General features: G+C 38.9%; 2 protein-coding genes and 2 long non-coding RNA genes across 5 annotated transcripts; 2 read left to right on the top strand and 2 right to left on the bottom strand.

Moving 5' to 3' along the window:
* Positions 1-12,387: 12,387 nt before the first annotated feature.
* LOC5578384 (protein ovarian tumor locus) lies at positions 12,388-162,021 on the bottom strand. 2 transcript variants are annotated; one of them, XM_021851695.1, is made up of 13 exons: positions 161,865-162,021; positions 161,566-161,815; positions 136,637-136,734; positions 120,857-121,011; positions 120,606-120,794; positions 120,172-120,539; positions 103,145-103,364; positions 102,702-103,069; positions 102,497-102,635; positions 49,587-49,670; positions 28,341-28,807; positions 27,983-28,273; positions 12,388-12,690 (listed from the first exon to the last, which is right to left on the bottom strand). In XM_021851695.1, the coding sequence occupies exons 1-13, from the start codon at positions 161,894-161,896 to the stop codon at positions 12,589-12,591; spliced, it is 2,763 nt and encodes a 920-aa protein (XP_021707387.1). In that variant the 5' UTR covers positions 161,897-162,021; the 3' UTR covers positions 12,388-12,588. The 2 variants fall into 2 exon arrangements, with proteins under 2 accessions (XP_021707387.1, XP_021707393.1); XM_021851701.1 differs by lacking the exon at positions 49,587-49,670.
* Positions 162,022-163,808: 1,787 nt separating this feature from the next.
* LOC110678603 lies at positions 163,809-164,413 on the bottom strand. Its single transcript, XR_002501773.1, has 2 exons — positions 164,070-164,413; positions 163,809-163,982 (listed from the first exon to the last, which is right to left on the bottom strand). It is a non-coding gene; the product is annotated as an uncharacterized LOC110678603 (long non-coding RNA).
* A 1,472-nt stretch (positions 164,414-165,885) lies between these two features.
* Positions 165,886-228,921, top strand: LOC5575469 (zinc finger protein hangover). The gene is made up of 10 exons (XM_021851715.1): positions 165,886-166,303; positions 177,963-178,295; positions 178,360-178,407; positions 198,732-198,893; positions 198,953-199,648; positions 204,306-204,689; positions 205,493-206,460; positions 220,113-220,795; positions 227,587-228,091; positions 228,281-228,921. The coding sequence occupies exons 1-10, from the start codon at positions 166,172-166,174 to the stop codon at positions 228,675-228,677; spliced, it is 4,308 nt and encodes a 1,435-aa protein (XP_021707407.1). The 5' UTR covers positions 165,886-166,171; the 3' UTR covers positions 228,678-228,921.
* LOC110678609 lies at positions 202,366-203,581 on the top strand. Its single transcript, XR_002501777.1, has 2 exons — positions 202,366-202,505; positions 202,557-203,581. It is a non-coding gene; the product is annotated as an uncharacterized LOC110678609 (long non-coding RNA).
* Positions 228,922-243,424: the final 14,503 nt, after the last annotated feature.

The raw sequence follows: 243,424 nt of genomic DNA on the forward strand, positions 1-243,424 counted from the left end.
GAGAATAAATAAAGTTGTGTACCTGTGAAAACAGGAGGTAAACAATGAATGTTTACGGGATGTGCCTGCTTGGGAGGAGGTGAACTAGCGTTCACGGGTTCTGAGATTAACAACACAATATCAATAGTTTAAAAGTATGTACCGTAAATCGGGGTAACTTTGATAATGCGGGTAACTTTGATAGTGCGAGACCCCCAACATGCTAAACGAAATAACGAAGTTTCTGTCAATTAGTTAAGAAAAACGAGTGCAAAAGTAAAGAGTATTAATATGACACTTCATGTCAAAGCTATTTTCGTTGGAATCAAGTGCATTTGACGATTTTTATGCAAATATTAAAAATTTACAAGATTTTAGCATTTTTGCAACGCTTACAAACAATCTGTTCTACGACCACTATTTGATAAAGTCATAATGAGTTCGTCACTTACCCATGATAGCCTAGTTATAGTAGAACATGAATTCGGTCTCAATTCTCTTAGCGAAACCCATTTTTATAAACTGGGACCATTTTTGTAATCTAAGTCAGAAATTTCCATATAGCGTTAAACGCCTAGAGGTATGCAACGCCCTATAAATGTTCCGTAATTCATTCAATCTTGTTCGATATATACTCCATTATCAAAGTTACCCCAAAACAGAAAACCGACTTTCGATTATATGAAAAATTATATATCCATTCAGAATAAATCTTTTGGCAATCTATCAAGTGCAATCGATAGCTAGGATGTCAGTACTTGTTTTAAAAATATAAATTGTAATTCTTTGAAACAGCATGCATACATACTGAAGTTTTCTTCGAAAAAACTATCAAAGTTACCCCGCTTTACGGTACCTGCCGAATTAGGGTAGGAGGTGAAATAATAATTCACGGGCAATCGATTGTACCTGATAACAGGAGGTGAAATTTTATTTCACGGGTATCTACGAGAGTTTAAATAGAGAAAGTAATCAAGACATTAGACACGAAAAACAGGTGATAACTATATAAATTCTTATATAGCCAATGTATGTTATAGTGAGTTATTGCATAGTGGGAATCGATGTTGTTTTACTTTTCAGATGGAAGACAGCCGACCAGTACCCCCTTTCCGGTGTGATGACATCGAAAAGCAAAAGTTGTGTAAGGAGTGGAGAATCTGGAAGGGCGCTCTGGAGTGTTATTTCGACGCATATGACATTACAGACCAACGGAAAAAAACGAGCAAAACTGCTGCATTTGGGCGGACCTCAACTACAGCGTATTTTCCAAAATTTGCCTGATCGTGAAAATTTCCCACTGGTAGCTATACAGAAGCCATGGTATGACGTGGCAATCAATGCTTTGGATTCATTTTTCGAACCATGTCGACAAGATTGTTTTTTTTTTTTTGTTTTTTACAAGGGGGAAATCTGCAAACAGATCCCCTGAGAAGATAACTCAGGGAATGCGGGGATGACGCACCAACGACGACCCGCTAAAACCAGCCTATGCATTGTGCATGAGCAATTCATTTAGAATTGCTCAAGTGGTGAACAGTGCATCGACATGACCCTTGGACTCAGACCCTCATCTCCCCGGAACCACCTTACGGTATTTCTTCGGGAAGGGACCAGTGCATATAGCACAACACGTGTAGCAGAAGTAGCCTAGGCAAACTGCTTCTCCTAGCCGACTTAAACAATGTTACAAGGGACCAGCCTCGGCAGGGCTAATCCTCTGCAGCCAACTCTTGGTCGGCGCGCCATAGACGCTGCAATTCTAACATAATGTGAGTGACAGCCGTAGTTACTGCATTCCAGCACTCGGCATCCGCACACATTCTCTCTATAATATTGTCGGGGGACGTGTCCCCTCCGCATGTAGTGAGCATGCGACCTCTCACAACAATGAAACGGGGGCAATCGAACACGACATGCTCCGCTGTTTCCTCTACACCAGCACAATTGGGGCACGCAGGAGATTCTGAGTGCCCGAACCTATGCAGGTACTGTCTATAGCAACCATGTCCTGACAGAAACTGCGTCAGGTGGAAGTTCACTTCCCCATGGCTTCTACCATACCAATCTGACACATTTGGTATAAGTCGATGGGTCCATCTACCCTTAGTGGAGTTATCCCATTCCTGCTGCCAGCTTCTGAGCGTTTCCTCTTTACACGTGTCGCGGACTCCTCTGGTACCCCTTTGGTTGAAGCATTGAACATCTTCCTTGATGATGAGCCCGATGGGCGTCATCCCGGCTATGATGCACACGGCCTCTTTAGATACCGTCCGGTATGCACTTGCTACTCTTAAGCACATTATCCTGTACGTGCTTTCCAACCGCTTTAGGTTTCTGTTCGTTCTAAGCGCTTTTGACCAGATTGGTCCTCCATACCTTAGTATGGATAGCGCCACGCTTGCCAGCAGCTTGCGTTTGCTGGCAATTACAGCAGAGCTATTAGACATCATCCTCGAAAGCGCCGCTATAGCCGTAGATGCCCTTTTACAGGCATATTCAACGTGGCTAGCGAAGCTCAGCTTGTCATCGATCATTACCCCAAGATGCCTAAGGGATCGCTTGGACTCTATGGTGCAATCACCTACCGAGATAAGCGCCCGTTGCTCGGACTTGCGGTTGTTGACCACCACCACCTCAGTCTTGTGACGGGCCAGTCCTAGTTTCCTAGACTTCATCCATTCCTCAACCAGGGAAATAGAGTGCGCTGCTGTCAACTCTACTTCCTTCATCGATTCACCATAGACCACTAGGGTGATATCGTCGGCGAAGCCAACAATCTTAACACCCGTCGGAAGGGGCAGCCTCAGTACGTCATCGTACATCGCATTCCATAACAGCGGGCCCAGGATTGAACCTTGAGGTACTCCCGCGGTAATTCGAACGCTTTTCTGCCCCTCCTCTGTGTCATACAGTAGAATCCTACCATCAAAATAGCTTTCTAGAAGCTTACACAACTGCACCGGTACCTTGAGGCGGTGAAGCGCGTGTGCTATTGCTTCCCAGCTTGCGCTGTTGAACGCATTCTTCACATCCAGAGTGACAACCGCGCAGTAACGGATGCCGCTCCTTTTATGCTCGATTGCCACCTCAGCTGTTTGAACGACCGACTGGATGGCGTCCAGAGTAGATTTACCTTTTCTGAATCCAAACTGGTTGTTGGACAGGCCGTCCGCACTCTCCGTATACGGTACTAGTCTGTTGAGAATCAACCTCTCCAATAACTTGCCCGTCGTATCTAGTAGACAGATAGGTCTATACGCCGACGGGTCACCTGGTGGTTTCCCCGCCTTTGGTAGTAGCACCAATTTCTGTCGCTTCCATACATCCGGGAAGATTCCTTGATCAATGCAGCGTTGCATCGTGGTTCTGAACATGTCCGGATCCGTGTTCACTGCCGCTTTTAAGGCAACATTCGGGATACCATCGGGTCCCGGTGCCTTGTTTGACGCGAATGATTTCACGACTTCTGCCAGCTCTTCGTTCGTCACTCTCGCCACTTCTTCTCCTTCATCTGCCGCATACGGCGCTGGGGGCCATGGGCTTATGGGATGGTGCGGGAAGAGTACATCGATTATCGATCGCAGCAACTCGGGCGATTTCTCTTGGGGCGCTATGGCTCCTTTGGTCTTAGCCATTACCACTCTGTAGGCGTCACCCCATGGACTAGAATTGGCACTCTCGCATAGACTTTCAAAGCATGCCCGTTTTCGACTCTTGATTTCCTTTTTGAGAGCCAACTTTGCCTCTCTGAATGCTACACCGCGTTCCTCTCTTTGTGCTTCTGTGCGTGCGCGTTGCATTCTTCGTCTAGCCCGAAGGCAGATTGCTCGAAGATTTGCAATTGATTCGCACCACCAATACACTGGCGGCCTGTTCTCTCTAGGAGGGGCTTTTCTTGGCATGGAAGCATCACACGCTCGTGATATCATAGCAACTAGCTCTTCACCGTTTAGGTCCAGAGTGTTTCGTTCGCGCCTCAGGGCTTCAGTGAATACTTCGCCGTCGAAGCGCGCTGTTTTCCATCCTCGGGCTTGGGTCGAGTTACATCGCGCTGCCTTCTGCCCGCCTGGTATTATACTATAGCGAATCGATTGATGATCGCTATGAGTATAACCGTCATCAACGCGCCAGTTCATGGTACCTAAAAGGTTAGGACTACAAAACGTCACGTCGATGATCGATTCTGCACCATTTCTGCGGAAGGTACTCACTGTACCCACATTTGCCAGCTCTACATTTAATGCGGCCAGGGATTCCAACAATAGCTGGCCTCTTTGATTGGTGCAGCGGCTACCCCACTCCACTGCCCATGCAGTGGACAAGATTGTTTAGAGCGACACAAACTTCGGCAAATGAAACAGAACGAAGGGGAGAGGTTTGCTGATTTTGTGCTCCGTTTGAGGCAACAAGTTTCCGATTGTGGGTTTGAAAAGTACACTACTGAAATTCGTGATGTGTTGACTGAAATTTTCCTCATTGATGTTATTATCGAAGGATGCTTGTCATCGGAATTACGCCGTCGCATTCTTCAGCAGGATCGTACAATCGCAGAGGTTGAGGCTCTCGGTATTGCTCTGGAGGGTGTTGAACATCAAGTCAAAGATTTTGCTAAGAAACCGCCAAACCAGGTCATGAAAATCACCTGTAAGCCGGCGATGAAATTCCAGAATCGTCAGTTGGCATTCAAACCGTCCTTTAAACCTTATCGTTAGGCAGATACTCGCTCAGGTATTAATTGCTTCAACTGTGGACGGCGTGACCACATTTCTACTGCAGAGAATTGTCCAGCTAGAGGAAAAGTTTGCCATTCATGTAATCGGGTGGGACATTTCGAATCTTGTTGTCGATTACGGAAATCGAAAGCAAAGTCACCAATTCCACTGAAGCAGATACGTACAGTTGAGGAGAAAAGAGGTTCGTTTGATGGCTCGGTTCCGGAAGAGATCGGCAAGACATATTATGCTTTTCATACAGGCAATGATTCAAATGTGGTTCAGTGTGAGGTAGGAGGAATTCCTCTAGATCTTCTCATCGATTCAGGCTCGGATGCAAACTTGATCTCTGATAAAGCGTGGAAAACTCTGAAACAGCAGAAAGTTAAAGTATCTGAATGTGTCAAGGGAAGCAACAGAGTTTTGCAAGGATATGCTAGTCATATTCCTTTGACGATTTTGGGAACATTTGTTGCAGAAGTACAGGTTGGAGAAAGGGTTACTCGGGCAGAATTTTATGTCATCAAAGATGGACAAAGGTGCCTGTTGGGGGATAGAACAGCGAAGACCCTAGGAATCTTGCGGGTAGGATTGGACATACAACATGTCGAACAATGTGATATACCATTTTCCAAAATCCGAGATGTACAAGTTCAAATCCACATGGATCCGACAGCGAAACCCGTATTTCAACCACTTAGGCGAATCCCAATGCCTTTGGAGAATGCAGTAAATCGCAAATTGGAACAATTGTTGAGCAGAGACATCATTGAAAGGAAAGAAGGACCTGCGTCTTGGGTGTCTCCGTTAGTAGTGGTTGGAAAGTTCAACGGTGACCCTAGAATTTGCCTCGATCTGCGTCGTGTCAATGAGGCCGTCCTGCGTGAGCGTCACCCGATGCCAACAGTTGATGACTATTTGGCCAGACTAGGAGAAGGGAAATACTGGAGCAAGCTTGACATTAAGGAAGCATTTATGCAGGTTGAGTTGGCTCCTGAATCCAGGGACATCACAACATTCATCACAAACACAGGACTCTTTCGGTTCAAAAGACTTCCATTTGGACTCGTTACGGCCCCGGAGATGTTCCAAAAGGTCATGGACCAAATCTTGGCAGGATGTGAGGGAACGATGTGGTACCTGGACGATGTAATTATCGAAGGAGTTGATCTTGCGCAACACGACGACCGATTGAATGAGGTAGATTGAAAGAAATGTACATGTAAACGTTTTTATGGCTTTAAATAAATTATTTTTTACGATTCTTTCTGAAATTAGGTATTGAAAAGATTTAAAGAACGCGGTATTGAACTTAATTGGAATAAGTGTGTGTTTCGTGCAAAAGAAATGGATTTTTTGGGACATCGGATTACCGAATCAGGAATTGCTCCATCTCCGAACAAAGTCAACGCAATTTTATCATTTCGTCCACCTAAAAATGAAGGCGAAATACGCAGTTTTCTAGGGCTGGCTAATTATTTGAACAAATTTGTTCCCAATTTAGCCACTATTGATGCCCCATTAAGAGAGTTGATGAAAAAAGGAGTTCAGTTTGACTGGACGGAGCGCCACCAGAAATCGTTTGACAAAATCAAACATGAAATGTCAAAAGCACTGGAGCTTGGATTTTTCAACAAAAACGATAGTACTTCAGTGATGGCAGATGCAAGCCCATATGGGCTTGGTGCTGTTTTAATTCAAACCAGTGAGGATGGCAATAGTCGAGTCATTTGCTGTGCTTCAAAATCACTAACCGAGACCGAGAAAAAATATTGTCAAACGGAAAAGGAAGCTCTTCCTGGAGTGTTGAGCGATTTCAAACATATTTATATGGGAATGAGTTCAAAATTTTGACCGACTGTAAGGCGTTGGAATATCTTTTCACTCATCGTTCACGACCCTGTGCTAGGATTGAGCGATGGGTGCTCCGACTTCAGGCGTTTGACTATCAAGTAGTTCACATCCCTGGTGAAAGGAATTTGGCAGATGTATTATCGCGTTTGAGTACACTCCCTGTTTTCCCATTCGACCCAGCTGAAGAACTGATGATCAGAAATATTGCCATGAGTGCTGCTACGGCAGCTGCATTGAAGTGGGAAGATATAGCAGAGAAATCACGTACAGATCCGGAGATTCAACTGGTACTGAAATGTCTCGACGAAGATAACGCGAAAGAGCTTCCTCTTGCGTTCCGAATTGTTGCGAATGAGCTCTGCCGATTTGGAGACATACTGTTACGAGTAGATAGAATAGTAGTCCCCGAGTTATTGCGAGATCAAGTTCTTCGTATTGCGCATGAAGGGCACATTGGCGTCAGAATGATGAAACTACATCTACGTGGAGTAGTATGGTGGCCAAAAATGGATTTTGCAGTTGAAGCTTTCATTAAAAAATGTCGTGGATGTATATTAGTTGCAGCTCCAGAACCACCGGAGCCCATGGTCCGCAAGGATATACCAAATGGTCCGTGGGAGGATATTGCCATCGATTTTTTGGGACCGCTTCCGAATGGACAGACGTTGCTAGTTGCAGTGGACTACTATAGTCGATACATAGAAGTTTGCGATATGAAACAGATATCGGCTAAAGAAACGATTGATCAGTTATCAACTATCTTTAGTCGGTTTGGCATTCCTCTCTCCCTTCGGGCAGATAACGGACCCCAACTTAATTCGTCCTGTGAAGAATTCAAAGCGTTTTGTGAAGAGTTGGGTATAAAACTGGTCAATACTATTCCTTATTGGCCTCAGCAAAATGGGGAGGTTGAGCGCCAGAACCGCTCCATTTTAAAAAGGTTACGAATAGCGCAGGAACTTGGACACGATTGGAAAAAGATTTTGTCTCAGTACATCTTGACCTATCATGCTACGATTCATCCAACTACAGGACGATCACCTTCTGAATTAATGTTTGGTCGAAGAATTCGAAGCAAGCTTCCGGTTTGATCATACTCGATCAGAAGTATATGATCATGATCGATTGGAAAAAGCAAAGGGTAAAGAATACACTGATACAAAACGCAAAGCTCGATATAGCGAAATCGTGATTGGAGATCATGTCATTGCCAAGCGTATGCGGAAGAATAACAAGCTAACCACTGATTACTCACCGGAAGAGTACATAGTCATTCATAAAGCTGGCGGAGATGTCACCATCAAGTCTATGGAGAGCAATAAAGAGTATCGACGACACGTGTCACACCTCAAAAAACTTGATCAGTCAGGTGAAAGCTCATTGGGTGGTGAGAAACTACAAAATGTCCCACGGCTCGACGAAGAACCAGCAAAACAAGATGATAGTTCTGGAAATGCTACGTTGTCCACTAAACGTAGCCGCAAGGAGCCAGCAAAGTATAAGGATTATTTACCGCATTGAAATGACATAAAAATATTGTTTGGGGGAGATTGTAGGGTTGTCCCCTGAATACGGACCTGATGAAGATTGGTGCGATGATGGGAGAGGAGATAACTCAGAGAAGGGAGAAGAAAAAGGGAAACGAACGCGACTGGATGTGCCTCTTGTAAGCGGTGGTTTAGACAGTGAATAAAGGATAAGTTTGCGTATAATTAAAAGTGATTCCGTGAGTTTTATTCCCTACAATATTCATAGAGGTGTTCAAATCGGTTTGTTCAGCCATTATCCATGAATGAAATATTTAAGCAGCAATGCAAGGTATCAAAACTAAAACTCAAAAACATTAATCAAACATAGCTACAGTGCTACAATACAACAGATGAATCAGTTTTTTTTTGTAATAATACGTAAAGATCAACTTAAATCGATCATTGCATTACAACCCTAATGAAAAATCAATGTGGATTCTTGTCAATCGACTTTTTTTTAAATATAGTACTAGAGATTCTGTGATCCCAGTTCAAAATATGAGATCTTACAACTCCAGCCGCTGCTGATTCTATTTTGTTGACACTCATGTTTTTTGTTGGTGGCTATGCGCAAATTTCGGAAAATTTGACTTAAATAAAATGTTTTTAATGTAATACTTACTGGTATACATGTAATCCAAATATCTGAAAGAAGAATTCAATTTTCTGACATAAGCTGCCAAAGTTCATACTGATAGGACATACTCATTAGAGATGGGCGACTCACTCACGAATCGATCGAAAGAGTCGACTCTCAAAAGTGAGTGAACGAATAACGATTCTTTTCAAAAGAGTCACGATTCACAGGAAATGCAATTTCCGGAAGAGAGTACCAGGAATAAGCAACATTTTTAAAGCTGGTTTATCATGATCAAGTGCACTAGACATGTAAACATATTTGAAGTAGCTTCATATATTAAATATGATATCATTCAGAAATAGTCATGTTATGTTTTTTTTTATGTTCATGAATCACTGAATCGATCAAAAGAATCGATTCACTTTTGTGAGTGAGTCACCAACGATTCGCTCGCAAAATCGGACCAAATTGCCCATCTCTAATACTCATACATATTAGTATCCCTTATTATACATATACAATCTATACTCATTGAAGTTTTTGTATTATTTATAAATGCTTAGAATAATTCATATTTAACTGAATAAAAATATTCAATTCTGAAATAATTCCATTTTATCCACGCAGTCGAAAATGAGCACAAATGAAGCATCTTGTTTGTTCGTTACCTAAAACAATCAAAACAAGGATGCCACTGACAGCTGAGAACCATATGTATTGGTAAAAAGAGTGCATTACCTGCTACACTCATCTCGATCAGGGTGTAGGATTGCACCGGGGGCGATCGAGTGTAAAAACGGTGTGCTACCTGCGGAATAAAAGAACGGTTTGGGTGCAACTTTTGCTACACCGGTGGGAAAACAGTGCAGGCGGTGCAAATAAAGAAAAACGACATAAGATAACCGAAAACTTTATCACTTCTTGATAGTGACAAAGTAACACGACATGCACTACACAAAGGATACGGGATATACTATAATAGATCAAATATTGGTCGCAGTAATTAATGTTCCGGACAGAAAAAATGCCAGTCGAAATCCCAAGGATTCCAGTCGGAATCCCAAGAATTCCAGCCGGAATTTCAAAAACCCAAAGTTCTCCGAAATCGATAAATTCATACGAGGAATAGAATGTTTCAAGAACTTCTATCGGATTTTTAACAATTACATCATATTTCTAGTATACTTATCAAAATCTTGAAGTTTCACCCGAATTCCCAAAATCTCGTAATTTCCATTCAGATTTACAAAACTTCCACCAGAATCTCAGATCTCCCACCTTATGCTTGAATTCAAATCGAATAGCAACGCAACCACAGACAAACAGACGTAACATTTAGAAAAAAACGCGATCAAAATCATGTGTTTATTCTGCGCGGAAGTGAGTCGAGACGTACTATATATTTGAATCTGTCGTTAAAAAGCTGGTCGATGAACATCGATGAGAATGTAACGTCTGTTTGTCTGTGGCGCAACTATCGTGCTGCTTACCCGATACTTTCCGAAAGCAGCGACAAGGCGGCTACAGAGTACAATGAACTTGAGCAGCGCTGTCTTTTTGCTACCCCGGTTAGCAACGCCGGATACGGATCAGCGTAAGTATACAGCGCAATGTCGAAAGTCACCCATGATCAAAATGGGCTAAAAATATCAGTGTTCAGGCAATCTTGCAACCATCGGACCTCATCGGGCCGGTACTCATCGCCACCGATTCAGCTAGTACCATCGCAGCAATATTATCGGACACCAACAAGCACCCTTGGATTCAGGAGATACAAGAGGTGCTTGACGATAACGAAAACATCACGCTTATGTGGGTACCCGGTCACAGCGGAATTGCAGGCAACGAGGAAGCGGATAGGTGTGCCAACACCGGTCGAGACAGCGCGCGTCTGACTGACACCGTCCCGAGCGACGACCTCAAATTGTGGCTACGAGAAAAAATCAATAACGCATGGAGGAGAAAGTGGCACAGCGAAAGGAGTCTCTTCACCAGGAAAATTAAGGGGGATGTTAGAAAATGGGAAGATCGCCCAGACAGAAGGGAACAAGTTATCCTCTCCCGACTTCGAACGGGGCATACGCGAGTCTCCCACTCGATGAGTGGCGGACCCAATTTCCGAAGAATCTGCGAGACCTGCCAGGTGCATAACTCTGTTGAACACTTTTTGTACACCTGTCCCACTCTGGAACTCTTGAGAAAGCAGTACGATATGGGAAGCATTCGAACGATCTTACAGGATGATAGAAGCAGCGAGGCTACGCTTTTCTGTTTCCTTAAAGATGCCAAACTTTTTGACGAAATTTAAAAACAGAATCTGTTCATCTAACCGACGGAACTTTAGAGTTTTCGGATAACCTAAGCGCAACTGGGGTCCCCAAGCACCTAAACTTGGGTGGTAAGTCCCACGTCTACGCCAGTGAAAACGTTGACCTACCATTAGGCAACGAAACCCGTAACTGGGCACCCTGAGCACCCAAAACTCAGGTGGTAAGTCCCACGTCTGCGGCCGTATCAACATACTGAACAACACACAACAAGAAAGAAATCTGGATCCTGAAAAGAAACAAAAATCAATAAGTTAGGCACAATTGTGCTACTTTGTAGCCAACTCACCCAGGCTGTCAGTCGATCTCCCCTCCGTCACGATACGATACGATGTTTTGGAGGAGAGAAACAGCCTCCTACATAAGGCATATCGTCTTGAATCAGGGATGCTGCCAGGATCAACCTTTTACTGAATCCTCACCGCTGCTACCGGTCGCTCATCGGTCCAATAGCTGGTGGGTGGTCTTTCTCCGCACCCGTCATAGCCTCTTTCGCTGGGCACATCTTCGTAGGAGGAACAGAATGCTGGCGACCAACACCCACGAGTCCATCACTGGTACTGACCAGTCCACGGCGGTTTTGGACAGACCCGGAGTTTGCCCGAAATTGGTGGAAACAAGAGAGAAAGAAGAAGCGTATAAACGTTAAACGTTAAAAAATACGTTGTAGTGATTTCTTTTTTATTCAATTCAAATTTTAACTTGTAGTATTGTTCCTTTCGTCTTACCTGTTTGTTTGAATGTGTTAACTGTAAAGTAATTAGTATCGTGAAATCTGTGAAAATCTTCAATGTAAGCTGCCTAGGCTAGCCCACCTGGCCAGATTTTTTGCCGTTTTAAAGTGGCGAACTCGCCAAGGGCGAAAAGCCACTCAAATAAAGATAAATAATAATAATCCAAATTACATCACATTACGTTGGTCCATTTGGCGTCGTTTCTTTCAAATTTTATCTCAATCCTGTCTCCTCACTTCACCAATACGAATAATGACGAATCACGATAATCTAAAGATCATCGGAGTAGAATTTATCACTAGGGATCAACCACCTTCTTCGTCTTTCTGGCGTTACGTCCCAACTGGGACAAAGCCTGCTTCTCAGATTAGTGTTCTTATGAGCACTTCCACAGTTATTAACTGAGAGCTTTCTTTGCCGATTGACCATTGTATATCGTGTGGCAGGTACGAAGATACTATATGCCCTGGGAATCTAGAAAATTTCCTTTACGAAAAGATCCTCGACCAGCGGGATTCAAACCCACGACCCTCAGCATGGTCATGCTGAATAGCTGAACAGGGATCAACCACCACCCAACAAAAAATAACATTCTTTTGTTACTACAAAGTAATTCAATTTATTTTCTTTTTTTATAGCGGATAATTTAAGATACTCTATAAAGTTTAAAACATTTTCAAAATATAGGAATGCATATAAATGTAGGTTATGTGAATTGAAATCTAATTATTAGTGAACATTAACATTAGAAAGGATGCTTAACTTCAGACATGACATCTTACATCTACAATTGTGTTATATTTTTGATAAGCTACTGGCGATGGAAGAAAACTGACATTGAGTTTAAAAATTAAAAACCGATCCAAAAACCTATTGGGTGACATTACCAGAATCATTATCTCTCTCCTCGTTGTTGCTGCTCGTGCTGCTGAAGATTGGTTGTGGTTGTGGATATCCCCAAATGGTATAACCCTGAAAGATGTAAATATATAGTCAATGAATATTTGATAACCATAATGAATTGCCATTAAAAAGAGTAACTTGTAATACATTTTATGTTATATAGATGAAAAATTTAAGGATTCTGATGAACCAAAATGCACCGCTAAAGCGTCAAATAGTGAACTCGTGCATTGGTTCAGTTATTTTTTGCTATTCGATTGCATATCAACCTACTTTTTATCAAGGGAATAACCAACATAACGGCCTACTTTTTCTACCGATACAAACAGTGCTGAAAAGTGTTACTTTTCGGCACTAATAATAGTATCTAAAAGTAGAACTTTTCAGTACTGTTTTAGAAGTTACCGTATCAGCATCAGATCACCGTATGGATAACGTATGGATCATTTATTGAATTGCTTTGATTTTCTCAATGACTTAAGTTCTGATTCTACATCCATTTGACGAAGCAAATTGAATCGAATTCGGATCCTAGAATCAGAAGCTGGTTGACCGTGAGGGATTCTGAGTCTTGCGCAAGTAGAGGAGGCAGTAGAATTTGTGAGTTCACTATAAAAAATACGGGAACGTTATGTGGCGGTTCGTGTATATTTATGTGTAGGCAATTCAGCACGTACAATATGGTAGAAAATTGTAAGCGGGCGTCTTACCTGGCCTGTCTTTAAAAGTAGAATCAACAATGAAAATGTGAAAATTTCTGAGCCATTTCACAGCCTACCTGATTGAGAAATACTGAGTTGCTACAACGCATGGATGCATTCCTAGTCGTGCACTCTTAAGGTGAAGATGAATCGAAGCCAAAGTTCAAATTTTCAAGAGCACGGATCTAGAGAACCGAACATCCGTTCAATCTGAAAACTTGATCGATTGATCACTAGCTGGTGGTGACCAATCGATTAGGTTTTCAGCTAAAACGGAAGTTTGGTACTCCTGATCCGTGCTCTTGAAAATTTGAACTTTGGTTTCGATTCATCTTCACCTTAACGGCAACAACACTATTTTGTTGCTCCGTTCATCGCGAAATTTTTGGATTTTTTCACCACAAAGTTAGTTTTTTTCCAGTCGTCGCGTGTGTCCCGCAGTGTACCACGGGAAGTAGTTAACCGCCAGCCTAGTCTGACGTGTTAACTATTCATCAAATTGGGACGTTCTTTTCCAAACGCCAACGGAGAAGATTAAAAATCAAGGCCACCATCGAACCTGATCGCCGTTGGCTGGTGCCTCTATAGGTAGCCAACCGGCATAAACAACATCGTCATCATCATCGTCATCAACGTTGACTACGACCACACATCTCGTCGGAGTGCGAAAAACACGTTGCCTAGGCAAGGCACTCGGTCGATGCATTGTTCTGCTGTGCTGTGGACCAAAAGCACATGGTGTGATAATCTCGGCAAAGATCACCAATCATCATCGCATCGTTGCTGTGGGTAAACAAACGTCGATTCTATTCTCTTCGCTTACCCCCTTCTCTCTATCGCTACACTACAACCAAATCACAGTGGTTCATAGCTCATTAGTTTTTGGTTTTTATTAAATACTTTGTAAATATTTTTTTTTAATATTTTTTGTAAATATTTTTTTGATATTTTTTGTAAATATTTTTTTTGTAAGCATCTATTTTTTCTCGTATTTTTTCTTTTTTTTTTTTTCTCAAAAGCAAAAATTTTGCTCACCGTTCTGTTATTGGTGGAGATTATTCCTCTTTATAGTTAAAATTATTAAGGTTTTGTTTTTGATACCTTTTCTATTGCCTTTGCTACCGTTTTTATTTTTTGTTTCTTATTTATTTTTGCGGCGAAATAAACATAATCCGTTCGCAATGGAACCGGATGATACTGGCGGGGGTTCGCCGGAATACATTTTTTCTTCGGATGATGAATCAGTTCCGGTTCAGGCAACTGTCCTAACAGACCAAACCCATGATATGGAGGTAATGGAAATTACCGAAAACGACAAAGCTCCTCCCTTGCTTACCGGAGTTGGAATCGAGGCGCAAACGAGTTCTGCTCCACTCGAAGATAATCCAATTCGCCCAATCGCTCAAAATACACTGCACCTATCCCAAAAGCCAATGGATACCAATTTTGGTTCACAAGCCAGTCTGAATCAATCTCCTGCTTGTTCCTCATCCTCTAGGTTTTCTGCTAACCCGGCGACTCCCCGTGCAAAAGCTTATCCACCCGGATCTAAGGGCCCCTTTCTGGTTTTCTTTCGGCCCAAAGCTAATGGAAAACTGCTAAACAAGTTACAAATCGAAAAAGATCTGTCAAAGTCGTTTCGAGGCATCCTCGAGGTAGACTCACATAGCCGGGACAAGTTCCGTGTCACTGTTAATGATCGCGACCAGGCGAACAAGATTGCTGCCTTTGAGCTCTTTTCTATGGAGTACAAAGTCTATATTCCTAGTCACGAGGTCGAGTGCTACGGAGTGGTCACCGAACATAACTTATCTCGAGCTGATATCATGTCTGGAGCTGGTGGATTCAAAAATCGTGCCGTTCCACTAGTTCCAGTGCTTGACGCCAGCCAAATGAACAAAGCCTATCCAGATGGCTCCAAAAAGCCGTCAAATTCTTTTCGAATGACCTTCTCTGGATCCGCTCTACCAAGTGCACTGGTGATTGGTCGTCTTCGGTTACCTGTTCGTCTCTATGTACCAACGGTAATGCACTGCGAAAAATGCCGGCAGTTGGGCTACACTGCACTCTACTGCAGCAATAAACCTCGCTGTAGCAAGTGCGGTGATCAACGCGCCGAGGGTTCCTGCAAGACGGAACCAAAATGTACAATTTGTGGTCAAGCTCTTCACGAGCTTACCGCTTGCCCGAAGTACATAGAGCGGGAGAAACATACCATTAACTCGCTAAAACAACGGTTTAGGCGATCGTATGCAGATATGCTGAAAAAGATTGCTCCATCGGCCCATTCTAACACTAGTAATAATATCTTCACGTCCCTGCCGGATAATGATCAAGGATCTGACTCTGAGGGTGGAGAAGAATATACCGTAATTGAGACAGGAACGAAGAGGAAGCGAGCGGTTGCAAAACGGCACTCGCAAAAGCACGCTTTACATAACGTTCATGCTCAACAAACTCTTCAAAATTAAGAAGTGACGGAAAAAGCAAAAAAGCTCCTCCTCTAGGCTTTAAATTCTCAGCTGGAGACTTTCCGGCACTTCCAGGAACATCTAAAACCCCAGTTATTCCAATTTCTCACCCAGAAAATCATCAAACTCGTCAGCAGGAACAAAATGATGTTTCCGGAAAACTGACTCTTTCTGGGATAGTGGATATCATCTTCGAAACGTTGGAAATCTCACCCGCTACAATACAGCTGATTACCATGGCACTTTCTTTGGTGAAACCTTTTTTGAAGCAACTGGGCCGATTCTTGAATGTTTCATATCTTTCGATGGATAATTTAGCCAATGAGGTCGGAGATATGATCGAAGTGCTACAGTGGAATTGTAGAAGCATTCTTAAAAATATTGATGCGTTTAAATTTTTAATTCATAGCACACACTGTGATGTATTTGCCCTTTGTGAAACATGGCTTACTTCGGATAAAGATGTTACTTTCCATGACTTTAATACTATTCGTCTGAATCGAGGGGATGGTTATGGAGGGGTGCTCTTGGGAATCAACAAGCTCCACTCCTTTTATAGAATCGACCTTCCCCCGATGACAGGTATTGAAATAGTTGCATGTCATATTACTGCCCGAGGTAAAGGCTTCAGTGTAGCTAGCATATACATTCCGCCAAATGCTAGAATGACACGAAGAGACCTTGCAGTGATATGCGAAGCAATGCCTGCGCCATGGTTGATCCTAGGAGATTTCAATTCTCACGGTACAGCCTGGGGGTCACCGAGAGACGACAACCGCGCAACTCTTATTTATGACCTCTGCGACTACTTCAATTTGGCAATTTTAAACACTGGGGAAGCAACGCGAATAAAACCTCCAGATCCTCCGAGCATGTTAGACCTCTCAATCTGTTCGAATTCACTATCATTGGATTGCACGTGGAAAGTAATCCAAGATCCCCATGGTAGTGATCACCTGCCTATCAAAATCTCAGTCACCAATAACTTGCGACAGACACATCAGATCGATGTCGCGTATGACCTTACGAAACATATCGACTGGAAACTATACGCTGAGAAGATCTCCGTAGGTGAGCAATCGGTATGTACACTTCCTCCGCGGGAAGAATACCAGTTTTGGTCCGCGTTGATCATCAACAGTGCTTTACAAGCTCAGCGTAAACCGGTCCCGGGATCTTCGGTACGAAGACGATCTCCCACTCCGTGGTGGGATAACGAATGCACCAGAGTCTATCGTGAACGATCCGTCGTGTTTAAAGAATACATAAAACGTGGCACTCGGGATAATTTCGATCGGTATTCTTCTCTTGATCACAAATTCAAGAACCTCGTGAAAGCGAAGAAACGCGGTTACTGGAGAAACTTCGTCAACGGGCTAACAAGAGAAACGTCGATGCGAACTCTCTGGACGGTCGGTAGAAGAATGCGCAACGCGGAATCGGTGAATGAGGATCGAGAAAGCTCTTCTCGATGGATTCTCGATTTCGCGAAGAAAGTTTGCCCGGACTCCGTACAAGTGCAAACGATAATTCGTGACCATCCACTCGAACGAAACGAAATGGACCTACCCTTTTCGATGGTGGAATTCTCACTTGCTCTTCTCTCGTGTAATAATTCTGCCCCAGGAATGGACAGGATTAAGTTCAACTTGCTCAAAAACCTCCTAGACGCCGCGAAGAGGCGCTTGCTGCACTTATGCAATGCCTTCTTGGAGAGCAACATTGTTCCGGATGATTGGAGACAAGTGAGAGTTATTGCTATCCAAAAGCCAGGAAAGCCTGCATCGGACCACAACTCGTACCGTCCTATTGCGATGTTGTCATGTCTTCGAAAGTTGTTAGAGAAGATGATTCTCTTTCGACTGGAAAAATGGGTTGAATCGAATGGCCTCCTCTCAGATACTCAATTTGGTTTCCGCAGAGGCAAGGGAACGAGCGACTGTCTTGCGCTGCTTTCTACAGAAATTCAACTGGCCAATGCTCAAAAGGAACAAATGGGTTCAGTTTTCTTGGACATTAAGGGGGCTTTTGATGCAGTTTGCATAGATGTCCTTTCAGACAAACTCCACCAATGTGGATTTTCTCCTATCCTAAATAACTACTTGTATAATTTGTTGTCTGAGAAGCAAATGAATTTCGCTCATGGATCCTCAACAACTTCAAGAATTAGCTTCATGGGTCTCCCCCAGGGCTCGTGCTTAAGCCCTCTTCTTTACAACTTTTACGTAAGAGATATTGACGATTGTCTCATGGGAAATTGCATGCTAAGACAGCTTGCGGATGACGCCGTTGTTTCTGTTACAGGACCAGAGGCGGACGATCTGCAACGACCATTGCAAGATACTCTGGACAATTTATCCACTTGGGCTGCGAAGCTGGGTATCGAATTCTCTCCGGAGAAAACTGAGTTGGTTGTCTTTTCTAGGAAGCGTAATCCAGCAGAGATTGAGCTTCAAATTTTGGGTAAGGAAATCACTCAAGGCCTTTCACATATGTACTTAGGGGTCTGGTTCGACTCTAAATGCACCTGGGGAAAGCATATTAAGTATCTGTACCAGAAATGCCAGCAACGAATCAACTTCATGCGTACGCTCACAGGAACGTGGTGGGGAGCCCATCCGGAAGATCTGATAAAGCTATATCGCACAACAATTCTCTCGGTCCTCGAATATGGTAGTTTTTGTTTTCAATCCGCCGCGAGAACACACATCATCAAACTCCAGCGTATCCAATAGGCGGCATCCACTAATTACGTAACGCTCGAAGGGGGGGGGGGAGGGGGTAAGCTCGAGCGTTACGACTCATACAAAATTTTAAAAAAATCCATACAAAAAGCGTTACGGGGGGAGGGGGTCGAAAATTTCAAATTTTAGCGTTACGTAATAAATGGATGCCGCCATATCGTTGTATTCGGATTGCGCTAGGCAGCATGAGCTCGACTCATACTATGAGTTTAGAGGTATTAGCAGGAGTACTGCCTTTATCAGATCGTTTCGCGGAATTGTCGTTGAAGCTTCTCATCCGCTGTGAAGTGTCAAATTCATTGGTGATTGAGAATTTTGAAAAGCTAATCGAACGTTATCCTCAAACAAGATTCATGACTCTGTACTACACGTACATGACTCTGGAGGTTAACCCTTCTTCGAATATTTCCAATCGTAGTTGCTTCCCAGTCTTATCCAATAACACTGTAGTTTTTGATCTGTCCATGAGGCAAGATATCCGTGGAATTCCAGATCTGCTTCGCTCGGAGCACATACCAAAAATGTTTGCGAATTCGGTCATGTCAGTTGCGACAAAAAGTTTTACACCGACGGGTCAAAAATAAATGATTCTACTGGTTTTGGTGTATTTAATGAGGTTCATAGCGTCGCCCATAAACTTCAAAGCCCTTGCTCCGTATATGTCGCAGAATTGGCGGCTATACATTACGCATTAGAGCGAATTGCCTCTCTTCCCTCTGATCAATACTTCATTTTTACAGATAGCTTCAGTTCTATAGAGGCTATTCGTTCAATGAGGCCGGTAAAGCACTCTCCGTATTTCCTTAGTGAAATACGATCTACTCTGAGTGCTTTATCGAATCAATTATATACTATCACCTTGGTATGGGTCCCTTCCCATTGTTCAATTCCGGGCAATGAGAAAGCGGACTCGCTCGCCAAGGTGGGCGTTATGGAAGGCAATATTTACGACCGACAAATCGCCTTCAACGAATTTTTTACAATTGCTCGTCAGCACGCCTTGATCAGTTGGCAACAAAAATGGGATGCAGGAGACATGGGCAGGTGGTTACATTCCATTCTCCCGCAGGTATCGAAGAAACCTTGGTTTAAGGGTTTGGACATAAGTCGAGACTTTATTAAAGTAATGTGTCGCCTCATGCCCAACCACTATTCTTTAGGCTCGTATTTCTATAGAATAGGGCTCTCAGACAGGGGTCCAAATAGCCGTAGCGGTAAACGCGCAGCTATTCAGCAAGACCAAGCTGAGGGTCGTGGGTTCGAATCCCACCGGTCGAGGATCTTTTCGGGTTGGAAATTTTCTCGACTTCCCAGGGCATAGAGTATCTTCGTACCTGCCACACGATATACGCATGCAAAAATGGTCATTGGCATAGTAAGCTCTCAATTTAATAACTGTGGAAGTGCTCATAAGAACACTAAGCTGAGAAGCAGGCTCTGTCCCAGTGGGGACGGTAACGCCAGAAAAGAAGAAGAAGAAGGGCTCTCAGACAGCAATCGCTGCAGCTGTAGTGAAGGCTATCAAGACGCCAATCATGTGGTTTGGGATTGCCCCGAATACGGTGTTGCCAGATCTGATTTATATGTATCCCTCAGGGCCCAAGGGATGTGTTGGGTAAACTTGACTTGGAATACATGAAGCTTGGGTATGATTTCATTAAGCAAGCCGCAATTGCCGTTTGATTCCCCCGTCTTGTTGTTCCACTCGTCCACCTCGTGTCCCCTCGAAATCTGTTTTTTCTTGTTTCGTTACAGGTTGTTCAGTCCTCTCTACGTTAGTCCGGCAGCAAATACGCAAAAACTTCACGCTGCTGGCTGTTAACGTCACGTCCCGTTATCCTATCCCTTCCTGTATATTATTGTTACCCCTAACCTCGACCAAACCGCGAGTCTTACGGTTCCCCAAAGCTAACACTATAATTAAGAAGAAAACATGAAATTGTCGAAATAAATTTCAAAGAATACGGCTCCGTAATGCCTGAAGGCGCATGAGCCTTGTAAATAAATGATGAAAAAAATAAAGCATAGATGCAAATATGACTTTTCTTGAAATATCCCCTTTAACAGCATTTTTAGTTATTGCAAAAATGTTGTAAGCAACTCGTTCAGGGTGTCCATTCAAAATCAGTTTTTCAATTCCCGGATTTTTCCCGGATGCCTAAAAGTTTAAAACCGGATGACATCATGTTTCTGCAATCTTAGAAGGATTTGATGATTCTCAAGCTGTTTGTTTTTGGATGTCAAATAGTAAGTAAAACAGAACTAAACAAAAAATTTGAAACTTTTTTGTTTTGTCATATAAATGTTAAAATGTTTAGGACTGTATTTAAATACTATATACTATATACTTTAAATTTTCACGATCATGTAACATTCAAGCATCTTTAGTAGAAAATTAATTGTGATACTGCATCACAATAGATGAATTAGATTTACTTTTACTATACTCTTCTGGCCACATCTTTCTTGGTAAATGGCTGGGCATGGCGTACCATTGGTACCTCGCGTACCTGAAGGAATAAAATAGACCCCTCTGTGCGGTCCTTAGCCTCTTGCCCAGCAACTCCTATCCCTACCTCCTCGCGGTAGTGGCCGGGGTACGAATAACCTTAGGGAAGATCGGGTAACCAACCCCCGGTGGGAACTTTGGTCGTATGCTGACAGGGAAGGGGGGGTTTGCTTTTGCTTTTGCTTCTGCAAACCTTGAGCGTCTGTACTCCATGTTAGGAGCGGCTCACAACAGCGTCTGTTCCCCATGTCAGGAGCGGCTGATCATCGTCCGAGTGCCAGAGAAGGACTCTAAGCTAAACTGTGCACTATGGTCCTCCGAACATTTAGGGGGAATGGTCCTCCGGAAATCTAGGGGGTTGGTGTCAGGCCCTGCAAGCCAGCCGTAAAAAAAAAATCAAGCAACGAATAATCAACGAGAGAATATGAACCGGGACAATCGGCGAAGACCACAGCGACGTAAAAGGACTAGCGATTGGAAGCTCGGTACGTGGAACTGCAAATCTCTCAACTTCATCGGGAGCACACGCATACTCGCCGACGTGCTGAAGGACCGCGGATTCGGCATCGTAGCGTTGCAGTAAGTGTGTTGGAAGGGATCAATGGTGCGAACGTTTAGAGGTAACCATGCCATCTACCAGAGCTGCGGCAACACACACGAGCTGGGAACAGCTTTTATAGTGATGGGTGATATGCAGAGGCGCGTGATCGGGTGGTGGCCGATCAATGAGAGATTGTGCAAGTTGAGGATCAAAGGCCGGTTCTTCAACTTCAGCATAATAAACGTGCACAGCCCTCACTCCGGAAGTACTGATGATGATAAAGACGCTTTTTACGCGCAGCTCGAACGCGAGTACGACAGCTGCCCAAGCCACGACGTCAAAATCATCATAGGAGATCTAAACGCTCAGGTTGGCCAAGAGGAGGAATTCAGACCGACGATTGGAAAGTTCAGCGCCCACCGGCTGACGAACGAAAACGGCCTACGACTAATTGATTTCGCCGCCTTCAAGAATATGGCCATTCGTAGCACCTACTTCCAGCACAGCCTGCCATACCGATACACCTGGAGATCACCACAGCAGACAGAATCGCAAATCGACCACGTTCTGATTGATGATCGGCACTTCTCCGACATTATCGACGTCAGGACCTATCGTGGCGCTAACATCGACTCTGACCACTATCTGGTGATGGTCAAACTGCGCCCAAAACTCTCCGTCGTTAACAACGTACGGTACCGACGGCCGCCCCGGTATGACCTAGAGCGGCTCAAGCAACCGGATGTCGCAGCGGCATACGCGCAGCACCTCAAGGCTGCATTACCGGAAGAGGGTGAGCTGGACGAAGCCCCTCTTGAGGACTGCTAGAGAATAGTAAAATCAGCCATCAACGATGCAGTTGAGAGCAACGTCGGGTACGTGGGACGGAGTCGACGGAACGATTGGTTCGACGAGGAGTGCCAGGGGGTTTTGGAGGAGAAGAATGCAGCGCGGGCGGTCATGCTGCAGCAAGGGACCTGGCAGAACGTGGAGCGCTATAAACGGAAACGGCAACAGCAGACCCGCCTCTTTCGGGAGAAAAAACGCCGCCTGGAGGAGACGGAGTGCGAGGAGATGGAGCAGCTGTGCCGGTCTCAAGAAACGCGTAAGTTCTATCAGAAGCTCAACGCATCCCGCAACGTCTTCGTGCCGCGAGCCGAGATGTGCAGGGATAAGGATGGGAGCATTCTGACGGACGAGCGTGAGGTGATCGAAAGGTGGAAGCAGCACTTCGACGAGCACCTGAATGCCGCTGAGAGCACAGGCAATGAAGGACGGGACAACGGAAGAAATGTCTTCGTCGGTACTGCGGAAGATGGAAACCAACCAGCCCCCACTTTGAGGGAGGTTAAGGATGCCATTTACCAGCTCAAGAACAATAAAGCTGCTGGTAAGGATGGTATCGGAGCTGAACTCACAAAGATGGGTCCGGAGAGGCTGGCCATTTGTCTGCACCAGCTGATAGGCACAATCAGGGAAACAGAACAGCTACCGGAGGAGTGGAAGGAAGGGGTAATATGCCCCATCTACAAGAAAGGCGACAAGTTAGATTGTGAGAACTTTCGAGCGATCACCATTCTAAATGCGGCTTACAAAGTATTATCCCAGATCATCTTCCGTCGTCTGTCACCTGTAGTAAACGAGTTCGTGGGAAGTTATCAAGCCGGCTTCGTTGACGGCCGATCGACAACGGAGCAGATCTTTACTGTACGGCAAATCCTCCAAAAATGCCGTGAATACCAGGTCCCAACGCCGGACGAGAACAGCTTTCCCGGGAAGCTCACGAGACTGATAAGAGCGACGATGGAAGGTGTGCAAAATTGTGTGAAGGTTTCAGGCGAACACTCCAGTTCGTTTGGATTCCACCGGGGACTACGACAAGGTGATGGACTTTCGTGCCTGTTGTTCAACATTGCGCTAGAAGGTGTTATGCGGAGAGCCGGGCTTAACAGCCGGGGTACGATTTTTACGAGATCCAGTCATTTTTTTTGCTTCGCGGATGATATGGACATCGTCGGCCGAACATTTGAAAAAGTGGCAGACCTGTACACCCGCCTGAAACGCGAGGCAGCTAAAGTTGGACTGGTGGTGAATGCGGCCAAGACAAAGTACATGCTAGCTGGTGGGGCCGAGCGCGACAGGGCTCGCCTAGGTAGCAGTGTTACTTGGATCCTTGCTGACGGCTGACAATAACGTTAGCCGTGAAATACGGAGGCGCATCATCAGTGGAAGTCGGGCCTACTATGGCCTCCAGAAGAAGCTGCGGTCAAAAAAGATTCACGCCCGCACCAAATGTACCATGTACAAAACGCTCATAAGGCCGGTAGTCCTCTACGGGCATGAAACGTGGACGATGCTAGAGGAGGACCTGCAAGCACTTGGAGTTTTCGAACGTCGGGTGCTTAGGACGATCTTCGGCGGTGTGCAGGGGAACGGTGTGTGGCGGCGAAGGATGAACCACGAACTCGCCCAACTCTACGGCGAACCCAGTATCCAGAAGGTGGCCAAAGCTGGAAGGATACGATGGGCAGGGCATGTTGCAAGAATGCCGGACAGCAACCCTGCAAAGATGGTGTTCGCCTCGGATCCGGTTGGTACAAGAAGGCGTGGAGCGCAGCCAGCTAGGTGGACGGATCAAGTGCGTATCGATTTGGCGAGCGTGGGGCAGAACCGAGGATGGAGAGATGCGGCCACGAACCGAGTATTGTGGCGTGAAATTGTTGATTCAGTGTTATCTGTGTAGATGTTAACTAAATAAATGAATACTCTTCTGTTTACGCTACATTGCCATTTAAATATTTTTATCTATGTGGGATTTATTTGTTTAGATGTCAACATTTTTTGTTTGGAAATTTCATTGAACTCTTGAATTTGCACAAGTAAATAACTGACATGTTAAAAATAACCGACTATTTTCATTCGAAAAGGCTACAATACTGAGAATGACGTGCACCCAATAGAATTCATAAGATATTCGGAGAGATTTTGGAATTATTTGTATTTGAATTCAGATCATTGTTCCACAAATCAATAATGTTTGTAATGGCCAACCCATCTTTACTAAGAAGGCCTAAATTATGCGTTAGACATAGTCCATAGCTGGTTCCTGGAGAAATTCTTGATCTGGTGTAACTCTTGTTGGATCCAAGAGATCTTCATGGCATGAACGATACCCGCAAAAAAAACATTTGACTGATTGCTTGCAAAAAATAATGACATAACTCCAAACAAGCATCTTAGGAATCCACCAAATATTTTGCCAAGAATGTCTTCAAGAAATAAACAAAATCTGCCCAAGAATTCTTAAACGACTCTGCCATTTATTCAACCATCAAAAAGCTCTCTATGAGTTCATTAGGGGTCTCAAAAGGAATACGCTGATTATGTCAGGAAGAATTCACTATAAATCTGCAGAAACTCATACAAAATCTCGTCACGAACCTCACTAGGACTTTGTCATAAATAACGGATTAGTCAAGTTATTAGTCAAAACAAAGCTTCTTAATGAATGTGTCCAGATTATCACTAGGAAGTCACTGCAATCTCCAAAAAAAAAAAAATCCCATGAATCTTCTAGCTCAGTTTTCTCTAATCGCTAGTAATGCGCGCAAAATATTAAGAAACTAATTTAAAGAATCCACTAAAAATCTTTTACGTAAAGCACATATCCGTTTTAGTGATTTTTTAAAGTAAAGTAACTGATCAATTATCGCCTTGATTCCATTTAATCAAAAATGTGCTATGAATCATCTCATCAAGACACTTCCCGGGAATCCTTACGTTCTCTTCTAAACACTTCCCTAGGATATTAATTATTTTTCCTAGAAACTCCTTGGATTGTGCTTCACATTTTTAGTCAGAAATTCGCCAAACATTTCAAAAGAAATCGGTAACAATTTTGAAAGAATCTGCCACAGATCTCTTCTTGAAACCAATGATTTTTTTTGGCTTAACACATTAATAACACGTTAACAATTTCTCTAGTATTCAGTCGTGCATCCCTTGGCAAACTTTTCTAGTGCTTTTTCCCGGCGTGTCCTAAAATTTCCCGGGTATTTCCCGTATTTCTCCCGGACATTTGTAATTCCCGGGTTTTTCCCTCGATTTTTTCTGCACTCGTCGTATTTATCCAACTCTGCGAGCTTCGTGCTGATAAAAACATCATTTTGCAACTTGTTACCAAAATAACTTTTTTGGTGGTTCAGAAAAGTATTGTATTTTGTCATATAAGACAAACGAAGAATTTTGTATGAAGACTGCACTGCCCATAATCGCATAACAGTCCCATGTCGACTTTTGACCGTTTTGCGTTTTTTGCATAAATTAACTCAAAATCGTCAGAGGAACGATAAAAACTGCTAAAAAAGTAGCCTTTGTTCCTAACTTGTACAAAAACAAACCCCACTTGTGTTGTCCCATCTTGAAAATATTCGCATAACAGTCACATCAAAGCCCGTATAGTGGCCGGGCTCAGAAGGGAGCACCACTTCTACTACTATATACGGTCTCTCGGTACTACTAGTTATTCACTTATGTGTAACGAAGTAAAGGGAAATCAATCGATGGATATGTCTTAACATTGACTCATGGAACCATACTTAAACAAAATTTCATGGTAACTATGATGATTCGCTCAAACAGCATTTCAAAGCATTTTTCTTCCTTGACTCGATGTTTCCATGAGTCTATGGTCCCTTCAGATATCGACTCATGGAGGTTTGACTGTATTTAATACACACATGCTTGCGGCATTTGTAAATGTCATGTATTCACGTCGTTTCGAAAATATTTTTAAATTAGTGGATATCACACATAATTATGTATTTTCAATTACGATGCATTACAGATTTTCATTTTAGATAAGACTTATACAAATATTAATCTTATTTTATGTCCGTACTTAACCATTTGGGTGGTACGAGGGGAATAAAAATAAATGAGGAACAAAAAAAAATAAAATAAAGTTCATTCTACATTTTTAATTTAAATTTTATAATGATTCTTTGCTGGATTAGCTAGGTTCGTCCTGAATCAGGTTGTTCTGGAACATCTCGAATCATTTCCATCGGATTCCATTTCCGCATTATCCAAAAGATGATCATCTGGGTCTCTCATGACTGGGACTCATGACTGTAAGAGCATTCCACATAAGACGTGTGTTTTGAGAAAGTATTCAATCCTATGTTTTTTTTATCTGGTGATTCATCCATGGACATACAGTAAACTATTCGTAACTCGCTATTCCGTATCTCGATATCGAGTTATAGAACGTGTAGTAAATGTGGGTTTTCATGGATACCTCGATGGTCCCTTTAACCAAAGTTACCCTGATTTTGTGTTATTTAACACGATGTTTCCCTAACTCGATAGTCGCCTTAACATCGAGTTGCGGAGAGTTGACTGTACTATAATAACTATTTTTTACGGCCAAAGAACATAAATAGCAAATGAAACATCCAGTGCATTAATAACAATGAGTGTTTCAGTAGCTGTCGAACGAGCCGATGAACATGATGGGACTGATATGCAAATACATTGTCATATTATATTGTATATAATCGCATAACAGTCTCGCTACGATTTTTCTGCATTTTAAGGCAAATTTTCAACTTGAATTCAAAAGAAATTTATTAGGTTTGTTTGTGTACTCAACAAACAGTGATATGTAGAAATTTAATACATTTTAGGCCAAATAGAGACTCAAAATGGAAGGAAATTGTTTCCACATTTCAATCGTCTTTTTCTCAGTTTGTCGTTTTCCAACATGGGACTGTTGTGCAAAGAGGGGCAGTGCAAGCATGTTGAAAAAAAAAATATAATAATTCTAAATTTAATCGTGCAACTTCAACTAAATGATATCTAAATCAAAAGTTTGAATTCTACTTTGCATGCTTGGTGGATTAGATCACAAAATTAGATAACAAAATGTTCAAAATAGCTTAATTTAGTTTTACCACATTAGAATGATAGAGTAGCCTAACACAGTAGGGGCTCAGATAGCCGTAGCGGTAAACGCGCAGCTATTCAGCAAGACCAAGCTGAGGGTCGTGGGTTCGAATCCCACCGGTCGAGGATCTCTTCGGGTTGGAAAATTTTCTCGACTTCCCAGGGCATAAAGTATCATCGTACCTGCCACACGATATACGCATGCAAAAATGGTCATTGGCATAGTAAGCTCTCAGTTAATAACTGTGGAAGTGCTCATTAGAACACTAAGCTGAGATGCAGGCTCTGTCCCAGTGGGGACGTTACGCCAGGAAGAAGAAGAAGAAGCCTAACACAGAGCACATAGATATAAGAAATAAATGTAATGTTTGAAATGATACTAATTAAAGAAATAAGGAAGGAAAAGAAAAACGCCACCACGTTCGCGGACGTTTACTCCTATCACTTACCTGTGGATGTTGTGGTTGGCCATATATCATAGATGGATAATGGGTGCCAAATTGAGATCCGTGAGGTTCAGAAATATCGTCAGCAGGACTGGTTGGTAAATGTTCATGCATAACCATTTCTGGTGGAGGGGGTGCAACTATTCCTCCTTGAGTCATAATAGTTCCATAGGGATGTACTACGTAAGTCGGTACGTAGCATGTTCCTTGTGGTGTCAAGGTATCCATGTTGGTGTACAGTGGTACTCCAATCGGATAAGGGTTTATAGCAGGATGCGTAGGACCGTAATATATCTGTAATTATAATAAATAAAATATTTTGTTGTTTTTTTTTGTATACGTTTTTTTTGTGTAACCATACCTGTGCGGGATCATTACTATTATCCACAGCAGTTGATTGAGTTGACTGCTTATTACTCAACAAAGGAGATACTCTAGAGGGGTTATTTTCAGCATTTGCTCTGGATCGAGAAGTTTTCTGGTCGGACATTTTTTTATTGGTGCTCTTAGCCATATACGTGTATTTTTGCTGTGCTGAAGAATTATTTTCATTTTTCGTTGTTCCAATACTCGTTCCTCGTTGTCTTGATGGTTGATTGTTTCCGTTATTTTCAATGCTACTCGAAGTAACATTTAATTTTTTTTCGAAATCATTTTCTAGCTTTCTTCCATCGTCTTCTTCATTGGTAAAAGACTCTCCTATGCTTGGAAGAGCATGTGCCATTTCAAAGGACACAGGAACTGGTGGCGGAAGCATGCGGAATTGATTTTGACGAAAGTATTCAATACCAAGATTGTAAAAATATCTCAAGGTAATCAAATCATCCACTGAAATATAAATTAAACATGAAATTTGGGGTTAGTATACAAGGCTTAACGAGCAAATATACAAATACACAGCATACAAAAATTTTTATGATATTCCATAAAACTCAATTTATTGTATTACATCATCTATTATTTGACAGGTATTGGCACCGTTGCTTGCAAATTCTCTGAAAGCGAAAGAGAAATGAATTATTCTCTTTCAAATTATAGTAGGGTAGGTGTATTCGCCACCCTAAGAGAAACTATTTTTTATATACACTACCCGTCATAAATACGGACTCACTAATATAAGTATTGCAACACTCACCTGAATAATGAATCACCCCCAAAAAGTTTAGCATCACCCCAAAACAGGTTAATTCACATTGCTATATCTCGAGATCCTTACGACTTCCAAAGAAGCGATCTTCAGCAAAGTTGTTCAGGGAATCAAGGACATCCGGAAAGCAAACAGTTTGGTTCGCGATTTTGCCGCTAGTTAGCGCTAGTGAGCATGTAAAATTGAGCATTTTGAACTAATTCTAGCTTCTGATCCACAAGAGATAGAAAGTTTGAGTCTTCAGCAAAGTTGTTCAGAAGGTCAAGGACATCCGGAAGACGAACAGTTTTGTTGTAGATTTCGCCGCTAGGTGGCACTAGTGAGCATGTAATATTGAGCATTTTAAACAAGTTCTAGCTTGTGATCCACAAGAGATAGAAAGTTCGAGTCTTCGGCAAGTAAAGAACAGAAATAGAGTAAAGGACATTCAAATATCAAATTTTTTGGTTCCTAGTTTTGCCACTAGGTTGCACTAGTACGCTTATTTAATTATATCAGAAATCCTTTGGCATTTGGAAGTTGAAGTGATTAGGGACGGAATCATATTAAAATAAAGTAATTCAGGTCTGATCAAATGTATATTCAAGTGTATCATATCTGATTCATATTCTAGTGATTCTGGTATGACTTACTCCATGTGCGAGTGACTCAGTCAGGACTCATATTCATCATATTCAAATTTTTCAAGTCAGAATATCTTCATATACAAGTGGTTCATGTTTGATTGACTTCATATCCAAGTGATTGATGTCTGATTCTCTTTATATTTATGTTTTTTGGGTTTGATTCACTCTATATTCAAGAAATTCAGGTTTGACTTGAATATGGACTAAATAAAAATCATGTCAAATTCACTCCATGTTCAAGTGACTCAGGATTGATTCATTTTATATTCAATAAATTCATTTTCAAGTGATTCATGCTTGAATCACTTTATGTACGTGTTTCAAGTTTGATTAGTTCAATATCCAAGTGATTGATGTTTGATTTAGAGCATTCAGGTCTCATTCACTTTATATTCAACTGTTTCAGATTTGATTAGCTCCATATCCAAGAGACTCATGTCCAATTCACTTCATATTCAAGTGTTTCAGGTGAGAATCACTTCATGTGATTCATGTCTGATTCACTTCATAGTCAAGTGTTTAAGGTAATATTCACTTCATATACAAGTTATTCAGGACCGATTAACTTCTTGTTCAATTTATTCAGATATGATTCGCTTTTATATCCAAATGATTCATGTCACGTGACACATTTCTGAAGAATGCAGTACTGATTAATTTTATATTCAAATGATTCAGGTGCGATTCACTTCATTTTCAAATGTTTCAGTTTTGATAAGCTCATATTCAAGTGATTCACATCTATCAGTCCATTCATATTCATCTGATATCAAAATTCATCTTTATATTCAAGCGAATCGTGTCTGAGTTACTTCATATTCAATTGATTCAGATGTCATACACCCAGACTACAATTATTCTGGTTTGTTTCGTCTCGTTATTCAATTATTAAGGTTTATTTTAATTCACGTCTCAGTACTTCTGAGCTTATTTACTCATTTTAAAGTGGTTCATGTCTGATTCATTTCATATTCAAGTATTTCAGGTTTGGTTCACTTAATATTCAAGTGATTCAGGTCTGATTCACTTAATGTTAAACTAGTTTGAAATGCTCACTAGCGCCAAACCAAACTGTTTGTCTTCCGGATGACCTTGACCTTCTAAACAACTTTGCTGAAGACTCGAACTTTCTATCTCTTGTAGAGCTAGTACTAGTACTAATCATAAACTAGTACTAGTTTGAAATGCTCAATTTTACATGCTCACTAGCGCCAACTAACGGCAAAATTGCGAATTAAACTGTTTGTCTAACTCTTTAAACGGGATGTCCTTGAACCCATGAGAAATTTTGTCGAAGACCCGAACTTTCTATCTCTTATGGATCACAAGCTAGAACTAGTTTGAAATGCTCAGCTTTACATGCTCACTAGCGCCACCTAGCGGCAAAATCGCGAACTAAACTGTTCCCTTTCCGGTTGTCCTTGATTCCCTGAGCAACTTTGCCGAAGACTCGAACTTTCTATCTCTTATGGATCACAAGCTAGAACTAGTTTGAAATGCTCAGCTTTACATGCTCACTAGCGCCACCTAGCGGCAAAATCGCGAACTAAACTGTTTCCTTTCCGGATGACCTTGAACCCCTGAGAAACTTTGCCGAAGACCCGAACATTCTATCTCTTATGGATCACAAGCTAGAACTAGTTTGAAATGCTCAGCTTTACATGCTCACTAGCGCCTCCTAGCGGCAAAATCGCGATCTAAACTGGTCGCTTTCCGGATGTCCTTGATCCCCTGAACAACTTTGCTGAAGATCGCTTCTTTGCAAGTCGTGAGGATCTCGGGATATAGCAATGTGAAATTATCTGTTTTGAGGTGATGCTAAACTTTTCAGGGTGATTCAACATTCAGCTGAGTGTTGCAATACTTATTTTAGTGAGTCCGTATTTATGACGGGTAGTGTATAAAACTAAGGTGACGAATACTCGATCACTTGTACCATTTTTCGTCAAGTTTTTGATTTCGTAGCATTATTTTTGTTAGCTTTTTTCTGGTATCTAAAAATTTTGTCACGTAATTTTGAAGTGGTTCAATAAACATTTATGCCTATTTGGATCGTAATACAGTTTATAATCTGGGGTGGCGAATACTAGTACTATAGTACTATGTGCTTAAGGTGTCGTCCAGGGTAGACGCTCACCCGGAGCGTATCAAAAGTCCTTTGGAGTTTAATATTTCATATTTCATTATTAATAATTAGTATTCCTTCTTCTTCTTCTTTCTGGCGTTACGTCCCAACTGGGACAAAGCCTGCTTCTCAAATTAGTGTTCTTATGAGCACTTCCACAGTTATTAACTGAGAGCTTTCTTTGCAATTAACCATTTTTGCATGTGTATATCGTGTGGCAGGTACGAAGATACTCTTATGCCCTGGGAATCGAGAAAATTTCCTTTAGATCCTCGACCAGCGGGATTCGAACCCACGACCCTCAGCATGGTCATGCTGAATAGCTGCGCGTTTACCGCTACGGCTATCTGGGCCCCTCTCTCCTCTCCATGCAATTTCGCTTCGCTTCGCGTGACGCGTCTACTCTGGCCGCACTCTAAGAGTAGCAAGCTCATACACGTACTGATAAAAATCCACACGTTTGATCTATGTGTTCAAAATTGTGGATCATTCCATGAACATATCAATTTGTTGTGATTTTTTTGCAAACTTCGTGTGTGTCACACATTCAATTCTTAAGTTTTGCTTTATGAACAACCGACAACAGAGATTCCATAATTTTTCACATTTTTTTTTTTCAGAAGCTTTCCCGTTCAGATTCGTATGCGTCAAGCCATGGGTGCATATATCATCACTTAACACGGGTTCAGTGTGTTTTGCTTATGATTAGCTTGTGTAATGATCATCATGTTCAAGTTGGTCGATTCATTGATTTGCGCAATGAGTTTGTTATGATGAAATCGATGAGCTTTGTTGTCGATTTCCGTGTTCAAAATTTCTAAATTGTCTGTGATCAACCCCAAGAGAAGATGCAAATTCTGAAGCTGAAAGCATTAGAGGAAAATTTGCGGATTCGATTTTTCTTCTGAAGATGTTTGAAACAAGAGGAGTTCATTCTACCTTTCTATGAAAACAATGCATTACTTTCAGCATTGAGTATAATGTATGGTTTAGGAGAAAAACCGGATTCCACAAATAGATTTTCCTATTTTCAGCTTTGAGTAAAATCCCTGGCTTCCCAAATTATGGATTTGCGGCGCTCCGCTTGTTGCTGGCTCACTTGTTTGTGAAAAAAAAGTGAGCTTGCGACAAGCAGATGTGCCTCGAATCCATATTTTTGGGAGCAAGTTTCAATCTTACGATATGGCTATCTTAAGCCACTACATTCGTATTCCATAAGTAAAACAGTCAGTTTTCATTATTTAAACTTTAGACATTCATGTTTTGATTCACACGACAATCTAATGTTGATGCCGTGAAGTCAATGACGAAATTCATATGGCTACCACACTCGAATCATGTTCTTTTTTATTGCGCAAATCTGTAAGTAAAACACACGACCTTGACGAGTGGATTTTTTTTAGTCTAACCGAGCGGTTTCGAAAGAGGTTTGTGTGCAACATACTTATTGAACAACATGTTCAATGCTCATGCCAAACAGGTACAGTATTGGACAAAACATTAGCAACTTTTTTTTTGTATGGTATTTAGTTGGAGCTGCCTGACAGCTTAACTTGTCAAGGCTGAACCCTCGGTCTGGCTTTTACCAAGTTTCTCCTCTACCAGGACCAATACTCAGACGGACTAGGCTATGGTGCCCACATGAACACTGTTTTATATTCGTATTGTGACGTGGTAGTTTTTGAGAAATACCCATATTACCTTGCTTCTGAGAAAAGGAAGCATTGTGAAAATCAGCAGCTCCACCAGAATTTGTTTGAAATAGTAGTGTAGTAGTGTCATCATTAATACTGTCTAGTCGAAATGGTTTTGAATAATTTGTCATTTAAGTGCTATTCTGATTACTCCTGTCTTCTACGTAAGATTAGGGTCTTAAATGTCAATTGTCGTCAAGTCTTAACAAAATTAGGCTGTTTAGTAGTAGTTCAAGTTAATTTCATGTTTTGTTGTTAAACGTATTTATTGGTCATTACGTTCATATATCCTACAAGTCCAAGGAAAGTGACTGTTCAATTTCTCGAAACTAGTAAGCGTACCCTAATGATCGATCTCAGCGTCTTACTTTCCATAGTCATTTTTATAGTGAATATTTAACGCCTACTTTCTACTTGTAAATTTTGCGAAAATGAATCTGGAATTAGATTATTTATACCGTTGTTACAAAAGAGGTATTTCTTATTATGGAAATGTAAAGACCATATTAAAATAAGATTGTCGCCACTTATTTCTACTCAGTGATTCTACTAGTCATTTTCCTCAGAGTAATATTCCCTACGTCGCATATGATAACGATGTATCTAGCTAGCTAATAGTAAGAGTGACTACGGATCATTCTGGTTAGCAAAAGGCAAACTGATCGTCACCAATAGTATTAATGTCCACTTCGAATAGATTAATTATTTGAAATGGGCATCAATTCTATCAATGACGCAGAATGTCCGTTGGATCACATCCGAGATATTATTGCGTCTATGCCATATGAATTATGACGCGGCTTTAAGCTAAAAATGCCAAAATATGATACCACCACTACAGGTTACGCCTTTGGTTTCCATCATATGGGCTAATGGATTATGCCCTCCCTTCGCGGCAAGGTCGCATAACCGAGGGGAGGGATTTGCAACTTTTTCGATTTTCCATACAAAATGGTCAACTTTAGAGGGTTAGAATCGGTCCATAAATAACTGAGATTTTGATCACTTTGTATGGAAAATCGAAAATGTTTTGTCGAATACTGTATCAGAGGAGTCGACAACGCGTGTAAAGAGACAATCTTTAGAGGGTAGCAGGAGTGGTATATTTGCACACAATGAAAAAATTGTCACCCAACACGCAACAAAGACATTGTCATCTCATATTCACTACTCAATTTATCACTACTTGAATAAAATATGACAATGATCGATCACCACGTGTGCCGCGATTTTCTGGGCTTCGCATTGCAATTTTCGAGAACTTTCTCTGTGGTGGTAAACTTTGCACATTATCGAACAGCATCCAAAAACTAAATTTGGTTATGTTATTTAAAATATTTGATTAATCGCGAGTTGAAAAGGTTGCAACAATGCCCTGTATTGATCATGACAATTTTGCTTTTGATTGTATCCCAATCCGCAACAGTTGGGATAAACGGTTGTGAGCGAGCATGCTTTGTTGTTTGTTTTTCGTCTCCTTTGATGATAATTTGATTCACTGGTTGCACCAAAGGTTGATGGACCCATCGGTTACAGTCATGCTACAAGTACATATTTATCTGGAAAGGTACAGATTTTCTGAGTTTTTGACGTTGGATAACGTCTAACGCCAACATACTGGGGTACAATTTCGAAAAACGAAAATCGCTCGCGTCACGAAAAGTGGTTAGATTTTGACTGTTAATAACATACTAACGCCCGGATACATTTTCGAGATTCTTGTACCAATCAATTGTAGAACAGAGTAAACTACGGTGGACAGGTCACGCAGCGGAACACTACCGACGAGGGAAATACAGGGGGCAATCCGGGTAACTTTCGGTAATTTAACGCGATAGTGGTAAACAACGAACGTACGTTTGAACGTCTTTATTCCACGGACATTAACAGTGAACTGATATTGGTTACTTCTCTTCTCTCACACATTGCCGCACATAGATATGGGGACAGATGTCGCACATCCCGACACTCCTCCTCGACATTGTCAGCGGCTATACAGTCTATTACACAAAATTACTTACATATAATATAGATTCCTTACGTACTCGCTCAGAACATCGGACTTTCTTCAACGACTATACCCACATCGACTATATAGTCGTCAAACCTCCGTGGACGAACGCCTCTAGTTGCTCGTTTTTCAGCTCGTTGCTCAGGTTCTGGCTCATCTTCAAATCCGTAGAACTCATCTTCGGATTCCACATCTTCTTCTTGATCCGTTTGCTCCTTCCGCAATAAATTTTCACGATCGATTCGCTCCTCCTGAACTGGCTCCTCATGCAACAGCTCTGCTTCTGTTGACTCCTTCTGAAGCGAAGCTGGTATCAAACCTTCGTCACCAATGTTTTCGGTTGAATCCGATCCCTTTTGAGTCACATCATGGTATCCAACCTGCTGTTCGAAGAACTGTACATCTTGGCTGAACGTTATTCTGTTTGTCTTCGTATCCAACAATCGATAGGTTTCCTTCTCTTCATTGTATCCGACGAAAACAAGCTGTTGAACTTCAATGCCCGGTATGTGGGCATTCGCCAAGCTTCCAAATACACGAATATGTCCCACAGCAGATACTCTTCCGAACCATTTCTCATATGGAGTTCTGTCAACCACACGGGAAGGTAATCGATTCTGTACATAAGCTGCTGTTATCACAGCTTCTCCCCAATATCGTTTGGGAAGATTCGCATCGATCAGCATACAGGTAGCCATTTCTTGTAGCGTGCGGTTTTTGCGCTCCGCCACGCCATTCTGCTGGGGCGAGTAAGCTACAGTGTACTGCGCCTGGATGCCTTCTTGCTTGTAGAATTTCCGCAACTCGTTGTTCACATACTCGCCACCTCCATCCGACCTGATGACACAAGGAGCTCTTCCAAACAGAGATTTAACATAGGAAACGTACTGTTTAACACAACCGACGACATCTGACTTCCGCTTTAACAGGCGAACAACAGTGTACCGGCTGAAGTCATCGATTAGCGTCATAAGATACCGGTTTCCTCCAGGGGTGACATTCGCCATCGGTCCACAAACGTCAGTGTGCACTAGATCAAGCACACGGTTAGCTCTGCTCTGTGAAGCTTTTGGAAACGGTTTACGAGGGAGCTTACCTTCCAAACAGATTTCACAAGTCTGTCTCAATCCGCAATCCTGCATCTCGAATTCTCTTACGAAACTTTCAGCTTTCATACGATCAAGCACCGCAGGATCTCTGTGTCCAAAGCGCCTGTGCCAAATGTGTTGGCAGTTCTTGAAATGCCTTACCTTACTCAGTTTGGAAAACTCGACGGTCTTCAACACAAATAAACTCCCGTAAACTTCACCCATAACTACCGTTTCTCCTGTTTCACATTTGATCACACAACCTGATTCGTTAAAATCCACTTCAAATCCTCTCAGCGTGAGCTTCTGCACAGAAAGCAGTCCACTGTCCAAAGACGGTATATACAACACTTCTGTGAGCTTTATATCAACAATGTGTCCTTTGGCGTTAATGCACTTCACTAGGCCTTCGCCCACTCCTTGGGACTTCGTGGAAGACCCATCTGCCAAAACAACATTGACGCACTTGCTGCCATCCAGCTTAGTAAAGAAAGAGCGGTTGTTCGTCATGTGACATGAACAACCACTATCAATATACCACAAACTCTTCAATCGACGCTCAGCAATCGAAAAACATATAGGTTTTCCATTCGAACAGTCCTTCACTTTCACTTTATCTGCTTTTCTTCTCCTAGAATCATCTTCACTTTTCTTCTGTAACAGCTCTACGCAATTTCGACGAAAATGACCTGGTTTTCCGCAATGAAAGCAGACTTTCTGCTTCTGGAACACTTTTCGCTCTGATTTCATGGCGGTTTCGCCGGAATCGGCCCATCGATCCTTTCGTCGCTGGTGTTCATCCAACAACTTTTGTTTCACTAGCGCCATCGTTAAGGGGGCAGGATCCGTCATTAATTTCGGAATTTTTAATAGCAGTTTTTTCGTTCAAAATCAAGAAAATTTACAGGAAAATAGGTTCACTGTATTCTGTTCCCCTACCGAAACACAATGAACACATTTTCATCGAATAATTTTTAGTTTTGAACAGAAAAACTGCTTTTCAAGTTCCGATGATGACGATGATTACGATGACGGAGCGTTGATCGTTAAATCCGCCTCCGGCCGACTCTCCAGTGCCGTGACAAGATCTCCATACGATTCCGGCAAACTCCTTAAGAGCATAGCAATTTTCAATGGATCTTCCAATGACTGGCCAGCTTACGCTAGTCGGTCATACAGCTCTTCCAGTTCGAATAAATGCTTCTCAACATCAGAACCTTCCGACATATTCAGGCTACACAGTTTCTTTAACAGTGACACGCGCGAGGTCATGGACGTCTTCTCGTGATACTGTTTTAATTGATCCCAAACCGCCTTGGCACTTCTGGCATCTTTCACTACATTCAACTGATTGTCATCTATATACAAGACAATCGTTGCATGACACTTCTGATCACTTTTAGTCCATGTGTCCGTCACTGGTTCTGGTCTTGCAGAGTCAATAACACTCCTCAGTTCTTCTCTCTTCAGCAACATTTCCATTCGGGTCTTCCACACCGAATAATTTTGGTTGCTAAGCCGAGCAAACAAGTATTTCTCTGCCATATTTAGTCACAATCCGTACACAATCGCACCAAAGCACGGTATCCAGTCTGCCGAACAACAGCAACAACTGTGACAACGCCAGCAGCAGCAACAACAACAGAAACTTTCTCGTCCCACCAAAATACAAGTGCAGAGATTGTTTACTTCTCTCTCGATGCTGCACTGGCACTACTATACAGGCTTCCGACTGAGCAAAACAAATTTTTCGAGCAGTTTATGCTCCCGGACACCCAGTGAGTGGTTGATACACACTACACTCAAACCGTTTTGCGTTCACTTCGGTCCCACTCTCAGAGCATTGCAAAGAACTCTTCACACAACTGCTCAAGCCCAGCGCGACAGCAACGATTACTAATTAGCCCGAGGACGCCAATGGAAACAATATCCGCGTTCCGGAATCACTTCGCGCTTTACCACTTTTCTGGGCCGATAACCTGTAGAACAGAGTAAACTACGGTGGACAGGTCACGCAGCGGAACACTACCAACGAGGGAAATACAGAAATACAGGTTACTTCCCTTCTCTCACACATTGCCGCACATAGATATGGGGACAGATGTCGCACATCCCGACATCAATTGGAAATCTTTCTACGAATCGACTCCAATAATGAAAACTATTGATTTTCATGACTAAACTATCGATAAATGGGTAAATATCGAGGCATGTATTATTCTCCATAGAAAATCAAATTTTTCTTGCTGTTATAAGGTTTTGAAGTTTTGAAGTTTACATGTACCGTAATTTCGGGTAAAATTGATCATTCTTCATGGTTTTTCTTGTCTGTTTTCAATAATGTTGAAATTGCTAAACAACTGAATGCAGGAAAACAAGTACGACGGTCAGCCACTTTGGCTCATGTGCCAAAATTTTCTAACAAATATGTTTTTAGTGCTAAAAATCATCCCTTAAAAAAAATCGAGGAATCCCATTTCGGGGTGAAATTGATTACTTGTCAATGCGATTATTGTTATTTTTTGAAACGACTCTACATAATGAATATGAGCTCCCTGAATCCTTATAATGCAATATTTAAAGAAAAAATGAATAGTTAATTTCAAGAATTGTAATGAAAATGCCTAAATGAGGCGATTTCCTAAGGAAATCCGTGATATATTAACAGCAATTTAATTATTTCAACCGTAGGTATGAGCTAATTGGTACGAGTTTAGAAGATAAAATCAGGCTCGGCCGCTCGGGGATATATTTTAAGCATCCTCACAAACTTTACTTTGAATAATGCCGTTGTCGTCGTCGCTACCTACATGTAAATGCATGCTAGAGCGATCAGAGTATCAACTTGTCAAACAAAGAGCTAAAACCTAGGGGGTGCGAACTAGAACATTTTGGCCTTTCAATTTGAACAAAACTTTTTCCACCAGTGCTAACCGTTGCTTGTTTGCTTGTCTCGCAGGAAACCATTTTCAAGGTGCACACTTAACATACTTCACACAAAACTATTGCAGGTTGATGCTAGCACAGACAAACAGACGTCACACTCTCACCATTGTCCATCGACCACCTTTTTAACGGTCGATATAAAATTATGGTAGGTGGCCAATCCGCCACCCGCAGCGCTCGCATCGTTTTTGTTCGCATTTGACGTTTACACACTACCGCCATCTGTTGGCCCGTCGGCCAAACATACTAATTTTAGCATTGGGCGTACATGTCCTCGTGACTATGATTTTGATCGAGATTTGTTCTAAGTGTTACGTCTGTTTGTCTGTGATGCTAGTATTAAGTCCAATAAATCGACCGAATCAGATTGTTTCTGACCGTACCTTAGTAACAAATATATTTTACCAGACTTTGGATGAACTTATACATAAATAAGACCATTTTTAACGTTTTTCAAAAGTTGGAAGTTTTATTTTATTTTTTTATTTATTTCAGCAACAGCTTTGTTGATGTTTTGATTTGGTAAGAAGTTGTCGATCGAATCGAAATACGCAAACAGAGAAGACTGCAAAAATGCCACCGCCGCCCGACCCGGGCGACGGGAACCTAGGTAAAACTTTGTTTGCCATTTATCTCCGTTGAAAACTAATCAATAAAAATTATAATTGATAAATAAATAAATCAATTAATAGTAAAAGATGAAATGTCTCTGGTTGTAACTCTTTTACGTCGAATGCATTGTTGTGACCCTGAAAAGGGCCATTTTGTTTGAAATTGATGTCCAGCTGGATGTCCTTCGGCATGATGCTATGATGCTAACACGTTGGCGTGGATCACGCATAGGTTGGTATCCTCAAACAAACCGACCAGTTAGGCACCTCGCTTCCTGCAGTACCATGAGGGCCGAGCTCTGGGATCGCAGAATTGCCTTAACATTTCCTCGGATATCACGACGAAGCAGAAGAAGTTCTTCATGGTGCGGAACTTCTTCGAGTATCAAAAGGAGATCATGCCAATCATCGTGACTGGCAACTTTAACATCAATTTGAGCAAAGAGGAGAACATGGAGTTCGCGGACTTCATGGAGAAGTACCTCAACCTCAAACTGGCTTCGGAACCCACTAAAGCAATCAATTTTAGTGGATCATTCGTGGACCTAACATTCAACATTTACCGCTCATGTATCTCCTTCCATCGACCGATTCTATCGGTGTTGAAGTGTTAACCGAAGCAATAGTATGAAAATAGATTGGATGTTTATCAGTAGAAATCTTTCATAAGTTCGTGACGATCTCAAGCCAGGAAATAAAAGAAGCTAACGTTATCCAATGTCAACTTGGCGGTTGTATCTCCGAAACAACCTCTTACTTTTTTTTTTGCACAGATTATGAACGGTACAGATTGTGGGCTTCGTGGCCGTGCGGTTAGCGGCGTCAGTCGTTTGGGCGTATTGTGCCACGAGGTGTGGGTTCGATTCCCGCTCCAGTCGGTGGAAACTTCTCGTCAAACGAAAAATAAATCACTGGGCTACTGAGCGTTACGTGTTGTCCGTTGCCTAATGGAAGATTCAAATATGACGTCCATCGTTTTTCAGGATTTCTAGACCCCCTCTGTCACGCTTTTTTCAATACCTTATACATGCGCTTCACACTTTCTTAGACCGCCCCCTCCTCCAAATGATGGACGTCGTTTTTGGATGACCCCTAATGTAAGTGATCGTTCAGTCTGTGCAGCCTTTAGCTGAAGACGGTGCAAATTGTCTTTTTAAGGCTCTAGTTAGAATCGATCATGCGTTGCGTTGCCGTTTAAAAGTGGCGAACTCGCCAAGGGCGAAAAGCCACTCAAATAAAGATAAATAATAATAATAATAATAACTATGAAACGGAGTTATTTATTTCCACTGATGGAGGGAGATTACTTACATTATCGTTACAATACATGTAACAAGATAGGCCCCAAAGAGCAATTATTTTGTTACATCATCGTATCACACCGTAACTTAAACCGTAGCAATATTTTTATTTTATTTCGTCACGATACAATACTTCTCTCGCCCCAAAATGTGTTTGTTTATTTTGCTCGAGTCAAGAATAGATTTGACGTCTGAGCGCCGTCGCATTAGGCATTTCACGGCGAAATTCTTTCTCTTTCGCTCTTAAACAAAACTTGAAAACAATGGTGCCAGTACCTGTCAACTTTGACAGGTACTGGCACCGTTGTTTTCAGATTTCCCGAAGGAGGGAAAGAGAGCAATTTTCTGATGACGTCATGCAATGGGCAATTGATGTCTCCATATATAATCTGCCCATACTTGCATAACAGTCCCATTTGAATTTTCATCATTTTTGAGTTTTCTTCATGAATCTGTTTATTTCAGTGTATTTCTTGGTATCATACTTAAAATTGTGCAGTGCGCATCGTACCTTCGTGCTGTGCGTACACGAATTCTCTCTGCTCTTGGAAGTTTTCTTCTTCACCTGAAGAGATCAAAAATGGAATAAATGATTTACTTGGTTTTTTCCCAGTCCAAGTAATCATTATGAAAAAGAGAACCCAATCTGGCATTGTTCGGAAAGGGCTTTCTCAAGAATATTATTTAGTTCACTTCAACAAAAAATAATTAAATAATATTAAAGCTTTAGAAAAAGCAAAACTTATGTTCGATGTCCGTGTGACATGGGAACATTTCCAGAAACCTGGAGGAAATTACCAGAACCCCACTCAGTGCCGTCGGTGCCAAAAGTGGGGTCATGGTACAAAAAATTGTCGCATGGATGCTAAATGCATGATTTGCGGAGGTTCTTCTCACGCTAAGGAGTGAAGGAAGATACCACCAAATTCATATGCTGTAATTGCGGGGCTAACCATAAGTCCAATTTTTGGAATTGTCCTTCACGCAAAAGGGTCATTGAGGCTCGTGCCAGGCAGATGAAAGATAATATCCGTTACGATAACGGTCGTTTCCGGAATTTGCCTGGTAGAGTATCGAACAATGCTCATTTTTCAGTTAACGATCGCTTGATCATGAATCATACCCATCAGGAAGATCATAATCATGCTCATTCACAAACTAATTTTAATCCGACGGGTAGCCGTTCGAATCTTTCAATTTCGAATGTATCTACCCACGGTAAATACTTTGCCGATATCGTAGCAGGAAATTCGAACTCCTCCCCTGTTCGATCCATGGGTACCCATTCTACTTGTTTCAAATCAAATGGAAAAAACCCTACCGCCACAGGTAATTCCGCTTCTTCGTCTACCGGAAATTCCAATGGGAAATCACATGACATGTCTGCCTCTGATTTTAATTTTCTAACTGAACAATTGAATCTAATGATTGATGCAATGTTCAAAGCCACCACTATGACTGAAGCAGTCCAAGTAGGTGTAAAATTTACAAATCAAATTGTTATTGGATTACGTTTTTCTAATGGATCCAAATAATAATTTAAATATTTTAAATTGGAATGCTCGTTCTCTGAATGGTAAAGAGGACGAGCTGTTTAATTTTCTTACAATTAATAACGTGCATATAGCAGTTATTACCGAAACGTATTTAAAACCTGGATCTAAACTCAAAAGAGATCCTAACTTTTATGTTTATCGTAATGATCGACTTGATGGGGCATGTGGGGGAGTTGCAATCATCATTCATAGGCGTATAAAACATCAACTGTTTTCATCATTTGAAACTAAAGTTTTTGAAACTTTAGGTGTTTCTGTTGAAACACAGTTTGGTAAATATACTTTCATAGCTGCCTATTTGCCGTTTCAATGCTCTGGGCAGCAAGTTAATTTGCTCCAAACTGACTTGCAAAAATTGACTCGCAATAAGTCAAAATTTTTTGTCATTGGTGACTTTAATGCCAAACATCGGTCATGGAATAATTCTCAAAGTAATTCCAACGGCAGAATTTTATTTGATGAGTGCTCTTCAGGATATTTCTCAATTCAATACCCTGATAGCCCCACATGTTTTTCCTCTTCTAGAAATCCATCTACGATTGATTTGGTCTTAACCGACTCTAGTCATCTTTGTAGCCAACTGATTACTCATGCTGATTTTGATTCTGATCATGTCCCTGTTACATTTCAAATATCCCAAGAAGCGATTCTCAATCCTATCAGCTCCACTTTCAATTATTTACGAGCCGACTGGAATATATATAAAACGTATGTTGACTCTAATCTTGATGTTAACATTTCTTTAGAAACTAAACTTGATATTGACAATGCTCTTGAAACTTTAACAAATTCCATTGTTGAAGCCAGGAGCATTTCAATTCCAAAATGTGAAGTAAAATTTGAATCCGTGATTATAGACGATGATCTTAAACTCTTGATCCGTCTTAAAAACGTGAGGAGAAGGCAATTTCAACGCACTCGCGATCCTGCTATGAAAATTATATGGCAGGATTTGCAGAAAGAAATTAAGAAACGTTTTGCTCAATTAAGAAACAAAAATTTTGAAAATAAAATTTCTCAATTGGACCCTGGCTCTAAGCCCTTTTGGAAATTAAGGTACCGCGGGGCAAGTGGGTAAATGGGGTAAGTGAAAACAATTGATATATTTTACTGAATATGGGAATTAACGTTTTAAACTCATGCGTAAACATTCGAGGCAATTGAGAACATTACGATAGGTAAGAGATATCTGAAAATTTTCAGTCATTATTGCATAATAGAGCGAAAAATTGTTAACCTGTCAACTGTTACTCCGTAACAAGTTGGCGGCGTACAATCTTATTTTAAAATTTTCAGTGGAAAAAAGATACGGAAAATAATTTCCTGTACCACTTCTTAGTTGTCCTCTGTGACAGTTTCAAACCGCAATAAAAAAAAGTTTTCGAATTAATTCGACGTAGACCTAAAATAACTAAATTTAAACACCGTCAATTTTCTTATCAGGTGGGGCAAGTGAAAAGTTTATCATTAGAGATTGAATTTGTGTTTTCTCTTTAAGTAGCCATAAGTAAACATGGTTCGCAATTATCATAGAAAAACATAACGTGCTGATAATTCAAGAAACACTATACTCAAGCTTTAAAAGCTATTAGAAATCATGGAACTTCTCTAAAATATGTTGCCAAACATTACAATATTAATATGTCTACTTCGGGCAGCCAATTAAAAGGAAGATTTTGACTGAAAAGTTGCAATAATAGAGAACGCACGGAAATCTCGTGGAATGTCTATGTAAAGCTAGTTCAAAACATAAAAATGAGGTATAGGTCTATCCACATAAAAAAGATTCTAAATATGTTATTTAAGGATTCCGTTTGGTTTCTCCCGAAGAGTTATCCGACGTCATATCCGACTTTCTCAAAAAAAGGAGCGGTGGAAATTCTACAGAGCAGAAAAGCTATTGCTGTCCTATAATGTAAGAAGTAACAATAGAAATGTTGCAGTTATAATGTTGTCAAATCATTTCAACTAACATAACTGAACAGAAGAAAATTCAAGTGAAAAGAATAACATTTTCTTTGTTTACATGTTACTTATGTTATTGTTCATTGGGAAGTCTTAACAAATGTTGAAGCTAATAGAAATCGTGAATATAACTGATTGTTTTTGAATTTATTGTTCAAAACGGTAAACTTTTCACTTGCCCCACTTTTGGGGCAAGTGAAAAGTAAGGAGACATTTTTCAAAAACTTTTTTTGTATTTTTTTCTTCAATTTTTCATAAAAATGAATTTCAGCATGCTGCTGAGTCAAACTAAAAAATATACACGACCTCATTTGTTTCAATTTAAAGTCTCTAGAATTTGAAGAATCTCAACTATGCGAATTCCATTACCCACTTGCCCCACGGTACCTTATCTAAAATCTTGAAAAAACCTCAGAAGCCAATACCGGCATTGAAAGAGGTAAACAAACTATTGCTAACTAATTGCGAAAAAGCTCAAAAACTTGCTATGCAGTTTGAAAGCGCGCACAATTTTAATTTAGGACTTACTAGTCCAATTGAAAATCAAGTTACTCAGGACTTCAAAAATATTCTCAATCAAGAAAACGTTTTCGAAAATGCCTGGGAGACTGATTTGGAAGAAGTGAGAACTATTATTAAAAAATTCAAAAACATGAAAGCTCCTGGCGATGATGGAATTTTCTACATCCTCATCAAGAAACTTCCAGAAAGTAGCTTATCATTTTTAGTTGATATATTTAACAAATGTTTTCAATTAGCATATTTTCCTGACAAATGGAAAAATGCTAAGGTTGTTCCAATTTTAAAACCAGACAAAAATCCTGCAGAAGCTTCTAGCTATCGTCCAATCAGTTTGCTTTCCTCCATCAGTAAACTTTTTGAAAAGGTTATTTTGAACAGAATGATGGCCCACATCAACAAAAATTCAATTTTTGCCAATGAACAGTTCGGATTCCGCCATGGACATTCGACCACTCATCAACTTTTACGTGTAACAAATTTGATCCGTTCCAACAAATCTGAAGGTTATTCTACTGGTCTTGCTCTTCTAGACATAGAAAAAGCATTCGACAGTGTTTGGCATGAAGGTTTGATTGTAAAATTAAAAAACTTTAATTTTCCAACATACATTGTTAGAATAATTCAAAGTTATCTGTCAAATCGTACACTTCAGGTTAATTATCAGAACTCCAGATCTGAAAGACTTCCTGTAAGAGCTGGTGTTCCTCAAGGCAGCATTTTGGGACCAATATTATACAATATTTTCACATCTGACTTACCTGAGCTACCTCAGGGATGTCAAAAATCTTTATTTGCGGATGACACAGGCCTCTCCGCCAAAGGACGAAGCCTGCGTGTCATCTGTAGTCGATTGCAAAAAAGTTTGGATATTTTTTCTTCATACTTGCAAAAATGGAAGATTTCTCCTAATGCTTCCAAAACTCAACTAATAATATTCCCACATAAACCAAAAGCTCTTTATTTGAAACCTTCAAGTAGACATGTTGTCACTATGAGAGGGGTTCCAATAAATTGGTCAGATGAAGTTAAGTATCTAGGGCTCATGCTAGATAAGAATTTAACTTTCAAAAATCACATTGAGGGCATTCAAGCCAAATGTAATAAATATGTAAAATGTCTCTATCCCCTTATTAATAGAAAATCAAAACTTTGTCTTAAGAACAAGCTTTTGATATTCAAACAAATTTTCAGGCCAGCCATGTTGTATGCTGTACTAATATGGACTAGCTGTTGTAATACCAGGAAGAAAGCTCTGCAGAGAATTCAAAATAAAATTTTGAAAATGATTCTGAGGCTTCCTCCCTGGTATAGTACCAATGAGTTACATAGAATATCCAATGTTGAAACATTGGAACAAATGTCAAATACAATCATTAATAATTTCAGGCAAAAATCGTTACAATCTTCTATTGCCACGATTAATGCGTTATATGTTTAGGTTAAGTTAGGTTAAGTATATTAAAAACGTTTTTTTTTTCTCTTATTAGTGTAGTGAATGAGCTGAATGTCTAGTCCAACTCTCGACCGCAAGCCATCCCGATCAACTCTTTCTCTTTCTCGCACCTATCATTTGGATTCTCTTTCATTCCATCTACCATTCCCTCATGCCGTTCGCAGGCATCATTCGTATGCAGAACGATATGTTAACACACACAACCACAGTCCCTCATCGTCATCATTCATTTCATTCCTGTCGAAGAGCTTTTCTGACACTCCTGTAAACTTTCGGCTACCAAATTGTACACGCTCAATGAATTTTAACAACTCATTCAGCTCATTCACTACAATTAGCAGGTGAAATCAACTCACCTGTAAAAAAAAACTGAACTGCTACGGCAAATGAAATGTAATATGTTATTAACAAAATGTTAATTAAATCTTAAATTTGTTTTACCAAATTAGGATGATAGTGTTGTCTAATAACACAGAACACCTAGATATAAGAAATGAATGTAATGTTTGGAATGATACTAATAAAGAAAAAAATAAAAAAAAAAAATACTTAAAATTGTATCTTTGTAAAAACAAAACGCGAAAATATACCAAATCATGTGCGTCCCGTAAGTACCCGCATAACAGTCCCGATGAAATTCAAGCCAACCTTTCCTGTTATGATTCCTGTAATCTTACATCGTAGTTTTCATTTCAAAAGAAAAAAGAAATATGTGGTGACCATCCTATCGATTTATGCTGGCTGCTGGCTCAGCCATAGCTGAGCGAAATAAAACTATTCAGTTTATTACTGACTACGAACGCGCGCGTACCGTTTACTATACTCGATCAAATCACACACCCGTCTATTGTGTAGTCCCTATGCCTGTGTGTCTGGCCGGTCTCTACCGTTGGGTCCGGTCATAACAAATTTGAGTATTTTTATTTTAAGCCATCATTATTCCATAAAAAATGTTGTTACTTGACAAGACTTTTTTCCTGAATGCTTCTGGTGCTATTGGTGGTAGAAACATACATAGTTTTTAATACTGTTAAGAAGAAAGTCTATACAAAACATAACATAAATGGCTTTCCTCCAAGTGAAAGCTACAGCCGTTATTGCCATCGCCCACTGGCGAATTCATCTTCCAACGACATGGAGGGGCTTTTTAGGCCAACATGGGCATACGCACATCACTGGTATCGTCGACTGGTTAAACTGTGTTTTAGCGATATCTAATGCAGGTAAATAGGAAGACATAAAAAGAAGGCAGCATTGGGATATCTAAGAATTTTTCTAGAACTTCGCTGAAATCAGGCCTACCAAAACTTGCCTGATTTTACGCTTGGATACCTATGTTCCAACATAAACGTGCTGCTGGCGAATCCAGAGTACTATCCATATTGGTCGGCCACAACGCTTCCATCAAGCCCAGGAATGTCTTCAACACTGTCACTATCCTCACCGTATAGTTTAATATTTTTAGGGCCCAACAATTAAAAGATGATAGCACTAATTTTAGCATAAGGAAAAATGCTTTGGAATCTATAGTAAACTTGGCAACAAATATGTCAAGGTGCACGATAACAAAGTAAGCGAGTCCCAAGTAATGGGACTGGTATGTGGGTATATTTGCATTTGGTGAAAAAAGTACTCGGATAACTAGTCCCATCTACAATCATATTTGATTTGTACATTCAAATCAACTGCATTGACTATGTTTTAGTTGTGGAGTTTTATATTATTCTGTAACGATAATGTGTTGAGTAATGCCACCAGAATTTTCTGTTGCCACCAACGGCATTACACAAACTTTTGTAGTGAGTCTTGAGCATTTTCACCTGCTGTCAGTCGTTCCAACCAACGGGTCGGATTCGCTAATTGGAAGGCAATCTTGTTCCAATCAGCGGCTTCTCACTGTAAATAGAGAGGATCAACAACAGGGTGGCAACGACGACTGCACAAACCAATGTTGAAACGTTGCACACCATTCGCGTTGTGCGCGAACAATGGTCCCGGGGAGATAAGGGTCTGACGGTGCGGCTATAGAAACGCGTTCGCGGACAAAGGATTTCCTGTTGTTGATATTCTGCTTTGCGGGCTCGCACACGCGCACGCATCGCAAGACGCGTTTATTATGGTAGCTCCCTGAGGCTAAGGGTAATGTATGTGCACTCTATACACCACTTGAGCAATTCAGTGAGAATTGCTCATGTACAGTGAATGGGCTGTTTTAGTGGGTCGTTGTTGGTGCAGCATCCCCTCACTCTCTAGATTGCTAGATTGCTGCCTTGTGAAAAAACACGATATACGAATGCGAAAATGGCAACATTGGCAATAAAAGCTCTCAATTAATGACTTTGGAAGTGATCGACCACTAAGCTAAGAAGCAGCCTCTGTCCCAGTGAGAATGTAATGCCAAGAAGAAGAATGTTCAGTGTTTTGGTTAGAAAATACAATTGATTTTGAATGAAAAAACTGCTTTTGAAAATAAATTATAAAATTGATGACGGCTCCTGCCCACTCCCTACAGCAAATATTTTTACGGGTAGGTATGAGAATATTAAGTTCATTGATACTCACATGGCATGTCGCTTCCATTTGGAACAATACTTTGAGGAGCATTGAAATTCGGTATTCCTTCGCTGTACCTTACTGTTGGTAGAACTGTAACGAAAGAAGAAAATTTTCGTGTGTATAGCGAAATAATGTGGAGCAAAAATTTCTTTAATAAATGTCTAGTTCAATCAAAAACAAATGCAATATAGGCCATGACGGTTCGAATGCTATTCAAGTAGAAACTCATTAGCATTAAGCAATCCGCACAAATTCGTAGGTGGTACAGTCCTTGACCGTTGTGTAAGAATTGCTTACTGTCCGTTACCAAAGCCTAATATTTGGGACTAACCTATAACTTTTAGGCAAGATTGACGCATCCTCCAACAATCGTATGGCCACGTCCCTACGAAGGCTGAGGAATGGTAAAGAGTGATTGGTTGAACACCTACTTTAGGAAAGGTGTAGAGAAATCAGTTTCGACTGTTTAGATGGCTTCACAGAAGAACAGACAGACTGGCGTTTGTTTTGAAATGACCGATTCTTATTATTATTCCACTATTGGGTTGTGTTCTACGGTTTGGTTTATGTAAAAGTTTATTTTAAAAGCAGATTCACATATTTTGAAACATACAGAAGTAGACTACAAAACTAATTTAATTGAATTGAATTCAAATTAGTACATAACAGGGAGAGGATGTTTACGCTGGTTGTGTATAACAAAAATATTCCATAACTTGAAATAATGCTCGTTTTTAGTTCATTTCGATGGGTTAACATGTTCTGCTTAACAAATTTAATTTTAAATTTCGAATAACTAATTACGAAATTTAACAAGTATGTAATTACTATAGACTTATAATATTTTTTATTTCTATATCACTGCGAAAAAATATTATTATTTATAGAGAATCAAATTCTACCGGCGAGGTGTGCAGATTCTAATTAAATTGTTCGTTCAATTATGGGGATAAATTAGAATTGTTATTGTTCCATACACATCTCTTCTTCTTTTTGGTATTACATCCTCACTGGGACAGAGCCTGCTTCTCAGCTTAGTGTTCAATGAGCACTTCCGTAGATATTAACTGAGAGCTTTCTTTGCTTAGGTTGCCATTTTCGCATTCGTATATCGTGTGGCAGGCAAGCATAAGGAACACTCACTCAGTTATTGCGTTTCCCACACTCGCTTCCACGCACAGTCGGGAGCGAGAAAGCCGTTTCTTTAACCCTTTCTTTCCCACGAGGTTTTTCGTAGTTTAAAAATAGAAAATGTCATATCTGGATAAATCACCAGAACAAAAGATGTAAAGTTTTACTCGAAAATATGAATAGAAATGAAAAAAATATTTTTCGTGGTGGATCACCTGTGATCCATTGGGAAGATGACTGCAACTAGGGTAAGAAAGAAGTATCAATATTTTTCTATTTCATTGTTTTTACTCATACAATTTATTTGAACAGTGTGTTCGGCACACCTCTCGTCAATTCTGGAATAAAATAAAAAGCTGGGAAATAGTTTTTTTTATTTTTTGAGACACAAGCAAACATCACACTTAATGTATTTAAATGAACTGAATGATTATTGATATTTGCACAGAACGGTATTCAACGGGCCAATGTTCTACTTCGTCATACCGTGCTTATAGCTACTGCTGAGTATTTTGGTTTGTTGATCGCCCACAGCGTCTTACAATTTTCTTTCCAACTAAAAATCACTTTCCAAGACATGATGATAGTTTTGTTTTCGAAAAGAGAGGTTAGAACAGAATTGACGAAAATATCGTTTTATTCCCAATGGATCACTAGTGATCCACCTAATTTTCCGCAAAATCAATAGTTTTGTGTAATGAATATTCTAAAAACTCAACTGAATCTTGGAAAAGTTATTCAATTTAGCTTGTTTTTATTTTTGTTTGGTGAAAATCATGTTTATATTTCTAAATATAGAAGTTTGAAAATCCACTTTATTTAAATTAGAAAAAATGCTGACTTTACTTCGGTTATTATGCTTTAACTGAAAATCCAAGTGATTATTTTTATGAAACTGTGTACATTATTTCATGAAACATATGTGAACATGTGGTGTAAAAATGGATATGATCTAACTTGTACAGTTTATATACGACATACGCAAAGTGGTGGATCACCTGTGCTACCATTGGAAGGAAAGGGTTAACCAAGCCGAACATTTCAATTTCCAGTGCCCATTCTGCTTTTTCAGCGAGCACTAAGCGAAACAAAAAACGTCAACTGATCGAGTCGCTACCGATTCTGAAAGCCGAAAGCAACCGAAAACAATACAGTCAACTTTCGTTCGTTGCACTAAACCCGTGGCCCGATTAGTGAAAGACTTTCACTAATCGGGCTAAGTTTTGAGCTGTCAAAACACCGATTACAATAGAAATTCAGGGCTACCAACATTGACAAATTGCGGTTTATGTCAGAAAGTGACGCTTGCCTTCGTTTTAGGTGGGCTATAGCCCACTTAACGGGAGCCCAATTAAAACGAAGTGCAATTAAACGTAGTGCAACGAACGAAATTCGACAGTACCGAATTATTTTTACATTCTGATTCCGTTCGAGTGGCATTCGGGTTGGAGTGCTGATGAGCGTTCACTGACTGGCAATCCACACCACGGAATGATTCAGTGAGTGGGAATCCGCTCAGTCAGATCAATGCATTCAGCGAATGGATGCTAAATGCGTTCACTCGTGCCTCGCAGATACGGGATTATCACAGAAGGCCGACTCACAAAAGGCCGAATCACAGAAGGCCGAATCACACAAGGCCGAATCACACAAGGCCGAATCACACAAGGCCGAATCACACAAGGCCGAATCACACAAGGCCGAATCACACAAGGCCGAATCACACAAGGCCGAATCACAAAAATCCAAATCACAAAATAAAGCTTGGATATGAAACGAACAAGTCCATGCTTTGTTAAATGCAGTCATGTCAGTAAACAGTGCAAAACTTACATGCGGCGAAGCCACATTGAGGAGAGAGGAACTGAAGCGGCAGAAGGCCGCCGAAGTCTCCGATATCCGATGGTTGTGTATAGCATCTATTCGGTGTCATGCAAATAGCAAATCCAGGCGTTTGCCCGGTACAATGCAAGCAGAGGATGTTTTTTTTTTCTTTTAAGTTCGGACAGCAAGCGTTTGCCCGGTATAATGCCAACATAGTCTTTTACGCAACAAGCAGGAGAATGATTGCTGAAATAGGGTATAACAAGTGTTTAAGTGATCATAAGAATACTAAGTTTACTAAGAATGGGGCTCTGTACAAAAATCATTCGCTCTCTTTCATTCCTTCATGAATTCAGTAAACAACAAGGCCAGTAAACGTCAAAACCCAGTACAAAATCAAAACAATGCAGAGCCCCATACTTTTCATCGTACAGTGCCCGTTCGATTTTGACTCGGTTTGAATTTGGCAACACGGAAATCCATGTACACAAAAATGGATCATGGTCAGTCACAAATCATGTCAATCTCAATGTTTCTGTGGGCCTTCTTAAGGCTTACCATATTCAAAATAGGTAAATTTAATTTGTGGTCATAATTACTGTGATACAAGTTTTAATAAAAACAACCATTAAATTTTGGAATGGTTCAATTCTGGCAACATGAAAATTTTTGGCATGTTGCCAAAATCGAACAGGCACTGTATACCCTTCCGAGGTTTTTTACACTTATGTTGTACAAAATACAACAGCGCGACTACTTAAGCTTCAATTATAAAATTTAATTTGGGTGTGTCAGCTAAGAATAGACCAGCTGACACACCCGAAAAAAACACTAACCATACACTTTTATTCAGCTAGTAATGTTACTTGTGCGTCTTGTCCCGCTAACCCTACTTTAAAAATGTCCATAATATTGTAGAAAAATGTGCTGAATGTTTGTGGCTTTCACTAAAATTTATTTTAAAATTTCGGCCTTTTGTATGTTTCGGCCTTTTGTGATTCGGCCTTATGTGATTCGGCCTTTTGTGGTAGACCCGCAGATACAAGTGTATTGGTATTCACTACTCTTCATGTTCCTTCCGATTCTCACTTTTACACAATTTGAAACAGTGAATTTACCCATGCTTGGTGGCTGGTACGATGATACTCTATGCCCAGGGAAGTCAAGGAAATTTCCATTACGAAAAGATCCTGGACCGACCAGGAATCGAACCCAGACACTTTCAATGAGACTTTGCTTCGTATCCGTGGACTCTAACCACTCGGCTAATGAAGGCCCCCATATACACATATTATTTATAATTAAATTGTAAATTTTGATGCAGTGTAATGTTCGCAACTATAGCTGCGAAAATTACCCGGGTCTGTGAATTTAACCCTGTCTCCCAACGCTCACTTTCCACCCGTCTTATGTTACTGCCCATACTCACATAACAGTCCCATTTGAATTTTCCTCATTTTTGAGTTCTCTCCATGAATCGTGTTTATTATTAGAGTACTTCTTGGTATCATACTTGAAATTGTGTCTGTGTATGGACAAAATGCGAAAACAATACCAAACCATGTGCGTCCCATATTGAAAGTACCCGCATAACAGTCTCACTAGTAGATTACGATGAAAATCAAGCCAACCTTTCCAACCTGTTATGATTTCTGCAAGCTTGCGTCGTAATTTTCATTTCAAAAGAAAAAGAAATACTACAAATTTCAGTATTTTAAGCCATTATTATTTCATAAAAATGTTGTTTTTGCTTCACTTGACTCCATTTTTTCCGGAATGCTTCTAACGATAATAGAGGTAGAAACATATTTAGTTTTTAATCCTTGCTAAAGTCTAAAACAAAATAAGATAAATTGCTTTCCTTGAAGTCAAAGCTACAGCTGGCAGAGGACGAGAGTCTGGATAATTATCAACTAAATCTCCTGTTGGTTCATTATCCAACGACGTGAATGGGAGAGCTTTATGGGCCAACATGGGCATACGCACATCACTGATATCGTCGACTGGTCAAACTGTGTTTAGCGATATCGATGCTGAGAAATAAAAAGGCATAACAAGAAGGCAGCATTGTGTCTTAGAAATTTATAGCAGCATTGTATCTTAGAAATTTATAACAGCTTTGCCGAAATCAGGCTCACCAAAACTTGCCCGATTTCACGCCTTGATACCTATGTTGCAAACCCAACATAAACGTGCTGCTAGTGAATCCATAGTATGATTCATATTGGCCGGTCGCAACGCTTCCATCACCACCGTATAGTTTAATATTTTTGAAGAACTAGTGCAATTAGAAGATAATAGCAAAAGGAAAAGTACTTTGGAATCTATGATAAAATTTGCCAAAAAATGTGTCAAGGTGCGCGATAACAAAGTAAGCGAGCCCTATGTATTGGGAGTGGTATGCGGATGAATTTGCATTTGGTGAGAATAGTAATCGGATAACAAGTCCCACCTTCTATTATCTTGGATTTGTACATTAAAATCAACTGCATTTATCATATTTCAGTTGATGGGCATTTTCTTAAACTGTAATGATAATATTGTGAATAATGCCTATAGAATTTTCTGTTACCACCCAGCGGCGTTACGAAAACTTTTCCAATAAGGTTCAGATGCGTTTTTCTCACCATGATGGTTTTCCAAATGGGACTGTATTGCGATTATGGGCAGTGTATGTATTCGCAATGTCTAAACCGGTTGTGCTACTTTTCCCCGAATGTCGGTTCCCCGAAAGTCGTTTCTTCGAACGCCAGTTCCCCGAATATCCCGTTTCCCCGAATTACCCCACTTCCCCAAAAAGTTTTTGGAGCTCATAAAGGTCATATATTTATACATTTCAGGGTGGTGAACGTACTGGTACTGATATGCACCCTTCTTTATTTGGTTGGCGGTTCTTTCGAGTTTTACCGTCCTCAGCATTTTTGGCAACATGTGTATAGCCCCAAGAATGACCAAATACCTCCTTCTTTTGATTGTTTATCGTTCTTTCTATTCACCACCTTGCTACTGAAAACTATTCTAGCACCTATTTGAACTACTCCACTTTTAGGGGAAACGGGTCATTCGGGGAACCGACATTCGGGAAAAAGTAGCACAATCGCGTGTTGCGACATCAAAACTTCCAGAACATCCTCGCCGAACCAAAGCAATCATTGTCATCATCATCGCGCTAAGCTGACTATCCCACCACTGGATTACAAAGAACATTCTAGATCTTTGAATTTTGCTATAAATATAGACATGTTGCGCAACTTTCAGTTCCTCATCATCATCATTCTGCGTCCAAAAGTCATACTGTTCTGTTCCGAAGTTTTCGTTGCGCGATTAAAATCTTTGAATTTTGTGTTGTGCACAGTAGTGCAAAGTCCTTCCGTGCGATCTGTCCCCCTCGCTTGTCCACCTCATCGGTGTATACTGCTTCGCGTTAGAATATGGGTTAACCAAGGTGCGAAGTTTGATTTTTGACCAACCTCGCTGCGTCGCAACTCGATTCTCAATAGTGCGCATGATGCACACGGCGGAGGGCATAGATGCGCACTATAGCGAAGTGACTCGCGACGCGGCAAAGTTGATCAAAAATCGAACTTCGCACGTTGGTTCATCCATTTTTAGTCGCGAAGCAGTAAAGCAAATCGTCGAGCGTTGTTGCACCAACCGACAGCCAGCAACCAGGGACCCATAGTAGTTATCACGCCCAATGGTATGGGTGCCCTAGTGTAGATGTAGTTGTGAACCTTAGAGGAAAACAATATGCACGCTGTCTCGAAAAACACCCAAAATCCGGGTGTAAATTTTTCAAATTGGGTAATATTTCCATATGCATTTTGATGAGTCTGGAAAGCGTGTGCAAGTTTCTTTGAGGAAAACAAAAACAAACTGTATGACGAGCGTATGCTAGTCTACGTGTGTTCAAATGTCACTAAGCTCTATAGCATGTTGCTGCAATTGGTCGCAACCACCAGCAGAAGGCCCTGTCCGTCTTCAACCAACATGGCTCACCGCCCATCGAGAACCAGCAACCCAGTGGCTCCAAACGACCGCGTAAGGACGAAGCGGATTTAACCGATCCAAATGCCAGACTGTTGGCGCGAAACAAGTTTGCTGCGCTGCCAGTGGACCCGAACCCGCGCTGCGAAAGTCCCGCCGATTTTTGCAGTGGGAAAGAATGTTGCCGTGCTCCGGAGCGAGCTTGCAGCCAAGCAAAGCTCTGTAGCACTGGCATGAAAATCATCTGCACCACTATCGACTAGGAGGTGGGCCAGCACCTATCGGAATGGTGTCGGGAGTATTACACCCACGATGCTCCTGACAGCAAGCCTTTCAAGGCGCTCCTTCGCGGCTTGCCGGAACACGCATCGGAAGCAGTGGCGTAACCTCACTTTATACCTGTTCTACGACTCTAAAATTTACTATTTTGACAAATTTAGATTATAAATCAAAACGTTTATGATTAAAATCGTCCTTTCTAACAAATCTCTACTCATTAGATGCAAATTTGTTGCTGAAGTTCAAAAATTTCTAATCGTGGAACAGGTAGATTTGAGGTTAGGGAATCGCCACTGATCGGAAGAAATCATCAGCGAGCTGAGGCTGGCCAAGCTGAAGCCCTAGAAGGCGTTCCCTATCAGGAGGGAACCAGGAAGCACTCAGCTGTACCTGGTGCATCTCGTAAAGGGCCGGAATTTAACGTCTTCATCTCCGACTTCCGGCTTGTAAGTCTTGACCGGTGCGACGGTGCAACCAAACGAGGAGACTTTGCTATTGCTTTGCGGAGCAACATAAACTGCACCCTGCCTCCAAGATTCCAGCTGCAAGTCATCGAGGCCGTTGGTGTTCTGGTGGAAACCTCCATCGGCCCAATCATCGCGCTTACTGCCCGGAACATCGGTAACCCTAAAACAAGACCTCATCAAGCTGACTCAGCGGCAGGGGCAGTTCATCCTGGCTGGCGACCTGAACGCAAGGCACGAAGCATGGGGAAACACCCGGCGGGACAGAAATGGCCTCATCCTACAACAGGACCTGGAGGAAGGCCACTACACCATCCTGAGCCCGGATTCACACACCCACCTGAGCCGGTCTGGGGCCCACTCAACCATCGATGTCTTCCTGACCAACATGGACGGCTAAATTTTCCAGCCGGTTCATCAGGGCCTCAGGTCGGACCACTACCCGGTGGTATCATGGTAAAATTTGTTATTTGTGCAAAAATACTACAAACATTAAATATCTAAAGAATAACAAACAACGCCATCATAGTAATGTATATCATTATTTTAATATTTGGAAACTTTATTTAGATAATTCATGAAAATAAACCAATATCAAATTTTGCCATAATAGCTCATTTTACTGTTTGTATGATATTCAGTAAAGATTCAAAAAGCATGTTTTTAAGCAGGAAAGCTAAAATTTTATTTTTCAATCATGCTAAATTCAGATATTAAAGTCAAAAAATTGAAATTACCGTTATTTTGATCTACTCGTGAATAGCTTATTCAGTTATTATGTTGTTATCAATATCAAAATAATAACATAGTTTGTTATTTACGGTTGCCTATATTTTTGCTATTATTTTGTTATTACAATGACAAAATATGTTATGATTTAGTTTTATGCCATACAAACTCAGTTATTATTTTCGTTATTTTATCTCTTATTTCAAACAAACAAAGAACACATTTTGCTATTCATAGATTCTATTTTAATGGATTAATTTTTATTCTTTTGCTATTCTCCTCTACCCGGGTTTCTATCGATCGAGTTGCCAAAGACCTCATTCGTTTGCGCAATACCAAACGTAGGTAGTACCAACGGTCTGCCTACGTTAAAAAGCGAATATTATATCAAGTAATTATAGATTATCAAGTCTAGAAAGGTGGATCTTAGGAACGAAGATTTTTCAAACAAGATCCGCTCTCTCCCAGATAGTGCTACCCGGGTAGAGGTGAATAACAAAATAATGGTAAAATAAGAACAAATTTTGCAATCATATCTAGTTTACCCATTATTATGTTCAGAGGCGTCGCGTGGCCTCATTGTCAACCTGTGCACTTCTAAATTAGTATCATTATATTTTTGTCATCATTAGGAATACCTTGGATTAAATTGGAACATAAAAATAATTCTAATTATGCGGGTCATCAGTGACGATTTCAGCAGCACTGACGAATAGAATTACTGTTCACTTTTTTTTTTCTTAACTCGTTTATTTGGAAGGCTCAGGTGCCGTAGGGCATAACAGAGCCGAAATCTTTTCTTTTTTTTACATTGTTTACATTTTAAATATTGTATTTATTTTAAAAACTATGTTAGTATGGGGAAGTTTTAAGGTTAGTGAATACATTTATACAACAGGAAAGGAAAGGATTTTTCGGGATTTCTTAAGCTATTTAGATATCTATGTTGGGGCCCAGATAGCCGTAGCGGTAAACGCGCAGCTATTCAGCAAGACCATGCTGAGGGTCGTGGGTTCGAATCCCGCTGGTCGAGGATCTTTTCGTAAAGGAAATTTTCTCGATTCCCAGGGCATAGAGTATCTTCGTACCTGCCACACGATATATACATGCAAAAATGGTCAATCGGCAAAGAAAGCTCTCAGTTAATAACTGTGGAAGTGCTCATAAGAACACTAATCTGAGAAGCAGGCTCTGTCCCAGTGGGGACGTAACGCCAGAAAGAAGAAGAAGATATCTATGTTGATGGGACAGGATATCCAGATCTGTAACGAAACTAAACAGAAACGGTTTGTGCGAGACACGACGAGAAGAGGACAATTTGAAGGGAAATACGAAAGACAGGGAACGAACGACAATCAAACTCGGATATTTATACGCTTCAAAAACAGGTTAATAAAATTCATATATTCCAAATCAAGGCCCGCCAACACTTCCCTAACAGGTTTCTGCTGTCTTCCTCGGATCCGGAGAGTTTCAGTCAGATCAGATCTGATGCTACGATGCTCACCGCATCCCCATACGACATGTTCGATATCCTGGTAAGCCACGCCGCAAACACAGAGATTGCTTTCTGAGAGCCCAATACGGTGGGTATGCGCGCTTAACGAATTGTGATTGGACATAAGCCGACACATGACACGAATGAAATCACGGCTCATGCCCAACCCCTTAAACCATGGTTTTTTCGACACCTGTGGAAATATGGAATGCAGCCATCTACCCATTTCTCCGTCTCTCCATTTCTGTTGCCAGCTGATCAAGGTCTCCCGACGGGCCAATGCAAAAAATTCATCGAAGGCGATTTGACGCTCGTAAACATCGCCTTCTTTAGCGCCTACCTTAGCCAGAGAGTCCGCTTTCTAATTGCCCGGAATGGAGCAATGGGAAGGGACCCAAGCTAGGGTAATAGTGTAAGAGCGATTTGACAAAGCACTCAATGTTTGGCGTATTCTATTCAGGAAGTACGCTGAGTGCTTCACCGGCTTCATTGATCGAACAGCCTCCAGAGAGCTTAGACTGTCGGAAAAAATGAAGAAGTGCTCGGGTGGGAGAGAACTGATGTACTCTAAGGTGTAATGTATAGCTGCTAGCTCAGCAACATATACAGAACATGGCTTTTGAAGCATGAAGGAGGCGCTATGAAAAACGTTGTAAACACCGAAACCAGTGATATCATCCATTTTTGACCCATCAGTGAAGAACTGACGGTTCTCGCTGACATGCCCGAATTTACTTGCAAACATGGGAGGGATAAACTTTGAACGAAAGTGATCTGGTATACCATGGATATCTTGCTTCATGGACAAATCAAATACTACAGTGGAACAGTCGAAGTCTAGGAAGTTGTCACGATTGGTGTTAACCGAAGATGAGCTGACCTCCAGCGTCATATACCAGTAGTACACACTCATGAATCGAGTTTGAGGATTATGTTCAAGCAGCTTTTCGAAGTTTTCAATAACCAATGGATTGAGAACTTCACAACGGATGAGGAACCTGAGTGTTAACTCCGCGAAACGATCTGTCAGGGGCTGTACTCCTGCAAGTACCTCTAAACTCATTGTGTGAGTCGAGTTCATGCAGCCTAGCGCGATGCGAAGACAACGATACTGAATCCGCTGTATCTTCAGCATATGTGTTTTCGCCGCGGATTGAAAACAAAAGCTACCATACTCTAAGACCGACAAGATGGTTGTTTGGTACAGCTTGATCAGATCTTCCGGATGGGCTCCCCACCATGTTCCGGTTATAGTTCGCATGAAGTTGATTCGTTTTTGGCATTTCTGTGTCAGATACGCAATGTGTTTACCCCAGGTGCATTTGGCGTCGAACCAGACCCCGAGATATTTAGAAGACATGCTATGAGTGATTGTCTTACCCATGAGTGTAAGCGGAAACTTGGCAGGTTTGTGTTTCTTTGAAAAGACAACCATCTCAGTTTTCTCCGCAGAGAATTCGATACCCAGCTTTAAGGCCCAAGTAGACAAATTGTCCAGAGTATCTTGTAAGGGTCCTTGTAGTTCAGCTGCTGTTGATCCTGTGACAGAAACAACACAGTCGTCTGCAAGCTGTCTCAACGAGCAATTTCCCATGAGACAATCATCAATGTCTCTCACATAAAAATTATAAAGAAGGGGACTCAGACATGATCCCTGGGGGAGACCCATGTAGCTAATTCGTGAAACTGACAAGTTGCCATGAGTAAAACTCATATGCTTCTCGGACAACAAATTGTACAAAAAATTGTTCAAAATTGATGAAAGGCCACTTGCGTGGAGTTTGTCTGAAAGGACATCAACACAAACTGAGTCAAAAGCACCCTTAATATCCAAAAACACTGAACCCATCTGCTCCTTTTGGGCAAAGGCAAGTTGAATTTCTGAAGAAAGCAGCGCAAGACAGTCGTTCGTTCCTTTGGCTTTGCGAAAACCAAACTGCGTATCTGACAGCATGCCATTCGATTCAACCCATTTATCCAGTCGAAAGAGAATCATCTTCTCTAACAACTTGCGAATACACGACAACATCGCAATTGGACGGTACGAATTATAGTTCGACGCGGGTTTCCCGGGTTTTTGGATGGCTATTACTCTCACCTGCCTCCAGTCATCCGGAACAATGTTACACTCCAGAAAGTGATTAAACAAGTTCAATAGGCGCCTCTTTGCGACGTCAGGGAGGCCCTTAAGCAAATTGAACTTGATTCGATCCATTCCTGGAGCGGAATTGTTACATGAAAGGAGAGCAAGTGAGAATTCAACCATCGAAAACGGTCTATCCATGGCGTCCCTATCCACCGGAATATCTCGACGCACGCGATCAACAGGAACAGAATCCGGACAAACTTTCTTAGCGAAATCGATAATCCACCGAGGAGAGCTCTCTCGATCCTCATTAACTGACGATGTATTACGCATTCTTCTTCCGACGGTCCAAAGCGTTCTTAACGAGGTCTCACGCGATAATCCTTCCACAAAATGACGCCAATAACCGCTTTTCTTCGCCTTAACCAAGCTTTTGAACTTGCGTTCAAGGGAAGAATAGCGCTCATAGTTGTCAATTGAACCACGTTTCCGAAAGTCTTTAAGGTGATTATAAAACAAAGCCAAATTTTAAATTTTCAAGTGCACAAGACGAGAGTATCTGACAACAGTTCGCGTTGAAAACCAATCAACTTGCTTGCTTGCTGGTGGTGACCAATGGGATAGATTTTTAACGCGGAGCGCTGTTTGGTTCTTATGTCTTGTGCTCTTGAAAATTTGAAGTGTGGCTTCGTTCTATAATCACCTTAAACGCGGCGGATTTCTCGCGATAGAGTTCCTTACACTCGTCATCCCACCACGGATTGGGAGGCTTTTTACGAACCGACGGACTTGGCACAGGACGGCGTTGTGCTTGAATCGCGCTGTTGAGAATCAACTCGGATAAAAATCGATACTTTTCCAACGGAGGAAGTACTTCTACCGCTTGTTCTCCATCAATGATCGTTTCCGCGTATTTTCCCCAGTCAATGTGTTTCGTGAGGTCGTAGGCGAGATCGATGGATGGAGACTGTTGTGTTCCATTGGAAATTGAAACTACGATCGGCAAGTGATCGCTACCATGGGGATCCTGGATTACCCTCCATGAACAATCCAGCGATAACGAGCTTGAACATATTGAGAGGTCTAAACGGCTATCCCTAGGACTTCCATCTTGAGCTGGAGGTGCCACTCGTGTAACTTCCCCAGTGTTGAGAATTGTCATATTGAAGTCGTCGCAGAGGTCATATATCAACGATGATCGGTGGTCGTCATACAGTTCCCCCCAGCCTGTTCCGTGGGAGTTGAAATCCCCAATGAACAACCGTGGTTCAGGCATAACTGAGCAGATGTGAGAGAGATCTCTGCGAGATATCGCCGTTCTCGGAGGAAGATATATGGAGGCGACACTGAGGCTTTTGCCTCGGATAGTCACCTGACATGCAACGACTTCAATGCCTGACATCGGCGGCAGATCGACTCTGTAGAACGAATGATGCTTTCTGATCCCCAAAAGCACTCCTCCATATGAGTCGGATCGATCCAGGCGAATAATATTAAAATCATGGAAAGGAAGGGTCACATCAGGTGTTAGCCATGTTTCTGATAACGCAAAAACATCGCACTGTAAATTATTAACTAAAAATTTAAAACTATCTAATTTAGGCATAATACTACGACAGTTCCAGTGTAGAACAGAAATCATATCTTCGACCTCTGTGGATAATTTATCCATCAAAAGATATGATCGTTGCAAGGAGGGGCATTGTAGAAGCCAGCTGCTTCAAAAGAGGAGTCACACATGGAAGCAATCCTTTGACAATGTTCTTCACTGGGTCGGAAGCATTGAAGAAGTTAAGGATGATATCCATGATGCCAGAAAGCGTAAACATAGGAACGCCCTGAGGTTGTCCTAAGGGCTCCGAATGCGAACTTTCTTTTGGCTGAGCAGTCTGAAATTTTGGAATATTTGGGATTTTAGAGTTTCCCGGTAACGGCGGAAAGTCTCTTTCCTCTTGGAGTTTGAATCCAGGAGGTGAAAGCTTAGAGACTTTCGCGACAGGCTTAGTATTTTTCATGGTTGGTGGGTCATCACTGCTAGACAGATTCCGAGGCTTTTTTGTGGGTCTCTGGAGTCTCACACGCTTCCTCGATGAACCCTTGAAAACGAAGGAAATTCCTTCACCAACCTCAGAGTCGGAGCCCTGATCATCAAGAGTAGATATTTTGTGATTCAGCAGACGGAGCAGCCTTTTTCAACATCTCGGCAAAACTACGCCGAGAGCGCTGCTCTAAAGATCGTCGCTGATGTTGCTGCCGACGTACGTACGTCGGGCAGTTTTCGAGGGCATGTGGTGGACTTTCGTTGCAATAAACGCATTTTGGTGGTATACTACATGCACCATCCACATGTCTCTTCCCGCAAGAAGCACAGCGAGGTTTATTGCAGCAATACTGGGCAGTATGGCCCAGCTGCTTGCAATTGGTGCAATTCATTACCTTCGGTACGTACAGCCGCACAGGTAAACGAAGTTTGCCGATTACAAGAAAATTCGGCAAAGCAGATCCGGAAAAGGTCACACAGAAGGAGTCTGAATGCGAATAGATCTTCTTATCTCCCACCAGGGATACGGAATGCAATTGCTTGCATTCCAGTATGGGGACAGATGGGAGAAAAGGGTTTTTGAAGCGACCACAACCCTGCATCAATTCTTCGCAGGTCATACTGCCTTCGGTGACCACTCCCGCAATCTCAACCCGATGGCTTGGTAGATAAGTTTGGTACTCACGAGTAAAGAGCTCACAGGCCACAATCTCATTGGCCTGTTTACGGTCACTGACGGTGACGCGCAGCTTACCAGAACCCACTGTGTCAATGGCGACAACGGAAGAGAATCGCTTAGTCAGATCCTTACTGGTCTGAATAGTGTTCAACCGTTTGCCTTTGGATCGAAAGAAAACAACAAAAGGCCAATCAGAGTCGGGCGGGTAGGCCTTGAGGCGGGGGGACGTCGGAGATGATAGAATATTTGTGTCCATTTGAGACACATCAGATTGAGGGGACACACATTGATTGGGCATAGAGGTGTTTGTGTTTTGTTGGTTCAACACATTCGAAGACTCAGTGAGGAGATACGACGTTCCCCCGCCATCATCATCTACACCCATTGCGGTAGCTTAACACCGCAAAGGGCGAATAACTTAAACTAACACTAGTCACAGAAATGGAAATTGAATCAAACTGAAAAAACACACATACAAAGCGGAATGGGAAGAGGGAAAACTTTCACACGCTGTAAAAACTAATCAAAAGAGACGTGAAGAGGAGAAGAACAACGAGAGGTACTTATCTTGTACTCTATCCACGCAGACGTCGTCGTAGATGATGCTGTAACCGATGGGCGTCTACGCTTGGGGAGAGGTAGCAAATGGCGGACGACCGTTCGCTGGCGCGTCTCCGCTGTCGCACACTACAGACGATGATCACTGCGTTGCACTCAGGTAGCACACGGGACGAGGTACGGGCTGTCATCGACAGTACACGTGATCCGAAGAACCGCTCGCTGGACTTGTGGATGTGTGATTGGTCTCTCACTCTCTCTGCTCTTACGCTATACACACACTATAGCCGATGATCACACTGCTGCACTGCACACAGGTAGCACACGGGTCGGGGTGCGGGCTGCTTTCGACGACGCACGTGATCGGAAAAATCCACGCGTTGGCGAAAACGTTCAACAGTTTTGCGCAAAACTCGATTTAACGGCAACACAATGGCTTCGCCGAAAGTGTTCCGCTTCCAAGCCGAACTAAGGCTTTTCACTGCAATAAACACACTTTGCACTAACGAACAACCAAATATTTGGGAAGAACGGGGGTGAACCCGGACACACGAGAACTATCGACTGTCTCGCACGGTAGCTCAACAAGGAATGATTACTGTTCACTAACGATCAGTATTTTTTTTTCATTTCAATTAAAAAATAGATCGCTTTGTTTCTATTCGCCCTACATCTTCTGTTCACCCCGTTTTACGATATCTTTAAAAAACAAGATCGGTTTCATCGTGTAGGGTCCATAGGGGCAGTGTGGTCCACCTAGATAAAAGTTCTTGAAAAGCATAGAAACACAATATAATTTAATCGTTCCATAAGCTTAATTTGTAGTTCGAAGTATCTCTACAGTTGTATTTTGAAAAAAGATTACTTAAAATTTCGTTAAGAATATTTTGAAAAACACTATTTTGTGTGTGATTTTACACTATATGGAGCAAAACGGTCCTCAATACGGGGCAATATGAGCCACAATACTAAATCTTATTATTTTAATTGGAAAACCGTTTGCAAGGCTTCATTTAGAAGAAGGCAATATGTATGGAAGAGTTTTATACAGAAACTCGGTTAAAACCTGATTTTAATCATGCAATTGTATGTTTTGCTGACAGTCCAATAAATCATGGTTCTAAGAGCTTAATTTGTCAGCAACATTGTCATTGAAATAAGTTCAACTAGTTAAAAATAATAGTTATAATTTAAATCACGTGCGGCAACGTTATTGAAATGAAACTGCAAAAATTGTCTTTTTTTTAGCTTTGACCGGTCATAACCATATTGCCCCGTTCCTAAATGTTACATATAAATTCTGTTGTATTGAAAATTTGTTTCAGAATCTATACAATTTCGTGCATATAATGCCTATAGACAGTGGAAGAACGATCTGCTGTGAAAAATTAGAAACAATAAACAAAACTTATTTATAGGAGTGATTGGGGCAATATGGGCCGCCTAAGGAAAACGTCATGAAATGCATAGAAAAACAGCAAAAAATATGGTTTAAATGCAAGTGACTTGTACTACAAAATGTTATCTTCCATGTTACGTCGATAATTAATGTTAACTTCAACTTGCAAATTATTTCAGGAACTTTTTGGAAAACCATGTTTTTCGACGTGGTCACCAACCATATGGGGCATTGTGAGCCACCCTACGGGGCAGTATGAGCCACCTCATTCAATCGAATGATTTTTATTTAAAACAGTATAGAGAAGAGTTAGTGGTGAAGAGTACATAATTGGAAAGGAAATTGTATTAGCTTTGCTTGAAATTATTGATTCTAGCGGCTTATTTTTTAAAGATACATAATACATAGTTAACAGATCATGTTATACTAGTACTAAATTGCGATACTTGGTTCAACATATTTTCTAGCAAAGTGATCCACTTGTAATGGTGCATAAAGATGACTATGCAGTAAAAAAATAATCTGGTATATTAAGGCAATGCATTTTTATGTTCAAAACATCGTTTGTTTTGCTTAAATCTAGGTGGCTCATTTTGCCCCGCACCTTAATCTTGAAAATAATATATTGTTTTTCAATAATTTTGTTTACGAACAAATCTAATTTCGCTCACGAACTGTTCATTATGATCAGAAGTTTCAATGGATTGGTAAAATTTACCAGGATTATAAATATAATTGTTTTATAGGCTAAATTAAAAACTGCCAAAATTATAAGCTTTTCATGACGAAGGACGAATTTGTACATTTTTGTAAGTATCTTGAGTGTTGAAACGAATATTCTTACGGTTTTTATTGTGGTGGCTATTTGAGGCATCCTTTAGCAGATCATAATGACACTAGACAATAAAACACTGTTTTTGAGGTCAAAACCGGGGTGGCTCATATTGCCCCGTATGTTCATATTGCCCCTACATACAAAATCATATAAGATTTTCGTAGTAGCATCAACGCTTCAGATTTTCATGAATATATAAAGTACAAAATCAGATTTTCGCACGGTTTTTACGTTGGTGGCTAATTGAAGCATACTTTATGAGGTCCTAAGGTTATCAGGATCAAAATCGGGTTTTTAAGTTCAAATGAAAGGTGGCTCATATTACCCCGTTAGACCATACTGCCCCTCCTTACCCTACTTAGTGGACGCATCATGAAATATGCTCACTTTTAAATCATACTACAAGCGTGATGATGCTGGGGTTGACGAAGGACGGGACCGCTCTTGAGTTAGTTTTCTGGTTAACATCTGATTGGCCACCGTAAGTACCATCATGCTAATGCTGCATGTTATAAGCGCGGGTTTTAACCAGTAAACAACAAAAAGCAACAGCGTGAGTACTGAATGCCAACTAGCAAAAATTTCCTACCGCCAGAAAAATCACGCTTGCACTTCACACCACAAGCGTGAGAGCAAGCAAAATGGATATCTCTCGTGGACTGATTTCTCTCTTGTTTCGCCATCCGCACGCTCGAACTGATCAAATTTGTTGATGTAGCAAAACTGTGCACCAGCCAGAGTTGACGCTTTGGCTACTAACACACTGGCATTTGTAGTTCAAAAAGCTTCCTACAACATATAGGGCAAATGTATCATTAGTGGTGCACCTAAGGGAAAACTGCTAAAACACAATGATAAAATAATAAAATATATGATTTTAATGCATCAGTCGATAGATTTCAAATCCTTCTATCATTCATATGTATAAAAATCACGATTCATTTGAATTTTCCCTGCCTTGCACCAATAATAGGAACACTGTTCCTTTAGTGGAGGTATGTTTTAAGAATGGTTCCTTTAGTGGCGCAATCCATTGATTTCTTATGGGACCCTCCACTATGGGTACTTATACACCACTATAGGTGCAAAGGAGCAAAAATCTTAAGCAAAATAATTGTTTTAAATAGTTTTACGGTTAAATTCCATGAATATTATTCGATTATTTATATTATTTTCGCATCTTACATCACAGAAAAATATCACATAATCATTTATTACTGCGTAACATGCCAAAACACAGTACCTCCACTATTGGAGCTACCTCCACTAAGGGAGCGTTTGCCCTACAGGATTGCGTGTACGATGAGAGTGCACGCGTTGGTTTGCATTGTCACAGCAGCAAAGTGTAGCATGGAACAAAATGCCACGGAGCATACATCGCGCGAAGCGCGTTAGGAAATTCAGGTCTCAGATCGCGCATCGCATGAACCAGCTATTGCATTTCATTTGCTTAGCAAAAATTTAATAATTTGTAGGTGAAAATTGTGTTGCAACCTATCAGCAATAGAAATTTTGTTTAACCCATATCCGCCCAGCGTCCTAAAAATAGGACAGAAGCCCCGAACGCCCAGCGTCCTATAAATAGGACAGTACTTGTAGTGCAAATATCTTAAAAATAAAGAGATTTAGGAGAAAACTGTCTTCTGCAAAGTTGATCACAGGACTGCTGACTTCCACTTGGTAACTATTTTAATTCAGAATTAACTCACCAGGTGGCGCACAGACGCCAACAAATGTCGCATTTATAAACAACATATGAAACAACTTTCCAGCGTACAAATATTTGCTTCGTTGATATCTCAGTCCAGCGATGAGATACAAAATTGGTGTCTTCGACAAAGTTGAACAACTAAATAATACCTATTCGCATAGAACCTTATAAATTCGGAAAACACTACCAAGATGGCGCTAGTGAGCCAAAACTTTATTTGCTTATATCTTAGCCCGGTTATGAGATACAAAAATGGTGTCTTCGACAAAGCTCAACAACTAAATAATACCTATTCGCATAGAACCTTACAAATTCGGAAAACACTCCCAAAATGGCGCTAGTGAGCTAAAGCTTTATTTGCTTATATCTTAGCCCAGTTATGAGATACAAAAATGGTGTCTTCGACAAAGTTGAACAACTAAATAAAACCTATTCGCATAGAACCTTATAAATTTGGAAAACACTCCCAAGATGGCGCTAGTGAGCTAAAGCTTTATTTGCTTATATCTTAGCCCAGTTATGAGATACAAAAATGGTGTCTTCGACAAAGTTGAACAACTAAATAACACCTATTCGCATAGAACATTATAAATTCGGAAAACACTCCCAAGATGGCGCTAGTGAGCCAAAACTTTATTTGCTTATATCTTAGTTCAGTTATGAGATACAAAATTGGTGTCTTCGATGAAGTTGATCAACTGAATGAGAACTATTCGCCTTAAACCTTATTTGCACGGAAAACACTAAAAAGATGGCGCTAATGGTCGAGCATTTTGATTGTTTATATCTCAGTTCAGTGATGATATACAACGTTGGTGTCTTCGACAAATGTGTTTAACTGAATGAGATCTAGTCACCCGAAAGCTTATTAGTTGGGAAAACACTCACTAGATGGCGCTAGTGAGCAGATATTTTATTTGCTTGTATCTCAGTCCAGTTATTAGATACAAAATTGATGTATTCGACAAAGTTGATCAACTTAATGAGACATATTCGCCTTAAACTTTTTAGTTCGTAATACACTCAAAAGATGACGCTAGCGATCGAACATTTGGATTGTTTATATCTCAGTTCAGTGATGACATACAACATTGGTGTCTTCGACAAATGTGTTCAACTGAATGAGATCTATTCGCCCGAAAACATTCACTAGATTGAGCTAGTGGGCAAATATTGTATTTGCTTGCATCTAAGTTCTGTTATGAGATACAAAATTGTTGTCTTCGACAATGTTGAACAACTAAATGATACTTAGTCACATAAAACCTTATAACACTTACAAGATGGCGCTAGTGGGCAAAGATTTTATTTGCTAATATCTCAGTCAAGTAATTAGATACAAAGTTTGTATCATGGACAATGTTGAACAACTAAATGAATCCTATTCGCCTAAAACCATATTAGTTCGAAAAACACTCACAAGGTGGCGCTAGTGGTCAAATATTTTATTTTTTCTATATCAGTCCAGCGATGAGACTAAAAAAAATCGAACTCTCGAAATTGGTATCTTCGACAAAAGTGTTCAACTAAATGGGATCTATTCGCCCAGAAACATAGTAGTTTGGAAAATTCTCCCAAGGTGGCGCTAGTAGACAGACATATTATTTGCTTTTATCTCAATCTAGAGATTGGATACGAAGTTAGTGTTTTTGACAAAGTTGGAGATCTGAATGAGACCTATTCGTCTGGAAACTTCGGAAATCACCTAAATGGCACTACTGGGCACACATTTTATTCGCTTATATATCAGTCCACTGATTAAATAAAAAAAAACCATTCGCCTAAAACCTTCTTAGTTCGGAAGTCATTCTCATGATTGATGTCCAGTGATGAAAAATTTGGTATCTGGAAAACGATGATACACTAAAGGAGATATTTTCGCAAAAAAAAAACATATTAGCTGGGAATTGCTATTATGTGCGAAACATCAAGAAAATAACCAATAAGAAATTGGTCTGCCTAGATCAAAATAATGGATACTTACTATCGATTCGAGCAACAATCGCTTATTTTGGATGCAATGCTCCTTACATTTTTAGATAAACCTTGACACCATTTAGATCTTTTGATCATTTGAAGGGAGTAAAGAACGAAAAAACCGACAAATTGACTTATCCATCCATGAACTGAACTCCAAGGGTGAAGGGCGGCTGTCAAATGAGAGTAAAATTGAATAGCCGCCAACCTAAGTCCAGAACCAGTTTTATGACTTAAAGGTGGAAAAGTAAAAATTATTATTCGCAAAATTACAGGTAATAAATGCGCTTGAAAGATATTGTTTCAAGCAGTTATTTACTACGCGCTACTGCAGTGTGTTGTTGCCAATTTAATCAGAAAATTCTACTTAATTCCCAAAATGAATGTTTTCGAGAAAATTGATTACGCCTTCACCATTGTTTGGTCGTAGTTTTGTATGGTTGTTTACTTTTTAGAACCAGCGACGCGTTGAGGTAGCAGTAAAGAGCCTTCCTTGCTGAACTCACTCGGACCAAGAATTGTGACCTTTGAGCGGGCACGCTTCAGTATGCTCCCCAGGTATTCTGGCCAGCTCTAGTGTCAAAAATGTTGGACCGCGTGGATTCGGTTCTATCGGTGAATAAGACTATATGCATCAGTGTTGCAGTAACTTCAACGTTATAGCCGAATAATGTTAGCTTCAAATATTCACATCTGTAAAGCATGTAATAGTTGGAGTCCAATATTTGACTGTCATTGGACTGAGCGACAAACTTTTGATTAGCACTAACGAAATTTTGATATCTATATAAATAAAAATGGAGTGGTGTTTGTATGTCACGAAATGGCTCACGAACGGGTCAACGTATTTGAATGATAATTGCTCCGTTTGGTTCCTCAAGGGTTCCGACGTGTTTGCATGTATAAAAATCCCAGAATATTTACCGGAAAAGTAGGGAAAACGAGAGTGCACGGAACTGTCATTTTGTATGGGACGATCCGAAGCGTTTTGCAACAGCCTACTTGATGGCAAGACGAAGTTTGCCGGGACCACTAGTTTTCAAATATAAAGGATTTGGATCGCTGTCAGATCTGAGCCACATTGTATACTAATAACTTGACTGAGAAAAAATATTTCGATAGTTATGTTTCCATTATCAGCTGGCAAGTTTTATATAATCTTTTTGAAGACTATTCTGAAACATCTTTAGGTTTTTTGTTAAATCAAAATATTTGATGTAAGATTTTATTTTGTTTTGGGTATAAATGGTTTAAGTGTGCATAATTGTACATGTACATGAATGGAAATGTATGTATGTCTGTATCTTACTTACGTGGTAGAGCAGAAAATTGAATTGAAGTCACTAAATGATTTTATTCTGGTATACACCTTTCGCCTCTGAAATTTTTATTCTTTATGTTGCAAATTTCTTTATCAGGGTACGTCCATTAATTACGTCACGCAAAGTTTTGCCATATTCATCCTCCTCAATTTTCGTCTGTTTCACACTTTTTTAATGGATTCCAATTTTTATATGGGTAGTCACGTTTCATTGTAACTCCTTCCTTCCTCTTCTGTACGTGACGTAATTTATGAATTACCCCTCACCAGCAGTTTTTCCCAACTTGTTTACATTGTAATGGGTCGAACTGCATGAAAATATATTTGATTAATTTCGAAAATAAACTTATAGAACAGCTAGATATGGACGACACACTTTCAAGAATTTTTTTGGATCCCTACCATAGACTTGATTTTTTTTGGTGAAATAAGGTTTAATTTATGGGAATACGACTATGAATAACAAAAACGGAGCTGAATTCCAATTGTGAGATACCTTGGGCGTTAACGGGTTAAAGAGTTATTATATTGAACTTCAAAAGCAGTACATATTGTAGGTGGTTTGGATGAAGATACAAACAAAGAACAAATTTTGCTATTCAAACATTCTATTTTAATGGTAAATTTTGTTATTCTTTTGCTATTTTCCTCTACCCGGGTAAGCCATTCTGAAAGATGAGCGGTTCCACAGAAAATGACGACTTTTTTCCCAAATTTCATTTCTATATTTTTTGATTTGGATGAAATTTTGCACATGCTTTCTTTATGCCCAAAAATGCCTTTTTGCATCATCGGTTCGCCATTTTGACTCTAGCCTTACTTTTGAGAAGGGCCTAAGAAAAAAATCCTTAATAATTCTCAAAAAATTATAACTTAGAAACGGTTTGTCCGATCAGTTTGGTGCCTTCCGCAAAGTTTAAGGTTATTGTTCGGACTATCTGAAAAAAAAAATATACACTGTAAAAAAAATGTTGTATTTTTATATTTCGAAAATAAAGCTTAAAAATCAATTTTCTCAAAAATCGTATTTTTGATTTTTTTTATTTTTTTATATTTTAAAGTAGATAAAAAATGAAGTCTTTTGCACAGTGGGTCATGATGGAGAAATCATGGACAAAAAAGTTATGATTTTTTGAAAAAGGTGAATTTTTGAAAATGGTCATAATAAACTTTTTATATATTTTTAAACTCGATTTTATGAAAGTACCCAAAATTTACAACAAAAAAGGTATACGGAAAAATCAGGCTAACTTTTACCGTTTTAAAGATACAGCGATTTTAATACAAAATTATGGTATAATTTTCAATTTTCGGTCATTATAATATAACTTAGAAACGGTTTGTCCGATCAGTTTGGTGTTTTCCGCAAAGTTTTAGGTTATTGTTGGGACTATCTGGAAAAAAAATATACACTGTAAAAAAAATGTTGTATTTTTTTATATATCGAAAATAAAGCTTAAAAATCAATTTTCTCAAAAATCGTATTTTTGATTTTTTTTTTATTTTTTTATATGTTAAAGTAGACAAAAAATGAAGTCTTTTGCACAGTGGGTCAAGATGGAGAAATCATGGACAAAAAAGTTATGATTTTTTAAAAAAAGGTTGCGATTTTAATACAATCGCTGTATCTTTAAGGTGAAGATAAATCGAAGCCAAAGATCAAATTTTCAAGAGCACGGATCTGGAGAACCAAACATCCGTTCAAGCTGAAAACTTAATCGATTGGTCCCTAGCTGGTGGTGACCAATCGATTAGGTTTTCAGCTCAAACGGATGTTTGGTTCTCCAGATCCGTGCTCTTGAAAATTTGAACTTTGGCTTCGATTCATCTTCACCTTAAAACGGTAAAAGTTAGCCTGATTTTTCCGTATACCTTTTTTGTTGTAAATTTTGCGTACTTTCATAAAATCGAGTTGAAAAATATTTAAAAAGTTTATTATGACCATTTTCAAAAATTCACCTTTATTCAAAAAATCATAACTTTTTTGTCCATGATTTCTCCATCTTGACCCACTGTGCAAAGGACTCCGTTTTTTGTCTACTTTAAAATATAAAAAAATAAAAAAAATCAAGAAAACGATTTGTGTGAAAATGGATTTTTAAGCTTTATTTTCGAAATAAAAAAAAATTACAACATTTTTTTTACTGTGTATATTTTTTCCAGATAGTTCCAACAATAACCTAAAACTTTGCGGAAGACACCAAACCGATCAGACAAATAATTTCTGAGTTTTAATTTTTTGAAAATTTTTAAGGCTTTTTTTCTTAGGCCCTTCTCAAAAGTAACGCTACGGTAAAACTGGCGAACCGATGATGCAAATAGGCATTTTTGGGTATAAAGAAAGCATATGCCAAATTTCAGCCAAATCAAAAAATACAAAAGTAAACCGACATTCGAATCCAAATGGAACCGCTCAGATGGTAGAACATTCTGGACATGCCCCAACTTCGAACAAGTTATGGGGAAGTTATGTGTTCAAATGATCATTATAAAATAACTATTGAGTCGATCAATATAGCTTAGTGACATTTGAACACACGTAGACTAGCATACGCTCGTCATACACAGTTTGTTTTTGTTTTCCTCAGACTCATCAAAATGCAAATGGAAATATTACCCAACTAGCTTACCCGACGTGGCTAGCCACTTTCCAACGAAATTTTAAGGGTGTGCGCCGTTTCACCGATTCGTTTAACTTTTATTTAAAACTTGACAGCTCAATAGTTATTTCTCCTCCGGTTGAAAGAAACCCTGCTCTGAAGCATGATTAAACTTGACAGTTCGAAAGTTATTTTCCGCTCCCGAGAATTTGAGAATAACTAACCCTCTGTCAACTTTGTTCAGAAATAACTGCTCGACTGCCAAAACTCAAATGGGCTGACCGCGAAGTTCAATTTAACCATTTGAGGGAAAATAACTATCGAAATGTCAAATTTTAATTAATAGTTAAACGAATTGGTGAAACGGTTCACAGCCTAAAGCGAAAAGCTACCTATAATCTTTCAAATCGCATGATACTGATAACCTCAAAATCGCCTAAATTTATGCGCAGACAATACTCCATCGAGCACGTGGCCTCAATACTGCTGTAGTGTTCTAATCTGAAATATTTCAAAAGTTCCAGAAGATTCTATGAATTGGAGAGTACAGTCATACCAAAAAATCTAGCATATCCTCCCAAATAGCTGCTGTAGTGTAGTATGATTCATTGTCATTTTTCAAAATTACAGTTGTGAAAAGACCATCGACTCAGAGAAATACTATGTCATGGAACAGGAATGCGTTAAGTATACATTTTGTATTAAGTTTGCATCCATGAGTCGATATCGAGTCATTGCGTATCGACTCTTGGAGGTTTCAATGTAAATTAATAAAACTCGAATATTTGGCGCACATTCATCTCATTTATGTTTATTTTGCTTTTACAAATGTCCAACTCGTTTTTGAACCTGAGATGGAACTGGAGAAACCGTTTACGTTTTCAACTCACACCCGATTCAAGTTCGACTGAACTGCAATTTGCTTGAAGTTGATTTATTGACGTTTTGATCACCAACCAAATTTCATATCAGACGACAATTATGAAATGTTCGAGAATATTCTATGAATTGGAATGAACAAAGTTCCAGAAAACTCCAGAATATTTTGCCAAAGAGCTGTTGTAGTACTCCATAAATTTGCAATTGTAATGTTCTAATATTAAAATGTACCGTTGTAGTGCTCTAAAATTGCTGTTGTAGTGCTCAACGAAACTTTTTAATGAAACATTTCAAAGCGTTACTGACAGACAGACAACTCTGGGATTTTATATATATGTATGATTTGAAAAACTTATACCCGGTTTCTGGGTGTTTTTCGAGACTGAGTGCATATTGTTTTCCTCTAAGGTTCACAAGGGGGTCAAGCCAAACGGGACAAGTCTTACAAAATTTTCGAAGGACTTATACAAAAAACGTGACAAAGGGGGGGGGGGGGTCGAAAAAGTCGAAATTTAGCGTGACATAATTTGTGTACCATCCCTTATCCGGAATTTGTTTTTTGATCTTCTTGTTTTTCAATTTGTATGCATAAATCTGTGATAATTTGGTATTGCAATAAGGTACCCCGGGGCAAGTGAGAATCCGGGGTAAGTGGGACATTCCGTCATAGCTCGTTTAGGAAAAGTTTTACAAGGGAGTATTCTTCTAGTAAGTTCAAGATACAATGATAAGGAAAGTATTTAGTACAAAAATTATTGTTATTTTTAATACCATGTGCTCCATGTAACAGTTGTCAGCTTAGCACCATTTTCAACTTGCATGGTAAATTGTGACACGTTTCACGTTCTGCATTGGCTCGCTAAAAATAATTGTGCTGTAAATCGAATTACCACCGATAAGCTACACCTTCAAGTATTGTAACAAGCTGTTTACGATAAACAGGTATTTCGTATTCATTTCATATGAGAATTTCAATAGTCTAACTTACCCCAAAATATCTTTATTCCCGGGGTAAGTGGGACCTATCGAAACAAGCACCAGAATCAAAACTTTTCCTACACGTTTCAAACATTTTCCTAGAGAGTAGCACTAAAACATTCAAACGAATGATTTTTATCAAAAAAAATCAATCTTACATTACATAATTGTTGAATAGGGAGAAAAAATGACTAATTTTTCTAAATATTTTTTCCTATTTTCATTTTTGACATATGAATTTAGAATTGAACGAAGACAGAGGTCGCTCATCGGTTCAATAGCTGATTGGTGGTCTTTTCCCGCACCCGTCGTACCCGGATTTGCCGCATACTCCAACCTTGGGAAAAAGGAGTCTCAAACTTTCCTTCCTCACACGACGGCACATCGAGGATTTTCCGCTGAAAGGCTGGTGGGTGCTCCTTCTAGCACCCGTTGTACTCCTTTACGCGGCTCATCACAGAGACGAAGGGGAAAAATCCTTTTTTCCCGTATACGGTGTTCCCACGACGAAATCGGGTTCCACAAGTCCATCACGGGGCTCACCAGTCCTCGGCGGTTTTTGGACAGACCCAGAATTGGCCGAAACAAGAGAAAAATTACGGACATTACAACACAAGAAGAGGAAGCGCGTGAATGTCAAACGTTGGGACATCACAAAAGAGTGATTCCAAGCAACAGCACCAAAATTTGGCAAATTTTTTAATTCATTTTTTTCTATTGAGCTGAAACTTTGCACAGTTTTCCAGTTCCATCTAAATCGTCATTTTCCGATATCAAATCTTCAAGTTGAGTCACGACTAACTTTTCAAAAGGGTGTATGTGAAAATGGTTCAAAAATATTCAAAAAGCTGCACAGCAAAAACGGTTCGTTCGATTGTTAGACAACTAAAGAAACAAAGTTAGACAACTAAATAAAGATTCCAAAAAAAATACACACAGTAAAAAAAAATTTTTTTTTGCGTTAAAAAACATAATTTTTGACACAAATATCTCAAAACCCTATCGGAATACCAACGTAATTTTTTGAGGGAAAACGGTCCATTATATAAGCTATCTACCATAAAAATTTGGTGATGGTAAACCAATAAACAAAAAAGTTATGACATTTCAAACATGTCACAATTTTCACATTTAGTAGAAAAAAAAAAATTTTTTTTTCGGTGTAAATTATTACGGGAACCGCAGTTTGTTGCTGATTTTATTGTTAAGGGCCTTGCGTGAATTAAACAAGTCGTTTTCATGTATTCATTAGTATTATGTATATTATATGTATAAATATTATGTATATGTATAAATATTATATGTATATGTATATATGTATAAATTAAAATGAATTAACAGATTACACGAAAATAATTTTTTTTTACCAGGATATTTATTTTTAGAGTATGATCGATGAGTTTCTAAATGTTATATATAAACTTTAAAAGTTTTGGATTTGGGTATGCGTTATGAGATCATGAAAACATTTTATTAATACTTATTTATTTATTTATTGTTATTCAATTTTTTTACAATATCGAACACTTTTGCATCATTATCAGTACAGTTCGAGTATAGTTTTGCTTTAATTTTATTTTCTGACAATGGAATGAAACAGTGAAATTTTTGGGTTCCTTGGATCGTTTTCGCGTTATTATATTGCTCGCTGAGCTCTGATGCCGTTAATTCGTACTCTTCAGTAGTAGTAAAACAAAATGATAATTTTGTTAAATCTTCTTCTTTTCTGCGATTCGCCCAATCAAATAGTTCTTTTGCAGTTTTAATTGGATGCTCACGTTCTTTGGCTAAACTTGCTCTTGTGGCCATGCGCTTTATGGTTCCTCCAATAGCATCACAAGGACCTTTGCCATGTGACGTAGCAAAGAAATGGCATTCTGCATCAATTCCGTACTTTGATTTAAATTGACATAGGCTCGAAAAATTCTTACGGTTTTTGTACTGCGATGCTGCTCCATCAGACATGACATATATCTTTCTGATTTCTTTATCCTTATCAACGCGTAAAAAGTTAATCATTTTGGCTATGAACAAATTTACAGATACTGAGTCGTGTCTTAAATCTTCGGAAATTACAATAAAACTAAAATGTTCAATTTGCGTACTTCCATTGAAATAAATAACGAATGGATGAATTGTAGCTTGTTGTACGTTCCAGTGATGGGACTGCACTTCATCTTGTAATACAAAGCTATAGTTTTCAGAAAAATCACAAATGACTAAAAATTCACCATCTTGTAATGTATTTTTCGTATTTTTTAAAAAGCGGGATTGCTCTGTTTTAATAAAGTCGTGAGGAATTAAACTTTCTAATTTCAAGCAAAAAAATGACACAAACTCATCTACAGGTTTTACAATAGTTTCTAGGTCACACCTATCCGTGGTCACCCATTGCTCAAATGATAACTGATCAATATAATTTTCTTCAAACTCAGCGAATAAAGTATTTTCCAATGATGAAGAATCTGGACAATCCGAACAAGATCGTAGATAGCAATTTGATGTTGTATTTTCACACAAAAGACTACCAGTTAACATTTTAATATCCTTTGATAAATTGATTAGGATTAATATTTTCGTGTGTTGTGCACACACAAACATTATGTGTTCCTGAATTGGATAGAAGCTTGCATTGCCTTGGACGAAGGCTTGCAAATGAGGAAAAACCTACCTTAATATTTTCGTTAATTTCCTTGAAGCGTGTATACGCTTCTTTCAAAGTAGTCATCATTAATCGTTTTTGGATTGCTTGACGCTTTCCATCTTTTTTTACAGATACATAATCTTTTTGGCCAGGCATAGCTCTACTTACTTCATCGTCTTCAAAATATTGAATTATTTTTTCTTTTGTCTCATCTGTTAATGAAGTACTCGACCTAGCATTTTTGGTTGCAAGACAGTTATTTTTGAATTGTTTTGCCTCTTTTGCTGTATTTCTATTGGTTTTGAACTCATCAATGGCGTCTTGAATAGACCACGAGCTTGGCAGCATCGACAAAATCAATAATTTTTCTTTCCTTGTCGTGGCTAGATTCGAGACCCTTTCCTTCATATTCATAATTACCTCATCGTAGTCTGTATTTTCCACATCCTCAGGTCCTTATTTGAAGAGGTTTCTTCGTACAGCTTCGTTGATTTCACGGTATTTTTTCTCGGGATAATAGACGTAACCCATCTTCGTCCATTTAATCGGAGTCTCTTTTATTCCAGCTATCCCTTCGTTGAAGCGTTCGATGTTGACCTTCTGGATGCACTCATTTTCTGATTGATTTGTTGAAACAGATGTCGCTGATGGTGGCACGACTATCTGCACTTGGTACTTCTGGTAACTCCTCAGTTGTTGTCGGTGCATCTAGTAATTTCTCAGTTGTTGTTGTTTTCGAACTTCCTGCAACCTGATCCACCGATGATGTACAGATTGCCCGTTTGTCAACGTTTAAACGGCAGGACGTACAAATGCGTAAATTTGTATTCAATGTAGACATTGGAGCATAACCAGCCGCTTTCAGTTTATCTATGGTGCTTTCGGTGAGATTTCGTAGCTCTTTCGAACACTTTTTTTCTGCAAACGGCCTGCAACAATTGAGAAAGCGACTACTCATGTTGCTCGTTAGATTTTAATAAACAAAATCACTTTTAAGTTTTTACTGACTAGTTTGGTGTCGTTTGCTTGACTGAAGAAAAATTTTACAATTAAATATTTTATAACCATAGTGGTAGTATATTTTTAGCTTTTTCGTGAGTATGTTCATGGTATGTACCTATCATGTTTTTGATGTTGTTGAAGTTACTCGCTTTCTCCCAAATATGATTAACAAAGTCTATTCTCTACCAAGGCGGGTCTATACCCACACTCTTAAAAATAATGAAAATTACTCTGGACGTAATTCTGGTTATGACTGAATGACACATGATGTAAGTGATGGAACGACACAAAAACGTGTCCTTGAAGATGTATTGAAAAAAATATGTAATTTTACATGTTAAAGGACACGAAAACTATTGAACTGTGATCGACATTTCCCGAATCAGACACTAACGTATTTTAAAATGGACACAAATTTACGTCATTCGGCTCGCTTCTTTTATGTGCATCCCAAAAGACGTAAATCACATTATTTTTTGGTACTGTGCAGGTGTAATCAGATTTTAACTTTGTGGAGAAAACCAGCGCCGAGAAAACCGACCTGCTTTACGTATACTAGATCACCTGGGTATAGACCCGCCTTGTTCTCTACGAGGTAAACTTTTTGCAGGTAAACTAGTCGTATACCTGTATAGAAAACTTTTTTTGTAGCTTTTGTCTTCAATATTAGATTTCTTATAGGTTTCTTTTATCAAAAGGTTTCAACACTATTGAGAGAATTTTTCTTCAGTTACGTACAATAAAATATATGACACTATCAAGACTTTAGATCACAACACTGGATCGCGTCTAACTTTCTAATAGATGCTATAATAGTTATGAATAATTAAATAAAATATCATGAAAACAACTTGTTAACCTCATGTGGTACCCTTAACAAAAAATTCAGCAACAAACTGCGGTTGTAAAAAAAATTAACAATGAAAAAAAAAAAAAAATTTCACTAAGTGTCAAATTTGTGAAATATTTGAAATGTCATAACTTTTTTGTTTATTGGCTTACCATCACCAAATTTTTATGGTAGATAGCTAATATAATGGACCGTTTTCCCTCAAAAAATTACGTTGGTATTCCGATAGGGTTTTGAGATATTTGAGTTTTTGTGACAAAAATGATGTTTTTTAATGCAAAAATTTTTTTTTCTTTACTGTGTGTATTTTTTTTTGGAATCTTTATTTAGTTGTCTAACTTTGTTTCTTTAGTTGTCTAACAATCGAACGAACCGTTTTTGCTGTGCAGCTTATTGAATATTTTTGAACCATTTTCACATACACCCTTTTGAAAAGTTAGTCGTGACTCAACTTGAAGATTTGATATCGGAAAATGACGATTTAGATGGAACTGAAAAACTGTGCAAAGTTTCAGATATTTTTGAAATGGTCGATCAGAATCGACTTGCATGCCTCCGTGGAATCCCTCAAAACGGAACGCAAGTTCCATGCAAGATGCAAAAAGCCTCCTCATTAGCTAGGAAAATATGTTGTTTCTTTGTTTGTTCAATTCCAATCTTAACTTGTAGTATTGTTCCTTTCATTTTACTTGTTTTTTTTTTTTTTTTTTTTTTTTTTTTTTTTTTTTTTTTTTTTTTTTTTTTTTAATTTATTTATTAGTATCATTCCAAACATTACATTCATTTCTTATATCTAGGTGTTCTGTGTTATTTGACAACACTATCATCCTAATTTGGTAAAACAAATTTAAGATTTAATTAACATTTTGTTAACAACATATTACATTTCATTTGCCGTAGCAGTTCAGTTTTTTTACAGGTGAGTTGATTTCACCTGCTTATAAGAGAAAAAAAAAAGTTTTTAATATACTTAACCTAACTTAACCTAAACATATAACGCATTAATCGTGGCAATAGAAGATTGTAACGATTTTTGCCTGAAATTATTAATGATTGTATTTGACATTTGTTCCAATGTTTCAACATTGGATATTCTATGTAACTCATTGGTACTATACCAGGGAGGAAGCCTCAGAATCATTTTCAAAATTTTATTTTGAATTCTCTGCAGAGCTTTCTTCCTGGTATTACAACAGCTAGTCCATATAGGTACAGCATACAACATGGCTGGCCTGAAAATTTGTTTGAATATCAACAGCTTGTTCTTAAGACAAAGTTTTGATTTTCTATTAATAAGGGGATAGAGACATTTTACATATTTATTACATTTGGCTTGAATGCCCTCAATGTGATTTTTGAAAGTTAAATTCTTATCTAGCATGAGCCCTAGATACTTAACTTCATCTGACCAATTTATTGGAACCCCTCTCATCGTGACAACATGTCTACTTGAAGGTTTCAAATAAAGAGCTTTTGGTTTATGTGGGAATATTATTAGTTGAGTTTTGGAAGCATTAGGAGAAATCTTCCATTTTTGCAAGTATGAAGAAAAAATATCCAAACTTTTTTGCAATCGACTACAGATGACACGCAGGCTTCGTCCTTTGGCGGAGAGGCCTGTGTCATCCGCAAACAAAGATTTTTGACATCCCTGAGGTAGCTCAGGTAAGTCAGATGTGAAAATATTGTATAATATTGGTCCCAAAATGCTGCCTTGAGGAACACCAGCTCTTACAGGAAGTCTTTCAGATCTGGAGTTCTGATAATTAACCTGGAGTGTACGATTTGACAGATAACTTTGAATTATTCTAACAATGTATGTTGGAAAATTAAAGTTTTTTAATTTTACAATCAAACCTTCATGCCAAACACTGTCGAATGCTTTTTCTATGTCTAGAAGAGCAAGACCAGTAGAATAGCCTTCAGATTTGTTGGAACGGATCAAATTTGTTACACGTAAAAGTTGATGAGTGGTCGAATGTCCATGGCGGAATCCGAACTGTTCATTGGCAAAAATTGAATTTTCGTTGATGTGGGCCATCATTCTGTTCAAAATAACCTTTTCAAAAAGTTTACTGATGGAGGAAAGCAAACTGATTGGACGATAGCTAGAAGCTTCTGCAGGATTTTTGTCTGGTTTTAAAATTGGAACAACCTTAGCATTTTTCCATTTGTCAGGAAAATATGATAATTGAAAACATTTGTTAAATATATCAACTAAAAATGATAAGCTACTTTCTGGAAGTTTCTTGATGAGGATGTAGAAAATTCCATCATCACCAGGAGCTTTCATATTTTTGAATTTTTTAATAATAGTTCTCACTTCTTCCAAATCAGTCTCCCAGGCATTTTCGAAAACGTTCTCTTGATTGAGAATATTTTCGAACTCCTGAGTAACTTCATTTTCAATTGGACTAGTAAGTCCTAAATTAAAATTGTGCGCACTTTCAAACTGCATAGCAAGTTTTTGAGCTTTTTCGCAATTAGTTAGTAATAATTTGTTTACCTCTTTCAATGCCGGTATTGGCTTCTGAGGTTTTTTCAAGATTTTCGATAATTTCCAAAAGGGCTTAGAGCCAGGGTCCAATTGAGAAATTTTATTTTCAAAATTTTTGTTTCTTAATTGAGCAAAACGTTTCTTGATTTCTTTCTGCAAATCCTGCCATATAATTTTCATAGCAGGATCGCGAGTGCGTTGAAATTGCCTTCTCCTCACGTTTTTAAGACGGATCAAGAGTTTAAGATCATCGTCTATAATCACGGATTCAAATTTTACTTCACATTTTGGAATTGCAATGCTCCGGGCTTCAACAATGGAATTTGTTAAAGTTTCAAGAGCATTGTCAATATCAAGTTTAGTTTCTAAAGAAATGTTAACATCAAGATTGGAGTCAACATACGTTTTATATATATTCCAGTCGGCTCGTAAATAATTGAAAGTGGAGCTGATAGGATTGAGAATCGCTTCTTGGGATATTTGAAATGTAACAGGGACATGATCAGAATCAAAATCAGCATGAGTAATCAGTTGGCTACAAAGATGACTGGAGTCGGTTAAGACCAAATCAATCGTAGATGGATTTCTAGAAGAGGAAAAACATGTGGGGCTATCAGGGTATTGAATTGAGAAATATCCTGAAGAGCACTCATCAAATAAAATTCTGCCGTTGGAATTACTTTGAGAATTATTCCATGACCGATGTTTGGCATTAAAGTCACCAATGACAAAAAATTTTGACTTATTGCGAGTCAATTTACGCAAGTCAGTTTGGAGCAAATTAACTTGCTGCCCAGAGCATTGAAAAGGCAAATAGGCAGCTATGAAAGTATATTTACCAAACTGTGTTTCAACAGAAACACCTAAAGTTTCAAAAACTTTAGTTTCAAATGATGAAAAAAGGTGATGTTTTATACGCCTATGAATGATGATTGCAACTCCCCCACATGCCCCATCAAGTCGATCATTACGATAAACAAAAAAGTTAGGATCTCTTTTGAGTTTAGATCCAGGTTTTAAATACGTTTCGGTAATAACTGCTATATGCACGTTATTAACCGTAAGAAAATTAAACAGCTCGTCCTCTTTACCATTCAGAGAACGAGCATTCCAATTTAAAATATTTAAATTATTATTTGGATCCATTAGAAAAACGTAATCCAATAACAATTTGATTTGTAAATTTTACACCTACTTGGACTGCTTCAGTCATAGTGGTGGCTTTGAACATTGCATCAATCATTAGATTCAATTGTTCAGTTAGAAAATTAAAATCAGAGGCAGACATGTCATGTGATTTCCCATTGGAATTTCCGGTAGACGAAGAAGCGGAGTTACCTGTGGCGGTAGGGTTTTTTCCATTTGATTTGAAACAAGTAGAATGGGTACCCATGGATCGAACAGGGGAGGAATTCAAATTTCCTGCTACGATATCGGCAAAGGATTTACCGTGGGTAGATACATTCGAAATTGAAAGATTCGAACGGCTACCCGACGGATTAAAATTAGTTTGTGAATGAGCATGATTATGATCTTCCTGATGGGTATGATTCATGATCAAGCGATCGTTAACTGAAAAATGAACATTGTTCGATACTCTACCAGGCAAATTCCGGAAACGACCGTTATCGTAACGGATATTATCTTTCATCTGCCTGGTACGAGCCTCAATGACCTTTTTGCGTGAAGGACAATTCCAAAAATTGGACTTATGGTTAGCCCCGCAATTACAACATATGAATTTGGTGGTATCTTCCTTCACTGGACAGACGTCTTTGGCGTGAGAAGAACCTCCGCAAATCATGCATTTAGCATCCATGCGACAATTTTTTGTACCATGACCCCACTTTTGGCACCGACGGCACTGAGTGGGGTTCTGGTAATTTCCTCCAGGTTTCTGGAAATGTTCCCATGTCACACGGACATCAAACAAAAGTTTCGCTTTTTCTAAAGCTTTAATATTATTTAGTTCTTTTTTGTTAAAGTGAACTAAATAAAATTCTTGAGAAAGCCCTTTCCGAACAATGCCAGATTGGGTTCTCTTTTTCATAATGATTACTTGGACTGGGAAAAATCCAAGTAAATCATATATTCCATTTTTGATCTCTTCAGGTGATTTATAGTCACTTGAGAGACCTTTCAAGACAACTTTGAACAAACGTTCAGTTTTGTCGTCATAAGTAAAAAATTTGTGCTTCTTCTCTTCAAGATGTTTGAGAAGAAGCTCACGATCTTTAAGAGTTTCCGGCAAAACGCGACAGTCTCCTTTCTTTGCGATTTGGAAGGAAACCTTGATTCCCCTAATGGAGTTCAAGATCTCCTGCCTAAATCCCCCAAATTCGGAACAACTGACCACGATAGGCGGCACTCTTTGCTTCCTCACTTGAATCAAAGAGCCTGGGCTAGAGGCTGCTTCGATTTGGTGTTCGGAAAATTTGTCTAGAGCATCGAACTGATTGCTCATTTCGATACAATTATTCATTTCACCCTTGGAAGAAAGTTCGCATTCCGGGGAAGCGTCCTTTCTTCCATTCTTGCCACGTGTAGTGACAGTTTTAAAACCCACTTTTTTGGAAGGAAGTAGTGAATTCAGAGATTCACCCTTCCTTTTGTTTGTTGTTGATACCATGTTTAATTAATAAACGAAAGAAGACGTGACCTTCGAAAGGTTTTTTCCCAAGACGGTGTCCAAGAAGGATTACCACCGCTAGCTTTCGCCAACGGGTCCAACGAAAAATCGAAGGCACGGGTCCAAACAAGGATCGTAAAGGGATCAATAGTAGAAAAAATAGTACTGAAAAGTACTGTTTTAGTAGCACTGAAAAGTACCGTTTTTAATTTTAGCACTGAAAAGTACTGTTTTTGTAGCACTGAAAAGTACTGTTTTATTGCTTTAGGTAGTTTTTAAGAAAACTTCCAAGAGCAGAGAGAATTCGTGTACGCACAGCACGAAGGTACGATGCGCACTGTTCATTTTACTTGTTTGTTTGAATGTGTTAACTGTAACTAGTAACGTTAAATATGTGAAAACTTTCTATTTTTTCCGTCTAGGCTAGCCCATCTGGCTAGTATTTTAGTCGTTAAAAGTGGTGAACTCGCCAAGGGCGAAAAGCCACTCTAATAAAGATAAATAATAATAATATAATAACGAAGACAGAGATAAAATTTAAAATACATCATAAGAACGATTAATATATCATTTTTATTGAACTTTATTTGATATTTCTTCCAAATTCAGGAGTTGCAGAATACAGCTCCATCTCATTAAGTTATTTTCCGCCATGCATAACAGTAATAACAAATAATAATAAAATATTTGACAATTCGTCAATTATTGAAAGTTTACGTGCTGTATTTCGATTAATAACTTATAAAAGATATATTTTGAACATGTTTTATTAACCTCTTTACGCTTCAAGTGAGGAATTTCCAGTTAAAATTAAATGCGATGTGACATAACCTTACATTTACGATTTCTTCCTAAAACGTTACGTATTTTATGGTTGATCCCTTATTTACATCAAATATGTACTCAAAATTGAAAATCTATGATTTATCAATCCTATTATTGCAATGGTTGACTTACTGATGTGGTTTGACGCATGAAACTGGATGTGTCCCACTTGCTCCGTTTAACGAGGTAACTGCGTCTTATGGCTCATTGTACATCTTTCTTCTAAGGTTTTCACAATTTCGAAATTATTCGAACAAATTCATGCACACATAAGCAAATATGTTGCCAAAATGTGACCGTTTTGTTTGATTTGCAAAATATTGACATTTTTAAATTATCTTGAACAATCTGTTTGAACTATCGTTTTTTTATGTCCCACTTGCCCCAGGGTACCTTATACAATATGAATGGTTTTGCAGTTTTGCACGTATTTAAGAAAAGGGGGGGTTTGAAAAAGTGTTTTTTTGTGCATGCTGGCCGAAATTTATTTTTGTTTTGCTTGTGTTACAGTTTACTGTTACTTTACTGTTCCTAGAAATAATTTCTGGCTACGCCGCCGCATCATATTAATAAAACAACAAAAAAAGATGATATTTAAGTTCTTTTATCGAAGATTTAATATTTTCCTTAGTGATTCGATTATCCGGAGGATTCGATTATGCGGAGTGAAAAAAAATCGATACTCCGGATCTCTCCGGATAATCGAGTCCGTCCTGAAATAGGTTAGTCAATATTCTATTTTGAATATCAACAAACGTTTCTGTGTGCTCTTACGACTGCAGTCAATCAATTGACTGGAGTCAATCAATTCTATAAAATAATGGGCTTAGCATTAGCATTACCCGGGTAGAGGTGAATAGCAAAATAATGGTAATATTTGAACTCAAATTTAAAAAGCAACCCGGGTAGAGGAAAATAGCAAAAGAATAACAAAATTTACCATTAAAATAGAATGTTTGAATAGCAAAATTTGTTCTTTGTTTGTTTGAAACAAGAGATAAAATAACAAAAATAATAACTGAGTTTGTATGGCATAAAAACTAAATCATAACATATTTTGCCATTGTAATAACAAAATACAGTCGACTCTCCATAACTCGATATTCAAGGGACCATCGACTTATAGTATTATCGAGTTATAGAACATACCGATACCCAAAAATTTTAAATTCAAAGGTTCAAATTTCTACATTTCCAATACTTTTATGATCACTTCTGCAAGCAAACAATATCATTTTGTTGATAGCATTTTGGAAAAAATATCTTTGGACAATTTTTTTTTCAAAATGTTCGAAAAACCCCTTTTTTTACTACAAATTATTTTTTTTATTTCTATGTTTTTAAACTTATATTACAACTTGCCATTCCTTAATTGACTGCCAAACCGGAAATGGTCCATGTCTGCCTGTATAAAAAGGGTTTTTTGATGGATATCGAGTTATAGAGGGAAATTTTCCTCCCACGTGGCATCGACTAGTGGAGACATCGAGTTATATAAATATCGACTTTTGGAGAGCATGATGTATGGGAATTTGAAGGGACCCCAAAATCTATCGAGTTATAGAATATATCGAGTTATAGAACATCGAGTTGTGGAGAGTCGACTGTAATAGCAAAAATATAGGCAACCGTAAATAACAAAATATGTTATTATTTTGATATTGATAACAAAATAATAACTAAATAAGCTATTCACGAGTAGATTAAAATAACGGCAATTTTAGTTCTTTTACTTTAATATCTAAATTTAGCATGATTAAAAAATAAACTTTTAGCTATCCTACTAAAAAACTTGCTTTTTGAATCTAACATACAAATAGTAGAATGAGCTATTATGACAAAATTTGATATTGGTTTGTTCTCATGAATTATTTGAATAAAATTTTCAAATATTAAAATAATGATATATATTACTATGATGGCGATGTTTGTTATTCTTTATATATTTATTGTTTTTAGTATTTTTGCACAAGTAACAATTTTTACCACGATAGTATATTTTGTTATTGATTAGTTATTACATTAATATCAAGTATAACATATCAATGACAGATTTTGCTATGATAGTATGTTTTACTATTGATGAGATATTTAATGTCATCATATATATAAAATCCCAGAGTTGTCTTTCTGTCAGTAACGCTTTGAAAAGTTTCACCGAAATGTTTCATTTCAGAGCACTACAACAGCCTATTTTACTTTTAGAACATTACAATGGCAAATTGTGAAGCACTGCAATAGCTCTTTGACAGAATATTTTGGAGTTTTCAGGGATATTGTTCATTCCAATTCGTGGAATATTCTCGAACCCTTCATCAGAGACGACTACTTTAGGAATCAACTTCATACAAATTGTAATTCGGCCGAACTTGAATCGGGCTGGAAATGTGAAACGGGTTTCTCCAGTTCCAGCTCTGGTTCAAAAACGGGTTCGATAAATGTAAAAGCAAGATAAACATGAATGAGATGAATGTGCGCCAAATATTCGAGTTTTATTAATTTATAGTGAAACCTCTCTGAGTCGATGTTCAATGACTCAATATAGATTCATGTTTGCATACTTAAAACAAAATATTAAGATTTCTGTGATGATCCCTTGAAACAGATATTTCCCTGTGTCGATGGTCTTTTTACCAAAACTGAGATTTTGAAAAATGGCAATAACTTCAGCTATTCGGGAGATTATGCTAGAATTTTTGGTAAGATTCTACTCTAATTCATATAATTTTCTGGTACTTTTGAAACATTTCACAACAGAAGGAACACTACAACAGCATATAAGGCTATAATTATATCAAATAAAAACACTACAACAGTGTTGAGGCCACGTGCTCGATGGAGTATGGCCAGAGCATAAATTTAGGCGATTTTGCGGTTATCAGTATCCAGCGATTTGAAAGATTATACGTAACTTTTCACTATAAAAATTCGTTGGAACGTGGCTAGCCACGTCGGGTAAGCTAGTATATTAATAAAATAACATAATAATGGTTAAACTAGATATGATTGCGAAATTTGTTCTCATTTTACCATTATATTGTTATTCACATCTACCCGGGAAATGCTTTTTGCAGGAAAGCAAAAAGTTTATATTTCACTCTTGCTAAATTTAGATATTAAAGTCAAAGAACTAAACTTACCATTATTTTGATCTACTCGTGAATAGCTTATTAAGTTATTATTTTGTTATCGATATCTAAATAATAACATATTTTGTTGATTACGTTTGCCTATATTTTTGCTATTAATTTGTTATTACAATGGCAAAATATGATATTATTTAGTTTTTATGCCATATAAACTTAGTTATTATTTTTGTTATTTTATCTCTTATTTCAAACAAACAAAAAACAAATTTCGCTATTCAAACATTATATTTTAATGATAAGTTTTGTTATTCTTTTGCAATTCTCCTCTACCCGGGTAGTATTAAACAATTCGCACAAATTCGAAGGTGGTACAGTCCTGAACCGTTGTATGAGGGTTACTTCCTCCTCGTCCGTTACCAAAGTCAAAGATTTGGAACTAACCCTTGACTAACTAACAGTTGAGAGCTGTCCTGGCCACGTCCTTGCGAATGCTGAGGGATGAGAAGGAATGATTAATTGAACACCTACTTAAGGCTCAAGAATCCATCATTCAATCATTAGCGATGATCGAAAATGAAAAACCAGTTTTTTCGTTCAATTTTAAAGAGATCCTCAAGAAAATCTATCACTTCGGATCAGGTAGCAAGTGCAATGCAGTGATTTTCATGAGCATTGCTTCAATTTTGAGCAGAAAAACTGGGTTTGAAAAATAGTAAAACGATGATGGTTATTTTCCTCTTAAGAAAGATGCAGAGAACTCTACGACCTATAATAATTGTTGCGGGATATTGTGGAATGTTAATGGGATGGGAAAGGACATAAGATACGTTTGGCAGATGTTCTGGCATCTATGAATAATATTTTGGCATTTGTTCATATTGGAACAAACTCACCATTCTGCATTTGAAACCTCTCTGCAATCTACCTTAACCACTGTACAGCAAAATGCGTGGATGAAAAAAATAAATGCAAAAAAAAACGCATGTTTGGTCTTCCGAATCGCACTGCACAGCAAAACGCGCAAACCGAAAACTCACTCCGGCGGAGAAAAAAAACCATTCGATAAAAGCATGGGCTTGGGTTCAAAAGTTAAACTAATATTTTAGCATAGCATAGCATAGACTGACTGTACATGTCAATGGTTGCTACTCCGTGATTGATCGGAACTGGTAAGAATTGCACAACGATCCAAATGAATAAGAGACGGGAGTTTCCGCTTACTCTCGAAGTGCAATTTCAGCAGATCTAATATTATTGATCAATAACGGCGCCGACCAAGTCCTTACAGTCAGTTAGGATGGGGAAGGAATGTTAGGGTGTAATGATTGTTGCTTCTAGAGACCGAGAATAACTCTGCATCTCCACAATCACCACGGGAAGGGTGTTTATTAGTGAGGGAGGAAAAGATCTGGGAGTCACCTTTGGTCGGTAATGCGATCCATGGACAAATATACGACTTATATTTAAAGCTAGTTTTCTATTTTTGTCTTGAAAAGTTTTTGGTAGAAGATTAAAAAAATACGTCAACATCTATAATGTCGAACAAATTTGTTTGTTTGAAAATTACATATGAGTATCACTGTGCATTTTTGCCTCGAGATGGTAGAAGTTTTGAAAAAAACGTCAACATTCCCAATGTCAAACAATTCAAAAGATATTTTAATAATGTCAAAAAGAGAAAAATATATGTATATTGAAATTGTATAGAACGTTTTAATATTACATAAAAGTTACGCTTTCAAGAAAAAATGTGTTATCATAAGCATGAAACGAACTCACCAGTTGGTAATCCATCCTCGACTGAACACAAATATCTCTTCGTACTCGCACAGTGCGAACAGCAAAACTTCTTGGCGTCCCAAAACAAACCGTCTTGCTTGGGCTTTCCCAAACACCTACCCAGCAAGACGCTCGAAAACAGGGAAGAAAGAAGTTCTCCGGCGACGAAAACACGCGCGAAACCGAGAGCTAAACCTCTCCGACAACGCAAAAATCGAACCGTCCCGCTTGGGCTTCACGAAGGTCGAAGGATCAAACAATACTAACACTCGCGGCACTTTTTCACTTCTTCCCGAACGACGCACGACATGTTTGATCCTGCTCCCGTCGCTCGCCCCCGCAAGAGCAAGCAACCAGGTCGAAGGATCAAACAATACTCTCAAAAGTTAAACTAATATTTTAATCATTAAATAAAAAAAAACATTCAGTTTTGTAACCCTTAACTTGTTTTACAAAGTCTTTTCTAATTGATGTATTCTTACACTATTTTGATGAATTGTCCAGTTATTTAATAAAAGTCACGTAGTATACCATTGTTTTTTTTACGTCCCATGCATACACATAGTATACCTAAGGCTTATAAAACATAATTGAAAATTGCATTTGCAGCATTTTTACTTGCACCTTAACCCTTTCTTTCCCACAGCTTTGTTCGACAATTTAACTGTCAAAATGGGGTTTCTAAAAAAAGTGCTTGAACAAAAGTTGTTGCAAATGAGCTATATTATTCAAAATCATCATCAATTTTTTTGATTGTTTTTCAATAGTTAGTTGATTGTTTTTCAATAGTTTGATACTTAGGTCACTTATTTCGATGTTTGATGAGACAAATGAGCGTATAAGTTTATTCCAATCATTATTAACCCGTATAGGCCTGAGTGAAAGCAAAAATCCTAAAACCCTCACCGCTCAGCGAATTGTCAATTGATTCAAATGATTATTTGTCAGTATACTGGCACACATATCTAGTTTCTAGAAGTGGACAGAGGAATGCGGAAATATTCCTGTGGTCAGAGTTATTCCGGTGGATCACTGGGTCAGGTCGGGTGAGAAGGGTACTGTGCTTTTGTGCCCCTGGAGGTAGGCAAATTTCAAGTCACAGATAATTTCCGGAATCGGTTATAATGTGGCCACTACATGACGGAATTTTAAGAAAATTGCATCAGTGTAAACCTTTTGAGAAACGATTTAATTGGATAACTATGAGTTTTGCATTTGATTAATTTTACAAATGACCATTTTCGGGTCCCGGGACGCCTCGAACTCACGATAAAGTGGCCAATTTGTATCTTAACACCTGTGTCAAGCTTATAGGAATGCATTTTAGTGCACAATTATGTTTGATTTCTACCTTTCAAGAATTGAAACGGATTAGTATCCAATAGAACTATAGCCTGTTCTGCCTGGCATAACGTCCGAATGGCCACATCTGGTACATTTCAAACGGTGCAAAACTCTTCATTTATAATGTTGAATATCAGATCTTAATGATTTATGCAAATTAAAATGATTGTCGTAGCAAATAAATAAAGGTACTTGGCATGTCCCAAAAAATAGTCCTTTTTTACCCGACTTGACCCAGTGACCCACCGGAATAACTCCGGCCACAGGAATATTTCCGAGTTTCTCTGGTCACTTTTAGAAACTAGATATGTGGGCCAGTGAACTGACAAAAAATCATTTGAATCCGTTAAGAATTCTCTGAGCGGCGAGGGTTTCAGTGTTTTTGCTTTCACTCAGGCCTATACGGGTTAAGCTAATCGTAGCAATTCGCTTTAGTTAGCGTTCGTCGAAAATCGGTGGATCACCTGTGCTACCATGGGAAAGAGAGGGTTTAAGGCCCAAGTAAAAATGGTGCAAAAGTCAAAACTCAAAAAGCAGTTTTCTCCTTTTAAACCAATAAATCGAAGAAAACAAAAACACACAGCTGTTTTATTTGGAAAATGTTCTTAGATTTGTCTATTCAAAAGAGAAAACTGCTTTTTCAGCACCATTTTTACTTGGGCCTTAAGCAACGGGTCTATATATTTATAGAATAATCCTAACATACGGAAAACTGCTTAGAAGTTGATCATTCTGAAGTCTGGCCATCATTTGATTCCATAGTGGAGCAATTCTCGCTGAAACCAGGCCGCCATCGGCACCCATCGTTAGAATTCCAATTTTATGTCACTGATCGCTAGTTTTCGATAAAACTTAAGGGTGGTCCTTTCTGTTTTCTCAAATTGGTGGACCCCTCGTACGCCAGCTAGCTGAACAGTTTGCGAAAAAGTCCATTTTTTGATAAATCTTGGGTGTTTCTTCACGGTATATGTCTCATATTTCACTTGGAACACATAGCAAACTTAGTGGCATCGTATAGAGAAAGGATATAGCTTTCATTTAAACTTGAAAAAAATTTGGCGGCCATTTTGAATTTAGCCGCCATCTTGAATTTTGTTAGAAAAATCGATTTTTCACCATTAGCGCACCGCTAGTTTTGAATTCTGAGATCACCATCAGAAAGCTGAGGAAAAATTGCGTAAGATAGGCTACAGAAACTAGGTGTGCAAAGGTATTTACCCTATGATATGAACGATTTTCTAAATCATATTCTACTATTTTGACGTATATGGCGAGTGCAATCAATACAAACATCATTTTTTGTACAACAAAGAAACAAGTTTTCAACCTTTGGTGTTTTATTCGAGTCGAGTAAAGAATAAGAATATTATTTTTAGTGAAAAAATCTGGCGGCCATCTTGGATTTTGACGCCATCTTGATTTTAGGTAGTAGAATTATTGTTTTTACCTTGATAGCACTCAGCATGTCGAATTTAGAGGCTACCATTAAAAAAAGATTACGTATACTCTTCTTCTTATCATTCTTCATTTTACTGACGTTACGTCCCTACTGGAACCGAGCCTGATACTCAGCTATAAATAGTTATAAATCCAGGTTATTAAACAGGAATTTTCTTTTTTAATGCGATTTCTGACAACAGGATAATTCTTCGACATATCTTTGAATTCAGTAATAATGAATAAATAAATTCAATAATTGAAAACCGTCAAAAAACATTGATTGTAGGTATTAAACAAACATTTTTTTACCCTATGCATTGTTGTTCATTGTATGCAGTTTATAGATTGCGTGTCGGGACATTAGTAAGCCTTGTGGTAATATCTGTAGTTCTAACGTAAAATATTGCAAAAGTGCATTAAGTTATAATGAAAGTCTTAAATTTTGAAGCAAAAAACATCCTTGATTTTCTAAGTCATAAGGTATCGTTTTTAGTACCGCCCAACATGCATGTGAAAAATAGCAAAATTGAATGATGAGAAGCAGGTTTTGTTCTAATGTGGATGTAATGCCGAAAGGCAGGTGTATAATTTCGAGGTTAGAAAAACTGGCGGCAATCTTGGTTTTTGACGCCATCTTGGTATTTAGCAGTTGCATGATATTTTACCATCTCAGTTCTCATCATGTTGAATTATAATTGAAATTATATTGAATTATAATTGAAATTATAATTGAATTATAAGGCCTCCGGTAAAAAAATCAATCAGATTCTATCTTTCTTATCTTATCTCAGCTGTTCAACTGATTGTTCATTTGTATCAATGGCTTTAGACCAAATAAATGAAAGAAATAATGCTATTTTACAACTCGAAGATATGCAGAAGAATCATTCAGGTAGCAAATAAGCGTTAAAAAATCCTATTTGTATAATTGTAATTGTAATTTGTAATTGTAATTGCTCAATCCACACCCTGGCAGACAATTATCCGCCCATCTAGACACGGGCTGGGTGAGGACCTACCAAGCCTCCCCCGTTAACATGTCCTATACCGTTTAGCACACCGGGATCTTCCACAAGCAGGCGCCGGAATTAAAGCGGTCCCACAAGCTTCAGATACATTAAATAGATATAGTCCCTCTGGCACTAAACCGAATAGCGGACTTCATATCATCACTAGCACTGCCTATCCCGCACGCCAAACAAAATGCCGGAAGTAGCGTGCCGTGTAGAACATCCGATGTTCTACACAGCACATCACCTCCGACACGATGCTCAACGTACAGCAAAGACATCGCTAATAAAAAGCGGAATGCGTCATTCGATTCAGTGCCAGAGGGACTATAAATGTAACGAAGAGGAAATGAAAAGATAGTAGAGATGGTTTGGTTGTTGGATTGCTGAAACGAGAAGAAATAAAGTCATTACGTTAAAACGTGGTTTTTATAGTTGAATAAATGTATCGATAGTTTCTCATCTGTTTCTTTTCCGTGTCGTAGTTGCGTCGATTCTATCCACCTCGAGTTTTGTCGTCTCCGCTCGAGCAATGAGGACCGCGATGAAATGAAAATATAAAAATATGACCATTAGTGTTTATCTATTATTTAATGTGGTTCTCATTTGCTTTTAAATACCTAAGTAACATGTAAACTCTGCCTCTATCAGAAAATTCTAATGAATTATATTTTATTCTCCTGCACTTTCCCTAACACAAAGTATTCCTATTTAGTAAGACATTTACAAGTGCAAAAGCGCAAATAAAAGTGTGGGACCTCATCGAATCATGTTGATGCCCTCAGAGCACTCATTCTTCGATTTGCGAAAAATGAGTCCGCTGAAAACACCGACCCGACTCGACGCAATCGCGCACCTCTACCAACGCCTCCGCACATGTAAAAACTTCTGCGATAAACCTGTGGTGTGAAAGAAATGCGCAATATTATTTTAATTTCAATCCTAACTGCATGACCCGTAGGCTCTATGCGTATGATTGTTCATTATTTTAGCTAAATATACCAGTTATTCCTGTACATCAGAAGAAAAGAAAAACGATTAAGAATATCTTGCAGCGTAAAGTTTAAGTGATCAAATATTAATCCTTTCTTCGAACCTAATTTCATTATACATTGGGTTATGCTATGCTTCGCGTGTGATACGAACAATTAGATTTATCAATATAATGCATTAGCATCCAAACAAATACCCTAGAAAATTTTCTTATTGTCCGACAAACATTTCAAAACAATTACGAACTGCAAAAAAATCAACGGTAACTTTACTTAACAAAGCTTTCATTCGATCACCCTTAAAATACACAGTCATCAGTAGACCATGCACTATAATATCCTCCTAATATAACGCAGAGCTAAAAATCCTCTCTTGCGTTACCCAATCTGAACAAGAAAACATTTTCAAATACTTCCCATAATTTGTGCACGGCAAAACAGATTCCACTTTCTACGTAATGTAACCTAGTATGAACAGCTGCCCAACTCTCCAGACCTGCGCCCTCCAAGATCCAAGGTGCTGCTGCCTTACGTTCAAAACTTCTTTCCTCAAAGTCTGTCTATCAATTCCGAACTCTACTGCACACTACCATACCAATCAGACCCCATTCCTGACAAGATGGATTTACCCAGTAAATCCACAACCTTGTCCTAACCCCTCTTACGTTTCGCTATCCTCGAAAGTCACCCATATTGATGCTTGGCAAAAAATATCAGTATTCAATCCACAAATCCCAAATTACACCACATTACGTTGGTCCGTTTGGCGTCGCCGGTGGATACCTGTTCTGACATTCGTTTCTTTTAAACTCCATTTCAGCCATGTCCCTCCACTTTATCAATACGAATGTTGACGAATCACGATAATCTGAAGATCGTGACCAGAACGGAGGTAGGATAAATCACTAGGGACCAACTACCACCAGCGTTAAAAAATCCTATTTGTATAATTATCCTATAATTTGTTTTTAAAACTAGTTAAGCTGAAGGGCTGGCTCTGTTCCAGTAGGGACGTAACGTGAGGAAAAAGAAGAACAAGAAGAAGAATAAGTGTAACGGTAGCATTGAAATTCAACATGTTGAGTGCTAACAAGGTGAAAACACATTCTACTACTTAAAACCAAGATGGCGTCAAAATCCAAGATGGCCGCCAGATTTTTTCACTCAATTTAATACTCCTATTCTTCATCTGTCTCAAATAATACACCAACGATTGAAAACTTGTTTCTTTATGTTTGCATTGATTGCACTCGCCATATACGTCAAAATAGTAGAACATGATTTAGAAAATCGTTCATATCATAGCACACCTAGTTTCTGTAGCCTATCTTACGCAATTTTTCCTCAGCTTTCTGATGGTGATCTCAGAATTCAAAACTAGCGGTGCGCTAATGGTGAAATATCGATTTTTCTAACAAAATTCAAGATGGCGGTCAAATTCAAAATGGCCGCCAAAATTTTTTCAAGTTTAAATGAAAGCTATATCCTTTCTCTATACAATGCCACTAAGTTTGCTATGTGTTCCAAGTGAAATATGAGACATATTCCATGAAGAAATACCCAAGATTTATCAAAAAATGGGCGTTTTCGCAAACTGTTCAGCTAGCTGGCGTACGAGGGGTCTACCAATTTGAGAAAACAGAAAGGACCACCCTTAAGTTTTATCGAAAACTAGCGATCAGTGACATAAAATTGGAATTCTAACGATGGGTGCCGATGGCGGCCTGGTTTCAGCGAGAATTGCTCAGTGATGATGTAAGAACATCCTAATGATATTCTTAAAATTATAAAAAAGGGTTCAGTTTTTTCGCAACTAAACATTTAGGCTTTGTTGTCGAAAACGGAATCCCACTGTACTTATACAAGAGCTTTCCCGAATACGTAATTTTTCTAAGTTGAGATATATGCGAAATATAAAAAAACATGCTCACTAGCGCCACCTGGTGCCGGAATTCCATATCTCATGGTGTTCGGGCTCACCGCAACGACTCTCCCAGTCACTGCAAGGCGCAGTAAGGTAGTGCAGCAACGCGTTCGTTGATTCGTCTGCCCCTTCGGGACCATAAAATTACACAACGTAAGGCCTGGTCGACCCTGGACGAAACATTGGTGCCGTGACCAGGATAACGGACACCCCGGAGGACCGATCGACGATTGACGGACTACAGCAACGGACAACTCATCCCGGGCCGTAGTGTCGCCCATCGAACCCTGTATGACTCTTGTGTCCACCCGTCGGACCATCGCCGCCCATGCATCGGATCCCTGCGTCCATCTGTGGAACCCTAGCCGTTTATCCGGACCGTAGCGTCCACTTGCAAGGCCGAAGCGTCGTCTTGCGAAGCGAAACGATGTTTCCCGACCCCTGCGTCCCTTCGTCGGACCACTGCGTCTACCAGTGCAAAGCCGAAGCGTTGATTTGCCGAAACGAAGTGTTCATCCCTTGGACCCCTGTGTCCACCCGTTGGATTCCCGCATCCAATCATCTGTCAATCAACACGTCATCAATGGACCCAAGCGTTATCAGAATCAAACCACCAGAAGCCAAACCATCATTCCGTTCAAGTGTGCTACGTATCATTAAATTCCAATCAAACTAACGATCCGACGATGTAGCCGAACAAACTACCTAGCCTAGTTGGACTGACTGCGCATCACCGTCGAAAGCGTTCATCTCACTATGCCAACAGCAAGCTGTCGTCGTTTGCGCCATGCCGAGTAGCAAGTAGAAAACACATGGTTTAAATAATGCTAGCCATTGAGCTACTAAATAACTTTACCGCAGACGCGATCAAGTGATCAGGATCCTGAAATATTCTCAAAATAAAAGTTTCATGCTCACTAGCGCCACCTGATGGCAAAATCTCGAATTTCGAATCTCTTGGCTCAAACAATGATATGGGTTGTATCATCGCTCTCTCTTTGGTGCTCTCCTTTGCTGCTGCGATTTAGCAGACTTGTTACAACTTGCGAATCATTGCCGATCATGGACCGACACAGATTCGCTTGCTTTGTTAGTGCTTCGAATTCAATTGAGAACGAATTCTGCAATGCCTGTTACCCGACCAGAACCACATAACAAGATTATAACAAATTCCTATCAACAGCAGTTAAAAATAACAGAAGTTGATAAAATTTTGCTATCAAGATGGCTTTGTGCTCAACTTGTTATATTTTAAGTAACACATTCATAACAACATTTGTTATATTTTTGACATCGCATTTATAAGTTTGTTGTAAATAACATCCGATGTCATGAACAGTAACATAGTTTGCAATAATTTTGTTATTGTGTAACATCCTTGCAACACATTCTGTAATAATTTTGATATAATTGTAACAACGTTTGTTATATTTTAGTTTAATTTGGTGCAAATTTTGTTAGAATTTTTGTTATTTTAACTACTAACGGTACATGATTTGTAAGAACTGTAGGCGAATTCCGGCGCGTATTTTCTTCGATGAAAAGATAATTTTCTTGCTGGTGAGCTATGGAAGAAAATGTTCGCCGGAATTCACCTACTGGTGATATAAAAAAAAATCATATCAGGGGAACACATTCTGTTATAATCTTGTTTCATTCGTCTGGTCGGGTAGTGATTCATTCTGTTGCCGTTTTTGCTTAACTTTACGCTCGGCGAAGAAGAAGAATGCGCATTGGAAATTGAAACACTCATCCTGGTTGGAGAAACGGCAACTTCGCTCTGGACTGCGTAAGTGAAGTGTTTCCCATGCTTTTGTTCAGCTTGAGAATATCAAGGGTGGAGAGCGGCTGTCAACTGGGAGTAAAATTGAAAAGGCAGCGTCCATTTATTACGTAACGCTAAAATTGGAAATTTTTGACCCCCTCCCCCACCCTCCGTAACGCTTTTTGTATGAAAAATTTAAAATTTTTGTATGAGCCGTAACGCTTGAGCCTACTCCCCCCTCCCCCTAGAGCGTTACGTAATTTGTGGATGCCGCCAAAGCCGCCAACCTAAGTCCAGAACAAGTTTTAAGGCTTAACGTGAAAAAGTAAAAATTATTATTTGGAAAATTACAAGTAATCAACGCGCTTGAAAGATATTGTTTGCAAGCAGTTATTTGCTACAGTGCTGCACTGCCCATAAATACATACCAGTCCCACTAGCAAAACAGCGCACCTAAGAAAAACGCGATAGAAGTCGTGAACACTTTTATGCTTTATTTACTCCAATGGAATTGAAAATGCGATGTTCACACCCAAATTTGCACTCAAACGGTTCAATGAACTATTAATTACAGTATTACATACATTTTTTTTTTCATTATTTTCTCAAATATTTGGTTAACATACGGGAAAATGTACGCGTGACTGATATGCGTTTATTTGCTCTTGAATGTACCAGAATAAACGCATAATAGTATCAGTGCTTACTATGATGTATCGGTCTTCACATGTGAATTATTGTTGTTTTGACAGTTTAGTGTCCGCATTCAAAATCGCGAAAATTTCTGCTCTCGATTATTTGAAAAGTTATGGTACTTCTGATAGTTCCGAGGATGAGTGCAGGAATTTGATCGATGGCGACCCGTTGGATAATGACGCGGGCTCTGAAGACCACTTCACTGGTTTCGACGATAAGGACGGCAATGCTGGCGGCGACGGCAGATTTCAGTTTCCACCGAAGACGTAGCATTGGGTAAGCTATTTGAAATCGTTGGAGGACACTGAATATGGCCGGGGACTGATGAAATGGACTCAGACGGAAATTATACGGCCGTTGATGAATTCATCAAAAAACACAAGGGAACAAAACAAGAATTGAAAGCGAGATACAACGCCAAGAAGCGCCGTTTATCGCACCAAGTAAAGGTTGTCGATTGTGGGTGTATAATAAATCGCGGGCTTAAAATATCGAAGGAAGACCGTATTCGTCTTAACACGGTGCTCTGGGCATCGGATTCACGAGAGCAAACCAGCTATATTCGCCAGAGCGTGGAACAAGTGGATGTTCAAAGACAAGTAGAGGAAGATGATCCAAGGACATCCAATAGCTTTGTATTTCATCTGGCTGAATTGAACGGTACTTCCGTCAAAGTATGTCGGAGATTTCTTCTGAACACTGTAGGTTACAACAACAATTGTGAATAAGTATATTCCCCTTACTTGACTTCACTATCAACACATTTTGTTCGCAAATCCTTATCACACGCGAGACTGACATGCGTTTATTAGTAACTTGGGACAGACCAAGTTCGATGTTGTTTTCTACATTTCTAGAACAAACGTATTATTTTCTTATAATACCATGAAAGTGCATTCAATTTAATGACGTTTCCCGTGATTATCTTAAAATTGACGAAAACTCACGTGGGACTGTTATGCAATTATGGGCAGTGCAGTGCGCTGTTGGCAATTTATTCAGTAAATTCTGCTGAATTCCCAAAATGGATGTTTTCGAGAAAATTGATTACGCCTAAACCATTGATTGGTCACAGTTTTCTATGGTTGTTTACTTTTTAGAACCAGCGACACGTTGGGGTAGCAGTAAAGAGCCGTCAGTACCTCCCTTGGAGCATATAAGCTTTCATCATCGTCAATAATATCCACAGAAAATAGAGTTTTGGATTAATAATGAGAATTTAATTCTAATTAATAGGAATACCACAATAATGAATAAATTATTCGACTGCCAGATTCCTTGAATATTAAAAGCTGCGCGGCAATTGGTTTGGTATTCATAGGATATTTTCTTGCAAAATTTCAAGGATGATCGCGTGATTTTTCAGCAAATACCCCAATATATAAACTTTGTGAATTAACTCTTACCAAAATATCTAAACGGAAGTGGTGTATTGAACAAGAAAATGAACTTACCCGTATTTGAAGTTACAGCAGCTAATGGGCCCAATGATCCATAAAAAGGACAAGAAAATGGACCAGGAGCAGCATAAGCACAAGGTTGTGTAGAGTATGGTTGTGGATAAACATTCGTTGCGGTTGCATCGTATGGAAACTGTTGGTACATACAACTTGGCTTGATTGATTTGATTAAGTGGAAACAGATCATGTGTGTACTTACGGTATCGGAATACGAGTAACAGAACAGTGGATGGTTACCAGGTACGCTTGTAGTTGAATAGGTATCGTAGAATCCAGATGATGAACAATCCGTGGTATCAATTTCCGTTTGAGTATCAGTTTCATCGCTTTTGTTAACATCTCTGTTTCCATTTGTTTGGATTTTTTTATTGTTCTCATCTATTGCAAATGGCATAACAACCATCTCAATTGGGGGGGCATGGAAATTGTGCATTTCATTATAACGACTTAATGTGTAGCAACACGATTTGTCTGTCCCGCAGCAAGTCATGTAGCCTTTTAAGTCATCATCTATCTGCTTAGCTTTTGGTACATCATAAAATTTAGCATGAAATTTCCGCTTCGTGGCTGTGCAAAAATAAAAAAAATAAATAATTGAACTCATTGTGCATGCATTGAACTGATAGAAAGAATAATAAATACTTTTATCTTCCAAAATTTTTCGAGTTTTGTGTGCATAGTTCCATGGTTTAGAATGATCTGTAGCCATTGGTCGCAGTTTTTCATATGGTACCGAACGACATTCGGCAAGTTCCTCTAGGTAAACGACACAGGGTCCATTACTAGGTTTCATCTCTTGGATGTAACCATGTAAAAGACGTTCATCATGATCGTTCAATTTCACCAAACATCGCACACCAACCTGAATGAAATAGATAAAATAAAAATTAAAATAATACATCGCCAACTCTCCATTGAAGGGACCATCGAGGTAGGGGGACACGGGGCAGTATGGACACCCTAAGGAATTTGCCTATTTTGACTGTAAAGACATGAATATTATTTTGTTTTTCATGTGCAGCATTTTAAAATTCTTAAGCATTTGTTAAACATTATTGCAAAGTTTAAAAAAAATATTTTGTTTAAAAAATAAATAAAAAATAAGCTTATATTTGGTAGTCACCATCAAGCTGGCGGGGCAAAGTGGACACCCCCATGGGGCAGTATGGACACCTTAACGTTTACAGAAATATTGTCCCGCGATCATTCCCAGAACCTCAAAAAATGAAGTACATATTCGGGAAACCATAGTGATAGGTCACTGTGCCACTGAAAACATGATTAAAACCTGGGAGGGAGAAACCAATACGAAATTTATGTACGTCAAGGTGAGCCGAGGTTATGCTGTCACGAACTGTCACGATCTAAAACAATGGACAAACATGATAAAAGCGCGTAATTGACTAAAACGTATTTTTGCATTTTATCTAATGTGACACAGAATCGATTGAAAAGCTATTCATGCTTATTCAAAAGTAATGTCACAATAGCACCTTTTATCCTGATTAAATATAAAGTGTTATCTACGCATTATTTTCACTTTTTTCAATAAAAATGAAAATTAAATGCACAGAAAACTTTGGCCCTTTTTCCATGTTTGTCCAGAACGATCGAAGGAACACAACAAAAGAAAACTAGCGATTTTCATCAAGTCTGCCTTGAGTGTCGTTGGCAAGCTGGAGTTTTCTTGCAATTCTAAATAACTTTGTGTCATATTTCGTGTGTAATATCGGTGCCTCCCTCCCAAATTAAAACCAGTTTACGACATTTTTAATAGTGATGCTTTGACGATTTTCAACCGATTTGTGGTTCCCCATCTTAATCAATGCATTAAACGCTAAATTTGTTTGGATAGTTTTGTGTATGAAATTACATTTCTTTCTCTAAAAAGTGTCAGCTCTACTTTGTCACCCGGTTTTCATATTGCCCCAACAGTATAAGAAATTTTTATATAAGTATTTTAATGTCTTAAAGTAGCCTGGCAAAAATCTACTATATTTTTTATTTTAGCATAAATATTTGAAGATTCAATCAAGAGCTACATTATCGGCCAACTTGCAGTCATTCGCCTCTGAAACCTTATTTGGTGAGGTGTGAATGTTTATTTCATTCATTTCATTTATTTAGTTGACATCTACACAGATAACACTGAATCAACAATTTCACGCCACAATACTCGGTTCGTGGCCGCATCTCTCCATCTTCGGTTCTGCCCCACGCCCGCCAAATCGATACGCACTTGATCCGCCTACCTAGCTCGCTGCGCTCCACGCCTTCTTGTACCAACCGGATCCGAAGCGAATACCATCTTTGCAGGGTTGCTGTCCGGCATTCTTGCAACATGCCCTGCCCATCGTATCCTTCCAGCTTTGGCCACCTTCTGGATACTGGGTTCGCCGTAGAGTTGGGCGAGCTCGTGGTTCATCCTTCGCCGCCACACACCGTTCTCCTGCACACCGCCGAAGATCGTCCTAAGCATCCGACGTTCGAAGACTCCAAGTGCTTGCAGGTCCTCCTCGAGCATCGTCCACGTTTCATGCCCGTAGAGGACTACCGGCCTTATGTAGAAAAACATGGTACATTTGGTGCGGGCGTGAATTTTTTTTTTGACCGCAGCTTCTTCTGGAGGCCATAGTAGGCGCGACTTCCACTGATGATGCGCCTCCGTATTTCACGGCTAACGTTATTGTCAGCCGTCAGCAAGGATCCAAGGTAGACGAACTCGTCGATCACCTCGAACGTATCCCCGTCTATCGTAACACTGCTACCTAGGCGAGCCCTGTCGCGCTCGGCTCCACCAGCTAGCATGTACTTTGTCTTGGACGCATTCACCACCAGTCCAATTTTTGCTGCCTCGCGTTTCAGGCGGGTGTACAGGTCTGCCACCTTTTCAAATGTTTGGCCGACGATGTCCATATCATCCGCGAAGCAAACAAATTGACTGGATCTCGTAAAAATCGTACCCCGGCTGTTAAGCCCGGCTCTCCGCATAACACCTTCTAGCGCAATATTGAACAACAGGCACGAAAGTCCATCACCTTGTCGTAGTCCCCGGTGGGATCCAAACGAACTGGAGTGTTCGCCTGAAACCTTCACACAATTTTGCACACCTTCCATCGTCGCTCTTATCAGTCTCGTGAGCTTCCCGGGAAAGCTGTTCTTGTCCATGATTTTCCATAGCTCTACGCGGTCGATACTGTCCTATGCCGCCTTGAAATCAATGAAAAGGTGATGCGTTGGGACCTGGTATTCACAACATTTTTGGAGGATTTGCCGTACAGTAAAGATCAGGTCCGTTGTCGATCGGCTGTCAACGAAGCCGGCTTGATTAGTTCCCACGAACTCGTTTACTACAGGTGACAGGAAGATGGTCTGGGATAATACTTTGTAGGCCGCATTTAGAATGGTGATCGCTCGAAAGTTATCACAATCTAACTTGTCGCCTTTCTTAGGTGTGAATGTTATAATTTTCGAATCCAATAAAATCATGCTCAATTTTTTGGTGTAAAATCAATTTTTAAAATATTTTTTTCTGAAATTTTAGTGGATAACTTACTTTTTCGACAGGCAACTGAAATATTGTTGCTCAAATGGTCACTGTATACCCTAGCAGCAATCAACCCTTGCGGTAGTTTTGCAGTCTAGTATTCCAGACTAGTATAAAACTATGATAAGACTATGAATGCTACTAAAGTGGTTGAAGTGAAGAACGAAATAGTTTTATTGAAAGGTCCTCATTCCCCATTTCATTTCATCAGTCACTGTCACATAATTACCACACTTTTGCTATCGTCACTTTTGTTTTCAACACTATCACTAATATAACCCATTATCACTCATTAACTTTCGTAATACACATCATATATGTATACTTTCCATTATACCCCTTCACTATGACAGGTACAATTTTTATCAAAATTACATCTTACTACTTCATAACAATTCATTTTTGTTACTATTTACCATCTGTTATCATAACTAAATAATTAAAAAATAATCAAACTACGATCAAGAAAGTTAGAGTAGAAAAATAAAATCACCTTGATAAATTTTACTGCACTCGCTGTCATTATGCACACTTTTATCATGAATGTGTTAAGAACTAGGCAACAGTTTTTATATTCAGAGAAATGATTGCAGAATGTATTATAACCATCATTAAACTAGTAGCATAGACAAACAGACGTACCACTGAGGGTTCATATTAGTATTGTTATGTATGTGTTTTTAACAAAACTATCACAATCACATTCAATGCAATTTTCAAATATTTTCATAACCACAAATTTCTTCAGTTCCACCAAACATCCATTATTTGTTTCCTCATCTGTAGAGCCTTTTAACCACTGTTTATATTGCATTATAAAACGATTGATCACACGTTAGCTTGGAAACTTAACCGCCATTACTGATTAGTACAAAGGATGCTGCAGCTCGTTTAAACGAACTGAACCATCAACAACCAGCACTGGTTTATAAGTAGCTACTGAACCCTGGCGATCCTTCCATTCGAAGAGGACCTGATAATATGCCGAAACATATTAACAGATCCTCCGCCTGAATGCAGCCGTTTCATGAAAATCATGAACCGTTAGAGGTGTGCCAAAGTATTGGGAAGGTGATATGTTTCACAGACGAATATTAGTATGGTGCACCTTCTACTTCGGCACCGTCAAACCCTGTGATCGATATGCTAACTCACAGTGCACATTGTGCTCATAACCACCACCCTCAGTTTGTAATCTACTCACCACCTTGAAATTATATTTCCCCGAAGTATACCGTAAAGTGCCGTAATTCAGCGCAGTTAAAGAATAAAGCATTTCAAATCTATCTATATAAATAAAAATGGAATGGTGTTTGTATGTCACGAAATGGCTTAAGAACTTAAGAAGGATTTTGAAAATTCTTTCAAAATTATGTTCCTGAAGTGCTCCGACGTGTTTGTGTGTATAACAACCTCAGGATATTCACTGGGAAAGTAAGAAAAAACGGGAGTGTACAGAACTGTAATTTTGTATTGGACGTTTCATGGCGTTTTTCGACAGCCTACTTGATGGCAAGACAAAGTTTGCCGGGGCCACTAGTGGCTAATTAAAAATTAGTATTGCATCAACAAAAAAGCTTTATGAGTGGATCGCAAGCAAATCTGCTTTAGATTATGGGAAAAATATGAACTTGACTATATTCATAATTTACAATTGTGATTTTTTGAAATAGTTCACTCGTTGAAATTGTCTAATTCCACTCATTTTTTAAACACTTTTTCATACTCCGCGCAGAAGAATGCCTAATTCCTAATTCTCGCGAAACTATCAAATTAACATTAATTTTAATGTAAGGAGGAATCCACTAATTACGTAATGCTGAAATTGAACATTTTCAAACCTCCCCCTCCATAATACTTTTTGTATGAAGAAAAATAAAGTTTTGTATGAGCCGTAACGCTTTAGTCTACGTTTTTATAATTTTTTGACTATCACATGAAATAAAGATAATATTTGTTATAGTATTTTCATTATCGTGGCATTGGTACGTGTGTATTTCGTATAGGGGAAAGTGGGGCAGTTTGGCCACCTTAAGGAAATGTCGATAGAAGTGCAGAACATATTATGGAATTTTTGGATCTTTGTATAATTTACAACAAATTTTAGATCAATACACTAGATCCGCACGATTCCCGTTGTCTTAGAAAGTTCACGAATGAATGAATGAATTTTCAAGATTTGACATTTTTCGTGTCACTCTATTTTAGGTTGTAAAATTATCTCATACAATCTAATAAATTAATTAGGGTAATTCGCCAATTGTTGAACGATCAAAATGTTCGCTAATTGTTGAACACGCCATAAGGAATACATGGACCTTTCAACAATAGGCGACGTTTTTAGCCGTTCAACATTAGGCGAATCGCCCTACAGTGGGATTCCGTTTTTGGCAACAAACTCGAAATTTTCAGTTGCCAAAAACGGAACCGTGCCAATATCGGAACCCAGTTTTTTTTAATTTAATTTTTCAATTATTGGTTTTCAATACATCATTAAAATATTGTTAAATCATCCTCATGGAATCAAGAAGATACAAGTAGAATACTCAATCTCGATCCTATTAACCAGATCGTCATGAAAATTTTTGATATTTTCATGATTGAAAATCTTGTAGGGTCGATGTACCAATAGCCGCATAGCTAAGAACAAAAATTCGTATAAAATCGAAAAATAACGCTAGCGTCATTATTTTTACATCATCAGAAAGCTTTTTATCTTGGTTTTGTGGGAAAAATATGAAAACTACGAAAACTCAAATGTTTGTATTTATTATCGCGTGTGCCACTATAGGAATACATGTGCTTATAGTAGCACTATTTCTAATTTCTGTTCCTATAGTAGCACTAGCATCACGGCGTTGACAAAATACTTATCAAAACTGTATTTTTACAAAACTTTTATATTTTCCCTACAAAGTGTGGATCAAAAGCTTTCGTTTGATGCAAAAAAAGTTCTTGATTCATCAATTATTTCGTATAATAAAAAATAGTTTCTCTCAGTAGTGCTACTATAGGAACAATAGGTTTACTATAGGCTCAAGGGAGGTCAAATTTTAAGCAAAACTAATTATTTCGATCATTTTTTGAATTAAATCAAGCTGTGTATCAATGGTAGAATGTTGGATCGTTTCTTCAAAAATCTCTAGCAAAGAGGGAACATAGCTCTAATTAATTATGAAACTGTAAGAATAATAATTAAACACTTTCAATCGTATGTATCGCTCGCTTCAATGATATTATTGAGAATAAAGTGTAGTTTGGACATTGGGCGGTAGTAAATGGCGCATTGGAATTCTTAAAAATAATATAAACTATAGTGAAATATGCACACTTTTTATGGATTATATGTTTACACTCCTGCAATTCCCTAGAATAATGCAATTTATTTTATGAAATTACTTAAAAGTTAAGGCAAAGTAGGCTGTCATTGAAATTTTTACGCGTCATCGATGATTGTGGCTTATTTATCCCATAATAGCAAATAGATGAAAATCAGTTGATTTCACACTGACAAAGTTGAAAAAGTATTAGCATACTATCTGCATGCAAGCACACATAGTAATACTTTCCTAAACCAACAATAGCTATGACGACTGAGTTTTATTACATTTAAATTGCGAGCTGCTCAGTCAGCATAGCTGCCAAAACGGATGATGAGCTACCTAGCCTTAAGACACACGACTTTTTGCTTTATTTGTTTCTATAACTGCTGTGTATTTTTACATAAGCAATGTATGTAATTCCATTATAATAAGAACTGTGAGTTGAAAAGGCGAGACAAATTTGATGATTGAAACTCTGTGTAAGTCAGAGATTTTTTATCGCTAGTGTCCGATCTACAAAGTATACGTTACTACGCTAACGCTCCTGTGTCAGTGCTTGTGCTCTGTTGGAACAAGCTGTTCCAAATCTGTACAAAAGTGTTCTGTTTTATACTGGCAGACTCCAGTGGGCTGGTCACACAGTACAAATTCCTGAGAAATGGGTTGGTCTTTAGTTGAGCTACTGTTGGATATTATTGACCTCATGAAACGTTTGGGATACAAGACCAATGACCGTTCCGAAGTAAATAAGCGCATACGATAGTCCTTCGTAGTTGGTGGTATTAAGGGGAGTATCGATGTAGATGGAGCTCTGGAATGCAGTCGATGTGTTTCTGACCTGTTGTTGAAATGACTAAAGCAACAGACACGATGACATTTACAAAAACTTACAAATTTTAATGATATTCAAAACTGTTGCCAAAAACGGATCCATTTTGTTGCCAAAATCGGGGGGTGCTAAAACCGGAGCATGCCAAAAACGGAGCATGCCGAAAACGGAATCCCACTGTATTTTATTCACTAAGCTTGAAATTTATTAGAATTTAAAAACATTCTGTACAAAAAGATTTAAAAAAAAAATGGCAGTCAAACATATGAGCAGTTTTTCGAATATAATTTATTCATTTTTTTTTGAGTTCAGAATACTCACTATTAACATGCCTATTGCTTCATTTGCATGTCAGCTTTGGGGTTGCATGTTATTTCAGGAGAAATTTATGCAGTTTTCAAGGTGTGCTCATTCCACCCCATTTGCGAAACCGCCCCGACTACCCCCGATTGTATGCTCCACTGTTCATAGAAAACAAGATCCAGTTCGCATTATTGCTTGGAATCGATATGTTTTAAACAATTCAATTAATGATAGCCGCTAATGCCACGGGTAACTGAAACTTAAATTTCTTACGTCACACAACATATGGCTATTTTCATTCCCTCTCCCCTATATCACATACTTTTTGTATCGAGGCTTCGTAAATTATTTATAGATCGTCACGTTTCCGTGAATCATTCCCCGAGAGTGTGTCGTAATTTATAGAAGACCATTATTTGTTGCTATCTCAATATGTCTCAATAAGGATTGTATAATATAAATAAGAATCGCAATCAAGTGAACATTGGCAATGTTATTTGTGGTTCACAATGTTAAGTTAATTTCGTACCAACAGATGTACCGTAAAGTGCCGTAATTCAGCGCAGTTAACGGATAAAACATTTCAAATGCTTAATTAAAAATTAGTATTGCACCTACAAAAAAGCTTTCTGGGTGGATCGCTAGCAAATCTGTTTTAGATTATGGGAAAAATATAAACTAGACTGTATTCAAAGCTTACAATTGTGTTTTTTTTTTAAATAGTTCACTCGTTGAAATTGCCTAATTCCGCGCATTTTTTACACGCTTTTCCATATTCCGCGCAGAAGAATGCCTAATTCTGCGCACTCGCGAAACAATCAAATTAACATTAATTTTGTATAAGGCAGCATCCATTCATTACGTAACGCTGAAATTGAACATTTTCAACACCCTATCCCCCTCCATAACACTTTTTTTTTATGAAAAAAGTAAAGTTTTGTATGAGCCGTAACGTAGACTTTTTTTTATATTTTTTTGACTATCACATGATATAAGCACAGACAAACAGACGTAACACTTAGAACAAATCTCGATCAAAATCATAGTCACGAAGACATATACGCCCAATGCTATAATCGGTGTGTTTGGCCGACAAGCCAACAGATGGCGGTAGTGTGTAAACGTCAAACACGAACAAAAATGACGCGAGCGCTGCAGGTGGCGGATTAGCCACCTACAATATTTTTGAATCGACCGTTTAAAAGGTGGTCGATGGACAATGATGCGAGTGTGACGTCTGTTTGTCTGTGATATAAGGATAAACGTTTTATATATTCTTTTTCTGAGACGAAACTCGCGAAGACGGTCTTCTTTTCCTGTCATTGCTAATTGAAATTCCCGTATATTTCCCGGTTTTCTCCCGGTGATTCGAAATTCCCGGCTTTTTCCCGGTTTTCCCGATTTCCCGGTACGCTGGTCACCCTGATAGAAGCATCAAGAAACATATCTGTAGCAAGTAATTCCATAGAATATTGCATGAAAAAAAAAACATTTTCAATAAAGAAATCACGTTTGTTTGTGTTCTACAGTCTTAGCACGGACGCTAAAGAAATAGAAAAAAAGGCTTCTACTTAGACGGGCCTCACCTGATTTTTTTACGCCGCAAAAAAACTGCTTCATTTGCTTATATTTGTGATTCAAACTTATTCTAAATCAAAGTAGCATCGAATGGCGTTAAAAGTTCCTGCAGTATTAATGTGTATTTCTATATATAAATAATTTTGTATGAAATGCGCGGAATTAGGCAATGCGCTGAATTAGGGCACTTTACGGTATAGAATAATCCTTTGGGCACAGACAAACAGACGTCACACTCTCATCGCTGTCCAACGACCAACTTTTTAACGATCGATTCGAATATCTGGTAGGTGGTCAATCGACCACCCGCAGCGCTCGCGTCGTTTTTGTTCGCGTTTGACGTTTACACACTACCGCCACCTGTTGGTCCATCGGCCAATTACAGTGTTTTTAGCATTGGGCGTACATGTTTTCGCGACTATGATATTGATCGCAATTTGTTCTAAGTGTTACGTCTGTTCCTCTGTGCTTTGGGGCTGTCTATAAACCAAGTGGTGTTGTTTTTTTTTTGATTTTCAGAACTACCTTCTTCTCCCCTTGTGGTCTATTGTTCACACAATTTTGAATTTTTTTGGACCTTGGTGTTTGGACAAACTTTTCCTTCCTTCCTTCGCTTTAAATTGGCATATAAGCAAGGCGATGGGAAAATCTAATTTTTGAGCAAAATATCGAATCCAGAAAGGTTCTTTTTAGCTCTAATGATAGAGGGAGAGCGCTTTTACCCATCGGAACGTCTGACAGACATTAAATATTTATGAATCATTAAATTTCATACAAGTGTTCATTTAGCCCCGATACCTTTTTACTAGCCTTGTTTTGGACCTAATTTTCTATCTCACTTTTCTGGCATATGATATGATTTTTATTACCATGAATGAATGTAGCACGTCGTACTAACATAAAACTTGAAAACTATCCGGGAGTGATTTGATAAAAATGTCATGGTGTGGTCTTAAAACAAGCATTTGCTTGATGTGTCCATTATGCCCCGAATTCCCCTAACAATACTAGCTGAATAAGAGTGTATGGTTAGTGGTTTTTGGGTGTGTCAGCTGGTCTATTCTTAGCTGAAACACCCAAAAAAAGTTCTATAATTGGAGCTTAAGTAGTCGTGCTGTTGTATTTTGTACAACATAAGTGTAAAAAACCTCGCGAAAACTGGAAGGATATACAGTATCTGTTCGATTTTAGCAACAAGCAAACATTTTTATGTTGCCCAAATTGAACCGTTCCAAAATTTAATGGTTGTTTTTATTAAAACTTGTATCGCCGTAATATTGTTTTTTATTAAGGTACCGCGGGGCAAGTGGGTAAATGGGGTAAGTGAAAATAATTTGCATATTTTACTAAATATGTGAATTATCGTTTTAAACTCATGCGTAAACCTTCGAGGCCATTCAGAACATTACGATAGGTAAGAGATTCCTGAGATTTTTTAACCATTACTGCATAATAGAGCGAAAGATTGTTAACCTGTCAAATATAACTCCGTAACAAATTGGCGACGTGCAATCTTATTTTAATATTTTCAGCGGAAAAAAGTTGCGGAAAACAATTTTCTGTACCACTTCTAAGTTGTCTCCTCTGACAGTGTTAAACTGCAATGAAAAAAGTTTTAGAATTGATTCGACATAGACCTAAAAATAACTAAATTGAAACACCGTGAATTTTTTTCTAATCACGTGGGGCGTTCTTTTTTACCCCGATGAACCTCTTGCAGGGTGCCAGGGGAATGGCCGGTAGGATCATCGAGAGCGAGGGATAGCCGTATGGAATCGACCGCCCTGATGATCAGCCGATACTGGTACGGACAAACTAGATCGCCTGCTTTCCTAAAAAAGCTTGACGCGCTTGGCTTCCTCTCCTGGTGTATGGATCCGACGACATTGGTGATGCTTATCCTGCTGGAACACATGCGAGGCCGCAATGAGAAGCTTCTTCGAAGTTCTTCCAACTGTGAGAACGGAAACCGTATCACCACGTGAAAACTCAATTATACTACCAAGTGGAAAGGGAAAGAGGAAACATTCAGCTGTCAAAATTGGAACGGAACGGAAAGAATATCTGAACTTGCATTCAACTTTCAGCGACCATCGAAGGCCAGATAGGAGAAACTAATTATTTCAAAATCTTCACTGGAAAAACAGTTTTGATTCGAAAACTTTATAGTTGTATTGATTCTGTGGTTTTAATTTGTCCTTCTTTTTTGTGTTTTAATTGTAATTTTTTTTTCTTTCAAATTTGTTAACGGCACTTGAAGAATCAAAAATTGGCGAGACCCCTTGGTTGGGCTCGAAGGTAGGCCCTTCTGGCTTAGCTTATAAACTCTTTATGAGGAGCCCATCTGGTCCTCTTGAACGAGTGAAGAACTAGCCATATGTGTTAAAATTCACGTTAATAAAGAAGAAAAAAAAAAAAAAAATAATCACGTGGGGCAAGTGAAAAGTTTCTCATTAGAGATTGAATTTGTGTTTTCTCTTTAGGTAGCTATAGGTATACAAGGTTCGCGATTATCATAGAATAACAGAACGTGCTGATAATTCAAGAAAAACTATACTCAAAGCGTTAAAAGTCATTATTATGGCATTTCTCTAAAAAAGGTTGCCAAATATTACGCTATTAATATGTGTACTTCGGACAGCCGATTAAAAGTAAGACGTTGATTGAAAAGTTCCAATATAAGAGAACGCACGGTAATCTCATGGAATGTCTATGTAAAGCTAGTTCAAAAAATATTAAATTAGGTATATGTCTACCCAAATAGGAAAGTTTCGAAATACTTCATTGGAGGAGTCCGTTTGATTTCCCCCGAAGAGTTATCCGGCGTCATATGCTATTTTCATAAAAACAAATAACGAGCGGTGAAAATTCTACAGAGCAGAAACGCAATTGCTGTCCCATGATGTAAGAACTACCATTGAAAATGTTGCAGTTATAATGTTGTCGAATCATTTCAACAAACATAACTGAATAGTAGAAAATTCAAGTAACAAGAATAAAATGTTCTTTGTTTACATGTTATTTATGTTATTGTTCATTGGTACGCCTTAACCAATGTTATAGGTAATAAGAATCGTGAATATAACTGTTAGTTTTTGAATTTATTGCTCAAAACGATAAACTTTTCACTTGCCCCACTTGTGGGACAAGTGAAAAGTAAAAAGACGTTTTTCAAAAACTTTTTCTGTATTTTTTTCTTCAATTTTACATAAAAACCAATTTCAGCATACTGTTTATATTTGGTGGGAGTCAAGCTAAAAAATATACATGACTCCATATGTTTTAATTAAAAGTCTCTAGAATTTGAAGAATCCCACCTATGCGAAATCCATTACCCACTTGCCCCACGGTACCTTATTTTATCTTTATTAGAGAGATTTTCAGCCAAACGCTGGTTCATCTCTGTCGCCGTAATAATGACCACGAATTAAATTTACCTATTTTGAATATGGTAAGCTTTAAGAAGGCCCACAGAATCATCGAGATTTAGTGGATTTGTGACTGACCATGATCCATTTTTGTGTACATGGATTTCCGTGTTGTAAAATTCAAACCGAGTCAAAATCGAACAGGCACTGTAAAATGAAAAGTATTCTTAGTAAACATAGTATTCTTATGATCACTTAAGGTGATTATAAAACGAAGCCAAACTTTGAATTTTCAAGTGTATAAGACTGGAGAAACTGACAAGAGTTCGCGTTGAACATCAATCAAGTTGCTTGCTTGCTGGTGGTGACAAATGGGATAAAATTCGCGGAGCGCTATTTGGTTCTCAAGTCTTGTGCTCTTGAAAATTTGAGGTGTGGCTTCGTTCTATAATCACCTTAAACACTTGTTATGTCCTATCTCAGCAATCATTCTCCTGCTTGTTGCGTAAAAGACTATGTTGGCATTATACCGGGCAAACGCTTGCTGTCTGAACTCGCTGTCGCTCGTCGGACCTAAAAATGAAAAAAAAAAACATCCTCTGCTTGCATTATACCGGGCAAACGCCTGGATTTGCTATTTGCATGACACCGAATAGATGTTATACACAACCTTCGGATATCGGTGACTTCTGCGGCCTTTTGCCGCCTCAGTTCCTCTATCCTCAATGCGGCTTCGCCGCATGTAAATTTTGCACTGTTTCCTGACATGACTGCATTTAACAAAGCATGGACTTGTTCTTTTCATATCCAAGCTTTATTCTTTAGGTTTGTAACTCTAATTCGGCCTTCTGTGATAACGCTCTCTCGTACGGAGATGAACCAGCCATAGGGATGAAAATCTCCTTAGTAAAGATGATAATAATAATAAGAAGAAGAAATAGTCATGTGAAGCCGAACTTAGCATGTTTTACTTGATTGTTGTTCTGCGAAGAACAGTGCGCGGAATTAGGGCATTATGAAGAAAGACGTGTCTTAATTCCGCACGATACTTTTTGGGATAAAACTCAATTACTATGCTAATATTTGATTAGATTTCATAGAAGCATCATGAAACATATCTGTAGCAAGTAGTTCCATAGAAAATTGCATAAAAAATTAAACATTTTCAATAAAGAAATCGTGTTTGTTTGTGTACCTACAGTCTTAGCACGGATGCTAAGAAAATTAGAAAAAATTGCGTCAACTTAGACGGGCCTGCACTAATTATTTTTTTACGCCGCGAAAAAATGCCTTATTTGCTTTTATTTGTGATTCAAACTTATACTAAATCATAGTAGCATCTAACGGCATTAAAAGTTGCTGCAATATTAATGTGCATTCCCATATATAAACAATTTTGTATGAAATGCGCGGAATAAGGCGATGCGCTGAATTAGGGCACTCTACGGTAGATGACTTAGATGAATTATCATTGTATTATGCAGTAGTTTGACCAGATTATTGTAATTATTATTATTATTATAAAACCTTTGCCATTGTTTTGAACCTCTAGTCAACGCTATAAAATACAGTGAACAAATATCTAAAACAATCGCTCTTTGTAAAATATAATCCCCAAGCCCAGGTAGTACTTTTTAGCAACATAAGTTTTGAGTGTAATACAGAATTTCATTTTTACTCAAACATGTTCATTGGACTCGTACAGTCTAATTTATGCCGAAAAAACTACATGTCGAAATCAATGAATTGTTCAAATTTGCCACATTAGAGATGCTCGAAATATTTGTCTTGCAATCAGGGCTGGGAAAAAATCTGAATTTCATTCTACAGTAGCCAAACAAAGCCAATTGCAGTCAGTGAAGCCAGTGAAACTCACGCCTATCGCTGCTGAACCAAAGAACCTTGAAAATTGCAAAAACCCCGTTGCTAAGGGCAACTAGCGTTGGGCGATTTTGAATCGATGTTCCAAATATCGATGTTTTTATTCCGATTAATCGATTTTTTGAATCGATGTTTGGGGCACCTAAAATCGGGTGAATCGATTCTCTTCATTCGATTTTTTGATTCGATTCATTTTGTTAAAATCGATAAATATTTCTTATTGAGTTGGTGGAAAAGAAATCAAATTTTGAATTAGTTTTGAAGTAGTAAATTTGCTCGATTGGTTTTCATACCTAATTTGAGTGAAAGACGATGAAATCGAATGCAATTGCTTTTGGTCTAATTAAAATCTTAATACAGTGGGATTCCGTTTTTGGCAACAAAGTTGAAATTTTCAGTTGCCAAAAACGGAACCGTGCCAAAATCGGAACCCATATTTCAAATTTTATTTTTCAACTATTGGTTTTGAAAGCATCATTACAATGTTTATACATCATTTTTATGGAATCATAAGGCGTTGAGACTTCGAAAAGGTTCACTTCGAAGCATTTTCCCGAAGGGTTATACTATGCTATGAATCTATAGCTCCGTAATATTAAATCTGGCAAACGATATTCTGGTCGCGTTTTTACGCCTCAACGTCTTCAATTATTTTTTTAGAAGCTTTATGTATAATTTTTGTATAAGAGGGCCTTGTAAAACCAATAATCGCATAAGTGACTTTTATTGAAGAACTGGACATTTTCTTAAAATTATGAGAGAAAACGAAAGCAAAAATGTTTTCTTTTAAAGACGTATTTGCGAATCAAAAGCGCTGGGTATTGCAAAACGGCATGACCTTTTTTTCTTATTAAATGAACATTTAAAATCAGTTTAACTTTTGGACTTTAGCATAAAATCTGAAAAATTCGGTAAGTTTAGAATTGCTCCTTCAATTTATGTTTCTGATAAAGTAAAGCATTTTATAATGAATGGTTGACTGTATCAAAAGGGCAAACATAAACATGAGAAAATGCATAAATGGCATGTAATTGTGAAGAATTTAATTTTTAATTGAAATTTTTTTATTTCAGCTTGATATATTTTTTACACCTGCCTTATGAAATCAACTGAAATTTACAAGATCCTGTTATGAAACCTCAAGAACCTTATAGGACTCTTCAGGTTCTCATAAGAAATCTACAGAAAAAACGCTTGAGCTTTGAAGCATCTTGCCAAGCATCCGTAGGATCTCGCATAGAGTTCTCAAGATCTTGCTAAGGATTTTGCTATGAGTTAACATCTTGGAATTCCGCTGCGATGTTACCGTAAATTGTCAAGTCTCCGATGAAAGTTTATTATTATTAGGCTACCACTAGCACACCTCAAATTCCTCTGGGAACCTTTTCAAAATCCTCAAGCTTTCGCCGAAAATATTAAAACTACTACTATAAATTCACATTATCCCGCTTAAAATTTACAAGACGCCCTAGAGTTTATTAGGAATCACCAGATTTTGGACAAAATCCTCCATAACCAGTTATACACTCTAACGATCCCTCAAGAAGCTCTCAGTGTTCACTTGGAATCTGCAGATATCCTCATGAATTCGTTAAAATTTCTGAAAAGTCCCACAAGAACGAAGAATCCCATAAGGATTCTCCAGGGTACAGTTAGGAAACTCATAGACTCAGCTTGTAAGGAACATTTTGATGATGTTGAGACCCGTATCTTTGATTAACAATCTTGTACAGAATTCTGGATTGTCTCTTAACAAATCTAACGCCTCATAGAGTCTATAGAAAAGAGAGAACGTAGCTTTAAATAGTTGACGCAAAAAGCTCAATATACACACCAATACCACAGACAAAAAATAAAAACACTCTCAGTCTTATTTATCGCACGCTTCAATGGTATTATTGAAAATAAATTATAATTTGGACTGTATTCGCATTTGTCATGTTATTTAATGAAATTTAAAAAAAGTTATGATACACGACATTTTGCTGTACATGTGTGTGTATAAATTCATAATAATAAAGACAGCGAGACAAAATTTATGATTGTAACTCTGTTTGAGTCATAGATTTTTCGTTGCTCTTATGTCGGTGCTGGTGCATTGTTCGAACAAGCTGTTCCAAATCTGAAGAACAGTGTTTTTTTTATTGTATCACCTACTGGCCGACTCAAGTGGGCTGGTCACTCAATATGAATGCCTATGAAAAAAAAATGATCTTAAGTTGAGATACTGGCGGAGATTATGAAACGTTGCCTATGTATGACCGATGACCATTCTGAAGTAAATAAGCGCGTACGCGAGTCCTTAGTAGTTGGTGAGATTTGGGGAAACATCGACGAAAATGGAGATCTGGAATGTAATCGGTGTGAAGTTGACATGCTTTTCAAGTGACTAAAGCAACAGACACGATCATATTTACAAAAATTTACAAATTTTAATGGTATTGAAAAATGTTGCCAAAAACGGATCCATTTTGTTGCCAAAATCGGGGGGTGCCAAAATCGGAGCATGCCAAAAACGGAGCATGCCAAAAACGGAATCCCACTGTACCGATTTTTCTCGAATTCAGCAGGTTCTAGTTATTTTAAAACCCGTGTTTGAATCCAAAAATTTCTTAACTGCGTCAAACATGAATAAGTTTCCAGAATATTTCAGTCGCTACGCTATTAACTGCAAAATCTTCAAATCATAAACGGAAGAAATTTATCAACTGCTCCGCTACCTAATGGACGTTCCAAAATATAGTTGCATTCAATCTTATTATGGTGTTCAGTACATTTTTTAAATGATGGTTCACATTAACGACTATTTTAAAATATGAATGTGACTAGACTGCTATTACCTGCAAATCATTGCTGCTAAAGTACCAACTCCTGTATTTGAGCTCCCTGCGAATGTCACTCCACGAATCGAATTCGATGTTGCGATAAATGTTTGGATCCAATGCCTTCGCCACCTTATAGGGGAAAGGAGTTATGCCTTCCTTCAACAGCTGACGCACACATGAAATTTTCTTTTCACATAACATAGGATTCACAAGAACAAGTTCTCGCGAAATAGGACCCCGTGAACCGTTGTGATTAACATTTCGAATCTCTTTAACTATTTTATCCGAACGTTTGGTTCGATAGACATCAACGATATGTGCGAAATTTTCTCTATTATGGAAGTGGCATAGTCGATAGTTGTCTAATACGCATTCTGTCGCTTCTAGAAACATAAAAAATAATATAATTTAAATGAGGTACAGTTTATGCATTACAACTATATGTTTACCCGGAGTGTCAAGAATGAACTCGCTTCCTTCAGAGGTAAGGATCTTTTCTTCTACTATGTCGCCATTTTTATCCGCGCCTTGTACGATTTTCATGGCTTTACCTTCGGGATCATGTAACATGCGTTCAACGGAATACATAACATCTGGAAGTTTGAATACTCGAACATAAAGTAGTTCGTACACTAAAGCTGAAAATAAAAATAAATGTGATAATTAAAAGAACATACCTATTTTTGGTTTAATAACCTACCCTGGCAATAAGCTGCTTGTTCAATAAATGTCGTAGGGAATATTGAATCAAAATGCTTTTCCGGCGAGAAAAACACCAATAAGGTGTCTTCATAGGATTCGCATTTGACGAACCACGTGCCGCAATTATATGGTTCGAAAAGTAACACATTACGCCTGAAAAAAAAAACAAGTCGGAGTAACTTTTCAAACATTTTTTTATATATATTTAGTTTTCAATCCTTGTTATTTTTCCATTGAACACTTTCTTGTCCTAGAAATAAGGCTGCCTTGTACCTAAAGGATTTCGTCGATAAAATTACATTACATTAAAACTAGATTTAGTAAAAAACCAGAATAAGGTTCCGCGGGGCAAGCGGGTAAATGGTTTAAGTGAAAATAATTGGTATATTTTTTTAATGTTTTAAACTCATGCGCAGGCATTGCAGTATTCGCTCTCATTTGAGTATGAAGCACGATCAAAGCAAACAAAGAAAAACATCCCATCTGTTGCGGTCCACGATCGTCATTGTATCGCAATTGGTGATGAACTAGCCGTATGCGCTAAAAATCACCTTAATAAAGAACAAAAAAAAACATTGTATCGCAAGATGTAACAAGTCTGATAAATGGAAGCAGCGAGCGAGAGCCCCAAAGAGAGAGCGATGATAAAATCCATTTTTCTCGCTTGTTTACCGTTGGGGATAGGTGGTTTTCTTTACTGGCACGATAAACAATCCACGAACTTCCAATAGCAATAGTGTCCCCCAGGTTTGGAGTATGTTTAGAGAGGTTTTATCATGCACTACTATCCCCCCAATCTGATCAAAGTTGTAGCGAAAATCATCGAAATTTGGTTTTTCTCGGTAAAAGGCACGGTGTTCATTTTACCACCACTTCCCCTACGATAAACAGTCTCTCATAATGTGCAGCATATTATGATAGTTACAGAGAGCGATACGTGAGAGATTCTCTCAATTTTCACAGGATTCAATCCCTGCGTCATGCGTAAACCTTCGAGACCATTGAGAACATTACGATGCGTAAGAGATTTCTGAGATTTTTCAGACATAATTGCATAATAGAGCGAAAGATTGTTAACCTGACAACTATCACTCCGTAACAAGTTGGCGACGTGCAATCTTATTTCAATATTTTCAGCGGAAAAAAGTTGCGGAAAATAATTTTCTGTACCACTTCTAAGTTGTCCCCTCTGACAGTTTTAACCCCTCTACCGGCAGCTTCATTTTATACCTCAAAACAAATATTCAAATCGTTATAACTTTTTTGTTTTTCAATATTTTTGCACAATTTTTTCACAAGTTCTCAAACAACTCTTCTAGTTTAGGAATCCGTGTCGATATTAATTATTGGTGATCTGGTTTTAAAGATATTCCGATGTTCCTTGGGGGACCGACATTTTCCATATAAAATGTCTTTGACGGCCATTTTGTTTTTGATCAATTTATCAAAAAAATAATATGTGGGCTATATGACGCCAGGTAATAAGAAGCTACTCTGAAAAAATCATACTAATCGTTTCAGTATTCTTGGAGATATCTGAAAATTACGATATGATGTTTTTTGAAGTTTTTAAGATCTTTATTTGGCCAGCGTGGTTCCAGAAACCTAAATGCTGATTACTTAAAGACGGCTGCACCAAATTGCTTCATTTTTTCACAACATACTCGCATTAATGAATTGTTCCGAAGAGTGAATATCCGAATACGATTGAAATTCTATAGCCTGAGAAATTAACGGGGGGTTCTAGTAACGAGTAGGTCCCCCAAGGAATTTTGGAATATCTTCAACACCAGATGACCGATGATCAATAACGACACAGATCCTAAAACTAGAAGAGTTTTTTTAGAACTTGTGAAAAAATGGTGCAAAAATATTGAAAAACAAAAAAGTTATAACGATTTGAATTTGAATTTTGCGGTAAAAAATGAAGCTGCCGGTAGAGGGGTTAAACTGCATTAAAAAAAGTTTTAGAAATTATTCGACATAGACCTAAAAATAACTAAATATAAACACCATCAATTTTTTAATCACGTGGGGCAAGTGAAAAGTTTCTCATTAGAGATTGAATTTGTGTTTTCTCTTTAGGTAGCTATAAGTATACAAGGTTCGCAATTATCATAGAACAACAGAACGTGCTGATAATTCAAGAAACACTATATATATAAAAGTGTTAAAAGCTATTATTATGGCCAAATCATGGAACTTCTCTGCCAAATATTACGATCTTAATATGTTTACTTCGGACAGCCGATTAAAAGGAAGACGTTGATTGAAAAGTTTCAACATAAGAGAACGCACGGAAATCTCGTGGAATGTCTATGTAAAGCTAGTTCAAAACAAAGAAATGGGGTATAGCCAAAGACAAATTATATATATTAATTATAGCTCTATCCACATAAAACTGTTAGTTTTTGAATTTATTGTTCAAAACGCCAAGTGAAAAATAAAGAGACGTTTTTCATAAACTTTTTCTGTACTTTTGAAGCGCTTTCCGTTTGTGCTTCTTTTTTTTCCTTACTTTTATTTGTTAGGCACTCCGTGCACTTGGCCACTACTATGCCGATTATCATACACCCGATTCTGTTTTTGCACGGGGGATGCGTACCATGCAAAAAAAGTTTTCAGTTCAAAATTTCAAAAACCGTGCAAAAAAAAAACAAAACACCGTTTCTCGACGTTTCATGCAAAAATAAGGTTTTAGCGGAAAAATATGTACCGTGGACGTACCATATTTGACGCGGTTAAGAAAATTCTAAATTCAAACACTTGTCAAATCGTCTAAATCTATCCGATTTTGTTGAAATTTGAATCTATGCTAGCTCAACTATTATAGAATTAGGGAAAAATCAGTAAAAAAATATTAAACGATTTTTTCTTCATGTTTGATTGACTTTTTGTGGAACACATTAGGTTCCTTAATTGACGCATCAATTCTTCAATGTGCCTAATTTGACGCATTATGTTCCTTATTTGACGCACTTACAAATAATTGCTAAAGTTTAAAATGTACAACAGTTTCAGTATTCAATAGTTCAATTAATTGAAAAAAAGCGTTTTAGAGAGGACATAAAAGTTAGAACCTTTGGAAAAAGTTTTGAATGACGTCATCCGGTAGTCACTTTAGCTATGTGTTTAGTTAGTGTAGAAAGTAAAACCGGCGATTGAGTTCAATCCATAGTTAAGCATTATTGTTTAGTTTAATGTATCTTCGTCGTGATATTAAACAAGGGAAAGATTTGAAAACTATGTTGCGCTGGAACGGGGAAGGTAGTTGCTAAAATAAGGACAAATTGGTCAAAAACTAGAACGAAAACAATCGGTTCCAAAAATGGCCGTTTGATAATCTTCGTTACTTATAACACGTGAACTACGCCTACTTGTCCCATGTTCTATGTCACCCTTATGGACCGCGGGACAAATATGCGTAGAACCAACGGCAGTATGGGCCTCGAAATAGATCGAGAACCATATATGGGTCATACATTAAGTACGTCATGTTATTAGGGGGAAGGAGGTGTTCTGCAAGATGTGACGAATCATACAAGTTTTTTGAAGGCTCCATATAAAAAGTGTGAAGTAGGGCGAATGGGCGGGGTTTTTGTAGAAAATGGTATGTTTTTGTGACACGTATCTCATGGACACACCCCCTATTGTATAAATTATACGAAACAAATCATTGAAGCTACACCTCACCTCCTGACGCATTTATTGAAGCTTCCTTGAAACATTAGGGGACGTCCATAAACCGCGATAAATTGTACAATTTTCAACCCCTCTCAACCTTGGCCACATTTATTTTATGAAAAGTGCGAATATTTTGTATGAATCGTTGCGTTTCCTTGAACCTCCTCCTCTTCCTAAAAACGTGACGTAATCTATGGATGACCCTTTACATCCGATTACATAAAGCCTCGGATTGTTCTGTGGACGGATTTTTTGAATGCAAGCACCATAAATATTTATTTTCCTATTTTCGATTCAACAAAACATGCTGAACAAAATAGCAAATAATTAGGAACATTGTGTGCCTAACTTGACGCACAAGATTTTCATACAACAATATGTCTTAAAGCTTAAAAGTAGAAAACTTTCGACGTCAATTCATGAATAAAATAATATTACTGACTGTTGTTGATTATATTGCTGTCAAACAGCACAATAATTTCACGAAAATTGATCAACAATAGTTAGCACATTCACTAAGGAATGAAAAAATTGACGCACTTGTCGGATGCATTTTCAAATAAATTTTATTTTTTAACTATTATCAATCAAATATAAACTTTTTTCGATTGGAATCCTTCAATAACATGTAAATAAAGATTAAGCAATACATTTTTGAGTGCTAGTCTGATCTAGAATTAATTTATGATAACATTAATTAGAAAATGCGTCAAGTTTGGACCCGCGTCAAATATGGTACGTTTACGGTATGGAAACTTTTTTTGCACGGCCGTGTAAAAAAAAATCCGTGCAAAAACAGAATCGGGTGTATACAGAATCTATTTATATCCTAGTTCTTATTGCTATTTCTCTCATACCGAGCAGGTAGAGAATAGTGCTGCCGTTGTGGACCATATCCATATCCATATCAAAGTCCATTGGTATGCGGTGGTTCATTTTGCCATGTTTATGTGCCGTGTGAGGCAACAGCCTACAAAGAGGGTCAGTGGGCCGTATGAATAAAATGTAGTAAAGTTGAGTTTACTACATTGTCGGTAGTAAACGCTACATGTGACACAGAGTGGAACATGTTTGTGTCATTTTCCTTTCTACACCTTTCGAACATACTACAAACTACGCGTTGCTATGAATAAAAGTAGCATTTACTACAGAGCTACTGGTAGTTAGCTTCAGAGGTTGCTACTCAAGCTTTGAAATTGCGGAATTGAATGGAATAATTTCCTTTTGCGTGAAAATCATGGGAAAACGATATGAGTTTTGATATTTCGGATGGTATTTTGAGTTTTGTTTAGGAATTCTGAGATTACGCCCGCCAATTAATATCCGTGTGAATTCTGGCATTACGATAATTATGTTATTTTCTAGGAATTTTGGGATGTCGGTGGGAATTCAGATATTTATAAAGTAATTTTACATGTAAATTCTGATATCTCAGATTTCCATTGGAATTCCGGAATTCCTGTAGGAACTTTGGGATTCCGATAGGGATATCGGATTTTTAATAACATTTAATGATATTTTAATGATAATTCTGGAATTTTAAAAGAAATATTGCGGAAATTTTAGAAATCTGGTAAGAACTCTAGAATTCGGGTGGGAATGGGATTCCGGTTATTAATCCCTTGGAATTCTGTGGGTATCTTTGAGACGTTATTTCTGTAAGAATCTGTGAGATTTCGGTGGGATTCCTGCTAACTATTGTGTGAATATTTGGAATTCTGGAAACCAATCTTTGGAATTATTGTAAAAACCTTTAAGATTCCGTTGATCTCCAGTTCCGTTGGAATTTCAAAGCAAAGCTTTAATATAAACCTTTCGAATGTCGGTAAATATTTTCTAGATTTCAATGGGATTTTTTGTGAAAGCGATAAGAATTTTAATAATTTCAAAGGGAGTCCTGGTGTTTTAGAGGAGATCCTCATTGAATTCTAACGACTACCATCACTACATTCCCATAAAAATCAATGCATTCTAAATTCCAAGGATACTATCAGAAACTCAACCGAAATATCGAGAATATCACAGAAACACTTAGAATTTCCGGAATTCAACATGCTGTTAAGAAAACACACGGAGAGCATAAAAATTCTTCCGCAATTTCACCAGAATCTCAGTACTGGTGCTAGGAAATATGTGGTTCCTAGTTTGATAGCTGTAATCTCAAAACCTCTTCAAAGATTTTAAGCTAAAATTCTAAAATTCGTCAATCACTGGCGTTGGCGAAGACCGAAAACCACCCAGAAAATACTTTGTTGTGCCATCAGCATAAAATCATAAACGTAAAGAGAATACAAGACTAATCGCAAAATTACGCTACAAATCTTGTCAAATTTCAGCACCTTCGTGATTTTGTACAAATTGTCGCGTAATCGATTGCATTCCATGCATTTGTATTAATTTTAAGCGTCACTCTAAACAAATTTGCCTTTACGTGCAGAATCACTCTGCACTCTGAATGCACATTTCTTAACGTGCAGCATCAGTCACTTCTACCCGTATGTAGTAAAAGCTCATGTTCGAAAGCAGTACGTACTGCATGTTCGAAAGGTTTTTTATTCATTCCAAAAGTATAGTAAACTTTGGGGATTTTGTTTTTGAGTAAATGCTACATGTAGTAAAGTTCAACGCTTTTTATTCATACCACCCAATGATCGTAATGCCAGATTGAACATAATTATCGTAATGAGTACCTTCGTACCTGCCACACGATATTACCATGCCAAATGGTCAATTGACATTGAAAGCTCTCAGTTAATAACCCGTCCTCCTTTGGGCTGAAAATGTCCTACTTTTCAAATTAATCGTATATTCAATTTTATCCCCATTAATTTTCTGATTACTTATTCTCGAGCTTATTGGAAGGAATTCAATTTTGATCAAAGGTTGAGTCATGTCAAGAAAAACTTCAAAACCAAAACTTAGATTCGGGAGAGATAGATCTTGAGCTATTGCATTAGCATCAATCAACAATCAATCAATGCAAATCACTACCAAATTCTTTGAATAATGTTTTTTTCTACAAAGTAAACAAAATTTTCTACGGTTTTTTGTATTACAGTTTTTTTACAGAAAGACGGAACCCAAAGGGATGTTTAGGGCTAAAATATCGAAAAAAAAAACGTCGAAACCCAAAACGTCGAAAAATACAAAACGTCGAAAGGACAAAACATCGAAATGACAAAACATCGGAAGTACAAAACGTCGAAAGCATTCATTTTTCAATACCGATTTGGAAATGTTTTTCAGATAACTTTTTCACATTGTGGTCGATTGGACAATTCTTCTGGAAGAAAATCATTCTTCTCGTTTTCTTACAATTTTCTCCTTTCGACGTTTTGTCCCTTCGACGTTTTGTTCTTTCGGTGTTTTGGCATTCGACGTTTTGTCTTTCGACTTTTTGTCACCCAACCCAGAGTCGAGTATGAAAAGTCACTGAGAAAAATCTACACGTCAAGGTCGTGTGTTTTACTTATAGATTTGCGCAATGAGGAAAACCACATGATTTGAGTGTGGTAGCCATATGGATTTCATCATTGGCTTCACGGTATAATAACACGTGTATCAACATTAGGTTGTCATGTGAAACAAACATGAATTTCCAAATATTAAATCATGAAAACCAACTGATTTGCTTATTGAATTCGAAATGTAGTAGCTTTAGATAGTCATGTGTGATAGAACATGAATGTCATGGGACTGAAAGAAGAAATTTGGTAGAAGAACTTTTGCTCCACAAAATATGGATCCGATTTTTCTACTAAACTATACATTATAATCAGTGTTTTCTTATAGAAAGGTAGAATTCTCGTATATCGGTCAACTTCACTAATAAAAGAAAAATCGAATTCACAAATTTTCATCTAACACTTTCAGCTTCAAAATTTGCTTCTTCACTTTGGAAGCATGATGACTGTCGTTCGACACGAGGTCCAACCGCAATTCAGTTCACTATGCATCCCATGGGTTGATCACAAACAATTTTAAAGCTTTGAACATGGAAATCGATAGCATAGCTCATCGATTTCATCATAACAATCTCATTGCGCATATCAATGAATCGACCAACTTGAACATGAGGATTATGACACAAGATAACCATAAGCAAAACACACTGAATCCGTGTTGGAGTGATGATCTATGCGTCCATAGGTTGACACACACGAATCTGAAGAGAAAACTTCAGGAACTTATGTGGAAAAAATATGGAATCCCTGTTGTCGGTTGATGAATCAATCCATGAAGCAAAACAAAGGAATTTAATGTGTAACACACACGAAGTTTGCAAGAAAATCATAGCAAATCGAAATGGACGTTCATAAATCGATCCATAATTTTAAACACACAGATCGAGCGTGTGGATTTTTATCAGTGTAAGTCATTAGTATTTAAAATTCTTCTTAAACTCTTATTTGTTATCTTGCTGTACATGTTCAGTCAACAACGTTCCTTTTTATGCTATCTAGGGTTGAGATGCTTTTGGAGTTTCAATAAATTTGTTTTTCACTTGCAATGAATGTATTTTAATTATCTTATGTTGGGGTAAAGTTATCAACTAAGCTAAGGCCCTCTCTTGTATCTTAGGAAAAGTGATATGAAAAAACGAGACATTCAGGTCCATTCATTTACTTTTATTCAACAAAGAACTGAAAGAGATAAAAATCCGTTTTAGATGATTCCTATGGAATTTTTCTTCAAGGAGCAACAATAAAAATTTTTGCTCTGGTGTGACAAATTTTTGAAATGTCCTCCTTTGTTAAAGCCAGTATAGCAATATGTCCTCCTTTCTGAAATATTCTTCTGGTAAGCCTACTTGTGACCATATTGCCCCGCTCCTCCATGTTTTGTATAAGTTCTGTTTTTATTTAAACTTTATTTTTGAATCTACACAATTTCGTGCACATCGTGCCTATAGATAAAGGAATAATGAACTACTGTGAAAAAATTGAAAACCATAGACAAAACATCTTATAAGATTTTCGTAGTATCGTAGACATTTCAGATTTGCACACGGTTTTCACGGTGGTGGCTAGTTGAAGCATACTTTATGAGGTTCTAAGGTTATCGGGATCAAAATCGGTTTTTAAGCTCAAATGAAGGGTGGGCATTGTTGTGTTAGTGCATATTCGAAAGAGAGCTTATCGTTTAAGAGAGAAAAAGGAATATAAATGCTGTGCTATGAAACAGAACAGAAATACAAGATTAGAAGTTATCTGTACGCGAGCTGAAGCAGACGTGTTTCCTGAAACCTTTTAATTACAGTATCACCGAAACTCTATTTAAGTCTACCTCTTAAAACGTATGTTTTTTGGTTTCCACCTCGATTCAGTCCGCTTTGTAGTTATTACAGCTGGCGACGAGGAGTAAGTACGGTAAAAAAAAAGTGATTTTTGCGACAGTGAATCGTTTTAGTGCTATAAGTGTTTCGCCCTACATTCCCAGAGTCAAGTAAGTTTTTTTCCCTGGGAAGAGCTAGGAGATTTTTGGCGGACAAAGCGTCATTTTGAAGTGCATTTTTTATATTGTTTGTAGTCCTTTTGTTCTTTGCTTTTTGTTTGACTTTCAAAGAGGTGCGAAATTACAACCGATAAAACAAAAGTGATAGTGAAAGAGTTTTTAATTGTGTCAAAAAGCATTGTTTTGTGTTTTCAACGACTATCAATCATTTAAACAAACGAATTGTGGATATTTTTTAAGAGAAATTGAATTTTCCAGCAGCATTTTTTGCTTGTTTTATCTTATTTTTAATTTTCACCATTTTGTTTTTTTTTTTTTCTGTGTAGCTATTCCGTCTGACGGGTCGTTGCGAGAGTGAGTTCGTCGATTTCACTGATCATTTACGACGGACGAAGTTCACTCACTAATCCGTTGCTACATGTGTGAGTGGTAGGAAAACAAATCGAGCAGTTGAGTTACCAGTCGTACCGAACAAACCACCATACACACTACTACATAGTAGCAGGCAACGACTCGGGTAGCGAGGCAGACAGCACGGTGCAGCATTTTGTACGTGAACGAGAAAACGGTGCATCCTCAGGTGCATTGTTTCATTTGTTTTCGGGCAACACAAAGAAAAGGATCAGCTGTTTCAAAAACATCGTTTTGTGCGACGTCTGAGATTAAGTTCCGTTGGTGCCTGCTAGCTGCTGCTGTTGGAGGCTGTTTAATACTTGGTGTAATACCACAAGCCGGTGTTTGCGGCGGTTTTTTTTTTCTCCTGCATGCTGTTTGTATCCGCCACAATATTCTCCCAAGGTGAAGTACTTCGGTGTCAAGGTACGTGACTTTGTTTTTGTTTAATATTTTGGAAGTTTTTATATTGATACTTTATTGCGAACGCGCATGATTGTAGTTTGATTTGTGCTTTTGTTTTGTTTTATTTTCAATAAAGAATGTCGGTGTCAACAACCATTGAGCCATATTTGCCAAATTCAATTCCGTTTGCGCAATACATTGAGCAGCTTGAATATGTATTTCTTAATAACAATGTGCCTGAAGAACGATACAAGACATCCTTTTTAGCCGTGTGTGGTGTAACGGTTTTTTCTGAAATCAAAAAACTTTTTCCCGGTCAAGACGTTAAAACCCTATCTTATCAGCAGATTACTGAGCAACTAAAAAAGAGGTTCGACAAATGTGATTCGGAGGTGATAAATAGTTACAAGTTTTGGAGTAGAAGACAGGGAAGAAATGAGAAGTCTGAGGATTTTGTGATCGCGGTAAAGGTTCTAGCCGAACAATGTGGGTTTGGTACCTTTAAAGATAGGGCAATCCGAGATCTTCTAGTGATAGGAGTATACAACCGAGATATTCAGAAGCGCTTGTGTGATGAGGATGATTTGTCTGCTGCAAGAGCGGAGAAGCTCATACTGAATCATGAGATTTCCAATTTTAGAACAAGTGTTTTGAAAGATGACGATGATCAAAATACTTCCATAGTTGCTCGTTTAGGAAGAAAGGAGGTACGTTCTCGCTCGAAACAAAGATATCGTGGTAGGAGTAAGAGCGGTAATCGCAGTGTTTCATTTTCGCCAAGGCATAAGCAAAGAAGATATGGGGACCGGAGATATGATTCAGAAAAACCGATATATTCCTGCTCTTTTTGCAAAAAGACGGGCCACACACGGAAGTTTTGTTATAAGCTGCATGGTAGAGGGCAGCGTTCAGCAGATGTCAAGTTCCTAGGATCGCCGAAGAAATCCACTAGTGCTACCACAAGTGGAAGTGGAAATTTTAAAAGGCCCGTTTACACTGATGACGAAGACGATGAGGATTTGCCTTGCATGATGATTTCCTCGATCAATCGCATAAATGAAGCTTGTTATGTGGAGGTTTCGGTTGAGAAAAGTGTTTTGACGATGGAAATTGACTGCGGCTCAGCAGAGACCGTTATTTCCGAAGAACTGTTTCTAAGGAACTTTAAACACATCAAACTCTCACCATGCAACAAGAAACTGGCAGTAATTGATGGCAAAAGATTGAAAGTTCTGGGCAAAATAAGCGTATCAGTTCATCTGAAAGGTCGTAGGCAGCAACTGTGCATGATAGTGCTTAGGTGTGAAAACGATTTCATGCCATTGATGGGTCGCACCTGGTTGGATTGCTTTTATGAAGGATGGCGAAACATTTTTTTGAACTCAGGAATTCAGAACGAAAACATTCACAAGATTGATGAGGAACATGTGGTTGATGAGTTGAAAAGTAAGTTTTCATCAGTTTTTGATGGGGATTTTTCAACTCCAATAGTTGGGTATGAAGGAGATCTTGTTTTGAAAGACGATAAGCCGATTTTTAGAAAAGCATATGGAGTACCGCTTAGATTGCGGGACAAAGTCATTGAGCATTTAGATTCTTTGGAGAGAGATGGGGTTATTACACCGATAGAAACCAGTGAATGGGCTTCACCGGTAGTAATAGTGATGAAAAAGGATCAAAGCATCCGTTTAGTGATCGATTGCAAAGTTTCAATAAACAAAGTGATAATTCCTAACACTTACCCATTACCTGTTGCACAGGACCTTTTTGCCTCTCTATCAGGATCAAAAGTTTTTTGCTCACTTGATTTAGCGGGTGCTTATACGCAACTTTTGTTGTCGAAAGCTTCTAAAAAATTTATGGTCATAAACACTATAAAAGGCTTATATGTTTACAACCGTCTACCACAAGGAGCATCGTCAAGTGCATCCATATTCCAAAAAGTTATGGACGAAGTGCTTCACGGTCTGGAAGATGTGTTCTGTTATCTTGACGATGTTTTGATTGCGGGAAAAGATTGGGAGGACTGCCAAAGAAAACTTTATTTAGTACTGGAAAGATTGGCCAGAGCCAATATAAAGGTAAACTTGAAAAAGTGCAAATTTTTTGTTACGGAGTTGCAATATTTAGGACACATTCTGACGGACAAAGGTTTGTCACCATGTCCGCAGAAAATTGAAACTATTCGTGAAGCGAAAGCTCCACGAAATGTTACAGAACTTAAGGCTTTTTTGGGTTTATTGAATTATTATTCTAAATTTATCCCCAATCTTTCCTCTCGCATTCAGTGCCTTTACGGACTTTTAAAGAAAAACGTTAGATTCGTTTGGACAGATATATGTGAACAAACTTTCAATGACTGTAAGAATTTTCTCCTTCGTCCATGTTTGTTGGAGTATTTTGACCCTTCAAAACCAATTATTGTTACTACCGATGCATCTAGCTATGGACTAGGAGGAGTGATGTCACACATAATAGATGGAGAGGAGCGTCCCATTTGCTTTACTTCTTTCAGCCTAAATGATGCACAAAAGAAGTACCCAATTTTGCATTTAGAAGCACTGGCGGTTGTTTGTGCAGTTAAGAAATTTCATAAATTTCTGTTTGGAATGAAGTTTGTAATTTACACTGATCACAAACCTTTAATTGGGATATTTGGTAAGGAAGGGAAGAATCAAATTTCGGTAACAAGGCTGCAAAGATATGTCATTGAACTTTCTATTTACGATTATGAAATCATATACCGACCTTCTTCCAAAATGGCAAATGCGGATTTTTGCTCTCGTTTTCCCCTCCCTCAGCCTGTTCCTAAAGTTCTAGATCGTGAGTTTGTGAAGAGTTTAAATTTTACCGACCAATTTCCTCTGGATTGTAAAGAAATATCAAAAGAAACAACTCGAGATGATTTTTTGGTGGCAATCATGACTTATCTCAGACAAGGGTGGCCGGATCGACTTGACAGAAGATTCAGAGATGTTTATTCACACCACCAGGAACTTGAAGAAGTAGAAGGATGTGTGTTGTTTCAGGATCGAGTGATTATTCCAGACGTTCTAAAACCACAGGTTTTGAAGATGCTGCATAGAAACCATAACGGTATAAGCAAAATGAAACAATTGGCTCGAAGAACGGTGTACTGGTTCGGTATGAACAAGGATGTGGAAGAATACGTCAAATGCTGTAGAGCATGCAATCAGATGACACCCGTTTCAAAACCAGCAGCCTATTCTTCATGGATTCCAACTAAAAAGCCGTTCAGCAGAGTACACGCAGACTTCTTTCACTTGGATCACAAAACATTCCTGGTTATAGTGGACAGTTGCACGAAGTGGATCGAGCTGGAATACATGAAATCTAGCACGGACAGTAATAATGTTATCAAGGTTTTTCTCAATGTATTTGCCAGATATGGTTTACCGGATGTTCTGGTAACGGACGGAGGGCCACCGTTCAACTCAATGAATTTCGTTGATTTTTTTGAAAATCAGGGGGTGAAAGTAATGAAAAGCCCGCCTTATCACCCCGAAAGCAACGGGCAGGCCGAACGTATGGTTCGATTAGTAAAGGATGTTTTTAAAAAATTTCTCATTGATCCAGAAATGAAAAAACTTGAAACGGATTTACAGGTTTCCTACTTCCTTTTAAATTATAGAAATACCTGTCAAGATGATGATGGACGATTTCCATCTGAAAGACTCCTTTCATATAAACCCAAGACGCTATTGGATTTGATCAATCCCAAATCTAATTTTAAACACAATTTAATAATAAGGCATGATGACTATTCACCTACTGTCTCTACAAGTACCGACAATTTCAACGACCAGTTCGTTAATCTTAAGTGCGGTGACCTGATCTATTACAAAAATGCTAACAAAAGTGACATTAGGCGATGGTTACCTGCAACGTATCTTAAACGTATTTCTTCGAATGTTTTTCAGATATCACTTGGAGGCAGGATGATTACGGCACACAGACGACAGATTAAAATTTCCGACGTTCCTAAAAGTACAACTGGCTCACGTTTTGTGATTCGCAGAGAGAATGTGCAGAGTAATTCTAGAAAGAGAAGGAGAGAGGTTGACGTCGAAGATGACGAAAGAATTTCAGATCAGGAGCCGGATTTTTATGGCTTCCCAGCGGAATCGTTTATTTTTAGAGAAGAAACTCCGATCGGAGATCAAATAGATAGGCAAGAGATTAATTTAGCGTCGAACCAAACAAGAAAATCTAGTAGAAATGCTAAGAAAAAACGTAAAGGAGATTTTGTATACTATTGATTTTTATTCTGAATTTTAAATCGTTCAATATTATAGTCAAAGTTTTGATTTCGAATTCTATTAGATTTTGAATTAGTTTTCATTCTTAATGAAAGGAGGAGTTGTTGTGTTAGTGCATATTCGAAAGAGAGCTTATCGTTTAAGAGAGAAAAAGGAATATAAATGCTGTGCTATGAAACAGAACAGAAATACAAGATTAGAAGTTATCTGTACGCGAGCTGAAGCAGACGTGTTTCCTGAAACCTTTTAATTACAGTATCACCGAAACTCTATTTAAGTCTACCTCTTAAAACGTATGTTTTTTGGTTTCCACCTCGATTCAGTCCGCTTTGTAGTTATTACAGGCATATACAGATTACTATGCTGTGGATGTATCTGGGACCTTAGTTATATGGGATTTGGCTCAACAGCGGCAGTTGAACTGATTAAACGCACAGCACAGTAGCGTTTTCCGAAGGCATGTCTCTTAATTTTTTTCGCTACTGTCTTTATTTAAGAAGTACCACGCTCGTGCTGTAGATATCAAGCGAGCTTTTTACATGAGCTTAAGCTTGATTGACCGCCAGTGGATGCTACTCCAGTATCGCCAGATCAGCTGCACTTAGGGCTCATTCATTTATTTCATAACGCTAAAATTGACCATTTTGGACACCCACCCAGCCCCTTATAACGCTTTTTGTATGAACATTATTCAATTTTTGTATGGGCCTTAACATCCTTTGGACACTCTCCCACCCCCTCTAGCGTTATGAAATTTGTGAATGGGCCCTTACATAAGGAACCAACCGAATGACTGCTTGTCCGACTGCATCTACGCCAGTTCATGCGGAAGTGTATGGATTGGGGGGGAAAGGCATGGCAGAGAGGTTTGCTTTTGTGGTTAGCAGACTGCCTATGTATCAGGCGTAAGGAAAGGCATGCGCGAGAAAGAATGGAAGCGTTAGGGAAACGGTTTCTCGTCCGTCTCTGGTTCTAGCGTTTGCTATGAACAAATAGTATGAGTGTGAAAGATTAAGAATGGAAGATAGAAGCAAGTGAGAGATATACAACTACAAAGTACAAGGAAAGGGACGGGCCTGGGATTGAACCCATGACCTTCTGCTCGTGGAGCAGAAGCGGTAGCCATTACACTACCAACCCCGTCTATCAAGCGAGCTTTTTACATGGTACGAGAACTCAGCACACTACGCGATCGTTCTTGGCGCCTTGGGTTGGGACAATTTCTATGCTACTTTCTATGTAGTGCGTATGAACCCACACTATGCACAAGTTTTGTTGAATTTGATTTGGGTTCTTAACTCTTTTTCTTATATTCGAATCCTCTGAGCTGAATGTCAATAGTAGTTTAGTTTATATTTTGTTCTTTTTTTTAATTGGTTGTACGATTTTGAGATTTAAATGGTCTACCGTTCTACCTGTTCAATGAACATGTCGAACAAGCTGACCAGACCCTCTGTGATGTTAACTCATTTAGCCCAATGCGCAATGTTAGGTGCGTGATTACGAGCATGCAGGACATGTCCCCTATTGTTAGGTAAATCTTTAAATATTAATTTACTTACCGATAAACATGCGCCAAAGCATTCAGTTCTATAAACGAGCCATAAGACCTGAACTTACTCATTTCGTCTAGGTATTCATCGTAATTGCCTTTAATTTTCTGTGAAAATGTAAATTTTAGTTCTTAGTAACATGGACTATCAACTAGAGCACGGTGTCTAACAAACACATTATTATTATTATTACCAAAGATTCCTGTGAAATTTCCCTGTAAACACGGCCCGCAGTAAAGGTTTTCTTCCCGCTGGAAGTTGCAGCGTGACGTCATCGTAGATTAGTTCATACTGCGATTTATTCTAAGTGTGTAGTCAACTCTCCCTTAATCGATATTTCGTATCTAGATATTAGCGCATTTGCTCAAAAGGACACGCGGCGTTCCCCAAAGGAAAGGAACAACCGCGGTTTTGCTCCCTTTTTACTTAATTCTTATGGGAGATAACATTGCGGTGTTTCATCAAACGCGGTTGTTCCTTTCCTGTACCATTCGCCGCGTGGAATTTTGGGCAAATGCGCGTTTTGGGATGGCCAAATAGGGAACCACTATGGCCATGAATGGTACACTTTCCCTATGTGTTAGACGCGTGCGTTCAAAATAATAAGCTTAGCCTTTGCCATGGACAGCATGAAGGATCGTATCGTGAGGGACAGAGTTACGCCGAAAACACCGCCGCGAATTACGATTAGTTATTATTTTTATTTGTCGCTACCTGTATTTTTTTTTTTTTGCTGTCCGATGACCCTGGTGGGATCGGTTCTGCTGTTTGATTATCAATTAGCAGATAGTTTGTTCTGAATCATCACGCAGAAAATTGTAAATACCGTGTACCATCATAATCCATATGTTAAATAAAAATACTCTCCTCTTTTGACTGCCGGCACTCAAAAGATTAAAAAAGAAACACCTAACCAACAAATGCCATGGGTCCATCGCTAGCTTTTCAGGCGAATCCTATGACCTCATACCTTCCCCAACCTCCACCTCCGTATCACTTATGAGGGTGTCGCTGAGTCGGTGGCCTCTCATTAAGTAAGTGATACATCAACATTTCCTTCCTCAATCCCAAGTTACGGTAAAGATGGGCGTGGCCGGGAATAGCAATATTCATGGTTTTGATTTTCTTGTTCAAAACTGAAGCAAGGTTCACTCCCTAGCCTTGTTCCTGAAAGCAGTCTGAATGATATTATCAAAAAACACACATGAATATAGCTAGTATCCAATCTACGAAGTATACCGTAACTACGCTAACGCTAATGCGCGTTTTGGGAAACTTTACAACAGCCGCGCGGTGTATCATATCCAGCGCACCAGTCAATATCAAGTAAGAGCACTATGGACCGATGCACGAGTTCACTATTTGACGTTTGAGCGATGCCGTGCTATCAGGATGGCCACCAAATATCCATTTTGAAATTCCCGCTTTTTTCCCGGTATAATTTGCTAAATTTTCCCGGTTTTTAATTGAGGGGCCCAAACGCAAAAGGGTGACCCTTTGGCCGGATTTTAAATTGAATACACCCAAAAAAATTTACTGATTCTTTCATCCAATAGAAAAAAAAACTATATTTTTCGTAGAATATTGGCTTGTTTTTTGGCTCCCGTAAAATATGTATGGAACAAAAAAAATCGATTTTCTCAAAACTGAGTTTTTAATCCCACCAATTGTGCCAATAGGACGGTTTCTACTCTTAGTACTTTTGATTCATTCTGACATGGGTTTATTTAAAAGCTACCAAGTCCATATTTATAAACTGTCAGCTGTCCTAGCAAACGTTGTATTGACCAGTAGGCCGTAGTGGCTTTGACAAAAATCCCGAAGTTTACGTCCAATTTGCATTTCCCGTTTTTTCAACTTTCTCGGAGGATTTATAAAAATATTATTCTTCAAACACACGTTGGAGTCCTTGATGAAAAAAAGTGAAAGCATTGTTCACATCGATCGTCACGTTCTCAAGCCAACTCGTGACATATGTTGAAGCATGTGTCTTACCTTACTTATTTATTTTTTAGCCGATTAGATAACGATTGATACATTAGAACTCTTATAAATAAAGCATTGTTGTCAAAAATATTCAGATTTTTCGATGTATTATTCAGTAACTAAAGAAAATTATGAATCCAGTATGTTTGAGTGCTTAAAACTTTTGCAATAAATTTTAAAACTCTGATTCAAAACTTCCAGTCAAATAATCTAGAGAACAGTAAGACTGACAGTAAGAGAAAAAAAATCATAAAATATTTCGAAACATTACCAACTAATTTGAAACATTTCTAAGAATAAATTTCAACAACAAAGTAAACTATTTCTACAAGTAGTTGAATCATTAATATTTAAATGTAATTTGTCCAAGGTTACAGATGCTTAATGGAAATATCATACTTTCAACAACTTATTTAGGGCTTGAAGATGTCCGTTCAAAATTATTTTCCCGGTGACCATCTCAAATTCCCGGTTTTTCCCGATGGGTTCAAATTCCCGTCTTTTTCCCGCTTTACCCGTTTTTCCCGGTTCGGTGGCCACCCTGTGCTATTTACGTGACCATAGTCCAGTTGTTAATTACACCTATCGTTTGTCTGGTGAGTTGCACGCTTACTGTCAATGATGATGTCACGCTACACGATAAGTGTTCATCTGCAACAACCAGACAGCTCACCAATCCACCGCGAGGTGGATCGTGCTGAGTTGTTGAGTTGAAGGAGAGCGAAAGAAGGAAGGCACAAAAGTCTGTTTGACAGCTCTGCAGAAAGCGCGTGCGCACGGACAGAGCGCTTGCGCACGGAAAGAGCGCGTGCGCACGGAAAGAGCGCCAGTTCGGTTCGATTTGCAATGATCGGTTATTATTATTATTTTTTCGCTATTGGATATTCTATGGTTTGGTTAATCGATGTTAAAGGGGAAGAACGTTTAGGCTGGTTGTGCATTACGATAAAATCTCTTAACATAAGCAATGCTTGTTGTTGGTTCTTGTGGAAGGATCAACATGTTCGGCTTAACGAATCTTATTTTAAATATCGAATAACACCACATGCAATTGAACAAAAAGGATGTGATTACAATAGACTTTTGATATTTTCAATTCTGAACCACCGCAAAAAAAAAAAATATTGGGAATCAAAATTCTCCTGAGAGGGATGATGTGGGGGAGGCTCATTCTAATTAATATTGTCGTTCAATTATGGGGATAAATTAAAATTGTTATTGTTCTATACATACTTATTTATTATAATTACCTGTAAATATTGATACAGCACAATTCAAGTATTTAAATATCAAATAGCAAACATAGATATGGTCGGTGTTCAGACAGACTGATCCAAGTGTTTTTTTCAATCGAGTAAGAAAAATGTACCCCAAACATGTGAAACATCAAAATATTATAGATATTTACTGTAATAATGGAACTTATCTATTTGATGATACATTTGTATCAAAATAACATGGAAGATTTAAAATTGATGGAGTTCTTTACGTATCCTTAGAGCTCCAAAATTCATCTAGTCTGGTCTGTCTAAACACCGACCATATGATTCTCAAAAACTCATGAGAATGGTATTTTACTCTTTGAACTGTTATTTAATTTGGATGTGTTTAAAAGATTTATAAATTTAATTTATTATTGATGTTACGAGCTATGTCTGTAGTTAAACTTAATGCTACACAAGAAATATATTTGAATCAAAGTATTTTTATATATAAATCATATGAAAAAAAAAATTTTCCAGAAAGTACTCTAGAATTCTTTGGGAGCGTCTCCCGGGATTCTTCCTTAAATCATTCATGAATCCTTCAAATCCTCTCTGGGATTGTTCTGCTGAAAATCTTGAGATTATTTCTGAATTTTCTTCCAGATATCGCTTTGGGATTCATCCAAAAAAAAACGTTACCATTCCGGTATTACTTCTGAGATTCTTTCGGATATCCCATTGCGATTATTCTGGACATCTTTTTGGATTTTTTTTGCAGAACTCTGTATGTGATTTTGCGTGTATCTCCTTAAGGATTACTTTTGAAATCCAGGAAATTAAATTCTTTGAAATTCTTGAAAATTGTTTTCGAAATACTATGGAAGATTTTACCATAAATCCTGATGCAATCCATTTGGATATTTAAAGAGGATTTTATCAAAAAATGTACGACTCTACTAGAAATTCTTCGAGAATTCCTCCGAAAATAACTCTAGATTTTTATCCGGAAATACTTCTGGTATTCTTATGAGAATGCCTCTGGTATTCTTCCAAAAATGACTTGAGATGCTTTCGGAAATCTTTCTGAAATTCTTCAAGAAATTCCACTGAGATTTTTACGCCAATACCTTTGAAATACTCCTGGGACTCTTACAAAAATCCTGTTGGAGTTTTTTTTTTCGGATATCTTTCTATTCTAAATTTTTCAATAAATTTTGCTGGGATTGTGCTGTAATCCAAAAATACGACTGTCATTCTTCCGGATATCATTCAAGAATTCCACCGGAAGTTTTCGTGAGATTCAACCGTAAATCGTTCTGGTATTTTTCAGAAATTCCATTGAGATTCTTAAAAATATCCTTCTGAAAAATTTTCTAAGAATTGTTTTGGGATTATAGAAGGATTTCCAGAAGAATTCCAAGGCGATTCACAGAAACATCACTTCTGTATGAAGGATTATCGTTAATATCTGAAATAATCCCATGAGAATTCTAAATCCAAATTACAGTGATATTCAAAAGAATCCCAGAAGTTATTTCGCAAGAACCCCTGAAAGATTTAAAGGATATTCACAGACATCCAGAAGATTTCATGAATATTTTCCAGAATAATTCCGATGTCCAGATGAACTGCAGAAAGATTCATGGAATAATTTCAAACGGGATTTTCGGAATCATTTGAAAGTAACTTTTAGAAGATCCTCAGAAAAAGAAATCAGTAATCAAAGTAATCGAAAAAATCTCATTATTTCAAGCAATGCTCGTTGGTTCATGTCGAAGGATCAACATGTTCGGCTTAACGAATCTTATTTTAAATATTGAATGACACCACATACAATTAAACTAGTATGTGATTACAATTCTGAATCACCGCAAAAAAATATTTAGAATCATAATCCTTCTGAGAGGGATGATGTGGTGGATGCACATTCTAATTAAAATTGTCGTTCAATTATGGCGATAAATTAAAATTGTTATTGTTCCATAAATACTTGTTTATTATAATTACTTGTAAATATTGATACAGCATATAAAAAGACATTGGTCCAGAAATTACTCCAGAATTCTATGGAATTTCCCTCCTGGGATTCTTCCTTAAATCACTTATGAATCTTTCAAAACCTCTCTGGGATTGTTCTGAAATTCTAAAGATTATTTCTAATTTTTCTCTAAGTTCTTTCAGAATACTCAGTTCTTCAGAATACTTACAGATATCGCTTTTGAACTCATCTAAAAAACATCGTTAGCATTCCGGTACTATATCTGAGATTCTTTCGGATATCCTTTGTGATTCTTCTGGACATCTTATTGGAATATTTGCATAAATCTGTATGTGAGTTTGCGTTTATCTCCTTAAGGATTACTTTTGAAATCCTGGAAATCAAATTCGAATCGAAATTCTCGAAGATTCTTTCGGAAATTCAATGGAAGATTCTAACAAAAATCCTGATGCAATTCTTCTGGATATTTTTAGAGGATTTAGCCAAAAAATGTACTACGACTCTACTACAAATTCGTCGAGAATTCCTCCGAAAATAACTCTGGCCTTTCTCCGGAAATACTTCTGGGATTATTATGAGAATACCTCTGGTATTCTTCCGGAAATCACCTGAGATGCTTTCGGAATCCCTTTAGAATACTTTCGAGGATGCTTCCGAAAATCTTTCTGAAATTATTCTAGAAATGCCACTGAGATTTTTACGTCCATATTCTTGAAATTTGTCTGGGACTCTTCCAAAAATCCTGTAGGAAATCTTCCAGATATCTTTCTAGCATTCTTTCGGGAAGCCTTCTGGGATACTTTCGAAAATCTTTCTGAGGATCCTTCAAATCCTTCTGTTAAGGATTCTTGCAGAAATTCTTCCCGAATTACCTCTAGACTCTGGGAGTTTCCTGAATTTTTCAAGAAAACTGTTATTATTTCGACTATCTCTCTAGGATTCTTTCGGAAATTCTTCTACAATACCCCCAGATTTCTTTCTGTTTTCCTGCTGGAGGACTTCAAAACATCTTTCAAAGATTCTTCCAGAAATTTCACTGGAATTTTTCAAGAAATTCTGCTGGGATTCTTCCGTAAAACCTGCCGAAATTCATCCGGAAATACGACTGGAATTCTGCTTGAATGATAAGCATTCAAGAATTCCACCAGAAGTTTTTGTGGGATTGAACCGTAAATTGTCCTGGTATTTTGTTTAAATACATTGAGATTCTTAGGGAAAAATATACAGGATTCTTAAAAATATCCTTCTGAAAATTCTTCTGGAAATTGCTTTGGAATTAAAGGAGGATTTCCGGAAGAATCCCAGGTCGATTTACAGAAGAACCACAGAGAAATCACTAAAATATTATCAGGGAGATTTCTAAAGGAATTATTTTAAGGATTCTCGCAAATTCCTGAAACAATCTTAGGAGAATTTCGAATGGATTTTGAATGTTTTTTTACAGTGATATCCAAAAGAATCTAAGAAGTTATTTCGCAAGAACCCCTGAAGATTCAATGAAAAGTCACAGACATCCAGACGATTTCATGAATATTTTCCAGAATAATTACGATGTCCAGAAGAGCTCCAGAAAGATTTACGGAATAATTTCAAATGCAATTTCCAGAACCATTTAAAAGTCACTTTCAAAAGATGCTCAGAAAAAGAAATCAGTAATCAAAGAATCTCATAGGTATTTTTTTACAGTCCCAGTGACTGTCCGGTAGTTTTCTTGGAGGATTTCCATTTGAAGTCAAGAGGGATTTTCAGAAAATTCTGCCAAGGATTTAAGAAAATTTTCAAGGAAAATCAATGATAAATCACGAAAAAAATCAAAAACACTTCCTTATGAATTTCCAGAAGAATCACAGAGTTTTTTTTTTTCTCAAAAAATCTTAGAAAAAAATTCTTAAGAACCACGAAGGAATTTTCGGAATAATTCTGGATATACAAAATTATCTCAGGCAGAAACAATAAAATCAATAGCAATAAATCTGTAAGAATATAAGAAGGATTTCTGTAAGAACATAAGGAGGATTTACAAACAATTACAGAGGAATTTTCGGATGATTTCCATAAATAAAGATTTAAAAAAATCCCCGTCATCTGGAAGATTCTTAGCAGGATTTTCGGAAGTATTCCACAGGGATTTCTGGGAGAATTCCATTGGGATTTACAAAGGAATTCCAGAGGAATTTCCGAAAGAATCCCAAGAATTTGCACGGAAGAAAGTGAAGTGAAATAATAGATTTTTTTGATTATAGTCTCAGGCGTCTTTCCGAGAGTATTCTAGAATAATAGGTATAATCTAAGACATTTTTCGGAAAGAATCTCAAAGGGATTTTGAAGAACTTTCAAAGAGTTTCACGGAAGAAATACTGAAGAATTACGAGGAAAATATCAGAATTTAAATAATAATTTCGATTGGATTTCCAGAAGAAATCCCGAGAAATTTTGTGAGAATCCCCGAACCCAGATTTTTAAAATAGATTCCATTACACTGGAAAGCAATCATTAAATCATTTTCGGCAGAATTCCAGAATTTTACGGCAGAATTCCAGAATTTTACAGCAGAATCCTGAAAGGATTTCCATAATAACCCAAGATGGGTTTCTGGGATAGTCCAATAGGAAGTCCCAAGGAGGTTATTGGAAAAATCAGAGCGATCAAAGAAAAAACTACATATAATAATTTCAGAAGGGTTTCTGAAAGGATCTCAGTGAATTTTCAAGATGTCCTCTAGCAACACAACTAATATATACTAATATTTACAACTCAATACTTAATTATAAATTGCGTTAAGGTGATTATAGAACAAAGCCACACCTCAAATTTTCAAAAGCACAAGACTTGAGAACCAAACAGCTCTCACCGTTGAAAATTTATCCCATTTGTCACCACCAGCAAGCAAGCAGATTGATTGGTTTTCAACGCAAACTGTTGTCAGATTCTCCAGTCGTGTGTCTTGTTTGGCTTCGTTTTATAATCACCTTAAGCTGAGTGTACGCCATCCAGTTTGGGGGCGGATTGACGGCATCGAAGTGGATTAAAAACAATTATAGGAGAACGTGTGGAAAATACATATGAACTGCGCAGAATACATCAGACCGATTTAGCATTGCTGCGCACTTCTAAAAGCATTTTATTTTTATTAAAATGTTTGATGATAGTAGAACGACAATGATCATCAGTTGATTTTCCGCTACTGTTTTTTTTAAATCACAATTGTTATTTCTTTCCGTGCACGCGCTCGGGAAATGAATCTGGCCATGGTGCAACAACCGCGCTACATTCGATGAATCCTATGCGACAAAAATTGTCGGCGCTATCCGTCAAATTCGCTCACCAAAGCTATTTTGGTGACTTTAACATCACAGCTCATACGAGTGAATTCGGCACCGCTCAAACGTCAAATTAGTGAACTCGTGCATTGGTCCATGGACCGATGCATGAGTTCACTATTTGACGTTTGAGCGGTGCCGTGTTATTTACGTGACCATGGCAACGAGTGAATTCGGCACCGCTTAAACGTCAAATTATTGAACTCGTGCATTGGTCCATAGATTGACAAAACTGTTACAAAATGCAACGTCCTACTGCAATGTTTGTACCCCCTGATAAACAGGAAATCAACTTCGTTCTTGAAGAATAAGCTTGCTGCCTACAAGCAAATCATCCGTCCAGTAATTGAGTACGGCATGCCAGTCTGGGAGAGTTGCGCAAAATATCACCATCTCAAGTAGATCCAGTACCCATATGTTATATCTGTGAATTCGACCTAAACGCCGATTCCTGTGGTCTGAGTATTCATTTCATTGTGAGTGCCTTTTGGGCTATCGAATAGTATACAGGAATAAATGAGTTTAGTTTTGACTCGAGCCTTAAGCTACAAGCAACGGTGTTCTATATTTGATATCTGAAACGCAATACATTTCAACTGTCGACGAGGTGAAGGATTTTTTTTACGTCGCGTGTGATATAACTAAACAAATTGAAAAGTTAGTAAAATATTTATGTGGTGAATCGAACGCTTTAAAATAAAAGCATAATTCCACTCAAATCACCATTTATGTGGTAAAAAAAAAAGAAAAAAGGCTTCTGCTAAGACAAGTGAAGTGAAAAGCCATTTTGAAGAGGCAATTATTACAATTGTGACAAAAGGCTATTCCCACGATAGATAATAGAAGTTCATTGACCTCACAACTGAGGGTGAATAATTGATCTAAAGGTGGTTTAATTAAGCAAGATAAATAAATTCAACAACAAAGTGATAGCTATATTACTTTATTGCACCTGAATACCAAGTATGATATATGCGTTACATGTGATCGGCTGAGCTATAGGCAAGAGCGCTGATAGTAAAAAAAAAAAAAATAAATAATTCGAGCAGTTCCATTTAGTGAGCTCCAGCTAAGATTTGAGTATACGGAGGTGCATGATTTCCCGTATTGAGTGATAAAAAAATAGAAAATAAAATTTAGTAGTTACCGAAGTTCATATCCAGAGATTCTTCAGTACAGTGAGTGTCAACGAGCAGCCGAGAGAGCGAGCGTAACAACCGACAACAGAGTCTTCTCTTAGAGTCATAGATAAACTACAACCACAACAGCACATACACTGGTGAGAGAGCTGATTTGTCTCAGCTGAACAAGTGTGAGAGGTAAAACAACAAACAATCGGTGAGTCGTCGTATTACTACCGTTCTTCTATTGATTTTACTTTTATTTTGATTCCTCATTCGTATCCATCCGTCTTGTAGATATGACTACTGCAAACCTGGTCGGTGTTATTGAACCATATGTTGTTGGTAATTCCTTTACAGAATATGCCGAACGTTTTGATGAGTTTTTTGAATTTAATCAAATTGATGATAATAGAAAAAGATCTACTTTTTGTACCCTTAGTGGTCCGGCAATTTACTCGGAAATCAAACTTTTGTTTCCGGGTAAAAAAGTAAAAGAATTAACCTTTACTGAAATAATTCAGAAGTTGAAATCACGTTACGATAAAGTAGATTCGGATGTGATTCAGTGTTTTAAATTCAACACGCGGGTTCAAAGGGCAGATGAAACCACTGAAAGTTTCATTCTTGACCTTAAACTGCAAGCATCTTTGTGTGATTTTGGCACTTACAAAGATAAAGCAATAAGAGATCGAATTTTAGTAGGCGTTTACGATAAAAATTTACAAAAGCAACTTCTTAAAGAGGAAAAACTTACACTAGCAGATGCAGAACGTATAATTACGAATTATGAACTTGCCAATACACGTGCGGCTGCTATCAACACCGAAAGTCAGCAAGTAGCTTCTGTTAGGCAGCGACTTGGTCGAAGGGCGACCTTTGATCAAAATAGAAACAATAATTATTACAACCGAAGAGATCGAAGTCGCAGCAGAAGCACGAGCTTTCAAAGAAGAGTCAGGTTTAGTGAAGATGGAAGAAGGAATGATCAATACGCCAATTATTATTGTAATGGTTGCGGTATGAAAGGTCATATTAAGCGCCAATGCCGCAACACTGGAGGCTTAAATACAAGAGTACACAATGCAAGCAAGGTTCAAAGCGTTGTTGTTCCTTCTGCAGGTGTTGAGTATAGCCTGAAACAAGCGATGAATCGATTGAAGATGCAGATGAGTGACGATTCTGGTGATGATTCCTCAGGTGAATATATGTGTATGAATGTAACGTCTATTAACAAAGTAAGTGAACCTTGCCTGGTAAAAGTTACTATAGAGGAAAAATCAGTGCTTATGGAAATTGATTGTGGGTCTGCTGTCTCTGTCATGGGAATTAGAACTTTCATTGAATTATTCAATACACCTCTCCGCAAGAGTAACAGAAAACTTGTCGTTGTAGATGGAGGAGACTTAAAAGTTTTTGGAGAAACTAAAGTTCTTGTGTGTTTTCAGAACAGAACAGAATACGTACCTCTGGTTGTTATTGATAATAGTGAATCTGGCTGTCAACATCGTTTTACTCCCTTATTAGGTCGAGAGTGGTTAGATGTTTTTTTGCCAGAATGGAGATATACGTTCCAAAAACCAAATAATGTATACAATATTACAACCAACGACCAAGCTTCCTGTATGAGCGATATTGAAAACAAATTTGCTAATGTTTTTAAAAAAGATTTTTCATCCCCGATTGTTGGTTATGAGGCTGAGCTGGTACTAAAAGACGAGCAACCAATATTCAAACGTGCGTATGAAGTACCATATAGATTACGAGAAAGAGTTTGCGAATATTTAGATAAATTAGAAAATGAGAATGTAATCACTCCTATCAAAACCAGTGAATGGGCATCACCTGTAATCGTTTTGATTAAAAAAAAATAATCAGATCCGATTAGTGGTAGACTGTAAAGTTTCACTTAACAAAGTGATTATACCGAACACATACCCATTGCCAGTTGCACAAGATCTTTTTGCCCGCTTGTCTGGATGTAAGGTATTTTGTGCCCTAGACCTTGAAGGTGCCTACACACAATTATCACTTTCAAAAAAATCTAGAAAATTCATGGTTATCAATACAATAAAAGGGCTTTATACGTACAACCGCTTGCCTCAGGGAGCTTCTTCGAGCGCTGCAATTTTTCAGCAAATAATGGAGCAAATATTGTTGGGGATTGAAAATGTAACCGTTTATTTAGATGATGTATTGATAGCTGGAAAAGATCTGGAAGACTGTAAGAAAAAGTTGCAAATAGTTTTGGAAAGACTATCAGCAGCAAATGTTAAAGTAAATTGGGAAAAGTGTAAGTTTTTTGTCTCCAATCTCCCTTATCTGGGTCATATAGTTACAGACAAAGGGTTGCTACCTAGCCCAGATAAATTAGAGATAATAAGAGCGGCTAAAGTTCCATCCAATACTACAGAGCTGAAAGCATATTTGGGTCTAGTAAATTACTATGGAAAATTTGTACCTCATTTGTCTACAAAGCTGAGTGAGTTGTACAATCTTTTGCGAAAAAATGTAAATTATGTGTGGACTAATGCTTGTCAAAGAGCTTTTGAGAATAGCAAACATGAACTAGTTAATGCCGATCTTTTAGAATATTTTGACCCAAAGAAACCATTAGTGGTGGTTTCCGACGCTTGCAATTATGGTTTGGGAGGGGTTCTTGCACATGTGATCGATGAAGTCGAGAAACCAATATGTTTTACATCCTTTTCCTTAAACGAAGCTCAAAAGAAATACCCAATTTTACACTTAGAGGCTTTAGCACTTGTATGTAGTATCAAAAAATTTCATAAGTTTGTCTATGGCCAGAAATTTGTAGTCTATACTGACCACAAACCATTGGTAGGAATATTTGGCAAAGCTGGAGGGAATTCTATTTATGTTACTCGGCTACAGAGATACGTGTTAGAGCTGTCGATATACGATTTTGAGATAGTATATCGACCTTCCACAAAAATGGGAAACGCTGATTTTTGTTCACGTTTTCCTTTGCAGCAGAATGTTCCCTTGGAGTGCGACGTAGAATACGTCAAGAGTCTCAACCTTACCCATGAATTACCCATAAATTTTTCAAAAATTGCCTGCGAAACAGCAAATGATGACTTTTTGGTCAAATTAATGTCTTTCCTGCAGAATGGTTGGCCAGAGAAGATTGATAAAACATTTTTGAATATTCATACGAACCAGCACGATCTTGAAATAGTAGAAGGATGTGTAATGTTCCAGGATCGTGTAGTTATTCCGTTTAAATTGAGAAAACAAATACTTAGTATCTTACATGTTAATCATTCCGGTATAATTAAAATGAAGCAACTTGCGAGACGAACAGTCTACTGGCCTGGAGTTAATACAGATATAGAGAACTTTGTGAAAGATTGTGATACCTGTACAAAAATGTCTGTAGTACCAAAGCCTAGCTCAACCACAGAGTGGATACCAACGACGAGACCATTTAGCAGATTACACGCAGATTTCTTTAATTTTGAACAAAAAGTGTTCCTTCTTATAGTGGATAGCCATTCGAAATGGCTGGAAATTGAATGGATGAGGAATGGAACAGACGCTTCAAGAGTTATTAGGAGATTCACAAAAATGTTTTCTTGTTTTGGACTACCGGACGTGGTAGTTACCGACGGCGGTCCACCTTTTAATTCCACCTTATTTGTGTCGTTCCTTGAGAAGCAAGGTATAAAAGTGTTAAAAAGTCCACCTTACAACCCATCTAGCAATGGTCAGGCAGAGCGGATGGTGAGGCTTGTTAAGGACGTTTTCAAAAAATTTTTGCTTGAACCAGAGGTGCGGAATTGGAACACAGAGGATCAGATTGACTACTTTTTAATCAACTACCGAAACACTTGTGTGACGAAAGATGGATCTTTTCCATCCGAGAAAATATACAGCTATAAACCAAAGATGTTGATAGATCTTATCAATCCTAAAAAGCATTATTCAAGACAGCTTGTAGAAAGTCCCTCTAGTTACAAAGACCACCAAGGAACACTAACAACTTCAACGCAGACATTAGTTAAGAATGATCCATTTGACAGTTTAATGTCTGGAGATAAAGTGTGGTTGAAGAACAATCATGTGAATCGTGTAGAAAAATGGATAGAGGCAAAATTCGTAAGACGACTTTCCATCAATGTTTTCCAGGTGGCAATTGGAAACGTAACTTCAAACGCGCATCGCAACCAACTGAAGATACCGAGGATTAAATCGCCCACCATGAACGTAATGGTCCCAGTTACCTCACATAAGAGGAGCCGGGTGGTAACGGTGGCGGAGGAAGATACTCCAACAACATCAGCTTCGTTTCAAACTAATGAACCGAATTCGAAACCAATAATCGATCCAGCTGTAATTCTCCCTACGCTCCGAAGATCAACCAGGACAAAAAAGCAAAAAATTAATGATGATTTTATATATTCTTGAGCTCGATTAAGAAAATGCATGAATTATTTATTGTTTTGTTTTTAGCCTATTTGAATTAATTTCTGTTGAACTTAAAATGTAAATTATAATTTAAAGTATGAATTTTCTGTGTATAGCTTGTAGAATAATCTTAAGGGAAAAGAATTGTTATATCTGTGAATTCGACCTAAACGCCGATTCCTGTGGTCTGAGTATTCATTTCATTGTGAGTGCCTTTTGGGCTATCGAATAGTATACAGGAATAAATGAGTTTAGTTTTGACTCGAGCCTTAAGCTACAAGCAACGGTGTTCTATATTTGATATCTGAAACGCAATACATTTCACCATAAACGGTAAGAACAAGAAAATGCTTCTTGTTTAAGATGTATGTGTAATGACGCAACGTAAAAAAGGGCCTCGGGCGCTGCTGTGGAAGTCGTAGGGAACGCACCAGACATCGCCATCAAGCACATCCTTTGGAGATGGCCCAATTTTGATTGGATTGTTCTCACTTCACCCTTTTGCCACCACACAAAACAACCATATGTCAATATTGGTCGAACAACTGTGGTGTAAATCCATTTGGTTTGAGGCCCCAAATTTTACCAAAGGTTTCGCCGGCATTGACCGAAGGCCATGCCAGCTTTTTTGACTCTGAAATCAATGTGAGGTGTCCAAGAAAGTTTGGAATCTAGAACGACTCCGACATACTTTACCTGATCAGTTACATTAATCTCCGAGAAGACGTAAAGGTCGAATTCCATCGCGGTTTCGTCTTTCTGTAGAAACAACAGTAGACGTTTTATTCGGGTTAACCGAAAGGCCATATTGGCGACACCAACTCTCGACTACCTGAAGAGCACTTTGCATCAGGTCGAATAGGGTGCTTAAGCACATACCAACTATCAATGCTAGATAGTAGTTGGCAAATCCATAAGTTGGAAAACCGCTATTATTGAGTTGCCTCAATAGCGTATCTGCTACGAGATTCCACAAAAGTGGCGACAAGACTCCCCCTTGGGGGCATCCGCAAACACTCAACTTTTGAATCGCTGCTTGACGCAATGTCGAAAAGAGATGTCGGTTTTTGAGCATTTGATGAATCCAATTGGTAATCATTGTAGGTAGCCCATGGTTTCGTGCGGCTTCCAATATGGCATCGAAAGACACGTTATCAAAGGCACCCTCAATATCCAACAAATAAACCCAAGCAGGATTACTTCTGAGCGAATGCTTTCTCGATATCGTATACAACTTTGTGTAAAAGAGTCACAGTGGACTTTCCAGATTGGTGAGCACGTTGATTCACATGAAGAGGCATGTTTGCCAAATAAACATCACGGATGTTACGATCGATAATGCGCTCCAAACATTTCAGACGAAAAGAAGTCAGACTGATTGGTCTAAAACTCTTCGCTTCTTCATACGACGCACGTCCTCCATTCGGGATAAACTTTACAGTAACATCACGCCAGGATCTGGGAATATACCCGGTAGCAAAACTGCTTACAAGTAGCTTTTTCAAAACATGTTTGATAAACTCAAATCCCTTTTGGAGCAGAACAGGATAAATCCCATCCGCTCCTGGACATTTGAAAGGAGCAAAACTATTAAGTGCCCATTGAATCGATTTAATAGTTACGATACTGCGAGCCGAGGCAAGACACCTAATGTAATCATTAGGTAAGCGAATTTCGTTCACTTAGAAATCCTCAGATTTTGCAAGGATTTTGTTCAGCCGACTGACTTCACTCAAACTGAAAACATTTGTACAAAAATTTTTCCAGCCGGATCGTTCAGCAGAACGAAGAGCCTTCTTGTAAGCCTTGCGAGCCGACTTGAACGACTCTGAGCCAGCTGAAAGGCGTCTGTTCCAACTCCTTCTACATTGCTTCCTGAGTCTAGTCAGATCGGAATTCCACCATGGGGTCCCTCTTGTAGTCTTCACAGACCGCAGAGGATATGCTTCTTCAAAAGCTTCCATAATGTACGAGGTTGTAGTATCAACGGCATCATCCTAATCACTTGGATTTTCAATGGACGGAGAATATCCATGAAATTTGGTAGCAATCAATTCAATATAGAGTTCCCAGTTTGTTGACCGGGGATTCCTAAAACGCAAAGTCTGCGCAGTTACATTTGAATGTTCAACGAAGATGTATCGATGATCAGATAATGATTCCTCATCTGATACATGCCAATTCGTCAACTCGTGACTGATTCTATTCGAGCAGAGCGTTATGTGCAGGCCGTGCTTTTAAAAAAGAGTTTATTATTATTATTCAAGCTGTCAAGTCAAGAAGTACCACATTGGCAACGAGTAAGAACCCACAGCCGGAATCTATATAGGAACAGAACGGACCTCAAGTTGTTTCTGGACTCATCGATTAAGGGTAACTATAAGGTATACCTGCATTTCCGACGGATAGCATCTGATCGGATCAGGTATGAGGGAAAACGAAAAGTCTCGCCTAAAAATAGGGAGACGCCTGACCGGCGGATGAAAATCCGACCGGAGCGGGCAAGAGAAATGTCTCGCCTAATGGTAGGGAGACGCCTTAACGGTGAAAAAACCGGAGAAGGCAAGAATGTCTCGCCTTAAATAAGGGAGACGCCGAAATGGTGGATGAAAATCCGACCAGAGAAGGCAATAAGTATGTTTCGCCTCATGAGAGGGAGACGCCTTAACGACGGTTGAAAAATCAGTCGGAGAAGGCAAGGAAAATGGCCGGTAAAGCAAAACTGTTTTTCATAATGGGAAAGAGACAAGTGAATTATAATCCAATCCAAAATGCAGATCTGAGGGAAAGGCCATATTATTAAAATAATTAAATCCTGAACACTGATCTGAAAAGACAGACATAAGGGATTAGATACATCAGTGGCTGAATAATTCAGCTGGGAAGGATAGTGTAACTAACGCCTAAACGATCGCTTTTGAAGGGAGCAGTTCTAAAGACAGTTTTCAGCTGTCGTGTCATACGATCCATTGTGTCTAGCGAAACCAAATGTACAGGGGATAGGCAAAATGATTGAGATAGGCAAAATTTTGCCTAAATTCAAATGCTCATAACTTTATGAAAAATTGATGAAATTGGATGCATCTGGAAGCAGTCGACGGCAAATTTGGTCTAGTTTCAGGAACTTGCTTGGCCAAACATATTGGTCACTGGACACCGGAGATGTTCCGGATTTTCCGAGGTCATGTTTAAATGTCATTTTTTCTGTCGCTTGTATTTTTGTGCGGTGTTAAGTTGGATAGATGTTTACTATTTTCCTAGAAACTAGAACTAATAGGAAGTTGAATGCCGCCGGATGCATCAAGATTGGTTGGAAATCTTCAGAAATATGACCATTTCCGTAAAATGGTTCCGTAAAACATGGTCAGTCATGTGTGTATTCCCAATTATGTAAATACTATCCGCAACTATATCCAAGTGGGCACCAACCTTAAAAATGATGTTTCCAGCAGCATATTCAAAACCATTAGATGTATAGACCACTTTATAGAAGGTTCCAGGTGCCCTGGGGGGAGTGGTCAATTGGCTTCTTTAGGGGTATCAATTTTCTTACATATTCTGAATCTACGCTAAAAATTGAACTAGATTCCAAAGTTTCATAATTTTCCGTTACCTGGAACTATTTTAAAAACACATTTGAAATTAGTATGGAAATCACTTTTGAATCACCCCTCGGCAAATTTTACTTCGGGACGAACTGTCATTGTGTAAATTGAAACGTCATTGAGTCAACGGATTGAAATTTTTGTTAATCATTTATAATATCAACATTGAGATAATGGAGTGCAATAAAATCGTGTTATACTTAGAATGCTGTGCTCTTCCGATCAAGCTGCAACAAACTGTGAATTTTTCTTCACTAAACAACCCAATTAGAAACATATCTGGAACCATATCAATATGCGCAACAAACTTCATGATTTTCAATGGTTATGCTTTCTGAAGCATTTCCAGCACCACCGGCTGCCATGACGACTCTATAGTAGGTTCCAGACGCCCCCGGCCAATTCAAAACATGCCCGAAAACACATCAGTATGGGTATAAACATCAAGATTTTTGAAGGCTATGCTACTAGAAGCATTTACAGGGCAACATATTTATACAACTACACCCGATTCTGTTTTTGCACGGATTTTTTTTACACGGCCGTGCAAAAAAAGTTTCCATACATTTTTTTCGCCAAAACCTTATTTTTGCATGAAACGTCGAGAAATTGAGTTACTTTTTTTGCACGGTTTTTGAAATTTTGAACTGAAAACTTTTTTTGCACGGTACGCATCCCCCGTGCAAAAACAGAATCGGGTGTACTGTATAATAGTTTCCATGGGCCCTGGGGGATGTGGTTATGCTCCGAATTGGCCACATCTCTAGGAGCCCATGGAATCTACTATAGGGTGGTTATTTCATCTTGTGGTTCTGAAAATGCTCCACATCCTCCAAGTCACATGGATCCTACTGTTCATGGTAGTAACAGGTGAACGGCCAAATTGGCCAAATCCCCCGGGGCACCTGGAACCGACTATGACGCATAAGCTTTGAAAACCATGAAGTTTTAATGCCCATATTGATATGGTTCCAGATATGTTCCTAATTGACCACTTCCCCCAGGGCACCTGGAACCTTCTATAGAGTGGTCTATACATCTAATGTATATATAGAGTTCTGAATATGCTGCTGGAAACATTATTTTTAAGGTTGATGCTCACTTGGATATAGTTCTGGTTAATATTTTCATAATTGGAAATACACACATGACTGATCATGTTCTCCGGAACCATTTTACGGAAATGGTCATATTTCTGAAGATTTCCAGCCAATCTTGATGCGTCCGGCGGCATTCAACTTCCTATTAGTTCTAGTTTCTAGGAAAATAGTAAACATCTATCCAACTTAACACCGCACAAAAATACAAGCGACAGAAAAAATGACATTTAGACATGACCTCGGAAAATCCGGAACATCTCCGGTGTCCAGTGGCCAATATGTATGGCCAAGCAAGTTCCTGAAACAAGACCAAATTTGCCGTCGACTGCTTCCAGATGCATCCAATTTCATCAATTTTTCATAAAGTTATGAGCATTTGAATTTAGGCAAAATTTTGCCTATCTCAATCATTTTGCCTATCCCCTGTATCATCTAGTCCATTTAGAGCAAAAGCACATCTTCTGTCGAAGAAAAGGAGATGTGCACGGTGTACTAAAATTAAGAAGGTGATATATTCCGAAAACTGACAGCTACTTGACGACGTCATTCCTATCCACCTCGAACAAATTTTCGAAAAAAATGATCTAGTGGTCCGGAAGGTATATGGTACGATAGGAGTGACGTCACATGTTTACAACGAAACTTGATATTTACATCAGTAAAGAGACTGCCTTGTTAATTTTTATGCCGTGCACGGAGACGGAATTCAACTCAATTTTGGGTTGTTTCAACGCAATTCCGTAGTTGAGCCCAATAACTCAATTTTGGCTAAATTTCCAAGGTCCCCACTAGGTAGTTTGGCTTTAATTCCATTAGAAAAATATACTCAATTTTGGGTTGATTTAACGCAAAATTGAGTTCTTTCGATCCAAACATAAGAAAAGTTGCATTTACCCAAATTTGGCTTATTGGGCCAAAGTACCCCCTTTGGGTAGATGCAGCTCTCTCTATTTTTGACAACATTCGTGTGGGAGAAAGAGAAAACCGAGAGATTTTGGGTTGAAACTATAATCGATATACTTAATTTTGGGTAAAGTAAACTCAAAAAATAGGTAGAAATATTTCTCCGTGTGGGAGATGTGGTAGTTGAGCATTACACTGAGCAGGCCGTGCTTTTAAAAGAGTTTATTATTATTATTCAAGCTGTCAAGTCAAGAAGTACCACAGATACTATGAAGGTTGCGCGATTACCTATGTTAAGTAATCCAATATCTGTACTACTTAAGGCCCAAGTAAAAATGGTGCAAAAGTCAAAACTGAAAAAGCAGTTTTCCCTTTTTTTAAAAGACACCGACACGTGAATGCTTCCAGTGGACGATTTGCCCTTTGAAGGAAGCACCACACTAGACAACGGACTAGCATGCAACGCCCAGTGGCACAGTCGAAATACTTTCCTGACGAAAAGTTTTCCAGGCTGAAGCGGGAATCGAACCCACACTCCTTGACACGATGCGGCTAAATGCTTGGTAACACTAACCGCACGGCCACGAAGCCCACAAAAATAGATAAATCGAAGAATATAAAAACACACAGCCCTTTTATTTTCCAAATAAAATGGCTGTGTGTTTTTATTTTTTTCAAATTGTTGTTCTAAAAGGAGAAAACTGCTTTTTCAGATTTGACTTCTGTACCATTTTCTCTTGCACCTTAAGTATTCCTTAAGACTGGAGCCTCTCAAATTGATATCTGAGCTGCCCCAGATGATGCGATGAGCATTGGCATCACTGCCCACAATCAGCGGAAGGCCTTTTGTTACGCAGTGTACGACAACTCGTTTGAAGTCATCCGTTGGGGATGGTTGATCATGAGGTAAATATACCGAACAATAGACGTATTTCTTGTTGAGGTCGCCAACAGAAACATCGATTGTGACAGCACATACATCTCTGGTAGTTAACTCAGAAATGAGTGTAGCATTGCTTTATTAACGAGCACACATGCGCGGGGCCTTCCTTAGCCGAGTGGTTAGAGTCCGCGGCTACAAAGCAAAGCCATGCTGAAGATGTCTGGGTTCGATTCCCGGTCGGTCCAGGATCTTTTCGTAATGGAAATTTCCTTGACTTCCCTGGGAATAGAGCATAATCGTATCTGCCACACGATATACAGTCAGTGACATAAATTAGTAGCCAAACGCTGGTTTTCCATACAAAATGCCCAAGTTTGGGGTGCTGTATCACAGCTTTTGGTAGTCCGAATTGGCTGAAATTCGGATTTTAAATTTTGCCTGTAAGGGAATTATTACATTGCAGTCATTTTGCATAGAGTTTCAGAGGGTTGTTCAAAGACAAAAGTAAGTAACCGAGAGACTTTGTAATTTAATTCTAAAACGGTAAGTTGTGGGTTATTAATCTGTTCCACAAAGTTGTTAAATTTCAGAAGTCACACAAGTTTGCAGAACACACCAACTTTCCACGGCTTACCGTTTTCGAATTAAGTTAAAAAGTCTCCCGGTTACTTACTTTTGTTTTTGAACAACCCTCTGAAACTCTATGTAAAATGACTGCAATGTAATAATTCCCTTACAGGCAAAATTTAAAATTATTTGTAGCTCGTCATCCAAATTTCAGCCAATTCGGACTACCAGAAGCTGTGATACAGCACCCCAAACTTGGGCATTTTGTATCGGTCGTCCCGTTCTCAAGCCAACTAGTGACATTCAAGCACCATTAAGTTTTCATTTATATAGATACACTCCCGTGCATAAGTATGGGTTCACCCCCTCAAAAACATGCAAAAGTGGTTAGTCCATATCTCTGCGATTACACGTCCAATTGAAACTCTCTAAGCCGCAGTCGAAAGGCAAAGAGTTATTCTTACTTCGTATGTATTTTTTCCAAAAACATTTTTCAATTTTATTTGCTAAATTTTTACTTAAAGTTGTGACATTTTTCAAAAAACACACTGAAAAAACATTTGTAATTTCCTCAGCATTGGATAGACCAAAATTTTAAAACAAGGTGTCATTAGAAGCATAATCTTATATTCTTTGAAGAGCGCTCACGAATTTTTTGCGGAAAAATCTGAAAACTATTCAAAATCAATGAAACAGTCCTTCAAGTCATCGTGCAAAAGTTTGGGTTCACCCCTCAGTATGGTGTATCGTGCAAAAGTTTGGGTACACCTGAACTTACTTAAATCACGAAAAATCTGTGAAATATCAAACCAATCATGTACGCGCTGCTATTTGCGTTTGAAAAAGCTATGTATTATTAAAATCGGTTGAAAAATGGCTGAGATATTGACAAAAAAGATTTGCGTGCGGTTCAGGTGAACCCAAACTTTTGAACGATTTGCATCATATTGAGGAGTGAACCCAAACTTTTGCACGATGACTTGAATGACTGTTTCAATGATTTTGAATAATTCTAAGATTTTTCCACGAAAATTTCGTAAGTGCTCTTCAAAGAATATTTTAACGACACCTTGTTTTAAAATTTAGGTCGATCCAATGCTGAGGAAATTACGAAAGTTTTTTCAGTGTGTTTTTTGAAAAATGTCACAACTTTAAGTTAAAATTTAGAATACAAAATTCAAAAAAATGTTTTTGGAAAAATACATACGAAGTAAGAATAACTCTTTGCCTTTCAAATGCGGCTTAGAGAGTTTCAATTAGACGCGTAATCACAGAGATATGGACAGAACACTTTTGTTTGTTTTTAGGGGGTGAACCCAAACTTTTGCACGGAGTGTAGATATGCCCCTTTTGTGCATCTTATTACCCTATTTAAAAGTATTCCAATTGCATATTTTTCGATTTTTTTAAATAAAAATTACGAGTTTGCTAGAGAAAATAAGTTTAAAGTGAGGATGAAATAAAGCAACACATGTTTAAGCATGTATCTTACTTTTCTTCTTCAGTTTTTAGTCGATTAGATAACTAATGATACATTAGAAGCTCTCATATATAAAGCATTGTTGTCAAGAACATTCGGATTTATTATTCAGAAACTAAAGAAAATTATGAATCCAATATGTTTGAGTGCTTAAAACTTCTGCAAGAAGTTTTGTAATTCTGATTCAAAACTTCGAGTCAGATAAGTTGGAGAAAAACTCAAGCTCTGATAGTAAGAGAAAAAAATCATAAAGTATTTCGAAACATTGCCAGCAAATGAGAAAAGTCCCAAGTAACCAACTAGCACTTTAATTCGATCTACGTGCTAATTTAGTGCTGTTACACAGCTGACAATCTCGGTATTCGCCGTATAATAGCCAAAAAAAGGCGAGGCGGGCTAGCGGTTAATTGGGGTGAAACATTTCTAAGAAGTAGTGTAGCAAAGTAGAGTATTTATACAAGAAGGTCAATAATTGATGTTTAAATGTTATTTGTCCAAGATTACAGATGCTTAATGGCAATCACCCTCATTCTTGTTTACGGCGTATCCAACTTTCGATCGAATCTTATTCGTTCGAATCCACGGCCCACTTGATTTTGCTGGCGTAAACGAGAATGCAAAACGGTTTTCGATCGAAAGAGCATTCGAACGTAAACAAGAATAGGGGTGAATATCATCAACTTTACAACTAATTGTTGGTGGTTTGTAGATTTAGAGTTTGAAGACGTTCGTTCAAAATGATTTTCCCGCCGACCGTCTAAAATTCCCGGTTTTCACCGATGGATTCAAATTGGTTTGATGGATTATCATTTTACAATGAGAAAGCGTTGCGTAATAAATCATTACAGCACTAGTTTCAGTTGCGTAATGACTATTCCCGCACTGCATACTACAGTGCAGGAAAGTAGCCCGTTTCATGACAGAATGACATGATGAAAAACAGCCTATTACGATGAGAAATTGCAAAATAGTAGTTTTTGCAATTTCTCATCGTAATAGGCTGATTTTCATCACGCCAATCTGTCATGAAACGGCCTACTTTCCTGCACTGAAGTATGCAGTGCGGGAATAGTCATTAGCTAATTGAAACCAGTGCTGTAATGATTCATTACGCAACGCTTTTTCATTACGCAACTGTTTTGAGTTGCGTGATGAACCATAACACAACAATTTTTCAGAAATTGTAAAATAATGGTGAATGCATTCGGATATAATTTCTGATACCCTCAAATGGTCTTTTACGAAATTGCAAAAAATGTTGTACGTAACTCGTTGCAGAACTCGATTTTTACAGCACTCGTCGTAATTATCCTACTCGGCAAGCCTCGTAGGATAATTTTACGACTCGTGCTGTAAAAATCATCATTCTGCAACTTGTTCCGTAAACTACTATTACGGAACAAGTTGCAGAATGATGATTTTTACAGCACGAGTCGTAAATTTATCCTACGAGGCTTGCCGAGTAGGATAATTACGACCAGTGCTGTAGAAATCGAGTTCTGCAACTTGTTCCGTAAACTACTATTTTGCAATTTCGTAGAAGACCTCCCAGATATTATATCGGAATGCATTCACCATCATTTTACAATTTCTGAAAAATGGTTGTGTAATGATTCATTACGCAACTCAAAACAGTTGCGTAATGAGAAAGCGTTGCGTAATGAATCATTACAGCACTGGTTTTAGTTGCGTAATGACTATTCCCGCACTGCATACTTCAGTGCAGGAAATTAGGCCTTTTCATGACAGATTGGCGTCATGAAAAACAGCCTATTACGATGAGAAATTGCAAAAAAGGTATTTCGTGATCATTATCGTTTCCTTGACCCGATGGAAAGTTCATCTAACAGGTTATCGTTTATGATAAAGTTCAAATTACAAATTATTACGGTAATTAGGGTAAGTGTACCAGTTATGGACATAGTGGTTCCCTATTTCGCCATACGTGATTACTTTAATGTCTTCTAATTTTGAAAATGTTTTTTTGTTGTAATATTTAGATTTAAGGTATATCTTGATATTTAAACATTCAAAAAGATTTAAAATGCGAAAGTTATCAAAATTTCACATATGTTCAAATAGGGAACCACTATGGTCGAACTGGCACCGTAATTAGGTAAATATGCAGAATTGGCGCGTGGAAAATTGTATGACGTATTTACTTAATGGAAGTCCCCTGCAGAGGAATAAATAAATATGCTAGATTACAACGCATTTTATCGAATTAGGAAGAGTTGTCTGTAAATATGCCTTGTAAATGTCCCGCTCCTTTCCTGCAAATAACCTAATTAAAGCAAATAACACCGTGCTCGTTCATTAAGAAGTGCAGGATACTTACGTGTTCGTAAAGATCTGGTCTTTTGCGCATGAATTGAACACAATCGGCTCTAACCTTATCATGGTACAGTTGCACATCGAATACCTGTTCCGAGACTACTCGGAACAAGCAAGTGGAATCACGGGCCGTATGTTTACGGTAGAATCCCTCATGCTCCAAAAATTGATCGTATGGGTCCGGGGCTTGACGACTTCCTGCCGCAAACGTTCGCTTCGAAAATGACTCCATTGGGGTGTAAGTTAAGGCAAAACTGTAAAACATTTAATTAGACAATGTTTCAAGTGTAAAACAATCCTTACCTTTTCTTAAATGTTTTCTCAATATCCACCATTCGCGGCACCCAAAAGCAGATTTCCAAGCTATATCTGAAGACTCCGTTGAGTGTTGGAAATGGAGGTTGGCTTGTGGATAAAAATTCAACTGAATGGCGCCATAGTTAGCTTGAAAATTGCCATTTTGCAACGTTGCCGCGGTATCGGTACACGCTAAAACTGGCTCATCATGTTGCGGTAAAAATAGGTGCTTGCGCCTACACGCAGAAAATTGTTTATTTACTTCACAGTCAACCATGACGTCATCAGAAAAACACTTCCTATTTATATATATATATATATATATATATATATATATATATATATATATATATATATATATATATATATATATATATATATATATATATATATATATATATATATATATATATATATATATATATATATATATATATATATATATATATATATATATATATATATTTCCTTGGAAATTTAGCCAAAATTGAGTTATTGGGCTCAACTACGGAATTGCGTTGAAACAACCCAAAGTTGAGTTGAATTCCGTCTCCGTGTGAAAACAACGGTGCCTGTACCTGTCAGAGTTGACAGGTACTGGCACCATAGTTTTCAAGTTTTGTTGAAGAGCGAAAAGATTTTGCCGTGAAATGCCTAGTTACCGTTTTGCATCGAATCCCCGGATGCTTCGAGAGCCGCACACTGAACGATTTCAGCTAGCTTTTTCGGACGTTAAAAATTAAATCAAATGTATTTAAATGTCATAATTTATATCAATCGATTAATATTGCGGCGCTCATTTTAAATCCACATCTAGCGGCGGCGGTACACGGAGAACAAACTATAGTGTTCGTAACAAGGGGTGGATACCTTGTTCAGTGCAGAGTCTATGAATGGAGAGTTGCGCGAAGAGTGAAACCAAATCTACCTATCGAACTGTCAAACCGTCTACCTATCGAGCAGCCCAGAAAAAAAGGTAGGGGCTGTTTTTGAAGACAAAGAAGAACAATCATTCAAAGAAGTCTCTTCGCGCAACTCTGTGTATATAGACTCTGGAGGCATCCTTCAAGCCTCCAAGCAAGCAATCAGTGATTTGATTGCGAAACTTGCTCGATTATGGATCATAAACATTAAATAAAACTTCGCATTCTGATTACACTCTCGATTCAAATCACCCGAAAATGAGTAAACACATGGAGATGTTGACTAACCCGCATAATTATAAACCATATTCATACTGTTCCCCATACCACAGAGACACATACGTAACACTTAGAACAAATTTCGATAAAAATCATAGTCGCGAGAACATATACGCCCAATGCTAAAATCGGTGTGTTTGGCCGATCGGCCAACAGGTGGCGGTAGTGTGTAAACGTCAAACACGAACAAAAACGACGCGAGCGCTGCGGGTGGTGAGTTGGCCACCTACCATTTATTCAAATCGACCGTTAAAAAGGTGGTCGATGGACATCGATGAGAGTGTGACGTCTGTTTGTCTGTGCCCATACCATTCGTAACCATTTGCAACCACGTTTGAATAATTCCATAAAACATCCAATTAAACAATATATCAACCCTACCGGTAACGGTTTTAACAGTTTGGTGAACAGTAATCCGGAAAATAACAATATGGGGAATAGGCGGTTAAGTTATGTAACCATTTAAAAACGCTGATTTCTTCGAACATTTTTTTTCGAAAACAATTGGCCAAATGACCGATTAACCATCCATTTTCTGCACAATTCACTGTAACCCAAACAGTTGCAGAATTGTTAAACTGTAACCTTGAAATGATACGAATAATGTATGTATAATGATTGATTTACTGTGCGTTATTGTTTTTTAACCGTACATTATAATGTGCGTATGTGTTTATACCATAAGATTTTACCGCATGTACCTCCTGTTTTGATGTTTCTTGATAAAAAATAATAAACAAAAGTAATGTTGGAATTGCCTTTTTTAACTAGTTTATTTCACGAATGTACGAATTGATTGTTAGGTGATTACTGTTCATTATTTTGTCATGTGAAAACACTTCATTTCAATGTTCCATCCAACTTGCATCACCGAACATCTTTTCCCTGCGGGGCCAATGGAAGCTCCTGGAGGCTGCCCCATCTTCGTGCGCGTCATCAAAAGAAATCATGTTCCACCGGAGAAAAAAGAGATGTAAAAAAAAAACGTTACATAGATACAAAAACTTACCAATTACGAGGTCGCTAAGGTTGCTGCCGTCGGAGGTGGCCATTCGACTCTACCTGTGTCATTTCCACTCTCCTTCTATCGATGATTCTGCACATATGATTCCAAATGAATGAGGAATTCTCCAATCGGAAATTTACCACACATCCTCGATTCGATTGCCGGGGAAAGACGATTTTTTCGTCTACGTGGGCACATGGTACCGGAGCGATTTAGATAGGAACTGATGGCGCGGAGCAACGTATTTGGCACTCTAGAGCACTCTAAACACTCTAAATATTGGAACATTTTTTTCATTTATTTTTTCACTGAAAGGTAAACACAACAGCAGGCACGCTTAAAAAATTCTACATAGCGGCTAGTCTAACTGAACTTTTGGAACTTATAGAAACTTATGAGTTTCAAATAACGGCAAAACATTATGAACATTTTCACAAATCTCGTTGAAAAATCTATTTACATTTGAGTAAACTTAATTCTGCGGTTCACTATGTGTGTGAAGTAGGATTAAACGCCAGTTCAAAAATTACAGAGCTGTTGTGTTATTTTGTAACGTGTACAGAAAATAACAGTTTGCCAAACTGTTAGTTATAAGTAATGTATAGTGAAACGCATATGTGAAAGTGTTTTGCGAAATATTATCACGAACCATTCAACGAAATGTAAAGTTACATTTCAACTATTTCTCCTTAGTTTCCATTCTCATACCGTTCAACAATGTCTGTACAACATGATTTATTATGACAATTTGATATACATTAGACATACAATTATTTATAGTTGAAACTTAAAACTCTTTTATTGTTCAACGTAAAAACAACTGTTCGTGATACATCAACCACTTCGGTTAGAAGAACTTTACTGTTTGAAATGTTTGACAAATTGTGTTTTTCTATGCGGGAAGCTAAAATTCGTTCCGTGCCATGGGCCTGAGCAATACCCATTAAATGAGTTAAGCCACTTTTGTTTGAAATGGGTACGAAAGTACCAAATCTTGAAAACTTATTCAAACAGACTCAAGTCAAAAAAGTATATAAACTTGCTTTATCGATTATACGTGTTTCGCAGACGAAATTCTACACATTTTGCTCTAAACCAACTCGATTTTTCACTTTTAGAACGTTTACTTTCCGGATTTACAAAACGACGAAAGTAAGATTTACAACTTTCGCTACCTAACCACTACTTTCGCCGCTCCGCTGTATGGAGAGACAAAGTGACTTAACCACGAATCGAAACAAAACACTACTTGAGTTGATTTTACACTGGTAGAAAAACGTCGAAAGTAACTGAATAAATCGGCTTATCATTTTGTAATAAAATTTCTGTGGGAAATAACAGGAACTCCCTAGTTTTTGAATGCGAGCTTATTGTATGCAAAATTTAAGCTATGTACACGGCGAAAAAATGTCAAAAAGGTGATTCATTTTAAAACAGTTTTAGAAGACACGTTGTGATTCTTCTGAATTAATTTTCTCAAACCCGTATGGAAGTTACTTACGTCGATTTGAAAAAGTAATCGAGAATTAATGGATACTTCAAAAGCAGCGTGTGCACACGGTGCACATGTGCAGATCACCTTCAAATTATACACCTTGAGAAAGTGAAACTGCAGTTTGTTGGTGTTTGTGAATACAAACGTCAAAAGACCAGTTTTATTGAGCTCTCGCCGAGCGGTGGCACGAACACATGCCCAAATTTGCTGGTTGAAAATACTACCGTTTGATTTTGCTGGGAACAGCTGATCTTTGTTTATATTTTCCACCAGTATTTTTTAAGTAGTGTTGGTGACATGTAACGTGTATGTACACGAGCCCAGAAACCACTATGCTGAACTGATCAGATTCAGAAACTAAATTGGAAGCAGAAGCTCGTACAAAAGTTTCCGTGCCCCAATCCTTCAGGACGATGGTTTGCGGCGCTCGTTCCGCTTCGTGGATGTTTTACATCGGTAATAATTGAAAGCAAAGATTTGGCAATCAAACATTCAGTTCGGCTGATGAGTGAAAGAAGCGCTGGTAATCTCTTAGTCAACGTCTTCAAATCGACCCGATCAATATTTAAATCCAGCACCACTTCAAACAAACCTGCCAGCGGAAATAAATATGACTGCAAGCAGGAAGAATTGCTGCCGATTGTGTTTGGCACCGGAAGAAGAATGTGTTCCCATTTTCACAAACTTTGCGGCAGATCGCCAACGCCTGGATCAAAAAATCTTCTCCTGTGTTCGAATAAAAGTAAGTTAAAAGTGATTAGTTGTTATTTTAAGCCTGAAATGTTTTTCCAGAATAGTAACAAAAAGGTAAGATATTGGAAGCATCTTCTGTTCCGTCAGTGGCCAGTTAAGGAGAGCAGAGGCCATCTTGGTTTTGATTTCTTGCGGTGAAGAATGCAAACAGAACGAACGGTGCGGAGGAGCATATTAGCTATTTAGCTGGTGGGAAGAGATTATATGTAGCAGAGGCGCGACCGCGTCCAAAAGCGAGGGGAGGAAATATGATCAAAAAACGGAATATTAAACGTTCGGAATCTATAGTAAGGATTAATTCTTCTTATAAATGATGCTTTCAAAATGTATTTTAATTATTTATTCATCCATTCAAGAGTTTTACTACCGTAATGTGTCTAATTAATTGCATTACTGGACGATTTTTTTTTTCAATTTTAAGAAATAAGAATTATATTTTTCCATTTCGATGCCTCTACTTACAAATTTTATAAAATACGCGGAACACGACACTTCACGGTATGGCTCTAGAAAAACTGTAACGCAGTGTTTCATAGAATTCAACTCGCACTTCCTGAAGGCACTTTGGTAGGGTCAGTGTTCCCTTAGTGGACAGTCCCCTATAGTCGCACTAGTGGCTTTTAACGGCCGTTTTTCTATAAATCTTTTCAAAATATTTTTTGACATGAAGGTCAGGAGCTATTCATCTAAGTACCATTGATACACTGCTTGATTTTGTTAGAAAAATGATCGAAATAATTAGTTTTGCTTAAAATTTGAGCTCCCTTGCTCCCTATAGTAAACCTATTGTTCCTATAGTAGCACTACTGAGAGAAACTATTTTTATTATACGAAATAATTAATGAACTAAGAACTTTTTTTGCATCAAACGAAAGCTTTTGATCCACACTTTGAAGGAAAAATATGAAAGCTTTGTAAAAATATGGTTTTGATTAGTATTTTGCCAACGCCGTGATGCTAATGCTACTATAGGAACAGAAATTAGAAATAGTGCTACTATAGGCACATGTATTCCTATAGTGGCACAAGCGATAATAAATACAAACATACGAGTTTTCGTAGTTTTCATATTTTTCCCACAAAACCAAGATAAAAAGCTTTCAGATCATGTAAAAAAAAAAAGACGCTAGTGTTATTTTTCGATTTTATACGAATATTTGTTCTTAGCTATGCGGCTATTGGTACATCGACCCTATCTGATTATCTTTTCTGGAAATTCTCCAAAAATCAATCTATATATTCCTTTATTTTTTGCTTACAAAACCTGTTACGCCGGGGAGAGAGGGGGTCTGAAATTGCAAGGCTACCAGCCTTTCACTTTTTAGAGACTTGATCACTTTTTTAAAACCAAAACTACTCCCTTTTTTCAGCTATTGTGAGGTAAAGTTTTGGAAGAAAATTATGAATCGGCCTTTTTTAATCCATTAATCCATGGTTTTCTAGTAAAAAAGTTAATTTGTAATAGTATCGTAAGTTTTATTAGTATGGTTTAAGTTCATTATTGTACAACTAATGGAAAGTATGCACTTCAACAGAAAAGTAATCGTCTATCTCGATGCGTGGGAAATTTCTTGCAAAAAATGGTCAAGGAAAGCACTTTTCTTCGATCGCAGTAGGTAGATCCATTCGAAATTGGAAGATTCGAACGGCTAATTCGGCGATCGTTAACTGAAAAATGAGCATTGTTCGATACTCTACCAGGGAAATTCCGGAAACGACCGTTATCGTAACGGACATTTCCGTTCATCTGCCTGGCACGAGCTTCGACGACTCGCCTACGCGAAGGGCAATCCCAATTTGACTTATGAGGGCCCCCGCAATTCGATCATACGAACTTTGTGGTATCATCATTCACAGGGCAGGCGTCCTTAGCGTGAGAAGAAGCTCCGCAAATCATACATTTATTATCCATGCGGCAATGTTTTGTTGCAAGACCCCACTTTTGGCACCGAGGGCACTGAGTGGGGTTCTGGAAATTTCCTCCAGGTTTCTGGAAATGTTCCCATGTCAGTCTTGCTTTTTCTGAAGTTTTTGATATTATTTAGATCTTTTTTTATTATTAAAGTGAACTTGTGATAACCGAGTCCGCTAGGTAAAGCGTGATAAGTTAGACTAACTATTATTTTGCTGCGCTGCAGAGTGCAGGCCTATCGCGCCACCACGCAGATGTATACATGCACAGAGGTGTATCCATATGCATAGGCAAGACACTCGTCACCACATTCCCCCTTCTCTAATCTAAATTTGTCGCTCAACTTAAATTGCTCTCCGGTTCAAACGTGGATTAGTTATTAAACAATCCATAGATCTAGTTCAAACATATTCGTACTCTAATAATCAAACATTGATTTTTAGATAAAGAATTCGCCTATATGTTCAGTAAATTCTAACACACTTGTTCATTATTATTTTCACAGTTGAAACATAAAACTTCAATGCATCTATCTTTTTCTACTCCACTTCCTCTCTCTTACATATAATTAGAAATGTACATATATCCTTTTCCGGATATTCCATTGACAAAAACAAGCTCTTTAAAATTTTATTCTGTCTAGCGGTGATTCCATTATTTTTACGGGTGTCCTACGTTAGGCAGAAACACGAATGGCAGAATTAACAAAAGACGAATTCCATCCAAAATGAGTCGAAAAAAAAAAATAAAAACCGTGCTCGATAGTCTTCGATTTGAATTAAATTTTGCACATGATTTTGGAATGATAGAATAAGTGTTTTCCATAGAAAAATTGATCATTTTGACTCTAGCATAACTTTCGAAAATGACCTATAAATCGCGAATAACGAATAAAAATGGCCTATTTTAATATTTGAATAATATTTTTTGCATTAAACTGGATATAATTCGAAAATGGCTACTTTTAGAGAAATTATCCATATAATCATTATCGTTCAGAATCAATTCAAGATTCTTATAGTATCATCAAAACGTATTAATTTTGACAAAAAATCAAAATTTTGAAAATTGATCAAAAGTTGTTCTTAGAAAAACTTTTTTATTAAAAATTTCTCCATCATGAAACTTTGTTCCAAACATCTGTTTACTATCAATATTCTATGATGAAAATTTGAAAATGAGGTTTTTGTGTAATGTAAAATTTAAGTCTGATTTTTGATTTTTCTATGAAAATATATAAAATATTTTTTTATTGTATATTTTTTCTTATAGTCCAAACGGTTCACTACAACTTTTTTATAGAACTTTTTTCTCTGAAATCAACAGTTTCGTTGTTAGAATTTTTCAAATAAGTTGCATTCAAAAATTTATAGCCTATTTTTGGAAGTTATGCTTAAGTCAAAATGATCAATTTTTCTATGGAAAACATTTATTCTATCATTCCAAAAACATGTGCAAAATTTGACCGATTTGAGATGGAATTAGTCAAAAGGCGACTACGCACTAAAGGCGAAATCACGAAAGGCAGAAACACAAAGAGCGGAATCCCGAAAGGCAGAACCACGGAAGGCGGAATCACATAAGGTTAATTTATATTAGCTTTATGTGATACTGTTGATTGCTTTTAGGAAATCATTAGCCATATCACTCATATAATCGCAATTCATAACTTCTTCTCTATTGATTCTATAACATTCGCCCGAATATGAGCAGCTTAAATTCCACTATCGTAGCAGCAATATAACGCGAAAAGCAGCATATATTTCTAAGAAGGAACATTTTCAGCTGAGTCTTTAGTGGCTCGCGGCGCCAAACATAAAAGAAAAGCCAATGATTTAAAGAAGGAAAAATCACTCACAATATTTTTTTTTCGAAGAATCTACAGTGGGGCAAGCAGTATTCGAGATAATGTTACTTTTTGGCTAGTGACATAGAATCACACGGTATACGAATGTTAAAATGGCAACTTTGGCAAACAAATATGGAAGTGCTTATTGAACACTAAGCTGAGAAGTAGACTCTGTCCCAATAGGGACGTAATGCCAAGAAGAAGAAGCAATAAAACTGGCTAGATTTGTCGAACATTTAGAGCACTGATAGAAATAAAAACAGGCGTTTCTATTTCACCTATTTTAACATCAACCTCGTGTGGGAAGTTATTTCTCGGTCATAGTGGGGGCACCGTAGCTTAATGGAGCATTGGATGTTACACGTTACTTATGCATTAATAGGCTAATACCTACATATATGCAGGATAAAAAAAAAACTTCAAACTGTATACAGGGTTCTACGTTTTTTAAAAGGGAGTCCAAATCCGCTTGGAGATTTGCCATGAATTGGAAACGCAAACAGCTCCGTCTACCGTGAGGGCCCCTAACTCTGTGCAGCTCCTAACTCTGCGCACTTTTACCAAAATCCACCAAGATCTGGTAAAATACTTACGTTTATTACTTTAATAAAAAATAAAATAGCTTTAAAAATATTGAAAAACGTCCAAATTGACTGCCCGTTAGCAAAAATGGTAAGGGAGTACCTCATCACTTAAGTCATTTGAAGCAAATTGAAGAGAATATATTTCAGATTTTTAGTACGTAGGCACTAGTTTATTTATCGAGCAATCATCACTGGTAAAGTGCAACTTATTTTCTCATCATTTTCGTATTCTTCTTAAATGCGCATAGTAAGGAACCATTTTTCAACTATGTTCCTTACTATGCGCAGCAGTTAAAAAACGTTATTTTCAACATACAATCAACCCTCCAGAGGTCGATATTGTAGAGAACCATCGACTTGTCGACACCATCAGAAATACTTTGGAAAATTGTTTGAGGGGATCACCATAGTAATGGAAGATTAAAAAAAGACGTCCATCATATTTTAAGGATTTCTACACTCCGTCCCCACAATCCTCTGTCGCGATTTTCACAGTACCTGTTACATGCATTGTCACATTTTCATAGACTCCTCCTCCCTTGAACGATGGACGTAATTTTTGAATGCTCCCTAACCATGCAATAAAACAATTTTGATTTTTTTATAGTTTCATGAGTCAATATCGAGTAATGAAACATCGAGGATTAATCGTATTTGCTAGAGTGGACATTCCGGGACAAAAAAATCCCAGGATTTGACAAATTTTCGGGATTTCCCGGGATATTAGTTCTGACATCCCAGAAATCCTGGGATTCCCGAAATGTACGTAGCATTTGATGAAAACCACTAAATTTCAAATACTTTATATATTATACTAGATATTTTTTCGAATCAATATTACTTATGTTGACTGAGTTTTATTACTTAGAAATTGAGAGCTGCAAAATCAACATGGCTGCCAAAACGAATGAAAGTTACTTAGCCTTAATGCTATTATCTTCAACATTACCCATTTTTATTAGCCATTTCTGAGAAAGCAAATTTGAAAGTACATCTACACATCAGTCAATAATTTTCAGTTATTAACTTGAAGCATGATATACCTTCAATACTTTTTAATTGATTCCTTTGTTCTAAAGTTTTGTCTGAAGCAAATTGCTTTAATATTATGCCTTATTTTTTTACCATACTTTGAAAGAATTTGAAAAAAAAAATCCCTAGCAAACCCATAATTAGTCGGGCTAAGTTTTGATTTTTGTTAAGTTATTTCAACAGAATACGAAAACCATTTATGAAATATGATTTGTTATAATTATTGGAAAGCTACATTATCATTTTATTTCATTTAAGGTGAAGATAAATCGAAGCCAAACCTCAAATTTTCAAGAGCACGGATCTGGAGAATCAAACATCCGTTTGAGCTGAAAATTTAATCGATTGGTCACTCGCTGGTGGTGACCAATCGATTAAGTTTTCAGCTCAAACGGATGTTTGGTTCTCCAGATCCGTGCTCTTGAAAATTTGAGGTTTGGCTTCGATTCATCGTCACCTTAAAAACATTGTATTGTTGAAATTGTACTTTAATTTCTACCAACATACTAGTTTTATTGAATTTGGTCGTTATATTTTCTAGCGGAAAAATTGATTTTTATATTTTCTAGTGAAAATTTGGTTTTTATATTTTCTAGTGAAAATACATAAACAGTCAAAGCTAATTTTCCTCTACACGCCAAAGGTGAACGCAAAAACACGTAGTTTGTACCCTTTTTGTATGTTGGTTTAGATTTTAGAAAACTAAGTTAATTACATGTTTTGGAAATCATATGATGATTTCGATTATTTTGAGAGTTGCACTTAATGGCATTCAGTAACAGTAATAATGATGGATTGAATTATAGATAAAATTTATTTCACTTAGTAAACTTCTATGTTAGAGACGTTCCATGCCCCACTGGGGACGTAAAGCCGTATAAAGCAAGAAAATGAAGATTAGTTCAGAGTTTAAATATAAATAAATTTTAGTAAAATACTTCAACTGTTATAAAGAATTTATCGAGTGCGCAGAGTTAGGAACCTAAATGCGCAGAATAAGGAGCATTGCAAAAATGAGTGCGCAGAGTTAGGAACACGGACACCTTTGAGAAAAATTAAAAATTTGCAATAAAAATCATTACTTAGTGAAGCTTTTATATTTTTTCCTTATACATAAGATCAATGAGTATTTGCTCCCAAAATTCCAGAGTGTTGTGTTTTGTTTTCAATTAATTACAGCTGTTTGAAATTTGAAAAGCCTTAAGTGCGCAGAGTATGGGGCCTTCACGGTATTCTTATTTTTTTTTCAAAGATCGACTTCTCAGTCGACAAAGTTTCTAATCGAAGGCACAGGTCCAAACAAGGATCGTAAAGGGTGTAGAAAAAAAGAACTGAAAATTACTGTTTTAGTAGCACTGAAAAGTACCGTTTTTTTATTTTAGCTCTGAAAATACTGTTTTTGTAGCACTGAGAAGTACTGTTTTATTGCTTCAGGTAGTTTAAAAAAAGTAAAACGCACAGCACGAAGGTACGATGCGCACTCTCTTCATCCTTGTTTTCATATCTAACCCGGCATTACTACGATGAACAATTCATCGGAGAGAAAGGGCATCTTTTATCATGACAGCGTAATAGCCGAGAATGTTGTGGATCGTAGGAACACGCGATCTAATAACATGATCATAGTAACGATCTTAGTAACCTAAGTGGTTTATATCAATTAAATTTTAATTAGTTTTTCGCTCATCACCAAGAACAGACGTTTAATTATTTCAATAGAGAAAACTATGAGTATAAAGTTCTCATAATCATTCTTATTACGGTCGCCTCTCCACATCTCGATAACGAAGGGACCATCGAGATAGGGAGATCATCGATCGAGACATAGAACAAATTTTTAACGAAAGGTAAATCAGAATAACTAATAACTAATTTGTTCCACAGAGCTATTTACAAAACACCACACATAATCCCTCCTTTCCCATATCCTTAGGCAGAACACTTCACTAGCGCTATATGTAGGACTGATTCATGTTCTAATGACCTTGCATCATTCATACATGTAGTGGAAGTCTAGAGTAGAAGCAAAACTTCCTTCAAAGAACCTTCAGGTCGAAGATGTTGCGTTACCTACTTCCCTTGTACAGCAATAAAATAATATAAAATAAAAACTATTTTCTAGAAAAGTGTTCCACTTTTAATGGTGCACCAAGATGAATATGCAGTAAACAAAAAATCTAGTATATTTTGGCAATTCATTTTTATGTTTAATACTCTGTTTGTTATGCTTAAATCCAGTGGCGTCTCGTCCTAAGGTGCACTTGGTGCACTGCACAGTCAAAGATTTCAAACTTACAAATTAAATATATATATATATATATATATATATATATATATATATATATATATATATTATAATTCTCAATACTTCCATCATTTATAATGTGTAGTTGCTTGAAAATGTTCTTTGATTTCTTCACCTTCAATTGGTGCATCGGTGAACAAACCGTTTGATTCTCCCTTCCATGGTCTTGCTCAACCAGCAAGCGAAAACAGCAAAGCCAACAAGACAAACTGCCATGCGTCTCCATCGTATTGCAGAGAATGTTCATTTCAGCCGTGCACTCTTTCTTGTGCACGAAAACAGCGTGTATGGACACAGCAGGAATGTGCATTTGTATTGACATTTGTAGAGCAACAGTGGCGTTGTATAGGTAAAATCTGGTTCACTCCAATTTGTGCACCCGAGAGAGAAGTTGCCCATGACGCTCGCATCAGTTTGCGAGAATTGAGAAAGCGCGCGCAACTGGCGTCACGACGTCAGCTGTTGGAAGAGAAAGCGTCAACGCCATACATACTTTGTGTGTATGTATGTTGCATGGAGCTTCCAGGTGTCACGCGATACTAGGCGCAATATGCCAGGGGAAGTGGTTCACCTAGAGTGAATTTCTGTCAGAGAAAAAGTAGATTTTGTATGAGCTTTGACAGAAAAATGAATGACAAGTTCATCCACTTCTCCTGGCCTATATTGATTGGAACCAAAACTAGATGTTATAAACATATTGGCCAAATTGATTATGTTTTATCTTATTATATAAACCAAATTTATGTGGCTTTGAATTGATTTATAAACTATGTGTGAATATAGCTTTTCGTGTTCAAAAGACCGACAACTGATAAATTGCGGTGGGCGTAAAGTGGGTTTCAGCGTTCAACAGTCAGTCATCATTTCACTTAAAAGCTTTGATGTATCAACAAAAGTATATAAGGAGATGTACCAGCGCTGGACATCGTCAAAAAACTAAGATATCGTGACACAATTAACAAGCTGTAAATAATAAGAATTATTATATAGAATAACAACGTTAGGAATAATGGAGATTCGGAATTTCGCGAAAGCCACGAAATCCACGGAATTCATCCTTCATCGCGAAACTTGGAAAATGACGCGTAAATAGTTGAATTCTGAAGGTTTATATGATAATCTCAGAAAAGTTCAGGTTTTTGCTCATAAGAATGGTTTATTTATTTGTCAGCCGAGTTTCATATAAAAAAATGTGCTAATCGTTTAGTTTCAAGTTAAACGTCTTTCTTCTTGCTCTAAATTTTGCATTGATAATATGAGAAAAATTTTGCATTGATAATAGAATATTATCTCAGTTCGTAAAATACGAAAAATGCTTGAAATTTACGCATATAACGGTAATTTTTACCGTAAATATACATTTTTATGTCAAATATGATCAAACTATGGAACCGCGATTAATACGCAAAATTTTTCTTTCATCGCCTTGATATCAGCGAAATTTTGAGAATTTTGCTGAGAATTTTCCTTGTCCCTAAACATTGTATAAAGAATCATCCAAAATTTTTAAAACTTACAACTAATGATTGAAACGAAGAAAACAAACAAAAAATACGTCCAATGAGCAACAAAGCAACAAAGCCTCCAGACACTTCAAGATTGCATACAGTATTGGAAATTACATTTTAAGGTATTAATAATAAGAAAATACATTTTAAGCTGACATACATTTTAAAAAATCAATTGAAAAGTTCGTATTCATAATTCAAAATAAACGGTTTGTGCGAGTCAGTGCACAGGTAAGCAAATTCCTCACGGGACGCCTCTGCTTAAATCCAGGTGGTTCATTTGTTGGGCAGTGCTTCGGAAAGCCCGAGCAAGACGCTTCGTTTTCGGCTCGCCGGGAGTTTGTTTTTGTGTTTCGTTTCGCGCATTTTGCTGGGCAGTGCATCGAAAAGCCCAAGCAAGACGGTTCGTTTTTTGGGGCACCGAGAAGTTTTGCTGTTCGCGCTGTGTGAGTGCGAAAAGATATTCGTGGTCAATCGAGGATGGATTACCAACTGGTGAGCTCGTTTCATGCTTATGATAACAAATTTTTTCATGAAAGCGTTAGTTTTATGTAATATTCAATCAAACTTTGTATGGTTCGTCACTACAAGTGTCGACATTGTGCTTGTTTTATATAATTCTAATATACATATAAAATTTTTGATATTACCTAAGATTTTTTTTGAATTGTTCGACATTATGAATGTTGACGTATCTTTTTAAACTTCTACCAAAGACTTTTCTTCTTGAGACAAAAATGCACAGCAATACACTTATGTAATTTTCAAACAAACTATGTATGGTTCGTCACTACAAGTGTCGGCATTGTTCCTGTTTTATATAATTTATAATATATGCATATATTTTTCTCTTTTTGTCATTAATAAAGACTTCTTTTGAATGGTTCAACATTATAAATGTTGGCGTTTATTTTAAATCTTTTACCAAAAACTTTTCGAGACAAAAATAAAAACTAGCTCTAAGTATAAGTCGTATTTTCCTCCTTATCCATGGATCGCATCACCGACCAAAGGTGACTCTCAGATCTTTTCCTGTTCCACTAATAAACACCCTTCCCGTGATGATTGTGGAGATTCAGAGGTATTCTCGGTCTCTAGAAGCAACAATCATTACACTCTAACATTCCTTCCCCATCCCAACTGACTGTAAGGACTTGGCCGGCGTCGTTATTGATCAATAATATTAGATCTGCTAAAATTGCACGCCGAGAGTAAGCGGAGACTCCCATCCCTTATTCATTTGGATCGCAGTGCAATTATTACCAGTTCGATCAATCACGGAGTAGCAACCATTGACATGTACAGTCAGTCTATGCTATGCTATGCTATGCTTAAATCCAGGTGGTTCATTTTGCCCCGTTCCTTAATTTTTCAAACTACATTTTCTATTCTAATAATTTTGTTCAGAAATAAATCTAATTTCGCTCTCGAATTGTTTAGTATTATAAGAAATTTCAGTGGATTGGTAAAATTCACCAGAAAAATAAATACAATTTTCTTATAGCCTTAATTGAGAACTGCCAAAATTAAGGGCCCTGTTTTATAAGTCGAGTCGATCAAAAACGACTCGACTGGAGTCACTGTCGACCAAAAATTTCGCTCGACTCGGCTCTGTCACTCGAGTTTATCGACAGTTGTCACTCTATGTGACTAGATTACTATGGGAGTCGACGGGTGACATCTGAAATATGCATGCTTATTTTGATCGACAATGACTCCAGATGACTCCGCTGCTGCTGTTCGAGCTCTCCTGGTTGAAAATAGTTTCAATGTATGAATGATGATTCTCTCTCTTCTATTCATAAGCTCATAAACATTAAGGGGTCTATTTTGTAAATCGAGGAGATTCATGTGACTCGTCTGTGGCCATTGTCGATCAAAGTAAGCATGCATATTTCAGATGTCACCCATCGACTCCCATAGTAATTCAGTCACATAGAGTGACAACTGTCGATAAACTCGAGTGAAAGAGCCGAGTCGAGCAAAATTTTTGGTCGACAGTGACTCCAGTCGAGTCGGTTTTGGTCGATCCGACTTATAAAATAGGGCCCTAAATTTTTCAACTTTTGGACACAATGATTTTCATGATTATGGATGGCACGATCAAAGAATCATGTCTCACATAAGTCTTGGAAACGCAATGAAGAAGATTATGGCCAATTCCAGCCGCGGAACTTCTAGTTGATTCTTTGTGCATTTTCACTTACTTCGGTCAATCACGGAATAGTAACCATTGATACCTATATGCGCCTATATGTAGTCAGACTAAGCTAAGCTTCTGCAAACACTTCAGCAGCAATTCTGCCAGCATAGTTTCGTTTACGTACTGACATGGGTCGATAACCCGATTAAGCACGAATTACTTAGGATAGGCTCGGGCAATTAATGAACAATCTTTGTTTAAAATAACTAATAGTTTTCTATAATTCAGTGAATACTTTGCTTCCTTCAATTTTAGGTTGTTCAAGGGGATGATTTATCGTCAAAGGTTTGCCACGCTTGTATTAGCTATTTGAATTCCTGGCAGAGTTTTAAAAATCGATGTGACGCCGCAGAGAAACGCCAAAAAAGTTGGATAGAAATCGACCGTGTTACGTGTACTTCCGTCATCGATCGCAATGCCGTTATCCAGCACGTGAAGGAGCTATGTCCTGGGGTAACGATAGAGAGCATCCCTCAGAAAGCTCAATCATGTTCTACTGAGGCAGTCAATAAATTGAGACCAAGTGATGGTGCAGTTCAAGATCATCTAAGAGAGAATGGTGCACAGATTAGCAGCTCGTCAGCCACCGTAAATATCTCACATATTCAAATCAATCTATTAGTAAAATTTTAATAATTTCTTCCATTTTTAGAGAGTTGTTAAGGAGGAACCAAAGGAGCTAGATGATGACAACGATGAGGTATGTGACTACCGCACGCTATGCCCAAAGAGGGTGATTACCCGGCTAGAGAACGTCCATCAATTACGTAAGGGGTTTTGGGGGGGGGGGGGGGTGGCATACAATTTATTTGTGATTTTCATACAAAAAATCTTACCATGGGAGAGGGGGGAGTTGAAATATCCCGAAAATTGTCTTACGTAATTATTGGACAGCCCCCTAGAGGAGAATTTTTTTTTTACCGGAGCAGGGAAAGGTCCGCTGGAGTAGAATATTCTCCATATTTTTCCTTCTTCCAACAGGCATAAAACCTCCTCATCTTTTCAATTTCACAATTCCAATAACAGTAAGATTTTCATATTCACCTCCAGTGAGTGTGCACTCTTTGAAGGAGGTGGGATTTTAAGTTTTCACAATAATTGTGGAGTGGTAACTAACTTAAAATTATTTAACAAGTGGGATTATTTGTTGGCGATGTGATGCTTTGATGTGGCGTTGGGCGGCGGTGGCTGGCGGTGGCGGGTTGTGCTGGGTGGTGGCGGGTGGCGTTGAGGGTGGCGGAAGAGCGGAAACGAAAAAAAAGCAGACAAGAAACGGTTTGAGGTTTAGCAACCATATTTTCAAATTATATAGCGGGTTTTTTTTTTTTTTGAACAAATAAGGAGATGAAAGGTTCTTGATCGAAGAGGGGAGCTCATTGTAAGATTTACTACCGAGATACCTAAATCTCTTTTTGCCCATTTCGCTATTGGCCCGGGCTAGACGAATGTTGCCATGATATCTGGATGATCTTGCCGAAGTATTCCGGATTATTTGCACGTTGGTGTGTGTTGGCGTTAGTGATAATATTATGCATGTGAATTAAAGTTTGCAGCATTTGAAGTCCGCGAATTGGAAGCAATGAACTGTTCTGATCGTTGTACAACTGATGTGTTGGGATCAGATGGGGTTTCTTGTAGATGACTTTTAAACAACGGTTTTGTAACACCTGGAGCTCACGTAGTCTAGATGCACTGGCTTTTCCCCAAATGCAAACTAGGTACTGAAGTCTTGAATGTACCATTGAATAATACAGTTGTAGCATCCATCTCAATGGAATGAATGAAGATAGCCTTCGGAACGTTCCACACAATGCTGCAAGTTTGTTCTTCAGATTGTCGATGTGCTTCTCCCAACTCATAACGCTATCCAAGGTGAGGCCCAAGTATTGGCAGTTGTCCACGTTACGAATTTCGACCGTACCGATTCGAACTGTAGGTAACTCTTGAGGTATTCGTCTAGTCGAGTGGAATATCATGTAGGTAGTTTTTTGTAGGTTTAACGAAAGGACGTTCGATGTGAAATAATCTTGTAGATGTCATGTCTACCTATCTCCTTATGACTCTGGTACCTTTTACTTGATCGTACCTACGTGATTTCTGAGCTATAAATACTGGCTGCCGTAAGCGCAGAAGAGGAGACTTCCCGGACTGTGGACTGATTAACATATTATTTTATTCTTTATTTGCAGGATATAAAAGTGGCGATTATCGTTTTTCTTTGAGGTGGCGAGTTTGCCAATTTTATTTATTTGAGTATAGTGAAATCGCCAATTTGAGTTGAACTAAATTGTTTTTTAGAGCTGACGAAATTGTCGTACATTGTGAACATAGTTGTTCTTTTGTGAAGCGAGATATTATATCGAGATGAACGAAATTGTTCTTTAGTGTTGACGAAGTTGTCATGTGTAATGTTGAGCAATATGAATCCAATGTTTGTTTGTCATGAAATAAGTACTATGAACATACAATTGTGAAATTTTTTAGGTGTATTTCCGATTCTTCGTTGTATGAGTTGTTATACCGTGAAGGTGGCATTCTAAAGGGGAAAGGACTGTCATGTCTACCTATCTCCTTATGACTCTGGTACCTTTTACTTGATCGTACCTACGTGATTTCTGAGCTATAAATACTGGCTGCCGTAAGCGCAGAAGAGGAGACTTTCCGGACTGTGGACTGATTAACATATTATTTTATTCTTTATTTGCAGGATATAAAAGTAGACACTGCAGATCTGTTTGAATAAGCCGCGCTATATTAGCGGCTTCTGTGGCACTATACAGAAGTACCGTATCATCAGCAAAGAACTACATTCTTCCATGTAGTTTAAGGCGTGATAGGTCATTGATAAATACAAGGAACAATAGTGGCCCAAGATTACTACCTTGTGGGACACCAATCGATATATTGCGTAAGCAGCTTCTTTCACCGTTGACGATTACCCAGATAATTTTCCAACAACAGCAGCGCTTTTCCTCGTATGCCGTAACATTCGAGCTTACGAAGCAGAAGAACATGGTTTATAGTGTCGAATGCCTTTTTTAGGTCCAGGAATAATGCTCCAGAGAACTTACGGTTATCAAGAGAACTGTATATTTCGTCTACCATTTCACACGTGGCGGTTAAAGTACTACAGCCTGTTCTGAAGCCATATTGTCTTTCGTATATAAGGTTATTCCCAAAAAGAAAGTCTGAAAGCCTTGACGCGAGCATTTGCTCCAGCAACTTGCTCATGATTGACAGCACTGATATGGGACGATAGTTGTTGGTATTCGCAGAATCTCCAGACTTGTAGATCGGCACCACACGAGCAATTTTCAAACATTCCGGAAATTCCCCTGTTTCTATAATCTCGTTGAATACTTCCGTCAAAATCTTGGCAAACGAAATGTGGTGGGTTTTTATAGTTTCAGCAGATATGTTGTCAGGTCCCGGAGACTTGTTGGGATCGAGTTCTTTAATGAGTAGAATTACTACTGATACTGTAGCTTGTCGAAGATGAATGGAGGATGATTGCATTGGTAAGGTCCGGAATTTCCAGATATTTTTATCGCTGTCTATATCATTAGCTAGATCCTCTCCAACTCGACAGAAAAAAATCATTAAAAGTATTGCTTACTTGGAAGCCATCGGTTACGTCTTTGCCATCGATCCTCAATAATACAGCGCGATTAACATTGGTCTTGCGTCCTAGCATTTCATTCATCATTTGCCATGATTTTTTATTAGACGAGTGCAAGAGTAATCGATGATAGTAGTCACGTTTACATCGTTCCTTAATTTTCTGAAGCCTTTTCGATGCGTGCTTAAGAAGGTCTTGCAGGTGTTGGTCGTTTGGGTGGCGTCTACTTGATTTGAGTATATTATCCTTAATCCTCATCATTTTCCATGCATCAAAGGTCATCCAAGGGCATTGTTGCTTAATTTTGACCTGAATGATTACTTCCTTTGTTGCTGACGCTTGAATTTCGTGGAATTTTTCGATCACCGTTAAGAGTTTCTCATTGGCAGACAAATCCATGGGAATATCCATCAGCGCCTTTCGTTCAGTTGAGTGTGGTTGATTATTCGTTTCGTCAGCGTTTGCATCCCTTTCATGGAAGAAGATGTTAGGGTTGTTAGTATCATCGAATGGTCGCTCATTTCTGAATATATTGTTTCGTTGATTATCGATCCCATCTGATCTACGCTGCACACCAAATGATCGAGAATATTTCCACTTGCTGCACGTGTCACTGATTTGTTGGTGACAGATAGGTTATACGATTGTAGAATCCTCCTGTACTCTCTGACAACGTTGTTCTGTGACAGATTCACGGGAACGTTAGTATCTCCTATCAAGAACACGTTTTTTGATTGGAAATGCTACTGAGTTTAGACTCAATTTTGATTTGAAAATCGGTGTAACTGAAATTTGGTGGACGATATACGCAGATGATATTGAATCGAATACTTGCTGATGCATTTTCTGCATGAATGCAATGGAATCCATCATCATGCTCATTAGTGATCACATTTACTACAAAATCTTCTCTAACGTACAACGCTAGACCTCCATGGGACTCCTGTCTACATGAAAAAATGCTTTTGTATCCATGCAACCCAAACAGTTCAGTACAACCCTCTTTCAACCATGTTTCGCCTAGCGCAATGACATCAATTCTATCCTGATATTTGTCCAATAACTGCTTCACCAGATCAAATTTGGGCATTGAATTCATTCCTCGTATATTCCATTGAAAAATTCGGATAGAGACGTTAATTTTTATTAATTCAGCTTTATTGTTTATACAATCTTCTACAGTATCATAATAATGATTAATCGATTCCATTTTAAATTGAGTTTATCTTGATTCAAATAAATAATAAGACAACAAATTTATCGCTTTGCCGGTGGTCCTTCCGGTGACACAGATAATCTTCGTGCGCGTTTGGACGTACTGCATTCCAGAGCTCTGATATCCATTCGATTTCTAATGTATTCCACCTTCGATGTATCTGTTCGCTTCATCAAGATAACTCCGTCTCTTCCTGGCCAAACGTACTTCGCTTTCAGCTGCTCCTGCATTGCCCTAACTTCTCGCAGCATGGCCAGCCCGTACGATGTCATTTCGTCGCGGAGCGTAATCTTCCCAGTAAGAGCAGCAAAGTTACCTCCTAGAGCTGATACTTTCATCTGACCGAAGATCTTCTTCTTAGCAAAAAACTCCTCTTTCACGTTGCTATCCGCAAAAACCACTCTGAATTGCAAATGAATATCAAATTTTACCATCAAAATATAATGTTAAAATATTATATTGGTTTATTTGAAACAAAATATCAAAAATAAAGAACTTTTTCATATGGCATAAAAGCTAAGGAATTGTTATATTATTATTATATGACATTACATATCTCATCAACAGCAACATTTGTATACTATCATGGTAAAATTTGTTATTTGTGCAAAAATAGTAAAAAAACACATTTCATATCTAAAGTATAACAACTTCGCCATCACAGTAAAGTATGTCGTTATTTTGATATTTGAAAACTTTTTTAAATTAATTCATAAGAACAAACTGGTATCAAATTTTGTTTTTTTTTTTTGTTTCGCAATGCGTTTTACACAGTGCTTTTTCGCCTTTTGTGACTTCCAATAGATACCGATCTGTTTTTTTTCGATGCTGGTCTTTTTCGTGCTGAGATTGCAAAAAGCCTAGTTTGGGTAGTGGCTACGGTTAGGTTAGCTCAGATCAATCTTCAGCATAAAAGAACAGCAACGATCAATCTTTGCAGGCTCATGTAAAATGGTACAGCCCAAGTGGCACTAGTTCAAGAACCCTATTTCCGTAGAGGGAACTTCTATCTAGGTAACCTTTTGGACCTAATTTTTGCTACTTTCAGCAAACTTGAAATGGCAAACTCCGTGCTTCATGCCCCGCGCATACGTGCTCGTTAATAAAGCAATCGTTGCTACACTCATTTCTGAGTTTACTACCAGAGATGTATATGCTGTCACAATCGATGTTTCTGTTGGTGACCTCAACAGGAAATGTTACGATGTGAGAGTGAACCGAGAGTGATTTACGTAACAAACAAATATGATTTATTAACCGTACTTCTAAATACAATAAACGAATTAAAATGTGCGACCGGCGTGTACTGATACAATTGGCAAGATGACAAGTACCACCCAGCATCCGGTTGGATGACACCTGTCGGGCTCGCTGTCGGGTGACAGACGTGATAAAAGGCGTATAGGGTGGTACCCCAACACCTCCCCTTTTAGTAGAGCTGGTACGGTTCGTAGCGCACCGGTGTATGCCGCTGTCTTGAAGAGCGTCGTGGGAGCGCTTCATCTAAATCAGTTGCTTTTGTTGGCATCCGAGCTCGACGTGGTTGACTTGCTGGTTCAAAAAGCTCTCGTAAGAACTCTCGTTGCATTTGGTCGAATCCTTCCGGTTCTCCTGGCGGTGGTTCTACACTAGCAGCAAGGGAGTCTTCAGGTTGATTGAGACCCCAGTCGCCTAGCAGTATATCCAACGGTATGGATGGTTCGACTTCATCTGGTGTTTGATTGACGTTGTTGTAGCGTTTACGTAGTTGATTACTGTGGGAGCGGATTAGACGTTGTCGCTCCGGAAGCCACACATTGTATATCACACTCGTCCGACACGCTCCACAATTTCTCCAGCAATCCAGCTCCAATTGTTGCCTTGGTGCACTTGAGCGTACACCTTGTCTTGAACATCGAAGCTCTTTTCTTTGGCACCATGTTTCTCGTTGAACTGACGATCTTGCTTGTTGTTTGTAGCTTTGGTGAACTTGCTAGGCGGACGAAGGAGTTCCAGAGACGTGCGCAGTGGACGACCAATAAGGATTTCAGCGGGCGATTTCCCACCAGGTGCACTTCGACAGGGAGTTGATCGGTAGCAGGTGAGGAAGATGTCGAGTGCTTCGTCCAAGCCTTCCCCTCCCGCTTGGATTTTCTTGACGGTCCTTTTGAAGGTGTCAACGAAGCGTTCCGCCTGACCGTTGCTTTGCGGGTGAAACGGTGCTGTTTTGAGATGCATAATCCCATTTGCTTCACAGAACTCTTCGAAAGTATCGCTGGTTAGCTGTGGCCCATTGTCGGTTACCAGAACCTCCGGCATTCCGAACCTCCCAAAAATTTTCCGAAGACTGTAAATTATAGCAGCGGTAGTGATGCGTTTAGTCGGAATGATTTCCGGCCACTTTGAAAATGAATCTACTACTAGCAGGAAGTACGTGTCGTTGATAGGGCCAGCGAAATCTGCATGCACTCTTTGCCAAGGTTTTTCGGGGATTGGCCACGATTCGAGTTTCGTTTTAGTTTCAGCTTTGGCGACCGAGGCACATTTTTGGCAAGTGCGCACCAAAGCGGTGATGTGGTCATCGATGTTGGGCCAATACACGAAATTCCGTGCCAACGATCGCATGCGTTCGACGCCGGGATGACCTCTGTGTAGTTGTCCGAGTACTTTTTGCTGTAACTTCTTCGGTACCACAATCCGATCGCTGTACATGAGAACTTTCTGGGCCACGTACAACGACTCACGACGCGCAAAGAATTGATGAACCTCCGGTGTTTCGGAGAGAGATTTTGTGTCGCTCGGCCAACCCTTCTGCACAAACTCCATGACTTTCTGCAACGTCCGATCCTGGCTGGTCTCGACGGCTATCGTCTTGTACGAGATCGGGAGATGCTCGATGGATTGGCAGACGATGTTGCAGATGACTGTTTCGACCTCGATCGAAGCAATGATAAAATCCTCGTCTGGCTTAACATGGGAGTTGATTAGGCGAGAGAGAATATCTGCGTGCCTGAAGTGGTCTGTTGAGATGTACTCGATCCGGAAGTCATATAGGAGCATGGTGAGGGCCCACCTCTGAAGGCGGTTGGCTGTGTACGGCGGAATACCACGCTTCGAACCGAAAATCGCTAGCAGCGGTTTGTGATAGGTTTGGAGAACAAATTGCCACAGACAAACAGACGTCACACTCTCACTGCTGTCCATCGACCAACTTTTTAACGTTCGATTCGAATATATGGTAGGTGGTCAATCGACCACCCGCAGCGCTTGCGTCGTTTTTGTTCGTGTTTGACATTTACACACTACCGCCACCTGTTGGTCCATCGGCCACCTACAGTGTTTTTAGCATTGGGCGTACATGTTTTCGCGACTATGATTTTGATCGCGATTTGTTCTAAGTGTTACGTCTGTTTCTCTGTGAAATTGCCTTCCGTAGATCATCCTATGGAATTTGGTGACCGCGTACACCAGACCAAGAACCTCCTTTTCTATCTGGCTGTAGCGGGATTCGGCAGGAGTTAAGCTTCGGGATGCGTGGTAGATGGCCTTCTCTTGTCCGTCAGGAAACCAGTGTGCTATGCGGGCGCCTATGCCCACATTCGACGCATCTGCCGACACAACTATTTCCAAGCGAGGATTGTAGTGCGTCAGCATGAGCGGTGATTGAAGAATTTCCTTAAAGCGGTCAAAGGAATGTTGGCAAGCATCGGACCACAATAGTTTACCGCACCCAGGTACGATCGCAGTGTGGAGACATCGTGTGGAGGAGGTATGTTGATGATTGCCTTCACCTTGTCCGGATCAGGGCGGGTGCCCTCCGAATCCAGAAGTTGACCCAGGTACTTGACTTGGCGCATGAAAAATCTACACTTCTCGAGCTTGACCGTGAAACCGTACTCTTGTAGGCGTTGTAGAACAAGGCACAGGTTCCGTTTATGTTCCTCGGCGTTTCGTGCACCGATCAGTGTTCGAGCCGTTCGCCCCGAATGAATTTTTTGTCAGTGCATCGCCCAGCCGCAGCCTGCTGAGTTGCGTGATGCACGAAAGGACATCGTGTGATGCAACCAGCCGCAGCCGCACGAAACGAGCGCGCAAAAAATGAGCGCGTAAATTTTGAGGATGTTTTCTACCCGCGATTGGAAGACATCTTTGTTCGCCGTGCTTCCAACGTGTTAAGACGTGTCGTTGCAACTTTAAGATTCAAAGTGAATTCCGTTTTAACTAAGGTTATGTAAATAGTTTGTAAATATAAGTTTGAACTGTTAAGCAAGTGTTTTCATCCGGTATCGGTTCCCTGGTTAAGTGGTCGTCTCGGAGATTCGTCGGTCCGCCTATGTTGAAGTTTTTTAAGAAATACAGTCCACTCTCGTACATAATTTTGGTCCAGTCGAACCGGATCGCGCGTGGTAAAGTGTCTTTCCGACTGTTCCGGAACCGGATGCAGAACCAGGAAGTAGAATAGTGAAGTGCGATTCCGAAAAAGTCGGAAAATTTAAACTATAATGGTGTGAGCAAAATGGCCGCCATTGAAGAAGTGAAGTAGTAGAACGACACCGCCATTTTGTTGAAGAGAAGTGTGGTGTGTTGTCGCCATTTTGGAAAAGGTGCTGATGGTTTAAGCCATCGAAGAAAAGTGGTATTACGAGCAATTAAGTGCTCAACTCCTGGGGAATACACCCCGCTAAGCGAAGAAACAAATTGTGAAGCCTTGGTGTTCCGGATTGGCCACTGTGTCCATTAATTAGTGGAATCGGTTGCGTGAGCATAGACTTGGCTGTGTTCCCAACCAACGTCGAGCAGTGGGCTTGGCTTGAAGTGGTGTCCGCGGTGGCATTCCGGAAAATAGCGTTGAGTGAAGTGGGTTGTTTCGAAATCCGTGCTTCGGTTCGGTCACTTGTGCCGATTAGTGTCCGGTTGCGTGAGCATAGACTTGGCTGTGTTCCCAACCATCGTCGCGCATAGGGCTTGACTTGATGCGGTATCCACGGTGGCATGCCGGAAAATAGTGAATCGAAGCAGCAGCAAATCGGAAAATCCGGGGCTAGTTCTGTACTTGGACAGTCTACTCTGGATTCCTCCACTCCCTCAAGTAAGAAGCAGAAGAAGAAGCTCAGGTTGACTGAAAAGTTGGCCACCATGGAGAACATGCAGAGACTCGTCCGCCGTCGTGGCGCAGCCAAAGGTAAGGTTTCTCGTATCCTTAATACTATTTGCCCAAATGAAGAGGAAGTGGTCCAACTCACGGGGGCTGAGATCAAAGTGTACATGAGGAAATTGGAAGCTGCCCATAAGGACTACAACGATGCACACGTTCAAATCACTAAGGTGGTTTCGAATGATGACTACGAGCAGCATGAGCAGCAGTACGAGGAGTTCGATGTCCTTCACGATTCAGTTGCAATTTTGTTGGAGGATCAGCTCAACAGGATTAACGCAGCAGATGCTGCCAATGCAAACGCGAGGAATCAGCAGGCACCGGTTGTAATCCATCAACCACTTCGTATGCCGGTTCCCACTTTCGATGGCCGTTATGAGAGCTGGCCTAAGTTCAAGGCTATGTTCAAGGATCTCGTGGACAAGGGTCCAGATCCGCCGGCTGTTAAGTTGTACCATCTGGACAAAGCTCTAGTTGGTAGGGCAGCAGGTCTCATTGATGCCAAGACTATCAACGAAGGCAATTACGCCCACGCGTGGCAAATTTTGGAAGAGAGGTTCGAGAATAAGCGTCACGCTATCGACTCTCACATTCATGGTCTGCTGAATCTCAAACGCATGACGAAGAAGAGTCATTTGGAACTTCGTAGTCTGGTGGACGAGTGCAACAAGCATGTGGAGGGTCTCAAGTTCCTGGAGCGAGATGGTGTAGGAGAGGATTTCGTAATCCATCTGTTGGCTGCAGCGTTGCACAACGATGTGCGCCACATGTGGGAGTCAACCATTAAGCACGGTGAGCTTCCCGATTACGACGAAATGCTGCGTTCTTGAAGGAGCAGACTTTCATCTTGGAGAGGGTCGAAGCCAGCAGTCAGAAATCATCATCAGTTCCTGTTAAGTCTGTGTCTGCAGCCAGCAAGCCGTCGATGCAGAAAGTTTATTCAGCCGTTTCTTCAAGTGAGATGGAAATGAAGTGTGATTTTTGCGGAAAAGCACATGCCAATCATAATTGCGCTGAATTCAAGGCTCTTCCTGTTTCGCAAAGATTGCTTAAGGTGAGAGAGCGAAACGTATGTTTCAACTGCTTAAGAAGAGGTCATCGTGGAGTCGATTGTTCTTCGGACAAATCCTGTCTGAAGTGTAAACGTCGGCATCATAGTCTCCTTCACGCTGAAGATAAGCCCAAGCAAGTTCCAGAACCATCAAGCCAGCCGCTCCCAAAGCCGGCTGTAGAGCAAGAACCAACACCATCGACTTCGACGACAGCGACATGTTCCAGTATGGTTGCCCGCTCGCAGCAAGTGCTGTTGCTTACAGCAGTAGTGGACGTTTTGGACAAAAGCTACCAGCCACATCCATGCAGAGTATTGTTGGACAGTGGTTCTCAAGTGAATTTGATTTCACGAGCGATGTCAGACATGTTGGGCTTGAAGTTGAACTCCTCAAACGTCACGATGTTCGGGGTAAATAGCACGCAGACTCGGTCATCTAATTGTGGTGTCGTACATCTCTCGTCGAGGTACAAGGATTTTCACGCCAAGGTCAAGTGTTTGGTAACTGATAAGGTGACAGCAGATCTTCCATCGTCGGTTATCAATATCAGCGCATTTGAGCTTCCCGCTGGCGTTCAGCTAGCCGATCCGAAGTTTTTCCAACCGAGTAAAGTGGACATGCTCCTGGGCAATGAATGGTTCCTGAAGTTGATGATGCCCGGAGAAATTACGTTGGCTGATAATCTTCCCATTTTGCGTGAGACCCAATTTGGTTGGGTTATTGGTGGAGTGTTTGAAGAAGGTGCGTTAGCTGATGAAGCAGTTTACTCGCACACAGTCCTGGGCAATGAATGGTTCCTGAAGTTGATGATGCCCGGAGAAATTACGTTGGCTGATAATCTTCCCATTTTGCGTGAGACCCAATTTGGTTGGGTTATTGGTGGAGTGTTTGAAGAAGGTGCGTTAGCTGATGAAGCAGTTTACTCGCACACAGTCACGATGGACGAATTAAGCCAGTCCATTCAACGCTTTTGGGAAGTAGAAGATGTGGTTGGTGCCGACAAGCATGGCAGTGAAGAGGAGGAGTGTGAAGAGCACTTCAATGCGACTCATCGTAGAGATGCTTCCGGTCGGTACATCGTCGAGCTGCCTTTGAAGGAGTCCGTTAGCGAGTTAGGTGATTCCCGACCACTCGCATTGCGAAGGTTCCATGCGCTGGAGCGTAAGCTTTCGCAGCATCCAGATTTGAAGAAGCAGTATCAGGACTTCATGGACGAGTATGAGAGTCTTGGTCACTGTAAGGAAGTGGACATAAGTAAGGATCCAGCAGGTATCATCAAGTGGTACTTACCTCATCATGCAGTGCTGCGGCCATCGAATACCACTACTAAGTGCCGTGTGGTGTTTGATGCCTCTGCGAAGGTATCTGGCCGGTCGCTCAACGACGTTATGAAGATTGGAGCCAACATACAAAGCGATTTGCAGTCCATCTGTCTTCGGTTTCGCCTTCCATTACATGTGATGGCTACTGACGTGGCCAAGATGTACAGGCAGGTTCTGGTTAATCAGCGACATACGCCGTTATCTCGAGTGTTTTGGAGAAAGAGTTCATCTGATTCGCTACGTGTCCTAGAGCTGACAACGGTCACCTACGGCACAGCTTCCGCCCCGTTTTTGGCAACGCGGGCACTCTTGCAGTTGGCTCTCGATGAAGGCTCCAAATATCCTGTTGCTGCAGACATTGTGAAGAATAGCTTCTATGTGGACAACGCTTTGTTCGGGTTCGATGATTTGAACGAAGCGAAAGAGGCTCAAGTGCAGTTGATCCAACTACTCAAGGCTGGTGGATTTCATTTGCACAAGGAAGGCGATCGGGACGAGCTTGTCAGCATCGATGAATGTGGTTCAAGTGAAGTAATTAAAACGTTGGGACTAATGTGGAACCCAAAAATGAACGCTTTGCAGTTTGTATCCCTTCCAACAATGAGTGAAAATAGAGCAACCAAGCGGCAAGTGCTGTCGCTGATATCGAGAATGTTCGACCCATTGGGTCTTGTGGCGCCGGTTATCGTTATCGGCAAACTTTTAATGAAGAGTATCTGGAAAGAAGAGTTGGAATGGGATGAAGAGCTTACTGGTAATCTGAAGAAGAGGTGTGATGAATTCCTGAGTGCATTAAGAAGTGTTACCAATCTTCGAATCCCTCGTCACGTGGTTGTTACTGGGGCCGTTGCATTTGAGTTGCACGGTTTTGGTGACGCAACTTTGGAAGCCTATGGTGCCTGTGTGTACATCAGGTCAATTGTACCTGGCCAAGCTCCTGTGGTGCAGTTATTGTGTGCCAAATCGAAGATCGTTCCGAAAACAGTTTTGACCATTCCAAGAAAGGAACTTTTAGCAGCGCTTTTGCTGCATAGATTGGTGAAGAAAGTTTTGGCAGCAATAGCGCTACCCTTTCAAGACATTTCGTTGTGGTCGGACAATCAAGTGGTGCTAGCATGGCTAGCGAAGAACCCGGAGCGTTTAGAAGTGTTCGTGCGAAACCGGGTTTGTGAGATTAACTCTACCGGACATCAGTTCAAGTGGAAGTATGTGAATACACTGGAAAATCCAGCCGACGTAGTGTCACGTGGTCAGTCTGCCGAAGTTCTAGGCAAGAACGATCTTTGGTGGAACGGACCATTGTTCTTGCGTAGTGAAGAGTATCAAGTGGTGGCACCAGAACCACTGTCTGATGAAGATGTTCCGGAGTTGCGGCAGGTCGCTGCAACATCTGCGGTGGTAACTTTGGAGAGGTTGCCAGTATTCACCAAGTACGAGTCCTTCAGGAAGCTGCAACGAGTTCTGGCATACGTTTTGCGTTTTTGCCGGAATGCAAAGGAGAAGGTGGCCATGAAGCGAATCGTCGCGCGGTTTCCAACCGTGCTTGAAATGCGCCACTCGTTGAAAGCCATCACCAGGGTGGTTCAGTTGCAACATTTTGGTAAGGAGGTAGCCATGATCGAGTCCGGTGAGTACTGCAAAAGATTTTCTGCGTTAAATCCCTTTTTGGACGATGGAATGATTCGCGTCGGCGGACGACTGCGACATTCAAATTTACCATACGGCGTTAAGCATCAGTGGGTCTTACCTAAGAATGATGAAACCATCCAGCGGTTGATTCAAGCGATACATCGTGAGTACCTACATATTGGACCGTCGGCGCTGCTGGCCCAGCTTCGTCGGCAATTTTGGATTCTGGGAGCCCGTTCTGCTGTACGCAAGGTAACACGAAACTGCGTGCGGTGTTTCAGGCTCAACCCCCCGTGCGCCAGCCAATTCATGGGAGATCTTCCCGTCGCAAGGTGCGACAAGGCTCCCGCTTTTGTGAAGGTTGGTGTTGACTTTGCGGGCCCCATACTTATCAAGCAGACTGGAAGGAAGGTGGCCCCCGTTAAAGGATACGTGAGCGTGTTCGTCTGTATGGTGACCAAGGCCATTCATCTGGAGGTGGTAGAAGATCTATCGGCCGATGCGTTTATTGCTGCTCTGCAGCGATTCGTTTCTCGTCGTGGTGTGCCAGAACAGATATTTTCCGACAATGGGACAAATTTTGTCGGTGCACGCAACGAATTGAACGAGCTGTACCGTCTCTTCAAGGGACAAGTAACCGAGCTCAAGATCAATGAGTTCTGCCAACCCTGGCAGATCGAATGGAAGATGATTCCCCCAAATGCGCCACACATGGGCGGAATCTGGGAGGCAGGAGTAAAGAGCGTCAAGACCATTCTCAAGAAGAAATGCCAATCAAGCCTCCTAACGATGTCCGAGTTTTCGACTTTGCTCTGCCAGATCGAAGCTCAACTCAACTCTCGGCCTTTATACGCTCCCTCTGAAGACCCTTCGGAGCTCGAGCCGTTAACCCCAGGCCATTTCATTATTGATCGTCCACTGACTGCCATTCCGGAGCCTAGCTATGATGGGATCCCAGCTAACCGGCTCTCCAGATGGCAATACGTCCAGCGCCTGCGTCAAGAGTTCTGGAAGCGCTGGTCCGAAGAATACCTGTTGGAGTTGCAGGTACGACAGAAGTGGAGCAAGAAGAAGGAGAACATTCTACCTGGAACAGTGGTGGTAATCAAGGATGACAACTTACCGCCTCAGCAATGGAAGTTGGGGAAGGTCGAGTCAACCTACACAGGATCAGATGGACTGGTCCGCGTGGTAAATGTGCGTACCAAGTCAGGAGTGCTCAAGCGTCCAATCCATAAGCTGGCTCCTCTACCTATATTGGACAATCAGGCTGTCAACGAGAACAAGGTTCCCGCGGGGGAGGATGTTCGAGCCGTTCGCCCCGAATGAATTTTTTGTCAGTGCATCGCCCAGCCGCAGCCTGCTGAGTTGCGTGATGCATGAAAGGACATCGTGTGATGCAACCAGCCGCAGCCGCACGAAACGAGCGCGCAAAAAATGAGCGCGTAAATTTTGAGGATGTTTTCTACCCGCGATTGGAAGACATCTTTGTTCGCCGTGCTTCCAACGTGTTAAGACGTGTCGTTGCAACTTTAAGATTCAAAGTGAATTCCGTTCTAACTAAGGTTATGTAAATAGTTTGTAAATATAAGTTTGAACTGTTAAGCAAGTGTTTTCATCCGGTATCGGTTCCCTGGTTAAGTGGTCGTCTCGGAGATTCGTCGGTCCGCCTATGTTGAAGTTTTTTAAGAAATACAGTCCACTCTCGTACAATCAGGATATCATCGAGATATGGACATGTGCACGGGATACCACTCAGCATGGCATCCATAATCTGCTGGAAAGCGCCAGGTGCACTTTTGACGCCGGGGGAAAGCCGATTGAAGCGGTAGAGCCCTTTATGGGTGTTGATGGTGAGAAGTTTCTTGCTTTCTTCGTCGACCTCAACCTGAAGATACGCGTCCGACAGATCTATGTGGCTGAACATCGTGCATTGCGCCATCCGGTTGAAAATGTCCTCCGGGAGCGGGAGTGGGTAGCTGTTCGATTCGACCGCGCTGTTTAGCCCGGTGGAAAAGTCCGCGCAAATGCGAACCGTGCGATCGGGCTTGCGGACTACGACGATTGATGCTGCCCAATCCGCGTATGTGACTGGTGTGATGATACCCGAACTCTCTAGGCGCTTCAGCTCGTCCTCAACAACGGCCTCCATGTTATAAGAAACTGGCCGCTTGGGTTTGAATACGGGCTGGGCGTCCGGCTTGAGCGTGAGGTGCACCTGTGTTTTGGTGCACAGTCCCATACGGTTGGTGAAAACATCGGGGAACTTTTTCTTCAGTTCGAGTTCCTTTTGAAACTGCACTGGCTGGAGAAATGCATACCGCCGCATGACCAACACGGCGTCTTCGGTGTGTCGGATTTGCTGCCACCAAATCTGTCCTTCTTACGGCGGTTGCCGTTGGGAGAATTGGCACGAACAGCATGAGTTGCAGCAGCACCGGAGGTGGAGGCAGACTGACTGCCGATGAGTACGGTGTCTTTCTTTAAGTTGATTAAACTTTTGCATTCCTCCACTACCTTCTCCAGCGTTATGTCCTGCGTTTCGTTGATCAGCGTCCTTGGGTGACTTCAATCCGCACTCGAAAATAAGGCACTATAACTGGTCCTCTTTGAGCTCCTGTAGCTTGAAATCGACACAAGCACGGTTGACTTTGCAGGAGTAGGAGATGAAATCTTCGTTCTCATCCTTCGCCGTCTGCAGGCATTGATACCGGCGATGGAAGGTGAAAACAGGGCTACCAAAGATGGTTTTTAGTTTGGCAACCGTTTCGTCGAAGGAAAATTCCCTTGACAGCTTGGGGAGAATGAACGAAGTGTACCTTTCGTGTGCGGCGGGATTGAGTTTGCGAAGCAGCAGTCGCACCTTTGCGTCGTCGTCCAGTTTGGAAGCGTCTTTTTCGAAAAGGTCCGCATATCTGGAGAACCATGCGTCGAAAGAGCTACCGCTCTCTAGATCGTAAGCAAACTCGGTGATATTGCTCGCAAGGGAATCTAAGACCAGCTCGTTCCGACTGGTGTTTTGGACGTTGCCTTGTATATTCGCCATCTGCTCTGCCATTCGGGTCATCAAGGTATGCTGATTGTTGAGCAGCTGCAGGATGGTTTCCTTGAATGGTTGATCCGCATTGGAACCTGCTGCCTGCGCTGCTGGACCGAGTGGCAATGGCGTTGGCATGGCGAATACAAAGCTGCAAACGACGCGACGTTTTCACGTCGATTTTCGCGAGAAAAACAATCGGTGCGACCTTTTACCGACTCGTCGCCACTTTGTTACGATGTGAGAGTGAACCGAGGGTGATTTACGTAACAAACAAATATGATTTATTAACGGTACTTATAAATACAATAAACGAATTAAAATGTGCGAACGGCGTGTACTGATACAATTGGCAAGATGACAAGTACCACCCAGCATCCGGTTGGATGACACCTGTCGGGCTCGCTGTCGGGTGACAGACGTGATCAAAGGCGTATAGGGTGGTACCCCAACAGGAAATATGTCTATTGTTCGGTATATTTACCACATGATGAACCATCCCCAACGGATAACTTCAAACGAGTTGTCGTACACTGCGTAACAAAAGGCCTTACGCTGATTGTGGGCAGTGATGCCAATGCTCATCACATCATCTGGGGCAGCTCAATTTGAGAGGCTCCAGTCTGATGGAATACTTAAGTAGTACAGATCTTGGATTACTTAACATAGGCAATCGCCCAACCTTCATGGTAAGGTACCGCGGGGCAAGTGGGTAAATGGGGTAAGTGAAAACAATTGATATATTTTACTGAATATGTGAATTAACGTTTTAAACTCATGCGTAAACCTTTGAGGCCATTGAGAACATTACGATAGGTAAGAGATTTCTGAGATTTTTCAGCCATTAGGCGCCGTCCACAAATTACGTAACGCTCTAGGGGAAGGGGGGAGTAGGCTCAAGCGTTACGGCTCATACAAAAATTTAAATTTTTCATACAAAAAGCGTTACGGAGGGAGGGGAGGGGGTCAAAAAAATTCAATTTTAGCGTTACGTAATAAATGGATGCCACCTTGTTGCATAATAGAGCGAAACATTGTTAACCTGTCAACTGTTACTCCGTAACAAGTTGGCGGCGTACAATCTTATATTAATATCTTTAGTGGAAAAAAGTTGCGGAAAATAATTTCCTGTACCACTTCTTAGTTGTCCTCTGTGACTGCAAGAAAAAAAGTTTTAGAATTAATTCGACGTAGACCTAAAAATAACTAAACTTAAAAACCGTCAATTTTCTTATCAGGTGGGGCAAGTGAAAAGTTTATCGTTAGAGATTGAATTTGTGTTTTCTCTTTAAGTAGCCATAAGTAAACATGGTTCGCAATTATCATAGAAAAACATAACGTGCTGATAATTCAAGAAACACTATACTCAAGTGTTAAAAGCTATTAGAAATCATGGAACTTCTCTAAAAGATGTTGCCAAACATTACAGCCAATTAAAAGGAAAACGTTGACTGAAAAGTTGCAATATTAAAGAACACACGGAAATCTCGTGGAATGTCTATGTAAAGTTAGTTCAAAACAAAAAAATAGGGTATAGGTCTATCCACATAAAAAAGATTCTAAATACGTTATTGAAGGATTCCGTTTGATTTCTCCCGAAGAGTTATCCGACGTCATATCCGACTTTCTCAAAAACAAATAACGAGCGGTGGAAATTCTACAAAGCAGAAATGCAATTGCTGTCCTATAATGTAAGAACTAACATTGGAAATGTGGCAGTTATAATGTTGTCGAATCATTTCAACTAACATAACTGAACAGAAGAAAATTCAAGTGAAAAGAATAACATTTTCTTTGTTTACATGTTGCTTATGTTATTGTTTATTGGGAAGCTTTAACAAATGTTAAAGCTAATAGATATCGTGAATATAACTGTTTGTTTTTGAATTTATTGTTCAAAACGGTAAACTTTTCATTTGCCCCACTTTTGGGGCAAGTGAAAAGTAAGGAGACATTTTTTAAAAACTTTTTCTCTATTTTTTTCTTCAATTTTTCATAAAAAATCAATTTCAGCATGTTGCTCATATTTGGTGGGAGTCAAGCAAAAAAATATACACGACCTCATTTGTATCAATTTAAAGTCTCTAGAATTTGAAGAATCTATACTATGCGAATTCCATTACCCACTTACCCCACGGTACCTTATCTAATAGAGATGAAGTGTTAGACATAACGCTCTGCTCGAATAGAATCAGTCACGAGTTGGCGAATTGGAATGTATCAGATGAGGAATCATTATCTGATCATCGATACATCTTCTTTGAACATTCAAATATAACTGCGCAGACTTTGCGTTTTTGGAATCCCCGGTCAACAAACTGGGAACTCTATATTGAATTGGTTGCGACCAAATATCATGGATATTCTCCGTCCATTGAAAATCCAAGTGATTTGGATGATGCCGTTGATACTACAACATCGTACATTATGGAAGCTTTTGAAGAAGCATATCCTCTGCGGTCTGTGCAGACTACAAGAGGTACCCCATGGTGGAATTCCGATCTGACTAGGCTCAGGAAACAATGTAGAAGGAGTTGCAACAGACGCCGTTCAGCTGGATCAGAGTCGTTCAAGTCGGCTCGCAAGGCTTACAAGAAGGCTCTTCGTTCTGCTGAACGATCCGGCTGGAAAAACCTTTTTTACAAATGTTTCCAGTTTGAGTGGAGTCAGTCCGCTGAACAAAATCCTTGCAAAATCTAAGGATTTCCAAGTGAACAAAATTCGCTTACCTAATGGTGACTTTACTTCTTCTGATGAAGAAGTTTTAGAATGTTTATTCAATACACACTTCCCCGGATGTGTGGACATAACATCTACGGATGAACCAAATGTCTTTTCATGTAGTTACGAGTCTCTGGCCTCGGCTCGCTGTATCGTAACTACTGAATCGATTCAATGGGCACTTAATAGTTTTGCTCCTTTCAAATCTCCAGGAGCGGATGGGATTTATACTGTTCTGCTCCATAAGGGATTTGAGTTTATCAAACATGTTTTGAAAAAGCTACTTGTAAGCAGTTTTGCTACCGGGTATTTTCCCAGATCCTGGAGTGATATTACTGTAAAGTTTATCCCGAAAGGAGGACGTGCGTCGTATGAAGAAGCGAAGAGTTTTAGACCAATCAGTCTGACCACTTTTCTTCTGAAATGTCTGGAACGCATTATCGATCATCATATCAGTGATGTTTATTTGGCAAACATGCCTCTTCTTGTGAATCAACATGCTTACCAATCTGGAAAGTCCGCTGTGACTCTTTTACACAAAGTTGTATACGATATCGAGAAATCATTCGCTCAGAAGCAATCCTGCTTGGGTGTTTTCTTGGATATTGAGGGTGCCTTTGATAACGTGTCTTTCGATGCCATATTGGAAGCCGCACGAAACCATGGGCTACCGAAACCGCGATGGAGATTGAGATTAATGTAACTGATCAGGTAAAGTATGTCGGAGTCGTTGTAGATTCCAAAATTTCTTGGCCACCTCACATTGATTTCAGAGTTAAAAAAGCTTGCATGGCCTTCGGTCAATGCCGGCGAACCTTTGGTAAAACTTGGGGCCTCAAACCCAAGTATATCAAATGGATTTTACACAACAGTTGTTCGACCAATATTGGCATATGAATGTTTTGTGTGGTGGCAAAAGGGCGAAGTGAGAACAATCCAATCAAAATTGGGCCATCTCCAAAGGATGTGCTTGATGGCGATGTCTGGTGCGTTCTCTACGACTTCCACAGCAGCGCTCGAGACCCTTTTCGACGTTACGTCATTACACATACATCACCCTTTATTTGTCAATAAATTATTTGAGATTCTGAAGAATGTTAATTAAAAAAAATCGTCTGGAGAATCATTATTAGTACGTAAATATTATCGAAAGTACTTTGATTGTTTCTTATGATCAAGAGCAATTTCATGTGAAAGAAAATCTGAGGTATAAAGTTGCATAATAACCCCCTTTGGACATAGCGTATACCGATTCTGTGTAGCAAAAAAAAATGTGATGAGCTTTTCATTCTAGCGGACTGTCGTGATGGAACTAGATCCTTCTCAGTTCTTGATACAATCACAAAACGAGGAAGACTATGACGACGATTACGATGAGGGTGATTTATCAAGTGGACCACCTCTTCTGGAATCTCTTGGCATGCACCATGTTAACGCCAATACTGCTGTTGAAAACGTAAGTAACAACTGCGTAGGTATTTGTTTAATCCGAATTTAAAGCTTATTTTTTCATAGCACCCATCCGACAATGAGACAGGTGACGATATCGATGGTGACAACATGCAACATCAAATGATTGCAGCTTGCTCTGTGTGCGAAATGACTTTCTCTAATCGTGCAAATGCACGTCGACATGAAAGAAATATTCATGGCTTAAAGCAAAATCCAGTAAACCCATTGTCAGCACAGGTACCTCAAGGGACATTGGAATATGCAGAATCTGGAGTTCAACACAAATCAAGCGACAACACGCCAATTATCTCAACATCAACCGGTATCCCCAGTATCGATTTGAAGGCAAAGTTCCGAATGAAACTCAAATCGCAAAAAGAGACATATGATTACCGAAATCCATCCAAATATCGCCACTTAGTCACTCCTAATAGGTTGGCATTTATTTTACGAAATTTGGAGTTTTTGGAGCAAGCCCAAGATATGAAGTGCAAATGTTGTAACAAAGTTTATCCGTCCTATAAGTATTTCATGGGCCACATGCGAAAAAGGTATCAACATTTGCCTCGCAATGTATGCTTCAAATGTTTGAGACAATTTGGTAGCAAAGGACAGTTCATCGGACATCTGAAACGTAAAAGCTGCATTAACCTATACGCGATAGTTATGGCTGATGACAGCATTCGAAAGGCTCCTGCCATTACATCTTTAGTCGACGGGGTTCCAGGATCTAAGGAGATTATCGCTTACAAAAGCTACGTAAGTTACTATGCAGTTTCTTTTTAATTTAAGTAAATCAAAACCCGAATTTAGTATTATACCATTTAATTCCACTAGAGTTTGTATCCTTTGACAAAGGATACAAACTCTAGTGGAATTAAATGGTATAGTACTAAATTCGGGTTTTCATGTGCTTATAGGTATTCCACTAAACAGCTCGAAGATTTATTATCACTTTTTCATTTATTTTTTACTTTGTTGTAGACTACCTACATGCAATATTGCACAATTCATTTACATTTTTTTCGATTTTCCATTCAAAATGGTCAAAGAAAATAAACCTCTATGGTGACTATCAACGCGCGCAAGATAATTTGTTATTAGTGGCTTTTCTTACTCATGTTGTGTGCACTAGAGCAGCGAACTCGATTTTGTGCACGGGGGTCATCTACACCTGATACCTTCAGGGCCGCTGAGGGACCACATAGCGTCCACGCAAAGCCGTAGCGTGGCCTCACGGCGCCCTTGGCAAACCTTCCTTTTTGCGCCCTTATGTCAATTTTGTTTTCATGAAGCAAGTTTGTACATTAAGCTTGCATTACTGTTGGGCTTCGTGGCCGTGCGGTTAGCGGCGTCAGTCGTTTAGGCGTATTGTGAATGCCACGTAGCGTGGGTTCGATTCCCGCTCCAGTCGGTGGAAACTTTTCGTCAAACGAAAAATTCATCACTGGACTACTGGGTGTTTCGTGTTGTCCGTTGCCTAATATAAGTGATTGTTCAGTCTGTGCAGCTCTTGGCTGAAGACGGTGTAAATTGTTTTTTTTACCATAGTTAAAGTGGATTTTTAATGGGAAAGTACCCCACAAATATAGAGTTTATATATATCAAGAAGCCAATAGCGAACATAGCTTCAATTAAACTTTGTTCATGCTCAGCAGTAACATTCGTTGGAATGAGGCCATTTATGTCGTGTCCTGCTGCCAGCATAGGTTTTTTTTTTGTTTTTTACAAGGGGGAAATCTGCAAACAGATCCCCTGAGAAGGTAACTCAGGGAATGCGGGGATGACGCACCAACGACGACCCGCTAAAACCAGCCTATGCACTGTGCTTGAGCAATTCTTTTAGAATTGCTCAAGTGGTGAACAGTGCATCGACATGACCCTTGGACTCAGACCCTTATCTCCCCGAAACCACCTTACGGTATTTCTTCGGGAAGGAACCAGTGCATATAGCACAACACGTGTAGCAGAAGTAGCCTAGGCAAACTACTTCTCCTAGCCGACTTAAACAATGTTACAAGGGACCGGCGTCGGCAGGGCTAATCCTCTGCAGCCAACTCCTGGTCGGTGTGCCATAGGCGCTGCAATTCTAACATAATGTGAGTGACAGCCGTATAGTTACTGCATTCCAGCACTCGGCATCCGCACACATTCTCTCTATTATATTGTCGGGGGACGTGTCCCCTCCGCATGTAGTGAGCATGCGACCTCTCACAACAAAGAAACGGGGGCAATCGAACACGTTGTGCTCCGCTGTTTCCTCCACACCAGCACAATTGGGGCACGCAGGAGATTCTGAGTGCCCGAACCTATGCAGGTACTGTCTATAGCAACCATGTCCTGACAGAAACTGCGTCAGGTGGAAGTTCACGTCCCCATGGTTTCTACTATACCAATCTGACACATATGGTATTAGCCGATGGGTCCATACACCCTTAGTGGAGTTATCCCATTCCTGCTGCCAGCTTCTGAGCGTTTCCTCTTTACACGTGTCGCGGACTCCTCTGGTACCCCTTTGGTTGAGGCATTGAACGTCTTCCTTGATGATGAGCGCGATGGGCGTCATCCCGGCTATGATGCACACGGCTTCTTTAGATACCGTTCGGTATGCACTTGCTACTCTTAAGCACATTATCCTGTACGTGCTTTCCAACCGCTTTAGGTTTCTGCTCGTTCTAAGCGCTTTGGACCAGATTGGCCCTCCATACCTTAGTATGGATAGCGCCACGCTTACCAGTAGCTTGCGTTTGCTGGCAATTACAGCAGAGTTGTTAGACATCATCCTCTAAAGTGCCGCTATAGCCGTAGATGCCCTTTTACAGGCATATTCAACGTGGCTAGCGAAGCTGAGCTTGTCATCGATCATTACCCCAAGATGCCTAAGGGATCGCTTGGACTCTATGGTGCAATCACCTACCGAGATAAGCGCCCGTTGCTCGTACTTGCGGTTGTTGAACCACCACCACCTAAGTCTTGTGACGGGTCAGTTCTAGTTTCCTAGACTTCATCCATTCCTCAACTATGGAAATAGAATGCGCTGCTGTCAACTCTACTTCCTCCATCGATTCACCATAGACCACTAGGATGATATCGTCGGCGAGGCCAACAATCTTAACACCCGTAGGAAGGGGCAGCCTCAGTACGTCTTCGTACATCGCATTCCATAACAGCGGCCCACGATTGAACCTTAAGGTAAAAACCTATAGTTCTGAACCAATGCACGAGTTCACTAATTTGACGTTTGAGCGGTGGCGGATTCACTGGTTTCCATGGTCACATAAATAACATGGCACCGCTAAAACGTCAAATAGTGAACCCTTGCATAGGCCAGGAGAAGTGGTTCACCTAGAGTGAATTTATAGCAGAGAAAAGGTAGATTTTGTATGAAATTTGACAGGAAAATGAATGACAAGTTCATCCACTTCTCCTGGCTTATGAGCCTCTGTACGTGCCATAAATTCCTTTGTTCTTTTGACTTTTACTGTGTGCCGTGTGTTGGTGCTGTCCCGCTCTCTCTCACGGACAACTTGAAAACAGGGCGCACAGTGAAAGTCTTAGTGTGGAGGTAGTTGATAAGTGGAATGGATGTATGTCCCCTCATTATGTCACCGAAATTGTGAGTAGACTCTATGTGTACAGATCAATTATGCTAATAAACATGTTTTAGCTTTTTAGCTTATCAAAAACCATTTATATGTGTTGTCTGCTGTAAGAGTCGGTGCACTATCCAACGCCTCCCGCAACATTAAAAAGAATTTCGCTACGAATTATTCATCAAGAATCGCCTTCCCGATGGCGGCTTTAGCATTCAATAAACTGCTAGATCTCGAAATAGACTTCCACCGCGATATGCAACGGAATCTATAGATCGAAGGGCCAATCGTTATGATCCATCGTAAGTCGTCAGCGTGAGTAATAGCCAGGAATGACCATGATGAAGGAAACATTCGACAACGCGAGCAGAAGTCATATTCAACAGAACGAATGACAAGACATCTGCACATAACACTCGTGACGGTAAAAGTGGATCAAAAGTGAGCAAGAAAACCGTGTGTTGACTACTACAGGTCAACGTTTATCACAATCTTCCGATGCCATCTTTCCGCAAAACCAAATGAGTGTTGTGAGCACGTCCCGGTCGACCAGATTCAGCAATCATTCGATGGTGCTATTGAAACACAACGATCGGAGAAGGTACCTGTTTGATATATACTGCAGCTTTATTCGAGTTCAGTAGTTAAGTAGAGATGCCCAAAAATAACTGGGATCAAAATAGTGAATATTTATTTTCGAGTTAAATTAATAGCTGTATGTTTTAACACGTCATGAAAATTTGGAACTCGATAAGTATTTGCATGTAGTGGAGTGTGTATTGAAAATTTAAAATTGTTAATTGTAAAACTTCATCTCATGCGAAGTGTTACGGGGGGGAGTGTAACGCAAAGAAGCGTACTTTAAATTTTAAAACACTTGATTTTCTTTGAACATCCCTAGAAACATATTCTATCCAGCTATAGCTATAGACAAGATGACATGCAAGAAGAAATATAATAGTAATCTTAGTGTGGAGGTAGTTGATAAGTGGAATGGATGTATGTCCCCTCAATATGTCACCGAAATTGTGAGTAGACTCTGTGTAAAGATCAATTATGCTAATAAACATGTTTTAGCTTTTTAGCTTATCAAAAACCATTTATATGTGTTGTCTGCTGTAAGAGTCGGTGCACTATCCAAGGCCTCCCGCAACAGAAAGTCAAACGTTTTATGGCATGCATAGGCTCATGGGGCTCTGCACAAAAATGTACCTCTCCCTTTCACTCTTTCATGAAATTAGTAAACAACAAGGCCAGTAAAAGTCAAAATCCCATACAAAATCAAAACAGAGCAGAGGCCTATGGGCGAGGAGAAGTGGATGAACTTGTCATTCATTTTCCTGTCAATTTTCATACAAAATCTACTTTTTCTCTGCTATAAATTCACTCTGGGTGAACCACTTCCCCTGGCCTATGGACCAATGCACAAGTTCACTGATTTGACGTTTGAGCGGTGCCGAATTCACTCGTTCCCATGGTCACGTAAATAACACGGCACCGCTCAAACGTCAGATAGTGAACTCGTGCATCGGTCCATAGGCCAGGGGAAGTGCATCCACTTCTCCTCGCCCATAGGTCCATGCAAGCGTTTACTCGTTGACATTTGAGCGGTGCTGTGTTATTTACGTGGCCATGGAAACGAGTGAATTCGTTTCGTTTTTGTGTTTTACAACTCGATATCTTTTTCGCTTAAAATCAAATTAAAATATGTCAAACAATAATAAAGACATACATAAAAGCTTCCTGTTGATTTACATTAAACTTATTTCGTTCATTTTGTTAATTAAATCTTTTCAAATATTTTCACATTCTACTTCTTTTAGGGATGTAAATTGTGTAATAAAGAGTTTAAGCCGAAAATCAATTTTCGCCAACATGTGTTCGAGGTACACCCGGAAGTGCAGAATAGCAAAGAAACGACGGAACCATCATGTGCGTTCTGCCAGCAGATATTTGAAGACGCCGTCTTACGCCGTAAGCATTACAATAATCTGGAGTGCATCATGTTCATCGTATGCTGTTCCTGCGGAGAACGTTTCGAGGAACATACCACCTATGTCGATCACATCTATCAACATCATTTACCATCACAGCATACGGGACAAGACGAATACGGATACGAGCTGTTTGACCAGGATGGAAACTCATCGTCTTCCCATCTACGCAACCCTCAAAATTGTCCTGTTTGTAATAAGCAGTATAACAATGTAAGTTTACAATGTTTGACATTTAATTCAATTGACAAAAATTCGCACAACGTCGTTAAAAATCAAGAAAAAAGATATTTTTCGAAAAAGAAACTTGCTTTGGTGCGCAAAACGAGTAAGCTTTGCTTTTTGGCATTTGTTCCCCATCAGAAGCACCGCGCTGGTACTGTGTACGATGAGCGAGGTTTTTTGCGCATGTATTGTATGAAAAACAATAGCGCGAGTACTGAAGTAGTATATTAGTGAATTATGCAGCTTAATTCAAACCGCCATCGACACATATCTTTTAAATATATTTTTTATCGCTGTTTGCTAGAATGTGCTAAAACTAGATGCAAGCGGTTTGGTTGATTTAAAATGTTGGTCTCTTTACAAACCAGAAAAAATCAGCTTGCATAAAAGTCCAATTTTGATAACTCTTGCACCATTATGGACCAGATTTCGCTACTATCGAGTCAATTCGTACTAAAATCAATAAGTTTTTTAAATTTTGTACAATGTTTCGCATGAGCGTTAACTGGAGCACAAATAATTATTAAGTGACGCAATAGCTGATGCTGATTTCATTGAATTAGCAACAGAACCAATACTGCCAATCGATGTTCCTATTTATGCTTATTCTGCGCGGCGTGTGAGTCGAGAGAGTGGCTCTCACCTCGAGTGACGTGAGACGACTAATTTCAATCAAATGGGACCGAGTCGACAATTGACACCTCATTCGGCTCGTCTCACCTCACACGCCGCGCAGAATAACAGGTGTTGCAATTTTTATTATCATTCGCATTTTGTTGTTTTTGTTTCAGTACTACAATGTATTACGCCATATGGAATCGAAGCATCCAAACCAATTACCGCAGATTTATCAATGTTCTAAATGCGCAGAAGGATTTCCCAGGCAATCTGAGCTCAGAGATCACCTTCAAACTGCTCATGGGGAAAATATTACGAAGCAACAAAAGCAGCAAATTCCAACGACACAATTTCCCTGCAAGGATTGTGAGAAGACATTCACAACCCTTTCGGAATGGCTAGATCATCAAAGCGTTAATCACGCACGGTTCAATTGCCTAAAGTGTGACTTCAGCAGTGAAAATCGAGAAGCATTCACAGTACACTGTTTTATGGAGCACAGAAATTTCAACACAAGCGCTACAAAAGTTCAGCTGTACTCTTGCAGGCAATGTACCAACACGTACAGTTCGATTGATAGTTTACAAGAACACATCGAATCTAAGCACAACTCTGCGTCGAATGAACAAGGCAAGGGAAATCCATGCGTAAATGGAAATAAGCCAACGCTAAATGCTCCAGAGAATGATAAAATTGGAGATAAAACATCCGACAGCATACTCAATCCTGTTTTAAAAACTATCAATTGTGGTATATGTGGATTCGTTTTGACTGATTTCGAAGCCCTAAGGCAGCATATGAGTAAAATCCATGGTATGGACAAAAAGTTTTACTATTGCAATCAATGCACGGCAAAGTTCATGAACGATAAAGGCCTTCGTGTACATTTATTCAGAGTTCACGGTGTACGAGATGAGTCGATACCAACACCTGTAGTAAGCGCTGGGGCTTCATTATTAAAACCAATTCAGCAATCAACGGGACACCAGCTCACTCTTCCGCTGGTAACGATGAGTAGTGATCCGGATTCGAGCGAGCCTGATTCAAAAGGTTCATTGGAGTGCACTGTTTGCCACATCGTATATAAGAATGGCGAACAGCTGAAAATACATATGCAAACTGTTCATTCTACATCGGAAATGTAAGTAATCAATGCTATTGATGTTTTACCTCTTTTTATTTAGATTGATCGTGTTCGAAAAAAGAAACTACTGCTTAGTAGTGAGTCGTAGTGAGCCGGTTGAGCTGCATATGGGTATCTAGTAAATAAAATAAAAATGGAAGCTCATGCCCATAATGAGCAAATTTGATTGCGTCTATAACAGTATTTGGCTCGCTGTATTTGGGGAACCTAGTCCAATTCGGAACATCATTCATTTATTTCATTTAGTTATCATCTAAAGAGAGTGCATACAGAAAAGTAAACGCCTATCTCAATGCGTGGGAAATTTCTTGCAAGGAATGCTCAAGAAAAACATTTTTTTGCAATTTCTCATCGTAATAGGCTGTTTTTCATCAAGCCAATCTGTCATGAAACGGCCTACTTTCCTGCACTGAAGTATGCAGTGCGGGAATAGTCATTACCTAACTGAAACCAGTGCTGTAATGATTCATTACGCAACGCTTTCTCATTACGCAACTGTTTTGAGTTGCGTAATGAATCATAACACAACAATTTCTCAGAAATTGTAAAATGTTAGTGTATGCATTCCTATATACAGTTAAACCTCCATGAGTCGATGTTCCATTACTCGATATCGACTCATGGAATCATATTAAAAATTAAATTTCATGTTTACTATGATGGTCCCCTCAAACGGCTTTCCATAGCATTGCTGTTCCATGACTCGATATTTCCATGAGTCGATGGTCCCTTCAATATCGACTCATGGAGGGTTGACTGTAATTTCTGATACCCTCGAGTGGTCTTCTACGAAATTGCAAAAAATGTTGTACGTAACTCGTTGCAGAACTCGATTTTTACAGCACTCGTCGTAATTATCCTTTACGACTCGTGCTGTAAAAATCATCATTCTGCAACTTGTTCCGTAAACTACTATTCTTTGATCGCAGTACGCAGTTGAAAAGAAATGTCAGTTCAAATGGAGTTCACTGTAGAAAATTTCTTGACCATTTCTCGCGCAGAAATTTTTACTTTTCCTGAGTGGAACAGCATACCTAGCTTAAATAAATAACAATGAACCAACAATTTCACGCCACAATACTCGGTTCGTGGCCGCAACTCTCCATCCTTGGTTCTGCCCCACGCTCACCAAATCGATGCGCACTTGATCCGCCCACCTAGCTCGCTGCGCTCCACGCCTTATTGTACCAACCGGATCCGAAGCGAACACCATCTTTCCAGGGTTGCTGTTCGGCATTCTTGCAACGTGCTTTGCCCATCGTATTCTTCCAGCTTTGACCACGCCGTAAGGTTAGGCGAGCTCGTGGTTCATCCTACGCCGCCACACACTGTTTTTCTGCACACCGCCAAAGATCGTCCAAAGCACTCGACCTTCGAAGACTCCAAGTGCTTGCAGGTCCTCCGGACTATCGGTCTTATGAGCGTTTTGTACATGATACATTTGGTACGGGTGTGAACCTTTGTTGGCCGCAGTTTCTTTTAGAGGTCATAGTATGATGTGCCTCCGTATTTCACGACTAACGTTATTGTCAGTCGTCAGCAAGGATCCAAGGTAACACTGCTACCTAGGCGAGCCCGGTCGCGCTCAGCCTCACCAACTAGCATTTACTTTGTCTTGGTCGCATTCACCACCAGTCCAATTTTCTTTGCCTCGCGTTTCAGGCGGATGTACAGGTCTGCCACCTTTTCAAATGTTCGGCCGACAATGCCCATATTATCCGCGAAGCAAAAAAATTGACTGGGTCTCGTAAAAACCGTACCCAGGCTGTTAGGCCCAGCTCTCTGCATAACACCTTCAGCGCAATGTTGAACAACAGGCACGTAACTCCATCACCTTGTTGTAGGGAAAGTGTACCAGTTATGGACATAGTGGTTCCCTATTTGGCCATGTGCGAAATTCAGATAGCTTTCACATTTTTAATATTTTTGAATGTTTTAACATCAAGATATATCCTAAATCTTACTACTAAAACACAGAAAAACTTTTCAACATGTTGAAACATTCAAATTATCACGTATGACGAAATAGGGAACCACTATGGCCATAACTTGTACACCTACTCTAGTCCCCGGAGGGATCCAAACGAACTGCAATGTTCGCCTGAAACCTTCACACAATTTTACACGACTTCCATCGTTGCTCTTATCAATCTCGTGAGCTTCCCGAGAATGCTGTTCTCCTCCATGATTTTCCATAGCTATACGCGGTCGATACTATCGTATGCCGCCTTGAAATCGATGAAAAGGTGACGTGTTGGGACTTGGTATTCACGACATTTTTGGAGAATTTGTCGTACAGTAAAGATCTGGTCCGTTGTCGCTCGGCCGTCAACGAAGCCGTTTTGATAACTTCCCATGAACTCATTTACTACATGTGGCAGACGACGGAAGATGATCTGGAATAATATTTTGTGCAGAATGGAGTTCTAACAATCTAACTTGTCGCCTTACTTGTACATGGGGTTTATTACCCCTTCCTTCCACTCCTCCGGTAGCTGTTCTGTTTCCCAGATTATGTCCATCAGCCGGTGCAGACAAAGCCAGCCTCTTCGGGCCCATCTTTATGAGTTCTGCTCTGATACACTTTTTAACCAGCAGCTTGAATGGTGAATGGCATCCTTAACCTTCCTCAAAGTGGGGGCTGCTTGGTTTCCATCGCCCGCAGTACTGACGAAGGTATTTCCTCCATTGTCCCGATTCGAAGTCGAAGTGCTGTTTCCACCAGTGTTTGGATTTTGGTCCGAATAAGCCGATCGAACCATATTCACCATATTCGGAGAGTGTAACAGTTCGCGAACCATAACAGTTCGTGGCACATCGCATTCGGAGAGCCCTACACTCAAAATAATCCAAACGTCATTGTTACGTGAAAACATACGTGGTTATTTTCGCACTTTTCACGTAGCACTTACGTTAATAGGCCAGGAGAAGTGGATGAACTTGTCATTCATTTTCCTGTCAAATTTCATACAAAATCTACTTTTTCTCTGCTATAAATTCACTCTGTGAACCACTTCTCCTGGCCTATCATTGGTACCACTGAATGAACGCATAAACAAATAGAAGTCTGTTTCATCGAAGTTTCATGTAGCTGCTACGTGAATTTTCACGTAGCTTATACTGAGTGTTTCAATAGATCCTAGATGTATTTTTTTATTAAAAGTTATCGGAATATTTACATAAAACCCAATTCTGTTTTCCATAGGCTTCTGCAATTGAATAATTTTTCACTTAAAAAAATACACAAACTGAAGGAATAAAACTATTTATTGTGTTCAATCGAGCAACAACAGCCAGTAACAATTTCTCTAATATCCACTGAGTGACACGACGGTATACATGCTGATACGATTATATGAGAAAAAACGGAAGTTCCTCTCAAGTTTGCTAAGAGCCGTTCCATTAAAAAGTGTCCCGTTTTTTAAGTTTCGTCGGGTTTGGTGTTCAACGTTTCGTTAGCTATAATAAATATGATATAAGCTACGTAAAATTGATAGTCTCCGATTTCTAACACGTATTTACCTTGAAATCAATTTTAAATGAAGTCCAGCAGCTTCTGGCAAAACTAGCGGCCACCATCTTTAAATTTGCGTACAACAGAGGATGAACACGATATGCAGGTGATCAAAATGAATTCAAGTGCCTACGTGTTTTCCACGTAAGTGCGATTGGTAGCCACAGTAACAATCACCGGTACTCCATTTGGTGATTATCCATGTTCTAGTAATTATAACCTTAGTCAAGTGAAAAGCCTGCAAAATGAATTTGGAATGAGCTACACTCCCGTGCATAAGTTTGGGTTCACCTCCTAAAAAACATGCAAAATGTTCAGTCCATATCTCTGTGATTACACGTCCAATTCAAACTCTTTAAGCCGCATTCAAAAGGCAAAGAGTTATTCTTACGTCGTATGTATTTTTCCAAAAACATTCTTTGAACTTTGTATTCTAAATTTGTACTTAAAGTTATGACATTTAAAAAAAAACACGCTGAAAAAACATTACTAATTTCCTCAGCATTGGATCGACCAAAATTTAAAAACAAAGTGTCTTTAGAATTGTAATCTTATATTCTTTAAAGAGCTCTCATGAAATTTTTGCGGAAAAATCTGAAAAGTATTCAAAATCAATGAAACAGTAAGTCAAGTCATCGTGCAAAAGTTTGGGTTCACCCCTCAGTATGGTGTATCGTGCAAAAGTTTGGGTTCACCTGAACTTACTTAAATCTATGAAATCTCAAACCAACCATGTACGAGCCATTATTTTCGCTCGAAAAAGCTTTAAACTATTAAAATCGGTTGAAAAATGGCAGAGATATTGACAAAAATGATGTGCGTGTGGTTCAGGTGAACCCAAACTTTTGCACGATTTGCATCATACTGAGGGGTGAACCCAAACTTTTGCACGATGACTTGACTGACTGTTTCATTGATTTTGAATACTTTTCAGATTTTTCCGCAAAAATTTCATGAGTGCTCTTCAAAAAATATAAGATTACGATTCTAATGACACTTTGATTTGAAATTTTTGACGACCCAATGCTGAGAAAATTAGACATGATTTTTCAGAGTTTGTTTTTTGAAAAATGTCACAACTTCAAGTATAAATTTAGTATACAAAATTAAAAAAAAAGTTTTTGGAAAATACATACGAAGTAAGAATAACTCTTTGTCTTTCGAATGCGGCTTAAACAGTTTCAATTGGACGTGTAATCACAGAGATATGGACAGAACACTTTTGTATGTTTTTGACGGGGTGAACCCAAACTTTTGCACGGGAGTGTACGTGATTTTTCACGTAGCAATGACGTTTGGATTATTTTGCATACACTCAAACATTCACTCTCTCGTTTGGTACGTGGCACGGGAGCGTTCAAGAACAGCAACTCTCACAGACTGCAACAGTATCGAGCCAGTCGGGTGATTTATGTTTTACATAAAATTGGTAATAACTTTCATATTTTCTGGTAATGCAGCCTTTAACAACCTAATTATAATCTATTGGATCATCAAACACCCCTTTGGCTGTAAACATAGCACAGAAAATGGAAATTATTCGCCTCTGTTTCTTGATCAGAATGAGAGTGTGTCAGCGAATGTTACAAGTGTTGACACACAGTAATCGGCGCAAAACAGTGGGTGGGGTGTGTCTGTCTTGTTTTCGTTCATGGCTCGTTACTTTGAATGCAGGCGAATAAATGGGATGAAATTATGGCTCGTGTGTCAATGATCGTTAAAATTTCCAAAGCCTGGTTTCACTTTTCGAAGATGCTTCCATTCTTATCGCTGCACATCTCGGATCGCGGCACGAAGCCGTTGCGGGATGCGTTGAACTTCTGAAGGAACTTACGTGTTTCTTGAGATCGGCACAGCTGTTCCATCTCCTACAGGGTGCGTTTTTTTCTCCCGAAAGAGGCGGGTCTGCTGTTGCCGTTTCCGTCTATAACGTGCTACGTTCGGCCGGGTCCCTTGCTGCAGCATGACAGTCCGCGCTGCATTCTTCTCCTCCGGAATTTGCCTACATTCCTCGTCGAACCAATCGTTCCGTCGACTCCGTCCCACGTGCCCGACGTTGGTCTCAGTTGCACTGTCGCTGCGCGTATGCAGTTGCGACATCCGGTTGCTTAAGCCGCTCTAGGTCATACGTCATACGTTGTTAACGACGGAGAGTGTTGGGCGCAGTTTCACCATCACCTGATAGTGGTCAGAGTCGATGTTAGCGCCACGATAGGTCCTTAAATCAATTAGTCATAACCCGTTTTGTTCGTCAGCCGGTGGGCGCTGAACTTTCCAATAGTCGGTCTGAACTCCTCCTCCTGGCCAATAATATAAGACTGATTCAAAAAATAGTTTTTTCTCCACCCGCTCATTTGATTCTAGTTCAAATTCTGAGTGTCCTCACAAAATTTGAGCTCATTCGGATGAAAACTGAGACTGCGCAAGCCCATTAAAGCTTATATGGGAAAAGCAAGCAATTCATTCAATCGGTCATAGTGTTTGCCCATGTGCTCTTGCATCAGCTACAACTTTGCCGAAGACCGTTTTCAAATCGGACGTCTCAGTAATTAGTTATTGTGTTTTATCTAGTCACAAATTCTTCAACAGCGCTCATTTAACATCTGAACAGGCAACATTGATGTATCTGGTGCGAAAGATAGCATGCACAAATCATGGCTACTATGTTTTACTGAATATGTTCAGTGATGCCTGCAGAACAGCCCCATTATTATAGCCAAAATTTTACAACTCATACAAAAATCAATTACTAATTACTGGGGCGTCCGATTTAAAAACGGTCTTCGGCAAAGTTGTAGCTAATTATTATATATCACAGTATAAATGTAGCTCTAATCCCCAAGAGCACGTGAGCAAACACTATGACCAATTGAATGAATTGCTAGTTTTTCCAATAGTACCGTCGTTGGGGTGAGAATGGGTCAAAAAGGGATATGTACGATTTATTTATTGAATAACTATCGCAATTTAACTCCAATAAACTTCAAATTTGGTGTGTATGTACTTTGATGGTACATTAACAACAGTTTAAAAAAACCTAAGAAAAATATTTATTCACAGCGGCACCACAACTGAATGAAAAATGACCCAATCTCACCCCATAGAGGGGGTGACATTGGGTCACTGTAATTGAAATAACTTGTTTTTGAGAATATGATTACAAAACCATTCACAGCTGAAAAATATTGTTGGAATACGATGCAAACAAGATGAAAAGATATCTAAGATGTTTCACAGGTATGCTAAACCCACTTAAAAGAACGATTATACCAAAAAATAGTAGATTTATGAGAAAAAATATGTAAATCTAACATTTATCGTCAAGTTTACATAAATTTTCTTGTTTTTTTCTCTCAAATTGTCTTCAAAGTCTCATTTCCATTGCCATAAAGCCATTCAGTTTCCCCAAAGGTGTACTGAAACAGTGATTATTTTAAACCTTCGCAAACAGTTAAATTCCGGTGCGACATTCCACGATCACTACAATTCCGGCAGATGTTGACGTCATAATCCCAATATTTTAGCGATCCAACTCATTTGTACTTCCTTGAGATGTTTCTATAATGTGAAAATACTGATAAATAATTAAATTACAAAAAATAAATTCATTTGATAAAATTTTACGATGTTGCTGCGCACGAAACACAGTTGCTGGTTTGAGAAGTTGTCAAAATGCGTTGCATTGTTATTCAATGCACGGACTACTCAAGCAGACTTGTTTGATGTTTCAGAGATGCTGTATTTAGAAAGAATCAACACATCTTAATGAAAAATAAGAACACCCGGCACCGTAAAATGTCAAAAAAGTGGACTTGCAATTTCATTTACTATCGTTCTTGCTTGACCCAATCTCACCCCCATTTTTGATGTTTAGGACACCGTACCGAAAAAAAAAGAAATTTTTGTGGAAAAATCAAATAGATTCCGGAAAATACGTGTGAAGTGTAATGAAAAGACTCTCAACCTTCTACTTATATAACGATAGAGGTTTAAGTACATGCGTGATACTTTGCACAGGAGAAATTTAATGTTGTAAATTTTATCTAGTTTCAACATACAAGTTTATTGATATAGTAAACAAAAACTACTATTTCTAAAAATGTATATTGTGATGAATTACGTGTAATAATATGTTCCCTACCATATAAATTATAAATTTTAGTAATATCAGCGTTATTAGCTGAAATATTTCATAAATCATATTTTTCCGTTTTGACCCAATCTCACCCCCTAGACCCATTGTCACCCCCACCGACGGTAATTCCCATATAAACTTTAATGGGCCTGTGCAGTCTCAGTTTTCATTCGAATGAGCTCAAATTATGTGAGGACGCTCAGAATTTGATCTTGAATCAAATGAGCGATGTGGAACGAAAACGATTTTTTGAACAACTCTAATATACAGTGTATAAAAACAAGCAACACTAAATATGCAATAAAAAAAGTTTACATATTGTGGAAATGATTTCCACCAGAACCATATTGATGTTTCAGATTATTACCATTTATTTAGCATGTGTGGGCACCTTTCCACTTTATACCCTTTTTCATTGTTGTTAATTTTACAACAATGCTATAAGCACATCCTGAATTTTCTTTTATTACAGCTTAGTTGGATACTTGCTTAGAAGGGCAAGGTTAGTTTTTGCTAATGAATAATTAAAGTACATGCGTGAAGAACATTCTAGTCGAGCATAATATTGAACCTATAATAATTATTATACCGTGACATGCCCTATTACCGTGAGGTTAAAAAATCTCAAGTTTCAATCAATCAGAAAAAAAATAATGCAAGATTATTTTCAAGTTTTTTTTTATGTTGTATATAGTAGACCGTTTTATATAATTTGCACAAAAAATATGATTTGTACTACTTTGAAAATTTTAACCATAGTTACAGTTGCTGTTGTTAAACATACCATTGTTCCAAATACCGTGCATCTGACCCGGACTACCGGGTGACATTTTGAAACATCTCTCAATTAAACGAACAAAGCGCATCATAATTAAAACGTTTGTGTCAAACAACGTCTTGAGGTTTGTATGATTGAATTGTGGAATAAAATATATCATTTACTCAGCCATTTTGGAATTATAGCGAAGTATGCACTTCAACAGAAAAGTAATCGCCTATCTCGATGCGTGGGAAATTTCTTGCAAGAAATGCTCAAGAAAAGCATTTTTCTTCGATCGCAGTACGCAGTTGAAAAGAAATGTCAATTCAAATGGAGCTCACTGTAGAAAATTTCTTGACCATTTCTTGCGCAGAAATTTTTACTTTTCTTGAGCGGAACAGCATACTTAGCTTATAACTGAAACACGGTATTTGGAACTCAGGGGCAAGCGTGCCCTAATACCATGTGTTGGCACCAGGCGATCGAATTCCAACATTATTTTTGTTCTTTTGTATGTGCAACTTTAGTTAGAATTTGACATAGCTTCCTAAAGACTAGTTAATAAGGTAACGTTTGTATAAATAATTTAGAAAAATAAATGATTTCATTTATTTAGTTAACATCTACACAGATAACACTGAACCAACAATTTCACGCCACAATACTCGGTTCGTGGCCGCATCTCTCCATCCTCGGTTCTGCCCCACGCTCGCCAAATCGATACGCACTTGATCCGCCCACCTAGCTCGCTGCGCTCCACGCCTTCTTGTACCAACCGGATCCGAAGCGAACACCATCTTTGCAGGGTTGCTGTCCGGCATTCTTGCAACATGCCCTGCCCATCGTATCCTTTCAGCTTTGGCCACCTTCTGGATACTGGAATCGCCGTAAAGTTGGGCGAGCTCGTGGTTCATCCTTCGCCGCCACACACCGTTTTCCTGCACACCGCCGAAGATCGTCCTAAGCGCCCGACGTTCGAAGACTCTAAGTGCTTGCAGGTCCTCCTCGAGCATCGTCCACGTTTCATGCCCGTAGAGGACTACCGGCCTTATGAGCGTTTTGTACATGGTACATTTGGTGCGGGCGTGAATCTTTTTTGACCGCAGCTTCTTCTGGAGGCCATAGTAGGCCCGACTTCCACTGATGATGCGCCTCCGTATTTCACGGCTAACGTTATTGTCAGCCGTCAGCAAGGATCCAAGGTAGACGAACTCGTCGACCACCTCGAAAGTATCCCCGTCTATCGTAACACTGCTACCTAGGCGAGCCCTGTCGCGCTCGGCCCCACCAGCTAGCATGTACTTTGTCTTGGCCGCATTCACCACCAGTCCAACTTTTGCTGCCTCGCGTTTCAGGCGGGTGTACAGGTCTGCCACCTTTTCAAATGTTCGGCCGACAATGTCCATATCATCCGCGAAGCAAACAAATTGACTGGATCTCGTAAAAATCGTACCCCGGCTGTTAAGCCCGGCGCATAACACCTTCTAGCGTAATATTGAACAACAGGCACGAAAGCCCATCACCTTGTCGACTAAAACCTTACCTTCACAACTTGAAAAGTATAGTCCCAACAACATTTTAAAAATGGATGAAAAAGGTCTATTTTTCAAATGTGTGCCAAACAAAACATACTTTTTTAAAAATGGCAAATGTCGTGGTGGCAAACATTCTAAAGGGCGCATTACAGTTGTTGTTGCTACGAACATGGAGGTATCTGAAAAAATTATAAAGCCTGGTGGTGGAATTCCAAAAATGAATAATCATCGCATGTCAGTCCTTGATCTACTAAACAACTTTGTCCAAGATGGTTTTTCAATATTTAATCTGGATCGCGAGGTGTTTCATGTTGAACATGAAAAACCTAGGGTGTTATACAAAAGTACAACGCGCGACTACTCGCGTAACAGAAATTTGAGCGACGACCGGATGGTTAAAAAGTGCTAACGCACTAGGAACAACTCCATCCTATCTGACATTTCAGAAGGGACACGGAACACAAAACACACTCCAAATTTAAGTTTAGACCAAGAGGTGTGACAAAATTTCGAGAACAGAAATAAAGTTTTTTTGAACTTAAATCAACGACAAACACTTGAAAATTGAGTAAACATGTGATGCTGGCCTAAACATAAGCAATTGGTACTAAAATTGGAACAGGGTTTTAGGATCCCGATGACGGGAAAATCATCCGATATCGGTTCTGTATTGGTAATATCAGATCCGATATTGAATCAACATGACACCGATACCAATAAAACCTCATAGTGCACAGCCCTATGGCAGGGGTTTGTACGATGTTCAGTCAAAAATGGAATAGTAAGTGCAAATAATTTTTACTCATAGATCTATTGTAATCTGAATCATATTCTCAAACTTCACTAACATTTGAAGGGTACAAATAAAGCTAATAAAAAGATACAGGACTTTAATTTTTTCAAGTTTAATTCGTTGCAGTCCTTAATAGTCATTATTCATAGAAAATATTTAAAAACTTCAATAACTATTAAGCAAAAAAATGCTTTGATATGGTATCACTTTGTTATATAAGAATTTTAGGAACGTTTGTTAATGATTGTTTAGTCATATTAAATAAGTTATTCTAACTATTTATGTATTTTAGAGTGTTTCTTAATCCTTGAATTATATAGCAAACTTGGGGACGGATCTGGTGTAGTGGTTAGAACACATGCCTCTCACGCCGAGGACGAAAATGTTATAGTGACGACTTCCTTCGGAAGGGAAGAAAAGCCGTTGGTCCCGAGATGAACTAGCCCAGGGTTAATAAAGATAAAAAAATATATAGCAAAACCTGGGAATATATGAGAAACTCATTTCTGGAAACGAGTAGACCCCCTGTGCAGGTACTGCCTATAGTAATCATGTCCTACAGAAACTGTGTCATGCGGCTATTTGCCCGAATCTACAATTACCTTGAATGACATTGATCCGTGATATTAGAATTCGGGGTATGGGTCGTTCTGGGATATGGATTTCGGCGTAATGTGGTAGAATCTCTGCTCCAGAGCCGTAGAACAACTATATAAAACTGGCGTTAAAAGATTTGATGGATATTTTGTCTTGGTAATAACGGTAAATGAAAATTCGTTGAAAAAACATAGTATCAGTGCACCAGTATCCGCTCATGTCCCTATTTCCGCTCACTAATGAAAAAAAAAAGATTTTCCAGGTTAAACACCAACATTTTTTGCTCGGATATATTCTAGCAATATTAACCTTCTAATACCCAACCCCGCCTTCAGACGGGGCCCCGCAAGGTACACTTTGCAATTTTGTGTAGCTCGGAAATCAAAATGATTTTATTTTTGGCTTAAACCTCGGCTCATAATACGCATATAAGGGAAGTTTTTTATGACTTTTGAAACTTTTTTGTATTTTTGAAGAATGTTTGAAAAATTGTATTCTTATATAACCTACAAATGCCTGGGGTTAATTTAACGTGTAATATAAAAAATCGTATCTCTAATATTTTTCTACAATCAATCTATCACAGAAGAAGAGCCTGATGGTATTGAAATAATGTCAAACCTGTTTTTCGTTAGTTACACGGAAAATAAAATATACTCCAGAAAAAAAATAAAAAAATTATATTTTCGAAAGTACCGTAAAAATGTGATTTTTTATTATTGCCAAAAATCAGTAATCAGGAGAGGTTTCAAAAAAAAAAATGAAAAAGGATAGGGACGTTCAAAACTAAAAATTATAAAAATCAAAAATAGAAATTCATAAATTTGCAAATAAAAATAAATCATTGCCCAAAACGTGTTTAGAACGATTTTAGATAACGAAACATGATATTTAGATCGAAAATAAAAATTGGGGTATTAGAGGGTTAACAGGGTTCAGTTAGAGTCCGTGGCTACAAAGCAAAGCCATGCTGAAGGTGTCTGGGTTCGATTCCCGGTCGGTCCAGGATCTTTTCGTTATGGGAAATTTCCTCGACTTCCCTGGGCATAGATTATCATCGCACCCTGCCACACCGATACACGAATGCGAAAATGGCATCGCTGGCAAAGAAAGCTCTCAGTTAATAACTATGGAAGTGCTCATAAGAACACTAAGCTGAGTAGCCGGCTATGTCCCAGTGGGGCGTTAATGCCAAGAAGAAGAAAAACAACTTTCAAATGAAGACGTCTGACATTTTTTTCATTTGATAAAATAATTCTTTATATATATATTAAAAACACAAGACCTCGTGAGCGGTTATTGGGTCACTATAGGTATTTTTGTGTGTTCCAATAGCCGCTCATGCAAAAATTATACAAAATTTTAAAGAAATGTCGATTTTAGTATACAGCCTTCTTTATTGCAGTAGAAGCTAAGATTTGAACATAAAAAATATTGAGCCAAATAACACTTAGATGCAATAACAAATGCAATTAAATATTTTTTTTTATAAAAGTTTTTCAAATTCTCTTTATTTTGCCGCTGATTGAATATACTTGGATCTACATTGTGACATAAAATAATAATACATAACATAAAATATAATAAACATTTGACCACATAGCTTCCATTCTTCTTCTTGGCTTCTAACGTCCTCACTGGGACAGAGCCTGCTTCTCAGTTTAGTGTTCATATGAGCACTTCCCCTTTAACTGAGAGCTTTCTTTGCCAAAGTTGCCATTTTCGCATTCGTATATCGTATGGTAAATACGATGATACTATATGCCCTGGGAAATCAAGGAAATTTCCATTACGAAAAGATCCCGGACCGACCGGGAATCGAACCCAGACACCTTCAGCATGGCTTTGCTTTGTAGCCGCGGACTCTAATCACTTGGCTAGGGAAGGCCCCAAATGAGTCCCTTAAATGAGTGGAATCTGATGCACTGATGGTATATGTTTGATAGTTGAAAAAAAAAGTTTGATATAAATCTTGTACAGTCGAATTTCGTTCGTTGCACTACGTTTAATTGCACTTCGTTTTAATTGGGCTCCCGTTAAGTGGGCTATAGCCCACCTAAAACGAAGGCAAGCGTCACTTTCTGACATAAACCGCAATTTGTCAATGTTGGTAGCCCTGAATTTCTATTGTAATCGGTGTTTTGACAGCTCAAAACTTAGCCCGATTAGTGAAAGTCTTTCACTAATCGGGCCACGGGTTTAGTGCAACGAACGAAAGTTGACTGTAGTTATGTTTGAACAAATTATGTAAATAAAAAAATCGTGCCGAAAACCGAAGTAGATTTATTTTTTTGTTTCTCTTTCAATCATTTCAGGGTTCGAACTGGAGAGGACACTACTCCACTTGATACTTCATACATATATTCTGCTAATCAACCTTATCTTTGGTTTCAATGTCGGTACTGTACCGAAAGCTTCAACACTAGCAAAAGACTGACAATCCACATGAACACGCATGAAGAGCACGACAGAAGCGATCACTCATGTAAAGACTGCGGTGGTATCTATAGTACAAAAAAATCATTATGGGTTCACCGTTATAAAAAACATCCTAAAATATCGGATGCATCACCATGTGAACTCTGTTCGCGAGTATTCTTCGACAAAACGGAACTGTTCTACCACACAAGTCAGGTACACAGTAATACCACGTCTAACGGTGGCTCAAACGGCGAGCAGTTTCATGAAATGCAATGTGCCAGCGATGCATTGTTCTCAATGTTGGACACTTCCAGTAGTACAAGCAATGATCAAGCTCGTTCTTCGAATCGGAAACCAGATGATACAGTTTATCAGTGTGATATGTGTCCAAAAACATTTCATATCTTGAATGCCCTTCAAGTACATAGAGGTTGGCACTTCAGATCGCCAGATGGAAGAAAAGTTCGCGATCCAAACGATATTTGGCAGCCTGATCAGCTGCCACCAAGCAAGATGAAAAGGATGTCTCATACAAATCGAGCTTCAACGACCATCATGTCGATTCCAGTTACGAGTGGTAATTATATCTCACATTACATCGATTACTTTTAAGGTTTTGTTTTTGATTACGGATAACAGTAGCGTGGATGTACCCTTAGTAGACCGTCCCTTATAGTCGCACTAGCTGGCTATTTTTTTTTTATTTTTTTTCTGCAAGGGGGGGATCTGCAACCTGATCCCTGAGAAGATAACTCAGGGAGTGAGGATGCCATACCACCAACGACTCGCTGAAACCAGCCCATGCTCTGCATTGAAGTGTACAGTACCCAGGTTAGAAGCAGTATATGCGCTGTTCAACGGTTTTCCAGTGCCAACTAGCATCATAAAACATTTTTTCAAGTTCTTTTCTTCAAGTTCCTAAATAAGCCATACAGTAGTATATGACGCTAGTACAGTGCTGTGTCTGTAAGCCAAATGCAACGGTTGTCCAAACTGTTGCAAGTTTTGGAGTACCTACCTGACGTTTATACCGGATTGGAACTTACCTCATCCAAACAAAGCAATAATAAACGATGGCGGAATTGAGCATTAAGGTGAAGATAAAACGAAGCCAAACCTCAAATTTTCAAGAACACAAATCTGGAAAACCATACATATGTTTGAGCTAAAAACTTAATCGACTTGTCACTAGCTGGTGGTTACCAATGGACTACCTGCTTTGCTCTTGTTCACAGTTGATCAGCAGAAGTTTTCTCATTTTATTTTGTATGGGGAAAAGCATCTAACTTCAAACATCTCGTGAATGAAAGCTTTAATCGAAAAAATATTTGGTAGGCGTGATAGCCATCATCATCACGCACAACCGGTACCAAATATTTTTTCGAAAATAGCTCCCAATTTTGAGAAATAATTCGTTAGATGCATTTCGCCATACAAATATTTTTCGGTTTACCTTTTAGCGATTTTTCGTGCATAGACACTAGCGCAAGTGCGTTACGGTGTGGCGAGTAGCGAATCAGGGCATGCATGTAACTCATTGTAACCCATTGCAACATAACCATAACATGGCCTGATTCGCTACTCACCGCACAGTAACGCACATGCGCTAGTGTCTATGCACGAAAAATCGCTAAAAGGTAAGGCGAAACATTTTTGTATGGCGAAATGCATCTAACAAATTATTTCTCAAAATTGGGAACTATTTTCGAAAAAAAAATTTGGTACCGGTTGTACGTAATTCTCCATATAAAATAAAACGAGATAACTTCTGCTGATAAACTGTGGACAAGAGCAAAGCAGGTAATCAAATTTTCAGCTTAAACGGGTGTTCGGTTCTCCAGATTTGTGCTCTTGAAAATTTGAAATTTGGCTTCGATTCATCTTCACCTTAATGCTCACAAAATAAGAAGCGCTGTTGTTCTTATGTTTAATAGATTCCTAATAAAATAGATCAACATTTCTGTAGTGCCTTTTTTGGGATATTTCTACCTCAAATATGATTAAAAAGAAAGACAAAACAAGACAGCTTTTCAATGAATAGATTTTGCTTCTGCTGTACCATGATTTTGTTCACGAAATTCACACGGAGCTAGCACAAATCTATGAATTACGAAGAAATTTAGTTTGCTATCATTTATTTGGAACTAACTAATATGTAATTGGGTTCAAGGGCTTTTTAGGATTCGCGTAATCTGCAATCCAGACAGAGGCGTCGCGTGCCTCACCACCTGTTCAACATGAAATATTCTCCATAAAACTTATCAAAAATGACAAAAGTATCAATGTGTGCAATATGCATTTAGTATGATAATTGCAGGCTGCAGCGATCGTTTGGTCATGATTGTGTAACATGTTGCGATAATCCACCTCGCGGTGTATCACTTCGCGGTGTACCATTTCGCTGTCAGTACCATTTTGCGGTGTACCGTTTAGCGGTTTGTACCGAGATGTCTCATCTATCTTAACAGTGCAATTTTAAAGACTGGCTGTGTTCAAAAGAAGGGTAAATGACCGATGAAAATGTCATTAGTAATAATGTCATAAATTTCAAGTGCAACTCGTAGGAAAAACCTAGACAGCGAAATGGTACTACAATGCGGATTCGCTCGTTGGAGGTCCGCTACATGGCATACCTCGATGATTGGATGTTCGCTGATTGGGAAAAATCCAACTAAAAAGCACTCGAATGTCGAGAGAAGATGTCAAACTGACTTTGGTGTCTGAGTACCGTCGCATTGAAGTCTCTATATATAGTACAAATGTGTATGTATATGTGCGTTTGAAAAATTCCGGGGGCTGTTGTATGCTCAGCCGGCAAACCGACCAGCCTACCTCGAGTATGCCCAAGTTCTTCGCTTTATTTGCCTCTGCAATCGACAACCTGATGGCCGCCACCTGGGTGCTATGCGGGTTCTTTCTTAGGTGGGTGGCCTTACTGGCTACGTTGATGTCGCACTACTCTTTGAGAGGCAGCCGAGACCTCCACTACATCGGTGACCTCATCCAGATTTTTACACTGGAGAGTAGCTTTTGCATTCAGCGATCTTACATCAACCTCGTCACCAATTACTTCCTGTGCATGTTGCTTAGAGACTGTACCCTTTTGCTTGGCGTCATTCTTTAAGACTAGGATCATTTCACCAATCCTAGTCCGTCTCATGCTCCGCACATCTGCGCCCAATGGCGATAACTTCTCCGTGCTTCGCATCGCCTTCAGAACCTCGGCGAATTTCGCTTCCTCCGTTTTGATAACGAGGGCTGCGCCCACGGTTGATAACGAGGGCTGCGCCCATCGGTTTCATCACTGATTGATGACGAAAAATTGAAAAAAAAAATTCAGTGCGTAAAAGATCGTCATTTTCTTTGTCTTCAATGACTGACAAGGAGACCACGACGAAACAAAGCCGCAAAAAGTCCACGAGTAATATTTTTCGTCACTCTTCCCGTCACCCCTCCGCACTGAACCAACATAAGCTTCTAATCGTCACCGAGCGCACAATTGCAGACAAAGAGAGTCTGAGCTACGTACTACTAGTCAACACGGTGTTTTGTGTTAGCAACTGGGCAAGCACGTTTTCGAGACATCTTGTAGCCCTGCCGGTAGGCGCGTGCTACCGATAATTTAAAGGTTTTTTGTTCAAGTCCGGAAGCGCGCTGATTTTTTTTTTACGAGTTCCTTTTTTGGTCGGCTTTTCAATTGGCACCGATTAGTTGTCTGCCTTTCCATTCAAGCTGAACATGTTCATCGAAAACACAGACAGAGAGAAACGGCAAAGATTTTTCGTCGCGACGAGGTGCTGGGTTGCTGGTAGTTGGGCGTCGTTGGATGCGCTGAGCTGAGGTAGTGACGAAAACTTTTTATTTTTCGTCACCGTCACTGAAAGTCTGTCGAATCCGGCGACTAATAACAACCCTGGCTGCGCCTAAATTCCTACGTTTCGCTGTTTTCGGTTGAGCATTCTCCTTGGGCTCCCTTTTCGGTTTCTTCTGTTGTTTCTCATTTCTAAGACACGGGTTGCTGTTGCCTTACGCCCGTAGTTCCTGTGGATGCACTGCCTGGTTCGGGCTATCCCGTGGCTCTTTTTTCTTGGCCTTAGGCTTGAGGTTGGCTTCTCCTCTATTGCCATGTTCTGTTGATCGCGGACATGGGCTCATGTCAGCTTTTCCGCTCTGAGGACGGCTGCGTAGGTCATTTTCCCTTAGCAACATTCGTCTTTTCGCCACTTATTTATCCTCAGATGGCGACACGACTTAGTGTATCTTTTGCCTTCTAACTTGCCAAGTTGTGCCTTGGCTTTCTCGTAGTCCTGCTTTGCAGCTAGTACTGATTGTCGCAAATTCAGTAGACTTGTTTTCAAGTCTTTGCTTTTGCTCTTAACAAACTCGATGATGACATCGAGTTGCTAAGCAGCTACCTGCATTCTCGGGAGGTACTCCCTGCTACGATTCATGGCCATCGATCGCCTCACATGTTGCACTAGAGCGGCCAGTGCCTGCCGTTATAACAGTGTATAATAGGCACTGTTCTCACTTAAGTTGATGTTGATGTCGCCTCCTTTCTTGGCGGGTACCTTAGCTGGTTACTGATGGGTCCAGAAGCCTCTCGTTCACAGTACGTTAGTTGTTCGTTTTGATGAATCATCTCTTATGGGTCCCCCTAAGAGCCGCTATCCATTTCCGCTGGAATAGTTGCCTTTGTGATCCCATGGTTATCTATGCAAGCAGGGAGGTCATGCTAGGGTTGACATAGTCATTCAAGGGGTACTACGTTCAGAGCCGGATCGGCGCAAGTCAGGTAATGGTATCTACGCTTACTCCCGCATAGTTGGGACAACCAGGCGATTTGGAATGTATTCTAAGGTCTGCCACGGTTTTACGGGACGAGGGCATCCTGCGCCATCTGCCACTCGCTGTTTCAGGCCATTGTCACCCGTAGGGAGGATGTTGTTAATCTCAACGCATAATATCCAGTACATACACTCCCGTGCAAAAGTTTGGGTTCACCCCAAGGGGCAAGACAGTGTTCAAAGCAGAGTGAATCTGGAGCAGTTCAGAGTAACTCTGAGCAACTCTGAGGAATTTGCGAATGAAACAGCGTAAAATAATAAAGATGAAAAGTTGTGAAGTGATTTCAAATTCAAAGTGAGTAAATCCACATTTTTATGTTTTTGATTTTCCTTAATTTATTATAGTTCAATTTTTCTTAGGGAATATTCCTGAGCTGCACACAGCAATGGATCCAGCGTGGAAGACATGCCTTTTGCAACAAACAAACGGTTATCCTGCTGCTTCTACGCATACGCTATGACAAGTCTGGAGGTTGAACCAAATCAGAATTAAAAGCCAAGTAAGACACGAGACCGATCGACCTGAAGGAAAAAACTACTAATGAGGTGAATTTCCAGTGCCGGGAGAAAAATGCCGGATGCTGCAGTTTACAATTCGCGTAAGAAGCAGGATCTATTTCCTATCGGAGATTTTACTCAGTTTCGATGACGAGTCTATATTCGAATATTTTGTATTTACACCTATTAAATAAAATATGAATCGAAAACAGTTTTTATGTTTTTTTTTTATTATCGTTATGGAGCTCATAATGGAGGAGATTCGAACTGAAAGATCATTCATTATAACGTCGTGTCATAGATTTTATTAAAACGCACTTTAGACTACACCAATGACAAAACTCCATTCAGGATGATTTATGATACACTCTTCTGATTTATGATACACTCTTCTGATGTACTCTTCTCGAACAGTCGTTTTGTTCAACGGAGCAAACGCATTGTCCTGCCTGAAAAATTCTGGCGGTTCGGCTACATCGACTGTGCGCAATCAATTCATATATAATTGTACCGTAAACCTCAGCATACGTGTAACGACCAAAAAAATGGTACACATTAGATCAACTTAATCGTCGATCGAAAGTAAACAGTCAATTTGAAGAGTGATAGCTCTCGGCAGAATTTAATTTGGTATGATTATGCCTGAGGCAAACTGAAGCATGCTGAGCAATCCTTAGTAACTCTCGTGTTTTCTGAGTTATACTCGTTTAGAACTTCCCACCATCTTTTACCTTGGGATCACCCAGAAAAATCTGTAGCCTGAGCAAATTTGATGAGTTATGAGTAACTCTGGTGCAAATATTCACTCATGTTGAATCTGTCTTGCCCCTTGGTTCACCCCCTCAAAAACATACAAAAGTGTTCAGTCCATATCTCTGTGATTACGCGTCCAATTGAAACACTCATAGCCGCATTCGAAAGGCAAAGGGTTATTCTTACTTCGTATGTATTTTAACAATATTATTTTTTGAATTTTGTATACACAATTTTTATTTAAAGTTGACATTTTTTGAAAAACACACTGAAAAAACATAGCTAATTTCCTCAGCATTGTATCGACCAAAATTTTAAAACAAGGTGTCATTAGAATCGTAATCTTATATTCTTTGAAGAGCACTCACGATTTTTTTGCAGACAAATCTGAAAGCTATTCAAAATCCATGAAACAGTCATTCAAGTCATTGTGTAAAAGTTTGGGTTCACCCCTCAGTAAGATGCAAATCGTGCAAAAGTTTGGGTTCACCTAAGCCGCACGCAAATCATTTTTGTCAATATATCTGCCATTTTTCAACCAATTTGAATAATTCATAGCTTTTTCAAAGGCAAATAAAGGCGCGTACATGATTGGTTTGAGATTTCACAGATTTTTCTTGTTTTAAGTAATTTTAGGTGAACCCAAACTTTTGCACGATGACTTGAACGACTTTTTCTTTGATTTTTAATAGTTTTCAGATTTTTCCGCAAAAATTTCGTGAGTGCTCTTCAAAGAACATAAGATTACGATTCTAATGACACCTTGTTTTAAAATTTTGATCGATTTAATGCTGAAGAAATTAGCTATGTTTTTTTAATGTCCCAACTTTAAGTAAAAATTTAATATACAAAATTCAAAAAATGTTTTTGGAAAAACAAATAGGAAGTAAGAATAACTCTTTGCCTTTTGAATGCGGCTTAGAGAGTTTCAATTGGACGTGTAATCCCAGAGATATGGATTGAACACTTTTTTATGATTTTTGGAGGGTGAACCCAAACTTATGCACCGGAGTGTATACCGTTACTTATCCTTAGTCGTGCGCTGTCAGTCCTGCGGGGTCCGTTAAGCTCCTGGATTTTCGACTTTGCTTCTCAGGTATGGTCTTAAAAATAAGCATTCGCTTAATGTGTCCATTAAGCCTAAATGTGACTCGGGACATCTTCCATGTGATCCACAATATCGAATGCCAATACACCTTGCAATTATTTAATAAATGTAAACTAATAATTATTTCAATACGCAACAATGATCTATTTATATAATTTTTAGGTTCTTCTACAGAAAAAAACTTACCGACATGTCCATATTGTTACTCTACTTTTGCAACTGGCAATAATTTGAAACGACACATCGTTGAGGTGCACAAACGAAATGATTCGAAAAACTTGGCTCAAGATAGCCCTTCAATAACGTACGAAATGGTGACACCATCGTTTATTGAAAAGTTTCGAGAGTGCACAGCCTGTACACTGAAATTCAATACCGTGCCAGAATGGATTGACCACAAACTAAGCCATGCCCGAGTTCAGAAACCTTCACAGACATTTGAGTGGAGTTGCGAGATTTGTGCAAAAGCATTTACAAGAAAGGAACGTTTGTTACAACATATGATTTCTCATCTTAACGAAAAAGAGCACGAAAGTGGTACTTCTACAGGTATTAGCACCGAAGATTCAAAGCACCACGTAAACGGTGAAAGTAATGTAGCAAGTAATCTCGATAAATCGCAGCAACAAGTAACTTCGTCCGTTGAAATTAAAATGGAAGATGATGAGTAAGTATCAATAGGGTAATTCTGCTATTGTCGAACGGCTAAAAATCTAGCCTATTGTTGAATATTCCGTGTATTTCTTATGGCGGGTTCGGCAATTAGCGAACATTTCAGCATTCAACAATTGGCGAATTAACGTAATTAGTCAAACAAATATCATTATCTTAGTTGATGATTGTACTCTTTTTGCAGGGTTGAAGATGGAGATGATGACCAACACGTCGTTGGAGCTGAAATTCTTGACAATGAAGATGACGACGATGACGAAGATGAAGACCCGAATGATAGCAATGATTCAAATGATGAGGACGAATCAGAAAACGATACTGAAATTGATGACACTAAACAGACAAAACAATATTTTTGTGAATTATGTCAAGTCCCGTTTGGCTCAGCGGAATTGCTGAGACAACACGTTTCAGAACATTTCCTTAATGGAGGGCTAGGAGGTAACATTCAGTTATCACTCAGAACATCAACGGAGTCTACTAGTTCCAGTAGCAGTAGCGATAGCAGTAGTTCATCTAGTAAACGACAAAGCAGCAGTGACGCGGTTGACTCAACAGAGATTAAACAAGAGCCAACCTGATAAAGCTTTATTTTTAATTTGGTTTGCCCGGAAGCCAGACATTTCACAAGTACAACAGCCACGACATGACAATTAAATCTTTTCGAAACTCTTTGGTGTTGTAAGCATAAATACTTAAATAATTGCTATTATACATGTGTCCATGTACTACTCGATCGAAATCAGCATTTAACTTCTCGCAGAGTAATAACCATTAGTATTGATAGCTTCTGTATTTTACTCAATAAATAATAACACAAACATATACTATTATTTCGTTCATTTGCTGATGACTGCTTTTTGCCATAGGAGACAAGGGCCATTTTTTTTCTCCATCTGTAGAACCTTTTAACCACTGTTTCCATTATTTATGAATATTGTGATAAGGGCCATAATGAATTTCATAATAATTAATGCCTACGCTCAATTCAGCCTTGAAAATAATTTCATGGAAACTTGTGCATATTGTGGTATTTGTATCACATGTCTTTCCCAGCCCCACGGAAGAGTCCTGTACGCTCGGACACTTTTGATTTAAATTTATTATTCAAAAAGATTAGTTGGCGTTGATTTTATTATTATTTGGAAAATATACGATAAAACAAGCGAACAAAAATGCTAAGCCTCCAAACTTCAATTTCAATGGGAACGAGTCATTTGGCATAAGGTTGTTTGGCATTATCAGAATTATTGTCTGTTTCACGGACAACAAAACGCGCCGCCAACTTTCGAACAGACCGACAAAATCGTTGCCAGCAAACAAATCAAAGGAGATGATTTTCCGTTGTATTGGTAAGACTGGTGAAACGTTAAATTCGCAGCGGTTCGTTGGCTGGCGACGGTTTCACCGGCGTCGATTACAAATCGTCGCGTCCGGTTAGGTGCAAAACTTACAATATATCTCTTCTTTGGAAAGATGCTCTTCATGTCGAATGATCTTATCCTGAGACGATACTCGCGGAGACGGTCTTCTTTTTCTGCGATTACTGAGTTTTTTTATTCTACTTAGTGTGTACATCGATCTTGCGCAAGCCGTTCAAGCTCTCACTTGACCATCTCAGCAAAAAACTATTGCGTTTGCATCACACCAAAGCATAAACGGCATTTTGAGTGAAGTTTCATGCCAGCAAACGTAGCAGACATTATAAATAACTAGTCTTGTGTTTGAATTTATCAGCATCTTTGGAAAAAACTGATCCACTGACTGAGGGTTTTAATAATAGTTTATTTTGAATACAATACTTTTCACTTTTTCTGCCATAAAAACGACGGGCTGCATTTGATATATCGTGACAGCGCAACCTGGGCTGCATATGACGTTGATATTTTTCCTCTTCGCGAGTCTCTCTCAGATCTTATCCATAGCCTTTATGTCAAATTGTTTAAGCAATCGAAGCAATCATTGACATTCAACATCATTCCGTTGCTATGTACATTCCATAGCAACCACCCTTGTAGAATATGAACCTGTAATAAATTTTCATTAGTAGTTCGACCATCAATTAGAACACTTTTTTTTTTTTTTTTAAAGATCAGCCATTGACTTTTTTTTTTCTAAGGCACTCCGTGCTCGTGGCCACTACTGTGCCGGAATCAGTTCATCTGTATCTACTATACCGATACAGATCTATTTTTACGTAATCTATATTTACATCTGCTTTCACTCTCTTCTACTCTTTTACTCTCACATCAAGCAGGTAGGAGAGAGCTCTGCTGTTCAGTCCAATCGATTTTCCATAAGCCATAGTCCTTTGCTCTTGCGGTGGTTCATTTTGCCGTGTTTCTAAGTCGTTTGAGGCTAGCTGCCTACGAAGAGGGTCAGTTTGTCTCAGTCACCATCTGATACTGACGGAGGATGGATGTGCTCCCCAAGGCACGGTCCTCCGTGCGGCGTCTTCTGGTGGCTGGACGGTTTTTTTTGTGGAGGGGCTGGGAATTGAACCCATGACCTTCCGCTTATGAAGCGGAAGCGTAACCTCAAGGCTACGGACCCCCCTAATTAGAACACTTGTCAAGTTATTTTCCCCGGAAAAGTCTTTTTTGCAATTTCTCATCATAATAGGCTGTTTTTAATCACGCCAATCTGTCATGAAACGGCCTACTTTCCTATACTGAAGTGTACAGTGCGGGAATAGTCATTACCTAACTGAAACCAGTGCTGTAACGATTCATTACGCAACGCTTTCTCATTACACAACTGTTTTAAGGGGACACGGGAGACCGTGTTATTTTCCCTATCTTTCGTCTCGCTCTAACAATTATCATCAAAACTTTGTGGAAGCAAATCTCGAGTTTTAGTAAACCGATGAAGCTGAAAATGTATCGGGTTGTGCACTACATATATAGAATCATAGTAATACATTTTTCGCATCGATTTATGGAGAGGTTCTTGAGATTTGTGCCTTAAGTTGCGTAATGAATCATAACACAACAATTTCTCAGAAATTGTAAAATAATGGTGAATGCATTCCGATATAATTTCTGATACCCTCAAGTGGTCTTCTACAAAATTGCAAAAAATGTTGTACGTAACTCGTTGCAGAACTCGATTTTTACAGCACTCGTCGTAATTATCCTACTCGGCAAGCCTCGTAGGATAAATTTACGACTCATGCTGTAAAAATCATCATTCTGCAACTTGTTCCGTAAACTACTATTCCCTGCTGCTTGAACATCCAATACAAATAGCCTAATTTCGTCGGTGGCCTAATGTCACTATGGGTGATCGGGTGACCAATAATCGAAAAAATACTTGTTCTGATTGGGTTTTCTGGAAAATTAATCCATAGTAAACATTTCTATTTAGATAATCATTTAAAATCAGAACAGGATCTTTTGTAGTTTTATTGTTACAGTATTGCAAAGTTAATTTAATAGAAATATAAAGAATTTAATGCAAACACAAGGTGCACGTTGAATGAAATATTCTGCATAATCGTTATGTTTTACAGATATATTTATACACTGTGCAAAAATTTACTCGAAAAGCTATTTTAGGAATATGAAATGGAAAATAAAATCCGTAGAGTAAAGTGGGGCAAAAGTTCGAGTGGGGCAAGAGTTTCTTTTCAAGATTTCTAACTTAATTCAAAACAAAAATTATAAATGTTGTGGTGATTCAAATGCTATTCAAGTAAGAGACTTTTACTCCAAATATTATTAAAATCGATCGAGATTTGGAAAGGTTATGGCTATTTGTTGTTTTTCGACGTAAATATTGTAATTTTTGGTCAAACTTTCGTTGCATGGAATCAAATATAAATAAATTCTTTTATGTAGGGGCGTTTCTAGGCCTATCATAAGGATGCTTTGAGGTGTATTAGTTTTTGCATAAATGCTTAGAAACAATTGTTGGCTCATAGTGGGGCAAAAGTTCGAATCAGCGGGCAAAAGTTCGACTCACGGAAAAATTTGCAAATTGCCTAAACTCCACATGTTATCTTCAAATTTAGCGAAATTTGCCTGATCGTGCGAAAAATATCACCAAAATTTTACATTTTCACATAGTTTTGCGAAAAACTGCTATTTTTGGGTATATTACAATTAACCCTGTTTTGGGCAATTTTTCGATGAAAATTTAGTGTGTATTTTTCTGCAAACATAAGTTTACGGGTGGTATAAAGTATGCCTGCCATGAAAGTATCAATATTTTGTGTTTTTACCAGCGAACTTTTGCCCCACACTAGATTCGAACTCTTGCCCCACCGGTTGGGCAAAAGTTCGATTAAGACAATCAAGTTTGAAACTGTTATAACTAAAAGTGGGTAAATATTTTGACACAAGTTTGTTCAGCAAAATTATAGCCAATATGTTGAAGGTTCACTGTATGGGTGGTATGGTATTTATTTTGTTTCCCAGGCTAAAGTTTATTTCCAAGTGATCTTTAAGATGTAAACTAAAAGATAGTGAACAGCACACATTTGCCCTTTTTCATTTAACCCGGGGTCCGGGACAGACCTTTTATTTTCAATCGATTGATGCCCTGAAACAAATAAGGAATGGTACACAAATTATGTGACGCCAAATCTCGACTTTTTCGAACCAATTGTTATGCTTTATGTATGAGTCCTCTAAAAAATTTGTTAGGCCTATGCCTTACATCCCCCATTGGAGCGTGACATAAATTGAGCGATGGGTTGAGTTAGACTTCCTGCGAGTGTTGTTTTCAAACCGGAGTGTTCCCTAGCCACATATATTTTGCAATTTAAACAACGAAACCAATATTTAATGATTGGTTTTGGCCTGGGAGGGAGAAACCAATACAAAATTTATGTACGTCATAGTGAGCCGGAATTCCGCTGTCACGAACTGTCACTGTGAGCCCAGATCTCAAACATTGGACTAACATGGAAAAAGCGCGTAACTGATTAAAACACATTTTCGCATTTCATCAAAAGTGACACAAATCGAATGAAAATCAATTCATGCACACAATGCAAGTAATGTCACGTGAGCACCTTTCAATCTGATTGAATATAAACGTTGAAAAACGCATCGTTTTCCTTTTCCAATGAAAATGAATATTTAGTGCATAAAAAACTGTGGCCCTTTTTCCATGTTTGTCAGGAAAGATCGAAAGTACACAACAAAAGAAAACTAGCGATTTTCCTCAAGCCTGCCTTGATTGTTGTTGGCAAGCTGGAGTTATCTTGCAGTTCAAACAAACGTTGTTCTATATTTCGTGTATAGTATCTGTGCCTCCCTCCCAGGTTTTGACCATTTTTAGACTTTAAATAACGGAGCAGTGCAAGAATGCAATATTTGAATTATTTTTTGCATGGGGCGAAAGCCGGAATCTGGTTCCGAAAGTACTTTCCGGTAGGAGCCGAAGCCAAGGAACATATGTAAATTTGACCCGAAGCAACAATGCGGCTACTCTAACGTCATGAAATCATCTCAGAAATACAATGCAAGACATCAGCTCTCAATAAAAAAACATCCAGACCTGAACTTCCGATTTGAAAACCCCACTCGCAGGAAGTCTAACTCATCCCATCGATCATAGTGAAACCCGCATTTCATTAAACTTATTTGTTTCTGAGAACCAGTCGATTGAAAATAAAAGGTCTGTCCCGGGGCTTTGAGGGATCATTATGAGCCTATGCATGCTATAAAACGTTTAACTTTTACTGTGCGCCCTGTTTTCAAGTTGCCCGTGAGAGAAAGCGAGACAGCACCAACACACGGCGCACAGTAAGTCAAAAAAACAAAAGAATTTATGGCACGTACTCTCATTGTGTATCTCACACTGAACAAAATAGGCCAGGAGAAGTGGATGAACTTGTCATTCATTTTCCTGTCAAATTTCATACAAAATCTACTTTTTCTCTGCTATAAATTCACTCTAGGTGAACCACTTCTCCTGGCTTATGGGCGAGGAGAAGTGGATGAACTTGTCATTCATTTTCCTGTCAATTTTCATACAAAATCTACTTTTTCTCTGCTATAAATTCACTCTTGATGAACCACTTCCCCTGGCCTATTCTCAAACACACTTCTGAAAAACAAAACGTTCGAGAATCCATCATCGTAATCATCATCATCATCATCTTAAGCAGTTTATTATGTGTATAACAAATTCATTCGATGAAAATATGTTCACTATATTTCGGTTGGAAAATAGAAGACATTGAATTCATGTAAACTTTCTAGATTTTTAGTGAAAACACTTCGATTGAAAATTCTAAAATTAATGACAGATCCCCCTTGAGCTTTCATATTTATGATGGATAAACAAGTATTCTGGGAAAGAGGCCCCCACGTTTGTAAATCCGATGTATATGGGAGAGTGGAAGAGTTATGTTCTTATGTGCAGAATTGGGATTGGTATAGTGTCGTTAGTAGAATCACGGCTACGCAGACTGAAAATTAAACCATGTGATATCTACTTTTGAATGGAATTTCGGAATGAATACTTTTCGTCATACAAATAATTTTCCAATGGATCATTGAAGGTAGTTTTTGTCAGTGCTCACCGCATCAAAACAATGGCACCACCGTATATGGGATTTAACATTGTGACAGCATTGCTGTTCTGTCAAACACACAAGGCTACGGTGGCGCTATCTATGCTTTCCATAGCGGCCGTTTTGGTTATCTTGTTGATCCATTAGAGAAAACCATAAAGATCAGTGATCATTAACAGAAATATGTTTACAGAATGTTTGTTGACGAAAACATTTGTTATATAATGTTCGTTTATTCTCTCATACAACTATTTCAAACAAAGATCGCATTTACAAGTTTTCTTAAAATAAATATAACTAGCTTATTTTATAATAGAAAGATAATAGTTATGTGGGCTTTAGCGCTGCCACCAATGGTCGTCCTAAATTACAGCTGCCGCCATAGTTCAAAGGGTTTCTACTATATCCAACTAAGAATTACTGCTGAACTTTGATATGACCAAACTAGAGGAATGTAATGCTCAAAGTTGAAGCCAACTTATTCATGGTGTCTATGAAAGAAAATATGAATTAAAAACGTATCTCGAAAAGAAAAAAAAAAAAACAAATGGAAGTCCATTGCCTTTTTATTTGGTGCTAAAACAGAAATGTTTCATTGGGAGATCTGGTTGGGTAGATGCGGTTGTATTCCCCACCCCAGATTATAAAGCGTGCAAATTGGCATAGATAGTTTAGCGTTCATTGAATTACTTTATCGTTCCTTGTACATTGTTGTCATTTTTGGCCAATCGGCACGATAAATGAGCTGTAACTTTGTAGAGAAAAGAAACTTTTCCTAACTGCTGATAACGAACGTTTTCGTGCTAAAAGGAGCATTCAGCGACCTCTAGGAGTGGCGCTACAAAAAAAAAAAGTGACACATTATGCATTAAGGGTCAAAAATAACCCATGACTTTGAAACACTCTCAAAACCCCATTTTTGAACCGATTTTTCGTTATATTAACTTTATATGAAAGATATGGAACTCTAGAATGGAACCCTGGAAATGTTTTTGTGAGTATGGCTATTCTGGGCACAAGGGAACCTGTTTCAGAAGGAACTAGCACATATCATATTCAGCAGTTCATACACATGACGGTTCAATTTCCATGGCTTTTCATTCAGATTGACAAGAGCATCAAGAGCAGCAACAACCAGATTTGGTCGGAGTATTTTGGAACTGGTTTCGGTTGGGTTTGATTTGGACATTTTCAGATCATCTTATAGTTCCATCATGCGACGGCTCAAGAAACACGATTTTTCATACAGATTTAAATGGACACCATGGCAAACACCAAACATAAAATTCTTCTATTTGTTTCTGGCGTTATGTTCCTACTGGTACATAGCCTGTTTTTCAGCTTGGTGTTCTACAGTTATTAAAGAAGAGCTTTTTTTGCCGATTATCTGTTTTTGCACGTATCGTGTGGTAAGTACGACGATACTCTATGCCCTGGGAAGTCCAGAAAATTTCCAACCCGGAAACATCCTCGAACCCATGACCCTCAGTTTGATCTTGCTGAAAAGCGGCGCGTTTACCGACGGCTATATGGGCCTCCCAAACATAAAATTATTATATTCGACATTTCCGAAACGGCCAAATTAGAAATTAAAAAGTAAGGATTAATTTTCTTTTTGGAATTTGCTTAAGTGATACTTTTCCTTAATATTGTGGCTCTAATACTACACTGCATTTGATAGTCAAATAGTTTCACTTACGCTGCTGTTATCAGTGCAGTTAAATGTAAAAATTTTGGAACAAATGAAATGCTTACGTTACAATCCCATGCAAAATATAGCATCGGAAAAATTCGATAATTTTATTTTCCACCATGAAGATGATATTAGCAATATTCGATTATCAATGTCACGTGATATTCATGACATTTAACAGCCCTGGGTGTTACTATACGTTGAACATATCGTCGGAAGTTGTGTGCATGAGGCATCAGATGTACTACTTCCGATGTTATGTTTGGCGTATAAAAAACAGCAGCGCAAGTCAACGATCGAATGTCGGGATATAATTTAGTGCTAGAACCACAATACAGAAGAAATCTTAATATGAAGTATATATGAGTATATATTGTAGAAAACAATCGATTTCTTTAATTACTGCTTTTCAAATATCCAATGTGGGTAAGTCAAAACATGGGTCAATCAAACGCCGCGTGTCCTTTTGAGCAAATGTGCTAATATATGAACTAGGCATTAAGCTTACCAAGTAACCACAAGCATTGAGGTATTACCGTATTTTAACTTTAATTCAACGAGTGCACCCAGGTAACCATAAGCCGTATATCGGGCCCAATCCCCCATATACGGCTTATATAGTGCTATTTAACGGCTTATTAGCATTAGATCAGCCGTAAATCAACATTTTGGCCCAATATACGGCTTATTGGTTACCTGGGCAATGCATCATTGCTTCTATTCTGCAATGTGCGTGCAATAATGCTTTAATCCCATTTTATGAATGCAATGTAGCATTGCTTTATTGTTGCAATGAAATGTGCATTAATGGGTGATATACGGTCACCGCTCAATGCTTCATTGCATCATCTTACTCAATGCTTCATCGCAAGAAAAACGGCAAGACTTCAACTGATGTAACTATATACAGCTGTACGTTTACTTGGGTTACCAGTGTTCTATTCCACTGAGAAAACGTGTAACTTTCAAGCAAATTTCACTTCAATGTGTCTATTTAATCCAAAGTATAGGGAGCCGGATCCTATTCTCGGCACGTCTGATGCACTTCGGCAGTGTTTTTTTCCAAAGCTACTGAGCTCATGTTTGTGCACAATATGTGTCATACTAAATTGCTTCTTATTGATCCTCCCCATTAACAAATATCCCTCCCAGTAACCTTTGTGGAGATGCAGAGGCAAACACGGTCTCCAAATAGCAAAGGTTACACACTAACATTCCTTCCCCCAATCCCACCTGACTGCAACGACGTGGCCGGCGCCGTTATTGACCCTGTATAAATAGAGGCACTGAATTATGCACACTGAAGAAGATTATGGCCATCCCAGCCGAACTTCTAGTTGATTCTTTGTGCATTTTAACTGACTTCGGTCAATTACGGAATAGCAACCATTGATATGTGTAGTCAGTAGTAAATTGCTTCTTATTGCAAAGTTTTGGTTGACAAAAACCCCCATGCTGAAGTGAATCAAATAGCTCGGCACTCTATGGGGTAAGGCGGGGAAATATGGGCTATCTCTGATTTGAGTTTGAAAAAATGGATTTTGACCCCGATTACTTAGATTAGCCACCACTGCGAAAACCGTTCAAAAATCTTTTTTTCACTTCGTTTATTCACGAAAATATGAACATTTTTACAGCTTTGCATAAAGTGTGGTCTGTTTCATTGAGATTTTTTTACAGTACCGTCGGACGGGGCTACTTTTGATTCCAGGGGCTACTTTGGACACTCACCTTTCGTATTTTTTAGCAGCGTAAATATTAATCTGAGCAATTTTGTGTCTTCAGCACTTTTATTAACCAATGTATGTTCTACCACTAGGCATGATTTTTTTTTTTGAACAACATCAATAATAGCAGGATAAACAAGAAAACATCTCAAAAAAGTCCGAATAAATATTCACAAGGTATAAAAAATTGGCTATGCAAACATTTTTTGAAGTTTACCCAGGGCGTGCAAACTTATTGGGAGCATCACAAAACTATCAAATCGTCATGTTTCATGAAAATCTTGTGATTTGTTTTGCTTAAAATTGTTGTTTTATTGAAATAATTGATCGAAAGTCTTATTTTAACGACTTTTTTTTATTATAATGTTTTGGTTTGTATATTTTACAACATAAAAAAAAATAAATGTTTGTAAAAGTGAATAGACATAAAACAGATATATTTCAATACGTACCAATGACAAGTTCACAACATAATCTCTAAAAAAATAGTTTCCGTCATATTTTACATGAATTTGCAGTAAAAAAAAACAATTGCATCCTTCAAATGCTTAAAATAAACTACTCTTTAGCCAGCTCTAAACTGCTAAGAAGCTAAAAGCATATTACAAAAGCAAACTTACATCTTTACGATCTTGCAAAACTTTACTTCATAGATTGCGTTTTTAATGAAAATTATTTACTGGTATTACATTAGTTACTGGTATTAATGTGATCCTTCTACATATATGTCATATAACAGTAAGAATAGAAAAAAAAAAACAGTTGTTGTACATAACTCATTAATCATCGCAGTACCTAGTAGTTACATCGTTCATTTATGTCAACTTAAAAATCAAGCATTCGTTACTGGGAGAAGCGGAAGTTGAAAGTTTAAGTTTCATACTGCAAACTGAGAATAGTGAATGGCATGTTTCGTTGAAATTTGTTATATATGTGTAACTGTTTCTAGCTTTGCAATTTTTTAAGTTATGTTTATCAATGAAAAACGTTCAACATCATCACAGTAGAAGATAATCTATAGAATCAGTTTGAAAGTTAAAAGAAAAATCATTTCATTATCAAATTGTGAAAATGTCCAAAGTAGCCCCTTTTTTGTCTTGAAGGACACACTTTTTTCGCTATTCAAGCATTATTCAAGTTATTTCTTGATGGATTTGCCTCATATTTTGCACACTTGTTACGTACATATACAACTTAAATATAGGCAAGAATTATCAATATCTATCCATAATTCTAAGAGTTACAAATCCTCAAAGTTAAAGACTGTGGAAATAATGTCAAAAGAAGCCCCGTTTGACGGTATTCATTATTCTACTATTGATGGGCATTTTGTGCAAAAAGTTGTAAAGATTCTACATTTTCATTCAAAACCAGAATTTATATGAAACATATAGAAACGGGGCAATATGGTCATAGTCTTACAAAGCCATCTTATCACGAAAATAGACTATCAATACATTCTATTTCTTCAGTTTGATTGCAATATCGTCGCCGCGCATGTTTCTGACCAATACCAGAATTTTATAATGGATAACCAGAATTATTTGAATGTCAATGTTTGAAAATTGAAGCTCTGAGAACCATGATTTTATTGAACTGTCGGCAAAACATACAATTTTATGATGCAAATCAGACACTAATCCAGTCCACTAATATAGAATTCTCACATATAACTTTATTGCCTTCTTATACATTATGTCTTGTAAGCGCTTTTTCCTTAAAAACATCGTTTGATTCAATATGGTGACTCATATTGCCCCGTAGGGGGACCTTTTTTCCCCGTATAGTGCAAAACTACACACAAAATAATGTTTTTCAAGAGTATTTCCAAGAAAATTCTAAGTAACCTTTTTACAAAATACAATCGTAGTATAAAAGGAGACACAGTAATTCAACCTTATGGGACGATAAATTTGTATTGTGCCCCTATCGACCCTGTAATGTTTAGTTCTATGGAACTTGTTGGAGTATGCCCACTGCCCAGTCACCATTTTGTTTGGTATAATTTTTGCTGTACATCATTCTATTCACTCGTATAAAATGCATGGAAAGGCTATATACATACCGAAGTGGAGGCCATATACGCACTTCGCACAACTTTTTCAGACTTCCCGTGGTCAGCAATAAAATGCCACAAAATTTCGGGAAAAATAAAATATTGCCACCCAGTTTCGAAAACGCGACCTTTTGATACAGAATCCAATACTTTACCGCTAAACCATCAAGTGATATATGACAGCGGAGCGATTATTTGTCAATATGAATGGATATTTCCTATACAACGATACTTGCCTTGTAGTTCAATGTCGTTTTCGTTTTTAGGAACTGTGATTCAGAATGTGTTTCGCCCGTTACAACCTAGGTTCAAAAACGAATTCGTCATAAGTAGCCCATCGTTAAAAATATCAAGTTTGAATGACAAGTTTTGGCTAAGTTACTGCGTTTCTATTCCATTGTGTGCTGGATTGATGTACGATCTGTCAGTTTATACCAAGGGTGGAGGGCGGCTGTCAACTGGGAGTAAAATTGAAAAGCCGCCAACCTAAGTCCAGAACCAGTTTTAAGGCTAAATGCGGAAAAGTAAAAATAATTATGCGCAAAATTACAGGTAATCAATGCACTTGAAAGATATTGTTTGCAAACAGTTATTCGCTACGTGCTACTGCAGTGCGCTGTTGGCAATTTAATCAGCAAATTCTGATAAATTCCCAAAATTGATGTTTTTGAGAAAATTGATTACGATTAACCATTTTTTGGTCGTAATTTTGTATGGTTGTTTACTTTTTAGAACCAGCGACACGTTGGGGTAGCAGTAAAGAGCCGCCATTTCCACCCTTGGTTTATACAACTTGGCACGATCTTAGATTATACTATGTATGACATGGTTTGTTGACAATAAAGATTGTCGAAAATTATATACAATTTGTGTTAACAATTATTCATTTTATTTTGGCATATTCCGATTTTAGATGTACAAATATGTGATTTTTACCGCACATGGGTTATCGTATACCCATGTGCGGTAAAAATTCACTGCATCACTGTGTGGTCTTCATGGACCATAATTTCTTCTCTTCTTCTTTTTTTTCTGGCCAACCGAAAGCCTTTGACATTAGCTGTAGTTTTACATCCGCCTATTTCTGGTACTAAGGGTTTTCACAAATTTCATAACGCCAAAAATGGTAATTTTTGACACCCACCCACCCCCTTGTAACGCGTTTTGTATGACCATTTTAAAAATTTCGTGTGAGCTGTAACATCTTCAAGACACCATCCACCCCCTTCAGCGTTATGAAATTTGTAAATGAGCCCTAAGCTTAAACACGGACACCCAGTGAGGCCTCCACACAAACATGGGACCCTACATATCGAACCCATCATGGGCCCAGACCAACCAACCCAGACCAAGACGTGATCAGAGATTTTATGCATAAGAAAATCCTGACGGCATCAACGCATCAAATATCTTGATGATTCATACCCACATTGATGTGTTTTCAGACATTTTTTTGAATTGGTCACATCCCCCGGGCCACTATGGGCGGTTTCCATACAAACTGGCGGCCATAAATATTTTTTCCATCTAATGTCGTATTTATGAGTTTTGTGATACAAATTTGATGTTTTATTTTCAAAAACAAGTTTTCGAGACTAAATTTTGAATAGGGCCTATATTGAAACAATAAGTTTTGTTACTTTAGTTTACATCCCAAAGTAACCTTGAAAATAAATTTCAGCCTGGGACAACTTGGGACAAAAAAGTATGTGATGTGTAAAGTTTCGATAGAAAAACAAATATATTTTTTTCAGTGCAAACCCCGCATTTTTCCGACCTAAGGTACGAATTTTTATTTCATTTTATTTTTCTAAGATAGCTTTTCGAATAAGCTTTCAGACAATGTATAAAGATCTGTATAAAATATTACGATTATGCAGTATATTGTATTCCATGTGTACCTTGTGTTTACACTGAAATTTTGATTTTTCTTAAAAACTCTAACTTTGACATACTGTATCAATCAAACTATAAAAGATATTGCCCTTATATTCCAGGAATATCTTAATAGAAGTGTTTACTATGGAATGATGTCCTAGAAAAACCTATCAGAACAAGTCATTTTTTGTATTATTGGCCACCTAATCGCCCATAGTGGGGGCGCCTGGAACACTATAGAGTGATCATGGCAGTCGGTGCAAATGATCCCGGAATTGAAACCTTTAAAAATCTTGAAGTTCGATGCCCATATTAATATAATTTCGAATATGTTCCCAATCGGCCACTTCCCCCAGAGCACCCAGAAGCATCTGAAATTAGGCAAAATTTTAAATTGTTGTTATAGTTAAAGTGTCAAAGCATGAACTGAAATATATATTCAATAAATTTAATTTACTGGTAATAAATTTATGTTTTAAGTAAGTATGTTATTTTCGAAAAAAAAAAGTCAAAAGTAGGGAACCGGATCCTATTCTTGGCACTTTTGATTAACTTCACCAGTGGGGTTTTTTGAAAGCTACAGAGCACAATATGCGTCGTACTGAAGCGCTTCTTATAGCAAAGTTTCCGAAAATTCGGCAGAGAAAAACCCCCCATTCCAAAGTGAATTATAAGATTAACAAATGAAAAACTATTCGAGTCTACGAAGGTACGGTGCTGCCATCTGGGAAAAGTTTGCCAAAGTGAATTATGGAAGTGCCCAAATCGTTCTGCACTCTAATAAGTTTAACAAACGAAAAATTATTCGAGTCTACGAAGCCACCATCTGGGAAAAGTTTGCTCGATGCGTGAAGCGTCGAAAATTCTACCCGGCAAGGTATAGGAAGTGAAATTCCAAATGCTTATATAAAATTAACTACAATAGTTATTTAAAATCTTTTCAGTACATGTTGATAGACCTTTGATGGACTACATTATAGGCATATTATTTTGAATTTTATATTTTTTTTCTCAATTCGCTGCTGATTATATAGTTTATTAAAAGTCTAACTCCGTACACTTAACAGAATTTAATTAAAAATGTGTTTGAAATTTTCTAACAGCATTTGAAAATTGACTGCCTATGCTCTGCTGTGTAAAAACATCGGAGCATCGCGTATAGCGTCAACTGTGGTAATTACCTTCGTAGACGCGAATGTTAATGGATTACCTGACTATGTCCACAGTTGATCAGCAGAAGTTTTCTCATTTAATTTTGTATGGGGAAAGGCATCTAACTTCAAATTCTTCGTAAATGCAAACTTTAATCGAAAAAAATGGTAGTTGTGTTAGCCACCATAATTGCGTATAACCGGCACCAAATATTTTTTTCGAAAATAGTTCCCAATTTTGAGAAATAATTCGTTAAGATGCATTTCGCCATACAAATATTTTGCACATTACCTTTT

This window comes from Aedes aegypti, chromosome 1 (assembly GCF_002204515.2).
Source record: "Aedes aegypti strain LVP_AGWG chromosome 1, AaegL5.0 Primary Assembly, whole genome shotgun sequence".
Classification (NCBI taxonomy): domain Eukaryota; kingdom Metazoa; phylum Arthropoda; class Insecta; order Diptera; family Culicidae; genus Aedes; species Aedes aegypti.

Coding starts and splice junctions, on each gene's coding strand:
- LOC5578384 (XM_021851695.1), bottom strand. CDS start 161,896: ATGGTGGATATTGAGAAAACATTTAAGAAAAG. Junction 121,012..136,636: donor GCTTTGGCGCATGTTTATCG/GTAAGTAAATTA, acceptor TTTTTTTTTCAG/GCGTAATGTGTTACTTTTCG. Junction 103,070..103,144: donor AAAAATTTTGGAAGATAAAA/GTATTTATTATT, acceptor ATTTTTGCACAG/CCACGAAGCGGAAATTTCAT.
- LOC5575469 (XM_021851715.1), top strand. CDS start 166,172: ATGACTGCAAGCAGGAAGAATTGCTGCCGATTGTGTTTGGCACCGGAA. Junction 198,894..198,952: donor CCAATACTGCTGTTGAAAAC/GTAAGTAACAAC, acceptor ATTTTTTCATAG/CACCCATCCGACAATGAGAC. Junction 199,649..204,305: donor TTATCGCTTACAAAAGCTAC/GTAAGTTACTAT, acceptor TACTTCTTTTAG/GGATGTAAATTGTGTAATAA.